At 48.7% G+C, this 203,467-nt stretch overlaps 9 protein-coding genes, 1 long non-coding RNA gene, 2 other non-coding genes and 1 pseudogene across 30 annotated transcripts; 9 read left to right on the top strand and 4 right to left on the bottom strand.

Annotated features, from left to right (window-relative positions):
- The first annotated feature begins 1,596 nt into the window (after positions 1–1,596).
- Positions 1,597–29,208, top strand: LRRC23 (leucine rich repeat containing 23). 6 transcript variants are annotated; one of them, XM_033222999.1, is made up of 8 exons: positions 1,597–2,364; positions 21,266–21,440; positions 21,526–21,635; positions 22,073–22,326; positions 23,289–23,419; positions 25,452–25,588; positions 28,310–28,613; positions 29,153–29,208. In XM_033222999.1, the coding sequence occupies exons 2-7, from the start codon at positions 21,315–21,317 to the stop codon at positions 28,587–28,589; spliced, it is 1,038 nt and encodes a 345-aa protein (XP_033078890.1). In that variant the 5' UTR covers positions 1,597–2,364; positions 21,266–21,314; the 3' UTR covers positions 28,590–28,613; positions 29,153–29,208. The 6 variants fall into 6 exon arrangements, with proteins under 6 accessions (XP_033078890.1, XP_033078893.1, XP_033078889.1 ...); XM_033222998.1 differs by lacking the exon at positions 1,597–2,364 and adding an exon at positions 20,411–20,581; XM_033222997.1 differs by lacking the exon at positions 1,597–2,364 and adding an exon at positions 20,499–20,753.
- A 4-nt stretch (positions 29,209–29,212) lies between these two features.
- On the top strand, positions 29,213–39,529 carry ENO2 (enolase 2). 2 transcript variants are annotated; one of them, XM_033222995.1, is made up of 12 exons: positions 29,213–30,199; positions 31,368–31,464; positions 31,962–32,057; positions 32,215–32,273; positions 32,581–32,650; positions 33,124–33,257; positions 33,487–33,709; positions 34,821–35,018; positions 37,427–37,628; positions 37,902–38,010; positions 38,190–38,248; positions 38,565–39,529. In XM_033222995.1, the coding sequence occupies exons 2-12, from the start codon at positions 31,380–31,382 to the stop codon at positions 38,632–38,634; spliced, it is 1,305 nt and encodes a 434-aa protein (XP_033078886.1). In that variant the 5' UTR covers positions 29,213–30,199; positions 31,368–31,379; the 3' UTR covers positions 38,635–39,529. The 2 variants fall into 2 exon arrangements, with proteins under 2 accessions (XP_033078886.1, XP_033078887.1); XM_033222996.1 differs by having other exon boundaries at positions 29,871–30,199; positions 31,365–31,464.
- Positions 39,530–44,093: 4,564 nt separating this feature from the next.
- On the top strand, positions 44,094–58,106 carry ATN1 (atrophin 1). 7 transcript variants are annotated; one of them, XM_033222990.1, is made up of 12 exons: positions 44,364–44,498; positions 45,341–45,481; positions 49,589–49,777; positions 49,925–50,062; positions 50,212–50,325; positions 51,279–53,287; positions 53,565–53,787; positions 53,959–54,147; positions 54,273–54,969; positions 56,689–56,832; positions 57,167–57,347; positions 57,533–58,106. In XM_033222990.1, exons 3-12 carry the CDS (start codon positions 49,751–49,753, stop codon positions 57,564–57,566), a joined length of 3,756 nt encoding a protein of 1,251 aa, XP_033078881.1. In that variant the 5' UTR covers positions 44,364–44,498; positions 45,341–45,481; positions 49,589–49,750; the 3' UTR covers positions 57,567–58,106. The 7 variants fall into 7 exon arrangements, 6 of the variants coding, with proteins under 6 accessions (XP_033078884.1, XP_033078882.1, XP_033078883.1 ...); XR_004440073.1 differs by lacking the exon at positions 45,341–45,481 and having other exon boundaries at positions 44,362–44,498; positions 53,959–54,167; XM_033222991.1 differs by lacking the exon at positions 45,341–45,481 and having other exon boundaries at positions 44,362–44,498; positions 49,617–49,777.
- Positions 58,107–59,577: 1,471 nt separating this feature from the next.
- CUNH12orf57 (chromosome unknown C12orf57 homolog) lies at positions 59,578–61,742 on the top strand. 2 transcript variants are annotated; one of them, XM_033222988.1, is made up of 3 exons: positions 59,578–59,975; positions 60,249–60,338; positions 61,512–61,742. In XM_033222988.1, exons 1-3 carry the CDS (start codon positions 59,924–59,926, stop codon positions 61,661–61,663), a joined length of 294 nt encoding a protein of 97 aa, XP_033078879.1. In that variant the 5' UTR covers positions 59,578–59,923; the 3' UTR covers positions 61,664–61,742. The 2 variants fall into 2 exon arrangements, with proteins under 2 accessions (XP_033078879.1, XP_033078878.1); XM_033222987.1 differs by having other exon boundaries at positions 59,580–59,975; positions 60,249–60,425.
- Positions 59,582–59,643, top strand: LOC117091199. Its single transcript, XR_004440308.1, has one exon. It is a non-coding gene; the product is annotated as a U7 small nuclear RNA (small nuclear RNA).
- Positions 61,743–62,212: 470 nt separating the features above from the next.
- Positions 62,213–79,916, top strand: PTPN6 (protein tyrosine phosphatase non-receptor type 6). 4 transcript variants are annotated; one of them, XM_033222984.1, is made up of 16 exons: positions 62,213–62,472; positions 69,888–70,010; positions 70,273–70,467; positions 73,068–73,257; positions 73,413–73,529; positions 73,634–73,747; positions 73,923–74,019; positions 74,434–74,513; positions 74,710–74,859; positions 76,271–76,402; positions 76,536–76,690; positions 78,536–78,603; positions 78,696–78,847; positions 78,945–79,036; positions 79,407–79,546; positions 79,727–79,916. In XM_033222984.1, the coding sequence occupies exons 1-15, from the start codon at positions 62,459–62,461 to the stop codon at positions 79,519–79,521; spliced, it is 1,794 nt and encodes a 597-aa protein (XP_033078875.1). In that variant the 5' UTR covers positions 62,213–62,458; the 3' UTR covers positions 79,522–79,546; positions 79,727–79,916. The 4 variants fall into 4 exon arrangements, with proteins under 4 accessions (XP_033078875.1, XP_033078874.1, XP_033078877.1 ...); XM_033222983.1 differs by having other exon boundaries at positions 62,324–62,472; positions 70,203–70,467; XM_033222986.1 differs by lacking the exon at positions 62,213–62,472 and adding an exon at positions 69,022–69,799.
- Positions 79,917–81,789: 1,873 nt separating this feature from the next.
- On the top strand, positions 81,790–83,011 carry LOC117090600. The gene is made up of 2 exons (XR_004440072.1): positions 81,790–81,925; positions 82,774–83,011. It is a non-coding gene; the product is annotated as an uncharacterized LOC117090600 (long non-coding RNA).
- Positions 83,012–83,928: 917 nt separating this feature from the next.
- On the bottom strand, positions 83,929–90,223 carry PHB2 (prohibitin 2). The gene is made up of 10 exons (XM_033222979.1): positions 89,927–90,223; positions 89,693–89,777; positions 89,010–89,089; positions 87,908–88,092; positions 87,366–87,495; positions 87,152–87,255; positions 86,648–86,725; positions 85,316–85,392; positions 84,478–84,483; positions 83,929–84,288 (listed from the first exon to the last, which is right to left on the bottom strand). The coding sequence occupies exons 1-10, from the start codon at positions 90,051–90,053 to the stop codon at positions 84,261–84,263; spliced, it is 900 nt and encodes a 299-aa protein (XP_033078870.1). The 5' UTR covers positions 90,054–90,223; the 3' UTR covers positions 83,929–84,260.
- LOC117091270 lies at positions 86,814–87,082 on the bottom strand. Its single transcript, XR_004440373.1, has one exon. It is a non-coding gene; the product is annotated as a small nucleolar RNA U89 (small nucleolar RNA).
- Positions 90,224–90,328: 105 nt separating the features above from the next.
- On the top strand, positions 90,329–95,574 carry EMG1 (EMG1 N1-specific pseudouridine methyltransferase). 2 transcript variants are annotated; one of them, XM_033222980.1, is made up of 6 exons: positions 90,329–90,601; positions 93,557–93,658; positions 93,770–93,911; positions 94,312–94,370; positions 94,449–94,598; positions 94,916–95,197. In XM_033222980.1, exons 1-6 carry the CDS (start codon positions 90,434–90,436, stop codon positions 95,027–95,029), a joined length of 735 nt encoding a protein of 244 aa, XP_033078871.1. In that variant the 5' UTR covers positions 90,329–90,433; the 3' UTR covers positions 95,030–95,197. The 2 variants fall into 2 exon arrangements, with proteins under 2 accessions (XP_033078871.1, XP_033078872.1); XM_033222981.1 differs by lacking the exon at positions 94,449–94,598 and having other exon boundaries at positions 90,431–90,601; positions 94,916–95,574.
- On the bottom strand, positions 95,413–133,782 carry LPCAT3 (lysophosphatidylcholine acyltransferase 3). The gene is made up of 13 exons (XM_033222978.1): positions 133,126–133,782; positions 102,956–103,063; positions 102,197–102,303; positions 101,007–101,100; positions 100,799–100,836; positions 100,209–100,387; positions 98,691–98,799; positions 97,834–97,920; positions 97,571–97,737; positions 96,835–96,982; positions 96,604–96,762; positions 96,373–96,501; positions 95,413–96,132 (listed from the first exon to the last, which is right to left on the bottom strand). The coding sequence occupies exons 1-12, from the start codon at positions 133,274–133,276 to the stop codon at positions 96,385–96,387; spliced, it is 1,464 nt and encodes a 487-aa protein (XP_033078869.1). The 5' UTR covers positions 133,277–133,782; the 3' UTR covers positions 95,413–96,132; positions 96,373–96,384.
- Positions 133,783–155,220: 21,438 nt separating this feature from the next.
- On the bottom strand, positions 155,221–156,212 carry LOC117090925 (annotated as a pseudogene).
- A 26,453-nt stretch (positions 156,213–182,665) lies between these two features.
- Positions 182,666–193,228, top strand: LOC117090593 (complement C1s subcomponent). Of its 2 annotated transcripts, none has more exons than XM_033222974.1 (12): positions 182,666–183,022; positions 183,917–184,082; positions 184,657–184,864; positions 185,079–185,256; positions 186,438–186,563; positions 187,289–187,488; positions 188,017–188,170; positions 188,714–188,829; positions 189,239–189,317; positions 189,842–189,970; positions 190,641–190,715; positions 192,045–193,228. In XM_033222974.1, exons 2-12 carry the CDS (start codon positions 184,078–184,080, stop codon positions 192,839–192,841), a joined length of 2,067 nt encoding a protein of 688 aa, XP_033078865.1. In that variant the 5' UTR covers positions 182,666–183,022; positions 183,917–184,077; the 3' UTR covers positions 192,842–193,228. The 2 variants fall into 2 exon arrangements, with proteins under 2 accessions (XP_033078865.1, XP_033078866.1); XM_033222975.1 differs by having other exon boundaries at positions 182,838–183,022; positions 184,004–184,082.
- Positions 193,229–203,467: the final 10,239 nt, after the last annotated feature.

The following is a 203,467-nucleotide window of genomic DNA, read 5'->3' as shown; positions in this document are numbered from 1 at the left end:
AGATAGAGTTGTATGCTCCCATGGAAGGGAATTATTTCTTCGGTTGAGTGCCTAACGAAGTGCTTGATGGCCTTTCAGATAGATCAAGTTATACAGAAAGGAAGTATCTTAAAACACTACAACCTAGTTTAAGACACAAAACAGTAGAATCGGCCGGGCGCGGTGGCTCAAGCCTGTAATCCCAGCACTTTGGGAGGCCGAGACGGGCGGATCACGAGGTCAGGAGATCGAGACCATCCTGGCTAATATGGTGAAACCCCGTCTCTACTAAAAAATACAAAAAACTAGCCGGGCGAGGTGGCGGGCGCCTGTAGTCCCAGCTACTCGGGAGGCTGAGACAGGAGAATGGCGTGAACCCGGGAGGCGGAGCTTGCAGTGAGCTGAGAGCCGGCCACTGCACTCCAGCCTGGGCGGCAGAGCAAGACTCCGTCTCAAAAAAAAAAAACAGTAGAATCGCTGTCAGTTTCACAAGATACACACTGAAGGGCCCAGAACTGGAACCAAGAGAACGTAGTCTCCCATCTCACACTCGCACGAGTGGGGCCTGGCCCCACTCTGCTCTGTTTAATCTGAGCATTGTTAAATGAGTCTGCGATGAAACTCCACATTTCCTTTAATCCTCACAACAAAGATAACCCAATTTTTAGATTAGTAAACTGAGGCTTAGAGAAGTTAAACGCCTTGTCTGAGACTACAGAACTGGAAAATGGCAAAGTCAAGAGCCAACTCCAAAGAGCCTCCCCCGGCCCACTAGTGCAGAGGAAATGGCAAATGACACAGCAAAAAAAATTTTTTTTTTTTTTTGAGATGGAGTCTCGCTCTGTCACCCAGGCTGGAGTGCAGTGGCGCGATCTCGGCTCACTGCAAGCTCCGCCTCCCGGGTTTACGCCATTCTCCTGCCTCAGCCTCCCGAGTAGCTGGGACTACAGGCGCCCGCCATCTCGCCCGGCTAATTTTTTTGTATTTTTTTAGTAGAGACGGGGTTTCACCGTGTTAGCCAGGATGGTCTCGATCTCCTGACCTCGTGATCCACCCGTCTCGGCCTCCCAAAGTGCTGGGATTACAGGCTTGAGCCACCGCGCCCGGCCAAAAAAAATTTTTTTTTTTGAGACGGAGTCTCGCTCTGTCGCCCGGGCTGAAGTGCAGTGGCCGGATCTCAGCTCACTGCAAGCTCCGCCTCCCGGGTTCCCGCCATTCTCCTGCCTTCAGCCTCCCGAGTAGCTGGGACTACAGGCGCCCGCTACCTCGCCCGGCTAGTTTTTTGTATTTTTTTAGTAGAGACGGGGTTTCACCATGTTAGCCAGGATGGTCTCGATCTCCTGACCTCGTGATCCACCCATCTCGGCCTCCCAAAGTGCTGGGATTACAGGCTTGAGCCACCGCGCCCGGCCCACAGCAAAAAATTTTAAAACCGGGATTCTCGTTCGCCGCCCCGCCCAGCGCCAACCCTCCGTACTGCCTCGCATCAACGCCCCGCCCCTCCCCGCCCAGCGCCATTGCCCCGCCGCGCGCAGCAGCCCAGGTGCTAGTTGTGTAACCACAGCAAAACTCGCGGCAGGGGGCGGGGCAGACGCTGACTCACCCCGGGCCGGCGGTCAAGTGAACGGGCGCGACGCAGGCGGGCGGTCTGACTGCCTCGCGCGCGCCCCACGGCGGCCGCACGCGTCGCGGGACCTCCTCCCAGTAGTTCACGCCTTAGTCACTACAGAAAGAGGAGCCTGCCATAGGGCTTTCTCCTGAACTGCAGCTCCTGTCCCCGCCGATCTCTTCCTCGGCCCCGGCGCTGACGTTCACGCGTGGAACATTTTGGCCCGGAACAAAGACCCCAGGGTGGAAACTAGGACCAGAGGCTGAAAGAAAGTCCGTGCTCGGCGGCAAGGGCCGCTAAACCGGCAGCTGAGGGCGACTCTAGCCCGGGTTCCAGAAGAGCGTGGAATGGACCGAGTGCTTGTGGGAAATTTCCTAACTGAGGCTTACCTACTAAAGTTCTTTACGTTTTAAAGGGTTCCATTGCATCAGCCCCAAAATGTTTCCTTCCCCATCCCTCTTTCTTCTATCTTAGTGGTATGTCTAGGGACTCTCCACTGGGAGAGAATCATTTTGTTCTCCCCTAGGAGGGAGGTTAGAAGTGGGAGACACCCAGGTTGTGCTAGAAACTGTATGGTAGCCGGCGCGATGGCTCATGCCTGTGGTTCCAGCTACTCAGGAGGCTAAGGCGGGAGGATTGCTTGAGCCCTGGAGGTCGAGGCTGCAGTGAGCCATGATCGCGCCTGTGAATACTCTAGGAGGATGGATGACATAGCAAGACCGTTTCAAAAAGATGAGAAAGAAACTGCAGCGTGAAGTAGCACACCTATTACAAAGGTAAATGCTCTTTTGTCTCTCCTTGCTATTTTTTTAAATATCCAAATTTTTCCTGGTTTTCCCTTTTTTTTTTTTTGAGACAGTCTTATTCGGACGCCCAGGCTAGAGTGCAGTGGCGTGATCTTGGCTCACTGCAACTTCCACCTCCCTGGTTCAAGCGATTCTCTTGCCTCAGCCTCCCGAGTAGCTGCGATATTACAGACATACACCACCACGTTCAGCTCATTTTGTATTTTTAGTAGAGACGGTATTTCACCATGTTGGTCAGGTTGGTCTTGAACTCCTGACGGGTGATCCGCCCACCTCAGCTTCCCAAAGTGCTGGGATTACAGGCGTGAGCCACTGCTCCTGGCCCTAGTTTTCCTTTTGACATCCTTCCTAGCCTCTATTTCTTTCTAGTTAATCCTAACAGGGTATCTTCGAAGCTTGTCACTTGTTCACTACTTAGCAGTGATTCTCAAAGCGGAGGGAGGTAAGGGGATTTTATCTATAAGGGCAAATCCAAATTGAGGGAGGGTGTTCTTGATTACTTTTTTTTAAAAAGCACATTTAGGCCAGGCATAGTGGCTCACTCCTGTAATACCAGCTACCCTGGAGGTTGAGGTGGGAGGACTGCTTGAGCCTGAGAGGTCCAGGCTTCAGTGAACTGTGATCTCGCTGTTATAGTTGAGCCTGGGTGACAGAGTGAGACCCTATCTCAAAAAGAAAAAAAAGTATTTATAGACCGTTTACTGTGTGCTAGACACTATGCCAGGCAGTAGGGTGCAGAGTGAAACTCAAGAACTCAAGACCTATTGGAGGCCAAGTGCAGGTTGCTCATGCCTGTAATCCTAGCACTTTGGGAGGCCAAGGCGGTCAGATCCCCTGAGGACAGGAGATTGAGACCAGCCTGGGTAACATAGGGAGACCTCACCTCTACAAAAAAACTAGCCAGGTGTGTTGGTGCACACCTGTAGTCCTGGCTACTTGGGAAGCTCAGGCAGGTGGATCACTTGAGCCCAGGAGGTCAAGGCTGCAGTGAGCCATGATTGTGCCTCTAAACTCCAGCCTGAGCAACAGAGTAAGACCCTGTTGCAAAAAAAAAGAAAAAAGAAAAAAAACAAGAAAAAGAAAAAGTTCTATTTGGCAGTTCTGCAAGGATGACCCAAGGATTTTGATTTGAGCATCTGAAAGTGATATACGTAACACTAAAGAAAAGCAGGCTGGGTGCGGTGGCTCATGCCTGTAATCCCAGCACTTTGGGAGGCCGAGGTGGGCAGATCACCTGAGGTCAGGAGTTCAAGACCAGCCTGGCCAACATAATGAAACCCCGTCTCTACTAAAAATATAAAAATTAGCCAGGTGTGGTGGCATGCGCCTGTAGTCCTAGCTACTCGGGAGGCTGAGGCAGGAGAATCGCTTGAACCCGGGAGGTGGAGGTTGCAGTAAGCTGAGATCAGGCCACTGTACTCCAGCCTCGGTCACCAGAGCGAGACTCCATCTCAAAAACAAACAAACAAATAAATAAATAATAAAGAAAGAAAAGCAGAGTTAGAGGAAAAGATCGAGAATTTGGTTTTGGACATGTTGAGTTGAGATGTCTGTGCCTCAGGTAAATGGAGAAGTGAAGTGGGAGGTTAGATGTATGAGCCTGGGGCTCAGAAAAAAGTTCTCGGTTGGAGATAGACATTTGGGATTCATGGGTGGGTGCAGCGGCTCACACCTGTAATCCCGGCACTTTGGGAGGCCTAGACAGGCAGATCACCTGAGGATAGGAGTTTGAGATCAGCCTGGCCAACATGGCAAAACCCTATCTCTACTAAAAATACAAAAACAACCCGGGCGTGGTGGCTCATGCCTATAATCCTAGCACTTTGGGAGGCCGAGGCAGGCGGATCACGAGGTCAGGAGATCGAGACCATCCTGGCTAACACGGTGAAACCCTGTCTCTACTAAAAATACAAAAAAATTAGTGGGCATGGTGATGCGTGCCTGTAGTCCCAGCTGCTCGGGAGGCTGAGGCAGGAGAATCGCTTGAACCCAGGAGGTGGAGGTTGCAGTGAGCTGAGATCTCGCCACTGCACTCCAGCCTAGACAACAGAGCAAAACTCTGTCTCAAAATAAATAAATAAATAAAATTGGAACTCATTAGAATGTGCAGTAGTGTGCTGGAGCTGGCTTGTACAGGCTTTTGAAAGCTGATTGTTAAGTTTTCATTAATTCCGTGAACCGGTTAAACACAGCATTTTTTTTTTTTTTTTTTTTGAGACGAAGTCTCGCTCTGTCACCCAGGCTGGAGTGCAATGGTGCGATCTCAGCTCACTGCAACTTCCGCCTCCTGGGTTCAAGTGATTCTCCTGACTCAGCCTCCTGAGTAGCTGGGATTACAGGTGCTCGCCACCATGCCCGGCTAATTTTTGTATTTTTAGTAGAGACGAGGTTTTACCATGTTGGCCAGGCTGGTCTTGAACTCCTGACCTCAGGTGATGTGCCCGCCTCAGCCTCCCAAAGTGCTGGGATTACAGGCATGAGCCACGGCGCCCGGCAACCGGCCATTATTAAAACTAAAATGGGCCGGGTCCGGTCGTGAACGCCTGTAATCTCAGCCCTTTGGGAGGCCGAGGCGGTGGATCACCTGAGGTCAGGAGTTCACAACCAGCCTGACAAACATGGTGAAACCCCATCTCTACTAAATACAAAAAAAATAGCTGGACGTGGTGGCGCGTGCCTGTAATGTGAGCTACTTGGGAGGCTGAGACAGGAGAATCGCTTGTACCTGGGAGGTGGAGGTTGTAGTGAGCTTAGATCCCACCATTGTGCTCCAGCCTGGGCGAGAAGAGCAAAACTCCGTCTCAAAAAAAACAAAACAAAAAACCACACCCTAAAATTGTATGAGCTTATAATTTAATTATATTAAAAACAGTTAAAAACAGAGGTAAACCGTACTTAAAACTCATCACTTTCTAATTATTATTATTATTATTTATTTATTTATTTATTTATTTTTTTGAGACGGAGTCTCGCTCTGTCGCCCAGGCTGGAGTGCAGTGGCCGGATCTCAGCTCACTGCAAGCTCCGCCTCCCGGGTTTACGCCATTCTCCTGCCTCAGCCTCCCGAGTAGCTGGGACTACAGGCGCCCGCCACCTCGCCTGGCTAGTTTTTTTGTATTTTTTAGTAGAGACGGGGTTTCACAGTGTTAGCCAGGATGGTCTCGATCTCCTGACCTCGTGATCCGCCCGTCTCGGCCTCCCAAAGTGCTGGGATTACAGGCTTGAGCCACTGCGCCCGGCCTCTAATTATTTTACTACGTTTTTTGTGAAGACTGCTGTAAGAAAATACCACAAACTTAGTGGCTTAAATAACAGAAATTTCTTTCTTTCTTTTTTGGAGATGGAGTTTTGCTCTTGTAACCCAGGCTGGAGTACCATCTCGGCTCACTGCAACCTCTGCCTCCTGAGTTCAAGCGATTCTCCTGCCTCAGCTTCCTGAGTAACTGGGACTACAGGCACATGCACCACCATGCCTGGCTCATTTTGTATTTTTGGTAGAGATGGGGTTTCACCATGTTGGCCAGCCTGGTCTCAAACTCCTGACCTCAGGTGATCCCCCCTCCTCGGCCTCCCAAAGTGCTGGGATTACAGGGAATCGTTCCCCTAGGAGGGAAGACGTTCAAGATCAAGGTGTCAGCAGCAGGTCTGGTTTCTTCTGAGGCCTCTCTCCTGGGCTTGCAGACGGCTGTCTTCTCACTGAGTCCTCATATAGCCTTTTTTTTTTTTTTTTTGAGACAGATCCTCAAAAAAACATGTGTGTGTCCCATTTTTCACATTCAAATTTTTATTTTTGACTCCCAGGCTAGAGGGCAGTGGCCTGATCTTGGCTCACCGCAACTTCCACCTCCTGCGATTTCCTGCCTCATTCTCCTGCTCATACAGTCTTTGTGCACCAGCAGCCCTGGGGTCTATGTTCTGCATGTACACCTCTTCCCAGCTCCATGTTCCCAACTCCATGTTCAGGGAGCTGCAGCTTGAAATCAGCCATGGTGGGAGTATTTACACTAGAGAAATAAGCAAATGCTTAACCAAGGGCTTTTTGTTCTCTCTGGAGAGCCTCTTATTAAACATTTACCAGCACATCACAACTACAGATACTACTTAAAATCTTGTTTTTTTTGTTGTTGTTTTTGTTAGTTTTTTTTTTTTTTTTTTTGAGACAGATTCTTGCTCTGTTGCCCCTAGACTGGAGGTCAGTGGTGCAATCTCACCTCAGTGGAACCTGTGCTTCCTGGATTCAAGCGATTCTTGTGCCTCAGCTTCCAGAGTAGCTGGGATTATAGGCTCACACAACCACACCCCACTAATTTTTGTATTTTTAGTAGAGGTGGGGTTTCTCCATGTTGGCTAGTCTGGTCTCAAACTCCTGACCTCTGGTGATCCACCTGCCTCGGCAGCCCAAAGTGTTGGGATTACAGGCATGAGCCACCACACCCCACCAAAATCTTGAGAGTATAATTTGAATGTGGCCGCGTGGTGGCTCACGCCTATAATCCCAACACTTTGGGAGGCCAAGGTGGGTGGATCACTTGATGTCAGGAGTTCGAGACCAGTCTGGCCAACCTGGTGAAACCCCATCTCTACTAAAAATACAAAAATTAGGTGGGCATGGTGGCGATCCCCTGTAATCTTGGCTACTTGGGAGGCTGAGGCACGAGAATCGCTTGAACTGGGAGGCAGAGCTTGCAGTGAGCCGAGATCGTGCCACTGCGCTCCAGCCTGGGCATCAGAGTGAGACTCCATCTCAAAAATAATAATTTGAATGTGAAAAATGGGACACACACACATACGCACACAAACAAACATACATCTTGTTTTGCAAACTCTATGGCTAGTAGATATACAAAGAAAGCCTTTTGAGTATCAGTGATTTGCAAGGAGCCGTGTGTCAAGATACTTTGCATTGGCCAGGCATGGTGGCTCACGCCTGTAATCCTAGCACTCTGGGAGGCCAAAGCAGGCAGTTCACCTGAGGCCAGAGGTTCAAGACCAGCCTGACCAACATGGTGAAACCCCGTCTCTACAAAAAATACAAAAAATTAGCTGGGTGTGGTGGTGAACGCCTGTAATCCCAGCTACTTGGAAGGTTGAGGTAGAAAAATCGCTTGAACCCAGGAGGCGGAGGTTTGCAGTAAGCCGAGATTGCTCTGCTGTACTCTAGCCTGGGTGACAGAGCAAGACTCTGTCTCAAAAAAAAAAAAAACCTTTCCATTTAGTCACAAAAATTCTGAAGAAATGGTATTAAAGGACAATTCATATGGACAGTTATTATCTCACATAAAAATAAATCAAGAGGCTTCTGGAAAGTGGATGGTTCCTTGCTCTTATGAGACAGCAGTAAGAAAGGACTGTCAGTGGTCCCACTTGAGTCTCTGATAGCTATGTGCAGCCATCATATGACACTGAGAAGACTCAGTTAGAGGAGAAGTCAGCACTGTGGACTGCAGTCCTGGAAGACATGGTAGAGCTGAAGGATCAGCCAACTTTGAGACTCAGCTCTAGCTCCTTGTCTCCAGTGGCCTAAGGGACATCTCTATGAGGATGTTTGGCTCTGTGTCCATCCAAATTTGATCTCAAATTGTAGTCCCCGTAATCCCCACATCTAGGGAGGGACCTGGTGGGAGGTGATTGAATCATGGGTGTGGTTTCCCCCATGTCGTTCTTGTGATAGTGAGTGAGTTCTCATGAGATCTGATGGTTTTATGTTTGACAGTTCCTCTTTCACACTCTCACCTGCCACCATGTAAGATATGCCTGCTTCCCCTTCTGCCACGATTGCAAAGTTCCTGAGGCCTCCCCAGCCATGCAGAACTGTGAATCAATTAAACCTCTTTTCTTTATAAATTACCCAGTCTCGGGCAGTTCATTATAGGAGTGTGAAAACAGACTAATACAATGTTCCATTACCACTAACTAGTTGGATATATTCATCTTCTCCATGTCCTATGTCCATTCAGTTGCTGAGTCTTGTTGAGTCTTCCTCTCCATCCCTGCCTCCTTACTCCATACACCTATCATCTTCAGCTTCTTAAACTTTCAAGATCCTTCTACCTTCATTGAATCATATGCCAGATATATACCATATATATATATGCGTTTGCTATCTATTTTAAGAACTTAAAGTAACATTTTAGAATTAATATTGAGTTTTTCTACTTCTCTCTATCCAATAGTCTATTCTATTATTAGAAACAATAAGGTGGGCTGGGTGTGGTGGCTCATGCCTGTAGTCCCAGCACTTTAGGAGGCTGAAGCAGAGAGATAGCTTGAGCCCAGGAACTCAAGACTAGCCTGGGCAACATGGCAAAACCTCATCTCTACAAAACACACACGCACACACACACAGACATACGCACACACAAATTACCCAGGCATAGTGGCGTGTGCTTGTAGTCCCAGCTACTTGGAAGGCTGAGGTAGGAGGATTGGTTGAGCTTGGGATGTCAAGGCTGCAGTGAGCTGTGATCACACCACTGCACTCCAGCTTGAGTAACAGACCAAGACCTTATTTCTAAAGAAAAAGAAGGCCTGGGCCGGGCGTGGTGGTTCACAGCTGTAATCCCAGCACTTTGGGAGGCCGTGGTGGGCAATTACCTGAGATCAGGAGTTCGAGACCAGCCTGGCCAACATGGTGAAACCCCATCTCTACTAAAAATACAAAAATTAGCTGGGCATGGTGGGGAGCACCTGTAATCCCAGCTACTCGGGAGTCTGAGGCAGGAGAATTGCTTGAACCTGGGAGGCAGAGGTTTCAGTGAGCCAAGATCACACCATTGCACTCCAGCCTGGGGGACAAGAGTGAGATTTTGTCTCAAAAAAAAAAAAAAAAGAAGTCTGGGCATGGTGGTTCATGCCTGTAATCCCAGCATTTTGGAAGGTTAAGGCAGGAGAATCTCTTGAGCCCAGGAATTGGGGAGTAGCCCAGGGAACACAGTGAGACCCCATCTCTACAAAACAATTAAAAAAAAATTATCTGGGCATGGTGGCATGCCCGGTAACTAGGTGATTCTAGTTACTTGGGAGTCCAAGGCATTACTTGAGCCCAGGAGTTTGAGGCTGCAATGAGTTGTGTTCCCAAACTGCACTCCAGTTTCAGTGACAAAGCAAGACCCCATCTCAGGCTGGGGACAGTGGCTAATGCCTATAATCCCAACACTTTGAGAGGCTGAGGCAGGTGGAGTGCTTGAGCCCAGGAGTTTGAGATTAGCCTGGCCAACATGGCAAAACCCCATCTCTACTAAAAATAATAATAATAAAAAAAACTGGCCGTGGCGGTGCACACCTGTAATCCCAACTACTCAGGAGGCTGAGGCATGAGAATCGCTTGATAGAAGCAGAGGTTGCAGTGAGCCAAGATTGCACCACTGCACTCCAGTCTGGGCGACAGAGTGAGACCCTGTCTTAAAAAAAAAAAAAAGAAATAATAAAGTGGCAGGATATATGATATATAGAGAAAAATCAATACTAAAATCAATAGTTATGACAGTATGATGCTAGAGCAGAAATAGATACAGAGATCAATGGAAGATAATAGAGTCCAGGAATAAAACCCATATATATGATAAAGATGGCATTTCAAATCAGTAGAGAAGGATGGGATTAATCAATGAATGATGTAGAAAACAATTGGCTCCCCTTTTGGCTCCCCTACCTCACACTGTATACCAACCTATTCTAGATGTAATAAAGACCGAAAAATATTTAAATACCATCAAAATATTCAAGAGAATATTTTCATAACTTTAGGGGTGAAAAGGCTTTTCTGAACCAGACCCACAGTTCAGAAGCCTTATGCAAGAGACTGGCAGTTTGGACTACACACAAATATCAAATTTCTGTAAGGTGACACTCTATAAGCAAAGTGAAATGAAAAAGTAGGAAAATATTTTCAACATGTACAAGAGACAAGAAGTTAATGTGTCTGTGTGGTGGTTTAAAAATATGTCCACAAATTCTATGATACTCTTCCTTTCAAGAGGTGAGCCTAATTCCCCTCCACTTGAGTGTGGGCTGGACTTAGTGACTGGCATCTAAAGAATAGCATAAAGTGGAAGTGATGGTGTGTGACTTTGGAGACTCAGTTAAAGGCAGAGTGGCTTTCATCTTGGTCTCTTTCTCTCTTGGATCACTTGCTCTGGGGGAAGCCAGCTGCCATGTTATGAGGACATTCAGGTCCTATGGAGAAGTCCAGATGGTAAGGAACTGTCTTGCCAACAACCATGTGAGTGAGCCATCTTGGAAGCAAATCCTTCAGCCCCAGCCAAGCCTTCAGATACCTGCAGCTGCAGCCAACCGTTTGACTGCAACCCACCTGGGCCACTCTTGGATTCCTAAGAAACTGAGATAATACATTTTGCTGTTTTAAGCTGCTACATTTTGAGATAATTTGTTATACAGCTATAATCAGTTAACAGTTGCACTTGGCTGACTGGGCATGGTAGCTCATGCCTGTAACCCCAGCACTTTGAGAGGCCAAGGGAGGAGAATCGCTTGAGCCCAGGAGTTCGAGACCAGTCTGTGCAACATAGTGAGACTACATCTTTACCAAAAAAGCTAAAAATTATCTTGGCAAGGTGAGGCGCACCTGCAGTCCCAGCTACTCAGGAGGCTGAGGTGGGAGGATGGCTTGAGCCAGGGGGCCAAGGGTGCAATGAGCTATGATCACACCACTCCACTATAGGCTGAGTAACACAGTGAGACCTTGTCTCTAAAAATAATAATAATGATGTACCTATTTTAAAAAAGTTTTTAAAGTCATGTTTATTGAAGTATGAATTTACATTCAGTAAAATTCACCCTGTTCGTTGGTTGCAGTGGCTCACACCCGTAATCCAGCACTTTGGGAGGCTGAGGTGGATGGCTCACTTGAGGCCAGGAGTTCAAGACCAGCCTGGCCAACATAGCAAAAACCCATCTCTACTAAAAATACAAAAAAATTACCTGGGCATGGTGGCATGTGCTTGTAATCCCAGCTACTAGGGAGGTTGAGACACTAGAATTGCTTGAACCCAGGAAGCAGAGGTTGCAGTGAGCTGAGATCGTGCCATTTCACTCCAGCCTGGGTGACACAGCAAGACTCCATCTCAAAACAAACAAACAAAACAAACACCCTGTTAAGTATAAGCTCTGACAAATGCATAGTCATATCATAATCAAGACATAGAACAACTGTAGAATCACTTTCAACAGTTCCCTCAAAATCAAGAAGTCAACCCCTTCTTGATCCCAAGGAACCCATTGACCTGTTTTTCTGTCAAAAGGGTCAAATTTAATCAGTAAAATGATCTGCGGTACTATGGAAAAATGTGTAAGCATAGAAAACACACAAACCAACTTTTTTTCAAAAGTGAGATACTTAAAAAGTTCACCATACCAACAAAATGAAGGTAGCCTCACATTTTACTACAGATGTGCAGATATTCATCAAAATCCACCATGATCATATATATGGCTCAACAGTAATATTTAAGAATATACTGGCTGGGGCCGGGAGTGGTGGCTCATGCCTGTAATTCCAGAACTTTGGGAGGCTGAGAAGGGCGGATCATGAGGTCAGGAGATCGAGACCATCCTGGCCAACATGGTGAAACCCCATCTCTACTAAAAATAGAAAAATTAGCTGGGTGTGCTGGTGGGTGCCTGTAATCCCAGCTACTCAGGAGGCGGAGACAGGAGAATCACTTGAACCAGGGAGTCAGAGGTTGCCCTGAGCCAAGATCATGCCACTGCACCGCAGCCTGGTGACAAAGCAAGACTGTCTCAAAAAAAAAAAAAAAAAAAAAAAGAGGCCGGGCGCGGTGGCTCAAACCTGTAATCCCAGCACTTTGGGAGGCCGAGGCGGGTGGATCACGAGGTCAGGAGATCGAGACCCTCCTGGCTAACACCGTGAAACCCCGTCTCTACTAAAAATACAAAAAACTAGCCGGGCGCGGTGGCGGGCGCCTGTAGTCCCAGCTACTCGGAGGCTGAGGCGGGAGAATGGCGGGAACCTGGGAGGCGGAGCTTGCAGTGAGCCGAGATCCTGCCACTGCACTCCAGCCTGGGCGACACAGCGAGACTCCGTCTCAAAAAAAAAAAAAAAAAAGAGAAAGAAAAGAAAAAAAGAAAAAATACTGGCCAGGCGCAGTGGTTCATGCCTGTAATCCCAGCACTTTGGGAGGCTGAGGCGGGCAGATCACCTGAGGTCAGGAGTTTGAGACCAGCCTGGCCAACATGGTGAAACTCCGTCTCTACTAAAAACACAAAAATTAGCCAGGTATGGTGGCACATGCCTGTAATCCCAACTACTCGGGAGGCTGAGGCAGGAGAATCACTTGAACCCAGGAGGTGGAGGTTGCAGTGAGCTGAGATTGTGCCATTGCACTCCAGCCTGGGTGACAAGACAGAAACTCTGTCTCAAAAAAAAAAAAAAAAAAAAAAAATATATATATATATATACTGTAAAATAACAATCTTTAGAAGAGTTAGAATAATGTGATTCTTGTTTGTTTGTTTTTTTGAGACAGGGTTTCGCTCTGTCATCCAGGCTGGAGTGTAGTGACGCAATCTTGGCTCACTGCAACCCCTGTCTCTCAGGTTCAAGAGATTCTCATAGCTCAGCCACCCGAGTAGCTGGGATTACAGGCGTGTGTCACCATGCCAGCTAATTGTTTTATTTGTATTTATTATTATTATTTTTGAGACAGTCTTACTCTGTCACCGAGGCTGGAGTTACAGTGGCGCGATCTCAGCTCACCGCAATCTCTGCCTCCTGGGTTTAAGCGATTCTCCTGCCTCAGCCTCCCCAGTAGCTGGAATTACAGGAATGTGCCACACCATACCCGGCTAATTTTTTTTTTTTAAGTAGACTTGGGGTTTTACCATGTTGGCCAGGCTGATCTCGAACTCCCAACCTCGTGATCTGCTCGCCTCAGCCTCCACAAGTGCTGGGATTACAGGTGTGAGCCACTACATCCGGCCAATTTTTGTATTTTTAGTAGAGAAAGGGCTTCACCATTTTGGCCAGGCTGGTCTCAAACTCCTGAACTCAAATGATCAGCCCGCCTCAGCCTTACAAGTGCTGGGATTACAGACGTGAGTCACTGTACCCAGCCCTCAAAAGCTATTTTTTAACATATTAAGATTGGCAAAGTACGTACCATTTGACCCAGAAATTCTACGTTCTAAGAATGTATGCCAGGCACGGTAGCTTCTGCCTGTCTGTAATCCCAGCATTTTGGGAAGCTGAGGTGGGCAGATGGCTTCAGCCCAGGAGTTCAAGACTAGCCCCGGCAATGTGGAGAAATCCCCATGTCCACAAAAATTACAAAAAATTAGCTAGGCATGGTGACACACCCCTGTAGTCCCAGCTACCTGGGAGGCTGAGTTGGGAGGATCACCTGAACTTAGGAGGTTGGGGCTGCAGTGATCCATGATTATTGCACCACTGCACTCTAGCCTGGGAAAGAAAAAAAAATGTTTCCCACATAGTCATATTACTCAATGTGTAGTCCATGAATCAAGAGCATCAGCATCACTTGAGAGGTCTACATTTCAATGAGATCCTCAAGCAATTTCTATACACATTAACATTTGAGGAATACTGCTACAGAGTACTCATGCAGAAGAGCAAAGATGTATCGATGGGGATTTAAACAGCGTTATTTGTAATACAATATTTTTTTTAAAGTTAATATCCATCAGTAGGGAACAGTTAAAAGTCTAACCAGGCTTGGTGGCACACAGCTGTAGTCCCAGCTACTTGAGAGGCTGAGGCAGGTCAATGGCTTGAGCCCAGGAGTTTGAGGCTGTAGTGCACAATGATTGTGGGCAGGAAACAGGACCTCGACGTTGGACCAGATTCAAGACTGGCTGAAACTGGAAAGAGGCACAGAAAGAACTTCTCCGTAAGACACGCCCACCAGCACGACAGTTTACCGCTGCCATGGCGACACCCGGAAGTTACTGCCTTTTTCCATAACAACCTGGAAGTTACCACCCCTTTTCTGGAAATCTCTGAATAACCCACCCTTTAATTTGCATGTAATTAAAAGTCAGTATAAATGTGACTGCAGCCGTTTTCCTGAGTTGCTGCTCTCCACACACTGCCTAGAGGGTGGTCTTCTCGGTAGGGGCAGGCATGGGGCTGTAAAACTGCATCCTCAATAAAGCTATAACTTCTACCACATGCCCAAGAAAGAACCATGAGCCAATATTATTGGGCTAATCGCCAATTTGGATGCTCACCTGCCCTGCATCAATTGTGCCTGTGAAAAACGATTGCACTCCAGCTGTTACCGGTTGAGGGTAATTGTCCAGGTTCTTAAGCGTTTTGAATAAAGAATTGGACAAAACACACAAAGCAAGGCAGTGAAAGCAGAGTTTTATTTATTTTATTTTATTTTATTTTTTCCCCCCTGAGACGGAGTCTTGCTCTGTAGCCCAGACTGGAGTTCGGTGGCAGGATCTCGGCTCCTGGGTTCAAGCAATTCTCCTGCCTCAGCCTCCTGAGTAGCTGGGATTAGAGGCTTGCCCCACCACGCCCGGCTAATTTTTGTATTCTTAGTAGAGATGGGATTTCACCACGTTGGCCAGGCTGGTCTCCAACTCTTAACCTCGTGATTCACCGAAAGCAGAGATTTAGTTTAAAGGAAAGTACAATCCACAGGGTGAGAACAGGCTCGAGCAAGTGGCTCAAGAGCATTGGTGACAGAATTTTCTGGGGTTTAAATACCCTCTAGAGGTTTCCCATTGGTTCACTCCATGCAAATAAAGTAGTGGCCCACCACCAGTCTAATTGGTTGTGGGAGGGGACCAATCAGAATGAAGAGTAGGCCTGCTATCAGTCTGATTGGTTGCGAGAGGGGACCAATCAGAGGTACTTTCATTTTTCAACTGCTGTACAGAGAAAGGAGGGTTTGAAAAGGGAGTACCCTCTGATATTCAGTCAGCATGATTCGGCCTTAGGTTCCCTGCCTCCAGACCCTATTCTCCTGCCTCACAGTGAGACTCTGTCTCTAGAAAAACACAAGAAAGAAAGGAAAGTGGTAGTATGTTCACATAATGGAAGACTAGACAACTATGAGGAAAAGAAAGAGATTTATGCTCAGTGACATGAAAGAAGCCCAAGACGTGTTAGAATTGAATAATTAGAGAAAAAAAAAAACCCTAATCTAATCAAAAAATACGTGTGTGTGTGTGTGTTTTTTTTTTTTTTTTTTGACTGAGTCTTACTCTATTGCCCAGGCTGGAGTGCAGTGGTGTGATGTCAGCACACTGCAACCTCTGCCTCTCGGGTTCAAGCGATTCTCCTGCCTTCGCCTCCGGAGTAGCTGGGATTACAAATGCCCACCACCACGCCCGGCGAATTTTTGTATTTTCAGTAGAGACAGGGTTCGCCATGTTGGCCAGGCTGGTCTTGAGCTCCAAAGCTCAGGTGATCCGCCCACCTCGGCCTCCCAAAGTGCTGAGATTACAGGCGTGAGCCAAAGCTCCTGGCCTTTTGTTTGTTTGTTTGTTTGAGACAGAGTCTCGATCTGTTGCCCAGCCTGGAGTGCAGTGGCGTAATCTTGGCTCACTGCAACCTTTGCCTCCCGGGTTCAAGAGATTCTCGTGTCTCAGCCTCCCAAGTAGCTGAAATTACAGGCACAAGCCACAACGCCTGGTATTTTTGTTGTTGTTGTTGCTGTTGTTGTTGTTTGAGATGGAGTTTCACTCTTGTTGCCCAGCCTGGAGTGCAGTGGCGCGATCTCGGCTCACAGCAACCTCGGCCTCCCGTGTTCAAGTGATTCTCCTGTCTCAGCTTCCGGAGTAGCTGGGATTGGGGCGCCACCACCCAGGCTAATTTTTTGTTTTTTTGTTTTTTTTTTTTTTTTGAGGCGGAGTCTCGCTCTGTCGCCCGGACTGGAGTGCAGTGGCTGGATCTTAGCTCACTGTAAGCTCCGCCTCCCGGGTTTACGCCATTCTCCTGCCTCAGCCTCCCGAGGAGCTGGGACTACAGGCGCCCGCCACCTCGCCCGGCTAGTTTTTGTATTTTTTTTTTTTAGTAGAGACGGGGTTTCACCGTGTTAGCCAGGATGGTCTCGATCTCCTGACCTCGTGATCCGCCCGTCTCGGCCTCCCAAAGTGCTGGGATTACAGGCTTGAGCCACCACGCCCGGCCAATTTTTTGTATTTTTAATAGAGATGGGGTTTCACCATATTGGCCAGACTGGTCTCGAACTCCTGACCTCAGGTGATCCAACCCGCCTAGGCCTCCCAAAGTGCTGGGGTTACAGACGTGAGCCACCACACCCAGCCTAAATACTACTTTTATAATTGAAAGAGACTATCTAGACCAGCCAATGGGGGAAAAATATCAAGGATGTTGTGGAGTATCTAGCTCTCATTACACAGTGTAACTTCAGTCCTTGCCAACTACAAATAAAATAAAACCTTCAATGGCTCCCCACAGCTTTCAGGATAAAGTCCAGATCCTTCAGTGTGATCCAAGTCTGTTTACTGCTTCTACCATATTCCAAACCCCCACTGCACCTACTGTTCCAGCCAGTAGAACCACCTGCTTTCTCTGCACAGGCATTGAGCTCTTTCTTCTCCAAGCATTACCACAGGTGATTCCTGTGTTTGAAATCTCTGCCCCAAATATATGGTGTCATGTATGTGCATATACTATACAGTGATCCCTAGCACTCAGTAAAACCTTTATAAATGTTGGGTGTGGCGGGGCGCGGTGGCTCAAGCCTGTAATCCCAGCACTTTGGGAGGCCGAGACGGGCGGATCACGAGGTCAGGAAATCGAGACCATCCTGGCTAACACTGTGAAACCCCGTCTCTACTAAAAAATACAAAAAAACTAGCCAGGCGAGGTGGCGGGCGCCTGTAGTCCCAGCTACTCGGGAGGCTGAGGCAGGAGAATGGCGTGAACCAGGGAGGCGGAGCTTGCAGTGAGCTGAGGTCCGGCCACTGCACTCCATCCTGGGCGGAGCGAGACTCCGTCTCAAAAAAAAAAAAAAAAAAGTTTGGTGTGATTATTACAACATGTCTCTTTATATTGAATTACTTGGGTATTTAACCTTGTCACTGAACTGTACACCTCTTGAACATAAAAGATAAGGACTTCCGTGCTTACTGTCCCCGAGGGCCAAGCATGTAGAGCCGGGGACAGATTAAGTGCTTAACAAAAGCGTGGCAGGGCGCAGCGGCTCATGCCTATAATCCCTGCACTTTGGGAGGCCGAGGCGGGCGGATTGCTTTAGCCCAGAAGTTTCAGACTAGCCTGGGCAACATGGCAAAACCTTGTCTCTACAAAAAATACAAAAAAATTAACTGGGCATGGTGGCGCATACCTGTAGTCCCAGGTACTCAGGAGGCTGAGACGGGAGGATTGCTTGAGCCCAGGATGCACAGGTTGCAGTAAGCTATGATTGCTCCACTGCACTCCATCCTGGGCGACAGAGGGAAACTCTTATTTCAAAACAAAAATAAAAACAAAATAACAAAAGTCTGGCTGGGTGCGGTGGTTCATGCCTGTCATCTCAGCACTTTGGGAGGCCAAGGCGGGTGGATCACAAGGTCAGGAGATCGAGACCATCCTGGCTAACACGATGAAACCCTGTCTCTACTAAAAATACAAAAAAATTAGCCGGGCGCCTGTAGTCTCAGCTACTCAGGAGGCTGAGGCAGGAGAATGGCGTGAACCTAGGAGGCCGAGCTTGCAGTGAGCCGAGATCCCGCCACTGGACTCCAGCCTGGGCGACAGAGCAAGACTCCATCTCAAAAAAAAAAAAAAAAAACAAGTGTGTGTTCAAGGACACATTCCTAACCCTTACATCACAACTTTTATTCCCATCTAATGTGCCTTTCTCTGTCTTCTTGGCTAAGGAAAATCATATCCATTTCTTTTGACTACCTCAAACCACATGGATTTTTCCCTTCTCCACACTCCGACAATACAATAACTTTCATTTGTATAGCACATCTAACTCTTCAGAGTGCTTTCATATTTATTATTTCCTTTTCCTCACAGCAACCCCTGTACCGAGGACACAGGCCAGGGGTGGGGAGGAGCAGGAAAATGTTTACTAAGGGTCAACTAAGTGCAAGGCGATTTACCCACATTATCTGTTTTAATCCCTTAACAATCCTTACAGGTGGATATTTTAATTCCCATTTCACAAGTGTGGAAATTAGACCTCAGTAAGATTTCATAACCTGCTGAAGAACACCATAGGTATTAAGTGGTAGAGATGGGTTTTGAAGCTGGTGTCTCTGACTTTAAAGTCCCTACTGGTTCCATGACACCAAGTAAACAGATTTGCCTATTAACTACATTCCTCCAAGCTGGCCTGGGCAGGAGGTAATATAATACTTCCTGATTTCTTGCCCACCACATCTTCCATCAGACCACTCTGATGTTATATAAAGTCTGTAGGCACAATTTAACAATGAATCACATGCCATCTTACCTGGTTACCTGATTGTTTCATTTACATTAGATTCCACAACAAGGTTGGTAACATCCCCCTTTACCCAGGCAGGAATTGTGTCATCTTAACCTCCCTGAGCCTCAGTATCCTCTTCTTTCAAATGTCTGTCTTACGGGACTGTTGCAGAGATTAAATATCAGTTGTAAAGACCTTTGACATAATGTCTCGCACAAACTCTTCAGAAATATTTATTGCATCTCAACATCTTTTTCAACTTCTTCAACACGTCAGACAGGCCTGAGTGCCTAGGTTTGGCTATTCCAGTTCCTGTTGATTACTGATATAACAACGTTGGATCAGGAGTATTTTAGGGGGCAGATGTTGAATTTTCTGCCTTCCACCCACTAAAAGGTTTGCATCAAACCAGTCCAGGATAACTCATACTGGATCCCTGCCAGTTGATATAGTTAAGCTGATCTACAGATAAGAAAGAGTTTTGGGTACGTTTAGTTAGTAAATGCAGATCTGCCAAGACTCCAACCCAGTTCTTTTTTTTTTTTTTTGAGACGGAGTCTCGCTCTGTCGCCCAGGCTGGAATGCAGTGGCCGGATCTCAGCTCACTGCAAGCTCCGCCTCCCGGGTTTACGCCATTCTCCTGCCTCAGCCTCCCAAGTAGCTGGGACTACAGGCGCCCGCCACCTCGCCCGGCTAGTTTTTTTTTTTTTTTTTTGAGACGGAGTCTCGCTGTGTCGCCCAGGCTGGAGTGCAGTGGTGCGATCTCGGCTCACTGCAAGCTCCGCCTCCTGGGTTCCCGCCATTCTCCCGCCTCAGCCTCCGAGTAGCTGGGACTACAGGCGCCCGCCACCGCGCCCGGCTAGTTTTTTGTATTTTTAGTAGAGACGGGGTTTCACTGTGTTAGCCAGGAGGGTCTCGATCTCCTGACCTCGTGATCCGCCCGTCTCGGCCTCCCAAAGTGCTGGGATTACAGGCTTGAGCCACAGCGCCCGGCCTTCCAACCCAGTTTTTTTTTTTTTTTTTTTTTTTTTTTTGAGACAGAGTCTCGCTCTGTCGTCCAGGCTGGAGTGCAGTGGCCGGATCTCAGCTCACTGCAAACTCCGCCTCCGGGGTTTACGCCATTCTCCTGCCTCAGCCTCCCGAATAGCCGGGACTACAGGCGCCCGCCACCTCGCCCGGCTAGTTTTTTGTATTTTTTTAGTAGAGACGGGGTTTCACTGTGTTAGCCAGGATGATCTCGATCTCCTGACCTCGTGATCCGCCCGTCTCGGCCTCCGGAAGTGCTGGGATTACAGGCTTGAGCCACCGCGCCCGGCCCCAACCCAGTTCTTAAGATACCTGGCCCCAACCCAGTTCTTAAGATACCTGTGTCTGGGCTCCTTCCGCTGTACCAAGCCACCTTCCAAAGGTCTACCTGAAAATAATTAATGAGCAGAAACTATAGGGGGAAGGGGAAAAGACCCCTTATCTTGGTGTTTCTTGCTTTTCCTCGCAGCCCCGCCCTTTTTTCTTCGAAGGATGAGTTTTTTCTAAATTCACAATACTTTTGCATTGAAGATGTCCGGGGTCCCTTTAAGGTCTTGGGTGACGTAATGACTAGCCCCGCCCTCTCTCTTCTCTCTTCTCAGCCCTGGCCATTTTTTTTGTCCTCAACCAATTAGCGGCCCGACGCCCTTTCCGCGCCTCATCCGGGTTCCCGGGACTGGGAAATTGGCCTGGTAACCAGGCAACTACTGATCAATCCCCTCCCCGGCTGATTTGCGCATCAGGTAGTCGCCGCTCTGCGCTCAACGGTGGCGAGTTTCAGTAGCCAAGTGCCCCGCCCTCGTTGCCATAACAGCAGTACACAACCCCTCCTTCCCCTCGCCCGCTTGCTAAACACTCCTTCCCTCTCGGGACCTAGGGCCTCTCCAGAACTGCTTCTGATTGAGCAGAAACAGGGTCTGAGCCCCTTTGCTAAGGGGAATTGAGTGGGAGGGCTGGAGACTGCGCTTTAGGCTGGTGTACCAGAGGGCCCAAGTAAATTGGTCCAGTGGGGAGGGAAAAGTAGAAGAAATGAATGGAGCAGGGATTAGGGATGGCACAATGGGAGCTAAGAGGAGAGGAGGGAGAGGACTTGGTAGGGAAGAGTGGAGCGCATGGCTTAAGGGGGAGGTGGGAAGAATGGGGGAGAGGGAAGCCCAGGAAATAGGGACACTGGGCTGCTGGAGGAGAGCTGGAGCCACTGTGAAGGACAGGAAAGGCCTGGGGGTGTGGGTGACATCCTGAAGGGAGGGGGTCCTCAGTGAAAAGTGTGAAGTGGGGGCTGAGAGTCAAAATGAGATGTTCACAGGGATGAGGGAAGAAGCCTAGAGTTGGTGGGTCAGAAGTGATGGGGGTGATGGGAGTGGCACGTGTCAATGACGATGAAGGAGCTGAAGGCTGGCAGAAGCTGAGGAGACCTTCTTTCTTAGGAGGAAGACTGAGCTTATCTGACTTCAGAGCTTTCAGGAGGGAAGAAAGATGTCAGATGAAGATGATCTAGAAGACTTTGAGCCAGACCAGGATGATTTTGAGAAAGAAGAGGACGAGAAGGAGACAGAGGAGGGGGAGGACTACAGAAAAGAGGGGGAAGAGTTCCCTGAGGAAGTGAGAGCCTGGACAAGGAGGGGTCCTAGGGCTGAGGGGTGGGGTTGGGCAGGGGAGGGATGCCTTACTCCACTTTCACCTGCAGTGGCTGCCCACGCCCCTCACGGAGGACATGATGAAGGAAGGGCTTTCTCTGCTCTGTAAGACAGGCAGTGGGCTGGCTCATGCTTATGTCAAGCTGGAGGTTAAAGAGAGGTGCGTTGTGGGGGGACCAGATGAGGACTGTGAGATTGTAGGGCCCCTGTTTCCTTTCCCACTGTCATTCCTGGGTGTTCTGGCTGAGAGTTTGACCCTTCTCATGCCTAGTGGAAAGGGAAGGACAAAATTTACTTTTCAGGAGCTCTGAGACTTCTATCAAAGCTGACCTGGGGAATTGGAGACTGAGAGTATATGGGGGGATTCCTGCTGGATTCCCTCATTTGTCTTTCAGAGTATGAGTTCTCTGTCCTTCACAGACACAGGTCTTTCTGCCCACTGTTAAGAACCCACCTACCTTCTCTTACCCTTCTTCTCGCCTACCATGTGTTGCCCGTTCTTCTCCCCATTATAAGCCTTCTGCTTTAGCAACTCTGCCAGTCCTCGCTGGGTTCTTCACCCTAAACCTGGTTCCTTCTCCCTCTTCCATCTCCTAGGGACCTGACAGACATCTACTTGCTGCGCTCCTACATCCATCTGCGCTATGTGGATGTTTCTGAGAACCACCTGACAGACCTGTCTCCACTCAACTACCTCACCCACCTGCTCTGGCTCAAGGCTGATGGCAATCGGCTGCGAAGTGCCCAGCTGAATGAACTGCCCTACCTGCAGATTGCTAGTTTTGCTTATAACCAGATTACTGACACTGAAGGCATCTCTCATCCTCGTCTTCAAACCCTGAATCTCAAAGGTGGGTGTTTTTCTTTCTTTTTTTTTTTTTTTTTTGAGACGGAGTCTCGCTTTGTCGCCCAGGCTGGAGTGCAGTGACCGGATCTCGGCTCACTGAAAGCCCTGACTCCCGGGTTTATGCCATTCTCCTGCCTCAGCCTCCCGAGTAGCTGGGACTACAGGCGCCCGCCACCTCGCCTGGCTAGTTTTTTTGTATTTTTTAGTAGGGACGGGGTTTCACCGTGTTAGCCAGGATGGTCTCGATCTCCTGACCTCGTGATCCGCCCGTCTCGGCCTCCCAAAGTGCTGGGATTATAGGCTTGAGCCACTGCGCCCGGCCAAGGTGGGTCTTAGGATGGACTACACAAGATTCTTTGCTTCCTAGCCTGAGGCCAACAGAAGTGGGCAGTATGGTCCTTGGCTATGGCACATGGCAGTCTGCATTCATTCATTCAGATATGCAATATGATTCATTATGACAGTTCTACATGTTAACCATATAGGAGCGAATAAGACAAGAAATGTCCCTATTCTCATATAGCTTATATTTCTAGTTGAGAGAGATGTCCAAGTAACAACAAACACAATATGTAAATTCATGTAGCATGTTAAAAGGAGACAAGTGCCTTGGAAAAAATAGATCAGAGTAAGAGGAATGGGGGACACAGGTGGCAATGTCAAATGGATTGGTTTGTCAATCCATCTGAGAAGATGACATTTGAGCAAAGAGTTGAAGAAGGAGAGGGAATTAGACATGTCAGCTGCTTCGTTCACTCTTGCTTAGGTGGATATGTCCATCAGGACCTTGGACTACCACACCACTTGCCCCAGGGCTCTGGAGGTATTAAGTCTGGAGCTGTCCTTCCTCACTACTACCCTGCTTTGCGAATGTCCAGGGTAGGGTGATTAGAGGCTTCCCAAATTCAGGCTCTAATGCTGAACATTTGGAGTGGCCCTTTGAGTGCTTGAAACCCTCCTCCCCAGGGAACAGAATCCACATGGTGACAGGTCTGGACCGCCAGAAGCTGATCAGCCTGCACACAGTGGAGCTTCGGGGGAATCAGCTGGAAAGCACCCTGGGGATCAATCTTCCTAAGCTGAAGAACCTCTACCTGGTAACTCACTGGGTCATAGGGTGGTGCAGGGAAGAGGGCACTGTCCTGGGGGGTCAGGATGCCTGTTTTCTAGTAGGCTCAGCTACTAACTTCATCATTATGATAATAACTGGTATTATTATCAAGCCCATAGTTGGTGCCAGATACTGTGGAGATACAGAGCCACCTAGCAGGGCTGATAATATGTACTATGTGGACAATACAGAGATAATTTACTTTGATACAGGTAGCAGCAAAATGCACCATAACTGAGGTACAAACATCAGGCTGTGGAAATGTTTTAGGAAAACTCTCCTCTCAGATTAGGTTTTTCTTCCGCTCTTGCACTAACCACCACAGCAATCATCGACCTAAGACTTCCGGGGCCCAAGGTGTGGGGTTTCTCCCCATACACCAAGTAGTAGACACCAGCTGGGTGATCTCTAATTCGATTCCGACACTATCTACCTGGGGATAGCATCAGATCCCACAGATTGAGGGCTCCGTTCCCAAGAGTGACCCCCACACCGTCCGCAGACACCAGTTGCAAGTCCAAACCTCTGGAACTTCTGACACATCAGCTTCAACATGAAGCTGGTTCCCATGACCTCTTCTTTGGATTTAATTAATTTTCTGGAGTGACTTTTTATCAGTTTATTGCAAGGGCAAAGGACACAGATGAAGACATGCATAGGGCAAAGTATGGGGGAATGGGTGCAGTGCTCCATGTCCTTCCTGGGTGCATCACCCTCCAAAAGCTTTCATGTGTTCAGCTACCCAGAAGCTCTCTGGACCCAGTCCTCTTGGGTTTCCATGGAAGCTTCATGATACTAGTATTCCTTCCTCCAGGGAATTGGGGAGGCTCTCTCTGGGGAGGGTCTTAAGAACCACAATCAGGCAGGGCACAGTGGCTCACGTCTGTAATCCCAGCACTTTGGGAGGCTGAGGCGGGCGGATCACGAGGTCAGGAGTTCAAAACCAGCCTGGCCAACATGGTGAAACCCTGTCTCTACTAAAAATACAAAAATTAGCCAGACATGCTGACATGTGCCTGTAATCCCAGCTACTCGGGAGGCTGAGGCAGCAGAATCGCTTGAACCCAGGAGGCAGAGTTTGCAGTGAGCTGAAATGACACCACTGCAATCCAGCCTGGGAGACTGAGCAAGACTCCATCTCAAAAAAAAAAAAAAGAGGCCGGGCACGGTGACTCATGCCTGTAATCCCAGCACTTTGGGAGGCTGAGGAGGGTGGATCACGAGGTCAGGAGATCGAGACCATCCTGGCTAACACGGTGAAACCCTGTCTCTACTGAAAATACAAAAAAATTAGCCAAGTGTGGTGGCGGGCACCTATAGTCCCAGCTACTCAGGAGGCTGAGGAAGGAGAGAGGCGTGAACCCGGGAGGTAGAACTTGCACTGAGCCGAGATGGCACCACTGCACTCCAGCCTGGGCGACAGCGAGATTCCGTCTCAAAAAAAAAAAAAAACACACAACCAGAAAGAGGGAGAAGTGGGGAAAGATTAGAGCCTTCCCTTGGGGCAGGTGAAAAGACAGCAGGAGAAGGTTCCTGAGACCTGCCCCTGAGACCCAGCACACCCAACTTTATAACAAAAGATTGCAACAAGGGCTATTATGGGAGTTATAAGCTAGGGACTGTGGATGAAAATCATATATAATAACACCACAGGAAGCCACCGAAATATTTAGTCTTTTAGACTCTTAAGCTTCGTTATTCTGGGATGGTGCTGATGGCAATCCTCAGTGGTGGCATGGGGGCTCCTGGGCCGCGTGGGGAGTGGGTTGAAGCATCTCCTCCATCCCAAGTGGCTTTGGGGGTGAGTGGCAGTGGGTTACTGCTGACCTTTCTCTGGGATGGCAGCTGCTCCTGAACTTCTTTACTTTCTATACTGATCTCTACTCATCCCCACTCCCTTCTTCCACTCCTCCCTCTCGACATCTTGGATTTCCTCTTTTGCTTCATCTCATTTTGACTTCTCTTTCTTCCCTGTCCCTGCTCCCTCTCAATCAATCCACTGTGCCCTGGGGGTCTAGGCCCAAAACATGCTGAAGAAGGTGGAAGGCTTGGAGGACCTGAGCAATCTCACCACCTTGCATCTTCGAGACAACCAGATTGACACTCTGAGTGGCTTCTCCAGGGAAATGAAATCATTGCAGTACCTCAACCTGAGGTATGCACCCCCTCCAAGCCCCACCTTGTCCCTACCCCTGACCAGGTGCAGCTTTTGAGTCTGTGTTCCTCCCTGGCCCAATTCCCCAGTCCTAGCCTACAGCTGGATACTCACCTCATCCTCCTCCCTGATCCTCACCCCGGCTTTCCTTACTTCCTTCTGCACTGAGTGGCAACACTAAGTCCCTTATAGCTTGTGACCCCTGAATTTGTATTCATTCAATCCACAGTTATTGAGAATGTGCTATGTGCCAGGCCTTGTGCTGTGTTTTGGGGACATTTAAAGGAATCAGAGGCTGGGCATGGTGGTTCATGCCTGTACTCCCAACACTTTAGGAGGGAGGATCACTTGAGGCTAGGAGTTCAGGACCAGCCTGGGCAACATAGTAAGACCATGTTTCTACAGAAGTAAAAATAATGGCTGGGCATGGTGGCTCACACCTGTAGTTGTAGCACTTTGGGAAGCTGAAGCGGGCAGATCGTTGGAGCCTAGGAGTTTGAGAGCAGTCTGGGCAACATGGCAAAATCCCGTTTCTACCAAAAATACAAAAATTAGCCAGGCATGGTGACAAGCACCTGTAATCCCAGCTACTCAGGAGGCTTAGGCGGGAGGATCGCTGGAGCCTAGAGGTGGAGTTTGCAGTGAGCTGAGATCAAGCCACTGCACTCCAGAGTAGGTGACAGAGCCAGACCCGGCCTCAAAAACAAAACCAAAAATATTAAATAAAAATTAAAATATTAAATTAAAAATAAAAATTAACTGAGCCTGGTGGTGCACACCTGTGATTTCAGCTACTTAGGAGGCTGAGGTAGGAGGATCACTTGAGCCCAGGAGTTCAAGGTTGCAGTGAGCCATGATTGTGCCACTGCACTCCAGCCTGGGTGACAGAGTGAGCTGTCTCTAAAAGAAATAAAGGAATCAGAGGTGATTCCTGTTCCTAAGGGGCTCACAGTCTGGCTCCAACTCTTTTTTCCTCGCCCTATCCTAAATAAGTTTCCACTGCCCTTCTCCATTTCCGTGGTCCCAATTCACCTTCCCATTTCCTGCCTCTCTTCTCCTGAGCCCCACCTGTAAGGGATGACCTTTTTACTGATATAAAACACAAGATGTGCTCAGATTTGAGGAGAGAAGGACATTTGTAAGAAAATCTTTTGGTAGAAAGGCACTGAACATCAGCCACTCTTGTCGGATGGAGGACTTTATGTGTGTGTCTTTAAGCAAACATGTAAGGAAACTGCCTCTTTCCATAGTCAACAAGACCAGATTCTTGAGCTGGCAATGGAAAGAGCATCTCCATGTTGGGAGAGGTGGTTGCATCTGGAAGCCCCAACTCTCATCCTGACCCCCTAGGCAATCTCTTATTCATAAACTCTGCCACACAGATCTGATGGGGTGTGTATATGTGCCATCTTCCTGTTAATGATCTCGACAGGCGTGATGGCCCCTTCCTGAGTGGCTGTTAAATGGGGATGTTTTGAGAGTAAGTCGGATGTGTGTGTGGAGGGGGGTGAGGATGTTTCAATGATTGGGAGGTGCCTCTGGGGCCAGAGATGCTAAGCATCCAACAATGCAAGGCAGAGTCCAGTACAAAGTGCCTGTAGCCCTCCTGGTGAGAAACACTGCGTGAGGCTCAGCACGACCATGAGATCAGGCTGAAACACTTAAATATGATTTCATAAAGGCTTAAAGCCAGAACGTGAAAATAAATAAAAGGCCAGGCACAGTGGATCATGCCTGTAATCCCAGTACTTTGGGGGGGCCAAGGCAAGAGGACTGCTTGAGGCCAAGCATTCAAGACCAGCCTGGGCAACATAGTGAGACCCAGTCTCTACAAAAAATTTAAAAATTAGCCAGGTGTGGTGGCACGTGCCTGGAGCTACTTGGGAAGCTAAGGTGAGAGGATCGCTTGAGCCCAGGAGTTCAAGGCTGCAGTGAGCTGTGATCATGCCACTGCACCCCCAACCAGGGTGACATAGTGAGACCCTATCTCAATAAAAATAAAAAAATAAATACAGAGTATCATATAATGAGGCACATTAGGAGATGAAGTTTATTCTCCAGGTTGGGAGGCTCCAACTCATCTGTAGCCCTAGGTTCCCTTTGTGGGGAGCACCAACAGAGCACCCACCACCCTAAACTCCAGCTTAGATCCCAGTTCCTTGTCCACTGACCTAGGTCCTACAGGGTAGAGTACAGTGGCTCGATCTCGGCTCACTGTAACCTCAAACTCCTGGGGTCAAGCGATCCCTCCTCCTCAGCCAAGTAGCAGAGACTACAGGTGTGTGCCACCACACCCACCTAATTTTTTTATTTTTAGTTTTTGTAGAGATAGGGTCTCACTATGTTGCCCAGGCTGGGTCCTACCTTCTACCTTCTGTTTAGGTGTGATCACAGAAAAAGTGTCTCCTTGTGAAGAAAATTTGCCCTCTCCTCCCCAGCTACAAGACAGGGTTGTGGCCTAGCTTTGCTGCACCAGAAGAACACATGAACACATGACAGAGTAGAATATGGCACTTAGGGATTCCTTGAAGGGCAGAAGCAGGACCAGAGTGGGGTTGCACAGCACCTCTGCAGTAAATCTGGCAAGGCTTGGCAGGCTAGTCCTCAGTGTTTCTAGGGAAACGGGAACTCAGTAGCAGAGTCCCCCAGAGGCCCCATTCCTAGCAACTGGCAACCAAAGCCCGTTATTCCTGCGTGAACCCCTCCTGACCACACTGGCAGGGGCAACATGGTGGCCAACTTGGGGGAGCTGGCCAAGCTTCGAGACCTACCCAAGCTGCGAGCCTTGGTGCTGCTCGATAACCCATGCACGGAGGAAACCAACTACCGCCAGGAGGCCCTGGTGCAGATGCCATACCTCGAACGCCTGGACAAGGAATTCTATGAGGAGGAGGAACGGGCTGAGGCTGATGAGATTCGACAGAGTCTGAAGGAAGACAAGGAGAAGGAGCAGGAGCCTGAGCCCGAGCGTGACCTGGAACCGGAACAGTCATTGATCTAGCAGCAGTTCTAGCCTCTAAAGATAGTAAGGAAGCCTGCAGGGAGGCAGTGGGAGGAGGCCAAGGGCTGGGCAGGTAGGGAAAGAGGCAAGAGGGGAAGCTGCTGCAGAAGGAGGTGGGGGAGGAAAGCATCAGACAAGCAGAACCCTTAGAGAGAGCAGGGTTAGGAGTCAAGGAGAGGAAAAGGGAACCGTGGGGCTGGGACCAGCTGAGAAAGGCTTAGGAGGCCAGAAGAGTAAGTGAAAAGAATTGGGGTGGCCAGCAGAGGAGTTGGTGGGGGTGGGGCAGCCATACCTTGCACAGAGTGAAGTACGCTAGGAAAGGACAGGTGTGGGTGCATGGTAGGGGCTGCAGGGGAAGGTTGGTGGTGTATGCAGCTGGACCTAGGAGAGAAGCAGGAGAGGAAGATCCTGCACAAAAAATCTGAGCTAAAAATAACAGGACATAGAGGTGGGGGAAGAAAAGAGGGCAGAGTGAGGCAGAAGGAGACTGAAGAGATGAGGATGGCCGCCAGGCACTTTAGATAGGGCAGAGGCTTTATTTATTTACTTTGGTTCTCACTCAGTCTCCAGGCTGGAGTACAATAGCATGATGATCTGGGCTCACTGCAACCTCCGTCTCCCGGGTTCAAGCAATTCTGCCTCAGCTTCCCGAGTAGCTGGGACTACAGGCGCATGCCACCAGGCCTGGCTAATTTTTGTATTTTTAGTAGAAACAGGGTTTCACCACGATAGCCAGGATGGTCTCGATCTCCTGACCTCGTGATGTGCCCGCCTCAGCCTCCCAAAGTGCTGGGATTACAGGCGTGAGGCACAGCGCCCGGTCCCTATTTACTTCTGTTTTCTACCTCCAGGAGATCAAAAACGCTGGCCTTCAGACCTGATCAGACTCCGGGGGGTCCCACCACATTCATACCCCCTAGGGTGAGGACAGAGGATGCCTCTTTTTGCCCCAAAGCTGGAAATTCATCACAACCTGAGGCCCAGGATCCGCTCTGTGCGGGTCCTCTGGGCAGTGTGGGGTGCAGAGTGGGGTGCCTAGGCCTGAGCGCTGCCCGGGGCCGTCCTGGGGCAGGTGTGGGTGGGAGCCAAGCCCGCGTGGGCCGCGGGGTGCTGGTAGGAGTGGTTGGAGAGACTTGCGGAGGCGGCTGTGGTGTTCGGATTTCCAATAAAGAGACAGTGTGATGCTCCTGTGTCTGACTGGGTTTGTGAGACATTGAGGCTGTCTTGAGCTTCACTGGCAGTGTGGGCCTTCGTATCCGGGCTACAGGGGTGCGGCTCTGCCTGTTACTTTCGAGTGGGTTGGGCCGTGGGTATGAGCACTTGTGTGCGCGGGGGGGCCAGGTCGTGGGTGCCCCCACCCTTCCCCCATCCTCCCCCCTCCCCCACTCCACCCGCGTCGGTCCCCCACCCGCGCTAGTACGTGCGCCTCCGCCGGCAGCTCCTGACTCATCGGGGGCTCCGGGTCACATGCGCCCGCTCGGCCCTATAGGCGCCTCCTCCGCCCGCCGCCCGGGAGCTGCAGCCGCCGCCGCCGCTGCCACTCCCGCTCTCTCCGCGCCGCCGTCGCCACCGCCACTGCCACTACCACTGGCTGAGTCTGCAGTCCAGAGGTGAAGCCCCCGCCGGACCCCGAGCCCCTGCGGCCCCTCCCCTCGCCGCGGCGCCCCTGCCCCTTTTAGCTGGTGCGGCTGCGCACCTCTCCGCATCTCTGGCCCGGTGCAGCTACGCACCTGCTCGGCCGCCCGCGGCCAGGGTGCCCTCCCTCTCTGGCCTTCCCCGCCCGCTGCCCTAGCTTTCTGGCCCTCTCCTCGCCTGTCTCTAACTGCGCCTCTCCACCCTTGCCTGCCTCTCTCCCGGTGCTCACCCTCACCTACGGTTCTGTCCATTTGTTTCTAAGTTGGGAGTCTCTCCGGGCGGTGCATTTTTATCCTGGCGCGTCCCTTTTGGTTTGCATTTGGGGAAATGTCTTCTCTCACCCTTCCTCACCGCTCCCCCCGCCAGACTTCCCTTGGACTACCCTCTCTTCTGCTCTTCTCCACGGCGCCCCTCTCCGTTCGCGCTTCCTCCCCTCAGCTGCACGGGGGAGGGATGGAAGAAGTGGGGATTTGTCGGGGCGCAGGGAGGAGGACAGGCCCAGCTGGTCTCCCCATCGGCTCTTATCCTCTTCACTTCCCGCTGCAACCCCCAGGGACTGCAGGGCCTTTCTCAGGACCCTCTCCCCCGACACCTCTACTGCGTGCGCCTTTCGCGGGAAGAGGAGGGAGTCACGTTTGGGAGAGAGTGGGGGACCTTGGGGAAGGGGCAGAGTTGAGGCAGCTGGGGTGTTAAGTTGGGGAGGGATGGGGGCTCTGGAAGAGAGGGCCAGGCAACCCATCCTCTTCGTGGCTCCCAGGAGAAATGCAAGCCTGGCAGCCATTCCGCTCTGAGGAGATCTGGGGGAACCCCACCGGCTGGCCAAGCTGCAAAGAGGCGCGGGAACCACTGTCGTGCCCCTCCCCTCCTCACTGCAGTGTTCTCCCATCTCATCATTTGATCGTACCCCGCCCCCCACTGCAGTGACCTCCCCTTCCTCACTGCATTGACCTTCTCCTCTTCCCAAGGGGGAGGGGGAATCCCTTCTACAGCCCTAGACTGCAGCCAGCACCTCCCTACCCACCCCCAACCCCACTGCAGTAACCTCTTTCCCATCCCTCCCAGCCTCCTGCCCCGCCCATTGATCTCAGGCTCCACCCCTCTAAGCCTCTTATCTTTCTCCTTCCTTCCCTTCCACCCGAGGAGATCCCAGCCATCATGTCCATAGAAAAGATCTGGGCCCGTGAGATCCTGGACTCCCGCGGGAACCCCACAGTGGAGGTGGATCTCTATACTGCCAAAGGTAATGGGCGTGGCATGGGCCTTCCTACAGCCCTAGCTCTTCCACCGCCAGGCTGGGTTTGGCCAGGGGTTCGGAGGCCTTTTTTGATATCCAGGGGGATGGGGTGCTGGGCCAGGCTCACAAGCCTGGGTTGTGAAGGTTGGATCCTCCTTGTCCAGGGAGCCAGGGTAGGTGGGTCTGTGTTCGAGTTGAGCGTGTGAGGCATGCCCTGCCTCTGTGTGTCTTCCTGTGCACCTGCATGTGTGCAGACGTGTGCTGCGAGCAATTTCCTTTTTGCGGGCTCCCATTTGTGCATGTGGGGCCTCAGATGGGTGGATGAGGAGGCCACTTCTTGTGCATCTCCCTCAGTGTGTGTGGCAGGGGGTGGGGGAGATGTTGGGGAGCAGTGTGGGGAGAGAGCTAGATGTGGTAAGCAGGCAGTTTAGAGCCAGAAGGCTGAAGGACTCCCTGGCCCCTGCGTTCTCTTCACTCCCTCTCATTCCATGTTCCTCCTTTAGGTCTTTTCAGGGCTGCAGTGCCCAGTGGAGCCTCTACCGGCATCTATGAGGCCCTGGAGCTCAGAGATGGAGACAAACAGCGTTACTTAGGCAAAGGTGAGGTCCTTTCTCTTTTCCAGACTCTCCCCAACCTCAGCCTTATGCCCCTACCTCACACCAGTCCCCAGTCCTCCTGTAGCATGCCTTCCTCTCCTCCCATTGTCCCTTCCGGCCCCTCCTGGCCTGACCCAGTCCAGCCTCTTCCTTTCCCCAGGTGTCCTGAAGGCAGTGGACCACATCAACTCCACCATCGCGCCAGTCCTCATCAGCTCAGTGAGGCCCGCTCTTTGCTGGGGATAGCAGGGCCAGAGTTCTGGAAGGAATCCTGGAGCAGGGCAGGAGGAAGGGGAGAAAGAATGCCCACTTTTAGGAATCACGGTCACAAGGGGGAAGGGTGGGGAACAGATTCCTTACTGCCCCTGGTCCCATGGGGGTTCAGGTCCCCTAATCCAGGCAGGCCCCTGTCACAGGGACCTGGTTGGGCCCTGGCCAAATGTGAGCTTGGGTGTGAATGAGGGGACCCTCTGCCTTAGGGCTCAGCCTCCAGCCTGGCCCTGGGTGATGGAGGCTCTGCCCTCAGGGTCTCTCTGTGGTGGAGCAAGAGAAACTGGACAACCTGATGCTGGAGTTGGATGGGACTGAGAACAAATGTGAGCCGGGGCTGGGAGAAAGTGGGGAAGCATCAGGGTGGGAGGCGTGGAGCAGAGAGAGAGCTGAAGGGCCAGTGCTATAATGGCTTCCTCAGGAATGACTGTCAGGGGCCTCCTCCTCCTCCCAAAGCCAGAGCAAGGGGAGATTAGTTTAGCTGCAGAGGAAGGGACCGACATTAGGCAGAAGGAAGACCTTCTTTGTAGCATATATAGGAGGGGGTTGGCCTGAGAGAGTCTGTGGTCTCAGGGATATTTAGAAAGAGGTGCGGCTCTCTGCTGCTTCCAGTCTCCTCCTCCCCACCCGTTCCTCTCCCTGCTGTTTTCAGGAGAGCATGGATGAGGTGTTGCTGGGGCAGGGGTAGGGAGGGAGGAGGGGTCTCCTTTACTGGCTCCTTTTGGAGACTACAGATGGAGGCAGGAGCTAGAAGGAGAAGGGGATACTGTGCTCAGCACCTTCCTCTATAATCTTCCAGCCAAGTTTGGGGCCAATGCCATCCTGGGTGTGTCTCTGGCTGTGTGTAAGGCAGGGGCAGCTGAGCGGGAACTGCCCCTATATCGCCACATTGCTCAGCTGGCCGGGAACTCAGACCTCATCTTGCCTGTGCCGGTGAGCGCTGAGCCGTGCCTGTGACTCTCCCAGGGGCGGGTGGGGGAGGGGGCATGCAACTCATGAGGAATGATGGGAGGAGGAAAGTGAATTGGGGGAGGTAAAGAGGAAGGATGGGGACGTGAGACTTAGTCCGGGAAGCTGGGGGAAGTTTGGGATTTTGAGTTAAGACTCCTGGGGCGGGCAGGGAGGGGCTCTTTGACCCTTCTGTCTTTCTGCGGCTTCCCAGGCCTTCAACGTGATCAATGGTGGCTCGCATGCTGGGAACAAGCTGGCCATGCAGGAGTTCATGATCCTCCCAGTGGGAGCTGAGAGCTTTCGGGATGCCATGCGACTGGGTGCAGAGGTCTACCATACACTCAAGGGAGTCATCAAGGACAAATATGGCAAGGATGCCACCAATGTGGGGGATGAAGGTGGCTTTGCCCCCAATATCCTGGAGAACAGTGAAGGTGAGGCCAAGAGCCCCACTGCCAGCTCTAAGTCTTACCCTACTGCAGGACATCAGAAAGGGCCACACACTTCACCAAGTCCTCAGTAGGTGTGGAGGGTCCTCGGACTCTGCAAACTCCAAAAGGTACCAGTTCTTAGAGTGGATTGCGGAGGGCCTGCCAAATTCACATGCAGACCTAGGGGGCCAGTCTTTTACCTACCTAGCCGGATGTGTTAGCATCTGTTAAGCTGTCACTGGAGAGCCATGCGCGGTGGCTCATGCCTGTAATCCCAGCACTTTGAGAGGCTGAGGCGGGTGGATCACTTGAGGTCAGGAGTTTGAGAGCAGCCTGGCCAACATGGTGAAACCCTGTCTCTACTAAAAATACAAAAATTAGCCGGGCATGGTGGCACGTGCCTGTAATCCCAGCTACTAGCGGGGCTGCGGCAGGAGGATGGCTTGTACCTGGGAGGCGGAGGTTGTGGTGAGCCGAGATTGTGTCACTGCACTCCAGCCTGGGTAACAGAGCGAGACTCCGTCTCAAAAAAAATAAATAAATAAAATAAAAAAGTTGTCACTGGAGCCCTTGGGAATACTGGGAGATGGTCTAGGTGACCTGTTAGATTCATCCCATCCGTTCAAACTCTGTCCTGTCCCCATCCCAACCTCCTAGGCCTCTAGAATCCCTAATTTTTCTGTGCCTTAGGAGAAACTGTATAGGGAATGGAAACAATATAGGTAGTGGTTAAGAGTTAAGATTCTGGGGCCAAATTACCTGGATGTATTTGAACCCTGACTTGTGAAGTTACTGCGGGTGATCTTTCTTACTTCTCTCTGGAAATAATAACAGAATCTAGCTCATAGTAGTGTGAGGTTTAAACGAAATATATATGAAATGCTTAGGTGACGTGCTGCCAATGAAAAGATAATAGGTATTATTAGCAGAATTCCACTCCTCTGTGTTCCTAGGAGATGGCCTCTCCTCCCAGACCTGGGGATAACCCCAAGAGCAGCCCCACCACACTTCCCTCAGGAACAGTCCTCCACCTCTGCTCTGAATGTCTTTTCTTTGCCTCCTCCTCGCCCATCCCTCTTGCTTGTACTATAATCTCACTGTATTCTGTCCCCAGCCTTGGAGCTGGTGAAGGAAGCCATCGATAAGGCTGGCTATACAGAAAAGATCGTCATTGGCATGGATGTTGCTGCCTCAGAGTTCCATCGTGATGGCAAATACGACTTGGACTTCAAGTCTCCCGCTGATCCTTCCCGATACATCACTGGGGACCAGCTGGGGACACTCTACCAGGACTTTGTCAGGGACTATCCTGGTGAGAGGAAGCGGTGTGAGGGGGAGGTCTGGGGGCAGGCAGTGTCCCAGCAACTCTGGACCTTATGGGGTGCTGACTCAGGCACCAAGTGGAGGTGTCCTAAGAAGAGCCTGAGAGCCAGGGAGAGGGTGCAGGAGCCACCTGCAAAGACTGGGCTTTGTATGTAGTGTAAAAGTGCAGGTACCCGTGACTAATCTGTTCTATCTGCCTCAGATCCTGATTAAAGTCATGGGTTCTGAAAATTACTGGGGTCAGGGGGAAGGCTCTGGAAGGAACCAGGGATGGTGAGAGGCTGACTGGATCTAGCAGAGAGCTAGAACATTTCAGTATCTTTGATTGATGACATTGTGGATGCTGAATGGAGCTGGGACTGATGTGTGAGTAGAAAGAAGGCTGAAGGGGACTGAATTAGCTTCTGCAATTCTGCCCAGGGCCTTTACCCCAGGAAGGAGGCAGTTGGTCTCCATCTTCCTGAAACAGAGTGAAAGAAAATAAACATAATTGCAGAATTAAGGATTTGGATTAGCAATGAGGAAGGGCTTCCTGGGAGTGAGAACAGGAAAATGCAAAGTTAGGTTGTGAACCCTTGTTACTGGAAGATTTTTTTGTTTTTTGGATTTTTGTTGTTGTTGTTTGTTTGTTTGTTGTTTTTTGTTTTTTTGAGATGGGGTTTCACTCTTCTTGCCCAGACTGGAGTGCAATGGCGCCATCTCGGCTCACCACAACCTCCACCTCCTGGATTCAAGTGATTCTTCTGCCTCAGCCTCCGGAATAGCTGGGATTACAGGCATGTGCCACCATGCCTGGCTAATTTTGTAGTTTTAGTAGAGACAGAGGTCTCTCCATGTTGGTCAGACTGGTTTCCAACTCCTGACTCAGGTGATCCGCCTGCCTTGGCCTCCCAAAGTGCTGGGATTACAGGCGTGAGCCACCACACCCGGCAGGTTTGCTTTTAATTAGTTTTTTTTTTTTTTTGTAGAGACAGGGTTTAGCCATATTGTTCATGGCTGGTCTCGACCTCCTGGGCTCAAGTGATCCACATGCCTTGGCCTCCCAAAGTGCTGGGATAACAGGCATGAGCCACTGTGCCCAGCCCATGGAAGTAGAGCGAGATCTCTGCTCACTGCATGATTCTCTTAGCCTCCCAAGTAGCTGGGATTACAGGCGCGCACCACCATGCCTGGCTAATTTTTGTATGTTAGTAAAGATGTGGTTTCGTCATGTTTGCCAGGTGGGTCTCAAACTCCCAACCTCAGGTGATCCACTTGCTTCGGCCTTCCAAAGTGCTGGGATTACAGGCGTGAGTCAGTGCACCTGGCCTGTTTTGTTTGTTTGTTTGGTTTTGTTTTTGAGATGGAGTCTCACTCTGTCGCCCAGGCTGGAGTGCAGTGGTGTGATCTCCACTCACTGCAAGCTCCGCCTCCCGGGTTCATGCCATTCTCCTGCCTCAGCCTCCTGTGTAGCTGGGACTACAGGCGCCTGCCACTGCGACCAGCTAATTTTTTTTGTATTTTTGGTAGAGACGGGGTTTCACCGTGTTAGCCATGATGGTCTTGATCTCCTGACCTTGTGATCCGCCCGTCTCGGCCTCCCAAAGTGCTGGGATTACAGGCTTGAACCACTGCGCCCGGCTGTTTTTTTTTTTTTTTTTTTGAGACAGAGCCTTGCTCTGTCGCCCAGGCTGGCATGCAGGGGTGCGATCTCTGCCTCCCAGGTTCAAGTGATTCTCGTGCCTTAGCCTCCCCAGTAGCTGGGATTACAGGCATGTGCCACTATGCCCGGCTAATTTTTGTATTTTTAGTAGAGACAGAGTTTCACTCTGTTGGCCAGGGAACTCCTGTCCTCAAATGATCCGTTCACCTCAGTATCCCAAAGTGCTGGGATTACAGGCATAAGCCACTATACCTGGCCTCTCCATGTAAGGTTTTATGAAATAAGAATCAGGAGCCAGGCATGGTGGCTTATGCCTGTAATCTCATCACTTTGGGAATCCGAGGCAGAAGGATCGCTTGAATCCAGGAGTTCGAGACCAGCTTGGCAATACAGTGAGACCTCATCTCTACAAAAATTTTAAAAATTAGCTGAGTGTGGTGCCACATGCCTATAGTCCCTGCTACTCAGGAGGCTGAGGTGGCAGGATCACTTAATTTGGGGAGGTGGAGGTTGCAGTGAGCTGAGATTGTGTCACTGCACTCCAGCCTGGATGACAGAGTGAGACTCTGTCTCAAAAAAAAAAAAAAGGTTAAGAATCAGGGCAGGCTTACACTGGGGGGATTTGTCTTAGCAAGGATGAACAGGTATAGTTAACCGAGGGCCTGTCCGTTTCAGGGAATTAAGGGGCATGTTCCTGCCTGATGTAGAGGCCCAGGGAAGATGAACACCCCCCATCCCCCATGCTCTCTCTGCAGTGGTCTCCATTGAGGACCCGTTTGACCAGGATGACTGGGCTGCCTGGTCCAAGTTCACAGCCAATGTAGGGATCCAGATTGTGGGTGATGACCTGACAGTGACCAACCCAAAACGTATTGAGCGGGCAGTGGAAGAAAAGGCCTGCAACTGTCTGCTGCTCAAGGTCAACCAGATCGGCTCGGTCACTGAAGCCATCCAAGCGTGAGTGACTTCGGGCCCTCTCCTGTGTGGTCCTCGTTTCTATAAGACTCCTCTTGCAAGTGCTCCAGCCTAATTCCACCCAGGGATGCCAAAGAGAGCAGGGAACCTGGAATCATCATCACAGTTCTCTCACCTCTGCCCCTCCACCCCTGATTCTCTGCTCCCTTCCCAGATAACTTTCCCCTAGATGTTTCCTGACATAGACCAAGGTTGGGGCTGGGAAGAGAGTGCCCAGCGTGAGGGCTGGAGAATCAGTGCTGTGTGTGGATACAGGTGCAAGCTGGCCCAGGAGAATGGCTGGGGGGTCATGGTGAGTCATCGCTCAGGAGAAACGGAGGACACATTCATTGCTGACCTGGTGGTGGGGCTGTGCACAGGCCAGGTGAGTGAGGCAGCCTGGTGAGTGAAGATAACTCTCTGTGGGACTGGTATTTCTAGCTCACCCACCTGGTCTCTCCTTCCAGGTGTTTGAGGGTGTCAGGGGAGTTTCAGGAGAGCAGAAGTTTCTTTTCAGGGGTGAGAGGGCAGCCACTGAGCTGCAAATCCTTTGAAATGTTTCAGATCAAGACTGGTGCCCCGTGCCGTTCTGAACGTCTGGCTAAGTACAACCAGCTCATGAGGTGAGGGTCCCTGGGGTGGGACCCCCTGGCCCAGAGGGCTAAAGGCCCCATTTGCCTGCCGGACCAGCTCTAGCACCCAGGGCCTGGATAACAAACAGTCCATTTCCAGATAATATTGGTTTTTGCTTCCTGGGTTTATTGATGGCTGATTGACAGATCCCAGAGATCACATGGGAAAGCCAGGGAATGCTCAGCCTTGGGGCAGGACACAAAAGCAGGTGGTATGGGGGTGGCTGGAGTCTGGGGGACCCCCTAGAGAGAGAAGCAGGATCCTTCTGCATCCCTGACCACTTCCTTTGTGGTTCATGTCTCTCAGAATTGAGGAAGAGCTGGGGGATGAAGCTCGATTTGCCGGACATAACTTCCGTAATCCCAGTGTGCTGTGATTCCTCTGCTTGCCTGGAGACGTGGAACCTCTGTCTCATCCTCCTGGAACCTTGCTGTCCTGATCTGTGATAGTTCACCCTCTGAGATCCCCTGAGTCCCAGGGTTTCCAGAACTTCCCTGATTGACCTGCTCCGGCTGCTCCTTGGCTTACCTGAGCTCTTGCTGTCTCTGCTCACCCTCCTTTCTGGGCCCTACTCACTGGGGCTCCGCACTTTCCACTTCTTCCTTTCTCTTTCTCTCTTCCCTCAAAAACTAGAAATGTGAATGAGGATTATTATAAAAGGGGGTCTGTGGAAGAATGATCAGCGTCTGTCACGGGAGTGTCAGGGTGGGTGTGCTGAGGTGTTAGAGAGGGACCATGTGTCACTTGTGCTTTGCTTTTGTCCCCTGCGTTTTCCACTTTGCATATGAGCCATGAACTGTGCATAGTGCTGGGGTGGAGGGGAGTGCTGGGCGTGTGATCATGCCTGGCTAATAAGGCTTTAGTGTATTTATTTATTTAATTTTATTTGCTTTTCATTCATCCCATTAATCATTTCCCCATAACTCAATGGCCTAAAACTGGCCTGACTTGAGGGAACAATGTGTCTGTATTTCATGTGGCTATAGATCCCAAGATGACTGGGGTAGGAGATCTTGCTAGAATGGGAAGGGTCATAGAAAGAGCCTTGACATCAGTTCCTTTGTGTGTAGTCACTGAAGCCTGCGTTGGTCCAGAGCGGAGGCTGTGTGCCTGGGGGAGTTTTCCTCTACACATCTCTCCCCAACCCTAGGTTCCCTGTTCTTCCTCCAGCTGCACCAGAGCAATCTCTCACTCCCCATGCCATGTTCCACGGTTGCCACCACCTCTGTGGCACTGAAATGAGCACCACCATTAAAGTCTGAATCAGTGTACTGTTGTGTCTGAGGAGTCTTACTCTAGTCCATATGAGGGGAGAGAAGATGGAGCACCTGGAAGCTGGTGAAACTGGACAGCAGAACTGGGGAGGGCACAAAAAGAGGAAGACAGACTGAACAAATATGGCCAACATGATGGCACTGCCTACCCCATTCTGGCTAGGTGGGGTGCATGTGGCCCCTGCTTTCTTAGCAGCAGGCTTGGCTCCCAGACCCGGGTGAACTAAGGGGTTCAAGAGCCCCTAAAAGCATAAAATATTGTGTGTGTGTATGTGCATTTTGGGGGAAAGGGGGTCTAAGGTGTTTTCTTTTTTTTTTTTTTTTTTTTTTTTTGAGACGGAGTCTCGCTCTGCCGCCCAGGCTGGAGTGCAGTGGCCGGATCTCAGCTCACTGCAAGCTCCGCCTCCCGGGTTTACGCCATTCTCCTGCCTCAGCCTCCCGAGTAGCTGGGACTACAGGCGCCTGCCACCTCGCCCGGCTAATTTTTTGTATTTTTTAGTAGAGACGGGGTTTCACCGTGTTAGCCAGGATGGTCTTGATCTCCTGACCTCGTGATCCGCCCGTCTCGGCCTCCCAAAGTGCTGGGATTACAGGCTTGAGCCACCGCGCCCGGCCTAAGGTGTTTTCATATCCAAAGGCTTGTGGACTGGAGCAGCTCCTGTACTGGACCTCTGCCAACAAAACCCTGGCTGGTTCTCGAATGGAACAGGACTTCATGGCCGTTACTCACTGCAAGATGGGGAAATGGGAAGGAAGAATGGTTCTGGGGGTAGTATAGAGAAGGACCTAAGGAAACAGAGTCCTCCAATAAACTGAAAATTCAGGGACGAAAGTGCTTAACAGACCCCTGGCTGGGTCAGACTAATAGTAGGGTTCCAATATGTAGCTAGAGACATATGACTCCTTAGCTATAACTCGTTAACTCTTATGGGGCCTCAGCGTTGAGATACTCATTCTAGGTACCACTGAGCAGGACAAATCCCTTCCTAGTGGCTTGGATGCAACGTTGCGTCCCACAGATAGGGTCTGCACATGGGAGAGCTAACCACCAGAGGGAGTTAGAGTTCTGCAGGAAGCCATACTGGAGGCCAAGTGGGAGGAACGTCAAGCTGTCCCCTGTGGGCCTCCCACTCTGCTTCTGCTAAGGTCTGGTCCTGGCTCCCTCTGCCATCCTGCTCAGCTCCAGGGCTAAAATAGGATTCTAGTTCTGTATGGGCATGGCCCATTTCTTTTCTTGCCCTCCTTCCTGGGTTCCTGACACCTCAGCCATTTTCAATTCAAAGAGCTTCATGCCCCCTTTCCATTTCTGTGCCTTTTAATTTCAGTGTGGGCATCTCATCTTTCCCTTTTCTCCTGTCTCTTGGCGACCCTTCATGCCTCCCTTGGGGTTTCCTGTACCTTTATCTGTGCCTCTCAGTTTTCTCTGGGGTCCCTGATACTTATCTTACCTTAGTAACTCCCAGACTGACCAGGACTATTCTAGTTTGAGCCTAGTTCCTAGCCTCTGTCCTTTCTTTCATCCCTCCTCACCAGGTCGCCTTCACTGACAGTCTGGCCCCCCCCATCCCCAAAGTACTGGGGTTGGATTGGGTTACAGCTAGCTCTGCCTCGGCCTTCCAGGCCCTTCTCTCCACTTTCCCTTTGTGCCGTTGCCTGGAGACCAATGGGTTGTGGGGGGCTGAGCCAGAGAGGGAGCTGGGGTGAGGAATGGCGGGGGCTGTGCGCGCGCGCGCGCGCGTGTGGTGTGTGTGTGTGTGTGTGTGTGTGTGTGATGCCCCCTGCAGCTGGACTATAAGCCTCAGGTAGGGGAGGAATGGGAGAGGGTAGACACTGGTTTCTTTTGTGACTCTCACCATCCCCTATCCCCACATATGCCTAAATTTTTCTTTTAGTCTCCATTGTAGTCGTTCCTTAGTGATTAAAAAACACGGGAGAAGAGCTCAGCCTGGAAGGGATTTGGAAAGGGCTTGAGCCAAGGCCCAGTGGGAGTCTGAACTGAGTGGTGCAGAAAGAGAGGAAATGCAATGGGGAGAGAGGGTTAGGGGGAAAGGGGGAGCCCTGGAACAAAGCTGGGGGTGGGGAGGAGCAGGAGCTATGCTAGAGCAAGAGGGAGTGGGGCGCACAGGGAGACAGGGAGCTGGCCTGGTCTCAGGGAGGCCCTGGGAGGGGTGGGAAGGTGTGCATGGAGTGGTGAGTGTCAACCAATTCAAGGGACTTCAGAGTGATGACTCATTCCCAGGCCAAAGAAGGGTTCCTGTTCCTGCGCCCAGTTCCCCAGTGCTCTGGAATCTTGTTTAGAGCTTTTGAGTATTCCCAGAACTTTGTTGAATCTGGCCCAAGGAATTGTGAGACAAAATCTACTGACCTGCTCCAGAGCCAACCTCCTTCCTTCCCTGAAGGCAGGTAGGATCTTGCCAGTTCAGGGACCACCCTTAGCCTCCAGCAAGACTAGTCCCACAAGTACCCGGCCCCCAACCCAAATATGGAGCGCTACTGAGGGCTCCCAATCCACACTCCAGCTCCAGCTCTTCCGGTTTGCCAGCCTGCCTCCCTCCCATTCTCTGGCCTTCCCAATTTCTGCTGCCAAAAATCACCCTGTGTCCTTTGTCCTAGGAGATGTTGCTGCTTGGTGGAGGGCCAGGAGGGAGCCCAGGGGAAGGAACTGGTGGTGGGCTGGCGGAGGTGCTGGCTTCATGGCCAGCGGCAGACTGACTGCCAGAGGCTACCTGGAGAGCAGGGGAGGGAGAGGGAAGGGTTGGGAGGAGCCTGCAGTGTGTGGTGGGGATTGTCTACACCTTAGAACAGGTGGGATTGAGGAACAAGGATACCTAGGGATTTGGGTCCACATTAAGCCCAATCTTCACCTGACTGCTTCCCTGTGACCCAGGGGAACTTCAGTGATGACTTTCAACAGATTTGAGAAGGAAAGTGGAGATGCCACTAGATGGAAGGCCTGAGGATGGTGTCTCACTCCTCCAAGCTGTATCCCTTACCTATCTACCCATGGGCTTGCCAGCAACCCCCCACCCCACCAAATCTGTCATTTCCTTTAACTGCCCTCCTTTCCCATCTCCATTTTCTTTTTCTTTGTTTTTCTTTTTTTTTTTGAGACGGAGTCTCGCTCTGTCACCCAGGCTGGACTGCGGTGGTGCGATCTCTGCTCGCTGAAATCTTTGCCTCCCAGGTTCAAGGATTCTCCTGCCTCAGCCTCCCGGAGTAGCTGGGATTACAGGCATGTGCCACCACATCCAGCTAATTTTTGTATTTTTAGTAGAGACGGGATTTCGCCATGTTGGCCAGGCTGGTCTTGAACTCCTGACAAGTGACCCGCCGGCCTCAGCCTCCCAAAGTGCTGAGATTACAGGCGTGAGCCCCCGCGCTGGCCCCATCTCCGTTTTCTTTTCCCATCCATGATCTTTCCTCTTCCATACTGCCGCCAAGGCCTTGTTCAGCTTACATTTCCTTCCAATCTTCTTATCCCCCTCTTCCCCATTCTGCTTGCCCAAGTAAATCCTCCTGGGCTCCACTGAGAGCCCCCACCCCCAGGATCCAGCCAGCCCCGTGTCTCCCGCCCCCCTTTCCCATCCAGAGCCCTCCTTTCTTACCCAGAACCCATTTTCTCTAGAATTGGCACCTGGGTCCACCTCCTTCATCCCTTAAGGTTCTTCACGTTCCCTCCTCTCTCTTCACTGACGTTGCCTCTGGACTTCTCTCTCCAGCTATCCTTCACCCCCCCACCCCCAATTATTATATTTCTGACTCTTTTCCCAACACGAATCACCCCCAAAAGCTTTACTGTCTTCCAGAAGCCCCATCTTCCTATATATGTCATAATTTCAATTTTTCTCCCTCCTTATGACCCCAAACTTCCATCCCATTCTCTCTGATAATAGCCCCCAAACCCATCTGGCTCCATCTCTGCCACAGACCCCTCACCCCAACCTTCTTTCACTTCTCACCAGGCACCCACAAAGCCCTCAGGCAGCTCCATCTTTCCAATCCAATCCCATTATCCCAATCTCTACCCCAGGATCCCCCAAACTCCTCCCACTTCACCTCTGCCACAGAGCCGGTCGCCCCCAAACTTCAGCCTCCCCTCATCTGCCCTCACCACCCACAGCCCCTCCTACCTAGCCCTCTCCCGCGCCAGGCCCGCGGGCTCCCCACATTCCGCCACGGCAAGCCCTCCCCGCGCCCCGGCCCCCTCGGCCTCAGCCTCGGCCAACTCGCGCGGCGCCTCCCCCTCTCCGGCTCCCCCTCTCTCCCCCCTCGCGGCTTGCCTCGCGCTCCCTCCCTCGCGTCTCCCTCCTGGCCCCTCTCTCCTCCGTTCCTCCGCGCTCCCTCCTTCTCCCTCTTCCTCCCTTCTCCCATCCCCCTCTCCCAGGCTCCCTCCCTTCGCCGTCCGCTTTCCAGTGCGAGTCGCTGGACGCACCGCCCAGCCCGTCCGCAGCCCCGTGCCGGGTCCGGGCCTCGGGCCGGGCCATTTCGGAGGGACCGCGGCCTCGGGGAGGGGCCAGGAGGGGGCGAGGGAGCCGGCCGCCGGGGAAGGGGCGGGGGCCGTGGGCGAGGCGGCCGAGGGGCCCGGGATCGCGCGGGTGCGGGCTGCGCTAGGCGGGCGCAGGCGGCGGGTCGGAGCCGCGCCGAGGGCCGGGCGGGCCGCGGGGCCGGGCGGCGCGGCCCGGGGCATTCCGGGCGTCCAAAGGGAGGCGGCGAGCCCGGGGAGGTGGGGAGCAGAGCGGGGATCGGGGTTTGCTCCGGGGGCCGGCGGGCGATTGGGGCCAGGCGGGGAAAAGGGGGGATGGGGGCCGCCCTCCGGGGGGGTCGGGGCCGCCGCCGCCGTCGTCGCGGCGGCGACTGAGGCCGAGAAGAGGAGAGGGGGGCGGGGGAGCTGCCGCCGCCGCCCCCCAGAGGCGCCGGAGCCCGGAATCCCGCTCGGAGCCAGCCAGCCGTCTCGAGCTACCAGCAGGTAAGGTCTGCGGCCGCCTGGGCCCCGGGCCCGCGGGATTCTGTCCCGCCCGGGTTCCGGCCTGCGGCTCCCCACCCCCACCCCTCCCAGTTTCCCCTCCTGCCGCCGCCGCCTCCATTTGTTATTTTCCCAATCCCGTCCCCCCACTGCGGGCTCTGCCTGGCCTGAGGCCGGGGGCTCAGGGGGTGGGGCCCGCCGAGGAGGGTCGGGGCCCAGGACTTCGGGAGGATCGGGAAGGTGGGGAAGGAGGTAGGGTATCCGGAGGAAGGCTGTGGGGCCGGAGGGTAGCCGGGACCCGCGGACCCAAAAGAGGAGGAACATCGAGGCGGGGGTTGGCGGAGGAAAACGGGGGATGCTCTGAGTGGGGTTCGGGGCGAAGGCAGAAGGGATAGGAGAGATGGCAGCGAGGTGGGGCATGAAGGCTCCAGGAAAAAGCTCCAAAGGCCCAGAACACGGGTTCCGGAGCCTGGGGTTGGGGGTGTTAGGAATGGACGGGAAGTGGGAAAGGGGTGTGGTAGGTGGAAAGAGGGACTGTGGCTGATGAACCTCGGGGAAACGGAGGCTTGGGCAAAAAGAGGTCCATCTTTGAGAAGAGTCAGAGGTTTTCCAGCGTGGAAGTGGGAAGTCCATGTCTTTGTGACGGTTTTCATTCCCCTACTCCAGGTCACCTCTGACCCTGTTTTCCCCATCCCAGACATAGTTACTTCTTGGAGAGGGCACTGGGGCCCAGTAGTGTGGGTTATTCCAAAACGAATGAGGAGGAAAACAGGAACACAGAAGGGGGAGTTGGGAAGAAAGGGGTTCTGGGAGGATGGAAATGAGATAATTGAGCAACCTTACAGGCACTCCAAGCAAGTTGCGACCTCCACCCTCCAATTTCCGGAGAGTCAGCTGCCCCTGGAGCTGTGATCTATATAGGGAGGCCTTAGTTACTGCTTTGAGCTCAAAGATCTCCCTTTGTGCATGGGCTTATTTCGACTCGGGTAGGTACCTTTAAGCTCCCTTCCCTGAGGTGCTATAGGAGAGTAGGAGTTGCTTTGGCAACTGGGAGGGGGCAGGGGTGGCTTCCAGATGGACTCCTGGGATGGTCTCTTGGAGGCACCTTTTGCCACTGTGTCGCTATGGTAGTGATCCGGTGGGATGTCCAATTGGTAGGCGGGGGGCTTCGAATCTTTATTGGACGTCGGCCTGCGGCTATGTCCTTGGGACTCTGGGCTGGGTTCTGGAGGATGTTTCTGGATCTGTTGGTGGATGGGAGTTTCCCCACGGCAGCGTGTCCCTTTTCATGTTGCAGTCTGTTGGAACAGGTAGATATGTTCCTTGCAGATCATAGGTGTTTCTCCAAGTCTCTCCACCTAGGCATGATGGGAGGGTGAAAACGCTCCTGTTCAGGTTTCACCATCTTTTGGCAGTTGGTTCTGACCTCTACCTCCCTTATTATATTTTTTGTAGAGTTGTCATTTTGCTTCTTTGCACTTTCTTTCATTTTCTAAAACATGAATTCTTCTTTGAGCCTCCCTTCTTGAATAACTTACCCTTTTCCTCCTTACCTCAACTAACCTTTGGCCTTCTTCCCTGACCTTGTAGAAATGGCTGGGCTCCCAGGCCCATCCCAGGTGAGGGTGGCCCAGGACAAAGGGCTGCATGAAACAGCCTCATGCCGGGGAAATACTATAGAATAGGAGCCAGGAAAACTGTGTCTCTAGACCTGGCTGTGCCTCTGTGACCTTGGGCAAGTCACTTCTCTTGAAGTGTCCGGCTTCATTGTTAAGATGAAGGGGCCATAGATGAGATGATCTCTGAGGCCTCCCTAAAGGTCCTGGATTCTCAGAAGGCTTAGGCCAGTGCATTGTTATCTAGGAGTCACTTTGGACTGGTTAGTCTGGCAGGTCCAGAATGATGTTGGGGGCTGGGCCAATGATTCTGAAATTTAGCCTGCGAGCCCCTCCCAGGGAGCTTGTGACTCCACTGTATTCCTTCTGACATCCCATATGTCTCTTAATTTCTTTTCCTGTTCTTACTTAGGGGCTCTTTTTCTATTTCTCACTTTCCTCCCAACCCAGTCTGGTCTTAATCATTTTCTTTTTAAAGTAAGGTAACGAAGGTGAATGTGCTTAGTGTGTGGCCAGATACAGAGTAGGTGCTCTGTAATATTAGTTACAATGATTGTCTGCTAGGAGTGCAGGCTGGTGCTAAAACATGACCCAGGTCTAGAAACACACACAGTCCAACCCTAACTCCTTCCCTCCTCTGCCACTTCTTATCCCCAGGATTACTTGTTCTTTTATGACTGCTTTTGTCCTTCAAAGCTACTCATTGCTAGTTTTATCAGATTTCAGGTGATTAGAAAAGAAGGGCATACTATGATTGCTGTGTTCCTCAGGTACATTCCTGTGTTTCTCTTACCTTTTGAATCCCCTAACCTAACTGACTTGGTGAACAGGTTCTGTGACAGGGAAGGGAGATGGGCACCCTTCTCTAGGAGGGCTGGCAAAGATACACCAGTCACAAATAGTCATCTTTGTGGTGCTTTTTGTTTAAGATTGTTTTCCTCTTTTGCTATGGTGGGTGTTGTTCTTTGGATTTTTTTTTTTTTCTTTCTGTTCTTTTTTGTTTTTTGGTTGATAGTATTTTAAAACCAGTCTACACAACAACTAAAAAATGTGGGAAAATAGCTGTAGCTGAAAAAAAAAAAATAAATAAAGGACAGGCGCGGTGGCTCACGCCTGTATTCCCAGCACTTTAGGAGGCTGAGGCGGGTAGATCACCTGAGGTCAGGAGTTCGAGACCAGCCTGGCCAACATAGTGAAACCCCGTCTCTACTAAAAATACAAAAATTAGCCAGGCGTGGTGGTGGGCGCTTGTAATCCCAGCTACTTGGGAGGCTGAGGCAGGCGAATCGCTGGAACCTGGGAGGCGGAGGTAGCAGTGAGCTGAGATCATGCCATTGCACTCCAGCCTGGGGAACAACAATGAAAATCTATCTTAAAAAAAAAAAAAAAACTAGTTGGCCGGGCACAGTGGCTCACGCCTGTAATCTCAGCACGTTGGAAGGCCAAGGCAGACAGATCACCTGAGGTCAGGAGTTCGAGACTACCCTGACCAACATGGTGAAACTCTGTCTCTACTAAAAGTACAAAAAAATTAGCAGGGTGTGGTGGCGCAGCCTGTAATCCCAGCTACTTAGGAGGCTGAGGCAGGAGAACCACTTGAACCCAGGAGGTGGAGGTTGCAGTGAGTGAGATCGCGCCACTCCATTCCAGCCTGGGCAACAAGAATGAAACTCTGTCTCAAAAAAAAAAAAAAAAAGACTAGTTTACTGGGCAGAACATCAGTTGAAAGTTCAGAAGACAGGCTCTGTCCCAGCAATTTTGTGATTCTAAGTAAATTGTGAAGTTTCCTGGAAAGGTTAGACTCACCCCTTACTGCTTGCATCAGTATGGTTCCATGGAGGTGAGTGAGAATTACTGTGTTCCTTGGGAAAAATACACTACAGAATATGGACATGCCGTTTACCTAGCAGGCCTCCAACTCAGAATAGAATAGATGGGTAAGCTTAGTCTATTCCCACTGGAGCTAGCAGCACTTAATTCAGGAAGAAAGACCTACTGAAGTTAGCGGGTTTAAAGGTCAATCACAAGAGAAGTGCACACACGTATATATACGACATCAGTGGAAAGGAAGAAAAAGTAAGAAAATACCATTTTTGCTCTCAAAAGATCTTACAATCAGTAATTTGGAGGGACTTGACACTTAGCAAGGAATACGAACAAGTGCAAATGAATATAGCTGGCTATACCTGCCTACCTACTGATAGACAGATATGGATGGACTGGCTTGAGGAGCTGTGTAACCCTGTCTTCACCAAGTAGGAGGACAGGCTTCAAAATTGGTAAATCTGTATTGTTTGCTCATGGATATTTTGAGTCTTTAATCATTCCTGTGAAAACCCTGACTTTTCCTCTAGCCTTAGGGAGCTCAAGTACTAGAGAATGAGTCCTTTATGAAGCTCTCAAAAGTGAAGTTCTACAATTTGGGGCTACCTAGGTTTAGTCTTGGGACTGGTAGGGCTGTGTTCCTTTGTATTATAGAATGGGACATTCTTCTTCTACCTACTCTGATGTGAGAAAAGATTCTTTTCATATCTCTGTGACTGATCTAGGCCTTCTGAGAATTCTCCCCACCAACTTCTGAGGAGAATGTAGCAAAGTACAGAAGAAAGAGCATGGGCTTTGAAGTCACAGACGTGGGTTTGATTCTGGCTCTGTCACTGGTTCCTCACTGTGTGAGGTTGAGCTAGTCACAATCACAATCTTTGAGCCTCAGTTCCCTCACCTATATAATGAAGGTAATAATGCTTACCATTCAGGGTTGGCTGTAAATATTAAATGAAATCATGTGTGTGAAGGGCTTGATATAAAGAAGGTACTCAACAAATTAATACTTCAACGTCATTTCTTTTTTTTTTTTTTGAGAAAATAAAGACAATAAAGTTTCACTCTGTCACCCAGGCTGGAGTGCAGTGGCATGATCTCGGCTCACTGCAACCTCTGCTTCCCAGGTTCAAGTGATTTGCTTGCCTCAGCCTCCTGAGTAGCTGGGATTACAGGCACGCGCCACCACGCCTGGCTGGGTTTCACCATGTTGGCCAGGCTGGTCTTGAACTCCTGAACTTGCGATCCGTCCACCTCGGCCTCCCAAAGGGCTGGGATTATAGGCGTGAGCCACCATGCCGCGCTCCATTTCTTCATGTTCCTTTGCAAGGCTCCGTGGAATGTGTGCGTTCACAAATATCCTTTAGGGATCATGAAGGGTAAAACTGTGTGATCTCCTGGATTGGAGCTTGTAGGTACATCTGAATTTTCTGCCCTCTACAGAGGTGAAAGAGATTATACTTTGAGCAGCATCTCCCTGCCTTTTAGATAGCTAAGGTGGCCCATGGGGCACGCCAGCAGTGTCTTGTGGTATCTGTACCTCTTGGCCTAAAGGCTTAGGGTTGGGCCACTTGCTCAGTTCTCTGACAAGCACAATCGTATTCCTTTGTGACTCTGTTCTCCCAGTGGGAGACTCTGATGGTTTCCTTCTAACAGGTTTCACTGAAAACAGATCCTGCAAAAGTTCCAGGTGCCTCTACTGGAAACTTGGAGATCCTGCTTCCCAGACCACAGCTGTGGGGAACTTGGGGCGGAGCAGAGAAGTTTCTGTATTCAGCTGCCCAGGCAGAGGAGAATGGAGTCTCCACAGCCTGAAGAATGAAGACACGACAGAATAAAGACTCGGTGAGTTAAAATGAGAGACCTGAAAGATGAGGGGCGGGGCAGGCAAGCTAGGAGGAAGGGTCTAGAGAAGAAGAACAAATAATGTGCACCATAAAGTTAGGTGCAGTGTAAAGAACAGTGTTACCTACCTCCTTCCTCCTCCTGCAGATGTCAATGAGGAGTGGACGGAAGAAAGAGGCCCCTGGGCCCCGGGAAGAACTGAGATCGAGGGGCCGGGCCTCCCCTGGAGGGGTCAGCACGTCCAGCAGTGATGGCAAAGCTGAGAAGTCCAGGCAGACAGCCAAGGTATTCTGTCCTCGGGTCCTCCCACAGGATGCCCAGGCACTGGGGCTGAGGGTGTGTGTGTGTTGTCGGGGGAGCTTCCTGTTTGGCAGAGGGTAACGGGGGAGCTTGGGAGGTAAGGAAAAGACAGGAATTTTCTTTCTCTCTAACAGAAGGCCCGAGTAGAGGAAGCCTCCACCCCAAAGGTCAACAAGCAGGGTCGGAGCGAGGAGATCTCAGAGAGTGAAAGTGAGGAGGCCAATGCACCAAAAAAGACCAAAACTGAGGTGGGAGACCCCTGTCGCCATCCTGACCCATCTTGTGACCATTCTTTTCTCAGACTTCCTTATGCTCACTATTCTTAGCTGGATCTCTCCTGGGACATAAGAGAAAGGCCAGATCATAGTGCTTATGAGAGCAGTTCTGTCTGTAATATGCCAGAGAGATTCTTAGAACTTTGACAGACCACCAGATGACCTGGCAGGGCCAAAGGGGACCAGAAGAGTTGGGGGATTCTAGTCTCTGGGTGAGAAGTCTTAGTGGGAGGAACAAATAAATCTTAAGGAAAATGCAGAAGTGGTCTTTCTTTTTTATTGTTTTTTTTGTTGTTGTTTGGTTTTTGAGACAGAGTTTCATTCTGTCACCCAGGCTGGAGTACAGTGGCACGATCTCAGCCCATTGCAACCTCCACCTCCTGGGTTCAAGCAGTTGTGCCTCAGCCTCCCGAGTAGCTGGGATTATAGGCATGAGCCACCACGCCCGGCTAATTTTTGTACTTTTAGTAGAGATAGGGTTTCACCGTGTTGGCCAGGCTGGTTTGGAACTCCTGGCCTCAAGTGATCCTCCTGCTTCAGCCTCCCAAAGTGCTGGGATTACAGGTGTGAGCCTCTGTGCCCGGCCAGAAGTGGTCTAAGAACCAAGGGCTTGGGGGATGGAGGATGGTTAAAGTGGTGGTTATGAGATGGTGGAAGACAGGGATTTGGAGTCAGCTGTGGGTAGAGACAAGGTGCTTGAGATGGATCCTTGAGGAAGGAATAGGGTTTTACAGGAGGGAAACAAGACTGGCTGCTAGGGAGCAGCCAAGAATGTGGGGAAAGTGGGGAATCCCCAGATGGCAAGAGGTACCACATCACAGTACAACAGTGTGCTGTGAGGGGAAATGATTTTATGCAAGACAGGCCCTAAATCTCAGGGAAGCAGGAAAGGAAAAGAGAAAAAATGAGGCTTCCCTTTTCTACAGCAGGAACTCCCTCGGCCACAGTCTCCCTCTGATCTGGATAGCTTGGATGGGCGGAGCCTTAATGATGATGGCAGCAGCGACCCTAGGGATATTGACCAGGACAACCGAAGCACATCCCCCAGCATCTACAGCCCTGGAAGTGTGGAGAATGACTCCGACTCATCTTCTGGCCTGTCCCAGGGCCCAGCCCGCCCCTACCACCCACCTCCACTCTTTCCTCCTTCCCCTCCACCACCAGACAGCACCCCTCGACAGCCAGAGGCTAGCTTTGAACCCCATCCTTCTGTGACACCCACTGGATATCATGCTCCCATGGAGCCCCCCACATCTCGAATGTTCCAGGCTCCTCCTGGGGCCCCTCCCCCTCACCCACAGCTCTATCCTGGGGGCGCTGGTGGAGGAGTTTTGTCTGGACCCCCAATGGGTCCCAAGGGGGGAGGGGCTGCCTCATCAGTGGGGGGCCCTAATGGGGGTAAGCAGCACCCCCCACCCACTACTCCCATTTCAGTATCAAGCTCTGGGGCTGGTGGTGCTCCCCCAACAAAGCCACCTAACACTCCAGTGGGTGGTGGGAACCTACCTTCTGCTCCACCACCAGCCAACTTCCCCCATGTGACCCCGAACCTGCCTCCCCCACCTGCCCTGAGACCCCTCAACAATGCATCAGCCTCTCCCCCCGGCCTGGGGGCCCAACCACTACCTGGGCATCTACCCTCTCCCCATGCCATGGGGCAGGGTATGGGTGGACTTCCTCCTGGCCCAGAGAAGGGCCCGACTCTGGTTCCTTCACCCCACTCTCTGCCTCCTGCTTCCTCTTCTTCTGCCCCAGCACCCCCCATGAGGTTTCCTTATTCATCCTCTAGTAGTAGCTCTGCAGCAGCCTCCTCTTCCAGTTCTTCCTCCTCTTCCTCTGCCTCCCCCTACCCAGCTTCCCAGGCATTGCCCAGTTACCCCCACTCTTTCCCTCCCCCAACAAGCCTCTCTGTCTCCAATCAGCCCCCCAAGTATACTCAGCCTTCTCTCCCATCCCAGGCTGTGTGGAGCCAGGGTCCCCCACCTCCTCCCTATGGCCGCCTCTTAGCCAATAGCAATGCTCATCCAGGCCCCTTCCCGCCCTCTACTGGGGCCCAGTCCACTGCCCACCCACCAGCCTCAACACATCACCATCACCACCAGCAACAGCAACAGCAGCAGCAGCAGCAGCAGCAGCAGCAGCAGCAGCAGCATCACGGAAGCTCTGGGCCCCCTCCTGGAGCATTTCCCCACCCTCTGGAGGGCGGCAGCTCCCACCACGCACACCCTTATGCCATGTCTCCCTCCCTGGGGTCTCTGAGGCCCTACCCACCAGGGCCAACACACCTGCCCCCACCTCACAGCCAGGTGTCCTACAGCCAAGCAGGCCCCAATGGCCCTCCAGTCTCTTCCTCTTCCAACTCTTCCTCTTCTACTTCTCAAGGGTCCTTCCCATGTTCACACCCCTCCCCCTCCCAGGGACCTCAGGGGACGCCCTACCCTTTCCCACCGGTGCCTACGGTCACCACCTCTTCGGCTACCCTTTCCACGGTCATTGCCACCGTGGCTTCCTCGCCAGCAGGCTACAAAACGGCCTCCCCACCTGGGCCCCCACCGTACGGAAAGAGAGCCCCGTCCCCAGGGGCCTACAAGACAGCCACCCCACCCGGATACAAACCCGGGTCCCCTCCCAACTTCCGAACGGGGACCCCACCGGGCTATAGAGGAACCTCGCCACCTGCAGGCCCAGGGACCTTCAAGCCGGGCTCGCCCACCGTGGGACCTGGGCCCCTGCCACCTGCGGGGCCCTCAGGCCTGCCATCTCTGCCACCACCACCTGTGGCCCCTGCCTCAGGGCCGCCCCTGAGCGCCACGCAGATCAAGCAGGAGCCGGCTGAGGAGTATGAGACCCCCGAGAGCCCAGTTCCGCCAGCCCGCAGCCCCTCGCCCCCTCCCAAGGTGGTAGATGTGCCCAGCCATGCCAGTCAGTCTGCCAGGTGAGCGGCCAGGTGGGGCGGAGGTGGGCCTGGAAGGGGGACGACAAGGCGGCGACGGAGAGGGAGTAGCAGGGAGGGGCCCTGCGCTGGTGTAGTGTTTTAGAAAAGCACGTCCCTCTCCTCTGTCCATTCCTAGCGGCCAGTGAGGCCAGCAGCAGCTCAACCTGCAGGGGTGGTTTTTAGGCGGGGCCTACAAGCACTCGCTGGGGCCGCGGCTCCGCGGGCTCCACCGGGCATCTCGCACCGGCTGAGCGCGCGCTGCTTCCACGCCCGGCAGGTTCAACAAACACCTGGATCGCGGCTTTAACTCGTGCGCGCGCAGCGACCTGTACTTCGTGCCACTGGAGGGCTCCAAACTGGCCAAGAAGCGGGCCGACCTGGTGGAGAAAGTGCGGCGCGAGGCGGAGCAGCGCGCGCGCGAAGAAAAGGAGCGGGAGCGCGAGCGGGAACGCGAGAAGGAACGCGAGCGCGAGAAGGAGCGCGAGCTTGAACGCAGCGTGGTGAGTGCGTCACTGCCTGCGCCACCGCCTTCTTTGCCTCCTTCCCTCTTAGCCGCGCTGCGGTGCTGGGGCTGGGGCTGGGGCTGGGCTTGGGGCTGGGCTTGGGGCTGGGGCTTGTGCTGGGGTTGGGGTTGGGGCTGGGGCTAGGGCTTGTGCTGGGGCTTGTGCTAGGTGGGCGGGCGAGTCAAGTCGCCACCTGTCGGAGGGGAGGTACCACTGCAGCCCAGGAAATGGAGCCGAAAAGGATTTCAGCGACAGCAGTCTGCATTCCTGGGTTGGGAGAAGGCATGCTCAGATGGGACTATCTGTGGATCCCAAGAAGGGCAGCTATTCGGAAGGGGGGTCGCAGTTAAGTTCCAGGTGGGCAGAGTTTCAGTGAGGTGAGGCATTTTGGCATTCAGCTGTGGAAACAAATGGGCAGCTTGAAACCAGCCACCTCTTTTCATAACTGCGGCTTTGACTCCACTTTTCCCTGTACCCCACAGAAGTTGGCTCAGGAGGGCCGTGCTCCGGTGGAATGCCCATCTCTGGGCCCAGTGCCCCATCGCCCTCCATTTGAACCGGGCAGTGCGGTGGCTACAGTGCCCCCCTACCTGGGTCCTGACACTCCAGCCTTGCGCACTCTCAGTGAATATGCCCGGCCTCATGTCATGTCTCCTGGCAATCGCAACCATCCATTCTACGTGCCCCTGGGGGCAGTGGACCCGGGGCTCCTGGGTTACAATGTCCCGGCCCTGTACAGCAGCGATCCTGCTGCCCGGGAGAGGGAACGGGAAGCCCGTGAACGAGACCTCCGTGACCGCCTCAAGCCTGGCTTCGAGGTGAAGCCTAGTGAGCTGGAACCCCTACATGGGGTCCCTGGGCCGGGCTTGGATCCCTTTCCCCGACATGGGGGCCTGGCTCTGCAGCCTGGCCCACCTGGCCTGCACCCTTTCCCCTTTCATCCGAGCCTGGGGCCCCTGGAGCGAGAACGTCTAGCACTGGCAGCTGGGCCAGCCCTGCGGCCTGACATGTCCTATGCTGAGCGGCTGGCAGCTGAGAGGCAGCACGCAGAAAGGGTGGCGGCCCTGGGCAATGATCCGCTGGCCCGGCTGCAGATGCTCAATGTGACTCCCCATCACCACCAGCACTCCCACATCCACTCGCACCTGCACCTGCACCAGCAAGATGCTATCCATGCAGGTGAGACCCCCTCCTTCCTCGCCCTGGCCCTTTGGGGCCACCTTCCCCCATCATGACTGGGCTCTTTTGTTCCTCTGGCTGAGACTTTCCTCCCCTCGCCTGGCATGAACTTTTCCTGAGATTGCTTCCCTCAACTTTGCCTCCCTGACATTCTCTCAGCCTTGTCTCCTCATGGCCTTGCCTGGCCACAGAACCTGTATTCCTCACACCCCAGTCCTCTCCATAGTCTAGTATCCTACCCATGACAGAGGCCCAGGCGGGAGCCTTTGAAGGACACACCTTTCTATCCTCACAGCCCCATTCTCCCGAGTCCTTCACAAACATATCTTACTTATTTTTTTGAGACATAGTCTCGCTCTGCCACCCAGCCTGGAGTGTAGTGGTGCAGTCACAGCTCACTGCAGCCTCAACTTCCCGGGCTCAAGTGATCCTCCTACTTCAGTCTCCAGAGTAGCTGGGATTACAGGCATGTGTCACCATACCTGGCTAATTTTTTGTATTTTTGGTAGAGATGGGGTTTTGCCATATTGGCCAGGCTGGTCTCCAATTCCTGAGTTCAAAGCAATCCACCCACCTTGGCCTCCCAAAGTCCTGAGATTACAGACATGAGCCACTGTGCCCAATCCACAAACCTATTTTCTGATTTCTCTGGATTCAACTCTTATTTTTTGCCATTTTCTCCTTTTCTCACAGTGAGAGGTCTTTCATGTTCTTCTCCGTCTCTAGATCTGTAACTTTCTAGAAAGGGCCCTGTAGCTTTGGGTTTGGGTGTCACAGGCAATAATGAGCTTTACTTACTATCCTTTCACCATTTTGTTTTTGAGACGGAGTCTCGCCCTGTCGCCAAGCTGGAGTGCAGTGGCGCGATCTCAGTTTACTGCAACCTCTGCCTCCCGGGTTCAAGTGATTCTTCTGCCTCAGCAGGCACTGCCTGCCTGAGTTGCTGGGACTACAGGCGTGTGCCACCAAATACAGCTAATTTTTGTATTTTTAATAGAGACGGGGTTTCACCATGTTGGCCAGGATAGTCTCGATCTCTTGACCTTGTGATCCGCCCACCTTGGCCTCCCAAAGTGCTGGGATTACAAGCGGGAGCCACCGCACTCGCTTGCTTTTTTTTCTTGTTTTTTTTTTTTTTTAATTTGAGACCAAGTCTTGCTCTTTTGCCCAGAGTGCAGTGGCGCGATCTTGGCTCAATGCAGCTTCTACCTTCCAGGTTCAAGTGATTCTCCTGCCTCAGCCTCCTGAAGAGCTGGGACTAGGCGTGTGCCATCATGTCTGGCTAATGTTTTTGTATTTTTAGTTTCACCATGTTGGCCAGGCTGGTCTTGAACTCCTGACCTCAGGTGATCCGCCTGCCTCAGCCTCCCAAAGTGCTGGGATTATAGGCTTGAGCCACCGCACCTGGCCTCTTCCTGTCTTATTTCCTAAACTTCTATCTTCCACCTCCTTCAAGCAGTCGACCTCTCCCTCTCCTTCCCCTCACACCCTTCTGATGACTGGAATTTCCTGTCCTCTGTCATCCATATGTCCCTCCTCCAGTAGGGCTCAGCCTGTCCACCCCCCACAGGCCTCTAGTTCTTCCATTCTGCTTTCGTTCCACTTTGGAGCTCCTTGTGTTTGTCCAACTCAATTCCCAGGCTTGGATCCCTTCACCCAAAGGCATGGTTTTCCCTACACCTGCCTTCTGGTGACACCTTCCTCTTCTCTGCTCTCCAGCCTCTGCCTCGGTGCACCCTCTCATCGACCCCCTGGCCTCAGGGTCTCACCTTACTCGGATCCCCTACCCAGCTGGAACTCTCCCCAACCCCCTGCTTCCTCACCCTCTGCACGAGAACGAAGTTCTTCGTCACCAGCTCTTTGGTAAGGATGGAAGTTGGGGTAGGCAAGCTGTAATGAGAAAAGGGCAGAAAGGAGGTATTTAGGTGGGGGGATGGGCCTAGTTGGGCTTGAGGAGGAATGAGGAGATGCCTCGAGGAGCTGGACATGGGAATAGGAGAGCTGAACCTCTGCCCAAGAGAAGCACAAGTTTTAGTGTCAGCCTAAGAGGTTTGAATCCCAATTCCACTCTACCACTGGCAACTTAGAGAACTGGCTGTGTTACCTAACTTTTTAGTTCATTACTTCTGTGTGTAAAGGAGCTGGCTACCCCCTGGTCCAGGGCAGGTCACGTGACCCTTGCCCTTCCTGCTCACAGCTGCCCCTTACCGGGACCTGCCGGCCTCCCTTTCTGCCCCAATGTCAGCAGCTCATCAGCTGCAGGCCATGCATGCACAGTCAGCTGAGCTGCAGCGCTTGGCGCTGGAACAGCAGCAGTGGCTGCATGCCCATCACCCGCTGCACAGTGTGCCGCTGCCTGCCCAGGAGGACTATTACAGGTACCCCAGGGTCCCCAGGGGGACATGGGCTCAGCAAGCCTGGGAGGGGCTGTGGGCATGGAACAGCTGGGCGCTGTGCTCCTGGGGGAGGGAACCCCTCCTCTGACAACCCCTTCGGTAAGGGGGCAAGGTCAGGGTTGGTCTCAAGTCTCTTACCTCTCTGCTATGCACTGCCCCTTCCCTAGTCACCTGAAGAAGGAAAGCGACAAGCCACTGTAGAACCTGCGATCAAGAGAGCACCACGGCTCCTACATTGGACCTTGGAGCATCCCCACCCTCCCCCCACCCCACCCTTGGCCTGCCACCCAGAGCCAAGAAGGTGCTGCTCAGTGGCAGGGCCTCCGCAGCTGGACAGAGAGTGGGGGAGGGAGGGACAGACAGAAGGCCAAGGCCTGGTGTGGTATGCAGAGGTGGGGAGGAGGCGAGGATGGGGACAGAAAGCGCACAGAATCTTGGACCAGGTCTCTCTTCCTTGTCCCCCCTGCTTTTCTTCTCTCCCATGCCCAACCCCCATGGCCGCCGCCCCTCCCTTGCCCCGTTGGTGTGATGATTTCATCTGTTAGATGTGGCTGTTTTGCGTAGCATCGTGTGCCAACCCTGCCCCTCCCCGATCCCTGTGTGCGCGCCCCCTTTGCAATGTATGCCCCTTGCCCCTTCCCCACATTAATAATTTATATATATAAATATCTATATGACGCTCTTAAAAAACATCCCAACCAAAACCAACCAAACAAAAACATCCTCACAACTCCCCAGGAACATGGCTGTGACTGTTCTTTGCGGGATATGGGGGTGAGGCTGGGTCTCAGTGCAGCGGTACTTAGAACTGCAGCCAGGATCTGGCAGGGAAGCGGGAAGACCAGTCCTTCTTAAGGAACTGGGTGTAGGGGCTGGGAAGAATTGGAGAGGGGATCCCTGCAGAGCCCGGAGCACTGACTCAGCCGGAGGCGGTACTGGGGGTGCTAGTGCTCCCTCCTATCCCAAGGCTGGGCAGTCAAAATACTGGAGGCCTCGGCCTTTGCTCTGTGGCTCATGCCTGTAATCCCAGCACGTTGGGAGGCTGAGGCGGGTGGATTGCTTGAGCCTAGGAGTTGGAAACCGGCTTGGGCAACAGAGAGAGACCCCATCTTAAAAAACAGTCAGCTGGGCGTTGTGGTGCACTTGTGGTCCTAGCTACTTGGGAGGCTGAGGTGGGAGGATCACTTGGGGATCGAGGCTGCAGTGAGTCATGATCGCACCACTGCACTCTAGCCTTCTAGCCTGGGTGACAGAGCAAGGCCCTATCTCAAAACAAAAGGAACCCCAACCAACCAAACACTGGAGGCCTGGGACAGGCCCACCTCTGACATGGTCAAATCTTGGAATCTGTTCAGAGGGGTCTCACTGTTAGGAGCCACCAGAGTCCTCTGGAACAAAGGCTTCAGAGTCCTGAATCCTTTCCGTGGAATAGTTTTGGTTATGAGGCCAGGCGCGGCGGCTGTAATCCCAGGACTTTGGGAGGCTGAGGCGGGTGGATCACGAGGTCAGGAGTTCGAGACCAGCCTGCCAACATAGCAAAACCCTGTGTCTACTAAAAACAAAAATTAGCTGGGCATGGTGGTGCGCGCCTGTAGTCCCAGCTGCTTGGGAGGCTGAGGCAGAAGAGTCGCTTGAACCCAGGAAGTGGTGGTTGTGGTGAGCCAAGATCCCCCCAGCTGCACTCCAGCTTGGCGACAGAGCAAGACTCCGTCTCAAAAACAAAAAACAAAACCAGTTATGAAGCGGGGGATGGGGTGGGCTAGTTTTAATAGGTCCAGGCGATTAGTACCTGGCATCCTTAACCACCCTACAGTTTGAGAAAGGAGTGGTTGATAATCTCAAAAGCCTGGAAGGCCGGGCGTTATGCTCCGTCGCTCATGAGTAGACAAGGCCATTTTAGGAAAGTGCGAGAATGGCTTTTGCTCTGGGCTATTACTGCCGAATCCAGGTCTCTGGGCTTAACAACAACGAACTGGCTGTGAGTGGCTGGTATCTCAACCAATCAGCATCGAGCTCATTTGCATAGGCTGAGAGCAAATGTTCGCGAACTCTAGAAATACGACTTAAGTTCCTTAGAATATTCTTTTTCCTACTGAAAGTTACAATATGCATCGTTGTTTATACAGTAATAGAAACAAGAAAGAAGCCACCTGAGTTCACCCTCACCAGTTGTGGATTTCATGCATATCCCATCTTCTCTCTGTACACATGCGCAGCAGTGTTACAGCTCTTTTAGAATTTGTCTAGCAGGCTTTCCGGTGTTTGCTGGAAAGCCCCTTTCCCATAGCTTGTTTGTAATAATAGAATCTGTTTAGCGCGCAGAATTTCCATGAGGTTTTTTTTTTTTTTTCAGTAGGTAGTTTTTTTTTTTCTGGCGTAAATGCTGGCTGTTATAAAGGTTTGGGTGTAGAAAGTTCGGACCACTCCTGGGGGCTTCCGGCTACGCCGGATGCTGTTTCCTTTCCGCCACCACTGGCCTTGGGAACTGTTGTAGGACGTGGCTCTTTCTTCCTGAGCTTTCCATTTACCTCCTCTGCACTTGCAGCTTCAGACGCCGTATGGCGTCCGCCGCGGCCCAACCCGCGGCCCTGAGCGCTGAGCAGGCAAAGGGTGAGAATCATCGTAGTCAAGGCATGGGTTGCCGGTCCGGGGAGGATGCGGGCGGAGGATGTGGGGCGACAAACCTGGCTTCGTCCGCGGGGAAAACAGGGTAGGGGACGCCGGGTACCGTCGTCCTAAGTGGGGCGCTTGCCCCCAAGACTCGGGATCTTATTGGGTTACCTATAGCCTCAATCCACTAATTCCCTGCGCTCTCCACTGGGCCCGCTCTCCGTTCTCCGACGCCTACCCGGGACGCCTCCCTGGGATGCTTCTGACGCGCAGTGGTCCTGGCGGAGGTGATCCAGGCGTTCTCCGCCCCTGAGAATGCAGTGCGCATGGACGAGGCTCGGGATAACGCGTGCAACGACATGGGTAAGATGCTGCAATTCGTGCTGCCCGTGGCCACGCAGATCCAGCAGGAGGTTATCAAAGCCTATGGCTTCAGCTGCGACGGGGAAGGTGGGTCAGACGCGGGAAGGCGGGGGTTGGGTCGGGAGAGGGCGCCGGATCTGTGGGGCCCTGAGCGGTTGTCTCCTTTCTCGCCACACGGCGACAGTGTTGGCACTCAGAGCCCAGGGTCTACCCTGAGCTTGTGCCTCCGAGTTGCATTTTGTACAGGAGAGGTTCCGTATCCCTTATCCGAAATGCTTGGGACCAGAAGTGTTTCGGATTTTTTCAGATTTCGGAATATTTACATATACATGGATATCTTGGGGGATGGGACTCAAGTCTGAACACGAAATTGTTTTGTTTCATATACACACAGCTTAAGCACATAGCCTGAAGGTAATTTTATATAATAGTCTGAATAATCTTGTGCATGAGACAAAGTTTTGACTGCGTTTTGACTGCAGCCCCCCCACCCCCACCCCCCACCATGAAGTCAGGTGTGGAATTTTCCATGTTTGGCTTCACACTGGCACTCAAATAATTTCAGAGTTTGGATTTTCTAATTAAGGATGGTCAACTTGTACTGTGAATCACATTATTATTTCATTTTGTGATGAGGGAGCAAACGCTAATGGTGCAGACTCTTAGTAGTAGCAGAGCTGGACGTCAGCGCTGTTGTGCCATCTTTTAGTGAGATGTCTGCATGGCAGCAGTGGCTGCAGTCTCTCCAGGGTGTTGCAGCTAATTTCTGTTTGGGGGTTGGTGGTTCAATTTTTGGTGAGATCCTGGTGTTCCCCAAAAGTGCTGACTGATTCAGCTCTGCTGCCCCATAGCCTTCTTGCGTTCCAGCCACAGACCTGGGGTCTCGTGTTCATTCTTGGGGTTCCAGTGACTAAACTGCTAAAAGGGTTCACCTGAGAGCAAGCAGCACACTGCCTTGGGGTATTTTCATTCGCTGCGTCCCATCTAGTTGTGCCCAGTGTAGACCAAGAAGTTGATCCAAACCACATGGGACAGAGGCCTGCATGCATCCTGTTTTGCAAACAGCTGCCCAGCCAGTGGGGAAGCAGTTCATGCTTAAACTACCACCCCCTCCAGCTGTCTTACACATGTTGGTCCTTGGAAGAAGCATTGACCCTCCACTCCCTCTTGCAGGTGTCCTTAAATTTGCTCGCTTGGTCAAGTCCTACGAAGCCCAGGATCCTGAGATCGCCAGCCTGTCAGGCAAGCTGAAAGCGCTGTTCCTGCCGCCCATGACCCTGCCACCCCACGGGCCTGCTGCTGGTGGCAGCGTGGCTGCCTCCTGAGAGTTGGCCCTCCCTGTGCCCCTGCCAGGGAAGGAAAGGCCTTGATGTTCCAGACGATAATAAACGTGCCTGTGACTTAGCCTTGGTGTGAGTCTTTTGCAGACTTGACAACCCCCATCTCACCTTCCCAGATTCCCTCTGCCTTTCCAGGCCCCATCCCCAGGTGCAGCTCCTTCCTATACTCCTGGCTGGGCCTAACCCTGCTCCAGTGAGGGCCTGAGGCTCCTCCCCTTCCCCCAGGGCAGGGTGAGAGGCTGGACTGGGCCCCTCGACGCTCTGGGTGGGTGGGCCTGCACAGGGGACACCTCCTTCTCTGAGGAATTGGGCTGTTAGGACTTTCCCTTAGGCCCTTTGGTTTCTGCCTACTGAGAGGTTTCCCCCATTGGTTGCTCTTCCCTCAGCCAGGGTTACTTCCAGGTCTTTGTTCCTACCCAGCGGCAGGCTGCTCTGTCAGCTTGAGCTCCAGGTGGAGCTCCAGGTGGCTCCTCCTCTCCCGAGGGAAGGGGGCCCTGGCCCAGCGGGCAGGCCTGCTGTACTTGTGCACTGGGGCTGCAGGGAAGCTGGCCACTGTGGGCGGTCTCAGGCCAGCCCCGCCCCACCTGTCCTTTTCCTGGAGACTATTAGTCCAGGGTTTGTCCCTGCGGTGCCGTTGGCCTGGCAGGCTGGATCGAGGAGGAAGTGGCTGATTTCTGAGCGGTTCTTCCTCTCCTGGCTTGGGCCGCTGTGCACAGCTGTGCCCCTGGCTCAGCCCTGCCCCCTGTGGCCCTCCGCCGTGACTTCCCCATCCCTACAGAGATGCTGTCCTGTGGGTAAGTCCCAGGCACCACCTGGGTCCTAGTCTCCTGTTAGTTTTGGAGGGAGGGAGGGCCTTGTTGATGCTCACTCCAACATGTGTGTGAGCGTGAGTGCAATCTGCCGCTGCCCTGCCCTGCCCTGCGCCTGTTTCCGGTCCCTATGAACCTTCCCCTTCCCACAAAGTGTGAGGACCCCCAGGCTCACTCATGCCCCTCTGCCCCATCTTTAACATTTTCCCCCTGACAAGTGTGTATCTGTTCTCTCCATTGCGTTTCTACTTCCAGCCTCTGGGCTCCTGCTTCTGTCTCCTGCTTAGGACCTGTCCCCCGTGGGTAGCTCACAATACCTGAAACAGCAATCAGAGGTCACCCGCGAAGGCCCTCCCATGCCCAGCCAACTTCCCCGCTCTTCCCAACATCTGACTTTGGTCCCATCTTCCTTCCGTTTCCTTTCACTTCCCTTTCCCCTGCATCATTCATTCAACAGGTACATGTTGAGCATCTGTTACACACCAGGTATTGTTTAAGATGCTGGTAATACTGGAGTGAACAAGACAGACATGGTCCCTGCTCTCACAGAGCTTACATTCCAGTGGGAGGTTACAGACTGAACAAATAACCCAATAAATTGGATCATTGCAGATTCTCAGAAGTGTTATGCAGAAAATGAAACAGCCTCGGCTGGGTGTAGTGGTTCATGCCTGTGATCCCAGCACATTGGGAGGCTAAGGCGAGAGGATTGCTTGAGCCCAGGAGTTTGAGACCAGCCTGGCCATATAGTGAGACCCTGTCTCTACAAAAAATAAGAAATTAGCTGGGTGTGGTGGCACGCATCTGTGGTTCCAGCTATGGAGAGGCTAAGGTGAGAGGCTTGCTTGAGCCTGGGAGGTCAAGGCTGCAGTGAGCGGTGATTGCACCACTGCACACCAGTCTGGGCGACAGAGCGAGACCTTGTCTCAAAGAAAAAAAAAAAAAAGAAAATGAACCAGCTTCATGTGCTAGCAAGTAACTGGGTGTGCAGGTGACACTACTAGCTGGAGGGATCGGGGAGGCCTTCCCGAGGAGGTGACGTTTGAGCTGAGACCTGCTTGAGGAGGAAGAGGAGCCAGCCATGTGATGTGGTGATCAAGAGTTGAGCATCCCTGGGCAGAGGAGATGGTGAGCACAAAGCCCTGATGTGGGAACAAACAAAAAAGGACAGTGTGTCTGTGGCAGAGGACCCTAGTGGAGCAGAGGCAGGGCCACGGCAGGTTAGACCTTGTTGGAGCTGGGATGTTGAAAGTGAAAACCTGACGAGATGAGGTGGTGCATGCCTGTGATCCCAGCACTTTGGGAGGCCGAGATGGGAGGATCGCTTGAGCTCAGGAGTTTAAAACCAGCCTGGGCAACATAGAGAGATCCCATCTCTATTTAAAAAAAAAAAAAAAAGGTGATGGCCCAAGCATGTAGTAGTCCCAGCAGTTTGGGAGGCTGAGGTGGGAGGATCACTTGAGCCCAGGAGTTCAAGACCACGCCGGGCAACATACAGAGAGACCTCATCTCAACTACAACTACTGCTACTAATAAATAGCTGGACATAGTGGCATGCACCTGTGGTCTCAGTTGCTTGGGAGGCTGAGATAGGAGGATCACCTGAGCCAAGGAGGTCAAGACTGTAGCGAGTTGTGATTGTGACACTGCACTTTTCAGCCCGGGTGACAAAGCAAGATTCTGTGTCAAAAAGAGAGAGAGAGAGAGGAAGGAAGGAAGGAAAGAAGGAAGGAAGGAGAGGAAGAAAGAAAGAAAAAGAGAAAGAAGGAAGAAAAGGAAAGTGAGAAAGAAGAAAGAAGAAAAAAAGAAAAGAAAAGAAAGAGAAAGAAAAAGAAAAAGTGGCAACTGGCCGGGCGCGGTGGCTCACGCCTGTAATCCCAGCACTTTGGGAGGAGTTCGAGACCAGCCTGGCCGACATAGTGAAACCCTGTCTCAACTAAAGATATAAAAAAGAAAAGAAAGGAAAAGAAAAAAAATTAGGCGGGCACAGTAGGGCACACCTGTAGTCCCAGCTACTAGGGAGGCTGAGGCAGGAGAATTGCTCGAACCTGGGAGGCAGAGGTTGCAGTGAGCCAAGACTGCACCACTGTACTCCAGTCTGGGCGACAGGGAGAGACTCCATCTCAAAAAAAAATACAAAAAAGAAAAAGTGACAACCTGATTACAGAGTACTGGTGAGTTTGTGAGTGGGTGGCTCCCCAGCCCTGCTGATTCTTGCTTCTCACACTCACTGCCCCAGTGCACGTCTTGTCACTGTCGGCCCCGCCGATGGCGTTCCTACTGAGTCTTCTGGTGCTTGATCCCTTCCGTGGTCATTTTCCTGCCAGGTAGCTTGGTCAGGCCTCCCCTGATGCAGATTCCATCCTTGGTTTCTCGGCCTGGCCTTGAATGACCCTCTACAGCAGGGTCCCAACCTCTCAGAGCAGCTTTACTCCAGCCACACGGCTTGCTCACAGCCAGGCACTGCACATGTGGACTCCGTGCATGCCCCCTTTGCCCTGACGCATGTTGCCTCCTCAGGGAGCACTTCTTCCTCCACCTTCCATCAGGGGCTCTGGCGGTGCCTGTCCCATCTGCCCCCGACGCTGTCTGCTGCGGTATGGTTGGTGGTGGAAAGGGCACCAGGCTCCGGCCTCTGACATCCTTGTTTTACCCACCTTCCCACTCACTAGCTTGTGACCCTGGCCAATTACTTAACATCTCTGAGTCTTAGTTTCTATTTCTATAATTGGGTGAATAACACCTACTAAGTAGTGTTGGCCTGAGGATTAATAGTATAATGTAAAAGCTGGCGGCACTGAAGCCCTGCCACTTACCAGCTTTTCACATCAGCATTTGGGAAATAAACTCATTTGTCGGCGGGGATTCTGAGGCTCAGAGAAGTTCAAGAACTTTCTACAGATTATTTTGCTTTGTTTGCCCTTCCAGACTGCCTGTCTTCTTATATCACCGTTGATCTTGATCTGCATGGTTTTTAATTTTTTTTTTTTTTTTGAGACGGAGTTTCACTCTGTTGCCCAGTCTGGAGTGCAGTGGTGCGATCTCGGCTCACTGCAACCTCCACCTCCCGGGTTCAAGCAGTTCTCCTGCCTCAGCCTCCTGAGAAGCTGGGATTACAGGCGTGCACCACCACACCTAGCTAATTTTTGTATTTTCAATAGAGTCGGGGTTTCACCATGTTGGCCAGGCTGGCGTGAACCCAGGAGGCGGAGCTTGCAGTGAGCAGAGATCGTGCCATTGCACTCCAGCCTGGGCGACAGTGTGAGACTCCGTCTCAAAAAAAAAAAAAAATTATTTTATTTATATTTATTTATTTTGAGATGGAGTCTTGCTCTGTCACCCAGGCTGGAGTGCAGCCGTGCCATGTGGGCGCACTGCAAGCTCCGCCTCCCAGGTTCCAGCGGTTCTCCTGCCTCAGCCTCCCAAGTAGCTAGGATTAAAGGCGCCTGCCACCGCGCCTGGCTAATTTTTGTACTTTTAGTAGAGATGGGGTTTCACTGTGTTGCCCAGCTGGGGTCGAACTCCTGACCTCAAGTGATCCTCCCACCTCGGCCTCCCAAAGTGCTGGGATTACAGGTGTGAGTCACTGCGTCCAGCTGTATTTTTATTTTTATTTTTATTTTTTGAGACAGGGTCTCACTCTGTCACCCAGGCTGGATTACAGCGGCATAACCATCGCTCACTGCAGCCTCGACCACCCCAGGCTCAAGCGATCCTCCCATCTCAGTCTCTCAAGTACCTGGGGCTACAGGGGTGTGCCACCACAACTGCATTTTTTGTAGAGACAGGGTTTCTCCAGGTTTCCCAGGCTGGTCTCAAACTCAGGGTCAAGCAATCCACTAGCCTCACCCCCACAAAGTGCTGGGATTACAGGCATGAGCCACTTTTGATTTCTACTTTCATCTTCCTGCTTCCAAGGAAATATTTTTTTCTTCTGAATTATCAGGCACTTACTTTTGTAGTTCTTAGTCTCCCTGAGCTTGTTTCCTCCCATAAGAAAACGGGGAAAAGTATTCCTACATCACAGGGCTTCACATACATGAGATCATGTATGTGAAAGTGATCTGCAAATCCCACACCACACCAAGGTAAGGGAGGTAGTTTTTCGTTTTCCTGCCAAAGGATAGCAGAAACTGGACCTCTTGTCTGAGTTCTGCATCTTGGCTTGACACCCTTCAGAGAAATTCCTGCCTCTTCCATGGTTCAGGAAGAGGTGCGTAGTTAGTTTCTTCTGGGTACCTAGTTAGTTCCTTTCCACCAAGTGGGTTTAAGCCCTGGAAGGACAGTGTGCTTGGGCCAGGGTGCAGTGGGCGTTTGGTGCTGAACATGGACCTGAAACTGTGTGTGGTCAGAATTATGTTCCATGCGTGGGGATGTGCACCGCACCAGGTATGTGTGTAGGTGGACATGGATGATGAGGTGCATGTGCCGTGGCTGTGTGTGCATCCTTGCCTGTGTGTGACAAGCAGGCTGTGTGTGTAGGACCAGGAAGCTGTGCTTGTGGCCAGGTATGTGCCTATGGACTGACAAGTTTTTTTGTTAGACACTTGCTCAATGTCAGGCATCGCACTGGACTCTGAACACTGAGATGAGCGAGAGCACCAGCGAGTGTCCCGCATTGCAGCCAGCTTTGCTGTGTTCTTGCTCCTTGGCGTTGGGCATGGGGGTTCCATGGAGTTCTGGGGCTCCAGGGTGGTGTCCAAGCTGAAGGGGTAGTCAAAGCTGGGCCATGCAATAAACCCACCAGGCAGATTCCCCAGGGCACCAGTGAGAGAAGAAAACCAGAAACAAATAGAACATAAAGGAAGAAGGAAAAGTGGAAAAGCCTTTTTTGGGGGAAAACATTGATGTTTGATGTTTCTAAAAATGATAAAGTAGTTATCATGGGAAAATTAGACTTGTTGGGCTTAAAACTTTATTTTTTTCTTTTTTTTTTTGAGGCGGAGTCTCGCTGTGTCGCCCAGGCTGGAGTGCAGTGGCCGGATCTCAGCTCACTGCAAGCTCCGCCTCCCGGGTTCACGCCATTCTCCTGCCTCAGCCTCCCGAGTAGCTGGGACTACAGGCGCCCGCCCCCTCGCCCGGCTAGTTTTTTGTATTTTTTAGTGGAGACGGGGTTTCACCGTGTTAGCCAGGATGGTTTCGATCTCCTGACCTCGTGATCCTCCCAACTCGGCCTCCCAAAGTGCTGGGATTACAGGCTTGAGCCACTGCGCCCGGCCTATTTTTTTCTTATTTTAACTGAAGCAAACCATGCATAATGTTCATAAACATTAAGTACACAACAACCTGACTTCACTTTTTTTTTTCTTTTTTTGAGATAGAGTCTTACTCTGTCACCAGGCTCGAGTGCAGTGGTGTGATCTCGGCTCACTGCAACCTCCGTTTCCTGGGTTCAAGTGATTTTCCTGCCTCAGCCACCCGAGTAGGTGGGATTATAGGCGCTCACCACCACGTCCAGCTAATTTTTTTGTATTTTTAGTAGAGAGGGGGTTTCGCCATGTTGGCCAGGATGGTGTCGATCTCCTGACCTCATGATCCGCCAGCCTCGGCCTCCCAAAGCGTTGGGATTACAGGCGTGAGCCACTGTGCCCGGCCGACTTCACGTTTATACACACCCACGCAAAAAGCATCCAGGTAGAGACAAAGAGCCTTCCCTGCACCCTAAAAGTTTCCCAGAAATTATTCCCAGTTAGCATATTTATTTTTATAAAGGTAATGCATGCCCATCATGTAACATTCAAAAAGGTATGAGAACCAAGTGTCCCCCCCAGCCCTGTCCTCCAGCCACCCAGTTTCCCTCCCTAGGGGAAGCCACCAATATGTGTTTCTTATGTATCCCCTGTTGAGCTGCTTTTCCTGGTTTTGGTTTGGCGGTGTTGGCATTTGTATTTGGAATTATAGGCAGGGAGCATCATATACCTTAGTGTTTAGGGCCTGTGAGATCAACCAGCCCTGAGAAAATCAGCCATGGCGAGGACCTTGGTCCCCAGCCCCCGGGAGATAGGCCCCCTGGTGGGAGTCCTGGGGCAGGGCAGAGGCCTAGGGACAAGAATCAGAAAGGACCCAAGTTTGACAGGGCTGCTCAGGGTCATGCTGTCCATCCCTCTGCCACAGTGGCATGGACAAACCGCATATGTTGGTTAGAGAAGTGTACCCTTCTCTTTTTTTTTTTTTTTTTTTGAGGTTTCAAGATTTTTTTTATTTATGAGTTTTTTTTTGTTTTTTTATTTTATTTTTTATTATACTTTACGTTCTAGGGTACATGTGCATAACGTGCAGGTTTGTTACATATGTATACTTGTGCCATGTTGGTGTGCTGCACCCATCAACTCGTCAGCACCCATCAAGTCATCATTTATATCATGTATAACTCCCCAATGCAATCCCTCCCCCCTCCCCCCTCCCCATGATAGGCCCCAGTGTGTGATGTTCCCCTTCTCTCTTGCAAGCATTGGCAAGGTCTTAACTATCAGTCTCCCGCTCCCATGGCAGCCCCTTTGCACAAGGAGGCTCTTAATCTCTGTTCTTTGAAGCCCTGAGGGCTGGTGTATAGGAGTTCAAAGCATTGGCTTTGGAACCGGCCTATCTGGGTTTGAATCCTGGCACTGCAGCTGACTCACTGAGGGACTCAGGCAATGCCTTACCCTTCCTGAGCCTCAGGTTCCTTGTCTGTGAGATGATAAAGATAGCCCCTGTTTCATAGGGCTGTGGTGAGAAATCAATCAGACGAGGCATGTGAATTCCATTATAGCACAGCACCCGGCATCCAGCAGGACTCACTCGATGACAGCTGTCACCGCCATCATTGTCATTAGCGTGGGCCAGGGAGGGCTGTGTAAAAGCAGCTGGTGGAGGAGGAAGAGATGCTGTGTGACCGTCTCAGTTCACATGCATGAAGTATGATCTGGGCCTGGAGTGTGCAATGCACACGTGTGTCCTTACTGCATGTGTTGTCACATATGTGCAATGCCATACTCCTGAGCCTTTGATTGCAGACGTGTGGGAAGTGGGCCCCGTCCCCACCCCCAGTGCCACCGTGCTCTGCTTCTCTTCCCTTGCTCTGCTCTAAAACGAGAAGTGCAAGTGAGTTCCCCCAAGGGGTCGGCCGCGCCTCTTCCTGTCCCCGCCCTGCCGGCTGCCCCAGGCCAGTGGAGTGGCAGCCCCAGAACTGGGACCACCAGGGGTGGTGAAGCGGCCTGGCACTGGGAGCTGCATTTGAGGTTTAGTCCCTGAGTTCTCCGCCTGCCCAGACTAGCTGCACCTCCTCATTCCCTGCGCCCCCTTCCTCTCCGGAAGCCCCCAGGATGGTGAGGTAAGGGCCTGCCACCCACGGTAGACAGGAGGCAAGGGTGCCTGGTGCCCACGGGACCCCCCCTCACTGCCCTGCCTGGGCCGCCCAGGTGGTTTCACCGAGACCTCAGTGGGCTGGATGCAGAGACCCTGCTCAAGGGCCGAGGTGTCCACGGTAGCTTCCTGGCTCGGCCCAGTCGCAAGAACCAGGGTGACTTCTCGCTCTCTGTCAGGTAGGTGGGCCCCCCCACCCCCGGCGTTTTCGCCACTATCTTGTGCCGTCCAGGCCCTGAACCACTCATTCCTGATTCCCCATGGCAGTGCCGACTCCCCAATCCCCACGCCCCGTCTGTGCCCTGGCCCCCCACCCCTGCCCTCCCCATCCCTGTCTGTGCCCACCCATGCCCATGTGTGCCCCCACCCAGGACCTCAGCTGATCCCTGCCCTCCTGCCTTACTCCTGCACTGACTGGCCTCACCGCCTGGTGCCCTGCAGGGTGGGGGATCAGGTGACCCATATTCGGATCCAGAACTCAGGGGACTTCTATGACCTGTATGGAGGGGAGAAGTTTGCGACGCTGACAGAGCTGGTGGAGTACTACACTCAGCAGCAGGGCGTCCTGCAGGACCGCGACGGCACCATCATCCACCTCAAGTACCCGCTGAACTGCTCCGATCCTACCAGTGAGAGGTGAGGCCTCTGTACCCCCGCCACTCGCAAGCAGGGGTGAGTCAGCTCCCGCCCTGAGCGGCCAGGGAGACAGGGAGCCTGGCACCCGGCACTGCCTGCCCTCCATCCCCTTCCCTCCCCGCACCGGCTGGGGCTCTCAGTGTCCCTCCTCCATGCTGTCCTGGGCATGGAGTCTCAGAGCCTAACCTACCACCCTTTCCACCTAACCCCGAGGAAGCCAGAGAAAGCTGCCTTGCCCTATACACCAGGGGCCCTGGCTGCCGCAGCCCAGGTCCCACTAGAGACAGGGAGGCCACTGCTGGTGGCCAGCGTATCGTGCCGGCCAGCTCTGTTGTTAGAAAGCTCTTCTTCCTCTGGAAGCAAGCCTGCCTTCCTCCGTCTGCCCCTCACCCCAGCGCATGTTAGGACAGTGAGGAGCTGACACTGGGGATGAGGATGGGGATGAACGGTTGCCAGGACACTTGATATCTTGTCCCAGCCACCCAGTGGGGATGGGTCTGTCCTGTGGGGTCAAATACAGAGATCACTGAAAGCAGGATGTGAAGTGTTCACCTGTGTAAAGGGTCTCGCACTGTCCCGGGCACAGAATAATACTCCAGGCATTTCCTTCCTGTGCCCGCCTCGACTCCTCCTGTGGTCTTCCAAAGGCATGGATGGGGTGCTGGGGGCTTTGAACACTCCTCAGGACACCATGGCTCCTTTCAGCCACCGCCTCTCAGTGCCAGGTCCTCTTAAAGGGCAGCGGAATAACGCTAGGGGTTTTCACACGGACCCCTGGGCCAAGCCGACCTGCCCTTGCCCTGCATTCGCGGATCGGTTGTTGAAATGATGGGGAAACTTGCTTCTGGCAGCTTGCAGCCTTTCTGAAATCCGGGCCTCCAAACTGCATCAATAGTTTTGGTCAAGTCACTGATTGAAACTTAGAGCTGGATTCGGTCGCGGTACAGCCCTGTGGCCCACCTGGGAGGCCTCCTTTCCTTGATCTGCCTCCTTCAAGGCCTTCCTCCTCTGTGGGCCTCACATGGCTGGCTCCGTCTGCCCCCTGCCCTTCCTCTTCCCCACCGCAACACTCAGGGGGCTTTTGCCAGTGAGACCCTCTAAAGCTCATGTCCTCTGTTTCTCCTTGCCTCAAGCTAGGAGGAGGAGGACAGGCTGACCAGTGCCTAGAGTTGGAAGAGAGGAGCAGGGCCCCAGGAGGCCCCTGCACAGGAGGCTGAGGCCTGGGTTCAAAGAGAAGAGAGAGAAGGAAGGGAGGGCAGTGCTGGGGCAGGAGGTTAAGACCAGGGAAGCCACACTGAAGGCCCTTTTGGGTGACCCATCCCAGGAGCCAGTGTCACCCCTGAACCTGGGAGTGTGTGAGAGACTTTCTCCCAGGTTCTGCTGTGTCCCCTGCCTTGTCTGTGGCGCCTCCTTCTCTGCGGGAATTTGCATCTGTCCCTGGGTGGCTCTGCGCTTCCTGTGGTCAGCCCGACATTTGCATGCAGACTTCCTCATCCTGGGGCCCAAGGGAAGGGGCTCAGCTGCCTCCCTGCTGCCTGGGGTCCTAGCTTGTCCCCAGGTGGTGGGCTGAAGTGGCCTAATGGGGTATGGAGGCTCTGGGGGGTCTCTCGGCTGGAGTCACCTCTGGGCAGGGGTGAGATGGGTTGGGACAGACGGGTCCTCCCCTCCTTCCCCCCATCCCTGCGGTTGGAAAATTTGCCCGCCCTCCCCTTGTCCCTGGGCTGAGGAAACCTCACAACCCCACTTCTCACTCTCTCCCCAGAAGGAGTTTTGTGTTTTTTCCATCACGTGGTTTCCTGTGGGGCAGGGCATTGTGGGGCTACAGTTTCCTCCTGGGAAAGGGGTGTGCTTTGGGGAAAGGGCTTAGTTCTGCTTTCTGCCTCGACAGCCCCTTTGAATGCCTTTGAACCCTTTTGAACCCTGGGCTCCCCTTCAGTGACATCATCCAGGGCACCGCAGAGCCCCCTACACCATTCTTTCCCCAGTGGGGTTGTCCTCCCCGCCTCCCTGGGGGAGCGCACTCCATCGGCCTTCCTTGTGCCTTGTGTCTCTCTGTCCATCTCCCGCCACTCCCTGTGGTGTGGCCTCGGTCTGTGTTTCTCTTTGCCTCTGGTCTCTGCCGGGGCACAGCCTGATCCTTCATGGACACTCTTCCTTAGTTTCTCTCTTCCAAATATTTTGAATATTGCCAGGCTTTCTGCCTTTCAGAGGTGGTCTCTGGGTTCAAAGCCTGGTCAGAATTCTGGAGGCTAGGATAGCTTGAGCCTGGGAGTTCAAGGCTGCAGAGAGCCATAACCGTGCCACTGCACTCCAGCCTGGGCAGCAAAGCTCTGGAGGCTTGCCTTGGAGTCCATCAGGGGCCCTAGGCCAGTGAGGAACAGCTCAGCATCAGTTTCCTCATCTGTAAAATGGGGGTGATATCATACCCAGCCGTCAGCATGTTTCTGAGAGGCATCAATATGGTGGTGGATTTGGAAGCATCTAGCCCAGTGCCTGGCACACAGTAGGCGCTCGATTTCCTGCCCTTCTCTGTGAATATCTCTGCTCAGCGCCTTCCCCTGTGGCCTGGGTCTCACCTTCCCTGACGCTGCCTTCTGTAGGTGGTACCATGGCCACATGTCTGGAGGGCAGGCAGAGACGCTGCTGCAGGCCAAGGGCGAGCCCTGGACGTTTCTTGTGCGTGAGAGCCTCAGCCAGCCCGGAGATTTTGTGCTATCTGTGCTCAGTGACCAGCCCAAGGCTGGCCCAGGCTCCCCGCTCAGGGTCACCCACATCAAGGTCATGTGTGAGGTAAGGCAGCCGGGTGGTGGGGGAGCCCCTGCTGGGGCTCCTGTCTGTGACCGTAGTGTGGGCGGCAGGGAGGGTCTGCCTGGGCTTGAATTCAAGGCTGGGGCCCAGGGAGGGAGACTCGAGCCCTGTGAGTGGCCTTATTTGGCTCCCCCCAGGGTGGACGCTACACAGTGGGTGGTTCAGAGACCTTTGACAGCCTCACGGACCTGGTGGAGCACTTCAAGAAGACGGGGATTGAGGAGGCCTCAGGTGCCTTTGTCTACCTGCGGCAGGTCAGGCGTGGGCCCAGCTGCTTCCTCCCTTCCCCTGAGCCGTCCCCCAGGTGTGAGCTTCTGAGACCTCTGAGTTGCTGACTTCTCGCTCTCCCCTACCCCAGCCATACTACGCCACGAGGGTGAATGCGGCTGACATTGAGAACCGAGTCTTGGAACTGAACAAGAAGAAGGAGTCCGAGGATACAGCCAAGGCTGGCTTCTGGGAGGAGTTTGAGGTGCATGGTGGGGAACCGGCAGGGCTGGGGCAGCTGAGGCGGTGGCGGCAGTGTGGGGCCCCAGGCGGACACCTTCCTCCCCTTGCCCACCTCTACTCCTGACCCGCCCCACGTGAGCTCCCCCGATGGATGCTGTCTCTGGGAGGTGATGCTCATTTCCTCACCCACATCTCAGAGTTTGCAGAAGCAGGAGGTGAAGAACTTGCACCAGCGTCTGGAAGGGCAGCGGCCAGAGAACAAGGGCAAGAACCGCTACAAGAACATTCTGCCCTGTGAGCACCCAGCCTGCCCCCTTCACCCAGGAGACCGCCCCGCCCCAGCCGCCGCCCCTGCCCCCTTCACCCAGGAGACCGCCCCTGCCCCAGCCGCCGCTCCTATCTCACAGGTCTCCACCCTCCACTCCAGGAGGGGCCATCTCCCCACACCCCTTCTCCAAAAGGCCTCTACTCCTCCCAGAAGTGCCTCCCCACCACCAGCAGGCAGGCTGCCCCTTGCTCCCAACCTCCTTCTTGTGAATCCCTCACTCCCTCCATACAGACGATCCCCCACCCCTGCTGCACACAGTCCCCCGCAAGCCTCATGGCTTCTGAGACCAGAACGGCCTGTTAGCTCAGGAGGGTCTGACACAGGTGTGGTGAGTCCCTGGCTGACCCAGGCCATCTCACCTCCTTTCCACCCACTCCCAGTTGACCACAGCCGAGTGATCCTGCAGGGACGTGACAGTAACATCCCTGGGTCCGACTACATCAATGCCAACTACATCAAGGTCAGTGGTGTGGGTCATGTGGGAGGAGAGGCTGGGCCCTGGGAATTCCCTGTCTGGTGGGGGACCCTAGATCCAGAGACACCTGGGCAAAGCCGAAGCTGGCTTCTTGCATGGGTGAGGGGAGCAGTGGTTCAGGCCCTGTGCTGGGCTGAGGGGCTCACTGTTTTGGGGTGCGTCTCTCCACGCTTGTGTCCAGAACCAGCTGCTAGGCCCTGATGAGAACACTAAGACCTACATCGCCAGCCAAGGCTGTCTAGAGGCCACGGTCAATGACTTCTGGCAGATGGCGTGGCAGGAGAACACCCGCGTCATCGTCATGACCACCCGAGAGGTGGAGAAAGGCCGGGTAGGGCACCCCGCCCCATCCCCACATCTGTGCCCCGTCCTTGTGGCCATACCATTAAGTCAAAGAATCGTCAGATGCCAGGGCAGAAAGGGATCTTGGGGGTGAGGGTCCAGCCCTTGTTGGGAAACTGAGGGCTAGTGACAAAGTCTCGACTACACAATGCAACCCCCAGATCCCTGCATGCATCCCTGGGCTCTTCTGAGCTCCAGATGCAGGTTTCAGGCTGTCCTCCTTCCTCCTACACCTTCCCCACCTGTCAGCATCCAGGCCCCTCCTGTCCTCCCTGCCCCATAAATGTCTCTGGAGTCTACCTCTTACTCTGCAGCCTCCCCCTACACAGCACCCTCTGTGCTGCCATTGAAGTGATGCCATTCGTGACAAACTGGGTCAAGTTCCTTCCTCTCTGAAATCTCTTCCATGGCTCCTGGTCACCTTTGGGATAAAGTCACACTCGAAGGCCTGGCATTCAAGGCCTGGTGGTTTCCCTCTGACTCCCACGCTTCTCTTGAAGGTTCACCGCTCCCAGCAGCCGCGGCTCTTTCAGGTTCCCAGCCTTTCTTTGCACAAGCTCATTTTCTTTCTTTTTTTTTTTTTTTTGAGACGGAGTCTTGCTCTGTCGCCCGGGCTGGAGTGCAGTGGCGCGATCTCCGCTCACTGCAAGCTCTGCCGCCTCCCGGGTTTACGCCATTCTCCTGCCTCAGCCTCCCGAGTAGCTGGGACTACAGACGCCCGCCACCTCGCCTGGCTAATTTTTTTGTATTTTCAGTAGAGACGGGATTTCACCGTGTTCGCCAGGATGGTCTCGATCTCCTGACCTCGTGATCCACCCGCCTCGGCCTCCCAAAGTGCTGGGATTACAGGCGTGAGCCACCGTGCCCGGACTGCACAAGCTCATTTTCTGCTAGGAAATGACTCTCTGTCCGCACTGTCTCTGCCTGGCAGATGCCTCGTTTTTGAAGACACAGCTGAAGCGCTTCCTTCTCTGTGAATTCAGGTCTTGTTTTCTCCAGGACCTAGAGGGCGAGTTTCCTCGTTCTCAGCCACGCTCCTCAGCGCGGTGTCTCCCCCGGTCACTTGTCTCTGTGAGCTCCTCCAGGCACAGGGGCACAGACGGGGTGTTAGTTGTGTCTGTGACTGCAGCCTGGTTTGCACGGCTTCAGGGACAACGCCTGCCCCGGCAACGTTTGTTGAATGACAAATGGATGTACCGGTAAAGCGGCTGGCCAGGTCGCACCACCTGTTGGTGGCTGATCTGAGACAAGAGCCCAGGTCTCCTGCCTCTCTGCCAGCTCATCCATCCATCCAACAAACGTTTGGGCCGGTGCCAGGCACTCAGAACCTAGAGCAGGACCTGGGATGGGCCACAGCGCCCTGCTCTGTGCCTCATCCCCACCCGACCCTCCCTTTCCAGAACAAATGTGTCCCATACTGGCCTGAGGTGGGCACTCAGCGCGTTTATGGGCCCTACTCTGTGACCAACTGCGGGGAGCATGACACGACCGAATACAAACTCCGCACCTTACAGGTCTCCCCACTGGACAATGTGAGTGGTCCCCACTCCCTGCCCTGATCCGGGAGTCCCTCCCTGGACTTGTTCTCCTCTCTGGTTGGGTAGGGCGAGACAGGTGGGGTGTTCCGAGGGAGCAGTGGGCACTGACCCTGTGTCCTCGGCTCAGGGGGACCTGATTCGGGAGATCTGGCATTATCAGTACCTGAGCTGGCCCGACCATGGGGTCCCCAGTGAGCCTGGGGGTGTCCTCAGCTTCCTGGACCAGATCAACCAGCGGCAGGAAAGTCTGCCTCATGCAGGGCCCATCATCGTACACTGCAGGTGAGGATGATACTCCTGATGGTAGTAGTGACCACTGAGAAGTAAATACTGCTGAGTGCCATGAGCGTTATAAGCAACATACACATTAGCTCACACGATTGGTGCCTTCCGCTCACTCCCGGCTTCTTCTGGGTCCCCTCATGGCTCCAGACCCCTGGGTGGAACATGGCTGGAACCAGCCCCACTTTGGCCCTCTGCCTGCGGGTGTCTTCCTCAGAGCCCTCCCCAGATGTGCCATCTCGCCCAACCCTACCAAATACAGAGGAGGAACCTGGGACCCAGTTGCTGGCCAGGCCCAAGCTAGGCAGGGCAAGGCCGGGCAGGCACCCACAGTAGGCCTGGGTCCTGGCTGCTCCACTTTCTCTCCAGGTCTCACTCCGTTGGTTTCTTCTGGCCTCCCAGGAACATCCATGGGGCATGCGCTCCCCCTTCCTCCTCTTTTTCCATCGGTAGCCCCAGGGCTTTGGCTTCTTCCTGACTCCGCCCTCTCTCCCAGCTTCCCCAGGCGGTGCCCCATCCTGGCCCCCAGGGCTGTGTTGGGATGGGCGATGCCTTTGTGGGGGTGCACATAGCTCCTCTATCTACCCTCATGTTTGTGATCAGGAGACCCTGGTAAGGTGCAGAGGTGGGGGCCACAAGGAGGAGCGGGGGTCCCACAGATGAGCCCACTGAGCCGGCCTGGCCTGGGCGGATGAGAGGCAGCGGGTGCAGGGCCCCTCAGCTTACCAGCTGCGTGATCTTGGACAAATTACTTAACTTTTCTAACCCTCAGCTTCCTCCTCTGTAAAATCAGGACCTCAGGGTTGTAGTGAGAACTCAACGAGACCCTGTCTTTGTGGCTGGAATTCCGTCAGCCCTCAAACACGGGGCGCTGTTACTGGCTTAGTAACTCACGTCAGGCAGAGAATGGGGGAAATGAGAACCTGCCTTGCACTGGTCCCTTCCCACTCCCGCCGTGGACCCCAGGCCTGCGACAGCCTCTGGCTTCCTCCTCTTCCCCCAGCAGCTCTTTGTCCTGGGACAAGTCGGCTGAATTTAGAGGTGCCCCCGACGGGCTGTCTCGGGGACCCGGCTCTGTCCTCTGCTCTCTCAGAGACAGGCCCATCCCCGAGAGCTACCCTCCTGCTCACCCGCCACACACACATCACACACTTCTTGGAAGCCCCGTGGCCTTTATTTAGACAGTACAGGAAGGAAGTGGGTGTGGGGGGTTATTTTTGACAATCTGGGTTTGAAATGAGACAGTGCGACTCAGGGCATCAGCCTGATGGACCCAGCCGAGGGTGGGCCTGGGGGCTCCCTGGCGTCTGTTTGCCCAGGTGTGGGAAAGGAGAGAAACTTCCTGCTGCACTGCTCCTCCGAGTGTCCTGCCCCGTGCGCCTGCACCCTGCTGCCTCAGGGCTGTCCTTTTCCTGATGTCAGGGTTTGAAGAAAAAAGGGAAGTGAACCGCGCTGAGAGATGCTCCAGAACTCCTGCAGGGAGAGGCGGGGAGGGCTCAGGGTACCTGGGAGCCGACAGGATAGTGGTGGGATTTGGGGGTCCCAGGTCTTCCGGGGTGGGGGCAGCCACTCACCAGGAGTGAGGAGTCAGCACTAGGAGTGGAGGAGGGAAGGACAGTGGCAGCCAGGGAGCCGGTGTCAGCACCACAGAGCCAGAAGTGGAGCGTGCCCATGCAGAGCTGGGCAAACCTCCGTTGTCACTTGCCCGGTGACCCTGGGCACATTCCCTCCCATCACTGGAGGCTCAGGCTGCTCCTGTGGTGCCTGGGGCTGGAGCTGAGCACTGGGTACCCCCCTTCCCGGGAGGGCTTGACTGGCCTCTGACGGTACCCCGTATTTCCCCAGCGCCGGCATTGGCCGCACGGGCACCATCATTGTCATCGACATGCTCATGGAGAACATCTCCACCAAGGGTGAGGGGCACCCGGGGGCTTGAGGGCGGGGGTGAGCAGCCCCTCGGTGTCTGCCTATGCCTGGACCTGAGGTTTGACTGCTCCCCACCCAGGCCTGGACTGTGACATTGACATCCAGAAGACCATCCAGATGGTGCGGGCGCAGCGCTCGGGCATGGTGCAGACAGAGGCGCAGTACAAGTTCATCTACGTGGCCATCGCCCAGTTCATTGAAACCACCAAGAAGAAGCTGGAGGTCCTACAGGTGCGTGCAGAGCAGGGCCTGGGGGGGCTGCAGTGCGGGACGGGTGCTACCTGGCCCTGCTGGGATCACCACCCTCCCACCGTCCCTCTGCCCATAGTCGCAGAAGGGCCAGGAGTCGGAGTACGGGAACATCACCTACCCCCCAGCCATGAAGAACGCCCATGCCAAGGCCTCCCGCACCTCGTCCAAGTGAGTGGCCCTGACTGCCACCGCCCGGCATCCACCCCTTTGTCCTGCCCAACCCGATCCTCACTTTCTGGAGAGGACAAGTGTCGCAGCTGGGGGGGCCTGGCTTCAAGTTCAGGCTTGGGTCTCACCCCTTCTATTCATAAGCATTTCCCGAGTGCCCGCCACGTGTGGGCCTCTGCTAGGTACCAGCCGTGCACTCCTGTATGAGATGTAGCTTCCGTCCTCTAGAAGCTTGGAGTCTAGTGCGGGGACAGTGGCTGGGTCGCCTGTGAGATGGGGTGGCCAGAGGGGGCTGCCAGTGCCGAGTCCCCTGCCCTGTCTCCTGACCTGCACCCACTACCTGTACTTGCCCCCCTGCACCCCGCTGCAGACACAAGGAGGATGTGTATGAGAACCTGCACAGTAAGAACAAGAGGGAGGAGAAAGTGAAGAAGCAGCGGTCAGCAGACAAGGAGAAGAGCAAGGGTTCCCTCAAGAGGAAGTGAGCGGCGCTGTCCTCAGGTGGCCATGGTACAGCTCTTCTGCCTGGGTGTCCTCCTGGGCCTGCCCCGTGTCCTTGGCTCCACTGCCTTTCCTGGGTGGATGGGGTGGCCGTAGCCTCACTCTGTGCTTCCCAGTTGCCCCAGACCTTCTTGTTCCCCCTCCAGGTTCCAGCCACCCTCTCACTCCCTCACTCCCTTCTCTTGGCAGCCTCAGCCCTGAACCTGCGGAAGCCTTCCACGGTGGACAGACTCACAACCTGAACCTAGGAGCGCCCCATTCTATTGTAATTTAAACGGCTGCATCCCCCCACTTCTCCCTGACCCTGTATATAGCCCAGCCAGGCCCCAGGCAGGGCCAACCCTTCTCCTCTTGTAAATAAAGCCCTGGGATCACTGTGTGTCGCCTTTGAACGCTTTGCTTGCCCAGTGAGTGGGCGGCCGGAGGGCAGGATGGGTAACCGTGCGTGCCTTCGCGTGAAAGCTCCGCCTTCCGTCAGACGGACGTGGGTCGGGGCTCCGCCTCACACGTGGGAGAGTGACCGTGGGCGAAGCTCCCCAGTCTCCTTCTTTAAAATGGAGGGCGATCATAACAAGGTGATTATGAAAAGCACCGAGATGACGGCCAACGATAAGACGGGCACAGTGACTCACCACAAGCTCGCCATGTGCCCAGGCACTGAAAGACTACACACGATAGTTCAGTCTAGGCACTTTTATCATTCTCATTTTACAGTGGAGGAAACTGAGGCACAGAAAGACTAAGTAACTTGGTCACTTGCCCAAGGTCACAGGGTTATGGAATAGTGAAGCTGGGATTTGAACCCAGGCCGTCTGACCCCAGAGTCCACACTCCTTACCCTGGAGTTGCAGCTGGGGCCACCCTCAGGGGGGTCTGATCACACTCCCCTGATGCCGACTTCCAGATCTGAACTAAGAAGAGTAGTTAACAGCCGGAAGCGCAGACCCGAGGCCAGCCCTGCTGCGTCCCCTCTGGCGGGAACAGGGACTGGCTCCTCAGTGCACCCAGGCGCGCCCAGCTCCTCCCCTCACCCAGGCTGCTGCCGCCCTTATCCTTTTGGGCAGAGTTTGAAGAGCTGGCTGGCTTGAAGACTGCTCTGTTTTTTGGTCCCCTTTTCCTTCCCCCATGTCAGGATTGGCGTTTCTTCTTTATTTGAAACACTGGTCTCCTGGGGAGGAAAGCCGGTGGGAGTCATCCCTCAGGAAGGGCTGGCGCCCACTCCTGGAAAGGCTGAGACGACACAGGTTCCAAAGCCCAGAGGCTGGGCGTGCATTATTCAGCAAATCCTTCTTATGGAGGCCCCGGCACCACAGGCTTTCGCAGTCCCCCGACCTCCTGGAATTTAGGCTGGTCAGGCAGACCGATTCACAACCCGATCACAAGCATCAAATAATTGCTGGCGGGTATTAAGAAGGAAGCAAACAAAGACCGGGAGAGAGAACAGCTAGGGATTGAGCAACACAATAGCTCCCTGGGGCTGCGGCCCTCCAGGGCATGGGTGGGGCAATCACCTGTCGGGCTCAGGTCCCCTCTCCCAGCAACGCCCTTTCTATCCCAGCCGGAGCTGCACAAAGGCAAGTCCCACCTCCTCTAACCGCCCTTGGGCTACCTGCCCTTGGGGTGGGACTTGGACTCCACTGAGGGCTGTGCTGTGAGGTGGGTCCAGGAGCAGCTCGGTCCGGAGAGTGGAGCGAGATCACTCCCTCTGCAGGCCTCAATCGAGGGGCAGGGCTGATGCTCCTGGCCAGCTGGGGTCTCTGGGTAGCGGTGGGTAACTCCACACTAGGGGCACCTTGCTGGGACCCACCTGCCCTTCACAGGCCTGGCGGGGCCTTCTCCCTCACCTTTCCCTCAGGGGACCCCAGCACAGGCCGGGCACCGCGTGGCGGCACAGCCCAACTCCTGCCCAGCTGACCCCGCGCTGACCTCAGGGATCTCTCTGGCCTTCCAGCTCTGCTGTGGGCAGGGTCTGAGGCCACAGAGGAATGGGCTAGTCCTGGGGACAGCAGCTGCTGTGGGGGGGACCCGAGAACAGCCCCCCTGTTTGTTCCTCTGGAGACAGGGGTGAGACTGGGCAAGTTGGAGAAAAGAGGGCCCTGGGAGAGGGTGGGAAGCCTAGAGGCGTGGCCAAGCCTTAGAGGAGGTGCCCGTGGCTGGCGCTGGGAGGGAAGGGGTTAAGGCGGTGAGGGGCAGCCTATGGCAGGAGGACACACCTGTGCGCAGGGTGGCAGGCGGGGCCCAGGTAAGGAGCCTGCGCTGCCCGGCAGGCGGAGAAGGAAGGAGGAAGAGGGGAGGCCAGGGCGGGCTCTAGGCCGTGGAATATGGGGCCTTAAAGCCCCTTCGTCTCCCCGGCACCCACTCTCTGGGGGCAGGCGGGCCCGGTGACAGGTAAAGGCCACCAGGGGAGAGGTCCTGGGCTGAGCTAGGGACTGCAGAGGGGGGACGAGGGTGGGTAAATCGGTGTGTATTGCGGGTCGGGACAGGCTGCGGGGGTGGGGGAAGGTGGCTCGGAGGCAGGGGGCCGACGGTCGAGGGGCTTCGGAGGGCTGCTTGGACTGCAACCTGGGCCTAGCAATCAGCGACCCAGGGTGTGGCTGGTGGCGGGTAGCAAGACTCACCAGGAAGTGTCCCCAGGGACTCGGGTGGTGGGGGGATGGGAGCCAGGGATCTGCAGCTTTTCCGCAGGGAGCCTGGGCCCGAAGCTGCCTGACCCAAGGTGGGCGGGCTGGGTGGGGGCCCTCGTCTTACCCAGCAGTGTTTGGGTGCGGTTGGGAGTCTCTAATACTGCCGGGTAATGATGGAGGCCCCTGTCCCTGTGTCAGCAACATCCATCGCCTCAGGTCCCCAGCTCTTGGCTGGCTACAGCCCCCTCGCCACTCCCCACGCACCCCGGAAGCCCCTTGTCTTGAGCTCAGAGTGCTGTGCAGGGGGTGGCTCTTGTGGACGGGCTGCCACGAAGGGACACAATGGGCCCCAGCCCCTCCTCCCACCCAGTGCGATTTGTCACCTGGTGGATCCAGAACCCACAGTCGACCTTGAGCTTGGGGTTGGCTCGCCCCGTCTCAAGAGACCTCACCTGGCCTGTGGCCAGGGTCCCTGTAGCAACTGGTGAGCATGCACCGTAGTTCTCTTTTGGCCCGCCCTGGGTCCATCTTCCAGTACAGTGTTGGATGGTCTAATTGTGAAGCTCCTAACACTGTCTGGTAAAGATGGCCCCCGGGTCGGTTTTTCGGCAGTGACCTTCAGGGACCCCTGAAGACCATGGAGGACTACTGACGACCAACCTCTGACCTTCACCCCTCTGGATGGGGGACGAATCACCAGGCAAAGGGGAACAATGGGAAGAAGACAAAATGGCTGCCTTTACGGCTGCAGCAAGATTTGGAAACACTGGTTCCCTAGGCACCTCCATTGTCTTCCCGCCTTGGGAACATGAAATAAATAAAGTGTGAATGGGAACATGAGGAAGACTGATCCAGGTCACTTGACCTGTCTTTTGTCTAATTGTTGATCTCAGCCTCCCAGCAATTCAGGATTGGGGCTGCGACATCTGCTTTGTCCTTCGATACTCAACCCTAAGCAGAGAAAAACATCTTAAAAATCGAAGCAGATTAACCCAGTCCCTCTGTTCAGATCCACCTGCTGCCCTATCTGCATTTGGCAGTTCCTGTACATACTTTGCCCCCATGTTTTGTCTGAGTTCTACATCTTCCTTGTCTCCCCTCAGGGATGGGAAATGGGCAGGAGTGGGAGATGCAGGTATAAACAGTGGCTTTGTTTCTCTGGTGCCTGAGTTCAGGAAGGCCTGTCTTGGGAAGCTAATTGTCAGCTTATCTGTGGACTGAACAGACAGGCACCTGTTCCGCTGGCCCCAGAGCTGTGGGAATGAAAAGCCCACCGCCACACAGGGAGCCGTGTTAGCTAGCAGCTCCTCACGCCTGGCGACTGAGAAATGGAATGTGGGTGGCCTATAGCAGGCCACGCAATCCACTGGGCTTCTGGGCACAGAAGTGCCTCAACAGGCACAGGCAGGCTCCCCACAGCCACAAGGAACCCTGCGACCAAGGAAGCAGCTCTGTTGGGGTCATCAGATTTTAAACCTGGCTCAGCAGAGCCATGGCTGTCCAGCCTTAAAAAAATGGATGGTGTGGGAGAAATGGAGGGTGGGGTGAAGAGCACAGCTGGGCCTCCAGAACTCAGGGCCAGCCGTCCCAGTTTGGGTCCTGTTTTGGAGCCCAGGCCCAGCTTCCCCGTAGCTGCCCCAGCCAGATTTTTTTTTTTGCGCCCCCTGCTGGCAGACACAAAGACAGACTCAGGAGCGCATATGTAAACGTGCGCATGCGTGCTGCCCGTTATCCAGTTCGTGAACACGTGAAGCGTGAAGCCTTGACTTCAGGTTAAGTAATAAAAATTTATTGAGAGTTCCTGGGTTGGTGGTTATCTCCTCCCTGCCTTGAGGGAGGGAACAACACTGTAGGAAATCACTGAGAAATCACACAATGTCCCAACAGCCCCAGTTAACACAGGGAGGAGGAAAGTATTTCCCCAGAAAAGGGGCTGGTCTTCAGTCTTCCTTAATCCAAGAGGGGTTCAGGGGATCGGTGTGGGGGACCATCGCATGATACTGGGGCGGGGTAGGGCTGTGCTGGACCTCTGGCTGGCTCCTCAAAAACTGGAGAAGCAGATCCACTTCCTCTGGGGGTGGAGTTCTTGGTGACCAGGCTCATTTCTTACCCTTGATGAGGCTGTCACTGTAGAAAAAAAAAGACAGATGATGACATTATTAGGGGACATAAATGTGAGAGGCAGGCCATTCCCTCTACGACCCTCCTACCCCGATTGAGGGTTTGTTTGCGGGGAGGTGGGAAAGGGAGTAGGGTAGGAGGCAGGTACTGGGAGAAGGTAGCCTGCAGGACCCCACAGAAGTAGCAACAACTTACCTTCCTCTGTGGTGCCAGATCGCCAGATGAACAGGAAGCAGAGAAGAGAAATGCACATGTTAGTTGACAGCTTCAGGCCCCACTCAGTTTTGAACCCTCCTTTGCTCCCAAGAGAAAAGACAAACAGGGTTGACAGCCAGGAATCTCTGATTCATGAAAGGAGGCGGCGTGTTCTCATGGCCACTGCTATTTCTCATCTCCTTTCCCTTTTTTTTTTTTTTTTGAGACGGAGTCTCGCTCTGTCGCCCAGGCTGGAGTGCAGTGGCTGGATCTCAGCTCACTGTAAGCTCCGCCTCCCGGGTTTACGCCATTCTCCTGCCTCAGCCTCCGGAGTCACTGGGACTACACGTGCCCGCCACCTCGCCCGGCTAGTTTTTTTTTTTTTTGTATTTTTTTAGTAGAGACGGGGTTTCACCATGTTAGCCAGGATGGTCTCGATCTCCTGACTTCGTGATCCGCCCGTCTCGGCCTCCCAAAGTGCTGGGATTACAGGCTTGAGCCACCGCGCCCGGCCTCTCATCTCCTTTCCTAACATCCCTCCCTGCACCGGAGGAGTTTGAGGGCTCTTGAGTAAGAACATTGAGTATCACCTTTCATCACTTTTTGGTTGGATGAAAACTTTATAATTAAAGTGCTTTTTATGTGAATAATCCTATTTGATCTCATAAAATCAATCCTATGAGACACAAGATAGAAACTGTCAACCACCCCCTTTTCTAATCTTGGTTCAATGTCTCTCAGAGCCATATGAATAGCTGTAGCAGGCTCCAGAGCCCAAGCAACCAGACCCAAGTCCCACGTTCTTTGTGAGACCCCACTGTGTGGTCACATCTCTCACCTGGTGAAACTTTCATCCTGTAGGTTCAGCACGAGGTTGTCAGCCGTGAGATAAATGCGATTCTGTGATGTGGCGATCTACAGGGCAGGAAATACAAATACCTCAATTCCAACCCCTGCAATTCAGTAGCCACTTAATGGAACACATGCAGATTAGGGCAGGGATACAGCAATGAATAAGACATGGCTTCTGCTCTCATTTAGGGATCCAGAGCAGTGAGCAGCAGCTATGACTATTAGCAAAGTAACAGAGGCAAGAACAAAAGGTCAGGGAACCCAGAGGAATCATTCTTGATGAGGGGAAGAGTACTGGAGAAGCCAATTATTTATTTATTTATTATTTTTATTTTTTATTTACTTATTTTTTTTTTTTGAGACGGAGTCTCGCTCTGTCGCCCAGGCTGGAGTGCAATGGCGCGATCTCAGCTCACTGTAAGCTCCGCCTCCTGGGTTCACGCCATTCTCCTGCCTCAGCCTCCCAAGTAGCTGGGACTACAGGCGCCCACTACCACGTCTGGCTAATTTTTTGTATTTTTTTTTAGTAGAGACGGGGTTTCACCGTGTTGGCCAGGATGGTCTCGATCTCCTGACCTTGTGATCCGCCCACCTCGGCCTCCCAAAGTGCTAGGATTACAGGCATGAGCCACTGCGCCCGGCCTATTTACTTACTTTTTTGAGATAGAGTCTCGCTCTGTTGCCCAGGCTGGAGTGCAGAGGCGCTATCACGGCTCACTGCAACCTCTACCTCCCAGGTTCAAGCAATTCTCTGCCTCGGCCTCCTGAGTAGCTGGGAGTGCAGGTGCCCGCTACCACGCCTAGCTAATTTTTTTTGGTATTTTTTTAGTAGAGATGGGGTTTCATCATCTTGGCCAGGCTGGTCTTGAACGCCTGACCTTGTGATCCACCTGCCTCAGCCTCCCAAAGTGCTGGGATTACAGGTGTGAGCCACCACGCCCGGCTATTTATTTTTGAGATGGAGTCTTGCTCTGTTGCCCAGGTTGGAGTGCCGTGGCATGATCTCAGCTCACTGCAACCTCTGCCTCCTGGGTTCAAGTGATTCTTCTGCCTCAGCCTCCTGAGTAGCTGGGAATATAGCTAAACGCCATCACAGCAGGCTAATTTTCTTTTGTATTTTTAGTAGAGATGGGGTTTCACCATGTTGGCCAGGTGGGTCTTGAACTCCTGACCTCAGGTGATCCACCATGCCGGCCATAAAACCACTCTGAGTAGAAACCCGAACAAGCAAGGTTCAAATTCCCTCACGTCAATGTGCCTTAACTGAAAGCACTTTCTCAAGGCAGCCCCATCAGAGATGCTGGGCTGACACACTCACCGTCTTGGAGATATTCTGGGCTGCTCGGATCTTGCGAAGTTTGATGTAGCCAGGGTTCTTGCTCAGTGCTTCTCCAAGGTGAGGAGGGTTAAGGTTCACACAAGGGCAGGTCTCAATCCCTAGCCCCGTCCTTACCACACTCCCTTGCTACAGTCCTTCTCTGGGCTGTCAGATCCAAGGTTGCGCTCAGGTGGCTTGTGCCGGCTCTACCTTGGACCCCACCTGTGGGCCTCCCTGCAGGCTGCTGCCAGGAACTAGGGGCAGCAGCAGAAATGAAGGGAAGGCCAGCAATGCTATTGATCTGGCCTTACAGTGGGGAGTCGGGGCTCAGGTACCCCCACTAAGATTTCAGATCTCATCCGTAGTCCCCACCCGCAACAAGGAGCCAAGGGCCAGAGAGCACAGAGTCGCATTCGCCTTAGTCTCATCAGCCTGCCCGTGAAGGAGGATGGGGAGCTCAGGCGCCCCAGGGGCTGGGCTGAGACCTCACACGCAGAAGGATATCATCTTGGCAGCCTCGGCCTCACCCTCAGCCTGCACAATCTTCTGCCGCTGCTCCTGCTTCGCTTTTTCCACCAAGAATTGGGCCCGCTGGGCCTCCTGCTGGGCTGTAGTGGGACAGAGTCAGGGAGACCCAGTGCTATGTCAGGAGCCCCATCCACAGTCCTTCCTCCTCCTGCATCTCGGAAGCCCTCACCCCACTGCTCTTGCGACTCACCCACTTGTTTGGCTTCTACAGCAGCTGTGTACTCTCGGCTAAAGCTCAGCTCTGTGATGGCCACATCATCCAGGATGAGGCTGAAGTCCTTGGCCCTCTCTGTCAGCTCCCGGCGGATCAGCAGGGACACCTGGGGCAGGGTGGGGAAGGGTGGTTTGAGGGGACTGAGCAGGGATACCTGCGGCAGGGTGGGGAAGGGTGGTTTGAGGGGACTGGGTTGCGACCCCTAATCTTTCAGTCTCTCAATACAATATGCGCTGCCTTAGCTTCCTGTCAGGCAAACCTATAACATAAGCCTCTCTGCTGAAAGAGGTGCAGGAAAAGCCAAGACTTGGCCATTTTCCTCTGTGCTTCCTAATACCAAGTGCTACCGAGTTCTAATGCTGGCTCTCCTGAGTTCACAGTGGCAATTAGCACAGATTTTAGGTGGAAATGGCACTAGGGTGACAATCCTCTTCTATTAAGCTGCCTTTCCTAATTCCCAGTACTCTGGGCCTAGAAGGGAAAGGCTGACACCCTGCAGATGGTAGTGGGAGTCAGACCTGGGCCCGCTGGGTGATCAGCTGTGAGGCATTGAACTTGGCCACCACACTCTTGAGCACCTCGTTGACAATGGACGGCAACACTCGTTCCTCGTAGTCTAGCCCTAGGCGCTGGTACATGCTAGGAAGCTCCTGAGCATTGGGTCGAGACAGCACTCGCAGGGAGATGTTCACCATCTGTAGGTCTGAGATTGAGGTCAGCAGTGGCTGGTCAAGGCCAAACACACTTTCCCAAGCATTTTCTCCTTCGTGTTCCTCCCTATATGCCCTGTGCAATGATGTACAGCCTGGCACTGCCCTGGGGGGAGGAGAGTTAATCAGGCTGACAAGGAAGACATGAGGCAGCGCAGGTGAAATGCACCCTCACCCACTGTGAAGCCTGCAACTGCAACCCCGTCACCAGCAGAGCTGACTGCTCTTTCCCCCTCTGTACTCCATGCAACCTCTAGCGTGGGTGCTTTCACGCTGTACCATAATCACGTCTCCTGTAAGGACTTGGGGGACAAGAATGTGTTTAACGAATCTTTTATTCCAGGGCCCAGCAGTCTAGTAAATGAATAAGCCACCTGCACTAGGTATAGTACAAAGAAGTACATTACAGGTTACAGGTGAGCTACCTCACCCAGGGTGTATGCGTGTGTGTGAGCGTGTGTGGGTGGGTGGGGAGGAGGAAGAGGTCTGGAGAACTCAAAGGCATGGCTTTTATGTATGGTCTAGAAGGAGAGAACAGGTGAACTAGTCAAGGGTAGGGACAAACTTCTCCAGAACAGAGTATACTAGTGGATGTAACTGTAGATATAGTAAGTCAAGCAGTTAGAAAAAAAGGCTTTAAAACAAGGCTTTGATCTAGGCAGTGAATAAAACAAGGGACAAACAATACTCTTATTGAATATATGTCAGGGAGGAGACAGTAGAAAGCACCCAAACACAAGCTGTTCAGAATGTGCTGCTTTGACCCCAGGAGGCAGGTATTTTTGTTACAGTTCTTGCAGACGTGGAAACTAAGGCCTAAAGGCCTGACACTATCATCTTCCCCTGGGGTTTCTTGCCAGCTCCCTTGATCATCCCACCTGCCATGTGATTACCAAGTGCTCAGACCTACCTTTGGAGCCTGTAGGGGAGGAGATTTTTCGAGGTCTGGCCCGAATGTCATAGATAATGGGGTACTGGAACCAGGGGATCCTGCAGGGGACAGGGATAGGTATTAAGAGGCCGCAGTTTCGGCCAGGCGCGGTGGATCAAGCCTGGAATCCCAGCACTTTGGGCAGCCGAATCATTTGAGGTCAGAAGTTCGAGACCAGCTTGACCTATATAGTGAAACCCCGTCTCTACTAAAATACAAAAATTAGCCGGGCGTGGTGGCGGGCGCCTGTTAATCCCAGCTAATCGTGAGGCTGAGGCAGGAGAATCGCTTGAACCCAGGAGGCGGAGGTTGCAGTGAGCCGAGATCGCGCCACTGCACTCCAGCCTGGGCGACACAGCAAAACTCCCGCGCCCCCCTCCCCCAAAAAAGCCGCAGTTTCACTAGCTTTGCCCGGTTTTCCCTCACCACGCGTTTTTTGGCCTGCTCCTCCCCATGACCACCGACAAGGAGAGATTCTCTTGTCCCTTTGGGAAACAACAGTTCATATGCTGCTGGAGGTTCGCGCAGCACCCACTATCCTAAGAGCAGAGATGAGGAGGAGGGAAAAGAGCAGCGCTGAATCCCGTTGCACGTCCCACTATAGCCACCGCTGGGTCGGCGTCAAGGGTGAAAGGTCAGGGTCAAGCTCTGCCCGCCATTACCTGAAGTGAAGGCCCTCAGCCAGGATAGTGTCCTGCTGCACTCCACCGATCCGATTGAAGAAGATGGCTCTGTGCCCGCCTTCCACTGTGGGGAGAGGGGTGGTGATCAGGCCAGGCCGCTGCTCAGAGTAAATGCTAGCTAGGCTCGTGGTGGGGCGCGAGGAGCGGTGAGACAGGGCAAGGGGTTTGGGGGAGGGACTGGAAGCGTCCGGCGAGCGGGCGAAGGTTGCTCACCAGTGAACACGGATTCACGGACACCATAGGCCACGGCGCCGGCCCCCAGCAACAGCTTCAGCGCCGTGCCCATGCCCCGGGGCCCGGCGGGCAGCCGTCCCGCCAAGTCCTTCAAGTTCTGGGCCATGTCTGATCTTGAGGCCGGCGGCACCGGAGGTCAGAAGGGGGTGCCGGCCCGCCTCTACCCCGCTGCAGCTTAGGTACTGCACCCTTCACACGAGGGTTCGGGCCCGTAATGCTGGCGAAAGAAAGGGCACCGGAAGTGCGCTCCCTTGGAAACCCTCCCCCTTAGCCCACCACGGACCCGAACTTCGCGCACAGGAAGAGCGCATACGGAAGTCCCGCCCCTTTCTGGAAGGCTGCCCTCCCAGGGAGGGCAGCGCAAGACGGCAAGTCATCGCCATTTACAAGCCCACTTTCAAAATGGCAGCCGGAAGGAAATTTGTGATCAGAAGCCTCACTGTTCTCATTTAAGAGTGTTAGCGCAACTTCCGGTCTGGTTGCAAGATGGCCGCGCCCAGTGGTGGATTCAAGCCTCGTGAACGAAGCGGTGGGGAGCAGGCACAGGACTGGGATGCTGTGCCACCCAAGCGGCCCCGACTAGGGGCAGGAAACAAGATCGGAGGCCGTAGGCTTATTGTGGTGCTGGAAGGGGCCAGTCTGGAGACAGTCAAGGTAGTTTGGGACAGGAAGTGGATAAGTAGTAAATCAATAGACTGGGATCCGTAGAATGAGGGTGAGGGGCTCTGAGTGGATGGAGAAAGCAGAGAGGGGTGAAAGATGCTTTTGAAGGAAGATGGGTTGGTTGGCTGTGCGTTGATTTGACATTCTGGGATGGTAGTGCTCATTTTTCTTTCTTTTTTTTTTTTTTTTGAGACGGCATCTCGCTCTGGCGCCCAGGCTGGAGTGCAGTCGCGCGATCTCGACTCACTACAATCTTTGCCTCCCGGGTTCAAACAATTCTCCTGAATCAGCCTCTCGAGTCGTTGGGACTACAGGCACGCGTCACCACTCCCGGCTAATTTTTTTGTATTTTTAGTAGAGATGGGGTTTCACCATGTTGGCCAGGCTGGTCTGAAACTCCTGACCTCAAGTGATCCGCCCGCCTCGGCCTCCCAAAGTGCTGGGATTACAGGCGTGAGGCACCGTGCGCAGCCGGTAGTACTCATTTTCTTTTGCTCTTCTTGAATGCCATTCCAGCCCTCACCTCTTTGCTTCCAATTGGTTTACCAGGATTCTGTGATACAGTCGTCTAAGGAAAGTTTCATTTGTTGGGTCATTCCACATCCCAAGACAAGTTACTGGGCAGATGAGAAAGGTAGTTATGTAGTCTAGTCTGCCCTCCCTTTTTGTAAGGGCTTCATATATCATTAGTGTCCATAGTCACCTCTCTCTAATATCCACCTGGAAACACTGTCCAGACCAGGTTATTGTTTAACACTTTTACGTCACCATTTTATCTGTCATTCATGTCTTTCTCCACATGTAATAAATAGAACCAGCAATTCTCTATCTTAAAGCCTTGGGCAATGTTCTTCCTCCTTTCTCTTACCCTTTAGAAATAATTCAATGAGTAGGCCCAGAAGAAATTGCATGAGTTTAGAAGTCAGGCCAGGATTTTAATCTTCGTTCTAAATACACTTGGTGTGTGTGTGTGTGTGTGTGTGTGTGTGTGTGTGTGAAACAGAGCCTCAGTCTCCGAGGCTGGAGTGCAGTGGCATGATCTTGGCTCACTGCAGCCTCCGCCTCCTGGGTTCAATCGATTCTCCTGCCTCAGCTTCCAGAGTAGCTGGGATTACTGGTCTGTACCTGTAATCTATTAAAAGAATAGAACACATGGTTATATCCTACTAATGGGTTGAAACTATCATTCATTCAGGAAGGTTTTTTCTTCTATAACTAAGGATGTCTCATGGACTTAGTTCTTGGTCATTTGTTCTTTCTTTGTGCTTACTCTGTGACATTGCTACTTCAACTATTCAATTTCAAAATCTGTATCCCTTTTTTCGCAGACTTTTTGGAGCCACATATCTCAAGAATGTACATAGACATATACAAACATTCTAGTGATACATAAAAACTTAGCCTTCCAAAACCTGTATTTGTATATAACAGTTTGTTTTTAGGCTTTTTACTGACCACCCTAATGCTCCTTGGGACTCCAAATTGCAACTTGGAATTATTTCTTTTAGCTGCTACAGATGTAGTCCACTTCTTTATCATCAAACTTCTGATGTCTTTTTCAGTGTACACAGAGTTGTTAGGATAGTGTCTGTCAGTCATTCCCATCCTGCCCTTCTTACTCCAGAATTATATTTGGCTTTGTGCTTGATACATTAGGATTTTGTGGTTTACAAAGCAGCTTCGTATATAATCACTGCCCTTCGGTGTTTCAGCTCCCAGTTTTCCTCGAAATTTCCTTTCTTTGTTTACATTTTTTCTTTTTTGTTTCTTTTTTGAGACAGGGTCTTGCTCTGTTGCCCAGGCAACAGAGTGCAGTCGTGTGATGGCTCACTGCAGCCTCTACCTCCCTGGCTCAAGCAGTCCTCCCACCTCATCCTCCTGAGTAGCGGGGACTGCCAGCAAATGCCACTGCGCCGTTTTTTTTTTTTTTTTTTTTTTTTTTTGTGAGACAGGGCCCCACCGTGTTGCCCAGGCCAGTCTCAAATTCCTGGGCTCAAGTGATCCTCCCGCCTCGGCCTCCTAACGTGTTGGGATCACAGGCATGAGCCACCACACCTAGCTACTTTTTCTTGATTCTAACTGTACCTTTGCTCACGCCAATCTTTTTCTTTTTTTGAGACAGGGTCTTGCTCTGTCACCCAGGCTGGAGTAAAGTGCAATCTTGGCTCACTGCAACCTCCATCTCCCAGGCTTAAGCCATCCTCCCACCTTAGCCTCCCAAGTAGCTAAGACTATAGGCATATGCCACCACACTCAGCTAGTTTTTGTATTTTTAGTAGAAATGGGGTTTTGCCATGTTGCCCAGGCTGGTCTTGAACTCCTGACCTTAAGTGATTTGCCTTCCTTGGCCTCCTAGAGTGCTGGGATTATAGGCGTGAGCCACTGCACCCGTCCCCATGCCAGTCTTAAAACTGGGAATAACCCCTCTTCATTTTACTTCTGAGTTTTCTTTGATTCAGCTGCCTCCTGCGTCATTAGAATTTTCACATTTCTTCTTGTTCAGATTTGCAGCTCTTCACTTAGTGCATGTTTGGTGTACGCAAACTGAGGGTAGTGACTGTATGTTTTGCATAGTACATACATACTGCTCCTGTGATAAACAAAGCATTCAGCCTTGCTCACTAACTACTAACTCCTGCCTAGTTCCAGGATGTCTCATTGGACTTGCCTAACAGCCACAGGTTTTTAAATTAAATCCAGTGTATTGGTAGGTAATGTGAAGTCACAGGTTGTGCCCTTCCTCCTATTTCCAAGACCAGTTACTGGGGAGTGCAAATATGGCTTCACAGTAATCTCCTGAAGGGCTTGCTGGGCTCCACCTCCTGTGGTTTTGGTTTAGTAGGTCTAGGGTGGGCCTGAGAATTTGCCTAACAGGTTTCCAGGTGTAGCTGCTGGTGGTAGTGGGCTAGGTAATGCTGTTCTTTGGTCATGTTCCCTGTTCTTCAGGTAGGGAAGACATATGAGCTACTCAACTGTGACAAGCACAAGTCTATATTGTTGAAGAATGGACGGGACCCTGGGGAAGTGCGGCCAGACATCGCCCACCAGGTAACTCCAGGGACAGTGCTCACAACCCTTTGAGCCTCTGTTTGGAAGGGTTGGCAGCTGAGTGCTGCCTCTCTTCAGCCTTAACCATGCCGTGGTTTCTGCTTTGCTCAGAGTTTGCTGATGCTGATGGATAGTCCCCTGAACCGAGCTGGCTTGCTACAGGTTTATATCCATACACAGAAGAATGTTCTGATTGAAGTGAATCCCCAGACCCGAATTCCCAGAACCTTTGACCGCTTTTGTGGCCTCATGGGTAAGAAGCCTTAGAACAAAGCTCAGAATGAACTTGTCAGTAGGGAAGAAGGGAGGAAGAGGAAAAGGGAGAGCTAAATGTGGGATTTTTAAGCGAGGAGATGGGAGAACAACATGATCAATACCAGGACAAGGACTCTTATTATTTTTCTGTTTGCGGAAACTCCACTCTCCTGTTCTTGCAGTAGCTTCCTGGTTGAGTGAAAGAGGGAGTCTGAACCTATCACTGTACAGCTAGCCATATGCTTGGCAACTGTTCGTTCCTAACATTTCAGGAGTCCAGTCTGGATATAAAGCACACAGGGAACTCATCTTACCTATGGGGTTTTCCTTATTAGATAATGACTGGACAGAAGGACTATGGTCTTCATTTACCTCTGAACTCTTTTTCCCCCTTCTAGTTCAACTTTTACACAAGCTCAGTGTTCGAGCAGCTGATGGCCCCCAGAAGCTCTTGAAGGTGAGGTATTGAAACCTACTAGTTGAAGGTTGGTTCTGGGAATGTTTCTGGGGCTGACTTTCCTCTTTTTTACTTTAGGTAATTAAGAATCCAGTATCAGATCACTTTCCAGTTGGATGTATGAAAGTTGGCACTTCTTTTTCCATCCCGGTTGTCAGTGATGTGCGTGAGCTGGTGCCCGACAGTGATCCTATTGTTTTTGTGGTAGGGGCCTTTGCCCATGGCAAGGTAAGGTCTGGGCTCAACCCTGAGGTTCTTGGTAGAGCTGAACTTAGTATAGAATTCCCAGAGAAGCAGGCATTTTAACAATGCTTACGATGAGCTAGAAGACACATGACAGTTCCACACCCTACCCCAGTGCACATCCTTTGAGGACTGCTGCCATATTTGTAATAGTCACAGTTAGGACCTTCTTTATCCTTTGTAGGAATTTGATATGAAACAGCACAGCTGAAATACTAGCTCAGCTATAGTTTTCCTGACCTAAAGAAGGGTTGAAACGGCTACTGAGTGAGAGTTGGCTGACAAAACTGTTCTCTTCTTAGGTCAGTGTGGAGTATACAGAGAAGATGGTGTCCATCAGCAACTATCCCCTTTCTGCTGCCCTCACCTGTGCAAAACTGACCACAGCCTTTGAGGAAGTTTGGGGGGTCATTTGACAGTAGTAGAACCTGTTCTGAAACCAGAAACTGTTGAGGTCACATCCTTTGACCCTGGTCTGAGCTGACTGCTGGAAGATGATCTTTCTGCACTGAGACTGTGGAGTTTGGGGAAGCCAAGGCTGTACATTTGCTATTTGTTTATCCTATGAATACTGTTCTTGCAAACCTGGTTGTTTTGGGGTTCCTAAAGTATCTAATGGTGTAAAACTGTTTGTTCCCCTGGGACTTCAGGGACAGATACGAGGTTACAGAGTTTACAGTTTGGTTCCATGCTTTGAAGGCAGGCTTTAGCTCCTAGATTCCTGTGCGCTAAAGGAGAGAACCCTGATAATCAGCCATGGCAAGGATGGAGAAGAACTGTGAAAAAGAGCAGTCAGGAATGCTGGTGGTGAAAAACTGAACAAACAGAAGTGATTTTATCTAATACAGTTCCAAGGTAGAAAAAGTGGAGCAGGCAGGGCCTTGCACCCCTCTCCGCCCCCCCATGGGGGGGGTGGTGGTAGCGGCACATACACAATCATAGTAACTTGGCAGAAGAAAAACACAATAGATTCCTGGCTAGATGGGGAGAGATAAGGCAATGTGCATGGGGGAGCCAGAGGAGAGATGTGGACCCCTCTGCTCCTCCCACAAGAGTTTCCCCTTTGGGCCGGGCATGGTGGCTCACGCCTGTAATCCCAGCACTTTGGGAGGCGGAGGCGGGCGGATCACTTGAGGTCAGGAGTTCGAGACCAGCCTGGCCAACGTGGTGAAACCCCGTTTCTACTGAAAATACAAAAATGAGCTGGGCGTGGTGGCACGCCTGTATTCCCAGCTGCTTGGGAGACTGAGGCAGGAAAATCACTTGAACCCGGAAGGTGGAGGTTGCGGTGAGCTGAGATCGCACCACTGCATTCCAGCATGGGTGACAGAGCAAGACTTCTTCTCCAAGAAAAGAAGCTTCCCCTTTGGCCCCAAATGAAGACTTGGCTGGCAGCAGAGGCACAACTGGAAGCATCGATCTTCCACCTCCCTGGCTTTTCCATTCTCTGTGCTCTGGGGCAAAGGAGTGCTATGAAAAGGGAGACAAGTAGTTTCTGCACCAGTCCTGCATAGGCCACCTGCAAGACAAGACGTGATTGGAAGGCTGGTTAGTTACTCCCCTAATTCCTGGTCTGTAGCCCTTCCAGATGTTTCCTAGCATGCCTCAGTAAGTCACAGCAGTCATTGTCCATACTGTGTCCCTTAGTAGCCAGGCTAATCCTTGGAATTCACCCCAGATTTCTAATACTATTTTTTTTCCAGTCTGTTGCTCTATTCTGTAACCTGGTGGTGGTTTTAGCTTAGCTGTATTTACTTACCAGGGAGATGGATTATTCCATCTTCTTTAACTTCTCTTTCCTTGGCACCATTGCTTTGTGAACATAAGGCAATATGAATAGTAGGCTCAAGAAGAAGACGTGGCCAAGGAAATAGACGGATTTATATACCTGTGGAGAGAGAGGCCACTGAGGTAGACAGGCATGGAGCATCCCTCACTGCCCGAGGTTGCAGTGAGTCCCTCCCAGTCTCATAAGCAGGCCTTCACTTGCCTTAAGCCATTTGTCCCATGTGAAGAGGCAGAAGGCAGTCATGGAGTAACCCATGAAGAGCCAGTGGATGGTCTGTTGCACCAAATAGTAGAAGGGCTGGAGGGCAGTAATGGCGGCCAGGTTGCTCAGGGTGGGGCTCTGTTGAATGAGCCTGGCAGCCTGGGGAGGGAGGAGGAGCTCATCAACATCTTGTCCCTCATATCCCCCTTCACCCCCACCCTGGAGGCCTACCTGTCTTTCCACAATAACAATGAGGAATTCCATCTGGAAGCAGACCAGGTATCCTGAGTGCAGGCCATGCCAGAGGGCCAGGAATAGCAACGAGAGACCCTGAGAGAGTTCTTTATTTCCAAGGAACTTGAGTCGTTTGAAGAAGTAGCTGGAGAAAAGGGTGGGTGGGGCGACCCTCAAACTGACTGGTCCTTGCATCCCGCCACCTGCCTCTGGGTCCTCACCCTGAGGATTGGAGTGGAGTGCTGGTGGGCTCCCACGTGTAGCCCCCAGAGGGTACAGGAGGCAGTGCTGACTGATTAATTTTAGAGATGGAAAGCAGACCCAAGGTGGAGCTGGAGACCATGTGCGCACGAGTCACTTGGTTCAGCAGCAGTGACTGAGTGCTGATGCCAAGATCAGTGGTGAACCAGACACTCAAGCTGCCCACACTCTAGTGGTGGGGACAAACAAGTCAAGCTGTTTATAAACAGGGCAGTGGAGGACATAAGTCCATTGGCAGAGCTGGAGTAACACCCAGGTCTCAACGCACTTTTGTATCTTGCCTTTTTTTCAAATATGACGAATGTTTTTTTTTGGGGGGGTATAGGTGGGGATCAAAGTCTGTGTGAGTGACAGGGGGTTCTGCCCAGGTGGGAAAGACGCCTAAGGGTGAACATGGTACACCCCTGCCCTCCAATCTGGGAAGACAGTGGAAGGAAGGAACCAGGGTCCAGGCTCCCCACCAGCAGCTCACCGGGCCACCCAGGCGTTGGTGTTGATGTTGAATGAGGCAATGGTGCCAGTGAAGCGGGGGTTTGTTTCAAAGAGCCACACCTTCATGTTGGCACAGGCATCCCACTTTGCCTTGCCCTTTTCTTCAAAGCCATTGAAGCCCAGGCCCGTCAAAATGCATACTCCTTCCTGAGAGGGAATAGCTCAGTTAGGGCTCTTGCCACCCGCCCACACTGGCCTCCATGGCTCGTCTAAATAGGACCCTGTTCCAACTTTTCTACTTACTGTGACCAGCCAACAGGTGACGTATTTGTACAGCACAAACTTGCCCCAGATCAGCATGTACATGCAGCGGAACCAGAAGGGGTGGTTCTTGAGAGAAGAAAGCACAGTGCATTAGGGATATGGCATGACTAGGCAGTTTCTCTTAGCACTCTTCCTTTTCACACTTGTGGCTGGCTACCTCATACCTGCCTAAGGCCTGCTGCCAGATGTCCCCAATAGTCTGGCCTGATGGCCTTCACAACAGGCAGAGAGGAATAAGCAGAGGGCCGGGAGAATCTTCATTCACTTTCCCTTGGAGAGTCCCAAGGGCAGCACTGTGTTGAACTTCTCCACTGTTTGCCTTCGTTGGCCAAGTTTTTGGAATGAGCATTTGGAATGTTAAGTACGGAGGGGCCCATATTGGATTTAAATTTAAGGAGAGAAACCTGCCCAGAATTACTGAACTGTTTTCAAGTTTTTCAGCTGGGCAGGAGCAAAAGCCAGCACTTCCCCGCTTCCCTTGGTTTCTGAATTCCCTAGAAGTGCCCAAATTTATCAGGCAAGAGAAGAAAATAGGCTGGAGAATCAGAAGCTGCTGTGCTCTGAGGGGTCACGTGGATGTGATAAGGCCAGCTAGGAGTGGCTCCTAGAGAAGGCAAGGGGTGCTAAATGTGCAGCTGGCACAGCCCTGTGCCCACGAAGGTCGTTCAGTGCTGGCCAATGAACGTGTCCCGGCCCGGCTGGCACTGACACCAACTCACAGATCTAGAGCATTTGTAGATGATATTTCCTACTTCTCTACTATCTATAGGGATCCTTGCCTGTCCATTTTCTAGCTCTGGTGCAGTCATGCTGCTGCTGCTTTAGTAGACACTCACGTCATAGTCTTCAGTGAGGAGATAGTCTTCTGTGATGTGGGGGCTGAGCAGTGTGTAGCCCACTAGGTAGAAAAGGCCCAGACTCAGGCGCTTGAGAGCAGGAATGGTGCTGGAAAGGAACGAGTGAAGTTCCTGGTCACAGAGAGCACAGACTATTCCCTTCACCCTCTGACCTTCAGTTATGGAGGAGTTTTTAGGGGTGTGGTTGTCTACCTGGAATGGGATGAGAAGCTCTGCTGCCCAAAGCGTTTCCTGTTTCAGGGAAAGATTTCTATGGCTGGCTATGAGGAATGGGGACTGCAAACCTCTAAGAGTTGTGGGAAGGTCAGGGCAGCAGACAGTGGACCAGTCTTGTGTTTACCCCTCAGGGATGCTACTGATCTCAAGGTCTTGCCAGGTTTCACCATCTCCATTGGGACTGAAAACCCAGTGGAGGTAAGATAATAAAAATAACCACTTTGAATCTGCTCCTTCATTTTTTGGTTGAATTGATGCTGAAACACAGGATGGACAAGTTCTCAGTGAAGGAATTCTTTTGGCAATTAAACTTTTTTTTTCTTTTTTCACCTTTTTAATTTTTATTTTCTAGAGACAGGGTCTTGCTCTGCCACTCAGGCTAGAGTACAGAGGCATAGCACATAGTCATTGCTCACTGTGGCTTTGAACTGCTGGGCTCAAGTGATCCTCCTGCCTTGGCCACCTGAGTGGCTAGGACTATAGGCATGTACCACCTTGCCTGGATAATTTTTTTTTTTTAGAGATGGGGGTCTCACTACGTTGCCCAGGCTGGGCTTGAACTCCTGGCCTCCAGTGATCCTCCTGCTTTGGCCTCCCAGAGCGTTGGGATTACAGGCATGAGCCACTGTGCCCTCCTACATTTCCTACTGATAAATAAGTATTTTTGAGACAGGATTTGGCTATGTTGCCCAGAATGGAGTGCAGTGGTGTGATCAAAGCTCACTGCAGCCTTGACCTACCTCCCCTGGGCTCAAGCAATCCTCCCACTTCGGCCTCCTAAATAGCTGGACTACAGACGCATGCCACTATGCCTGCTAATTTTTGTATTTTTTTGTAGAGACAGAGTCTATGCTGCCAGGCTGGTCTAGAACTCCTGGGCTCAAGCGATCCTCCCACCTCAGCCTCCCAAAGTGCTGGGATTACAGAGGTGAAACCACTGTGCCCAGCCTCTCTCTACCTACCTACCTACCTATCAATCATAAATATATTTCATATGTATGTGAAAATAGGCTTTAAAGGCAGAAATGTGACTGGTTCAGATAAAATCCTATGGCATAAAAGTGGATTTTTATGTTTGTACCAGTGTCAGAATGGATAGCTGGAAGAACCCTAAACTAAAAAAGGCCCACTCCTGGCACAGAGTGCCCATTACAACAGTCCAGGGCCTGCATGACACGGGTCTCTATGCCAGGGTCATGCTGGAGTATGCAGCTTTCAGAAGAGTCACTTCAGAGTGAGTGCAATACCTACATGAACATCTGGACCAAGAGGGGCGATTACCTGTTTGGTATCTTTCCTGGTATGTCAGTCAGCTCTCCCTGCACCAGCTTCATGTAGTGATTCATTGAGAATTGGGGCCCTACCAAGAAGGCCCCATAGAAGTAGGAGAAACCAGCAACTTCCAGCAGGGAAGGAACACCCCGTATGGCATATTTCTGTTGCTCAGAGGACAAGGAATTCTATGCCAAGAAGAGAATGCATGGTTCAGGATAGCCTTGAATCTCCCCACAAGAGCCAGTTTGAGTGTTCCCCACCCGTGTGCCCCACTGACTGGGGTTCTTCAAATAGCCTTCTCTTTGGGGGATGACAAATAGTTGCTTCTTGTGGAAATGCGTACGTGTGTGCATAGCTGGCTGTTGCTGCTTTAGCAAATGCCTTGCTGGCATTGATCTCTGGACTTTGTACAAGAGCTGGATCCTGGGCAAATTAGATTTGTTGATCCTTGCTCAGTGCTATCTGAAAGGGAGATTGCACGGGCTGGGGAATGAGGGAGAGGCTCTGCTTTGGAATTTGGGTTCAGTCTTTGTTAACAACTTTTTTCTTCCCTTTCATTAAGTCTTGAACCTCTCTGCTGATGAATGGGTACTTACCTGATCTTTCCCTCCGTCAAAGTAGTCAACAGCCAAACCTGAGCAGAGAGAGAACGGGTGGGTAGGGTGATGGGAGAGGACACTGAGGATGTGGCCTGTAGACTGAGTGCAGCCAGGAGTGTATGGCGGGGGGGGGTGCCGAGGAAGTTTTTAGCGAGATGGGGGAGGGACCTACATGTAAGGAAGGCAGGCAGTGACCATCACTCACCAATCAGCTTCAAAGTCAGAACACAATGTGGCATTGTCCACTTGATATCGTAGTTTCCGGTGGCTGTGTAATAATATCCAGCCAGAAGGTAGGCCTAGGAGAGGCAGAAGTATGCATTCCAGCATCACTACTATTTCTTCTCCCTGCTCTGAAATTCAATGTTCTCTTTCCTTTTTCCTTTCTCCTCATCCCATCATTAAAAGCCTTAATAAATTCCTACAAATGGAGGTGCTGAGAACCTATAATGGGAAGAGTGTTGCTCAAGGCTTCTCGGCAAAATGAGGGCTAAACTGAGATGAGAATTTAGATGCTGGGGCCACAGGTGCATGCCACCTCACCTGGCTAATTTTTAATTATTTTTGTTTCACCATGTTGCCCAGGCTGGAGGGCTAATTTTTATATTTTTTTTGTAGAGATGGGGTTTCACCATGTTGCCTGGGTTAGTCTCAAACTTCTGGGCTCAAGTAATCTGCCTGCCTTGGTCTCCCAAGGTGCTGGAATTACAGGTATGAGCCACTGTGCCTGGCCTAGGCTTAGGTTCTTTAACTCATTCTAAGTTGCTTTTCTGTCTTGCCTTGAAGTGACTCTCCTCCTGGATAGTGGGCTAAACCAAAGAGCCTAATGGTACAATATGCAAAGGGTTAGCTGGTAGCCCTTCCTTGAGGCAAGCAAAGAGTTACCATTACACTCTGTGGATGGAACACTTGGGGCCTGTGATAAGCCACCTACCTGAAGTCATAGTGCTAAGTGCTGCGAGTGGCGTTAGAAATTAGGTCTGCTAATTTCTTTTTTTTTTTTTTTTTGAGATGGAGTCTTGCTCTGCCGCCCGGGCTGGAGTGCAGTGGCCGGATCTCAGCTCACTTCAGCTCACTGCAAGCTCCGCCTCCCGGGTTCACGCCATTCTCCTGCCTCAGCCTCCCGAGTAGCTGGGACTACAGGCGCCCGCCACCACGCCCGGCTAGTTTTTTGTATTTTTTAGTAGAGACGGGGTTTCACCGTGTTAGCCAGGATAGTCTCGATCTCCTGACCTCGTGATCCGCCCGTCTCGGCCTCCCAAAGTGCTGGGATTACAGGCTTGAGCCACGGCGCCCGGCCAGGTCTGCTAATTTCTATGCCACAGTCTCCTGCCTACCCCTGTCCCCTGAACTGGTGTCAGCTGTAGCCTGAGCTGCTAAGGGAAAGACGTTTACCATCTGGAAGCAAAAGGTAGTGAGGACAGCAGTGATGGTACGGCCCATTAGTCGAAGGATGAGGAACTGAAGCACAATACATAGCAGGGAGTGGTAGAGCTGGTTTCCTGGATGCAAGAAGAGAGAATATAGCCTGGTTTTTACACTCCCACCCGTCCTGAGACTTCCAATCACAACATAATATATAAAGAAAAAACACTGGCATCAGGATCTTTTTTTCAGAATAACCTCATGTTTTGGAGGAGAGGATGGAAATTAGTTGTATAAATAAAAAGGATTATTAGGGTGTTATTGTATTTCTTTTCTTTTTTTGTTTGTTTTTTTAGAGATGAGACTTGCTCTGTTGTCCAGGCTTGAGTGCAGTAGTTCAATCATAGCTCACTGCAGCCTGGGATTCCTGGGCAAGTGCCACCACGCCCAGCTTGTTACTGTATTTTTGAATGTCTGAAGTGAAGAATGAATCTAAGTGGAGATTGCCTGGCTCATTCAGTTACATCCACAGCAGAGAGAAACTGAGGATTCTTTGTTGATGGGGTCTGGCAAGGGTAACCACCCTCAAAATGTTTTTATCTGACAGAGGAATGTACACAAAAGACAAAAAGGAAAAGTTAAGCTGTGTTCCTGTCTATACAACCCTCTTTGCAAGCAGGAGCATTATAACTTCCCTACCTATTAGATTCTCTCAAGGAAATTCCATTCAAGTCTCTTCCTTCCAGGTTCCCTCTAATTGCAGTGTTGCTACTAACTTAGTTTACTCACCAAAGTTAAAATACGCAATTGAGAGGCCTGTAAAGGTATGGTAGAGGTGGATGAGGTAGCTCTCCTTGTAGAAAAGGTAATGCCGATAAAACAAAGCAAAGGGGTAACCTAGATGGAGAAAAAGATAAGGGTGTTATTTGTGCCTGGTGCCATCCCAGTTTGGTTTGGAAGTTTATCTGGCATGAAACGCAGCCCAGAGGGAGAGAGAGAGAAAAAACACAAAACCATACATTATATGGATGGCAACAGAGAAGGCAATAACAGTATCCCCAAGAACCAACCGTTTTTTTGTAAACGGAAATTTTGAACTGAAGATATTAATATTTGATTGAGGCCATATAAGGCTGGGTCCTAAGACTAGGTTTCATTTGTAGCTTATGAACTATTGCCAGACATTTCCTCTTACTTGAATTAAAAAAAAAGATACAAGGGAACTAGGCACGGTGGCCCCACGTGTAATCCCAGCACTCTGGGAGGCCGAGGCAAGGGGATTGCTTGAGCCGAGGAGGTGGACACCAGCCTGGGCAACATAGCGAAAGCCCGTCTCTATTAAAAAACAAGATACAGAGATTTGAGGGTACCCATCTATGCTCCAGAAACACTCATTTACACTTTGTAATCTCTCTTGCTAGCACAGTATTATCAGATTATGAGGACAAATATAAATTACTATCAGGCTAAATACTGGAATTGCTGACTGCAGTTACAAGATATGTGGAGATACTCCTCACAGTCTGTAATCTGGGCATCAACCAAGTTATAAAATTCATTTAAGTATACTGGAAAAATGTCTTCTAAAGCCATGATTCAGAGTATAGTCCAAAGGCCATGAGTGAACCATAGAGGATCTCCTGATGGGTCATGAACTGACTATACAGGGCCAAGGGTTGCTTATTGAATTAAGGGCAGTCAATAACATTTGGTATTCCTAAACTAAAATTAGCATATTCCGTGGCTTTACTGCAGACTCACCTTCAGTGTTCTATCTAGAGGTCTGGCTGCCACGCCTAGCACCATTCCCACTGCACTAGTGCATATGTGGAGGATGGGAATCTCCCAACTGCGTTTTGGAAAGACATTCTGCCTATTCTTTCATTGATTATTCTCTTGAGTTGGTCATGGTTTATACTTTCTGCAATTCTTGCTTTTATTTTTATTTATTTTGAGACAGGGTATTGCTCTGTCAACCAGGCTGGAGTGCAGTGGCACGATCATAGCTCACTGCAGCCTTGCCCTCCCGGGCTCAAGTGATCCTCTAACTTCAGCCTCCTGAGTAGCTGGGACCACAGGTGCTTGCCACCATGCCTGGCTATTTTATAATTTTTGTGGACATGAGGTCTCACTATGTTGCCCAGGCTGGCCTTGAACTCCTGGTTCAAGGAATCCTCCTGCCTTGGTCTCCCAAAGTGTTGGGATTACAGGCATGAGCCACTGTGCCTGATGAATTGCTGCGATTCTTGCTTTAAAATTATGTAAGGCCGGGTGCAGTGGCTCAAGCCTGTAATCCCAGCACTTTGCGAGGCCGAGACGGGCGGATCACGAGGTCAGGAGATCGAGACCATCCTGGCTAACACGGTGGAACCCGGTCTCTACTAAAAAAAATACAAAAAACTAGCCGGGCAAGGTGGCGGGCGCCTGTAGTCCCAGCTACTCGGGAGGCTGAGGCAGGAGAATGGCGTAAACCCGGGAGGCGGAGCTTGCAGTGAGCTGAGATCTGGCCACTGCACTCCAGCCTGGGTGACAGAGCGAGACTCCGTCTCAAAAAAAAAAAAAAAAAATTATGTAAGTGCCATTTGATTATTGGCAATACAGTTTACTAAGAGTTTGATTAACTCTAAAATGCTTAGAATAGTATCATACAGAAATAAATTGCTCAATTATTTGTTAAATAAGTAAATGCACAATCATATTATATGTTGGTTTCTGTCCTCCTAGTAATTATTCCCCCATACATTAAAGAAAAAAAAGTCTGGGTGTGGTGGCTCATGCCTGTAATCCTAGCACTATGGGAGGGCGAGATGGGCGGATTACGAGGTCAGGAGATCGAGACCATCCAGGTGAAACCCCGTCTCTACTAAAAATACAAAAAAAAAGCACACACAAAAAACAAAAAAACCCAAAAAATATTAGTCGGGCGTGGTGGTGGGCACTTACAGTCCCAGCTACTTGGGAGGCTGAGGCAGAAAAATGGCGTGAACCCAGGAGGTGGAGCTTGCAGTGAACTGAGATGACGCCACTGCACTCCAGCCTGGGCGACAGAGCGAGACTCTGTCTTAAAACAAACAAACTGTACTGATGTGTGTCCTACTTTTCCCACATAACAGCATATCCACCATTTGATCTTCTTGGTGCCAGGATCAACTGGTGTTTTTTTTTGAGATGAAGTTTAGCTGTTTTTACCCAGGCTGGAGTGCAATGGCGCGATCTTGGCTCACTACAACCTCCAGCCCCTGGGTTCAAGCGATCCTCCTGCTTCGGCCTCCCAAGTAGCTGGGATTACAGGTGCCCATTACCATGCCCAGCTAATGTTTTGTATTTTTAGTAGAGACAGTGTTTCACTATGTTGGCCGGGCTGGTCTCAAACACCTGACCTCAGGTGATCCACCTGCTTCGGCCTCCCAAAGTGCTAGGATTACGTGCGTGAGCCATCACGCCTGGCTAACTGGTGTTTTTTTTTTATTGCTGTTCCCAAACTGGTGTTTTTTTAATTTTTATTGCTGTTCCCATAATGGGCTAGGCTCTTAATTAAATTTATAGCTTCATGCAAGTATAGTTGACCCTTGATCAACACAATTTTGAACAGCATGGGTCCCCTTCGACTTCCTTCTGCCTCTGCCACTGCTGAGATGGCAACCCTTCCTTTCTCCTCCTCCTTGCCTGCTCAACCTGAAGATCATGAGGAGGAAGACCTTTATGCTGATCCACTTCCACTGAATCAAGAGTAAACATATTTTCCCTTGCTTATGATTTTCTTAATAACATTTTCTTTTCTATAGGTTACTTCGGTAAGAAATACATATATAATACAAATGACATACAACAAAATACACGTTAGTCAACTTGTTTATGCTATTAGTTAAGTCTTCTATTAGTAGCTAAGCTTTTGGAGAGTCATAAGTTTTACGTGGCCGGGCGCGGTGGCTCATGCCTGTAATCCAGGCACTTTGGGAGGCCGAAGCAGGCGGATCACGAGGTCAGAAGATTGAGACCATCCTGGCTAACACGGTGAAATTCTGTCTCTACTAAAATACAAAAAATTAGCTGGGCATGGTGGTGCGCATCTGTAGTCCCAGCTACTCAGGAGACTGAGGCAGGGGAATCGCTTCACCCCGGGAGGCGGAGGTTGCAGTGAGCTGAGATTGAGCCACTGCACTTCAGCCTGGTGACAGAGCGAGACTCTGTCTCAAAAAAAAAAAAAAAAAAAAAAGTTATACGTGTGGGCCAGGTGCGGCAGCTCACACCTGTAATCCCCTACTTTGGGAGGCTGAGGAGGGTGGGTCACCTGAGGTCAGGAGTTTGAGACGAGCCTGGCCAACATGGTGAAGCCCTGTCTCTAGTAAAAACACAAAAATTAGTCAGGCATGGTGGCAGGCGCCTGTAATGCCAGCTACTTGGGAAGCTGAGGCAGGAGAATTGCTTGAACCTGGGAGGCAGAGGTGGCAGTGAGCTGAGATCACGCCACCGCACTCCAGCTTGGGCAATTTTTTTTTTCTGTCTCAAAATAAATAAATAAATAAATAAAGTTTTATGAGGATTTTTGACTGTACAAGCGGTGGGCTCCCATAGGCCCTGTGCTGTTCAAGGGTCAACTGTAGTTAATTCTACCGATATCTTGTGGATTACCGGCTCATGTATTCATTCACCAAGTGTTTAGTAAATGCCTGCTATATGCCAGGTATTCTGTTTATGGAGCACGTAACTGGGAGGAGGTGGCATGTGATGGTTCATTTTCTAGCTGAGTGAGATGATGGGATATAGGATCACTAGCTCAAGGGAGGTGGAGACGTCTATGATCCTTTCAGGCAGATGAATGAGCAAGGAAATAGGATCAAATCTCATACATTTCACACGGGCAGAAATTTGGCAGAGATAGAACACCAGGTTAGCAGCAAATATTGCTAAGAACTAGAGCCAAGAACTAGACAGTATGTAGACTAAAAGTCAATATGTCTTCAATCTTTTGCTTTTTTTTTTTTTTAAGAAATGGGGTATAAATAAAAATATAAAAGAGTAGATAATTATCTAGAGCACTCATAAGTTCTAGATGTCTAAGTTTATTAAAGATAAGCATGAAAACCCTTAACCATTTGGAATGCTTGAAATTAAAAAACACTCCACATACTACTCTGCCTCTTTAACTTGAATCTAGTTTAACATTTTCTAGGTGTCTGGATCATAGCTATTCCAGAGTAAAGTCATGATCGCTTTATGACGTTCTGAGGTATGTGAAATTGTCTGCCTGACTCTAATAAGGCCTACACTGTCCTGAGTTCTGAGTTCTTGTGTCCACTTCTTATAGCCTGTCTGTCCCTTTCCTTGCTACTCTGGGATTAATAGTCACCTCCTGAGCTTCCGGGGTGCTTGGCAATACTTCCTCTCCCTACTCCTAATTTACTGCAGGCCTTAGAAATCATAACCTTATTTTAAAGGTGTAAAAAAAAGATTTAAGACAAACGCAGGGGGCTTGGGTGCTTTCCTTATGGACTTAGTGCACAGGCCAGTGCACAGGCCTGGTAACATCTGTTCTGGCCACTTAGAGGTCTTGTGTGCTATTTCTTGCTTTCAGGTGCGTTTTGCGGGAGGGGACGTTGTTGAGTTCCAAACAGGTGAAGTATTGCACACTAGCAAACACATGACAAGAAGGTGGAGGAATTGGGAGAAAAATAAAAAGAATGCAGCAGGCCACGTTACCAGGAACATTAAGACGGTGACAGAGAACAGCAAAGCCTGGAAGGAAGCCGCCGTGGAGAAGGAAGAACTGTGCTGGGGTGAGTTGCTGTGACAACCCAGGCTGATTTTGAGTATGTAAACACCAAACCTTACTCTTGGCTGCCGCTCAGCTCAGCAGGGTTTGGAGCCTGGCTGCCCAGCCACCACTTCAGGGATGTGCTGTTTTTAGGGAGGGTGTGACCCTACAAGAGGTTTCTGAGCCTTAATGCTTTTTTTGTGGGAGCCAATGCTTAATATGGTGGCTACAGTTACCTGAAGAATCTATGAAAAATGACCGAAGCCCCTCCTGCTCACCCTCCCACTCATCAGAGTTGGCTTCTGTGGGTCTGAGTGGGAAGGACCTCCACTTTTAACAGCACGACACACAGTTTTGACAGCCCCACTAACATCCGAATGCAGGTCGCAGTACTCAGTCCTGAGGATAAAATTCTCAGCTTGGAGACTGGGGTTGATGCCTTGCCTTTATCAGCACCAGATGGGTTTGTAAAAAACCAGAGGTTTGTAAGAACTTGTTTGGCAGCTCTGTAACTGTTCCTTCTTTTTGATTGTTTGTTTAAAGCAGGGCCTTCAGAAACTTATTAGCAGATGAAGGATGATGATGTTTAGTACACTCCAAACCTGAGGCTCTTCTACTAGAATGGGAGCTCTATAAGCCCTAATGCTAGGGACATTCAAAATGCTGTGGTCTTTCAAGCAGCTGCTGGGATACATTTAATTTGCACAACCCCTCTTCAGGGGTTATAGTCAAGCACAGGGAGTGGATAGAACTGTATTCTTCAGTCTCTGGACTTCACTCAGTTCCAAGTGCTGTTTGTGTCAGGGACCAGATCTATCACAACCTGCATTTCTAGCGGGAACGTTTTCTTATTTCCTGAACAATAGTTGTTGAGATTACTTATTAATCCTAACGTTGTGAGGTTTCATCTGAAGAAACAGAAATGGACTCTTTCCATTAAGTCTGGTAAATCTGGTTGGGAGTGGTGGCTCACGCCTGTAATCCCAGCGCTTTGGGAGGCCGAGACGGGAGAATCACTTGAACCCAGGAGTTTGAGACCAGCCTGGGCAATATAGCAAGACTCTGTCTCTACAAAAAATTAAAAAAAAAATAGCTGGGTGGGGTGGGTGGCGCATGCCTGTAGTCCCAGCTACTTGAGAGGCTGAGGCAGGAGGATCACCTGAGTCTGGGGAGACAGAAGCGACAATGAGCTATGATGATGCCACTGCACTCCTGCCTGGGCAACAAAGTTGGTGTTTTTTTTGAGACTCTGTCTCAAAAAATAAAAATTAAAATAAATTGAGCACCCCAAACAACTTTTGTTAATGTGGGAACTACATATCAATGTCTACTGTGTTAGAAAATAAGACTAAAGGCCAGGTGTGGTGGCTCACGCCTGTAATCCCAACACTTTGGGAGGCCGAGGTGGGTGGGTCACTTGAGGTCAGGAGTTTGAGACCAGCCTGGCCAACATGGTGAAACCCTGTCTCTACTAAAAAGATAAAAATCAGCCAGATATGGTGGCAGGCGCCTGTGATCCCAGCTACTTGGGAGACTGAGGCAGAAGAATCGCTTGAACCCAGGAGTTGGGGGTTGCAGTAAGCTGAGATCACACCACTGTGCTCCAGAGCGAGACTCCATATCAAAAAAAAAAAAAAAAAAAAAAAAAAAGAAAGAAAATAAAACTAAAAAAAAAAAGTAAAAGATATGATTAATTCAGTAAAAATATTAACAGTAAAACTACTACACATTAATATAAATAACACACTTTAAATGAAAACCACTATATTTCCCAACACAATCAAAGAAGAAATAAAGCCATCTAATGAGAAGAATGGCATTGTTTTACATTTTCATAAATTTATGGCCTCTGTCTGACTTAATAGAAGATGGTTGGATTCTCAAATCTGCTTCTGCATTTAATCTGTTGTAATACATTAGTTTGGTTAAAATAATACGAAGAAAATTGGGCTTTACACAGACAGAGAAAGTATCTGCATTTTCAGATAATTTTGGACATTCTTTAGCACTGCATCAAAACTTGACAAGTAGTAGTTTCTTAACAGTTAGGAACTTTTGTTATAATAAAATCCATTGGCTTTTCTTGCGCTTTGAATGGATATTGTACTATGCATGACTTTGTAACATCACACATGGGTCACTGGAAAATACTGGTTCACTGTTGTTAGGCAGATCTTCTTCTTCTTTTTTTTTTTGAGGCGGAGTCTCGCTCTGTCGCGCAGGCTGGAGTACAGTGGCGCGATCTCGGCTCACGGCAAGCTCCGCCTCCAGGGTTCACGCCATTCTCCTGCCTCAGCCTCCCGAGTAGCTGGGACTACAGGCGCCCGCCACCGCGCCCGGCAATTTTTTTGTATTTTTAGTAGAGACGGGGTTTCACCATGGTCTCGACCTCCTGACCTTGTGATCCGCCCGCCTCGGCCTCCCAAAGTGCTAGGATTACAGGCGTGAGCCACCGCGCCCGGCCTAGGCAGATCTTCTAAATACTGACAGATTTCATTAGAATACATATCAAAAAATCATATTCCTTAAATTTCACCATTGATTTCAGCAGAAAAGTCTGTATATACTGGCAAGTGGTCAAGCTCATGGGAGTGGATACAAGTTTTCCAAAATTCTAATTTTTACTTGAAAGTGTAGATTTTATCACTGGCTACAAATATTGTCATTTGTTTACCTTGAAGTAACAGGCTTACTTCATACAGTTTCAAGAGACTGTCTGCCAGATGCCTAAATCTAAATAAAACCATAGTTTGTCCATCATTCTTTCAAGTAAAAATGGTGGTCAGTGAAAAAAGAAGCTGCTAAATCAATATGCAACTCAAATAATCGCCCAAATGCTTTTCCTTGTGACAACCACTGTACTCTATCAGTGTGCAGCAGAAGTGGTTAATGCATATTTCCTGTTTCTTCAAACAAGGTTAAAAAGATGTACTCAGGACCAGGCATGGTGACCCATGCCTCCCAGCACTTTGGGAGGCCAAGACGGGTGGATCACTTGAGGTCAGGAGTTCCAGACCAGCCTGGCCAACATGGTGAAACCCCGTCTCTACTAAAAATACAAAAATTAGCCGGGTGTAGTGGTGTATACCAGTTTAAAAAAAGAAAAAGATTTATTCAAGGACTGACATTTGATAAAATTAACAATATGTAGCCTGGGCAACAGGGTGAAACCCCAACTCTAAAAAAAAAAAAAAAAAAAATTAGCCAGGTGTGGTGGTGCACACCTGTAGCCTCAGCTACTCAGGAGTCTGTGGTAGGATCACCTGAGCCCAGGAAGTTGAGGTGGCAGTGAGCTGTGATGGCCCCACTGCACTCCAGCCTGGGTGAGACCCTGACTCACAAAAAAAAAAACCAGAAAAAATTTACCACTTCATCAAGGATTCTTAAGTGAAACTGGCTGTTTTGATTGTGAGTGCATGGCAGTAAAGAATGCAGCGATCACCAGTACAGTTTGGTGCCAATGTTTTGCTTTGTGATAAGGCGCCAGCAGTTTCACCACCATTTTTCAACATCAGTGCAAGTGTCAACATAGTGAAAAGACAAATACATCTTAGTAGTATCATGAAAATAATTTTTACCCCAAAGAGATTCCTTAAAGAGGTCTCAGAACTTTTAGGAGTAGTCTGTGGACTGCATGCTGATATGGAATGATATTTTAATATTTTATCTTCTAATACCCAAATCCAGTAGTCTTTCCTTCCTCCCTAGTTTCCTTGACAGCCCTGCTGTGTTTTCATTCTTACTGAAACTTCTCTTTCACTGGTTTCATTAGTTTTGAATACTGTTATCTCTTGGTATCCATGAAGGATTGGTTCTAGCACTCCCAGTGAACACCACAGATGCTCAAGTCCCTTATATAATATGGTGTAATATTGCATGTAACCTATGCATATCTTCACATACACTTTAAATCATCTCTGGATTACTCATAATACCTAATATAATGTAAGTGCTATTGAAAATAGCTGCTATATAGCATATTGTTTTTTATTTATATTTTTATTATTGTATTATTAGTTTAGAATCCATGAATGTGGAACCCACAAATACGGAGGGCTGACTATATACAGTTTCCTGGATTTTTTTTCTACTGAGATATAATTTACCATAAAATTCACCCTTCAAAGTGTAAAATGTAATGTTTTTCAGTATATTCAAAAGGTTGTGGCCGGGCATGGTGGCTCATGCCTATAATCCCAGCACTTTGGGAGCCCGAGGTGGGCAGATCACGAGGTCAGGAGATCAAGACCATCCTGGCCAACATGGTGAAACCCTGTCTCTACTAAAATACAAAAAATTAGTTGGGCGTGGTGGTGCGTGCCTGTAATCCCAGCTACTTCGGAGGGTGAGGCAGGAGAATTGCTTGAACCCAGGAGGCAGAGATTGCAGTGAGCTAAGATTGCGCCTGGCACCAGAGCAAGACTCCGTCTCAAAAGGAAAAAAAAAAAAAAAAAGGTTGTGCAACTATCCCTACTATCTATCTAATTTTAGAATATCTTCATCACCTCAAGTAGAAACCCCATACACGTTGGCAGTCATTTCCCATTCTCTCTTAACTCCCAGAGCCTGGCAACCATTAATCTACTTTATGTCTCTATAGATTTGCCTATTCTAGGTATATATAACTAGACAAAAGTCTACATATTGCATGACTCCAGCACTCAGCCTCCTAAAGTGCTGGGCATGAGCACCGTGCCTAGTCAGCGTGTGTGTTTTCAGGCAGGGTCTTGCTCTGTCACACAGGCTGCAGTGCAATGGTGCAGTCATGGCTCAATGCAGCCTTGACCTCCTGGGTTCAAGTGATCTTCCCATCTCAGACCCCTGAGTAGCTGAGACCACAGGAGCGTGCCACCATGTCCAGATAATTTTTAAATTTTTTGTAGAGATGGCGTCTTGCTATATTGCCCAGGCTGGTCTTGAACTCCTGGGCTCAAGCAATCCTCCCGCCTCAGCCTTGAAAAGTGTTGGGATTACAGGTGTGAGCTACTGTGTTTGGCCGTGTGTGTGCTTTTTAATGTCTACTGAAGGTGTGTTTTAAGTGCTTATGGCAGATGTCTGCCATGCAATCTAAATGGCAAACCAATCAGCTGGATCCGTCTTACAGCACACCTGGCCTGTCCCTCAACTTTTCTATTCTTTCACCAAAATGGAAGTTCCTTATGTTAGAGAACTTACAGAGAAAAGGAAGACAAAGAAAAATATGAAGGAGAGTTAAGCTCTGCCTGACACTGTCTACTTAAGTGATGGGTAACTGATTAGGCTCAGTGCTTAGAACTTCATATAATGAGATACAAAATCTCATTACTGACGCACTCTGCCAGCTGGAAGAGCACTTGTAGATCATGGACATTGAGGGGGGGATATAGCCACCTTTGATCCTTTCTGTTCACTAGATTAAGCCTTGTTGCTAGTAAGGGCAGGAGCCAACATACCTTCCACATTCCAGCAATCCTGTACACCTTGGGCTGAGTCATATGCTAAACTGTTATCCATGAATACAGATTCTTAGAACTGAAGACTCACCTGCTCCAAACCCTTCATTAGGTAGATAAGAAACTAAGGCCGGAAGGGGATAACTGGCATGCCCAAGGTTAACAGAGCAGAGCTCAAATTAGAATCCACATCACCTGATTTCTATGCCACTGCTCTTGCCACATGCCTTGGCACTTGGCAGTGACCTGGGAGTGAATCATTAATAACAAGCTGTGTGCTCTTTTAAAGTTACAGCTCTGGCCGGGCGCGGTGGCTCAAGCCTGTAATCCCAGCACTTTGGGAGGCCGAGACGGGCGGATCACGAGGTCAGGAGATCGAAACCATCCTGGCTAACACGGTGAAACCCCGTCTCTACTAAAAAAAATACAAAAAACTAGCCGGGCGAGGTGGCGGGCGCCTGTAGTCCCAGCTACTCCGGAGGCTGAGGCAAGAGAATGGCGGGAACCCAGGAGGCGGAGCTTACAGTGAGCTGAGATCCGGCCACTGCACTCCAGCCCGGGTAACAGAGCCAGACTCCGTCTCAAAAAAAAAAAAAAAAAAAAAATAAAAATAAAGTTACAGCTCTATTATTCTTTGATTTCCAGGTAACAATCTATGCTCCAGCACCTGTTTATAGACATAAGCACACCCATTTTTATGTTTGCTTATCTTCCTATTGAAAAATATTCTAGAAGTTCATTTTAATGCTAAATTTAGGTGTACTTTCTTTGTTAATCTAATTCTCGAGCACTCCGTCCCCTTCAGCAGTTCATTTCTGAAAGTTATATCCACCTGAACAGCTCAAGCATTTTGACAGCTGTGATACAGGACACATGGAAACTGGGACAAGTGATCAAAAATGTCTGGTGGAGGAACAATAGAGGGGACATTTTAAAGGCAAGCTATTGGATGGTTGTTACTTGTGAGAAAGAAAGAAAAAGGGTTAAGAAATGTTAGTTTTACTCTCTCAACCCAACCAAACAACCTAAACTTGAACGGTCCCAAAGGCCTTTAATTTCTCCATTTAAGCTGAGTGCTCTTAATAAGCAAGACTTCTGATGTATAGTGCTAGTGATTGATGTTATACACACCTGTTGGCTGACTGGTGAAACCTGCTGCAAAAACTAAAAATTATTCTATAAAAATGTATAGACAGAAAGCATGTTAAAGCTAAAAGAGGCTGTTGACTCATTTCTTTGTTTTAGTAGAGCAGGTGCAACAGATTGACGTTGAGGTACTTTAAGACATACTAAAGTAAACTTTAAGACTATCTTTACTAGCAAAGATAAAAATCACACTCCAGGTGCCTGTACTCAGGGCATTTTATCGCATTCTAATTCTTTGTAAATTAGTAAATCCCCTGGTGGCAACTTCTAGCCAGGTAATCTGGGCTTTGGAATCAGAATGATCTAGTTTAAAATTCAGCTCTGCAGCTTGGGCAAATTGCTTACATTCTTTTTTTTTTTTTTTGAGACAAAGTCTCGCTCTGTTCCTCAGGCTGGAGTGCAGTGACGTAGTCTTGGCTCACTGAAACCTCTGCCTCTCAGGTTCAAGCGATTCTCCTGCCTTGGCCTCCCAAGTAGCTGGGACTACAGGTGTGTACCACCATGCCTGACTAATTTTTGTATTTTTGGTAGAGATGGGGTTTCACCATGTTGGCCAGGCTGGTCTTGAACTCCTGACCTCAGGTGATCCGCCCGCCTCAGTCTCCCAAAGTGCTGGGATTATAGGTGTGAGCCACCGCGTCCAGCCTACTTACATTCATTAAACCTCAATTTCTTCATCTGTGAAATAGGGAAAATACCAGCCATCTTGCAGGGCTGCTGTGCAACTTAAAAGTGAAAATATTTGGCCAGGCACGGTGGCTCATGCCTGTAATCCCAGCACTTTGGGAGGCCGAGGCAGGCAGATCACAAAGTCAGGAGATTGAGACCATCCTGGCTAACACAGTGAAACCCCGTCTCTAATAAAAATACAAAAAAAAAAAAAAAAAAAAAAAAGCCGGGCATGGTGGCAGGTGCCTGTAGTCCCAGCTACTCGGGAGGCTGATGCAGGAGAATGGCGTGAACCCAGGAGGCGGAGCTTGCAGTGAGCTGAGATCCGGCCACTGCACTTCAGCCTGGGCGACAGAGTGGGACTCCATTTCAAAAAAAAAAAAAAGCGAAAATATTTGCAAAAGCAGCATACATGTACTTCCTTTAGGCCACTTAAAATACTTATGCATGTCTAAATATTTTATATAAGCATACCTACACCTAACTTCTTAAAAATTGAGTGTTTTAATGGATTTTAAGATATAAAATCTCAGTTTCAGAAATTTGAGCCACCTGGGGTGAGAAATTTTAGCCTTTGCCCACTTAAAACTGACTTAACTAAATTAAATCTATAGAAAGTAAAAAATAAGGGTCTGTAAATGTACCCAGTACTCCCAGGAAGAAGCATATTTGCCATGAAGCTAAAACAGCTTCAGTTTCACTCCCCTTCCAAGGCTCTGGGTGGGGTGGGGGCGGGAGCTAGCAACGTGCTCACATGGTCATATATTTTTGTAAAACTTATAGAAGATATTTTTGTATTCTTTTTCTTAAAGAAGGTATCCAAGATTGTATAAGCTTCAGATCCCAGAAATCCTAGATTTTAAAAAAATAACCACCACCCCAACAAAATGAGGCCTATGCCTGAAAACTCGGCTTCTACTGCTAGACTTCTGCGGGCAGGGGGCTTCATCCAAGGTCTTCCTAATAATAGGCAGAGTCCCCAGATTAGTTCCGGTGGGGCTTTTGGGAAGGGTTGTTTGGTGCAGTGTTGGTGTTGGTAGGATCCTGGCTGTGAGGCTGAGGTAGGCCCGAGGAGGGCTGGGGCTGACAGGTAGGCAGAGTCAGCTGGGATGTGAGGTGCAAGGGGTGGTACTTCGGAAACAAACTTTGAAGAGGAGAAGAGGCAGCAAGACTGCGAGTCTGGACTTTGTGATACATTGTCACCCCAGTTTAGTGTGCCTGGCTAGGGAGTGTGCGTGGCTAAGGAGAATCACGCAGCATAGAACCCCTCTTCCTTTTTCACTAACATTTTTCTGTATAGTGGTTGAAACCCAGTCTTCAAGAGACTGCACGACACTGGAAAAGAAGGGGAGGAGAAAAAGAGCCCGTATGAGGCAAGAACAGAATGCAGCCAGAATCAGGGCAGGCAGGGAAAGGAAGGGAGTGAGATGTGGGAGTCGGGGGCAGTTGAGGTAACCTGCATTTTATATGCTAGAGCTATGTATTTTAGATGCAGGGGCAACTGTTTTGGTCCAGGAGTGGAAAGGACTGTAGAAGCAATCTAGCACAGCTGTTTCTCACTTGGGACAACTGAAGCCCCTCAGAGGCACAGACGGAGGAGTGGGGAGCGGCCAGGCCAGGCCAGGGCAGGACTCAGCCCCCAGCTCCTCTTCTCAAGCTGTCTGATTCCTTCTGATCTTTCTCTCCTGCCCTCTCTGTTGTTTCCTCCTGTTCTTACCCTTATATACACTTGAAGTTTTATCGCCATTTTTTATGCTTATGGGATTGTATACTTTCTGGTTCTCTCTCAAATAAGTCCAACCAGTATGTGGTAACCCGTCTCCTCCTGCTTCATTTGTGGCACTGGTTCGCAGTGGACAAAAGGTCCTCGACTCCTCTTCTAACCTAATCTGGACTGGGTTGTCCAAAGGTTGCCCTGCCACACTGCCAAGTGACTAATTTTCTCTCTAACCCCTCCAAATACTTATCATGATAATTTCTCGTCTTTAGAGCTGCCAAATCTAATCTCTGTGAATACAAACGTGGTGAGACTTTTTCTCAGGAGTTTCAGCAAATGAAACAATAAACTCTTTTTTTACCCTGCTAAGATTCTAAAGATAACCATGAGAATACTCCTAATTGTCCTTATAAATTTGAATAAGTGTGGTTGTTGGGTTCTCTCACCCTTTCTATAGCCCTTCAAATGAAAATACAAGTTTGAATTCTATAAAAATATTTTTCTGGCCGGGCACAGTGGCTCATGCCTGTAATCTCAGCACTTTGGGAGGCTGAGGCTGGTGGATCACAAGGTCAGGAATTCGAGACCAGCCTGGCCAACATGGTGAAACCCCGTCTCTACTAAAAATACAAGTTAGCCAGGCGTGGTGGCAGGTGCCTGTAATCCCAGCTGCTCAGGAGGCTGAGGCAGGAGAATCACTTGAAACCGGAAAGCAGAGGTTGCAGTGAGCCGAGATCGTGCCACTGCACTCCAGCCTGGATGAAAGAGTGAAACTTCGTCTCGAAAAAAAAAAAAAAAAAAAAAAAAGAGAAAAAACAAATTTTCTAATATTTGTGGAATGCACTGTCTTATATACCAACATATATTTGTAGCATTTTTTTCCTTCAGAGTATGAAGAAATAAGTAAAAATGGGCAAAGCATAAATGACAAATAATGGATTTTGTTAAGTCCTACGTGTCACTTTAAGAACTTGAAACTGGCTCAAATAAAAACCATTTTATTTGGTTATTAAAATTAGACTTAAAAACTTAAAACAAGATTTTATCTTAAAATATCTTATCCTACAGATTTTAGAGGCAATGTAGTACAAAAAGCTCTTCCTTCTCTCTGAAGAATTTATTGAGTGCTTTGGGAGTAGGGTGGGTTTTTTTTTTTTTTTTTAACATGTTTGATTCAATTAAGCAAAAATATTGTTTCATGTCTCACTGAACTGAATACATTCTACTATCCATTGGTTCTCGATGTTCACTTATTTATTTTATTTTATTTTAGTAGAGACTGGGTCTTACTATGTTGTCCAGGTTGGGTTTTCAATTTTTATGTCACTACAGTGTGCTAAATACAACGGAGTTTCACAAGCCATTTTTCTCACTTCTGTACACTGCACTGGTCTCAACCTGTATCATGCATAAGAATTACCTAGGATGCTTATTAAAAATGCAGATTCCCAATTCCTGAAGGGAGGTCATGCCTTGGCATATGACTTAGAGAATCAGTGCTGTACAGAAAGTATGACACTGGTTCATATCAAAGAATATTGTCAAACTCTGTATTTGTTAACATACAGAGAACCCATTTTATGGCTAAAAATCATCATTTTACTACTACTAAGCTTCATTATTAGTAGATGGAGTTTTTTTTAAAGGGTCATTTTTCACAAAGAAAAATTTGTTTTGTCTTTTAACACTTCAGGACTGTTACTTCATAGGTTATTCGGGGCAGAGAACAATAGCGGGCTACTCTCAAACCCGCTCTGGAGTTTCAGACTAGCAGCTGACATTTTCGGGGACCTTTCTTTAAGCTTGACATTGTAAACACTTTGTATGTATTAACTCACTTAATCCTCAAAACAACCTTGATGAGTAGGTATCCTTATCTTACAGAAGAGGAAGCTGAAGCACAGACAGGGTTAGTGACTTACCTAAGGTCACAATGCTGGAAGGTGGCCGAGCTGGAATTTGAACCCAGACAGCATGTGGGTTCAGAGTGTTTTTGTTTTTGACTACTCTGCTATATGACCTCTCTAGTTTTCAGTATTCATATTAGCACCTCAGCCTACCCTAGATGGCTACGAATCCCATACATACGTGTATACACACATACCCAGGGTCCTTCATGAAATCTGAAACTTTGGGTGTTCAATTTGATTTTATAGAACCTTCTACCTCTCCTGGCTGATAGAATCTCTTACTCATTTCACAAATTAAACTTCCTATAACACTACCTTAAACATGTCACCCCTGCTCAAAATACTCTGGTGGCTTCCCATCTACAAGATGAAAGCCAACTTCTTTAGCTTGCCATTCAAGGTCCTTCACAATCTGTCTTTCCAGTCTTACCGTTTCTTCTATCCCTACTTGCACCCAAAGCATTTTTTTCTTTGATCATGCAGAGTCCTTCTTTCTTCTTTTTTTAAGCGTACAATTCAGTGGATTTTATATATTCAGTGTTATGCAACCATTTCCACTATCTAACGCCAGAATATTTTCATCTCTGCTATCTAATGCCAGAACATTAGAAACCCTGTACTGCATAGTGGTCATTCCCAATTCACCCTTCCTCTTATCTCCTAGCAACCACCAATCTATTTTCTGTCTTTATGAATTAGCTTATTCTGGGTATTTCATATAAATGGAATCAGACAATATGTGGCCATTTGTGTCTGGCTTGTTTCATGTAGTGAGTTTTCAAGGTTCATCTGTGTCGCAGCATGTTGTCAGGATTTCATTGTTTTCTTATGGCTGAATTAACATTCCACTGTATGCATATAACATTTTGTTTATTCATTCAATTTGTCCCAACTGGTGGACAACTTGGTTGTTTCCACTTTTGGCTGTTATAATAAAGCTATGAACATTTGCGTACAAGTTTTTGTGTGAATGTATGCTTTCAGTTCCCTTGGGTATAACCCTAGGAGTGGAATTGCTGGGTCATATGGTAGCTGTGAACTTTTTGAGGAACTGCCAAACGATTTTCCACAAGTGGTTGCACCATTTTACATTCCCACCAGCAATGCATGAGGGTTCCAGTTTTTCCGTATCTTCACCAACACCTGTTGGTGTGTGTTTTTTTGATTATTGCCATCCTAGTAGGTGTGAGGTGATATTTCACTGTGGTTTTGATTTGCATTTCCCTAATGACTAAAGATATCGAACAGCTTTTCACGAGCTTATTAGCCATGTATATGTCTTTTTTAGAGAACTGTCTATTCATATCCATTTTGTAAATTGGGTTATATTTTTATTGTTGAGTTCTAAGAGTTCTTTAAACATATGAATACTAGACTCATGATTTACAAATATTTTCTCCTATTCTGTGGGATAGCTTTTTACCTTTTTGATAGTATCGTTGATGCACAAAAGCTTTTAATTTTGATGAAGTCCAATTTATCACTGATCATACCAGCTGGAAATCTACTTTTTTCTACATCAGCATCTCAATATTACTTGATGATTTGGGGAGAATTTTTGAAATATAAAAATAATACACATAAAATTTTGATATAAAACAAGAGGGCCAAGACTTGAAGAAATCTGGAGCTTCTGGTGAGACGATGACCTGGGTCCCAATGATTACTATTAGGATCTTAATGTACTTAGTGGAAAGGTTGAGAGGCACTGGCCTATGGCAGGCACTCCTACAGTGAACCTAAACTGACATTGGTCAGTATACTTGGGAAGGTGACCATGTGTTTTTTGTTTGTTTTCTCCCAGGCTATAGTACAGTGGCGTGATTGTGGCTCCCTGCACCTTCTGTCTTCCAGGTTCAAGCAACTCTCCTGCCTCAGCCTCCTGAGTAGCTGGGATTACAGGTGTGTGCTACCATGACCAGTTAGTTTTTGTATTTTTAGTAGAGATGGGGTTTCACCATGTTGCCCAGGGTGGTCTCCAACTCCTGACCTCAAATGATCCGCCCACCTTGGCCTCCCAAAGTGTTGGGATTACAGGCGTGAGCCATGGTGCCTGGCCGACGGTATACATTTTAAAAATAAATGTATGCTATCTAGGAGTTCCCATGTTTTGCTATTATTTCCTATTCTTTCAGAACACCAATGGTCAATGAAGAATTAAAAGTGAAGTCAGATTATCCTTTAGCTAAAGAATGGGGATTTCTAGTAGTATGGTTCAGGATTTTGGTCAGGGCCCCATATGTTTGTACTCCAACTTTAATCAATCTTTTCCACTTCTGTCTGAGGGATATGCTGAGGAACTTTATGGCCTCTTTATGGCCTTCAGTTGGCCTCTGCTGGCTTATAAACAGTAGTTGATATTTAGGGACAGTAATCCAGAGTAGTGTCCAAGTCCATCTTAATTTAGAATTGCTACCACAGCAGAAATTGGAAACCTTGAGAATTATAAGCCATTTACCACATCTACATGGATGCCACTTCTCCTTAAAGCATATACAGATATATAGAGATCAGAACTTTAACCTTCTGGGATCTAATATCTTCCTAAGATTTGCAAACAGTATGTACACATGGATCTGCTATTACAGCAAATTCTTTTTTTTTTGAGACGGAGTTTTTGCTCGTTTCCCAGGTTGGAGTGTAATGGTGCGATCTCGGCTCACTGCAACCTCCACCTCCCGGGTTCAAGTGATTCTCCTGCCTTAGCCTCCCAAGTTGCTGGGATTACAGGCACCCGCCACCACGCCTGGCTAATTTTTTGGATTTTTTTTTTTTTAGTAGAGACGGGGTTTTGCCATGTTGGCCAGGCTGGTCTGAAACTCCTGACCTCAGGTGATCCACCCACTTCGGCTTTCCAAAGTGCTGGGATTACAGGTATAAGCCACCACGCCTGGCCAGCAAATTCTTAATTGCCTGTAAAATTACCATCTCACTATATATTATTTTAGGTAGCAGATATGACCATGTACAGTTTTCTTATAAAAATGCCATAGCAACATGAATACTCAGTACTGAAAAGTATCTTTAATTGACAAAAGCTTTTTTGTTTTTTTTTTTTTTGAGACGGAGTCTCTGTCCCCTAGGCTGGAATGCAATGGTGCAATCTTGGCTCACTGCAACCTTCGCCTCCCAGGTTCAAGCAATTCTCCTGCCTCAGCCTCCTGAGTAGCTGAGATTATAGGCGTGTGCCCACCATGCCCGGCTAATTTTTGTATTTTTAGTAGAGACGGGGTTTCACCATGTTGGTCAGGCCAGTCTCGAATTTCTGACCTCAGGTGATCCGCCCACCTCAGCCTCCCAAAGTGCTGGAATTATAGGCATGAGCCACCATGCCCGGCCATGACAAAAGCTTTTTATTTTTAATTTAATCTCAGCCTATGGTTAAAGCAAAGCATTTAAATAGCCTACTTGATGACTTCATGTGAGCCAAGAACAAAACTTGGGTCTGATAATCTTCTACCTAGTCTCTGACAAATTGTCCCTACAATTATAATGCAGTGACATTTCTATGAGAAGCCTCTATTACTAACAATTATTATACACTTGGTGTATAATAATACAGAATACCTCATTCAAGATGTCCAGAGCTTCACGTATCTCACTATCTTCAAAGCTGCTTGAAAAGGGAGGAACTTACAGAACCAGTCCATTTGAGGCCAAAAGGAAATTCTTTCCCAGAAACTAATTACTTATCCTTTTTTTAGTGTGTTACTCTCCACACCCCCTTCCTGTTTTGAAAGCAGGGAGAAATAATGAATGATATATACAATATCTTTTCAACTATACAAATTATAGACAGGTTTTAAAGGTCTCTAGGAAGCTATTACTGTTTCACCATAAGAACTCCAAGTGGGCCCTAAATCTCCTGGTCCTTAACTTCAGCAACTGCTAGGAAAATGTCAATACACACACACTCCTACCTTAAAAACTCTGCTTGAGAAGAAGGATAGTTTGCTTTGATATTAGACCAGCTTTCCCTGGCAGCTGCAACCAGGGCACCTAATTTTTGTTAAATCTACAAGTCAATTTATCACTTATATTAAGAAATGTAAGCAGATCAATCAGGAGACTGCTATATTGCTCAAGGTGGCTGATGTAACACAAAAAAGACGGAGCTAGCCGGGCGCGGTGGCTCAAGCCTGTAATCCCAGCACTTTGGGAGGCTGAGACCGGCGGATCATGAGGTCAGGAGATCGAGACCATCCTGGCTAACACGGTGAAACCTCGTCTCTACTAAAAATACAAAAAACTAGCCGGGTGAGGTGGCGGGCGCCTGTAGTCCTAGCTACTCGGGAGGCTGAGGCAGGAGAATGGCGTGAACCCGGGAGGCGGAGCTTGCAGTGAGCTGAGATCCGGCCACTGCACTCCAGCCCAGGCGACAGAGCGAGACTCCGTCTCAAAAAAAAAAAAAAAAAAAAAAAAAAGATGGAGCTATTAGTCCAATAACCTTATTAAAAACTCCTCCGCTGAGTGTGGTGGCTCATACCTGTAATCCCAGCACTTTCGGAGGCCGATCACCTGATGTCAGGAGTTTGAGACTAGCCTGGCCAATGTGGTGAAACCCCATCTCTACTAAAAATACAAAAATTAGCCAGGTGTGGTGGTGCATGCCTGTAATCCCAGCTACTCTGGAGGCTGAGGCAGGAGAATTGCTTGAACCCTGGAGGCAGAGTTGCACCTCCATACCACAATGGAGTGAGATTGCACGACTGTACTCCAGCCTGGGCTACAAAGTGAGACTCTGTCTCAAAAAAACAAACAAACAAAAAAAACCCAACCTCCTCTGCATCTAACCTTCTCATCAAAAGTGTGAAACAGATGGTGTATGTAATGATCATGATAATGAACATAATAACAATGTGAACATAATAACAACATCTTGTTATTCTTCAAATAACATCCAGAGCAGGAACTCTGGAGTCAGGCAGAACTGAGTGTGACTTTAAGCAAGTTACTCAATCTTTGTAGGCCCAACTTTCCCATCTGTCGGGCCTACAAATGGGAAAAACTAAATCATAAGGAATCTAAGAGTTTTGTTTATTCCAAAGAGTACAGGATACAATGACCTTTCTTTTTTTTTCTGTCGCCCACGCTGGAGTGCAATGGCGTAATCTCGGCTCACGACAACCTCTGCCTCCTGGGTTCCAGTGATTCTCCTGTCTCAGCTTCCCAAGTAGCTGGGATTACAGACATGTGCCACCATGCCCAGCTAATTTTTGTATTTTTAGTAGAAATGGGTTTCACCACGTTGGCCAGGCTAGTCGTCTCAAACTCCTGACCTCAGGTGATCTGCCTGCCTCAGCCTCCCAAAGTGCTGAGATTACAGGCGTGAGCCACTGTGCCCGGCCAATGACACTTCAAAAAGGTACTATCAGGACATCAAGTACAACAAGATAGGCACCGGAAGAAATATACTAAATTAGTAATCCTCAAACTCTAGAGTAATAAGTATAACCTGGCTTGCTGAAACAGATTACTGGGCCCTGTCCTCTGAGTTTCTCAATTAGTAGCTTTGGAGTAGACCAAAGAATTTGCATTTCTAACAGGCTCCCATGAGATACAGATGCTGTTGGTCACAAGACCATACTTTGTGTCTCCTTGGAAAGGGAGAAAATAAATATTTATTGGCAGGGAGGGGAAGAACAATTATTTAAGGCATGGTTAAGTGTTTACATAGTTTATCTTATTTAGTCCTCACAACATCCCAGTGAGCAACAGTTCTCAAACTTTTCCAGATCAAAGGAGAATGAACACATCACAAAAGAGTATGCCTAAGCAGTCTTCCAGAAATAGAAAATTTCTCTGACTGTATTACTTTAAAAATTCATATACATTTTGTATTGTTTCAAAATACTGCTGCTAGTTATGAATGAAATATAAATCTAAGAATTATTTATCAGATAAATTGCTTAACTCTTAATTGCAGTTCTTTAGTAAAATTGGCCTGTGGCAATATGAAGAAATGGGTAGTTGAAGTTTAGTAATGAGCTTATGGTGACACAGCTAGTACATATTTATTTGATCTAGCATTTGAACCCAGGCCAGAAGGTCTCTAAAGACAATGCACATATTACTACCTTACTTTGTCATTGACCCCCACCTACCTAAAAGGCCTATCATGTTTTTCTCTACTGCTCTTTTATGATCTTCTATTGTTCTAGCTACAGAGGACTACTTGCTGTTCCTCAGATTTTTCTCAAAAAGTTTTTTCTTTTTCCTTAGATTCAGGGACAGACAGGATCTTACTCTTCCTCACCTCCAGATTACTCTTTGCAGCTCGAACGCTCCTCCTCTTTCATCTCTGCCTGACTAGAATCTTACCATCCCCTTTAAGGCCCAGCTAAAATGCCACTTTCAGGAGACCAAATACCATTATTGACTGACTGACTGACTGAGACAAGGCCTTGGTCCTGTTGCCCAGGCTGGTGCAGTGGTGCGATCATGGCTCACTGCAGCCTTGACTTCTGGGGCTCTGGTGTATCCTCTCACCTCAGTCTCCTGAGTAGCTGGGACTACAGACACATGCTACCATGCCCAGCTAATGTAAATATTTTTAAAAGGCGACTGAACTGGATGCCTCATATGAGCTCCCATGGCTGCCCAGACATGCTTTCATGTCAGTGATTATGTAATTTTTTTTGTAAATTAGCTTATGCAAATAATCTTGTGGACCCTAACTTATACGTGCTTCTGCAAATAAACATGTTTAACAATAAAGTTATATTGGAATTCAAAACATAATGCTTTATGAAATCTAAGACATTGGAGTATAGATAAAAAATGGTATATTTATTTTATACTAATGGTATATTAGATAAAAAATATGTATATTTAGAGATGAGGTCTTCTTCTGTCATCTAGGTTGGAATACAGTGACATCATCATAGCTCACTGCAGTCTCAAATTCCTGGGCTCCAATGATCCTCCCACCTTGGTCTCCTGAGTAGCTGGGACTACAGGTGCATGCCATCATGCCTGGATAATTTTAAAAATTTTATTATTTATTTATTCATTTATTTATTTTTGAAGCAGAATCTTGCTCTGTTGCCCATGCTGGAGTGTAGAGGTATGATCTTGGCTCAATGCAGCCTCAACGTCCTGAGTTGAGGGGAGGACTCCAGGCTCCAGTGATCCTTCCACCTCAGCCTCCCAAGCAGCAGGGACTACAGGCACATGCCACCAAGCCCAGTCAATTTTGTTCACTTTTTGTAGAGATGAGGTATCACTATGTTGCCCAGGCTGGTCTTGAACTCCTGGACTCAAGTGATCCTCTTGCTTTGGCCTCCCAAAGTGCTGAGGTTACAGGCATGAGCCACCATGCCTGACCTGGAAAATTGTATGTAAAAGAAATTCTTGGCCGGGGCAGCGGTTTATGCCTGTAATCTCAGCACTTTGGGAGGCTGATGCGGGTGGACTGATTGAGCTCGAGTTAGAGACCATCCTGGGCAACATGGTGAAACCCTGTTTCTACAAAAAATACACACACACACAAAATTTAGCCGGTCATGGTGGCTCACGCCTGTAGTTCCAGCTACTCAGGAGGCTGAGGCTAGAGAATTGCTTGATCTGGGAAGCAGAGGTTGCAATGAACTGAGACTGCACCACTGCACTCCAGCCTGAGCGACAGAGTGAGACCCTGTCTCAAAAAAAAAAAAAAAAAAGAAATTCCCAAACAGGCAGGTTTAGATTATGATGAAATTTGTGGCTATGAACTAGAATAGAGTCTGAAAATGTAGAAGTAACATACCTAGACTTTTAAAACTGGAAGGGTCCTTGAAAGTTATTTAGGACAATCTCCCTATTTTATAGTAGTAGAATTTTTGGACCCTGCTTTGTGTTACGGTCAGAAGTCTCTTTGTTTCATTAATGCTGCTTAATTTTCATCTAGCTTACCTTTGGTCTCTTTATATTGTGATTCCAGTGCTACCTGAAGAAAGCTTTTTGCACTGAATAATGGATTTTTTTTCTGAAGGGCCAGACCTGACTTTGGTCCAAAGGGAACTAAACTGCAGGACTTCCTTTGATTTTAAAGGTCGCTAACTTCAGTGATGCTAATTCTGAACCTCTGAGGAATGAATTCTTACCCCCAGCTGCAATTTTTGATCAGTCTAACAGCCAAGCCACCATCATGGCCAAGACTAGGGAACACTCACACTAAGCAGGGTGGCCATCTGCTCCATTTGGCCAGCTCTAGCTTTGGACGCTGAGAGGTGGCTCATATGCTTACTGCATCTTGGTTTAACCACTGAGAGTGAAAAGAGAAAAGGACACTAAGGGCATTTATCTTTTCTACCCCCGCATGCTCCTCCCAGTCTCAGTGGTAAAGAGCAGGAACTTGAGTCAGGCAGAACTGAGTGTGACTTTAAGCAAGTTACTCAATCTTTGTACGGCTGACTTTCCTGTCTGTACCAGGAGATCTTAACAGTACTATAATTACTTCACGGGTAACTGGTAGGTTTAGGCGGGGAACTGCCTGTTGACCATTTAGGACAATGTCTGGTACACAGAAAATCCTTAATAAATGCCAGCTATTACTATTATCAAGGGGTAGCAATATTAACATACCCAATCAACGTGAATAAGATCCTCTTCTCTGTATAAGCTTTTCCATGGCATTTCATTCCCTCCCTGAGTCAGTTATGACACCAATACTGTCTCCTAAAACTGTCTTTAGCCCATCCAGCTACTCAGGCAGGAGGATGGAGTCTTTTTAAAATTACAACTTTATCCTCCAACTAATAAGTTGCCAAGTCATTCATTCATACATTCACCTATTCGACAAGCATTTATCGAGCCTTTTCTACAAGCCAAGTACTGTGTTAAACTCTGGGTACACTGTGGTAAACAAAACTGCCATGGTTTCTGCCCTCATCTACAAATACATAATTACAAAGTGTAATATATACTTGGAAGGAAATTCCAGTCAGTATGAGAAAGTGTAACAGGCGACATAATTTAACATGAGAGTCAGGAAAGAACTCTCAGAGGAAGACGAAAAGGAGTTTGTCAGGTGACGGAAGGGCACTCCAGGCCGCAGGTGAGCGTGTGCAAAGGCTCTGAGGTAGGGAAGGCTTCATGCCTTTCCTGAGGAACTGAACAAAGGTCATGTGGCTAAAAGGTTGTCAGCTTGCCTGGGACGAGGCAGGGGCTTACCAGCCAGGTATGGAAGCCCCTGAAGGGTTCTGAGCAGGAGAGGCACAGGATCGGATCTCTCTGGCTGCTTTTGGAGAGTGGACTGAGGGGGCAAGAACAGAATGAGAGACCAGTCAGGAGGCTACTCGGGTGGTGCTGGTGACAGATGGCTGGTGGCTGCGGTGATGGAGAACAGATGAATCTGAGATACCATCTAAAGGTTGTATTGATAGGACTGGGTGACTGGGATGCAGGCAGTGAGTAAAGAAAGGCAACAAAGCTGATTCTTGGGTTTCAGGCATGAGCAGCTGTGTGGATGACAGTGTCTACAGAATCTACCTTTCAAAAGGTTCTGGTATTCCTAGAATAGGTCACAGGAGATCCTTACTTTCTCCTCTCAGCGCAGTCAGCCTGTCTCTAAGCCATTATAACTTCCTCTCTAGAACACTTCCTTCTCCTTAGTTTGCCTATTACTTGTCTATGCTGACTTCAAATCACCCCAGACTGTATTATCTTTTTAAATACAGCTCCAGTCATATTATTCCCCATTCAAAAATCTCCAGTGTTCCCTATCACTTATGTGAGTACAAACTCTTTACTTTGGCTTTAAAGGCTCTTTAACCTACAGTTCCAGCTTGATTTTCCATCACTTCTCTAAAGTCCTGTTTTAATCAAACTAGACTACTTGTTCCTTGGCTGTGTTGCCACAGTCACACCTCAGTGCCTCTGCTCATGCTATTCCTTAAGTCTTACCATCTCATTATGCTGAAACTTTACTCATCTTTAAATGAAATGTTCCATCTTTAAATCTCATAAAGCTCTGTACCTCTCTTATGGCACTTAAAATTTATTGGGGTCATTAGTGTACTTATGTCCATTTCTTGTACCCTAACAGACCATAATACCTTTGAGTGCAGGGCTCCATGACTCATACTACACCCACAGCTCTTGCCCTTGCAAGGTTAAGAATACTGCTTTACCGTCGTAGGTGCATGTTACTAAATGTATTTTAATAATTTATGGTATTAGTTACATTAAGGAGTGATGAGATCCAAGTTGTTGAAGGGAAGATGTTTTCTGGTAGTATTTGCCAGCACCAGGGCTCATGGCAAAATTCCTCTTCAGGATCCTTCCATCAAACTCCTTGCAATCATACACACAACACAAACATAAACACACTCCGTTTATAGTCTTCTGACTGCTCAAAATACTCCAGTGCAGCAGTCCACATAAACTGACTTTTTCTTTGAAGTATTGAATATTAAAAATTGGATCTTCGGCTGGGCGCAGTGGCTCACGCCTGTAATTCTAGCACTTTGGGAGGCAGGTGGATCACGAGGTCAGGAGATCGAGACCATCCTAGCCAACATGGTGAAACCCCGCCTCTACTAAAAATACAAAAATTAGCCGGGTGTGGTGGCGTGTGCGTGTAGTCCCAGCTACTTGTGAGGCTGAGGCAGGAGAATCACTTGAACCTGGGAGGTGGAGACTGCAGTGAGCCGAGATCACGCCACTGCACTCCAGTGTGGGTGACAGAGTGAGACTCCGTCTCAAAAAAAAAAAAAAAAATTGCAGCCTTTAACTCAATATTTTTCAAACTGTTGTAACTCATTCATAAGCCATGAAATCAACGTAGTGAGTTATTATTGAGGGAAAAGTATTCTTTCCTGAAACTTGTTTCAAATACGTGTATATATACACATGTCTGTGTGTTCTGGGTCACAATGCAAAACATATTTCTTACAACGGGTCTTAGTCAAAAAGGTTTGAAAGCTAGTGCTTTAATGCTCTGCATTTCACCCTAAGATCAGCACACAGAACTGAAGTAACAAAAGAAAGATGTCAGGAAAATAGTAATTAGACTATCTGATTAAAACGTATATTTTAAAATGTGAATGATATACCTAACTCTCCCCTTGGGGTATTTGCATTTAGGGAGGTGTTTTTAACCTGAATTCATCTAATCGGTGGAAAGTGAATGGGAAATCATTTTGAACTACAGGCTTTCTTGGTACCTCCAGCAAGGATTTCCTCCAGTATCCCAGTTCCCTGGGAGAGCTGGGTTCAAGAACCAGGAACTCCTCTGCTGAAAATCTACTGGTTTCTAGGTTACAATACACAGAAGTGGTAATAACCTTTTGTAAGGGAAACATATTTACAACCACAACGCACTCCTACCACGCACACAGCAAGCTTAATCAATTTATATTTACATGTATGTATTTAACCTATGCCTACTAGGTATACAATCCTACCTGTCCACATGAATGAGCTATACCTGATAGGAGGCAAGCTGAAGCCCCAAGTTGATCTAAAAATGAGAAATACTATGAGTTACTGAAGGCAACAGTGTATGTGAGATAGGAAGGGAGGGTGTGGGAAATGGTAGAATGAGCAGGGGGGCTCCGGAGTGTGGTAGATGCATTACACCAAGTGCTTATTACTTTGATGATTGGTGGTAATGAGAGAAGATGAGAGAAGGAGTGGGATATGGAGAAAACAATTTCCTAGTCAGCTGTATGCCCCATGACAGTACACAGCAATAGCTCAGCAGGAGTGCACAGGCAGGTTATGTCAACACACAAAAGTTGAATTCCAAGTCCTAATTCTAGCACTAACTCCATTTAACAGATTGCCCCTTATAACTTGTGTTACATTCTCAATTTATTGTTGAGAACCAACAGTTTCCAAACTAATTACTAATAGTAAGACTATTTTTTTTTTGAGACAGGGTCTTGCTCTATCCTTCAGGCTGGAGTGCAGTGGTGCCACGGTTCACTGTAGCCTCAAACTCCCAGGCCCAAGTGATCCTCCCACCTCAACCTCGGGAGTAGCTGGGACCACAGGCATGGCACGAGCCACCACGCCTACCTGATTTTTATTTTTTTTTTTTTTGAGACGTAGTCTGGCTCTGTTGCCCAGGCTGGATGCAGTGGCACGATCTCAGCTCACTGCAAGCTCCTCCTCCCACGTTCACGCCATTCTCCTGCCTCAGCCTCCCGAGCAGCTGGGACTACAGGTGCCTGCCACCACGCCCGGCTAATTTTTTGTATTTTTAGTAGAGACGGGGTTTCACCGTGTTAGCCAGGAGGGTCTCAATCTCCTGACCTCCTGATCCGTCCGCCTCAGCCTCCCAAAGTGCTGGGATTACAGGCGTGAGCCACTGCGCCCGGCCGCCTACCTCATTTTTTTATTTTTTATTTTTTTTGAGACAGAGTCTCGCTGTGTCACGCAGGCTGGGGTGCAGTGGTGCTAACTTGGCTCACTGCAACCTCCACCTCCTGGCTTCAAGTGATTCTCCTGCCTCAGCCTCCCAAGTAACTGGGATTACAGGTGCTCACCACCATGCCCAGCTAATTTTTGTATTTTTAGTAGAGACGGGGTTTCACCATGTTGGCCAGGCTGGTCTTGAACTCTTGACCTCAAGCGATCTGCCTGCCTTGGCCTCCCAAAATGCCGGGATTATAGGCATGAGCCCCTGCACCTGGCCTAATTTTTTAAAATTTTTTTGCAGAGACAAATAAAATGTTGCCCAGGCTGGCCTCAAGTGACCCTCCCACCTCGGCCTCCCCAAGTGTTGGGATTATAAGCATAAGCCACTGCGTCCTGTCAAATGTAAACACTAGTCGCCAATGACAATGTCAACAAACAACTGGGTCAGAAACAAGGATGAAAGAGTAGGAAGTTCAAAGCTGGTGTAGTGCAAATAACCCTAGACTGGGGTGCTGATAAATTTGGGTGATGTCTGGGTGACACTGAGCAAATTGCACAACCCCAGTTCCATTCCATCTTTAAAATCTTACAATTCTACAGAGGAAGAAAAAGGTGATCTTTATTTGGAAGAAAGGAAGATCTTGGTTTGATATGTAATAGGCAAATAACAATGCCATTAGGCTGGGTTGTTTAAATATGAATTAATGCCTATCCCATTATCTAGATTGGGTTAACACCCTCTGGTGATATTATATGTCAGTGCTTCTACTGGATAAATGCCAAACACTTCTCTGGCATTTAAGGCTTTTCCTGCCCAACTTTATCTCAAACTTCTCATGGTTCAGACCTCTAACCCTCTGCTCTGGCCCCAGTCCTGTTTCCTTATCACCACTTATAGCTTTTGCTTAATCCTTCCCACCCACCCTCTCCTAAAGTTCCATAACCTTCATAAAACGTTCCAACTGCTTAAATTTTATGTATATATATGTACAGGTACTTCCCAATCTTGGCCTTTCTACAGGACTTTATAGCAATCCTATGTGGTAAGCACTGTTGTCCTCATTTCATAGATAAGGAAATTAGGCCCCAGAGGGTTTTGTGGCCTGCCTAGGGTCCTTCAGTTTGTGAGCAGCAACAAGGCTGGGTGTGATTTGTTTGCCTTCAAAGCCCATACTTTTTTCCATTGTACTATGCTGCCTCCATGTATTAAACCATGGAGTGAGGATGCAGTAAAAAAGCCTATAAACCAGTTGTAATACAGCTTGTTGTGGCATAAATTCAGATACACCACATCCTTTGAACCACACGTGTAATAAACGCTTGGAATAGTATGGATCGATTTTAAGGAGGTTGTTAGTCCTGTTTCCCAAGTCCAGCATTAAAATGATATTCCAAGGTAAATGACAGGTAGTTGGCTTGGAAAATAAAAAAAAGCAACATGGCATAAGAAGAAAATAGTAGGAAAGGGACAGAAAAGAGACGAAAGTATAATATAAGCTGGCAATAAACAAAACAGACATCAAGAATATGAAATATGGAATATGGGGCTGAAAAGGACGAAAGGGCTAAAATTCCTAAGTTAGGGGCCCTATGCCTACCGGTAAGATGCGCGCGTGTGCGGGGTGGTTATTAATGACAGAGCAGGACACATGGCCAGACAGTGGAACTCAACAGAGCGACAAATAAAGACAGGTCGTGGGAGCACGGGTAGAGCCTGGCACAAGAGGGCGGGGGCCCGACTGAGGGGCCAGAGGGCATTGCAGGGGTTGAAGAGAAAGGTGAAGAGGTTCAGAGGGCACAGCTCCCCAGACTCGAGACAGGACTTCTGTCTTCCCTCAGTAGCTGTTGGTGTGCTTCAGGATTCACACCCGCACCCGGCACTGCCCTCCCGGGTGGCTCCAGGAAGAGAGAGCGGTCCTGTCCCCATTCCTCCCCTACTCCCCGGGGACTCCGCGAGGGGCGGAGGGAGGCAGGAGGGTCCTTACCCAGGAAGATGGAGATGATCAGCCGCAGCGCCTGTTCTGACGCGCCCAGGGACGTCGCCAACTTGTTAAGGCTCAGCTCCTGGAAACCCGACTGCAGAACCCCCGCCAGCGCCACCACAGTCCCCTCGTCCCCCTCGGCTGAGGACGCCATCTTAACTCCGGGCGCCCCACAGGGACCCCCCAGCTCCGAGCGCCCCGAATGCAGGGAAAAAGCTATCGCTTCACCCCTAATTCCGGCTCGGGGCCCGCCCACGGCGTGCGCATTGGCTAGAGGCCCGCCCCGCCGCGCCAGCTCACCCCGTTATTGGTCGACCCGCTCAGAGGGCGGGGCCTAGAGCGGCAAGGTAGGAAGAGGGCGGGTCTGAAGGTTTGTAAGGCAAAGGTGACTCCTGCCGAGAATGCACACGGAGGAGGCCTACGGCTGGGCGGGGCTTGGCGTCGGGACCCAGAGCTGCCATTGGAAAGGTCTGAGCCCGTGGCCCGGCGACCGTTCAACTCCGTTCGAAGTGCTCCCGGGAGGAGTCCTCCCGGGCGAGCAACCGGCCGGCCCGTTCGCTGCCTTCCCATTGGCTGAGGCGGGAGCAGGCGAGAGTCTGGGCGCGGGGGGACAGCCCGCGCGCGAGGTTACTCCCGGTCGCCGGCGCTGAGGTTACTGGGGCATGTAACGGGGAGGCGGGAACGCCCGCGCCGCCTCGCGCGCGCCCCCTAACGGCCCCTCCCGGCCGTTCTTAAATTCTTAGGCTGTTAAACTCGTCGCCGTCACTCCCCGAGGTTCAGTGGAAAGCCCAGTGCCCCAGGAGCAGTCATTGCTCCTTTTATTTCATGCATCCCTTTTCCATGCAATTTCGTGTAGTAAAACGTGATCTTCCCCCGAGAGGCGATGAAATTAAGATATGCATATTTAACACTTATTATTTTAATTAAAAATTCAAATAGTGGCCGGGCCCGGTGGCCCAAGCCTGTAATCCCAGCACTTTGGGAGGCCGAGACGGGCGGATCACAAGGTCAGGAGATCGAGACCATCCTGGCTAACACGGTGAAACCTCGTCTCTACTAAAAATACAAAAACTAGCCGGGCGTGGTGGCGGGCGCCTGTTGTCCCAGCTACTCGGGAGGCTGAGGCAGGAGAATGGCATAAATCCGGGAGGCGGAGCTTGCAGTGAGCTGAGATCCGGCCCCTGCACTCCAACCCGGGCGACAGAGCGAGACTCTGCCTCAAAAGAAAAAAAAAAAATTCAAATAGTTTTGCACTAATACATGTTTATGTTAAAAGTTCTAACAGTATAGTAATGTAAAACAGCAAAGTCCTATCTCCAGGTCCTGCTTTCCATTCTCACTTCCTACAGGTAATCCTGTTAAGATTAAGCCCAAGGGTGGGGGCGGTGACTCACGCCTGTAATCCCAGCACTTTGGGAGGCGGAGGCGAGCGGATCACGAGGTCAGGAGATCGAGACCATCCTGGCTAACACGGTGAAACCCCGTCTTTACTAAAAATACAAAAAATTAGCCGGGCGTGGTGGCGGGCGCCTGTAGTCCCAGCTACTCGGGAGGCTGAGGCAGGAGAATGGCGTGAACCCGGGAGGCAGAGCTTGTAGTGAGCCGAGATCACGCCACTGCACTCCAGCCTGGGCGACAGAGCGAGACTCTGTCTCAAAAAAAAAAAAAAAAGAAAAAAAGAAAAAATCTGTCCAGCACTTACCATGTGCCAGGGATTGTGCTGGGCTTGGGAATAGCATCAGGAGCCCAGAACCAAGGAGTGGGAGGATGCACAAATAATAGCATCAATGAACGTGTTATTGCAAGTGAAGGTAAGTGCTCTGAAGGAAAAGGTCAAGCAAGCTTCTTTGACAGTATGTAACAAAGGAATACTAAGAGTTTCTTGCAATAACTTAGTTACAATAATTTGTGGCTCATTCTTGTAAAATTACAGCTTATACTTTTACAGCATTTGCACTTTATAAAGCACTTTTATCCGTATTATTTCACTTGCTTTGACTGTGCAGTAGAATATTTATTATGATGATGTCCTCTTACAGAGGCTTGGAAAAATTAAGAAACCGGGTAAGTTCCTTTACAAGTAAGCGGCAGACAGAATTTAAACAAAGGTCTGTCAAATTCCCTACTCCTACTCCCTTCTTGGGCAAAATTTTAAAAAACAAAATATTTCATTCACACAGTAAAGTAGAGGATAATATAACTTCCCCAGGTTAAGAAAAAAAATCACCTATGCATTTGAAAAGCTGGTATATCCCTTCCTGAGGGCATTTCCCTCCTTCCTTTCTCAGAGGTCACCACTTTGCTGACTTTGGTATTTATCAATCCCATGCCTATTTTAATACTTTACATACAGCATATATCCAGAAAGGAAAATTAGTATAGTTTTGCATGCCTTATATTGGCTGGGCACAGTGGTTCATGCCTGTAATCCTAGCACTTAGGGAGGTTGAGGCAGGAAGATTGCTTGAGCCCAGGAGTTGGAGACCAGCCTGGGCAACATAGACAGACCCTGTCTCTACAAAAAAAAAAAAAAAAATTTAGATGGGCATGGTGGCAAGTGCCTGTAGTCCCAGCTACTCAGGAAGCTAAGGTAGGAGGATCACTTTGAGCCTGGGAGGTTGAGGCTGTAGTGAGCCGTGATCATGACACTGCACTCCAACCTGAGAGACAGAGCGAGACTCTGTCTTGCAAAGAAACCAAAAATTATCTATATAGGCCAGGCGCAGTGGCTCATGCCTGTAATCCCAGCACTTTGGGAGGCCGAGGTGGGTGGATCACCTGAGGTCAGGAGTTAGAGACCAGCTTGGCCAACATGGTGAAACCCTGTCTCTACTAAAAATACAAAAAAATTAGCCAGGCGTGGTGTTGGGCGCCTGTAATCCCAGCTACTTGGGAGGCTGAGGCAGGAGAATCACTTGAACCCGGAAGGTGGAGGTTGTAGTGAGCCGAGACTGTGCCATTGCACTCCAGCCTGGGCAACAAGAACAAAACTGTGTCTCAGAAAAAAAAGAAAAAAAGCTGGGCACGGTGGCTCACCCCTGTAATCCCAGCATTTTGGGAGGCTGAGGCAGGCGGATCACCTGAGATCAGGAGTTCGAAACCAGCCTGGCCAACATGATGAAACCCCGACTCTACTAAAAATACAAAAATTAGCCAAGCGCAGTGGTGGGTGCCTGTAATCCCAGCTACTTGGGAGGCTGAGGCAGGAGAACTGGTTAAACCCAGGAGGTGGAGGTTGCAGTGAGCTGAGATCGTGCCATTGGCAGCCTGTGTGACAGATCAAGACTCCGTCTCAAAAAAAAAAAAGAAAGAAAATTATATATGTATTTATAACTTCAGTAAAGCCTAAACATATAGTGTTTATAGAGTCCAATTAAACTGCCTTTATAAAATTATGACAGTAAGAGAAATCTGATATAGTTGACTTCATCTTCCTTTTTTTGAGACAGTCTTGCTATGTCACCCAGGCTGGAGTGCAGGAGCATGGTCTTAGCTCACTGCAACCTCTGCCTCCCAGGTTCAAGCAATTCTTGTGCCTCAGCCTCCCAAGTAGCTGGTTTTACAGGCATGCACCACCATGCCCAGCTAATTTTTGTATTTTTAGTAGAGATGGGGTTTCGCCATGTTGGTCAGGCTAGTCTTGAACTTCTGGCCTCAAGTGATCTGCCTGCCTCAGCCTCCCCAAGTGCTGCGATTAACATGTGTGAGCACTACGCCCAACCTCCCTCATGCTTTTAACCTCCAAGCTATCTTTGGTTATTCCTGGGCATAAACCAAACTGACTTTGGGAGAAATGTAGTTTATAGTTAACCTTAAAGCAGGGATAATAGCCCTTCCCCAAACTAATGCCAACTTTGTAAAACTAGTGAAAGGCCACAAGGTTAAGCTTATGAAAGGGGCCTGAATTCTGCTAAAATGTAGGCATAATTAAGTGATTACCAACCATTTTTCAGGAGGTCACCAGATTTGTAACTTCCCCAATTACGCATCTAGATAACATTCATGTTGTAGAATTTAAGGTTGACCTTTTAGGATTTCTTTTCAGATTTTGGCATTTCTGCAAACGCCAGCTGGACTCATGACTCAACCAGTCCTACGGACCCCATCCAGAGGTGGAGTCAGGGCATGAGGATCATTTGCCATACCGCTCTGATTGCATCCCCAACAAACCAGCAGCACTTATACTGTAGGCCCCTGCCCACCAAACTGTGTTTGAAAAATCCTGGCCTCCAAATTTTCAGGGAGATTGATTTGAGTAATAGCTTCATGTACCGTGTGGCATGGTCAGCCTTGCATCAATTAAACTCTTCCTCTAATGCAATGCCATGGTCTCAGTGAACTGATTTTGTCTGTGCAGCGGGCAGGAAGAGGCCCACTGGGCAATCACACAGGGTAGCGTATGGCAGTGTCCTAGGCTTTTACATGCATTCTCACACTCTTCTCACTCACGACTCACCCAGAACAACTGCGAGTCCCGCAAGCTCCATTCAGGTAAATGGCCTATACAGGTGTACCATTTTTAAATTTTATTTTATTTTATTTTTTATTTTTATTGAGACGGAGTTTTGCTCTTGTTGTCCAGGCTGGAGTGCAATGGCACCATCTTGGCTCACTGCAACCTCCACCTCCCAGGTTCAAGCGATTCTCCTGCTTCAGCCTCCCAAGTAGCTGGGATTATAGGCATGCGCCACCACGCCCGGCTAATTTTGTATTTTTAGTAGAGACGGGGTTCCTCCATGTTGGTCAGGCTGGTCTCGAACTCCCGACCTCAGGTGATCCGCCCGCCCCCCGAAGTGCTGGGATTACAGGCGTGAGCCACTGCGCCCAGCCTTTTTAATCGTTTATACCATATTTTTACTGTACCTTTTCTATGTTTAGATGTGTTTCGATACACACAAATAGTTATCATTACAATTGTATTATAATTGTAATACACAATATTCATTATAATAACATGCTGTGCAAGTTTTTAGCCAAGGAGCAATAGGCTATACCCTTGTAAACTAAAGTAAAATTCGAAGCCCCCACTAACTGACCGAATGGACCCTCTCCTGGCAAAGCGGACCCCAGAGTAACCTTGAAAACTGAGTTATTTGGTCATGATGGGATGAGGCCTGGCATGCCTCCTTATGCTCACCCCTCCCTCCCTAACCTGTTTAGGTTTTCTAACCTAAGGGCTAAACAGAAACTAGCTCTTTCAAAAGACTCTACCAGTGATATCAACCAACTGTCTCATATTGTCCCCTCCTTTTATGCCTGATAAGAGAGCCTTGAATACGAAGTGGTTCTGACCAGTCTACAGAGAGTGCGGTGAGGATTTTCATGTTCTCTGCTTCACCTTTTGATGCCAGAGGGCCAAAAACTCTGCCCTTAGATCATCCTAATGCCACATTTTTGAACATGGGGCCCCGTGGAGAAGCATGAAGCTCAATTGCACATGAGTATGTTTATCCTTTCGTAAAACTTATCACTCCTATAACGTACTAAATACGTACATTTGGCCACCCCACTCAGCATAAATTTCTCTTCCCTTTGGCCCTCCCTTGAAGTGTCTGTTTCTGGCTTCTGGCTGGAGGCTATGCTTCTTGGCCTATCAGAATGGCCACCCTGTAGGCTTACAACCCTTTATGATAAATAAAGCCCTCTTTTTTATATTTATGAACCTCATCACCCTGATGAAGCTGGGGACATGGAGCCCCTAAATTCTGATGGATCTTCTTTGCCAGTGAAAGAGGTTTCCCCATCCCTGGTGGAAGCATCCCATCTGAGAGGACTAACCCTGCATTGCCTAAGAAACTGTAATGGTTTCCACGCAGTTGCCATGCAGGACAAAGCTGATGCTCCTCAGGACCCTTCCCCACCTACCCTCTTTGCTTCTAGACCTGTAACTAGACTCAAATCCCAGCAGGCCCCTAAGGTGAGGGACAAAGTGTGACCCGTGAGGAAGTGTGCGACACTCCAAAAGAATGGCTTAAGATGTCTAATTTATACAGACAAAAATTTTGGGAACATGTATGGGAATGGATATCAAAGGCATGGGATAATGGAAGGAATATAAAACTGGATCTGGTCAAATTTATGGTCTTACTAAATAGAGGTTCTACATTTAATGTTGCAACTCAGAGAGTTAGGAAGAGCTCTAACAATTTGTCTAGCTATTTGGCTGAGACATGGACCAAAGGTGGGTCATAATGAGTAAATCAGAAATTCCAAACCTGCCTTGGTTTAATGTAGAGGAAGATACTCAAAGGCTTAGGAAGTGAAAATTTAGAGGGATTGTCATTTAAGAACTATTCACCCACACTGGAAGGATCCAGAAAACATATCTTTCACCATTATTGTAAGAAATAAATTTGTGGCTGGGCATGGAGGGTGATGCCTGTTGTCCCAGCACTTTGTGAAGTCCAGGTGGAGAATAGCTTGAGGCTAGGAGTTCAAGAGTAGCCTGGGGAGCATAGTGAGACTCTCTCTCTACAAAAATTAAAAGAACAAAACAGGGCCGGGTGTAGTGACTCATGCCTGTAATCGGCACTTTGGGGGGCCGAGTTGGGTGGATCACCTGAGGTCAGGAGTTCAAGACCAGCCTGACCAACATGGTGAAACCCCTTCTCTACAAAAATACAAAAAAAAAAAAACAAGAAAAAACCTAGCCAGCCATGATGGCAGGCGCCTGTAATCCCAGCTATTCGGGAGACTGAGGCAGGAGAATTGCTTGAACCCAGGAGGCGGAGTTTGTGGTGAGCAGAGATTGCACCATTGCACTTCAGCCTGGGGAACAAGAGTGAAACTGTCTCAAAAAAAAAAAAAAAAAGAAGTGGCCCAAATGTCCACTGTCCCGACTCCTATTGTCACAGCATCCTTGGGGTGTCACTTTGCCCACTGGAAAGCTCTGTGGCCGGTGGTGCCTTCTGCCCGAGTATTGTTCATGCCCACTGGGCTTGTTCTGCCCACTTGGCCTGGCAGGCTATGGTCAGCTCACACTACTGGCCCGGATCCCACACCTGCCAAGGGTGAGCCAGGTGCAGAGTGGCAAGGGGTGTGTGAGTGAGTGAGTGAATGTGGGGTCTAGCCACTGCACACAGTCAGGCATGCAGGTTGCTGTGGTGGGGCAGGCGGCAGCTTCAGGTGCTGGCACAGGTGCCGGCGCCATGCAAGGCTGCAGCTGGACCAGCTATACCACATGTGTCTGGACAAGGGGAACCTGGTGGTGCCTAGTTTGGAGACACCAGGAACCGTAGAGCCCCAGAGAGAGTGTCACAGCCCTGGTTCACAGAGTTCCTAGGTCTGGGCTCCCTGGAGGGCCCCACAGCTCTTCTCTCCCTCTTGTCACCCACAATGTGGCAAGCAGGGGACCATGTTTCAGGCCTATTTGTGTTACAGCCCTTTCAGTCCCACCATTCAGCAGGTCCTGAGTTCTTGTCCTGCATCCAGGAAGAATGAGGTATGCAGAAAACTGGAGGGTGAGCAAGGTGGAGAGGAGTTTCATTGAGTGATAGAACAGCTCTCAGGAGACCTGTAGTGGGTAGCTCCTTTCCACAGGTGGGTCATCCTGATGAGAGTGTCCAGTTCTCAGTGGAGAGGAGACCTGTAGTGGGTAGCTCCTTTCTGCAGGTAGGTTGACCCAACGGCTGTCCAGCTCTCAGAAGAGAGGAGACCTGTAGTGGGTAGCCCCTTTCTGCAGCTGGTAGTTCCAACACCTGTTCACATCTGGCTGAGTCCAGGGTTTTTATGGGCTCAGAAGGGAGGAAATATGTGCTGATTTGTCCATGGGTGGCTATGGGTGGGCCTGGAAAAAGCACCATAAGTTTTTACTCCAGGCCATGGACTCCACCCAAAACTGGCAGCCTGGCCCCTCGGCTTCAGGACCTCCCTGGCCTGAGGGTGTATTTAACTATTTTACATTTTACGTCATAGTGTTTAAGTTATGAGATATCGAGAGGAACAAACATCATTTAAGGACTTTGCCTTCTCTTCTGGGGAAGAGGTAGTGCATTTTCAGTTGTATGTGGAATAATTGTATCATGTGGGGTGGAATTATGCCCTTGTCACTGTTTTTATTTGGAGAATAAGAATGGTTTCAGAAGATACATGTGGGTGCCAAGTTGACAAGGGGTGGACTTGTGACAATTAATTTTATGTGCCAGCTTGACTGGGCCATGGAATGCCAAAATATTTGGTTAAATATTATTCTGGATATACCTGTGAAGGTGTTTCTGGATGAGATTAGCCTTTTAATTGGTAAACTAAGTAATGCAGATTGTCCTCCCTAGGATGAGTGGGGCTCATCCAGTCCTATGAAGGGCTGACTAGAGTAAAAGGCCAAGTAAACAGAAATTTACACTCTCTGTCTTTGAGCTAAGACGTCATTCTTCTGGTTTTGGACTCAGAATCAGAATGAAACTTATACCATTGGATCTCCTGGTTCTAAGGCTTTCAGACTCAGGCTAGAGTCCGATATATACGAGAGGGTCTTAAAAAGTTTATGAAAAAATGCATATTATGAAAAAAACTATGCATGGATTAAAAAAATGTTGGCCCCAAAATAAATTCTTACTAACTTTATTGTAACATGTCTGAACAGGATCTAGTTTGAGACACTAAGAAGGGTAAGAAATCAGTTTGAAAAGAGTCCCTTGCTCTGTGGCTGAGGAGTGCTGGAGGTTAGCTTCCTCTAAGCCACTGAGCTATCAGGTCACTGCAGACAGCCTTATCTGTGGAGACTTCCCGTGCCAAGCACGCCAGCCCCGTCACAGAGACAGGCAGAAAGCTCGTGTGTGTCCTGAGGAGATGGTCAGAGGGAGCCACCTTCCAGCTGAACCCCAATAAGTACTCGTAGCTCATGGTATAAATGCCCTCCAGAGGTTGCAGCTGTCTACCAAAGGGTCTCGGCCAGCCCCTGTGCAGACTCCTTTGGAGGGGCTGAGGGAGGACACAGATGGGGGCGTAGGAGGTGTGTGGCCCTGACTCAGCTTCCTGGTTGCATCCTAGTCTAGTATCGATGTTTGAAGTCACGTGGACGTGGCCTCCCCTTTGAGGCTGGTGAGGGCATTTAAGGGCAGTTGTGTGCTCCTGGCCTGGGGCTGTGCCTTGTGGCCGTGTGCGCCTTGTGTGTGTGTGTGTGTGTGTGTGTGTGTTGGCAGGGGATGGAGGGAGGTGCCCTAGTTGTGCACTATGCTCTGCAGCCCAGCGCTCTGCGGAGGCTTCTGCGGTGCAGCAGTGTGTCTTACACAGAGGGAACTGCCCTTCCCCTGCCACGTTCAGGCAGGTGGGCAGGCTTTCTTGGTTATTCTGAGTGGTGGTGGGGAAGGGCAGCTGCACCCCACCCAGGGATCCAGAGCTGCTGGTCAGGAGCTGGAGAGGGGCCCAGCTGACCTGGGTCTGTTTGCATTTGGGCTTCCTCTGAGGGAGGAGTGGTGGGAAAGGCCGGCGTTCCCCTTGGAGATGCACCTTCCCTAGTGATTGTGTTTGCAGGGTGAGCCTGATCCTGTGTGCCACAATGATCAAGGACAAGGAATATTTTACAATTAACTTCCTAGTTCTTGTGAGTGTGGCTTATGACCTTTGTGGCCTGTTGATTATAAGGCACACCCTGACATTAGAAATGATAAGATGAGAGAGTGCGCCTTAGCATCAGTGAGATAGAGTGTCACCATCTGACGCTCTGGGACTGGGCAGAGCCCAAGTCCTCTTCCCTGGAGCGCTTGGCCACCACCTTGCCATGCAGGGGGCTCCCTGCCTCCCTTCCCTGCACTCTCACCGTTCCTTCTTTCCAAATTCCATCCGCACAGCTTCCAACCTCAACCTTTTCCACCTTCTGCAGAAGCAGATGTTCCCACAAGGAACACGGGAGGTGCCCAGGATGAGTCTCCAGCATAAGGCCGAGCCTTCTGGCCTCGGGTTGACTCTGGGTGGCACTGTCAGCTGGAGGCCATGAGAGCTGCCTTGGATGTGCGGGGCAGGCGTGCAGTGGCCACTCACTCATGGAGCACTGCTGCAGCCGGCAAGTCTGCCACTGCTCATCCTCTCAGTCTTGCTCCCAGCTGCGCCTTGTCGCTATATGTTCTAGATGTACGGCTTTTGTATGTGTGTGGTTTGTAAATATTTTGTCCCAGTCCATAGCTTATCTTTTACATCCTCTTAAGGAGTGTTTTGCAGAGAAAAGGTTTTTTTCTTTTTAATTTTGGTGAAGTCTGATCTATCAATTTTTTTTCTTTTTAAGGATCTGCTTTTGTTGTCATGGTTAAGAATTCCTCAATGACTCCCAGTCCCAAAGATTTTCTCCTTTTTCTTTTCTTTTCTCTTTTCTTTTCTTTTCTTTCTTTCCTTCCTCCCTCCCTCCCTTCCTTCTTTCCTTCTTTTCTCTTTTCTTTCTTTTTCTTCCTTCCTTCTTTCTTTTCTCTCTTTTCTTTCTTTTTTATTTTTAGATGGAGTTTCGCTCTTGTTGCCCAGGCTGGAGTGCAATGGCACGATCTCAGCTCCCTGCAACCTCTCCCTCCTGGGTTCAAGCAATTCTCCTGCCTCAGCCTCCCGAGTAACTGGGATTACAGGTGTGTGCCACCACACCTGGCTAATTTTGTATTTTTTAGTAGAGACAGGGTTTCTCCCCCATGTTGGTCAGGCTAGTCTCAAACTCCCAACCTCAGGTGATCTGCCTGCCTCGGCCTCCCAAAGTGCTGGGATTACAGGCGTCAGCCACCATGCCTGGCCTTCTCCTACATTTTCTTATGATTGTAGCTCACTGTAGCCTCAAACTCCCAGGCTCAAGCGATCCTCACCCCTCAGCCTCCTGAGTAGCTGGGAGTTCAGATGTGTGGCACCATGCTCGGCTAATTTTTAAAGTTTTTGCAGAGATGGGGGTCTCACTATGTTGCCCAGGCTGGTCTCAAACTCCTGGCCTCAGGCAATCCTCCCGCCTCAGCCTCCCAAGCAGTTGAGAATACAGGTGTGTGCCACCATACCCACTGTTTTTTTTTTTAATAGACTTTATTTTTTAGAGCAGTATTAGGTTCATAGCAAAATTGAGCAGATGATAGAGTTCCCACACCCCCCCACACACCCCACAATACACATGCACAGCCTCCCCCTTTATTAACACCCTCCACCCCAAGTAGTGCATTTGTTATAATAATGACCCTACATGGCCACATCATGATCACCCAAAGTCCGCAGTTTACATGGGGGTCCCTCTTGGTGTGGCACGCTCTGTGGGTTTTTTTTTTTTATTTTTTGAGGTCTCACTCTGTCACCCAGGCTGGAGTGCAGTGGTGCAATCTTGGCTCACTGCAACCTCTGCCTCCTGGGTTCAAGTGATTCTCCTGCCTCAGCCTCCTAGCTGGGATTGAAGGTGCCTGCCACCACACCTGGCTAATTTTTCTATTTTTAGTAGAGACAGGGTTTCGCCATGTTGGCCAGGCTGGTCTTGAACTCCTGACCTCAGGTGATCCGCACGCCTTGGCCTCCCAAAGTGCTGCTATTACAGGCGTGAGTCACCGTGCCCTCCTGCGGGTTTTGATAAATGAATATCCGCTGTGCATCCACTGTTATAGCATCACACACAGCAGTTTCACTGCCCCAAGAGGGCCCTGTGCTCCATTCATTCATCCCTTCCTTCTGATCACCACTGATCCTTTTCCCGTCTTCTTGGTGCTGCCTGTTCCAGAATGTGGTGCAGTGGGAATCCTACAGTATGCAGCCTTTTCAGTTGACTTCTTTCACTTAGCAGCATGTTGTTACTTTCTCACGTCTTTTCATAGCATGACAGTGCATTTCTGTTTAGTGCTGAGTGGATGGACTGTCTAGATGGACTATGGTTATCCACTCACCTACTGAAGGGCATTTTGGTTGCTTCCAATCTGTGGCAGTTACAAATAAAGCTGCTTTAAATTAAAAAAAAAAAAAGAAAAAAGAAAGACAAAAAAAAAGAGTCTCTTTCAGAGCAACATGAATTCTGCTAAAAGTGAAGAAAGAACAAACATCAAATTCATGGTGAAGCTTGGGTGGAAGAATGGTGAAATCACTGATGCTTTATAAAAAGTTCATGGGAGCAATACCCCAAATAAATCAGAAGTTTACAAATGGAAAACTCATTTTAAGATGGGACAAGATGATGTTGAAGATGAAGCCTCTGGCAGCAAACCATCCACATCGATTTTTGAGGACAAAATTCATCTTGTTCATGCCCTAATTGAAGAGAACCAATATGCACAATAGCCAATACCACAGACATCTCAATTGATTCAGCTTTCACAATTCTGACTGACAAATGGAAGGTGAGCAAACTTTCCACTCAGTGGGTGCCAAATTGTTGCACCCAGATCAGCTGCAGACAACAGCAGAACTGTCAATGGAAATTTTAAACAAGGGCAATCAATATCCTGAAGCATTTCTTTGAAGAATTGCAACAAGAGATGAAACATGGCTTTACCAGTAAAATCCTGAATACAAAGCACAATAAAAGCAATGTCTTTACTTATAATACCTAATCCAAAAAAAAAAAAAGAAAAAAGAGCAATGTCTACCAAGTAGTGGAAGTAGTTCAGTCAATGCAAAAGTGAACTGGTTAAGAGCAAAGGTCATGGCAACAGTTTTTGGGATGCTGAAGGCATTTTGCTTGTTGACTCTCTGGAGGGTGAAAGAATGATAACATCTGCTTATGAGAGTGTTTTGAGAAAATTAGCCAAAACTTTAGCAGAAAAATGCCTGGGAAAGCTTCGCCAGGGAGTCTTTCTCCACCACAATGCTCCTGCTCTTTCTTCCCATCAATCAAGGGCAATTTTGGAAGAGTTTTGATGAGAATCATTAGGCATCCACCTTACAGTCCTGATTTGACTGCTTCTGACTGCTTTTTGCTTCCTAATCTTAAAACATCTGTAATGGGCACCTATTTTTCTTCAGTTAATAATGTAAAAAGACTGCATTGACATGGTTAGATTTCCAGGACACTTTGTACTTTAGAAATGAACTAAATAGCTGGTATAATTACTTACAAAAGTGTCTTGACCTTCATGAAACTTATATTGAGAAACACGGTTTATGTTTTTTATTTTTATGTTTTAATTCCATTTCTAAAAACAAACTTGTTGACGTTCCCTTGCATAGCATCTCTTATTGGTTCTGTTTCTCTGGAGAACCCAGAAACTTTAGCATGTTCTTTAAAGACATAAAGCTAACTACTAGAATAATTATTTTTTCTTTTCTTTTCTTTTTCTTTTTTTGAGATGGTAGTTCTCACTCTGTCACCCAGGCTGGAGTGCAGTGGTGCAATCTCGGCTCACTGCAATCTCCGCCTCCCAGATTCAAGTGATTCTCCTGTCTCAGCCTCCTGAGTAGCTGTGACTACAGGCGCCCGCCACCACACCCAGCAAAATTTTGTATTTTTAATAGAGACGGGGTTTCACCATGTTGGCCAGGCTGGTCTCAAACTCCTGATCTAAGGTGATCCACCTGCCTTAGCCTCCCAAAGTGCTAGGATTACAGGTGTGAGCCACCATGCCCAGCTCTTATTTCTTTTCATGGCAGAAGCACTGAGTACTATTAGAATAATTAATCACATAAAATACTCTTTTTTTGAGATGGAGTTTGGCTCTGTTGCCTAGGCTGGAGTGCAGTGGCACCATCTCAGCTCACTGCAATCTCTGCCACCCAGGTTCATGCCATTTTCCTGCCTTGTAGCAGGAAGAGCCACAGACAAAACCCCTCAGACACCGAGTTAAAGAAGGAAGGAGTTTATGTGGCCGGGAGCATCGGCAAGAGTCCTGTCTCAAGAGCTGAGCTCCCCGAGTGAGCAATTCCTGTCCCTTTTAAGGGCTCACAACTCTAAGGGGGTCCACGTGAGAGGGTCGTGATCCATTGAGCAAGCAGCGGGTACGTGACTGGGGGCTGCATATACTGGTAATTAGAAAGGAACTGAACAGGACAGGGATCTTCACAGTGCCTTTTTTATGCAAATAAGCTATTAGGTCAGGGGTCATTCTTTAACTACCAGGCCCAGGGTGTGGTGCCAGGCTCTCTGACTGTGGATTTCATTTCTGCCTTTTAGTTTTTACTTATTCTTTCTTTGGAGGCAGAAACTGGGCATAAGACAATATGAGGGGGTGGTCTCCTCCCTTAACCTCAGCCTTGCAAGTAGCTGGGACTACAGGTGCCCACCACCACACCCAGCTAATTTTTTGTATTTGTAGTAGAGACGGGGTTTCACCGTGTTAGCCAGGATGGTCTCGATCTCTTGACCTTGTGATCTGCCCACCTTGGCCTCCCAAAGTGTAATTCCTCCCAAAGGAATTATAGGTATGAGCCACCGTGCCCGGCTCCACATAAAATACTCTTTAAAGCAGACCACGTATACAAATATTTTTTAAATAAAGAAGGAAACTTCTAATAAAAATGGCAGATTGACTTACATCTTGTGCTAAAGATCCCACTAAAATACTAAAGGGTGGGTATGGAAGGTATGACTCTACTGGGGCAAAGGGAATGCGTCGGGAGAAAAGCTGAGTGTTAGGAGAGAAGCCGAGGCAGGGCTTGCATGTCTGATATAATGTAAAAGAGTCTTGGAACATGTCCATGCTTCCACTCAAATGGAGTAGGCACGTTCCCAAGACCAGTCCTGTCAAGCAATTCAAACCAAGTCAAAACCAGGTCCAGGGTCTAAAACACCTTGTGGCCTTTGGAACACCAAGCTCTGTGCTAAAGGGTGGAAAGCTACCCTGATGCACTATAATCTAAGCCCAGGGCATAAAACCTCTCGTGGCTTGGATAGAATCCAGGGCTAGTGGCTCTGGAATGTGTCCAGACTTTCTGGCTCCTTGCTTCTTGCTCTCCCAGGATTGGTTGTGTCTTGAGTTAAAAGAACCTGCTCTCCACTATCTCAAGTAGCAGAGCAGATGCTAAACCATCACAGCTGTAAATCATATGCTTAATGCAACACTTCCTTTCAACCCCCACATTCTCACCACTTGTTTCTTTGTTTGATCACCAATAAATCGTCTGGGCTTCCAGAGTTCAGGGCCTTCATTCTTAGCGATGGCCCCCTGGACCCACTTTCTCTCTCAAACTGTCTTTTCTCATTCCTTTGACTCTGCTAGACTTCATCACCCCCATGACCTGGTGTTGGGTCTGATCATCCCAACAGAATGGAAGAAGAGATGCCAGCAGATGAATCACTTCAACACATTTTAGGAAAACGGAGAGGCAGTGAGGGAGTCATGATGATACAGTGAAGGGGAATTGTTTAATTATGAAGTAAGTGAGTGAGGAACCTCAGGTAGGATGCCTCCACTGGGGATGGGGAGGCCTCTTTCACTGGCAAAGAAGATCCACCAGAATGTAGGGATTCAGTGTTCCCAGCTTCATCAGGATCTTCCCACATGTCCCCATTCCAAAGAACAGAGTCCCATTCTTTCCCAGTCAATGCCCTCACTTTAACAGCAGACCCTATGAGGATAAGACTTAAAATTGTTTTGTAATTCACCCATTCCCTGAGCTCATCATTTAACCACTTTGGTGACAATAGGAGCAACCAGCCAACCTCTTTGTGGAGGCTAAAGTAACTCCATCATGGATGCTAATCTACCATGTCGACTTCTGATTAACCCCAGTTCCAGCGATGCCGCTATGATTTTGATTTTATCTATACTTTTTTTTCCTTTTTTTTTTTTTTTTGGAGTCTCGCTTTGTCACCCAGGCTGGAGTGCAGTGGCATGATCTTGGCTCACTGCAACCTCTGCCTCCCAGGTTCAAGTGATTCTCCTACCTCAGCCTCTGAAGCAACTGGGATCGCAGGCATGCACCACCATGCCCAGCTAAGTTTTTGTATTTTTTTTTTTTTTTTTTATTAGAGACGGGGTTTAACCATGTTGGCCAGGCTGGTCTTGAACTCCTGATCTCAGGTGATCTGCCCGCCTTGGCTTCCCAAAGTGCTAGGATTACAGGCATGAGCCACCTGGCCCAGCCTACTTTATCTATACTGTTACTGTAAAGTCTATTTTCAGATCAAAACAACCCTGACCATAAGTCTTGCCCTTAAGCAGACTCATATAGCATTCTTGCCTTTCCCTGAGGGGTGAACTTCAATTGTCCTACACATTCCTTCCCTATGGTTTACAAGCCCTGGGGCTTGGAAGCAATGGCACAGAAATCCACGGAAGCCACCTGAGACTATGCTTCTGTTCAGATGTCCCTTTTAAATGTTTCTCTCTGAGAAACTGGATTTGTCAATCTCTCTCTCTCTCTTCTTTTTTTTTTTTTGGCTTCTCAGCTTTCTTCTTGGTCTTTGATGGTAGGTTTGCATAGACCTGCTCACCATGGGACATTCATTATATTAGTCAGTTTTCCAAAAATGTTTGAAAGTATCATGTGCACAGTCACTCAGCTCCTTGTTTCTTGTAAGTGGTTAATGAGGAGTTACTTTGATAGAGATATTTTGCTTACCCCTATTGCCAGAGCACACCATGGATTATCAATGTTCTCTTTACCATGGAAAATTGAGTTATTAGCATCTTTAAATCTAATCAGATTAGAGATCCAATTCCAGAAAACTCAGAATCATCCAGAAAATTTGTCCTGATGGGCACAGTGGCTCATGTCTGTAACCCCAGCACTTTGAGAGGCTGAGGAAGGAAGCTCTCTTGAGGCCAGAAGTTTGAAACCAGCCTGTGAGACATAGTGAGACCCTTGTCTCTACAAAAAATAAAAAATTAGCCAGGGCACATATTTGTAGTCCCAGCTACTTGGGAGGCTGAGGTGGGAGGATAGCTTGAGCCCAAGAGTTTGACGCTGCAGTGAACTATGATCATGCCACCACTCCAGCTTGGGTGACAGAGCAAGGCTGTGTCTCTTAAAAAAGGAAGAAAGAAAGAAAGAAAATTCATTCTTAACATTTTGTTAATCCAGAAGCACTTTTGGTACCAAAAGCCTCTCTTAGCTTGAGTTCTTTTTTTTTTTTTTTTTTTTTTTTTGAGACGGAGTCTTGCTCTGTCACCCAGGCTGGAGTGCAGTGGCCGGATCTCAGCTCACTGCAAGCTCCGCCTCTCGGGTTCACGCCATTCTCCTGCCTCAGCCTCCCAAGTAGCTGGGACTACAGGCACCTGCCACCACGCCTGGCTAGTTTTTTGTATTTTTTAGTAGAGACGGGGTTTCACCGTGTTAGCCAGGATGGTCTCGATCTCCTGACCTCATGATCTGCCCGTCTCGGCCTCCCAAAGTGCTGGGATTACAGGCCTGAGCCACCGCGCCCGGCCTTAGCTTGAGTTCTTTAGAGAAACAGAACCAGTATGAGATATCTATATATCTATATATATATGTATAGTCATACCTTATTTAATGACAGAGATATGTTCTGAGAAATGCATTGTTGGAGAAATTCATTGTGCAAACATCATAGAGTGCCCTTATACAAACCTAGATGGCATAGCCTACTATACTCCTAATATGAAGAGTATAGCCTATTGCACCTAGACTACAAACATTTACAGCATTTTGTCAACTGAAAAATGAGGAGTTCATAAATCTGAAAAGTAGAGCTTTACTTCTCATAAAGGGCTACAGACTGCAGGATGACCATTCTGACGCTGGGAAGCATAGCCTCCAAACAGAATCCAGATGGCTGGGCGCGGTGGCTCAAGCCTGTAATCCCAGCACTTTGGGAGGGCGAGACGGGTGGATCACGAGGTCAGGAGATCGAGACCATCCTGGCTAACACGGTGAAACCCCGTCTCTACTAAAAAATACAAAAAATTAGCCGGGCGAGGTGGCGGTCGCCTGTAGTCCCAGCTACTTGGGAGGCTGAGGCAGGAGAATGGCGTGAACCCGGGAGGCGGAGCTTGCAGTGAGCTGAGATCCGGCCACAGCACTCCAGCCTGGGCGGCAGAGCGAGACTCCGTCTCAAAAAAAAACAACAACAACAACAAAAAAAACAAACAAACAGAATCCAGAAACAGACACCTCGAGGGAACAGAAATTTATGCTGAGTAGGGTGGCCAAATATATGTACTCAGTAAGCTATAGGAAGAGTGATGAATAGTTATAAAAGGTGAAACATGTGCATGTGCAATTGAGCTTCATGCTTTTCCATGGGACCCACGTTAAAAAAAAATGGCAGGGTTACTATAATCCAAGGGTGGAGTTTTCAACCCTCTCACATCAAAAGATGAAGCAGAGGACACGAAAACCCTCACTGTGCATTCTCCATAGAATGTCCAGAGCCACTTTCTGGTCAGCGGTCTTGTATCAGGCAAAGAAGCAAGGGAAGCATCAGGTCATTTGTTGATATGTGTCTGATCCATCCTTCCTTCCTTCCTTCCTTCCTTCCTTCCTTCCTTCCTTCCTTCCTTCCTCCCTCTCTCCCTCCCTCCCTCCTTTCCTTCCTTCCTCTCCTTCTTCATCTTTCTTCTTTCTTCTTCTTTTCTTTTTTCTTTTTGAGACAGAGTCTGGCTCTGTCACACAGTCTGGAGTGCAGTGGTGTGCTCATAACTCACTACAGCCTCAAACTCTTAGGCTTAAGTGGTCCTATGACTTCAGTTTCCTGAGTAGTTGGGACTACAGGTGTGTGCCACCATGCATGGCTAATTAAAAAAAATTTTTTTTTGTGGGAGTAGATGCTAGGTCTTGCTATGTTGCCTACGCTGGTCTCGAACTTGTGGCCCCAAGTGATCCTCCCACCTCAGCCTCCCAAACTACTGGGATTACAGGCATGAACCGTAGTGCCTGGCCCTGAGAACTCAGTTTTCCAGGCTACTTTGGGGTCCCCTTGGCCAAGAGATGGTCCCTTCAGTCATTTGGAGGGCTTATAATTTTATTTTTAATTTGCAATGTTTTTGTACTGAATACTGTAGGCACTTGTAACACAATTGTAATGGTAAGTATGTGTGTATCTAAACATAGAAAAGGTACAGTAAAAATACAATATGAAAGATAAAACACAGCTGGTTGAGGTGGCTTACTCCTGTCATCCCAGGCCTTCAGGAGGCTGAGGTGGGTGAACAGCTTGAGGCCAGGAGTTTGAGACCAGCCTGGGCAACATAAGGAGACCCCATCTCTACAAAAAGTAATAATACTAAAAAATGGTAAAAAGTGATACATCTGTATAGGACACTTACCCTGAATGGAGCTTGCGGGAGTGGAAGTTGCTTTGGGTGAGTCAGTAAGTGGCAAGTGAACGTGAAGGCCTAGGACACAACTGAATAGTACAGTAAACTTTATAAACACTGTACACTTAGGCTACACAAAATTTATAAAAAGTATTTTTCTTTATATAATAATAAATTAGCATACATAGGCTACTGTAACTTTTTTATTTTATGCACTTCTAATTTTTTTCAACTTTTTGACTCTTCTGTAATAATAGCTTAAAACACAAACATTGGATAGCTGTACAAAAATATGTTCTTTCTTTATATCCTTGTCCTATTCTTTTTTAACTTTTAGATTGTTTTTCTTTTTAAGCTTTTTTTTTTTTTTTAATCTAAGATACAAACACATTAGCCTAGGGTCAAGATCATCAATATCACTGTCTTCTACCACCACGTCTTATCCCACTCAGGTGCAATAACATGTATAGAGCTGTCATCTCCTATGGTAACAATGCCTTCTTCTAGAAATACCTCCTGAGGGACCTGCCTAAGGCTGTTTTACAGTTAACTTAAAAAAATATATAACTAAAAGGAGTATACTTTAAAACAACAATACAAGTCTGGGCGAGGTGGCTCACGCCTGTAAATCCCAGCACTTTGGGAGGCCGAGGCAGGCGGATCACCTGAGGTCAGGAGTTCGAGACCAGCCTGACCAGCATGGTGAAACCCATCTCTACTAAAAACACAAAAGTTAGTCGGGCGTGGTGGCGGGCGCCTATAGTCGCAGCTACTCAGGAGGCTGAAGCACCAGAATTGCTTGAACCCAGGAGGCGAAGGTTGTGCTTAGGGAGGCTGAGACAGGAGGATTGCTTGAGACTGGGAGTGTAGGACCAGCCTGGGCAAGGCAGTGAGAACTTGTCTCTAAGAAAAAAAAAAAAAAAGAAACTAGCCAGGTCTGGTGGTGCGTACCTGTAGTTCAGCTACTTGGGAGGCTGAGCGGCAGCCGAATCACTTGAGTCCTGGAGCTTGAAGTTACAATGAGTCATTGCACTCTAGCTTGGGCAACAGAGTGAGATCCTGTCTCTAAAAAAAAGTAAAAAAGAAAAAAAATGAAATTGGTTCACACAATCTTGTAATTATGAGGGCCGAGAGGTTCCAAGATTTGCAGTCAGAAAACTAGAGAACAGGGAAAGCTGATGGTGTAAGTTCTAGTTCAAGTCCAAGTCCAAAGGCAGGAGAATACTGATGTTCCAGCATGAACATCAGAGAGTAAATTCTCCTTCATTTAACCTTTTGTTTGATTCATGTCTTCGGTGGATTGGATGAGCCTCACCCACATTGGAGAGGGCAATCTGCTTTACTCAGTCTACTGATTCAAATGTGAATCTCACCCAGAAACAATCTCATAGACCCACTGAGAATAGTGTTGAATCAATAACCGCGCACCCCATGGCCCAGTCAAGTTCACAGATAAAGTTAACCATTATAGTTTATTTTTCCTGATTTGCCAACTTTGCAAACTAACAGTTAACATTTCCAGAGGAAGATGAGGAAATTAGCTCTCTCTTTTTTTTTGTTGAGACAGAGTCTTGCTCTGTCGCCCAGGCTGGAGTGCAACGTCATGATCTCAGCTCGCTGCAACCTCCGCCTCCCTGGTTCAAGTCATTCTCCTGCCTCAGCCTCCCGAGTAGCTGGGACTACAGGCGCCCACCACCACGCCCAGCTAATTTTTTGTGTTTTTAGTAGAGACAGGATTTCACCATGTTGGCTAGGCTGGTCTCGAACTCCTGGCCTCAAGTGATCCACCCACCTTGACCTCCCAAAGTGCTGGGATTATAGGCATGAGTCAACATGCCTGGCCGAAATTAGCTCTCTTAAACTTCCTCTTGTCTTTACCCTGACCACAAACCTTCAAAACAGTATATTACTATTTTTTACATTATTAAGCTTTGCAATATTTATGTTCTGTTGTATAAGAATAATTCTTATGCTTGTTTAGCATTGGTTCATATCTGAATGGATCCAATGCTCACTGCTAGTCCCTTCTTACCATTTTTGATTTCTCATACCCAATTTTTAAATATCATTTGATTCATCTCTTGCATGGCTGCGTGTTATCATCACCATGTTTTATTCACCATTGTGAATGTTTTCTGTTACCTTTTAAATGAGCAACACTTTGCCTGTTCATAAAATTATTGGGGTGTATTTTTTCCCATTTACTCAGAACTCTGTAAGCCTTCCCCCTTTGCCTTTTAGCTCTGAGTGTTGCTGTGAGTAAGTCTGAGGCCTGATTTAAAAAAACTTTATAGGTGTTATGTTTTTCTCTGCTTGGTTTTCTTTTTTCTTCTTTCTTTTCTTTTTTTTTTTTTCTGAGACAGAGTCTCGCTCTATCACCCAGGTTGGAATGCAGTGGTGTGATCTCGGCTCACTGCAAGCTCCACCTCCTGGGTTCACGTCATTCTCCTGCCTCAGCCTCCCAAGTAGCTGTGACTACAGGTGCCTGCCACCACGCCTGGCTAATTTTTTGTATTTTTAGTAGAGACAAGGTTTCACCATATTAGCCAGGATGGTTTTGATCTCCTGACCTTGTGATCCGCCTGCCTCGGCCTCCCAAAGTGCTGGGATTACAGGCGTGAACCACCGTGCCCGGCCTCTCTGCTTGGTTTTCTATGGCATTCTTCTTCTTCTTTTTTTTTTTTTTGTAGAGACAGTGTCTCATTATGTTGCTCAGGTTGGTCTTGAACTCCTGGTCTCAAGCCATCCTCCTGCCTCAGCCTCCCAAAGTGCTGGGATTACAGGCGTGAGCCAGCGTTCTTTTTTTTTTTTTTTAACTGTTGAACACTCTGTAATTATTAGGTAAAATTAATAGTACTTTACAATTATATATATCACTTTACAGTTTACAGAGTTATTAAGTAGACATTTGTTTTGACGCCCCAAAATAAAATTTAACTTCTTTGTCCTCCCTTCTCCCCTCCATCAAAGAAAGACTAAGGAACATTTAATCAGAAAAGGTGATAAAAGTGCATCAATCTGTACAGAACTACAAAGAATAAAGGGGAGGAGGGTAGGACCCTGAAGAGGGCCACAGGGACTTCAGGAAGGAGAAAACCAGAGTGTTAAACGTGAGGAAAGCCCGGGGTCACAGGGAGTCAGCCATCATAAGGGGCAGGTTGTAGTCACTACACAAAAGGAGGAGCACACAGCATATGTTTCACATTCTAAAACAATATGACAAGATCGTAACTGAAGAGCTGAAGTTGAATTTTGTGGTTTCTCAGAACACAAGTAGAAGATGACCAACCATGGTTTCTGAATAAACTGGGTTCAAAGTGCATCTGGTTGTAGCAGAGGGCTTCCTTGGACTCTGATACTAGAAATTTAACAAAGGTAATTCGAGGAGCTGCGATTTTGCATAATGGTGGCATCCTAGGGGGCATCTATTGCATCAGTCAAGTTTAATATCTCACCATCGTGGAAAAGGAGTTTACGAGCAGGTAATACTTGGGCCATCTCTTGCAGATTCTTGCTGTAAGGACTGCAAGTTTCTCCAGAGAAAGCACTTGCCGGGGTATGACTCAGGGCCAGGCAAAAATTCACACTATGAATCTGGTGGAGGGAAGGTGGAGAAGTATGCCCGGTCGGACCACATTCCCATAATTCTCTAACCTCACATCTCTGTAGGGGTCCCTCTGAACAGGGTCCAGGTATCCCCATTCCTCTGAGTAAGGTGCACAGCCACATCCTCAAATGTCACAAACTGCTGGTACCTGACTGTCAGGAGCACAGCTGCCTGGTCTCCTGGGCTTTCCTCATGGGGAAGAGCAGGCACCTGGGGAACAGGTGGAGCCCTAGTGAGTCCCTGTTCCATATCGGTGGCCTGCACAAAGTGAGGCTCTGGAGTCAGACTCTTAAACTGGGTCTCCAAAAACTGAAATTGGACCCTTGCTGATCCTGCTGCTTCCTGGGCTGGTATTTTCTCCATCCCTGCTCTGGAGGACAATGACCATCGCAGCTCGCATCAGGACATGGCCACTGGGTCCTGATGGCGAGGCCCGCCCTCAGTCCGTGGGGTGAACTGGAGCTGAAGAGAAATAGGCCCTCGTACCCAAGCCTCAGCATACTCTTGGGAAGGAAACCACTGTCCCATATTCTTTACATTATCCTTGTTATTTGGGATCTCCAGGATTGGCTTCAGTGTTAATGGTTCTTTGTCATTATTTTCCTGTAAGAGTGCTCTTTTATCTAAAGATTTCAGTTCATTTATTTGACAGAAATTTTCTTCAACCATATATATTTATAAATATCTATATTGGGGAGAGAAGCTATTTCTCTTACTGTCTCCTATCTCTGAAGAGGAGGAGGAAGTAAACGCTGAAAAACAACAGGAATGAAGTCAGTGGCAAGACCAGCCAGTGCCGCTGATGACCAGGCCTGAGGTTAAAAGATTAACCCCCCACTGTAACCACATGTGCTCTCAATCTATCATGACCCTTTCACATGGAACCCCTTAGAGTTGTAAGCCCTTAAAAGGGCCAGGAACTCTGTGTTCGGGGAGCTCGGCTCTTAAGATGCTCCCGGCTGAATAAAAACTTCTTCCTTCTTTAATCCAGTGTCTGAGGAGTTTTGTCTGTGGCTTGTCCTGCTATAATAGAAAATATATATAAAATATATAAGTATATATTAAAAATATATATATATTTTGGTGGCGGGGACAGAGTCTCATTCTGTCGCTCAGGCTGGAGTGCAGTGGCATGATCTTGGCTCACTGCAACTTCTGCCTCTCAGGTTCAAGCAATTCTCCTCTCTCAGCCTCTGGAGTAGCTGGGATTACAGGTATGCACCACCACACCTGGCTAATTTTTGTATTTTTAGTAGAGATGGGATTTCACCATGTTGGCCAGGCTGATCTTGAACTCCTGACCTCAGGTGATCTGCCTGCTTCGGTCTCCCAAAGAGCTGAGATTACAGGCGTGAGCCACCGTACGCATACTCAACCATATCTTTGAATACTCTTTCCCATTCTAGTTGTTATATTCTTTTTTCTTTTTTCTTTTTTTTTTTGAGATGGAGTCTCGCTCTGTCTCCCAGGCTGGAGTGCAGTGGCGCGATCTCGGCTCACTGCAAGCTCCGCCTCCCGGGTTCACGCCATTCTCCTGCCTCAGCCTCCCAAGTAGCTGGGACTACAGGCGCCTGCCACCATGCCTGACTAATTTTTGTATTTTTACTAGAGACAGGGCTTCACCATGTTGGCCAGGCTCGTCTCAAACTCCTGACCTCGTGATCTGCCCGTCTCAGCCTCCCAAAGTGCTAGGATTACAGGCTTGAGCCACCACGCCCGGCCTATATTCTTTTTTCAAAACACCAGTCATGTATCTGTTGTATCTCCTTGATCCATTTTCATCAGCGTCTCTGCAATCACTTTTATCCCTTTGCACTTTTCCATTTTGTTTTGGGTGATTTTTTTCAAGACTGGCCTCCATGTACTATCTATGTTTTCATAGTATGTACTTGACTTCTTGCTGTTTCTATAATGAATTTTTCATTTTTATGGTGGCTTTCCTGTTATTTCCAATTTCTCAGTTAAGTTCTACCACATCACTTTTTTCTCTCTTTTTAAAAATATGCATGTGTTATTTTCCCTTGTATCTTTTTTTGAAAAAGTCCATGCTTTCTTTAACTTTTGCAAGTATAGAAAAAATATGTCTGACAATTTCTTTGCTTGCTGGAATAACTTTCTAAAAATAGACTTTATTTTTATAGGACAGTTTTAGATTTACAGAAAAATTGAGCATATAGTACAGAGAATTCCCATACAGCTCCTACACAGTTTCCCCATTATTAATGTCTACATTAGGATGGAACATTTGTTACAATCATGGAAGTGATGTTGATACATTACTATTGACTAAAGTCCATAATTTATTTAGATTTCCTTAGTTTTTACCTAATGTCATTTTCCTGTTCCAGGGCCTCCTCCAGAATACCACATTACCTTTAGTTTTCATGTCTGCTAGGCTCCTCTTGGCTGTTACAGTTTCTCAGACTTTCCTTGATTTTGATGACCTTGAAGTTTTGAGGAGTACTGGTAAGAGTATTATAGGACGCCCCCTACTGGAATTTGTCAGATGTTTTTCTCATGATCATACAGGGATTATGGCTTTTGGGAAGGAAGATCTCAGAGGTGAGTGCCGTTCTCCTCACATTGTATTACCATGATTTTTTTTTTTTTTAGTTTTTATTTTTTGAAATGGAGTCTTACCCTGTTGCCCAGGCTGGAGTGCAATGGCGCCATCTTGGCTCATTGCAGCCCCCGTCTCCCGGGTTCAAATGATTCTCCTGCGTAGCTGGGATTACGGGTGCCTGCCACTACACCCAGCTATTTTTTTTTGTAATTTTTTTTAAGTAGAGACAGGGTTTCACCATGTTAGCCACGCTGGTATCCAACCCCTGAACTCATGATCCGCCCTCCTCGGACTCCCAAAGTGCTGGGATTACAGGTGTGAGCCCCCACAGCTGGACATATTAGCATGATTTATGACTGTTGATGCTGACTTTGATCACCTGCCCAACGTAGTGTTTATTAGATTTCCTTGCTACAAATTTGCTCGCTGTCCCTTCCATACTGCACTCTTAGGAAGGAAGTCACTATAAGCAGTCCATGCTTAAGGAGTGGGGAGTTCTGTTCCCCGTCCTTTATGATGGGACAGCTACATAATTTATTTGGAATTCTACAGAGAATGCTGGGGTAACTTTTTCTGAAGTGTTTTTTGATCATCTGTCTTTTGTTTGCTATTATTTTTCCCTTTTCATTGGGGAGTGGTTTTTGTTCATATGTATTAATTCAGATTTATTTGCTTATTCTGCAACTTAGCTCTCAAAAAAAAAAATAGCTCTCAAATAAAGAGAGAATTTTTTAGAGGGAATTGGCAGTTCTGACTCAATCATGTTGTAGCTAACCAAGAACCAAGCTGACATTTCCTCTGCTCGATGACTTCTCTCTCCCTCTTTTTTGCATCCCCCTTCCTCCACGTCACTTTTGGAAAAGCACCTCAGCTCCCTGTGGCTGTCAGGGCTTATAGGTAGATTTCATTTAGGTATTTGCTGTTTAATTACCTGTATTCAACAGACTCAGCAGCGGTAAAGTTGGTTGTGTGGGCCCACCCTCCTCTCTTTGCGTCTCTCCATGCCATTTTCTCCAGTCTGGAAGGGGGAAAATAAAGGAGGCCTCCACACTGGCCTGTCATCAGCCCTGCCTCCCTGCTGCTGTGCACACTGGGTTGTTTCTGAGGCGTGTTCTTTACTTCTTCCATGACCCCCCCCCCCAAGCCCCTAGTTTTCACTGTGCTAGTAAAGGATTCTTAATTCCAGATCCCTGCTCTGCTCCAGCTGACCTCCCTTGTTTTGGTTCCAATTTTTATTACACTTGGCAGATATTTCTTATGGTCAATGATCTGGGCTGTAGCCATTTTCTATTTTCATTGCAGATAAAATCTTCTTTTCTACTACGAATTTTACTGTTAATTTTGGTGTATTCAGGAGAGGAATGAGTAAACATGCCTTTACTGTACCATCTTTTGTGGGAACTGCTTATCCTTAATCTTTGTCTTCTTCAGCTTTGCTGGTGTGACTTGCTCTTGATTTTTCTCCTATTGCTGTGCTGTTTCTCAGGCTCCTTTTCCAGCTCCTCCAGCTGCCTGTAAATTCTGATATTCCCCAGGAGTCTCTCACTGGCCCCTCTCCCCACCCATCCCACCCCTATTCTATATCAAGCCCCCACTCTACTTTGGAGCCTACAGAGGCCAGGCAGATAATGTGATTAAGTGAAGTGAAATATCATTTATTTTTTCTTCTCACTATTGACCTTGGAAGAGTCATTTATTTTTTCATGTGATGTCTTCAATAGAAGCTTTTTTCATAACAATCTTGTAGGAATATTCTTTTTTTTTTTTTTTTGAGACGGAGTCTCGCTCTGTCGCCTAGGCTGGAGTGCAGTGGCACGATCTCTGCTAACGGCAAGCTCTGCCTCCCGGGTTCACGCCATTCTCCTGCCTCAGCCTCCCGAGTAGCTGGGACTATAGGTGCCCGCCACCATGCCTGGCTAATTTTTTTGTATTTATTTTAGTAGGGATGGGGTTTCACTGAAGCCAGGATGGTCTCGATCTCCTGACCTCGTGATCCACATGCCTTGGCCTCCCAAAGTGCTGGGATTACAGGCATGAGACACCATGCCCGGCCAGGAATATTCTTTATTTCCATAAAGATATAGGTTTTCTCCAAACTTTTTTTTTTTTTTTTTAGATGGAGTCTCACTCTGTCACCCAGGCTGGAGTGCACTGGTGCAATCTTGGCTCACTGCAATCTCTGCCTCCCGGGTTCAAGTGGTTTTCTTGCCTCAGCCTCTTGAGTAGCTGGGACTACAGGCACGTGCCACCACACCCGGCTAATTTTTTGTATTTTTAGTAGAGACGGGGTTTCATAGTGTTAGCCAGGATGGTCTCCATCTCTTGACCTCATGATCCACCCGCCTCAGCCTCCCAAAGTGCTGGGATTACAGGCGTGAGCCACTGCGCCAGACAGGTTCTCTCCAACTTTTAATCTTGCTTTTGGTTTTTCACTTTTGACAGATGCAGGCCATAAACATAATTCTCTTTACTCTTTTGCTACAGTGATAAATAAGAACTGTTGACCTCAGAGTCAGGGACAATAGGGAGTGGTGGAGAGTATGGAAAACCTTACAGAGTATGTTCCATGTAGAACTGCACACTAGATATTCTGTTTTCTTCGAAAGAAAATGGAAATATGGAGGGGTATGTGCGTGTATAACTTTCCATTTTTAATGTTTTGGCAACTAATTATACTGTGTAGCAACAGTAAAGATGTGGAATCAACCTAGGTGCCCATCAACAGTGAATTGGATGAAGAAAATGTGGTACATGTGCACCATAGAATACTATGCAGTCATAAAAAAGACTGAAACCGTGTCCTTTGCAGTAATGTGGATGCAGCTGGAGGCCATTATCCTAAGTGATTAACACAGAAACTGAAACCAAATATCACATGTTCTCACTTATAAGTGGGAGGTAAGCATTGGATAAACATGGATATAAAGATGGCAACAATAGACATTGGGATGTGTTAGGCCATTCTTTTTCTTTCTTTTTTTTTTTTTTGAGACGAAGTGTCACTCTGTCATCCAGGCTGGAATGCAGTGGCATGATCTCGGCTTGCAACCTTTGCCTCCTGGGTTCAAGCGATTCTCCTGCCTCAGCCTCCCGAGTAGCTGGGATTACAGGTGCCCACCACCACGCCTGGCTAATTTTTGTATTTTTAGTAGAGATGGGATTTTACCATGTTGGCCAGGCTGGTCTCAAACTCCTGACCTTGGGTGATCCATCTGCCTCGGCTTCCCAAAGTGCTGGGATTACAGGCATGAACCACCGCACCTGGCCATGTTAAGCTATTCTTGCGTTGCTATGAAGTAATACCTGAGGCTGAAAAATTTATAATGAAAAGAGGTTTAATTGGCTCATGGCTCTACAGGCAGTACAGGCATGGTGCTGGTATTTGCCCAGCTTCTGGGGAGGCCTTAGGGAGCTTTTACTCATGGCAGAAGGTGAAGCAGGAGCAGGCATGTCACTTGACCAGAGCAGGAGCCAGAGAGTTAGAGTGGGAGGTGCCACACACGTTTAAAACACCAGATCTTGCAAGAGCTCACTCATCACCAAAGCGATGGCGCTAAGACATTCATGAGGGATTCGCCGTCATGATCCAAACACCTCCCACCAGGCCCCACTTCCAATATTGGAGATTATAATTCAACATGAGATTTGGTGGGGACATATATTCAGACTACATCGGGGTCTACTAGAGAGGGGAGGGAGGCAGACAAGGGTTGAAAAACTACCTTTTGGGTACTGTGGTCACTACCTCAATGATGGGATCAGTTGTCCCCAAACCTCAGCATCATTCAGTATACCTATGTAACAAACCTGCGCGTTTACCCCCGAATCTAAAATAAAAATTGAAATTATTAACAAAAAGATAATTGTAAGTCACTTTAAAAAATGCTGCGTAGGTCAATACTACATAAGGCAAACCAAATAGATTTGCTGGCCACGTTTGGCCATAGGCCACACATTTAGAGCCTCTGGTTTGATGTGTTTTACCTCAGTGGCCTTCCTTTCTGATGGCTTCACCTATGTGGTCGGAGGCTGAGGGTGGCGACTTGGGGTTTGTATATCTCTGCTCTCCCTTGTGAAGGGGTGAGATGGGATTATGAGTAATCTATTTGCACCAGGAGCCTCTTGGGAAAGAACTCACCCAAAGAGAAGAAGGCACTTGGCATGATAAGCTCAACTCAGTAACAGAAATCTCAGGGTCAGAGTTGACATATGGCTCTCCTGCACTGCACTGTAACTCTGGGAGGGCCAGGATTGTGTCCATTTTGTTTATACTGTATAGGGTAAGCACAGAGCCTGGCCCAACTGTAGATACTCAATGAGTATTGGCTGACTGATTGAAATCATATTACTGCCCTGTGCATGTCCCCTGATTTGATGTTCACCTCAACCCTGATAAATTCATGTTTGGATCCTGTAGACCATATGAAAAAATGCAGGAATCGTGTCACTGAAAACTCAGAAAGGCATTGGGAGCACTTTCACACTGCCTTGGTGCTCCCTAAAAAGAGTAACCAAAAAATAAAAGGAAGTGTTTTCCTCCTCTCCATTCCTGTCCTCATGCTACATTGCTGTGCAGTTTTAGTACTTGTGGGCTTCTCTGTAATGGCAGGGGTGTCCCACCAGGGGATGGCATTGCTGGGGTGTTCTGGTCCTCACCATATGGTGTGGAAGGTGCTGGGTGCTCACAGACAGATGTGTTTATGAACATGGGGCTGGAGAGCCTAAGTGGGTGGAAGAAGAGAGCCAGAGAAACGTTAATAGGACCCCAGGTGCACCCACAGGCTGGAAAGATATGCATTATACTTGGAGTTTGTGGAAGAGGCCACTAACTGCTCACCAAATCCTAATTCTCTCATGTTTCTGTGCACACACCCTGTGGTTAGGTGTGGCTTGTGGTTGGGTTCCAGCCAAGAGAATATGAGTAGAAGTTATGGGTGCCACATGTAGGCCTGGCCCATACAAACCTCCCACCGTGTGACTGTCAATGTTCTTTTCTCACCGTGACCCTGGGAGGAATGTGCTGAGGATCGCCAGGCCTTTGCTGTCCTCCTGGGTCTGTAAGGGGTGAGCCCCACTGACCATCCGGAACCATTTTGGACACTTTATGTGGGAACCATACACTTCCACGGCAGGCGCAGTGGCTCATGCCTGTAATCCCAGCACTTTGGGAAGCGGAAGCAGGGACATTGCTGGAGCCCAGGAGATGGACACCAGCCTGGGCAACATAGCAAGACCCTGTCTGTATTAAGAAAAAAACCAAAAACCAAAAAACAACAAACACTTCCGTTATATTTGAGCCAAAATAGTTTTTAGATGTATTTGTTATTGAAGTGAGCTTGCCTGACTATTCCAGGGACTCAGCACCTGCTACTGGGTACATCTGCAACATGGGTGTTCAGGAATGGAAGCGGAGGCTCAGAGGCCACTGACGAGTTTGAGAATACTAGTCAGCTGTGGCAAGGCATAAGGCGAAGAGATGCCCTGAGCCAGTGTGGCGTGCTTGGAAGGATTTTCAAAAGGGAAGGAAATAAGAATGCAGCTTGTAGAGCTTTCTAGGAATAGCAGCAGGAAATGCAGCTTCCTGTAAAGTGATCTTTAAGCCCTCTAACTTGGACACTGAATTCATAAAAGACTGAAGCTCTTCCCAGAGAAAGAGTTGCCAAGTGTGTGACAAAGAAGCGGTCCAATCTATTTCTGAATAATGAAACTGCCCTACAATTTGGTGCTTAAAACAAAAACATTCATTTTGAAGAATTAGCTCTCACGGTTCTGGGTGCTCACAAGGCTGAGAGATGGTTCTCACTTAGAGCGTCTTCTGCAGCTGCAGTCAGAAGGGGCTGAGTCATCTTGAAAAGGTCTTCACTCAGATGTCTGGTGCTGAATTAATGCTGATTGACAGCTGCAACCTCAGTGGGGGCTCAACCAGAACCCCAGGACATGGTCTGGGCTTCTCCACTGCATGGCTTCTGGGTTCTAAGAGTGAACGTCCCAAGAGGACTGGACAGATGCAGGACTGCCTACTTGCTTTCTTTTCCTTCCTTCCTTCCTTCCTTCCTTCCTTCCTTCCTTCCTTCCTTCCTTCCTTCCTTCCTCCTTCCTTCCTTCCTCCTTCCTTCCTTCTTTCTTCTTTCTTTCTTTCTTTCTTTCTTTCTTTCTTCTTTCCTTCCTTCCTTCTTTCTTTCTTTCTTTCTTTCTTTCTTTCTTGTCTTTCCTTCTTTCTTTCTTTCTTTCTCTCTCTTTCTTTCCTTCCTTCTTTCTTTCTTTCTTTCTCTTTTCCTTTTTTTCTTTTCCTTGCTTTTCTTTTCTTTGCTTTGATTTCTTTCTTCCTTCCTTCCTTCCTCCCTCCCTCTCTCTTTCTCTCTTTCTTGATAGAGTCTCGCTCTGTCTCCCAGGCTGAAGTGCAGCTGTGTGGTCTCGGCTCACTACAACCTCCGCCTCCTGGGTTCAAGCCATTCTCCTACCTCCGCCTATCAAGTAGCTGGGATTTCAGGCACCACCACCACGCCCAGCTAATTTTTTATATTTTAGTAGAGACAGGGTTTCACCATGTTGGCCAGGCTGGTCTTGAACTCCTGACCTCAGGTGATCCACCTGCCTCGGTCTCCCAAAGTGCTGGGATTACAGGCATGAACCACTGTGCCTGCCCAGGATTGCCTTTTCTTTTTTTCCTTTCCTTTTCTTTTCTTTTTTTTTTCCTTTCCTTTTCTTTTCTTTTTTTCTTTCCTCCTCCTCTCTTCTCTTCTCTCCTCTTCTGTTCCTTTTCTCTTCTCTTTTTACCTATCAAGCTAGGAAGTCTAAGGATTGCCTTTTCTAATCTAGCTTTGGAAGTCAAACAGACTCCACTGTATTCTGTATTGGTTGTAGCAATCACAAATTCCCAAGCCACATTCAAGGGAAGAGGTGAGGTAGACCGAACCTCTCACTGGGAGGAGGGTCAAAGAATTTTGGGACATGTTTATTTTTTAAAAAACGTTTAGTTTAGGTTCAAGGGTACATGTGCAGGTTTGTTACATAGGTAAACTTGTGTCACGGGGGTTTGTTGTACAGATTATTTCATCACCGAGGTACTAGGTCTAGTACTCAATAATTATTTTTTCTGCTGCTCTCCCTCCTCCCACCTCCACCCTCAAGTAGGCCCCAGTGTCTGTTGTTTCCCTCTTGGAGTCCATGTGTTTTCTTCATTTAGCTCTCACTTATATGTGGTATTTGATTTTCTGATCCTGTGTTAGTTTGCTAAGGATAATGGTCTCTAGTGCTATCCATGTTCCTGCAAAGGACATGATCTCATTCTTTTTTATGGCTACATCAATTTAGGTTGATTCCATGTCTTTGCTATTGTGAACAGTGCTGCAGTGAACATATGTGTGCTTGTCTCTTTATGGTAGAACTATTTATATTCCTCTGGGTATATACCCAGTAATGATTCCTGGGTTGAATGGCAGTTCTCTTTTATTTAAGCCAGAGTTTCCTTTTGTTGCCCAGGCTGGAGTGCAGTGGTGGGATCTTGGCTCACTGCAACTTCTGCCTCCCAGATTCTAAGAGATTCTTCTGCCTCAGCCTCTGGAGTAGCTGGGATTACAGGTGCGCATCACCACACCCGGCTAATTTTGTATTTTTAGTAGAGATGGGGTTTTGACATGTTGGCCAGGTTGGTCTCGAACTCCTGACCTCAGGTGATCCACCCGCCTCAGCCCCCCAAAGTGCTGGGATTACAGGTGTGAGCCACTGCACCCGGCTGGTAGTTCTTGTTTTACCTCTTTGAAGAATTGCCACACTGCTTTCCACAACTAATTTACACTCCTACCAATAGTGTATAAGTCTTCCCTTTTTTCTGCAAACTTGCCAGCATCTGTTATTTTTTTGCCTTTTTTTTTTTTTTGAGACAGAGTCTTGCTCTGTTGCCCCGGCTGGAGTGCAGTGGCGCAATCTCGGCTCACTGCAACCTCCGCCTCGTGGGTTCAAGTGACTCTCTTGCCTCAGCCTCCCGAGTAGCTGGGATTATAGGCCTTGCCACCACACCTGGCAATTTTTTTGTTTTTTGTTTTAGTAGAGATGGGGTTTCACCATGTGGACCAGGCTGATCTTAAACTCCTGACCTCAAGTGATCCGCCTGCCTTGATCTCCCAAAGTGCTGGGATTACAGATATGAGCCACTGTGCCTGGCATACTTTTTAGTAATAGCCATTCTGACTGTTGTGAGATGGTATCTCATTGTGGTTTTGATTTGCATTTCTCTAAAGATCAGTGATTTTGAGCTTTTTTTCATGTTCTTTGGCTGTGTGTATGTCTTCTTTTGAAAAGTGTCTGTTCATGTCCCTTTGACCACTTTTTAATGGGGTTGAGTTTATTGCTTGTAAATTTAAGTTCCTTATAGATGTTGGATATTAGAACTTTGTCAGATGCATGGTTTGCAAAATTTTTTCTCCCGTTCTTTATATTATGTTTACTCTAGTGATATTGTCTTTTGCTGTATAGAAGCTCTTAAGTTTAATTAGATCCCATTTGTCAATTTTTGCTTTTGTTGTGATTGCTTTTGGCATCTTTGTCATGAAATTTTTGCCAGTTCATGTGTCCAGAATGGTATTGCCTAGGTTGTCTTCCAGGGTTTGTATAGTTTTGGGTTTTACATTTAAGTCTTTAATCCATCTTGCATTGATTTTCATAAATGGTGTGAGGAAGGGGTCCAGTTTTAATCTTCTTCATATGGCTAGCTAGTTATCCCAGCATCATTTATTGAATAGGGAGTTATTTTCCCATTCTTGTGTTTGTCAGCTTTGTCCAAGATCAGATGGTTGTAGGTTTGTGGCCTTTTTTCTAGACTCTCTATTCTGTTCCATTGGTGTGTGTATCTGTTTTTGTACCAGTACCATGCTGTTTTGGTTACTGTAGCCCTGTGTAGTATAATTTGAAGCTGGGTAATATGGTGCCTCCAGCTTTGTTCTTTTTGCTTAGGATTGCCTTGGCTATTTGGGCTTGTTTTTGGGTCCATATGAATTTTAAAATAGTTTGTTCTAATTCTGTGAAGAATGTCATTGGCAGTTTGGTAGGAATAGCATTGAATCTGTAAATTGGTTTGGGCACTATGGCCATTTTAACAATATTGATTCTTTCTATCCATAAGAATTGAATGATTTCCAATTTGTTTGTGTCATCTCTGATTTTTTTAGAGCAGTGTTTTATAATTCTCAGTGAAGAGATCTGTCACCTTCCTGGTTAGTTGTATATATTCCTAGGTATTATGTTCTTTTTGTGGCAATTATGAATGGGATTGCATTCCTGATTTAGTTCTCAGCTGGGCTGTTGTTTTTGTGTAGGAATACTGGTGATTTTTGTATGTTGATTTTGTATCCTGAAACTTTGCTGAAGTTATTTACAAGCTTGAGGGGTTTTGGACCAAGACTAAGGGGTTTTCTAGATATAGAATCATATCATCTGCAAACAGGGACAGTTTGACTTCCTCTCTTCCTATTTGGATGGCCTTTATTTCTTTCTCTTCCCTGATTGCTCTGGCCAGGACTTCCAATACTATGTTGAATAGGAGTGGTGAGAGAGGTCATCCTTGTCTTGCATTGGTTTTTAAGGGGAATGCTTCCAACTTTTGCCCACTCAGTATGATGTTGGTTGTAGGTTTGTCATAGATGACTAATTATTTTGAGGTATGTTCCTTCAATACCTAGTTTACCGAGATATTTTTTTTAAACAAGAGGTGATGTTGAATTTTATCAAAAGCCTTTTCTACATCTTTTGAGGTAATCGTGTGGTTTTTGTCTTTAGCTCTATTTATGTGATGAATCACATTTATTGATTTGTGTATGTTGAACCAACCTTGCGTCCTGGGGATAAAGTCCACTTAATCATGGTGGATAAGCTTTTTGATGTGCTGCTGAATTCAGTTTGCAAGTATTTTGTTGAGGATTTTGCATTGATGTTCATCAAGGATATTGGCCTGAAGTTTTTCTTTTTTTCTTGTGTCTCTGTCAGGTTTTGGTATCAGGATGATGCTGATTGCATAGAATGAGTTAGGGAGGAGTCCCTCCTCCTCAGTTTTTTGGGTTAGTTTCAGTAGGAATGGTGCTAGCTTTTCTTCATACATCTGGTATAATTTGGCTATAAATCCATCTGGACCTGAGGTTTTTTGTAGTTGGTAGGCTATTTATTACTGATTCAATTTTGGAGCTCATTATTGGCCTGTTTAGGCCATCAGTTTCTTCCTGGTTTAGTCTTGGGAGGGTGTATGTGTCCAGCAATTTATTAATCTCTTCTAGGTTTTCCAGTTTGTGTGTATAGAGACGTTTGCAGTAGTTTTTTGCTGGTTGTTTGTATTTCTGTGGTGTCAGTGGTAACATCCTCTTTGTTATTTCTAATTGTGTTTATTTGAATCTTCTCTCTTTTCTTCTTTATTAGTAGCCTATCTATCTTATTAACTTTTTTCAAAAAAAAAAAAAGACAAACAAACAAACAAAAAACCCCTGCTGGATTCATTGATCTTTGAATGGTTTTTGTATCTCAATCTCCTTCAATTAAGCTCTGATTTTGGTTATTTCTTGTCCTCTGCTAGACGGAGTCTCGCTCTGTCGCCCAGGCTGGAGTGCAGTGGCCGGATCTCACTGCAAGCTCCGCCTCCCAGGTTTAGGCCATTCTCCTGCCTCAGCCTCCCGAGTAGCTGGGACTACAGGCGTCCGCCACCTCGCCCGGCTAGTTTTTTATATTTTTTTAGTAGAGACGGGGTTTCACTGTGTTAGCCAGGATGGTCTCGATCTCCTGACCTCGTGATCCGCCCGTCTCGGCCTCCCAAAGTGCTGGGATTACAGGCTTGAGCCACCGCGCCCGGCCCGCTTCTCTAGTTCTTTTAGTTGTGATGTTAGGTTTTTTTTTTTTTTTGAGACGGAGTCTCACTCTGTTGCCCCCAGGCTGGAGTGCAGTGGCTGGATCTTGGCTCACTGCAAGCTCCGCCTCCCGGGTTCATGCCATTCTTCTGCCTCAGCCTCCCAAGTAGCTGGGACTACAGGCGCCCACCACCTCGCCCGGCTAGTTTTTTGTATTTTTTTTTTTTAGTAGAGACGGGGTTTCACCATGTTAGCCAGGATGGTCTCGATCTCCTGATCTTGTGATCCACCCGTCTCGGCCTCCCAAAGTGCTGGGATTACAGGCTTGAGCCACCGCGCCCGGCCAATGCTAGGTTGTTAATTTGAGATCTTTCTAACTTTCTGTTGTGGGCATTTAGTGTTATAAGTTTCCCTCTTAACACTGCCTTACCTGTGTCCCAGAGATTCTAGTATGTGGCATCTTTGTTCTCATTTGTTTTAAAGAACTTCTTAATATCTCCCTTAATTTTATTATTTATTTACCCAAAAGTCATTCAGGAGCAGGTTGTTTAATTCCATGGTTTTGAGTGATTTTTTAAAGTCTTTGTTTCTATTTTTATTGCACTGTGGTCTGAGAGTGAGTTTGTTATGATTTCAGTTTTTTGCCATTTGCTGAGAATTGTTTTGTGTCTGATTGTGTGGTCAATTTTAGAGTATGTGCTATGTGGTAATGAGAAGAATGTATAGTTTGTTGTTTTTGGGTGGAGAGTTCTGTAAGGCTCTATCACATCCATTTGGTCCAATGCTGAGTTCAGGTCCTGAATATCTTTGTTAATTTCCTGCCTTGATGATCTGTCTAATACTGTCAGTGGAGTGTTGAAGCCTCCAACTATTATTGTGAGGGAGTCTGAGTCTCTTTGTAGGTCTCTAAGAACTTTATGAATCTGAGTGCTCCTGTGTTGGGTGCACTTATATTTAGGATAGTTATGTCTTCTGGTTGAATTTTTTTTTTTTTTTTTTTTTTGAGGCGGAGTCTCGCTCTGTCGCCCAGGCTGGAGTGCAGTGGCCGGATCTCAGCTCACTGCAAGCTCCGCCTCCCGGGTTTACGCCATTCTCCTGCCTCAGCCTCCCGAGTAGCTGGGACTACAGGCGCCCGCCACGTCGCCCGGCTAGTTTTTGTATTTTTAGTAGAGACGGGGTTTCACCGTGTTCGCCAGGATGGTCTCGATCTCCTGACCTCGTGATCCACCCGTCTCGGCCTCCCAAAGTGCTGGGATTACAGGCTTGAGCCACCGCGCCCGGCCCTGGTTGAATTTAACACTTCACCATTATGTAATGCCCTGGTCTTTTTTGATTGTTGTTGGTTTAAAGTATATTTTTTCTGAAATTATGATTGCAACCGCTGATTTTTTTTTCTGATTTCCATTAGCTTGATAGATTTTTCTCCATCCCTTTATTTCAAGCCTATAGGTGTCATTGTGTGTGAGATGGATCTTTTGAAGACAGCATAGGATCTTGCTTTTTTCATCCAGCTTGTCAGTTTTTGCCTTTTAAATGGTGGTATTTAGCCCATTTACATTTAAGGTTAGTATTGATATGTGTGGATTTGATCCTGTGTTGTTAGCTGGTTATTGTGCTAGTTTATTTGTATGGTTGCTTTATAGTGTCTGTATACTTAAGTGTGTTTTTGTATTGGCTGGTAATGGCCTTTCCTTTGCATATTTAGTGCTCCCTTCAGGACCTCTTGTAAGACAGGTCTGGTGGTAACAAACTCAGCATTTGCTGATCTGAAAAGGATCTTATTTCTCCTTTGCTTAGGAAGCTTAGTTTGGCTGAATATGAAATTCTTGGTTGAAGATAAAAAAAACTTAAAGAAAAACTTTAAGAATGTTGAATATAGGCCTCCAATCTCTTCTGGCTTGTAGGGTTTCTGCTGAGAGATCTGCTGCTATTAGCTTGATGGGGCTCCCTCTGTAGGTGACCTGCCCTTTCTCTCCAGCTTCCTTTAACATTCTTTCATTTTGATCTTGGAAAATCTGATGATTATATGTCTTGGGGTTGATCTTCTTGTGCAGAATATTGCAGGGGTTCTCTGTATTTCCTGAATTTGACTGTTGACCTCTCTTGTGAGGTTGGGAAAGTTTTCATGAATGATATCCTGAAATATGTTTTCCAAGTTGTTTGCTTTCTCCCCATCCCTTTCTGGGATGCCAGTGATTTGTAGATTTTGCCTCTTTACATAATCCCATAATTCCCAGGAGTTTTGTCATTCCTTTTCATTCTTTTTTCTTTATTTTTGTCTGGCTATCTAATTTCAGAGTGCAAATTTTCAAGTTCTGTGATTCTTTCCTCAGCTTGGTCTATTCTGCTGTTAATACTTGGCATTGCATTGTGAAATTCTTTTATTTTTTATTTTATTTTATTTTTGAGATAAAGTCTCACTCTTTTGCCCAGACTGGAGTGCAATGGCATGATCTTGGCTCACTGCAGCCTCTACCTCCCAGGGTCAAATGATTGTCACGTCTCAGCCACTTGAGTAGCTCGGATTACAGGTGTATGCTACCATGCCCAGCTAATTTTTGCATTTTTAGTAGAAAAAGGGTTTCACTATTTGGCCAGGCTGATCTTGAACTTCTGGCCTCAAGTGATCTACCTGCATCAGCCTCCCAACGTGCTGAGATTACAGGCATGAGCCACTGTGCCCGGCTGCATTGTACAATTCTTGTAGTGTGTTTTTCAGCTCTATCAGATCAGTTAGGTTCTCTTTTATACTGGTTATTTCATCTGTCAGGTCCTGCATCATTTTATTGTGATTCTTAGTTTCCTTGGACTGGGTTTTGCCATTCTCCTGAATCTCAACCATCTTCATTAGTCTCTGCATCCTGAATTCTATTTCTGTCATTTCAGCCAACTCAGCCTCATTAAGAACCCTTGTTAGAGAACTAGTGAGGTTGTTTGGAGGACGTAGGACAGTCTGGCCATTTGAGTAGCTAGAGTTCTTGCATTGGTTCTTTCTCTTCTCTGTGTGTAGGTGCTCCTTTAACTATTGGGCTGCCTCTGATTGAAGGGGCCAGGTAAGGGCAGGGTGGTTGTGCTGGAATCCCAGGGTCAGACAGCCCTTCCCAGTGAGCAGAAGTGAGGACCTCAACTTGTGTGGAGAAGAATCTGGCCACCTTTCTGTGAAATGGGTGCTCTCTGCTGGAGGTCTGGACCAGCCCCTGGTCCTCTTGGACTCTCTACAGCTGGAGACAGCAAGGGCGAGGGCTGCAAGACAGCAAAAATGGCAACCTGCTCCTCACACTGGGGGCTCTGTCCCAGGGAGTTGCAGAGCTGCTACTGGCTCCATAGCCCCGGTTGGGGGTGGCTGGAGACCCAGACTGGGAAGACCCAACCAGTGAGGAGATACAGAGATTGGGGGCCCACATAACAAACAGTTTGACCACCTTTCCGTAGGGCCGCTGCAGTATGCTGGGGATCTGCTTCAGTCCCTAGTCACCTCGGATTTTCCAGCTCCTGAAGCATCAACACTGAAGGCTGCAAAACAGCAAAGATGGTGGCCTGCCTTTCCCTCTGGGAGCTCCATCCCAGGAAGGTGAGGACCTGTTGTTGACCTGAACACCCCATTCGGGATATCCCCCTCAGTGAGGAGGAATGGGGTTGGGGAACTGCATAGAAAAGCAGTCTGGCCACTTTTCCATAGGCAGCTGTGCTTTGTGTACTCTCTAAAGCCTTAAGGCAACAATGGCTAAGGCTGCTAAACAGCAAAGATAGTAGCCTGCCTCCCTCTGGGAGCTTGGTCCCAGGGAGGTTTGGAACTGCTGCTAGCCAGAAAATACCTGTGGGGGTGGCTGGCTACCTCGGTTGGTTGGGTGGTCCTGCCCAGTGAGGAGGAATGGGATCTGGGACCCACGTGAAAAAGTAGTCTGGTCACTTCTCTGTAGAGCTGCTGCACTGTGTCAGGGGACTGCTTCAGTCTCTAGTTGCCTCCTGCTCCCTAGAGTTCAAAGGCAACAACAGCAGAGATGGCGGCCTGTCCCTCCCGCTGGGAGCTCCATCCCAGAAAGGCTCAGACCACTGCCAGCTGGAAAATACTGGTGAGGCTGGCTGATGACCCCGGTTGGGAGGTCCCACCCAGTGAGGAGAAGCAGGTCAGGGACCTGCATAAAAAAGCAGTCTGGCCACTTTTTTGTAGAATGGCAGCACTGAAGGCAACAATGGCTAAGGCTGCAAAACAGCAAAGATGGCAGCAGGCCCACTCCTCCCCCTGGGCACTCCATCTCCGGGAGGGGTAACTCTGCTATTGGTGGCTGGCTGGTGTTCCAAGCCAGTGGGTCTTACCCTGTGAGGAGCTGTAGAAGCGGGGCTTGTAGACCATTGCTGCTCATCCCCGTGGATTCAATCCCTTTTTTAGGAGTATGCACGGGGTCTAACCTCACACTTTGCTGGAGTTACAGCTGCGTTTGCCAGGAAGCCCAAGTATCTAAAACTCCTGGGGCTCTATGTGTGTCTGGGTTGCTGCTCTGCCAAGACTCCACAGAGCTCTGCGTGTCAGACTGCAGGCCCTGTGGAGTGGGTTCATGAGGGGATCTCCTAACCTGAGGGCTGCAAAAAATCTGGAAGAAGCATGGGTCCCCAGGCTTGCTCACTCACTCACTGCTTCCCTCGGCAGGGAAGACTCCCCTGGCTCCGTGTCGCTCCCGGGTGGGTGGTCATCTTGCCTTGTTTTCTCTGTTCTCTGTGGGTTGAGTTGTTTTCTTACTGAATCCCAATGCATTTACCTAAACGTTTCCGTTGAAGGTGCTGTATTTACTTGCCCCTTCTATTTCTCTCAATGAGAGCGGCACACAAAAGCTGCTTCTAGTCTGCCATCTTGGCTAGCTTCCTCGAGTCATGTGTAAAAACCACTGCACCTGCTATCCTTGGACTTCCACACTGTTTTTTTGTTTGTTTGTTTGTTTGTTTGTTTGTTTTTTTGCCTTTCTTCCCTATTAGAAAGTAAGTTCCTTGAGAGCACTGGGGATTCTGGTTTGTGTTTGAATTTCCCCTACACAGTGAGCATTCAATACATGTTTGTTGGGCAAATGAATGAATTAGCATAAGAATATTGGAAGTTTCAATAAGCTGCCATTAGAGAACAGATGCTCTGTTTGGAAGTAGTAAAATATCTGGAGGAACTACCTTTTGTAATCTAATTTTGAAGACAAAAGGAGTCACTAGGTTTTAAAACTGCACTTAGAGTTGTCGTTAGGAAAGATTAAGTTTTCAGTTTGTGTAGGTTAGGACTGGGGACCTGAGAAAGGAGGAAAGAGGGTATACTTTGAAGGCATCTATTCAGATGAGATGAAATGAGGATCTGACTTAGAGTAGGGCAGAGGATGTGAAAGACATGGAAAAGATAGAATCAGCAGGTCTCGGCAGGGATTTGGGGGCAGAGGAGAGGGAGGATTAAAGACAACTAAGAGGCCGGGCGCGGTGGCTCAAGCCTGTAATCCCAGCGCTTTGGGAGGCTGAGACGGGCGGATCACGAGGTCAGGAGATCGAGACCATCCTGGCGAACACGGTGAAACCCCGTCTCTACTAAAAAATACAAAAAACCAGCCGGGCGAGGTGGCGGGCGCCTGTAGTCCCAGCTACTCGGGAGGCTGAGGCAGGAGAATGGCGTGAACCCGGGAGGCGGAGCTTGCAGTGAGCTGAGATCCGGCCACTGCACTCCAGCCTGGGCGACAGAGCGAGACTCTGTCTCAAAAAAAAAAAAAAGGAAAAAAAAAAAAAAAGACAACTAAACTTTGAACCTGGATGGCTGGGAAATTGGTAGAGTCATTAACAGAAAAAGGGAGGCCGGGCGCAGTGGCTCACTCCTGTAATCCCAGCACTTTGGGAGGCTGAGACGGGCGGATCACGAGGTCAGGAGATCGAGACCATCCTGGCTAACACGGTGAAACCCTGTCTCTACTAAAAATACAAAAAATTAGCCGGGCGTGGTGGTGGGCGCCTGTAGTCCCAGCTACTCGGGAGGCAGAGGCAGGAGAATGGCGTGAACCCGGGAGGCGGAGCTTGCAGTGAGCCGAGATCGCGCCACTGCACTCCAGCCTGGAGGACACAGCGAGACTCCGTCTCAAAAACAAATAAACAAAAAACAGAAAAAGGGAAGGGGAAGGGTAAGATCCCCATTGAAATGCCAGCCATTCACGTCCCATTTGAAATCTCAACGCATCCATGGTGCCTTTTCTTTCTGATTTCTCCTTAACCAGATGCAGTATCTTTTTCCTTTTAGCTCTGAAGTCCTTTGTCACACTTCTTTCATATTGCTTACCTTCCTCTACCTAGCGTTGTGACTCTGACCCTATCATCTTTGTAAGCTATGAGGCACTTAATACAGTCTTCTTGTGCTTTGTAACACAAAAGCGCAAGTGGAGGGTGGAGAAGAGCAGCTCCCCTACCTTGGCTTTACCTTGTTCCTGCTCCTTTTCCGTACTTATTTTCTTTTATTTTCCCCTGCATTTACTTTATTTCTTTTAATAGATCCTTGTTTTCGTTTGTATAATTTTTGTAGGTTAAAAAAGTGTATCCATCAACTATTTCTTTTTCGTTTTATTGATACTAACTGCTTTGAGACGTTGGCAAACATTGTTTATGTCTACAGCTCTTGACAATAGTCCAGATTCCCTGTATGTTGTAGGGTGGTGTTTGGACAAACGGAGGCAAGATGGCGCACTTCCGGGTTCTTCATCCCAACTTTTCCCGCGCGCCGAAAATGCAGCCCACGCCCGGGAAGGTGCAGACCAACTGGGCATGCGCCAGGTGACGTCAATCTGAAGAGACCAAGATTTACCTGGTCACACCTGTGGAACGCCCCCCGACACGCCCGTGCCCCGCCTATTGCCCTCCCACTCCTAGAAAAGCCGCTCTGGAGGGACGCCAGGCGCGGCCTTCCTCAGTCCTTCACTCCTATCAGGATGTCAGGACTCCAGGAACGCCGTCCGAGAGCCCCACGGGGGGACTCTGTCGGCCTTCTTTGCCGGAGGCCGACAGACCTCTTCCCCACACCTTAGGTGACCAAAATAAACTTGCAGTTTTGCTCCTACCCTTGCCTAGTCGCTGATTCCTTTGCGCCCGATCTGGTGGTCTTAGAAAAAACAAAACAGGTGGTATTCTCTTCCTTAACTCATAATGTTTCCTTGTAGAAATGCCTTCTGCAAGGAAGTGGAGTTCTGTTTGTGCTCTAGAGCACTAGGAAGATTCTAGCTTTAATTTGTGAGTGCCCTGCTTAGGTAGGGAATACTAGATTGGCAAATTCCATTTTACGTTCAGGACTGAGGAAGAAATTGTGGAAAGACTGACCTTGAACTTGGGTGGCTTGTTTACAGACTTGAGAATGGAAAATTCCCCCCAAATTACTGGGTGGATATATTAGTCCATTCTCACACTGCTATGAAGATACTACCTGAGACTGGGTAATTTATAAAAGAAAAATGTTAAATTGACTCACAGTTCCACATGGCTTGGAGTCAGTGGGGGCTTGTCGGGGGGCGCTCAGGAAACTTACAAGCATGGCAGAAGGGGAAGAGGAAGCAAGGACCTTCTTCACATGGCAACGGGAGAGAGAAGAGTGAACAAGAGCAGGGAAAACTGCTTTATAAAACCATTAGATCTCATGAGAACTCACTCACTATCATGAGAACAGCATGGGGGAAACTGCCCCCTGATCCAATCACCTCCCACCTTCCACACGTGGGGATTACAATTCAGGATGAGATTTTGATGGGGATACGAAGTCTAACCATATCAGTGAGTTTCAAGGTGATATATTTATTATAGATAGGTTTGCTAGTATTGCCTGTACCCTTAAGGTCACCCTAATTTGTTACTGAAATTAAAAGGGGAAAGAAAGGCTGGGCATGGTGGCTCACGCCCGTAATCCTAGCACTTTGGGACGCTGAGGAGGGAGAATCGCTTGAGCCCAGGAGTTCAAGACCAGCCTGTGCAATATAGTGAGACCCTGTCTTTAAAAATAAATAAATAAATAAATAAATAAAAACGGGGAGGAAGAAAAACTCGTGTTAGGGCATCTGGTAGAGGTATTGGTCTTTACCTTGGGGCTCAGGCTTCAAAGCTTCAGTGACAACCTCAGTTCAAAAATCTGCTGAGGATGCTGCTTTCAGCTGAAATGAACATGTGGGTGTGGGGAAAGCCCTCCTAAGGAAGACTTTTTAGGTCTTAGTGAGTCCAAAAAAGAGGAGTGGCAGAAGTCATAAAAGAGGCACATGATGGAAATGTCGGTTATTTTTAATATCATGGAGGCTGCTAGAGTTCCACCTAGGGAGAGTTCACCAACTAACAAGGCACTGAGGAGCCCACAGCTTGGGGCTCATGGGGACAACGTTGGGAGATGGTGTTGGGAGGGCATGCGAATTTAAAACTTCCACCTGTAAGGATCCCAATATGGCAAGTACAAAATGCCCAATTAACCTTTTTCTACATGATTTCTTCCAATGGTGTTTAAGTTCACAGGACATAGACTTTTTTTTTTTTTTTTTGAGACGGAGTTTTGCTCTGTCGCCCAGGCTGGAGTGCAGTGGCCGGATCTCAGCTCACTGCAAGCTCCACCTCCCGGGTTTACGCCATTCTCCTGCCTCAGCCTCCCGAGTAGCTGGGACTACAGGCCCCCGCCACTTCGCCCGGCTAGTTTTTTGTATTTTTTTTTTAGTACAGACGGGGTTTCACCGTGTTAGCCAGGATGGTCTCAATCTCCTGACCTCGTGATCCGCCCGTCTCGGCCTCCCAAAGTGCTGGGATTACAGGCTTGGGCCACCGCGCCCGGCCAACTTTTTTTCTTTTTTTTTTCAGACAGGGTCTCACTATTGCCCAGGCTGGAGTGCAGTGGTGTGATCACAGCTCATTGCGGCCTTGACCTCCAGGGCTCAAGTGATCCTCCCACCTCAGCCTCCTGAGTAGCTGGGACTATAGGCATGCACTAGCCTGCCTGGCACTTTTTTCTTCTTTTTTTTGTGGAGACCGGATCTCACCATGTTGCCCAGGCTAGTCTCAAACTCCTGGACTCAAGCAACCCTCCTGCTTTGGCCTCCCAAAGCATTGGGATGACAGGCATGAGCTACCACACCTGGCCCACAGGACATGGATTCTGAACAATTGGCATAAATTGGCCTCAAGGTAAGGTTTTAAACTAAGCTTAATCTTTTCTGTTGCCCTCAGATACCATTGAATTTCTTCTTTGGATTTTGGTGACATTAAGTGCTGGTTTCTGGAAATATAATTTTAATTTTGCCTGGGATTATTGTCTTGGGGTCTGGGGATAGCTCATTTTCTAAATTTTGTGGTTATGGGGCTGGCGTTGCAATATTCTTGTGTCTCATTAACTTTTTGGAATTTTAAAAACTGAGGCTCATGGAAGGCTTGCCTCCGAACTCAGTCTTTGAAGCCGTGGAGGAACTAACCTGTTCCAGCCCAGGCTGCAGCTTCTGAAGGGACCACAACTGCCCAGGGATTGGAAACATACTAGCTGAGATTAAACAGAACACAAATGGGAACTGATGGTTTTGTGGCTTTACCATAGAAACTTTGGGCTTCAATTACTTTTGACTTTAATGTCCTAGTTTTAGTTTGCAATGGGATTTGAACTTTAATTTTGGAGTTTGATAAATGAGAGGGTTATTTTTTGTTCAAATTTGAAAATGGGAGGGTTATTTGTTGTTCAAAAACTTTATTGTTGGCATTTCATTGTTGGGGCTTCTTAATACCATCGTTTAATCTCATTGTGAATCTCCGATAGCTACCTAGATATCATAGCCGGGTGAAATTTTATTTTATTTATTTTTGAGACAGGATCTCACTCTGTTGCCCAGGCTGGAGTTCAGTGGTGTGATCATAGCTCATTGTAGCCTCAAACTCCTGGGCTCAGGTGATCCTCCTCCCTTGGCCTCCTGAGTAACTGGGACTACAAGTGCATGCCACCATGCCTGACTAATTTTTTGACTTTCTGTAGAGATGAAATCTCGCTATCTTCTCCAAGCTGGTCTTGAACTCCAGGCCGTCAAGTGATCCTCTCTTTTTGATCTACCAAAGTGCTGGGATTACAGCACTTTGGCATAAGCCACCATGCCTGACCGATGAAATTTGAGTTGGGAAACGGAGCACCCAGGCTGAAGTGCAGTGCTGTGGTCATAGCTCACTGCAGCCTTGAACTCCTGGGCTCAAGCAATCCTCCCGCCTCTCAGCCTCCTGAGTAGCTGGGACCGCAGGCTGGCTAATTTTAAACACTTTTTGGAGAAATGGGGTCTCCCTGTGTTGCCCAGGCTGGTCTTGAACTCCTAGCCTCAAGCGATCCTCCTGCCTCAGCCTTCTGAGTTGCTGGGATTACAGGTATGAGCCACTGCTTCTGGCAATATATTTCAATTTCATGGCAAAATAGCTGAAGTGAACATAAAACACAGGTGAGGGTAGGGAAGAGTCTAACTTTTCTGGCAAGATCAGGCAGCGTTGAGTTACAAGGAAAAGGAGAGGGAACCCTGGACACATTGATAAGGTGTCCTCTTTTCCTTGCTATTAACTGAAGCATGCTCTTGATGGGGAGGAAGCTGCTGCTACTGCTGCCATGTTTGGTGTTTGGAGAAGTTAATATGTTTTGTTATTTGTTAAAAGCTTACTGAGTACCAGGTATATGCTGAATGCTTAGCATACGTTATTTTGTTTAATCTTGGCCACAATGGGCCCTGACAGTGATAGCTATGTCTTAAACAGGTGCTATTATCCCCATTTTACACCTGATGAAGCTGGAGCTCAGAGAGGCAAAGTAACTTTTTCAAGGTCACACGGCTAAAACAAAAGGTAGTGAATGGTTTGAATTCACTTTGGCACATTCATTCAATCAGCCAATCCTCAGGTACTCACTGAGCATGTTGTATCAGCCATTATTTTTAGTTAGCAGAAGATGAATGTATGAAAGGGATCCTGGATTGCTCGCGGAAATGCCAGGGGAGCTGCAGAGCTATGTGTGAAAGCTCCCCCGCCTGGACAATGGTCAGAACCTGGCTGCTTCTGCTGCCACTTCTTTGGCCGTGCCTTGGATGCTTCAGCTTACAATGCTTACCCACTGGGACTGGATGCTGGGTGCTGCTGAAAACTCTACCTCCTCTGTGATCTTGCTGTGGCCACCACTGTCCCCACAGGCTCCAGGGTCCCTGCTTCCTGGCATTACTGCCTCTGGATTCAAAGCCTGGGCCTCTGACGAATGGAACATGTGTGCATGTGAAACTGCCTTTGCAAAGATGATGACCGTAAGGGAAGTCTAGCATGGGTGACTCCATCTTGCCTCTACCCTCACAGGCTGGCTGTCCTCGATCATTCCTGGGCATAGGCCAAGCTAACCTTGGGAGGAATTTAGTTTACAGTTTAACTCTGAAGGAAAGATGATACTAGTCGCTCCCTAAAACGAAACCTCTCCTTGCTCAGGGACCTGCCTTTGTAAAACAAATGAAAGGCCACAAGATTGAGGATTTTGGGAGGGGCTTGAATTTTGCTAAGATGTGGGTGTAGCTAACCGATGACCAGCCATTGACCCCTAGCTTGCCTTCCTATAATCCCTTACTGCTCAGGAGTCATGCGGCCAGAGGTCACAAGATCTGTGACTTCCCCAATTGCTCCTATAGATAACATCACTATTGTAAAACCAAATATTGGTCTTTTGAGATGTTTTTCAGACTTCTGCATTCTGAAATGATTCATGACTCAACTAGTCCTGTGGCCCCCACCTAGAGGTGGACTTAGTGCACAAGGTCTGTTTTCTCCACTTGTATCATTTTATCTGCAATGAATCAGTAGCACCCATTTTCTGCTCCTACTGCCCACCAAATTATCTGCTCCTACTGCCCACCAATTATCCATAAGAACCCTAGCCTCTGAGTTCTTGGGGAAACTGATCTGATTAATAAACTGCCATCCTTTCACTTGGCTAGCTCTGCGTTGTTAAACTCTTTCTCTACTGCAATACCATGGTCTCAGTGAACTGGTTTTGTCTACGCAGCAGGCAGGAAGAACCCTTCAGGTGATTACAAATTAGCCTGCTCCAGAGCTGCTGAGGAGGGGGGTGACACCCTTCTTGTGCCTGCATCTTCTTTCTTGGGAGGTCGGCTCTGTTCCCAAGTCTGATATGATGGGGAACTCCTCAAATATGGCCAAGCGGTTTGAATGTGGGGCAGCCAGGGGAGCCACAGATGGTTGCATGCACATCTGTGGTCTGCATGACGCTGCTAGACATGGTGGACAATACCAAGATGAATCAGACCCAGCACCTGCCTTCTGAGACCTTACGGGCTCATGATTCTCTTCCTTTTAACATGTATATTTATTAGGTACCATAGTGTACAAATCTTGTTTGCTCAAATTATTTCATTAGGTCCACCTGATAGTCATGTAGGGCGGGCAGGAGTGATGTGATTTGTTTTATATCTGAAGAAACTAGGTCTGTCAATAGTGAGCCAGGTTAAAAAAAAAAAAAGAAATCAGGAAGTTAGGTGATGAGCCTAAGGCCTTACCTCTGGTGAGGAGCAGAGCTAGGACATGAGCCTGTCTTCTGGCTCCAGGCTCAGTGCTGAGCCAACTAAAGGGGCATAAAGGGGAGCTGAGTTCAGGGAAGGCTCTGTGGAGTGGCACTGCCCCTCATTCCCTTGTCTGCAATTCTAAAATCCAAAGGACTCGGAAAACAAAGTCTCTCTCTCTTTTTTTTTGTAATGGGATCTCATTCTGTTGCCCAGGCTGGAGTGCAATGGTGCCCCCTGCAGCCTCGACCTCCCTGACACAAGTGATCCTCGTGCCTCAGCCTCTTGAGTAGCTGGGACTACAGGTGTGTGTCACAACACCTGGCTATCGTTTTTTGTCTCCAAGTTTGGGACTAAAACTCAATTTGGCAGCAAAACCTGACCCGAACTGGTGTCATTTGTAATCTTTAGTTATCCACTTACCATAAGATCAATCTGTTTAGCTGCAGAAATCTTAATGTTTGTTAATAGGGGATTATCCTGGTCCATAAAGGGAGGGAGAGGAGGAGGTATTACCTAATACTGGGTCCATGGACTACATAGCTTTAAAAAAATCTATAAAATTTCAAAATACAGCTGGCTCCGAGGGTTATGGATAAGGGACTCTGGCTTGGATCTGAAAAGGGGCTCAGTGAGGGGGTGGAATTTCGATGTTTGGAAGGGATGTGGAGGCATGCTATGACGAGGCAGCCTCACGCCGTACCACCTTGGGTCTCGGTGTAAGTCATTATCCACCATTACATTTGCTTTAAAGCAGAGATGACTTGCATTTCTGATAACTACTTTCCCTTAATTCATGATTCACACACATTTGGAGGGCTGGGCTTTCTGGGTTTGGTTTTTTCCCCTGGTACCAATCCCCGCCTTTTCCCACAAATCACCTGACTTCCCTGAAAACTCAGAAACACGCCCTTTGGCTGAAAAATAGCATTAAGCAATCGGTGAAATTCCCCATTCCTCCTTTCCCGCTTGGAGCCCTGGATAGAGGCCTCTCAGGCCTGGGAGGAGGATGCTATCCTTGTTTCAAAAGCAGAGGGAGCTCCAAGATCAAGGCTGAGTTACTCTTTCCCTATGTCATGGTCTCCCAGCCCCCTCTGTTTAGATCAGGGAATTTCAGACATGCACACTCTTATGAACAGAACCTGGACAGGGAGGCTGACCGGAGGTTCCTGCAGAGGGAGCGTCAAGGCCCTGTGCTGCTGTCCCTGGGGGCCGGAGGGGTTGCCCAGCGTGCCCACTGGCAGGAGACAGGGGACTGACCCACTTGCTCCTACCAGCTTCTGAAGGTAAAATTCTTACAAACGAGGAGCAGAGCTTTGATGCAGGAAGAAAGAAAGGCAGAAAACGTCACGTAGGAGGGCTTAGGGCAATGATAGAGGGTGACAAAGGCAGAATAAAAAAAAGGCAGAATATAGACAACCTATTTTTCCTAAGCTCACCTCATCCACCCCTACTTCACCCCCTTACCTACCACTGTTTTCAGGGTTAAAGCAATGTTAGCAAGACTTTACTACGAACTGTGGGGAGATAGCTTATATTTTCAGTAAGTTGGCAGGGGAGCGGGGGTGGCAGCAGGGACAAAGCCCAAACAAACTCTGGAAAACGAATGTAGGAAGTTTTTATGTTCCTTGTCATTTGGCTGTCCCTTTTCTCCTTCCTCACGCAACCCTGCCTCAGCGGGGCAGCACTTCCTTCCCGGACTGCTTGTTCCAAGGCCCCTGACTTCCCCTAGTGAAAGAAGCTCCTGCCTCCATCCGTGGGCGTTGGGAGCATCAACAGAGATGCACACAATGATAAACAGCAGACAGGGCTGCTTAAGGAGATAAGGAGATCATGGTTAAAGAAGAGGGGCTGTCCTAGATGGATGGTCATGATGCACGAAGACTGCTGAAAACCCGAGTGGAAATGGGAGCATTGTTCTTGAGGGCAGGAGAGAGACTGATACCGTCGGGGTGGGGCTGGTGGAGGACAACAGAGGAAGAAGAAAACTGGGAGAAAGTACTCGATTCCTTTGGAGAAAAATTAGGAGAAAGTCCAGAGAGGCAAGGAGGGAAGGATACAATTTAGTTATAGTCTAGAAAGTTAGTTGAAGTTGAACTAGGGAGGGTGTGAGGGGCCCGGTGACGTGCGGCGATGTTGGTGATATGGCTCTGTTTAACCTGTGTGTTATCCCTTTGAAGGTGACACTGAGCCCCAGGTGACACCGCACCACCAAAGAAGGTGCCTGTATTTGTCAGACAAATACAGCCAGGCCTACCACCCCTTAGGCTCCAAAGTCCCGAGGTCCAGAAAGCCAGGACCAAGAGACAGGCAGCTCACCAGGGTGGACGAATCGCCAGAGATGTGGTAAGTCATCAAGGATCTCCAGAGGTTACACAGACTCTATTCCCTTCATCTTCTCAAGGAAAGTGCTCATGGGCCAGGCATGATGGCTCACGCCTATAATCCCAGCACTTTAGAAGACCGAGGCAGGAGCATTGCTTGAGCCCAGGACTTTGAGACCAGCCTGGGCAATATAAGGAGACCCTGTCTCTATTAAAAAAAAAAAAAAATTAGCCCAGTGTGGTGCATGTCATCTGTGGTCCCAGCTACTCAAAAGGCTGAGGTAGTAAATACACTTGAGTGCAGGAGGTCAAGGCTGCAGTGAGCTGAGATCGCACCACTGCACTCCAGCCTGGGCGACAGAGTGAGACCCTGTCTGAAAAAAAAAAAAAAAAGAGGGGGGAGGCTCTTATCTGAAGCCTGGGTTTTGGTTTGACGAGGGCCTTTTCTTTATTCCGACCTAAGATTCTCCTCCATGGCCGACCGACTGAGTACCTCTATCTTCTTCCCCCTTTCTTCTGCCTCTGAGAAATAGCGCTTTCTGTCCTAGGCAGCTAGTGCCTGGGTCACCCGCCAATCTATGCCTCTTTTTTTTCAGGTGCATTGTCCTGTTTTCCCTTTTGGCATGGGTTTATGCTGAGCCTACCATGTATGGGGAGATCCTGTCCCCTAACTATCCTCAGGCCTACCCCAGTGAGGTAGAGAAATCTTGGGACATAGAAGTTCCTGAAGGGTATGGGATTCACCTCTACTTCACCCATCTGGACATAGAGCTGTCAGAGAACTGTGCATATGACTCAGTGCAGGTATGTTATAAGCACAAAAAGAATAGGGAGAGAAGACCGGGGTTGAGGTAGTAGAATGAGCATGTGGGAGGGAGAGACACCTGTACTCACAGTGAACTGAAGTCAAGTCCTAGGGGCATAAATGTTCTACTCTCTCTGTCCCTTCTCTTACCTCCATACCAAAATATTACCTTTTCCTAGCTTTTTTTGTTGTTGTTGTTGACTCTTCTCTTAGATAATGTCAGGAGACATTGAAGAAGGGAGGCTCTGTGGACAGAGGACCAGTAACAATCCCCACTCTCCAATTGTGGAAGAGTTCCAAGTCCCATACAACAAACTCCAGGTGATCTTTAAGTCAGACTTTTCCAATGAAGAGCGTTTTACGGGATTTGCTGCATACTATGTTGCCACAGGTAAGGCTCACCCTTCTGCATGTGCCTTGTTGACCCAGCTAAAAGATTAGAAGTGAGAAATCCACTGAGGAACACGTTGAATGGGGATTCTGTTTGTAATTCATACAAAAAGTGTTGACTTGGCCTGGGTCCCTCCATAAATCACTTTTGTGAAATTCAAATGCATGATCATATGTTAGTGGTGATGATGATAATGGTAATAACACATATTACATAATACACAGTAATTTATTGAGAGCCACTGTAAACTGGGTATGTGTCGGGGATTTTTCCTATTTTAACACAATCATCACTTTAACCCTTCAAGGTAGGTATTATTTGCTCCATATAAAGATGAAGAAAATAAAGACCAGGAAAGTTAATAACTTGCCAAGAATCACATGAGGAATGTGTAGTATTTAAACCCATTCAATATATGGCATTCAAACCTTCAAATTCTGGGTACTTCTGTATCTCTCTCCAGGTTAAAATGAAGCTAGGACATCTCATAAAGCCAAACTATTGTTTAGATTTGATAGAAGGACCAACATCATATAAAGCAATGAATGTACTGATTCCTTCTTGCAGAAGACATCGTCATGATGTTTACCTTGCAGAGTGTCATCCCTGGAGCTGAAATGCTCCGTACATGGGAAAAGTCAAGGATCTCTGACATTAAGAGCTCCCTAGGCCGGGCATGGTGGCTCATGCCTGTAATCCCAGCACTTTGGGAGGCTGAGGCGGGTGGATCACTGGAGGCCAGGAGTTAAAGACCAGCCTCGCCAACATGGTGAAATCCTGTATCTACTAAAAATACAAAATATTAACCAGGTGTTGTGGTGCGTGCTTGTGTTCCCAGCTCTTCAGGAGGTAGAGGCATGAGACTTGCTTGAACCCAGGAGGTGGAGGTTGCAGTGAGCTGAGATTGCACGACTGCACTCCAGCCTGGGTGAGAGAGTGAGGCTATGTCACACACACACACACACACGAGCTCCCGTATAGCTGTGTAGTGGTAGGGTTCAACCCTGGAATCATATGTCAGGAGAGTAATATAGAATAATACCAGCCTGACATGCGATCCTTAGAGAGATCTTTAAGCAACAGGCCTTTCCTACTTTTTCTTACACTTAGGTTTTGGGTTTAACCTCATTCTCCCTTCTTGGTGTTTGTTCTTGACCTCAGCCTCTCTCTACTCTTTGTAGACATAAATGAATGCACAGATTTTGTAGATGCCCCTTGTAGCCACTTCTGCAACAATTTCATTGGTGGTTACTTCTGCTCCTGCCCCCCGGAATATTTCCTCCATGATGACATGAAGAATTGTGGAGGTGAGCTTGGTATCAAGAGGGTCGCATGTTCCTTGGGATTTGGAATGACTGGGGCCTCAGAAAGGGCTTTGTCCACCCTTCCAACTTCGATTAGGCCCAGCCTTCATTTGGCATTTCTTCTTTTTTATTTTAAAATTTATTTGTTTGTTTGTTTATTTATTTATTATTTTAAAGAATTTCAGTAGTTTTGGGGGTACTGGTGGTTCTTGGTTACATAGATGAGTTCTTTAGTGGTCAATTCTGAGATTTTATTGCACCTGTTACCTGAGCAGTGTACACTATACCCAATGTGCAGTTTTCTCGACCCCCTTCCAACCTCCTCCCACACTGAGTCCACAGAGTCCATTATATCACTCACTACTGGCATCTATTCTTAGTTACTCATAAGCTGAGATGAAGCCACAAGAAGGGAGGAAGATAAGACTACAGGGTAAAGTTAGTTAATTGGAGAAGAGAGATAGATGCCTGTAAAGAGTCTACTGGGGGCTGTTCATAACCAGAAAAGGCTCCATCCTAAGCAGAGTGATGGAAACCTAATAGGGCTTGGGTGTTCCTGCTGATATGTACTGCATGTGTAATTGCTGCATGCCTCCAGTTAGGGCGGGGATCTCAGGTTAGTTTGAATGGAGGACTGTCAGTTTCTGAGAGAAGGAATCATAGAATAGTACAGGAATTCCTTTGCTTGATGCTGTATTTGATTCTCCCTTTCACTTTTTCTCTCTTAGTTAATTGCAGTGGGGATGTATTCACTGCACTGATTGGGGAGATTGCAAGTCCCAATTATCCCAAACCGTATCCAGAGAACTCAAGGTGTGAATACCAGATCCGGCTGGAGGAAGGGTTCCAAGTGGTGGTGACTGTGCGGAGAGAAGATTTTGATGTGGAACCAGTTGACTCAGAGGGAAACTGCCTTGACAGTTTAGTTGTGCGTGACAGTTGATTAATACCCCCACCCTCAACTTACACAAAGAGATCTCTCCCTGAAGACAAAGAAAAATTTTTGAGACAGGGTCTTGCTCTGTTGCTCAAGCTGGAGTGCTGTGGTGCAGTCAAAGCTCACTGTAGCCTTGACCTCTTGGGCTCAAGCAAGTCTCCCACCTCAGCCTCCTGAGTAGCTAGGCCCACAGATGTGCGCCACCATACCCAGCTAATATTTTTATTGTGATTATTATTATTATTTTTTACAGAGATGGGGTTTTGCTATGTTGCTCAGGTTGGCCTGAAACTCCCGGCCTCAAGCAATGCTCCCACCTTGGCCTCCCAAAGTGCTGGGATTATAGGCGTGAGCCACTGCACTCAGCCTGAAGATAAAATTATCTTTTCTCCTGACCCTTATTTTCCTTCTTCTTCTTTTATGTGACATTCAATGCCTCTCTTACTTTTATCTCCCATCTTCCAATTTTACCTCTTTCCTTTAGTTCTTTCCCTCTTCTGATTTCATCATTTCGTTCAGTTTGTTGCAGGAGATCAGCAATTTGGTCCTTATTGCGGTCATGGATTCCCTGGGCCACTAAATATTGAAACCAAGAGTAATGCTCTTGATATCATCTTCCAAACTGATCTAACAGGGCAAAACAAGGGCTGGAAATTTTACTACCATGGAGTGAGTAACCTAGAAGTGCCTCTTTGGTTGGTGATACCAAAGCCCCCAAACAATGTGGGATCAAAGCAGGTAGATGATCCAGGCACAATGGAAGCACTTGTGATCTCAGCTACCAGGGGAGGCTGAGGCAGGAGGATCACTTGATCCCAGGAAGTAGGAGTCTGAGTCCACTCTGGGCAACAGAGCAAAACCTTGTCTCTAAAACAAAACAAAAACAAAGCAACAATAATTTGAAAAACAGATAGATTGTTGTTCTGATAGTATCCTGAGATACTTCACTTCCTCAGGAAAATCTAAACCAGTCAATGGTTGCTAGGAATGCCTCAACCCCTAGTAATCCTTTAACTAGACCTGAGAGTGCAGACAGTTTGGGGGTGTTTAGTTGGTAATGCCATATGATTTTAGACATCTGCTGTATTGGAATGTTAAGCATCAGGAATGAGGACAACTGAATGATTTTAGAAAGTGTGAGAATGATGTAAATAGAATGAGAGTCTTCAACTATTTAGTAATGTTTTTTTCTTGCCCCAACTTCTGTTCCTTCAAGCAATCCCCTGTCCTAAAGAAGAAACTCCCACTTCTGTTTGGGAGCCTGCGAAGGCAAAATATGTGTTTAGAGATGTGGTGCGGATAACCTGTCTGGATGGGTTTGAAGTTGTGGAGGTAAAGTACCATCTTGGCTTCTCCCTAATCCCTGGCCCCAGATCAGGATGAGTGTACTGAAATTGTCCAGTTGTTTACCAACGTAAGTGTGTGATCAAGGTATAACGCCTTTCCCATAAACACAACAGCTTAAGATCTGTAGTTCTCCCTTGTGAGTCACAGAGCTCCCTTGCCAGCTTGGCATTCTCTCTCTGCCTTCAGTCTTCTTGGGGAAGGGGGTTGACACGTTGGGGCAAAGCTATCTGTCAGCCTCATCTCCTGGGTGCTTTGGGTCAGTCTGCTAAGATGTTCCCAAGCTTCTTGTGGTGAGGACTCCTCATTGATCCAAGGCCAGAGATCAATTCCAGTTTTGATTTTGGTTTCCCATATCTCTCTTCAGAAATAAGTGGTGATGTTTATTATTCTCCAGGGACGTGTTGGTGCAACATTTTTCTATTCGACTTGTCAAAGCAATGGAAAGTGGAGTAATTCCAAACTGAAATGTCAACGTACGTGTCTCTTCAAAGTGGAAGTCTTTCTTTTTCTCTCAGAGAGAATGGAAAGATCAGCACATCCCAATTCAGATGCATGGTTTCCTCTTAGGGATGTGAGGGAGTGGGTTGGGTTTTTGAAGGGAAGCCAGTCATGGAGGCTTTTCTAGTTCAGCCCCGAATCTGTTCCCAGGCCAATTAGATCGGCACGTTTCTTTCCAAGAAAGGGGCCTTGGGATAGGTCAAGTTAATGGCCCCATGTGGGTGCATTTGTGGCTTCCAGTGGGCCTTCACCAATCACTGAGAACCAGGCTCTTCACTACAGCTTTCACAGGGTCATCTGAGTTGGCATCTCAGTGGGCCAGAGAGCTGAGAGATGCCAGCTGGGGAGGATGGCCACAGAGAGGCTGGTGTGGGGAGGTTCATCCCAGGTGTGCCTGTGGATATGGGGTGGGGAAGCAGTGAGGGTGAAACTGGCCCCTTGACTCTTCCTTGGAGGAAGTGGCTGTCCTGACTGTCGTTCTCCTTCCTTGGTCTGGTAGCTGTGGACTGTGGCCTTCCTGAATCCATTGAGAATGGTAAAGTTGAAGACCCAGAGAGCACTTTGTTTGGTTCTGTCACCCGCTACACTTGTGAGGAGCCATATTACTACATGGAAAATGGAGGAAATGGTAGGTTTCTTCTACTGGAGGAGAGAGAGTGAGAAGGTGTTGGAGGATAAATAGCATAATCTGTCTGTGCCAGAGAGAGTTTGGAGACAAATGAAGGCGATAGGCCAGACATTGTTCATCCCCTTAGCTTCATCTAAAGATACACTTTTCATATGGAGCAGGGCACGCTCAGGGCAGCACCAGTCATAGGGAATCATAGAGGTCACCAGCTCAGCTTCACAGCTGCCGCAGGAATTCCTCTGTAACATCCATTCTGTGGGATTACCCACCTTTGGACCAGTTATTTCATGTACAGCCCACAGGAGCAATGCCTTCCGCTTCAAGCCAGCAAGCTACACTGACTGGCTTTCTTGATGTGGAGGCTTTGGTTGTGCTAGATGAAGGGCTGGATGAGACACTATACATTCTCCGCATTGCTTTGTATTTTCTTTTCCCACTTTCCCAATGCCTTCTTTCCTTCTGCTTTGGAGATGTTCCCTTTGTCTCCCCTGGCGGGCTAGAGGCCTGAGGGATTGGAGGAAGATATTTTTTTCTGGCTTATTTAATCTGATTTACTACTTGAATCCCAGAGGAGCTGAGGCTCTGAAAGAATGGGGCAGGCTGTGGGGGAATGGAAGAGGGAGCAAAGATGTGGTGGTGAGTGTGGCCTGTGTTCTCTGTGCTATTCCAGGGCAGTATCACTGTGCTAGTAATGGGAGCTGGGTGAATGAGGCGCTGAGCCCAGAGCTGCCGAAATGTGTTCCAGGTAAGGAGGGCCGAGGCTTGGGGAGACATGATAGGCATGGGTGAATGGGAGTCACCTTCTGAAAGCAGCTGTAACTGTCTTGGGAAAGGACTGAACAGTGGCCTGCCAGAGTCCAGCTCAGTGAGGTGGCAGTAGCATTGTGCTGTGGGCTGCTGGGGCCGTGGGGAACCTCCTCAGCTACACTGAAGCCAGGCCGACTGCAAGGAAATATAAGCGTCAGCCAGCGACAGTTGTTGTCTGGTAATGTAGCTGCAATGAGAAGATACAGAACTGCTAAAAACAGGGCCTGAAAACTGAGAGTGAGTAATCAACATTCAAAAACAAGACTAGTTAAATAACCTAGTTATTATATTAAACGTTTATATGGCAGCAAGATATCGAGGAATTCAAGGAACGAGGAAGATCAGAGTTGGGTAGCAGAAGGCTGGGGCAAATCCAGTAGGATAAAGACCATCCTGGTTGTTACTGAGAACTAAAGACCAAGCTTATTTGTTGTGTTTATTATCTCATTCACGTCCTTGTAACAGCCCTGTGAGCTAGGTGTCATTAGTCTTACTTGACCGGTCAATGGGTGGGTGCAAGTTCGCAGAGTTAGCAAGTTGCGAAGGCCAGCTTTGAGCCCAGGTCTGTCTAAGTCCAAAGCCTGTTGTGCTCAACTTGGAGTCCCTCCCGGCTGTCTAGCAAGGGATTTAGGTAAGCAGCTTCACTTGAATTCAGTTATTAGTATAACTGAATGGTAATGGCACCAGTCACTGGGAGTGACAGGTCAAGGCCAAAGAAGGGACCCCTCTCTACTTCCTAGGCTGACCTGTGGTTTAGTAGGAGGGACTCAGGTGCCACTAGGACTCCAGTAAAGAAGGCGATTAAAGTTTGATCTGGGCATCTGAAGAAGGCAGAAAGCTTCCTTCCTCCACCAACTGTGTGAGAAAAGGGTTTCCAGCACTGGCTCTTGGTTGGGCACTGGCCTCACATGCCGAGTTGGGAAGTGGAATGGGGACCCCTGCCCCCAGAGGGGCTGTGAGTCACACTGTGGATAGTGTGAGGCACTAGTGCATCTGGACTCAGTGATTCACACACTGCCTCTGGTTAACTGAGCTCTCCCATGAGCCTGCTATGACATTAGCAAAGTGGGGTGTTTAGGTAAGACCAGGGTGGGTCAGGTATTGAGCTTGTTGACCAAATAGGATTAACCATTTTGTACTAGAGAACCCTGCAACTTAGCAAGTAAAATTATTTGAGTGGTTGGAGGATTTGCAGGAAGCCAGTATCATTTCTTGCTCCTTCCCCGTGTTTTTTTTTTTTTTCTTTTTTTTTTTTATTCCTTCCTAGTCTGTGGAGTCCCCAGAGAACCCTTTGAAGGAAAACAGAGGATAATTGGCGGATCCGATGCAGATATTAAAAACTTCCCCTGGCAAGTCTTCTTTGACAACCCATGGGCTGGTGGAGCGCTCATTGATGAGTACTGGGTGCTGACGGCAGCTCATGTTGTGGAGGGAAATCAGGAGCCAACAATGTATGTTGGGTCCACCTCAGTGCAGACCTCACGGCTGGCAAAATCCAAGATGCTCATTCCTGAGCGTGTGTTTATTCATCCGGGATGGAAGCTGCTGGAAGTGCCAGAAGCACGAACAAATTTTGATAATGACATTGCACTGGTGCAGCTGAAAGACCCAGTGAAAATGGGACCCACCGTCGCCCCCATCTGCCTACCAGGCACCTCTTCTGACTACAACCTCATGGATGGGGACCTGGGACTGATCTCAGGCTGGGGCCGAACGGAGAAGAGAGATCGCGCTCTTCGCCTCAAAGCGGCAACGTTACCTGTAGCTCCTTTAAGAAAGTGCAGAGAAGTGAAAGTGGAAAACCCCAAAGCAGATGCAGGGGCCTATGTTTTCACTCCTAACATGATCTGTGCTGGAGGAGAGAAGGGCATGGATAGCTGTAAAGGGGACAGTGGTGGGGCCTTTGCTGTACAGGATCCCAATGACAAGACCAAATTCTACGTAGCTGGCCTGGTGTCCTGGGGACCCCAGTGTGGGACCTATGGGCTCTACACACGGGTACAGAACTATGTTGACTGGATAAAGAAGACTATGCAGGAAAATAGCACCCCCAGTAAGGATTAATCCAGATACATCCCACCAGCCTCTCCAAGAGGCATGACCAATGCATTGCCTTCTGTTCCTTATGATATTCTCATTATTTCATCATGACTAAAGGAAGACAGGAGGGAATTATTTAAATAGAACTTGATTGTTGAGATGTCTGGCTGGAAGTAGAGGTAGAGTTTGATCATAGAATTGTGCTGGTCATACATTCATGGTCTGACTCCTTGGGGTCCTTTCCCCTGAGTACCTATTGTAGATAACACTATGGGTGGGGCACTCCTATCTTGCACTATTCCACAGGGACACCTTAATCCTTTGTTTCCTCTTTACCTGTTCAAAATTCCATTTACTTGATCATTCTCAGTATCCACTGTCTATGTACAATAAAGTATGTTTATAAGCAAATTTTGGCTGACTTACCTCATTCCACACCAAACCCTCAGAATTATAGAAGGGGAGTGGGATGAGAAGGCTGTTATGTCACTGAAATTGGGCATCTAGCAACTAATATTTAATTTAATTGTCATGAAAACAGGGAATTCAGCTTTTCTTCTCTCTTCCAACTGCGATTTACTGAATATTGTGGATTAGTATGAAGATCACAAGTGTAAGGCATCATATTCTAGTTTTGAAATTCATTAATACTTACCTGGCCAAAAAAAAAAAAAAAAAAAAAAAAGGAAAAATAAGGAAAAAAAGAAACTCATTAAATCTCATCGGGTGCATGGCTCACACCTGTGATCCCAACACTGGGAGGCTGGGGTGGGAGGAATACTGACCCAGGGGTTCAAGACCAGTGTGAGCAACATAGGGAGACCCTATCTCTACAAAAATAAAAAGTAAAAATTAGCTAGGCATAGTGGTGCTTGCCTTAGTCCCAGCTACTCAGGAGGCTGAGGTGGGAAGATCGCTTGAGCCCAGGAGGTCAAGGCTGCAGTGAGCTGTGATCATGCCACTGTACTCCAGTCTGGTCAACCAGAGTGAGACATTGTCTTGAACAAAACAAAACAAAAAACCCCCAACTTATTCAGAAGTCCATGTACAATAGTTTGAGTTGGCTGTTTAAGATCTTTACGTATAAATTGTTTCAATATGCCAACTGAAAGTTAATTTTCCTTTAATACTCACTTGTATCATGCAATATTATGACAACAAAAAAGAAAAACTACAGAAATTGAGCATGCTCTTGTCTACTTTCCTGGTGGTTTTGATCAATTTGTGACAATGTTTTCATTAGACTGAACTCTGTACCAAGATGACATAGCAGAAAATTTCCCTTCTATTTTCTAGGGGAAGGAAAAGAAAATATTCCTCCTCCCAAAGAATGATTAGTGATGAGAAATGACTACAGAATAGAGACTTAGCATTTTACAAACTGAGGACAGGAGAACTCTCTCAGGATGGCGGTTGCCCTAACAGGGTATTTAGGAAAGCAGAGGTCTGAGAAGAGCTGAGGGGGAGTCTGACCTGTTCGATGTGACACGTGGCTTTCAGGAGGGCAGTTTTTACCAGAAGCCAAAAAACGGTTTGGTTGGGCCCATCAAGAATGGACTTTGATATTCCATAGACCACGAGGGCTAAATTCAAAAGCTGACCTTAGACCAGAGGGTAAACACGATGTGGTAACCAGAGGAACTCTAATTGAAGGGCCTGAAGAATTGAAGGGAATTACAACAGGAAGCCTCTGGGAGGATTATATCGTCAACCAAGCAGCATAAAGTCACTGTGTCACCCCTGAGCTGTGTGCTTCGTAGCCGCCTCCTCACACTTCCTGTCATTGCGGGGGCAATGGAACGGACAGTGTGGCCTGGGCGAGACTGTTTCGGTGACAGGAGGATTCTTCTAGAGATAAAAAGGCATTGGAGAAATATTAAGATTTAGAAACATGATCTGTGATAGAGATATTTTTCTTCTTTTTTTTATACTTGGGGTAATAGCAAAACATTAACCTGGAATCTGACAAGTAACAGAAAAGGAAGTTCACCCCTCGGAGAATCACCAGTCTATTTGGGTTCTGCCCTTGCTGATGGGCTGAGGTATCAGGGAAGACTTTCCCTCTCTGCTGCCGCCTTGTACAGCATGACGGGTATGGGTTTTGCATCATTGACTGTGCTGCAAGGTCATTTCTCTGGGTGAATGGCAGGGGGAAGAGCTAAATGAATCATCATCAGAGACTTCAGAGCTGGGAAGAGCTCGTCACCAGGTCCCAGAGGGGCTAGAAAGTCATTCATTGTGTTTAAAGGGCATCCATCATAGTACCTTGCAAGTTACTTGGGAATGTATGTCCACTTCTTCTGAAACTCAGGAAAATAGTTTTTTTTTTGGTGGTGCAACAGAGATTTACTCTTGTTGCCCAGGCTGGAGTGCAATGGTGTGATCTCGGTTCACTGCATCCTCCGCCTCCCGGGTTCAAGCGATTCTCCTGCCTCAGCCTCCTAAGTAGCTGGGATTACAGGCATGCACCACCATGCCCAGCTAATCTTGTATTTTTAGTAGAGACGGGGTTTCACCATGTTGGCGAGGCTGATCTCGAACTCCTGACCTCAGGTGATCCACCTGCCTTGGCCTCCCAAAGTGCAGGGATTATAGGCGTGAGCCACCACTCCCGGCAAAAATAGTTAGCTTTTTAAAGAAGGTGAATTATCACTTTTCTTCGGTCAGAAGAAAATGGACTGGTGGGTCAGCAGCTCACGCCAGGGAGGAAAGACAATGCCCAGTGGTCAAGAGGACTTGAAGCAAAGGAACTTCCTTGAAACTGGACCAGCTCAGAAAGGGCTAGAAGGGATCCTGGGACTCTAAAGTTTCCTTTACAGTGACTGCTAGAGTCAGAAAAATATACTGTGGAAATGTGACTTTTTTCCTGCATATTGGTTATTATTTTAAAAATTGAAAATATGAGGCCGGGTGTGGTGACTCACGCCTGTAATCTCAGCACTTTGGGAGACCAAGATGGGTGGATCACCTGAGGTCAGGAGTTCAAGACCAGCCTAACCAACATATACAGTATACAGGTGAAACCCTGTATACTAAAAATACAAAAATTAGCCAGGTGTGGCAACATGTGCCTGTAATCCCAGTTACTCGGGAGGCTGAGGCAGGAAAATCGCTTGAACCTGGGATTGCAGTGAGCCAAGATGGCACCACTGCACTCCAGCCTGGGCAGCAGAGTGAGATTCCATCTCAGACACACACACACACCACACACACACACACGACACAACTTTATTTAATCTTGATCAAATCCACAAACTCTGCCATGGTTATTAAAATAATGATTTAACAAAACTCCTTTCCTTTTGACATATTCACAGGAAGTTGCAAACTTAGTGCAGAGAGGTGCTGTTTCTCCTAATGGCTAGGTAACTACAGTACAATATCTAAACCAGGAAACTTATGCTGGTACAATGTGCACGGGTAGTTTTGTGTTATTTTACTACATTGGAGAGTCATGTAAGCACCTCTGCAGTCAAGATATGAAACAATTCCATCACTACAAAGATTTCTTTCTTGCCAAATTTTTGTAGTCCACCCTTTTCTTTTTTATTTTCTCTTACGATCGTAAAAAGACACATTGGAAAGATCCAGCTTCTCTCAGTTGTCCTAAGAGGAAATTGATTTTGGGTACGTCCACCCTTGAACCAGAGAAAAGCAGAGACTGGACATATTGAGGGACATGAAGTTGTGGTAACAAGAATCACAATGGGGGAACCCCTCAAAGCAAACCTACAGGGAAAGTCTCTGATGGACCTAGTTTCCTGAATGGAAGCATCTGTTTTAAAAAAATGTCTTCCTCTACAAGGGACTACAAAGGAGGCAGAACACCTGCAGTTGCCAGGAAGGAGCTCATTCTGATTGTAACCACTGTATTCTGCCTCATCTCCAAATGGGCTGTTTGCATTGTGTATCTATCTCCCTTTAGGTTTAATGTGGAAACAAATTATTTCTTTTGTCTTCATTGCTTAAGGACTGAGTGTGAAATATTTTGGCATAATATGCTCAGGTTTTTCTGGGTATCTGCCTATTCATGGATAAAATGAAAATGTTTCTTGATCTCTCTTAGACAGAAAGCAAGAAGAACTTAAGGTTTTTAACAGAAAAAATAAAAGAGGATGGCTAGAATAAAAATTCACAGAAATAGAGCCAGGCGTGGTGGCTCACACCTGTAATCCCAGCACTTTGGGAGGCCGAGGCGGGCAGATCACGAGGTCAGGAGATCGAGACCATCCTGGCTAACACGGTGAAACCCCGTCTCTACTAAAAATACAAAATTAGCCGGGCGTCATGGCGGGCACCTGTAGTCCCAGCTATTCAGCAAGCTGAGGCAGGATTGAACCCGGGAGGCGGAGGTTGCAGTGAGCCTAGATCAGGCCACTGCACTCCAGCCTGGGTGACAGAGTGAGACTCCATCTCAAAAACAAACAAACAAAAATCACAGAAATAAAAATTCACGGAATAAAAATGCACGGCAGCAGGGAGGAAAGCAAAAAAGCACCTGAGCACTAGTCGGGGGAGAAGTCAGGACAGCAGAGAAGAAGCCTGGGGCCACTGCAGGTGAGTGCTGTGAGACCTGAGTAGAACTGAAGAAGACCCCAAAGGGAGAATTTGAAATGCTCACAGGGCCAAGCAGAGGCCGGTTGCGTGGGGCAGGGCTGACCCCAAAAGGCTTGACGGAGACTCCCTGAGGAGAGATTTTGGAAAACATTGACCAGCTAGGTTGGACCTAGATGAACTTTACTGTCAGGTCTCTGAGCCCAAGCTAAGCCATCATATGCCCTGTGACCTGCACGTATACATCCAGGTGGCCTGAAGCAACTAAATATCCACAGAAGAAGTGAAAATAGGCTTAACTGATGACATTCCACCATTGTGATTTGTTTCTGCCCCACTCTAACCGATCCATGTACTTTGTAATCTCTCCCCATCCTTAAGAAGTTTCTTTGTAATTCTCCCCACCCTTGAGAATGTACTTTGTGAGATCCACCCCCTGCCCGCAAAACACTGCTCCTAATTCCATCGCCTATCCCAAAACCTGTAAGAACTAATGATAATCCCACCACCCTTTGCTGACTCTCTTTTCGGACTCAGCCCACCTGCACCCAGGTGAAACAAACAGCCTTGTTGCTCACACAAAGCCTGTTTGGTGGTCTCTTCACACGGACACGTGAGACATTTACCTGCTCTGTCACATAATTGTGGTACAATTTATGTAGAATTTTCTTCCAGCAATTTATGAAGTTGTCTGAGTTTGCCTTAAGCGGCCCGAAGCCTTTCAGGTCTCTTTTCCCGGTCCTTGGTGGCCTGCCCTCCTTTTGGTGTCCTGTGCTGTCCTCACTGCCATAATCTGTCCTCTGAAAATATGACTTTTGTTCCTGCATGTCTGTTATTTTCCTTCCCTCTCTTCCCTTCCCCTTCCTTCCTTCCTTCTTTCCTTCCTTCCTTCCTTCCTTTCTTCCTCCCTCCCTCTCTGTCTTCTTTTTCTTTCTCTCTCTCTCTTTTTCTTTCTTTCTTTCTTTTCTTTCTTTCTCTTCTTTCTTCCTTCCTTCCTTCTTCCTTCCTTCCTTCCTTTCTTTTCCTTCCTTCCTTCTTTCCTTCCTTCCTCCTCCCTCCCTCCCTCTCTCTCTCTCTCTCTCTCTCTTTCTTTCTTTCTTTCTTCTTTCTTTCTTTCTTCTTTCTTTCTTTCTTTCTTTCATCTCACTCTGTTGTCCAGGCTGGAGTACAGTGGCATAATGACAGCTCACTGCCGCCCCAAACTCCTGGGATCAAGGGGTCCTCCCACCTCAGCCTCCCGAGACCCCGAGACTACAGGCATGCATCACCACACCTGGCTACTTTTTAATTTGTTTGTAGAGACAGGGTCTTGCTATGTTGCCCAGGCTGGTCTTGAACTCTTGGCCTCAAGCAATCCTCTCTCCTTGGCCTCCCAAAGTGCTGGGATTGTAGGGATGAGCCACCACATCTGGCTCTTCTTTGGTTTCAATATGCTCATTTGACATAATAAAACCCTGCCTCCTCTATGCCTTAACTGGTATGGCTGCTAGTGGCTGGGGGAAAACACACAAGCTCTCACAACTGTCTCAAAAAAGGTGAGAGTGTCTCACAAAAGAACAACTGTCTCCTTTTTAATTGTTGGCCATGAGTCTCAAATGAACCCTTCATGCTCCCAGGCAATCAAAATTCCCTAATCCATTCTCAATCCCACTGTCCCAGAGGACTATTTCATTTCTTCTCTCTTCTCACACCCCTGAAATTCTCCATCCTCATTCTCAGCTGATGACCTTATTTTCTACCTCATCAAGACACATGAAGCCTAGAAGAGAGCTTTTACCACCACTACATCTACTGGAATACTGGCATCTGTTCCCTTACACTCAGCTGGCCTGTGTGTTAACTTACCCATTGGTGACTTATCCATGCTTCCAACTCGATTCCACCTCTACCCACGCCCACCCACCATCACCATTTCCCTCCCTATTGTGTAATTCCCATCAGTATGTAAACATGTTGTAATTCCTCTAAACTTAAAACAGACTTCTCTTGAGCACAATTTCTCCAACAGCGTTCCCTATTTATTTGTTTCTGTTTGCAGCAAATTCCTTAAAATAATTGATTATACCCTGTCTTCAGTTCCTATTCTCCCACTATCTCTCCAGCTCCGCTTTGGCTTTTCCACCTATCATTCCACCATACTGTGATTTTCTGGGTCACCAATGACTCTGACATTGCTCCATGCAAGGATGGATCCTCAGTCTTTATCTCCACCTCGATGCACTTTCTTTCCTTGGCTTCTGAGTACTGACCTCCCCAGGTTTTCCTCCTACCTCAGTGGTCACAGGCTGGAGTGCAGTGGTGCGATCATTGCTCACGGCAGCCTTGAATTCCTGGGCTCAAGCATTCCTCCTGTTTCAGCCTCCTGAGTAGCTGGGACCATGGGCACACATCATCATGTCCAGCTAATTTTTAATTTTTTGTAATGATGGAATCTCACTATGTTGCCCGGGTTAGTCTTCTTTCAAGTTTTTTTTTTTTTTTTTTTTTGACATCTGATATTACCAATTGGTTCTGACCAGGTTGGTCTTGAACTCCTGGGCTCAGACGATTCTCCAGCCTCGGCCTCCCAAAGTGCTAGAATTACAGGCATGAGCCACTGCTTCCGGCCTAAATTTTTTTTTAATTTAAAGAGCACCATCTGTTTTTTGAATAGATAAAACACCTACATGGTTAAAAATTTGAAAGATCAAAACAGCATACAATGATAACTTTTCCTTCCACTCCTATGTACCCCCAGAGACCACCAATATTTCTTGTATATCTTTCCAGTGATCTTTTATACACACGTAAGTGATATATGCCTACTCCTGTTACGTATACAAATAGCATTTTATTTTATTTCTTTCATTTTTGAAGTAGAGCCTTGCTGTGTCACTCAGGCTGGAGTACAGCGGTGTGATCATAGTTCATTGCAGCTTCGACTTCCCAGGCTCAAGCCATCCTCCCACCTCAGTCTCCCAAGTAGCTGGGACTACAGGCTCGTGCCAACACACCCAGCTACAAATGGAAATGGTAGCATTTTATACATAACATTTTATACATTCTGCATCTTACTTGTTTTCACTTACCATGCTGTCTGCAGTAAGGATTGAGTGGTTACATTGTATTTCATCATTTGTATATTCCGCAATTTACCTGAAACTTTGGTACCAGATACCTTTCAGAATGCAGGATTCCAATATTTTGTTATTATAAACAATGCTGCAATGACTAACCTACATGTGCCATTTATTTCATATGTGAGAAAATGTGGGCTAAATTCCAGAAGTTGAATTGGTGAGTGAAAAGGCATATGCATTTGTAATTTTGGTTACCTGTCACCGAACTGCTCTCCGTAGGGTTTGTACCAATATACCTTCCAAAAAGCAATGTGTGAGAGTGATTCTTTCTCTACGTTTTCAGCAACATGGTATATTATTTTTGCCAATCTTACAGGTAAAAAGATGGCATTTTATTTAAATATTTTCCTTATTATGAGTGAAGTTAAGCCCCAAAGCCTCAAAGCAATTTACGTTTTCTTTTCTGTGAACTATCTATTCACAGATCATTGGTTTTGTCTGTATTTTCCAATTCCAGTGTTCTTTGAGAATAAGACACACATGAGTTTGGGGCAGGGGAGTGGGAATTAGAAGGTCAGAGGAGTCATCTGACTCTCCTGGGAACTCCTCCGATTATTAAAATAAGAATAAGAGGGCTGAGCGCTGTGGCTCATGCCTGTAATCCCAGCACTTTGGGAGGCCGAGGTGGGCAGATCACTTGAAGTCAGAAGTTCAAGACCAGCCTTGTCAACATGGTGAAATGCCATCTCTACCAAAGGTACAAAAATTAACTGGGCACAGTGGCAGGCGCCGACTCTGTCTCAAAAAAAAAAAAAAAAAAAGAATAAGGGACCCAGAATCTTAGTTTCCCAGGAATGTTAGAGATAATACGGTTCAGGCCAGGTGTGGTGGCTCACACCTGTAATCCCAGCACTTTGAGAGGCTGAGGCGGGTGGGTCACCTGAGATCAGGAGTTCGAGACCAGCCTGGCCAACATGGCGAAACCCTGTCTCTGTTAAAAATACAAAAATCAGCCAGGCATGGTGGTGCATGCCTGTATGCCCAGCTACTCGCGAGGCTGAAGCAGGAATCGCTTGAATTCAGGAGGCAGAGGTTGCAGTGAGCTGAGATCTTGCCACTACACTCCAGCCTGGGCAGCAGAGCAAGACTCCGTCTCAGAAAAAAAATAATAATAACAAAAAATAAAAAAAAATATGGTTCAGTGGTTTTTTTGTTTATTTGTTTTGTTTCTACTATCCTCATCTCCTCCACTCCACTCCAGTCACCGGTAGAATGCTGAAGGTGCTTCACTTCTGAAAACATTTCTAATCATTAAAAACCTGGAATAAATGTATACTCCTCAAGTGTATTACACAATGTTGCTCTATGCTTCTGTGTAGACTGTGGGAAAAAGTTTCTTATGTCATTTCTGCCCGTACCGGTCCACATTCCTGAAATCCAAAATGATCTAAAAATGGAAAGTGCTTTTGTAAGTTGGGCACTAAAACTTATTTAATGGCAAAATCTGACCTGAATGGATGGGTAGCTATTTAGAGTTTTTTTTTTTTTTAATTAATCTCACTTACTATGAATATTTAAATATTTTTATAAAGAATTATTAATCTATTTTATTATAGGGTGCTGCTCTGGACCATGCTGGCACCATCCCATAATACAGAGTGTATTACATTGTGAAATCTATAGAATCTTGAATATTGAACAGCACTTGGCCCTGAGGGTGTCACACATTGGACTGTGGACCTGCATTTGGGCTTATAAACTCATCACTTCGGCTGGGCATGGTGGCACACGCCTGTAATCCCAGCCACGTGGGAGGCTGAGGCATGAGAATCCCTTGAACCTGGGAGGCAGAGGCTGCAGTGAGCTGAGATTGCACCACTGCACTCCAGCCTGGGTGATAGAATGAGACTCTGTCTCAAAAAAAAAAAATAAATAAAAATAAAAAAATAAAAAAAAGTTTAAAAATAAGTTAAAGAAAAACCACATCCCTTGGGAATGGTTTAACTCTGCTGTCTTCTTAAGTTCAGGCCTGTGTGTGCTGGGTCATGTAAAGTTGTTTAAACAAGTCTGGAACAGTCAATTGTGCAATAACATCATGATATTGTTCTACTACAAATACTTATAACGCTTAATCCAAGTTCTGGGTCCTTTTCTGATTTTTAAAGATATCTTTTTTTTTTTTTTTGAGACGGAGTCTCGCTGTGTCGCCCAGGCTGGAGTGCAGTGGCGCGATCTCGGCTCACTGCAAGCTCCGCCTCCCGGGTTCCCGCCATTCTCCCGCCTCAGCCTCCGAGTAGCTGGGACTACAGGCGCCCGCCACGTCGCCCGGCTAGTTTTTTGTATTTTTAGTAGAGACGGGGTTTCACCGTGTTAGCCAGGATGGTCTCGATCTCCTGACCTCGTGATCCACCCGCCTCGGCCTCTCAAAGTGCTGGGATTACAGGCTTGAGCCACCGCGCCCGGCCAAAGATATCTTAAAGAATAATTTAACAATATTGCTAGTGATTCAACTTGGAAACAAAAGTTTCATAGCACTCCTCTCCTAAGGAATATTTACAGATTGGAAGATGAGCTGTTAAAAAAGCTGTTGTAGGCTGGGCGCGGTGGTTCACACCTGTAATCTCAGCACTTTGGAGGCCAAGGCGGGTGGATCACTTGAGGTCAAGAGTTCGAGACTAGCCTGGCCAACATGGCAAAACCCTGTCTCTACTATTAGACTGGCAGCGGTGACAGGTGCCTGTAATTCCAGCTACTCAGGTGGCTGAGGCACAAGAGTCCCTTGAACCCTAAGGCAGAGGTTGCAGATAGCCAAGGTTGTGCCACTACACTCCAGCCTGGGCGACAGAGTGAGAGTCTGTCTTGAAAAATTAAAAAAAGCTGTTATATTTACAACTACGCATGTGGGAAAATCAGCATTTTCTTTATATTGTACAATCAAAACAAAACACAGATATTTATTATTATCCATAACCCTAATTGTAAATGTGTTCATGAACTTAATTGTTCTTGTTGCCTTCCTAAGTAAATATTTTAAAAA

Source organism: Trachypithecus francoisi, unplaced genomic scaffold (assembly GCF_009764315.1).
Source record: "Trachypithecus francoisi isolate TF-2019V2 unplaced genomic scaffold, Tfra_2.0 Lachesis_group11, whole genome shotgun sequence".
In the NCBI taxonomy this organism is placed as follows: domain Eukaryota; kingdom Metazoa; phylum Chordata; class Mammalia; order Primates; family Cercopithecidae; genus Trachypithecus; species Trachypithecus francoisi.
The sequence above is the reverse complement of the archived record's forward strand: the minus strand, read 5'-3'. Positions and strand labels throughout refer to the sequence as shown.

What these genes read in the sequence shown, in the direction of transcription:
- LRRC23 (XM_033222999.1), top strand. Translation starts at nt 21,315, where the DNA reads ATGTCAGATGAAGATGATCTAGAAGACTTTGAGCCAGACCAGGATGAT. An exon ending in GGGAAGAGTTCCCTGAGGAA is followed by an intron (nt 21,441 to 21,525) that starts GTGAGAGCCTGG and finishes TTTCACCTGCAG; the next exon opens with TGGCTGCCCACGCCCCTCAC. An exon ending in AGCTGAAGAACCTCTACCTG is followed by an intron (nt 23,420 to 25,451) that starts GTAACTCACTGG and finishes CTGGGGGTCTAG; the next exon opens with GCCCAAAACATGCTGAAGAA.
- ENO2 (XM_033222995.1), top strand. Translation starts at nt 31,380, where the DNA reads ATGTCCATAGAAAAGATCTGGGCCCGTGAGATCCTGGACTCCCGCGGG. An exon ending in ACAGCGTTACTTAGGCAAAG is followed by an intron (nt 32,058 to 32,214) that starts GTGAGGTCCTTT and finishes TCCTTTCCCCAG; the next exon opens with GTGTCCTGAAGGCAGTGGAC. An exon ending in TATCCTGGAGAACAGTGAAG is followed by an intron (nt 33,710 to 34,820) that starts GTGAGGCCAAGA and finishes TTCTGTCCCCAG; the next exon opens with CCTTGGAGCTGGTGAAGGAA.
- ATN1 (XM_033222991.1), top strand. Translation starts at nt 49,751, where the DNA reads ATGAAGACACGACAGAATAAAGACTCG. An exon ending in CATGCCAGTCAGTCTGCCAG is followed by an intron (nt 53,288 to 53,564) that starts GTGAGCGGCCAG and finishes CACGCCCGGCAG; the next exon opens with GTTCAACAAACACCTGGATC. An exon ending in GCCCAGGAGGACTATTACAG is followed by an intron (nt 57,348 to 57,532) that starts GTACCCCAGGGT and finishes CCCCTTCCCTAG; the next exon opens with TCACCTGAAGAAGGAAAGCG.
- CUNH12orf57 (XM_033222987.1), top strand. Translation starts at nt 59,924, where the DNA reads ATGGCGTCCGCCGCGGCCCAACCCGCGGCCCTGAGCGCTGAGCAGGCA. An exon ending in GAGCGCTGAGCAGGCAAAGG is followed by an intron (nt 59,976 to 60,248) that starts GTGAGAATCATC and finishes TCTGACGCGCAG; the next exon opens with TGGTCCTGGCGGAGGTGATC. An exon ending in CTTCAGCTGCGACGGGGAAG is followed by an intron (nt 60,426 to 61,511) that starts GTGGGTCAGACG and finishes TCCCTCTTGCAG; the next exon opens with GTGTCCTTAAATTTGCTCGC.
- PTPN6 (XM_033222983.1), top strand. Translation starts at nt 69,917, where the DNA reads ATGCAGAGACCCTGCTCAAGGGCCGAGGTGTCCACGGTAGCTTCCTGG. An exon ending in TCCGATCCTACCAGTGAGAG is followed by an intron (nt 70,468 to 73,067) that starts GTGAGGCCTCTG and finishes TGCCTTCTGTAG; the next exon opens with GTGGTACCATGGCCACATGT. An exon ending in GGAGAACATCTCCACCAAGG is followed by an intron (nt 78,604 to 78,695) that starts GTGAGGGGCACC and finishes CTCCCCACCCAG; the next exon opens with GCCTGGACTGTGACATTGAC.
- PHB2 (XM_033222979.1), bottom strand. Translation starts at nt 90,053, where the DNA reads ATGGCCCAGAACTTGAAGGACTTGGCGGGACGGCTGCCCGCCGGGCCC. An exon ending in TGATCACCCAGCGGGCCCAG is followed by an intron (nt 87,496 to 87,907) that starts GTCTGACTCCCA and finishes ACCCTGCCCCAG; the next exon opens with GTGTCCCTGCTGATCCGCCG. An exon ending in CCCAGAATATCTCCAAGACG is followed by an intron (nt 85,393 to 86,647) that starts GTGAGTGTGTCA and finishes CCTGCCCTGTAG; the next exon opens with ATCGCCACATCACAGAATCG.
- EMG1 (XM_033222980.1), top strand. Translation starts at nt 90,434, where the DNA reads ATGGCCGCGCCCAGTGGTGGATTCAAGCCTCGTGAACGAAGCGGTGGG. An exon ending in GCCCCCAGAAGCTCTTGAAG is followed by an intron (nt 94,371 to 94,448) that starts GTGAGGTATTGA and finishes TTTTTACTTTAG; the next exon opens with GTAATTAAGAATCCAGTATC. An exon ending in GGGCCTTTGCCCATGGCAAG is followed by an intron (nt 94,599 to 94,915) that starts GTAAGGTCTGGG and finishes TTCTCTTCTTAG; the next exon opens with GTCAGTGTGGAGTATACAGA.
- LPCAT3 (XM_033222978.1), bottom strand. Translation starts at nt 133,276, where the DNA reads ATGGCGTCCTCAGCCGAGGGGGACGAGGGGACTGTGGTGGCGCTGGCG. An exon ending in CTACCTTTTGCTTCCAGATG is followed by an intron (nt 101,101 to 102,196) that starts GTAAACGTCTTT and finishes TGCCTCTCCTAG; the next exon opens with GCCTACCTTCTGGCTGGATA. An exon ending in TCACCTGTTGGCTGGTCACA is followed by an intron (nt 97,738 to 97,833) that starts GTAAGTAGAAAA and finishes ATTCCCTCTCAG; the next exon opens with GAAGGAGTATGCATTTTGAC.
- LOC117090593 (XM_033222974.1), top strand. An exon ending in GTGCATATGACTCAGTGCAG is followed by an intron (nt 184,865 to 185,078) that starts GTATGTTATAAG and finishes CTCTTCTCTTAG; the next exon opens with ATAATGTCAGGAGACATTGA. An exon ending in TGCATACTATGTTGCCACAG is followed by an intron (nt 185,257 to 186,437) that starts GTAAGGCTCACC and finishes TACTCTTTGTAG; the next exon opens with ACATAAATGAATGCACAGAT.